This window comes from Dreissena polymorpha, chromosome 12 (genome assembly GCF_020536995.1).
Source record: "Dreissena polymorpha isolate Duluth1 chromosome 12, UMN_Dpol_1.0, whole genome shotgun sequence".
Taxonomy (NCBI): Eukaryota; Metazoa; Mollusca; class Bivalvia; order Myida; family Dreissenidae; genus Dreissena; species Dreissena polymorpha.
In genome coordinates this window covers 75,836,876-76,125,233 of record NC_068366.1, presented here as the reverse complement: position 1 = coordinate 76,125,233, position 288,358 = coordinate 75,836,876, and the positions used below count along the sequence as shown (strand labels likewise).

The following is a 288,358-nucleotide window of genomic DNA, read 5'->3' as shown; positions in this document are numbered from 1 at the left end:
TTCTACCATGCTGGGTGTTTTCAGGCGCGAACGACCACGTGCAAAACGTGCTCTTCTAATACATTGCTAGAACGTGCAAAGCATGTTCTTCTAATGTGTTACGAGATCGTGCAAAGCGTGTTCTTCTATTGACAGATTGTTTATCATTTGCCATTGTGTGCAATAATGATTTTAACGTTCCGTATGACAATCTAATTGATCGTCATTTTATTTTTCATCTGTTTTGAATTAAACTTTTGTTTAATTTATGATCTACGGCAGTATTATTATAATTTTCATTATGGTCAAATAATGATTTTATGTGCCGTATGATAATCTGGTCTGTGACCAGTTTATGGTTGAATATGCTTTGCTCTTGTTTTTCATATATTCGACTACATGATGGTCGCAGAAACAAGAGTGGATAAATACCCGGTGACTTCGCAGATCATGGATGATAGTTGCAGTATCAGTCACCGGGTATCGGGCACGATCGCGACCGTACTATGCTAAGTCTCTTAGACAGTCGGTCAACATCAGACCATATGGCGACACCCGTCAGCCGGTCTTTGCCCGATGGCATTGGTCAAGGACATCGACCAATGCCGGACCATTTGGCATCCGCCATACGGTCATTATCCGGTGACAACACTGGTCATGATATGACCGGTACGTCACCGGGGACGTTGATCACGGACCATTGATCGACGTCTGACCGGCCGGTCCGGTCACCGGTCATGTCACCGGTCCGGTCCGGTCATTGATCACCGGTCCGGTCACCGGTCCGGTCCGGTCACCGGTCCGGTCACCGGTCATGTCACCGGTCCGGTCCGGTCACCGGTCCAGTCCGGTCACCGGTCCGGTCCGGTCACCGGTCCGGTCATTGATCACCGGTCCGGTCCGGTCACCGGTCATGTCACCGGTCCGGTCACCGGTCATGTCACCGGTCCGGTCACCGGTCCGGTCCGGTCACCGGTCCGGTCATTGATCACCGGTCCGGTCACCGGTCCGGTCCGGTCACCGGTCATGTCACCGGTCATGTCACCGGTCCGGTCACCGGTCATGTCACCGGTCCGGTCCGGTCACCGGTCATGTCACCGGTCCGGTCATGTCAACGGTCCGGTCCGGTCACCGGTCCGGTCATTGATCACCGCTCCGGTCACCGGTCAACAGTCATCAGTTAGGCCTGCCACCGATAACACCAGTCACCGGTCAAGAAGAAGAACTCGGTCTTCTTCATTGAATTATTCTCCTATTCTTCGTTGAATACATCGTCTTCATCAAGGATTAGACATCGGACACGCTCTTCTTCGTCGAGCAGTTCTCATCGTCGCGGCTCTCGTAAGCGATCACGTCGTCACTCACGGAGACGTTATTCTAGAAGATCTCGGTCTCATCGCAGCCGATCCACATCTCGGCCGATCCAGATCTCGACATCGCAGGAAACGAGGACGTCGTCAACCTTCACGTAGACATCAGCGGACTGCATTGAGCACCACTGGATATTTATCGAACATACCTCTCCTTCATTGAGCAGTTCTCGGCGTTGATACGCTCGTAAGCGATCATGTCAATGCTCACGGAGACAATATTGTAGATGACAATATTTCCAGCGTAGCCGAACAATATTTCGGCATCGAAGTTATATGGATGTCGCCACTTCTCACGTAGGCGTTAATGAACCTACTGGTCATATCGACGTTCTCCATTTTATTCCTTTAGGAATATCATGTCTCCATTCCACGTGTGATGGTTCTTCTAATGGCATCCACACATGTTGCAGTCACCGAGCCGTAGTTGTATACGAACACTAGTTCGTTTAACATTCAGGCTTCGGGATAAGCTGTTCTTTTCTCCACTACGACTACAAGGACACTTATGCCTATTAATACTGATAATCTACCGTTGTTTTCCGGTTAACATTATCAGATGACTTCGTGGATGGTCATTCTTCTGCACCAGATATTTCCATTCTGACGCAGTTATATTATACCGGTCCCGATCACCGGACATCGGTCACCATTCATCGGTCATATCACCGATCACTGATCACCGGTCAGAATAAGTGATGTCTCATCGCCATCGGATTGGATTTTTTTTTTTTTTTTTTTTTTTTTTTTTTTGGCATGATCTTCTTTTCCGAGCAGTGCTTGACATTGATAACAGACCATATGGATTCCACCATTTTTCGGTCTTTAACTGGTAACGTCACCGGTCATATTATGACTGGTCCGTTCACCGGGCTACAGTTACCGGTCATTGACCGGTCCGGTTCGGTCACCACTTACCAATTACCGGTATTCCACTGTGTTTTCATCGGTCAATTTTTAGTATCACGGGTATCGTCTACATTACATAGTTGTATACCCCTGGCTATGATTGTATTGAATACTATATTTTATGGATTCAACAATCTACATGACTTTTTGTGTTTTTCAATACTGATTTTCTACTGGCGACGGTCACCAAATCATGCTATATCTGTTATTTGTACTTCTATCTCAACCGGCTACATGCAGACTACTGGTCTTGCAGATAGATCGGCTGAAGTGGGCTCGGAGATTAGCATTGAGGTCGAACATTACTATTTGACCTCTATTAATTTATGTTCGAGACCCGAAGGATGAATTGTTTTAACCGCCTTTACCTGTCGGCTACAGACTTTGCAGTCAGTGTCACGGAACAGTTGGGACACATTAATGACGCTAGCAGGATTAGCAAGACGACATTTGTATCGACTTCTGCTTTTCTATTGCTCCTACGGCAGTGCATATTTTCAAGCTACTGGAATCAACAAGAGTTCTGATACATAGGATTGCCTATCAGATTGACCGCATAGCGGCTACAGTCTTGTAGATGGCTTAGGACCTATTGAACTCAGATATTAGATCCTAGGATCTGGAGGGACCTCATCTTAAAGTTATTCTTCTATTACACTTCTGGCCATAACAGGCCGTCTTCCTATAACTGGTCGTATTCCTTTCGGAATTCGTCTAGGTTAGAAGTCTTGAAGTAAATGGATTAATCAAGTCAGAATTTAAGACTTCCATGCATTCTACCGGCAAGCGTGGACCCGCTTAAGGTTACCCCTAGGGTTTTCACCTTTTTTCTGCCATCACACCTCCGATTCCGGAGGTACCACTATCAATCATATTTCCGTACTTCGCAAATCGATGACTTCGCGACCTGTATTATCCAGGATTTTAAAGGCGCCTGTTATTGGTTCAAGAAGAGGCTATATTCTGTAGATAGGTCATTAACTTATAAGTGTTAAACACTGTCCTATTCTACCAATTTTCAAGTGTGTTTGGAGTGGGAAAGTTCGGCTTGCCGTGGTTTCTTTGCCCACCCATCCTTGACAAATGGTTCCGGTCACCGGTCGGTATTTACCGGTCCGGTCACCGGTCCTTCTGCTGAGACGTCTTTTCTTACGTCCGTTTCAGCTTTATTTTTAAGATAATTGTATTAATCTCGGGATTATTTAATGACACAGATTTCCATCTTTTTGTCATTATTTACCACTATTCAGTGGTGTCTACACTAGAAGATTATCTTGGCAAGAATATAGTTTATTCTACCACAACCTTCCTTACATCTTATACAGATGTGAGCAGATAAGGTTATGGACGATCACATAGAACAACATATCTTTATTTTCTCAATTATGTGGTATCCTAACGAATATCACCTGCACATCTACATCTTGAAAAGCGAAAATTCTTTTTAGCTGTTTTTCATTTACAACACATTTTCACGATTCCTTTGTGATGGTTTCAACTATCACACATCGGTCGTGGTTTACTTACAGACACGGAGGTGGTCATATTATCACTCCTTGTAACTGGAAATCAGGAACTTATTCGTTCTTTGCAAGAACAACAATTTTTCTCTATCGTCTTTCTCATACCAGTTCGTCTCAACGCCCTGTTGGACCTTTTGTCCTGCAGTTCTTTCTTTCGAATTATTTTTCCGTTGGGTTCAATAATGTAATCGCGCATGCGCGGCAGTGAAGTTGCAGACGAATTGCATGGTGTACATAGTATATCAAAGAATGTTGTTTATCATCAAACGCTAGTTATTAGCGTTATGCGATCGTATATCGCAGTGTATACCGGTATGCTGAACAACGTCAACAATGCAGTTCACAGAAATCGATCCAGCAGGGTGTGCGATTGTTATACATTCGTCCATTGACATAAACTGGAATATCTTGCCTTCTTGGTGAGTTTTTGCAATAACTGAGTTTTTGCCATAATTTCATGAAATATACGTAATGAACCATGGGATTATGGTTCTACGACCTTTTAAGTCTCCTGTACAATTATTTTCAGGAAACTTCTTCACAGGTCAAATATCATATCTCACTGAGACATATTTTTACTGATCCAAACATGTGCCACTTCATGTCTGGCCATTAATAACTTTTAGTTATCTCTACAGAAGAACGTTTTTCTGTTAGAGTTTCAATCCTTGTTACTTGTGCAAGGATAATTCCATCAGAACTGTATAAAGGTTCTATGGAAATTCATTTTTTACTGGGTAATTGAGAGCATAGTTATTACCTTAATCACTCTGCTAGATACATAGAGGTTTTTCTCATCTTTTTCTTGATGATAAGAAATTTGTTCTTTTCTTCATCAAAGGATAGAGATTATGCTTTCGTATACCTTGTTTTGTGTAAGTCATCGCAACTCTGTGCTGTCTTACCTATTTTGGAACTGATCCAAACTATGGAACGTCAACACTATGTTTTTCGTTCCTTTACCTTCTGAAGCGGTTTTGACTTGTGTAACATGTTGGGATGCTTAATGAGCTCCCTATGAACCTTTTTCATCAGGCTTATTAACAGTTCCAATATAATTTTAAGACGGTTTTCCTTCTTATTATGGCTTTTACCATACGGAGAAGTGAAATTCATGCTTTTTCTGTTGAATACGACCAATTCCAGTTGGATCTATTGTCGTTTTCACTTTGTTGTGTCAGCCAGGATTCCTTGCTTAATATCAAGTCCTCTATATGGCTTCTACCTTCAAGTTTCCAAGTTTTCTTAAACTGGTAGTCATGAAGATGAGGATAAACTTCTTTGGGCAATCAGGGCTTTGAAGTTCTATCTCAGCAGTGTTAGTCAGAAGTCCATTCGAGGTTCTCAAAGACACTCTTCATTTCCCCAAAAAAAGGGGGGGGGGAGATGTGTCTGCGGCTTCTATTTCTCGGGGTTAGACCTCGACTAAGGAAAGTTAATCTTATCCTATCTAAGGATTCATTCCTTTTTAGGATCTGACCGCATGAATTAAGAGCTCTGTCTGTTTTGTGGGCATATATTAATCACACCCCACTTTTTGACGTGCTCTAAGCTGTTTACTGGAGGAATCCGACCACCTTGTCATCTTTTTATCTTCGTTTTCTGAAGTGCCAACAATACAATTTGTATACGTTTGGGCTTGTTGTGGTTTCACTAACGGTAGTGTCTTCTTTACGACATAGACATATTACTCTGTCCGAGAAGTCATAATTAATACCGTTTTAACGAAGATTACTTGATATCATTAGCTGATAACCCTGTTTATGGGTTCTACTGTGTTGGGAAAATATATACGAACCTTCCCACCGCAGCTGCAAAATCAGCATACGATAACAGGTCAGTATTTATGACATTAAAACAAATTTTTAAAATAAAATTCATTTTAATTATTAAATACTTACCTGTTATCGGTAAGTCCCACCTCCCACCCCGCTATTCGATTAATATTTTTGTATATATATTGAAAGAATATTGAGGGTTGGTTACCGATTTTTGGCTAGGTTGCATTGCACTATGTTTAACCTGGCCTGTATTACGGTATTGAGGTGGCGGATTCCCAGTTAAAATTCCGGATGAGTTATTTCCCCTTGGAAAGTATAAGCATACGATAACAGGTAAGTATTTAATAATTAAAATGAATTTTATTTTAAAAATTTGTTTTAGCAGACAACAAATTTCCCAGCATGCAAAGGGTTAAGTGCAATCATTTTGTCATTTTCTCACTTTCGACTACTGCAAATGATCTGCCTTGTATCATTTTGATTCCAACAATATCAGTAACTTGACTCCAAAATATATTTTTTATGATACAAACTATTATCTCCTGTGAAAAGAGGTGCTGGGTTCTTCACTAAATGCAAATATTCTGTTTTCAGTTCATAAGATTTCCTGCGTATCCAGTGTCATGCCATATGACTTAATTTCTTAGCTCGCTCTTAGACTTGCAATTATAATGTTTTAACTGAGGAAAAAGAAATTCAAATAAACCCTGACTTCTCATTTCTTGATATTTTAGGTGAGTTAATTATTGAGGTCATCAAATGTTAACAAATGTCGTAGTTGTTTGTGATGCTCAAAATGGTTAGGGTGGATTTGCAAAAGCTGGGACCTGTACTTCCATTGAACAAAAATGGCTTGGTTGTGAATATGAAGCTTTTATAGAAGAGCTTTGATTGAAATGTATAAGTTTTTCATAAGTTTTACTGTCAAAATTATACTTTTGGTTTAAAATTACACTTAATATGACATTTAAGGCGCATTTGCCACTTACAGCAACAGCATTTGTTTACCCTTTACCCCTTATTAATGCAAGTTTTAAAGGCTTCATTTCCAACCCTTAGATACTGATGAGCAGCAAACAGCAAAAAATAACTGAAAAGACCGCGAGTTACTCATGGCTGTTCTGGTTTTATGCTTGTTGATAAAGCCATTTTCACTTTGCTTTTGATGGGGAAAGGGTAAATAATGCAAATATATATCTAAATATAGATTTTATATTTAATTTGTTATTGGCAAAATTCCAGGCTGTAGCCCAAAAGGATAAAATGCAGCATATAAATAAATAGCATATTGCCACCTTTAAATTGTGGGGTTTATCTCAAGTGTGATAATCTCAATTGTCATGAAGAAATATGTATAAATAGCATATTGCCACCTTTAAATTAAGGGGTTTATTTCAAGTGGGATAATCTCAATTGTCATGAAGAAATATGCCTGTTTTGTTATAATGTGGCGATAATGTACACATACTATACTGTTATTGTGAGTCTGAAATTAATAAATATTTATTAAATAAGACTTACAAGATAATCTGCATGTATTCAGACCAGTGAATCTGACGATAGCCACTCAGTGTTTGGTGGAAATGTTTCCCGGTCAGAGTCCTTCAACCAGAACCGCTTTTCTCGTGCTAATTCTGTGAACGACAGTGCAACATCTGAGGTTCGGCGTAACACCAGCGGCCTGGAATTCAGCTACAGACAAGAACTGGATGGTGAGTGTACAGTTTGCTAGGGTGGTTTTTTATATAAAATTGGGGCACATATTTGGCCCCATTCTCATTGTCAAAAAGTGTCTATTTTTCTTTAACCCTTTGCATGCTGGGAAATTTATTGTCTGCTAAAATGTCGTCTGCTGAATTTCTATAATAAGCATTTTCTTCGATTTTTTTCAAAGAATACTATCAGAATAGCAAACAGTTTGGATCCTGATGAGACGCCACATTCTGTGGCGTCTCATCTGGATCCTAACTGTTTGCAAAGGCCTTCAAAATTCGGTTCCCGCACTGAAAGGGTTAATGACAGCCAAGAATAAAAAAAAAATCTATGTACATAACATTTATTTATTCTCCTTATCCAGCTCTATAAGTTCAAACTTATTAAGCATAATATTGGAAAAAAATTGTATTGTCAATAATTAAGTATTTTTAAACTAAAAAAACCAACAACACCAATTTCTTTTTTTTTTGGTCAAAACATAACCAATTTTCACAATCCAAATGTCTCCGGCCCCATTCCCAAAATTTGATGAAAAGCAACACTGACCTTAAATCCACTTAGGCTTGAAGATTTCTTAACTTGCTCTGTCAGCATTAAATGTTATAAGTTTGTGAACGTCTTCCACCTTTCTGGAGCGATTGCATAGAAACTTGACATATGGCATCAGCATGAAGTTCAGATGTGGAAGACACTTTTTCATGCCCAATAATCCTTACAATTTTGAGTTATTTGCCCTCACAAAGCGGTGAGGATGTATTAGTCATGTATGGGACAAAGCTATAGTTATGATTGCAAATGTAATGAGCATCCTTATGAGCATGATTTTCAAATATAGGGTCTGCTACCAACTTGTAGAATGATATTTTCTTGCTGTTTTCTTAAAGATGTAGATTTTCTAAACATCATTTATTTCTCAACAGATAAGTTTGGTTCTCTATAACATGAAGCCTACTGGTCTTTAAAATGTGGAAAATGTTAATTTTAGTAAGCAGATAACTTAAACATTTTTATCATTTTCAGGACAGAACAGCACTTTGTTTTTTATTCAGTATATTTTTGTCCTTTAATTTAACATTTTCTTATTAAGCAACTGCTAACTTAGAAGTGTCCTTTTATATTTTCAGTGGAAGGTTCAAGGTCAAGGTCACATTCCACTATGGAGGTGAGTCCCCAGCCTCTGTCCAGTGAACACAATGTGGACGTATGCATACAGTGTCGGGGAATGCGGGAAGAAAAGCCAACAGAGACCATAGAAGGTAAATTGGGTTAAAAAAATAATGTGTAAAGTTACATGACGTTTAAAAAAAGATCGTGGTAAGTAGGATAGTAGTTAAAAATACTAATATTCATATAACAAAACCGCCGTGAATGGTCAAATGTGGGTTGTTTTGCTTTTGTATGTTATATATGAGTCGTGTTTTGAGAAAACTGGGCATAATGCATGTGCGTTAAGTGTCGTCCTAGATTACCCTGTGCAGTCTGCACAGGCTAATCAGGGATGACGCTGTCGGCTTTTATGGAATTTTTTGTACAAATAAAGTCTCCTCTTAGCAAAAATCCAATCTGGGTCGACACTTTAGGTCCACATCCACTTTTATGCCTGTTTGATGTAAAATGCTGTTGATTTAATTTGCTTAGTAGGTTGTGTGATTTTAAGTTGTGATGATATATTTATGTTATCATAGTTATGTTGTTGTTTTTTTCCTCACATGTTATTGTTTTGCTATAAGTGCTTACCTACAAAGTGTTTAGCTCTATCTATCCTTGAATATATCTGCCCTAGTGCTGCCAGAATCCAAACAAAATTTTATGTATGCATGTTAGTTGCTTTTTGCATTGTTTCAACCGTACACAAAAGAAATAGATTGTTATTATCATGTGTTGCTTTTTCAATGCTGCAGTTATGAAATTTTGATATACATATTATGCAAATATTCCCAATAAAATTAGTATAAATTAAAATTGATGTATGTATCAGCTACTTGAATAATAATACCCCCACAAACGAAGTTTGGGGGGGGGGGTATATAGGAGTGAACTTGTCTGTCTGTCGGTCGGTCTGTCTGGCGGTCTGTCTGTTGGTCCGTATTAAGTGTACGCTCTCTAATTCAAGTAGTTTTCATCCGATCTTCACCAAACTTGGTCAGAAATTGTACCTAGATGATCTTAAGGCCAAGTTCGAACATGGGCCTTGCCGGGTCAAAAACTAGGTCAGGGGGTCACTAAGTGGGTTTTTTAACATTCAGCATGGTGTCCTCTCTCTTATTTAAGTAGTTTTCATCCGATCTTCACCAAACTTGGTCAGAAGTTTTATCTAGATGATCTGAAGGCCAAGTTCGAACATGGGCCATGCCAGATCAAAATCAGGTCACAGGGTCACTTAGTACTTTTACACATTGAGCATGGTGTCCGCTCTCTATTTCAAGTAAATTAAATCCGATCTTCAACACACTTGGTCAGAAGTTGTAACTAGATGATGTGTAGGTCAAGTTCGAACATGGGCCATGGCGGGTCAAAATCTAGGTCACGGGGTCACTTAGTGCGTTTTAAACGTCACCATGTTGTCCGCTCTCTAATTCAAGTAGTTTTTATCCAATCTTCACCAAAATTGGTCAGAAGTTGTATCTTGATAATGTCTAGGGCAAGTTTGAATATGGGTCATGCCGGGTCAAAAACAAGGTCATGGGGTCACTTAGTGCGTATTAAACATCACAATGTTGTCCGCTCTCTAATTCAAGTAGTTTTCATCCAATCTTCACCAAACTTGGTCAGAAGTTGTATCTAGATGATGTCTAGGTCAAGGTTGAATATGGGTCATGCGGGGTCAAAAACTAGGTCACGGGGTATCTTAGTGCGTTTTAAACCTCACCATGTTGTCCGCTCTCTAATTCAAGTAGTTTTCATCCAATCCTCACCAAACTTGGTCACAAGTTTTATCTAAATGATCTCTAGGACAAGTTTGAACATAGGCCATTTCGTGCCTAAAACTAGGTCACGGGGTCACTTAGTGCATTTTTTAATATTCAGCATGGTGTCCGCTCTCTAATTCAAGTAGTTTACATCCGATCTTCACCAAACTTGGTCAGAAGTTTTATGGAGATGATCTTAAGACCAAGTTAGAACATGGGCCTTTCTGGGTCAAAAACTAGGGCAAGGGGTCACTTATTGTGTTTTAAAAATTGAGCATGGTGTCTGCTGTTTTTTGTGAAGACGACATGCAAATTATTATATGTCAATGCGGCATGTGGGGGTATTCGTCACGTCTGTGACAAAGCTCTAGTTCATTTTGTTAACCTCTTCTTCCTTTTTCTGTGCTTGAGGTTTCCTTAAAACGTTAATATAGCCCTAGTATAGGAACACCGGAGTGAGGGTGGGCATGTGATGAGCACCTTAGGGTTGAATTGAATATTTGTCCTCAGAACATTAATTTATTGCGCTCTGTTGGATTTACAAGTAACTTGGCAGAATGATCAGCATGGTAAGACAAGAATGTTGCTAATAAGAACTAGGTCAAAGGTCAATGTAACCATTCAAGGTCAAAGGTCAAATTAAGAAAATAGGTTGTTATGTGTTTTGTTCAAATCATTACTTTTTACAGAATGGATTGAATATCAAATAAATTTGTAGAATTAATCAACATGATGGACTGAAGTGATGCAAGCAAGAACTAGGTCAAAATTAAAATTCTAATGTCCAAGAAAAGAAATTCATCCTAAGTCCATCAGTAAGGAGCATAACTTTGTTGAGCTTGGATGGATTTTCGTATAACTAGGCAAATGTGGTAAGCATGATGTGATTGTGCATTGTGCGTAAGACCAAGGCCATGTCAAAGGTCAAGGTAACAATTGAAAATCAAACACCATATTTAAAAAAATCATCCTTGTTACTTTGTTGGGATTAATAATTTGTCCAGCACGGTTGGATTTTCAAGTAACTTATAGGCTGAGTTTAATAAAGCATGGTTAGTTGTAACATCTCGATCAAGAACTAGGGTGCTAGGTTCAAGGTCAATTTTTAAGGTCAAATTAAGGCATTTAACTCGGAAAACATTGTCTGCACTCTGCAGCATAACTTTTATAATCATAGACAGATTTTCAAATAACCTCACTGAAGTGGCAAAAAGTGTTTATTGGTATGTGACACACAGGATCCTGTTCCGTACATCCAAGTTTAAGGGTACAGTGCAAGGTGAATGGTCAATACTTTGTCTGGATCATACATTTGTTTCAGTATGGACCAATTTCAGATATTCCCAAATATAGTGAAGACAATCAATAACTTAAATTGCAAAAATGGCTTGCTGTTTCTCCAAGACGTTGCAGTTCATTAGGCATCAGAGAAAGTATCATAGAAATGGTAGAAAAAGAAGACCAATACAAATTTTGTCTGTAAATAAAGGCAACCTTTTCGCAATTTTAGTGAAGCCTATGCAAAAAAAAATATGTTGCTTAAATCTTAACAATGGCTTGCGTTTTTCTGAAGAGTGGACTGGTACAGGTATCATACAGCGCATGTACAGAAGTGGTCGGCGAGTGAGAATACTGCGAACCATCAGCTGTGTTGATGGTGACAGGAGCTCTAGCCACTCCTCTGACAATGACCACGCCCGTATGAAGCAAACATTCTGTCTCATATGTGGAGATAAAATAGCCTCCTGAACTTTCTGTCTTACATGTGGAGATGAAATAACCTCCTGAACTTTCTGTCTTACATGTGGAGATGAAATAACCTCCTGAACGTTCTGTCTCATATGCAGAGATGAAATAACCTCCTGTAATCAAAAGATTTCTGGCATGTATTTCTCAAATCATGCCTCAAATGTGGAGATAAAATAACCCCCTGAACTTTCGGTCTCATGTGCGGTGATCAAATAACCCTGTGTAACCAAAAGATTTCTTGCATGTATCTCTTTTATCATGACACTTTCTTGCACATGTATCTCCTGAAATCAAGGACTTTCCTGCATATATTTTGTATCTCATGACTTTTTCTTCTCTCTTACAAAGAATTCTTTTGAGCATATATCTCCTATTTCTCGATCCTATCTTGTGGGTACATGTATATCTGCATTTATGACCTCTGGGCTGCTATTTGTGTAGAAATCGTTTCCACAGTTAATGATAGATGAGCTTTGTTTATAGTTGTCAGGAAATCTGGTCTAACTATAGTGTTGGCTCCAGTTGAGTGTAAATACTTTCGAATACATATTAGCCTCGCTCTGGGAAAAGGGGTTTTAATGCATGTGCGTAAAGTGTCATCCCAGATTAGCCTTTGCAGTGTGCACAGGCTAATCAGAGACAACACTTTCTGCTTTTCTGGTATTTTTCGTTTGCAAACAGTCCCTTCTTAGCAAAAATCCAGTTGAGGCAGAAACAGCACAGGCTTATCTGGGGGGACACTTTACACACATGCAATAAACCCCCTTTTCACAGAGTGCGGCCCATAGTTTTCACTTTAAGATATATGCTTTTTGCTCATTCACACCTAATTGCAGATTATTCTGAAAGAAGTTTTTGAGGGCTATAGAAGCCCCATTTGTTACCCAATCCATTTGAAGATTGCTAACACTCTGGTGAAATTGAAATTTATGGAACTCTATTTTGAATTTCAACCCAAATGGTACAGCATCCCTGTGGAAATGTACATCATAATGTCACATTCAGGCTTGTATAAGATTTTGCGACACCTGTATTAATGTGTGCATTCTTGCACATGCTAAAACTTTTCTCTGAACTGCTCTAATTATTGATTATGTCATAAGGTCAGATTTGTATGCCCCCGGTAGGGTGGCATACAGAAGTTGAACTGTCCATCAGTATGTCAGTTTTTCCGTCGGAAAACTTTAATGGTCAAAACTTTTTCAATATTTAACATAGCAACTTGATATTTGGCATGCATGTGCATCTCATGGAGCTGCACATTTTGAGTGGTAAAAGGTGAAGATCAAGGTCATCCTTCAAGGTCAAATGTTTAATATAGGGCTTCTGTCATTCCGTCCAAAAACTTTAACATTGGTAATAACTTTTTCACTATTGAAAATAGCAACTTGATATTTGGTATGCATGTGTATCTCATGGAGCTTAACATTTTGAGTGGTGAAAGGTGAAGGTCAAGGTCATCCTTCAAGGTCAAATGTCAAATATTCCGTCCGTCTGATAACTGTAATATTGGCCATAACTTTTTAAATATAGAAGATGCAAACTTGATATTTGGCATGCATGTATATCTCCTGGAGCTGAACATTTTGAGTGGTGAAAGGTGAAGGTCAGGGTCATTCTTTAAGGTTAAATGTCAAATATTCCGTTCGTCCCAAAACTTTAACATTGGCCATAGCTTTTTATATTGAAGATTGCAACTTGATATTTGGCATGCATGTGTATTTCTGGAGCTTAACATTTGGAGTGGTGAAAGGTGAAGGTCAAGGTCATCTTTCAAGGTCAAATGTCAAATATACATGTATGGCGTCTGTCCATCCGTCCAAAAACTTTACCATTGGCCATAACTTTTTAAATATTGAAGATAGCATCTTGATATTTGGCATGCGTGTGTATCTTATGGAGCTGCACATTTGGAAAGGTTCAAGGTGAAGGTGAAGGTCATCCTTTAAGGTCAAATTACAAATATATGGCGTCTGTCCGTCCGTCCAAAAACTTTAACATAAGCCATCACTTTTTAAATATTGAAGATAGCAACTTGATATTTGGCATGTGTGTGTATCTCATGGAGCTGCACATTTTGAGTGGTGAAAGGTCAAGGTCAAGTTCATCCTTAAAGGTCAAAGGTCAAAGTTCGCAATATTGAAGATAGCAACTTGATATTTTACATGCATGTGTATCTCATGGAGCTGCACATTTTGAGTGGTGAAAGGTCAAGGTCAATTTCATCCTTCAAGGTCAAAGGTCAAGGTCAAATGTCAATTTTTGCAATATTGAAGATAGCAACTTAATATTTGGCATGCATGTGTATCTCATGGAGCTGCACATTAAGTGGTGAAACGTCAAGTTCAAGGTCATCCTTCAATGTCAAAGGTCAAAACACAAAATCCAAGGGAAGTAACAAGCTTTTAAGGGATATAATTTCTATATTATATCATTTGGCAGGTACAGATCATTTCACAAGGGAAGTAATACTTTTTAAAGGGACATAATCAACAACAAAAAAATTTCAAAGCGGCGCAGTAGGTGGCATTGTGTTCCAGACAAACACATCTCTTGTTTACACTTCAAAGTGCTTGAAAATGCTTTTTCTCATTAGCTCACCTGAGAACAACATTCTCATGGTGAACTATTGTGATTGCATTTGGTCCGTCATGGTTCATCAACATTTTTCTTGTTTAAACTATAGAGGCCACATTATTTTCCAAACTCCATGAAACTTGGTCAGAACATTGTCCCAATACTATCTTGACTCATATTTCTTGGCTGGGATCTAAACTGGGTCATGTGAGGTCAAAATGTAGGGTGCTGGACACATTTATTGGCCAATCTTCATAAATCTTGGTCACATTTAGTGGAATATTAATATGAATTCACTTGTGATCATAGAAACAAAATTCACTTGTGGCTGCACCACTCATGAAAGTATTATTTTCTATTATCCCTGGTGAATTAAAATCAATACTCCACCAATTCTAACAAATATCCTCTATATAATATTAGTTGCAAAGCTGCAGGGCATATTATAGGAATGGCCTTTGTCAGTCCTTCAGTTAGTTTTTCCTTTAGTCTGTTCTTAACACTTATGTGTTCACTCTATATCTTGTATACACTTTGACAGATTTTCATGAAATTTGCCTCAAATGTTGAGGTCATAGAAACAACATGCAGAAGACATGAGTAAGTCATGACAGCTCAAGGTCAAAGGTTTGAGTCTCCATATTGGTGGCCGCGACATATCTCTTATACCCTTCGAAGGAATTGCTAAAAAACTTGGCATAAATGGTAAGGTCATTGACACAGTTTGCTGAAGGCATAATTCATTCCTGGTGACTCAAGGTCAATGGTCAAATTTCGATGATTGGTTTTCCTGGAACTCTGTTCCTGTGTCAGGATCTTTAATAACAAAACATTTATTGAAGAACAGAACAGCTCAATACTGCTAATATGTATATGTATATACCTCTTAAGTTGCAGCGATAATTAAAATTTCCATTTAAGAAAAAAGAATTTAAACATATGCAAATATGAAATAGCTTGAAAAAACATAAAATTAGATCACAAAAATGTAGGAAAAGATGTCATTAATGATATGCTGCATTCTTTATGATTATTGCACTATACCATAATAAAGCAAAAATAATTTAATGAAGTTGTTTTCTATCTTTCATCTATTTATGCATGATGACAAGATAAAACATAATTTTAAACATTGAAACCTATAGTGTTATCCCGCTCAGAAACAAGGCAAAAATGGTTATATGCAACTAGCATTACACCAGAAAGCCTGCAAGTTTCTCTGTTCAGGTTTTATGCTGTTTGCTGCTAGTCAGTCAGTATCTTGGGGTTGGGGTTTGAAATGCAGGATTTAAAATTTGAATCTAGTAAGAAAGGTCTTTAATTTACTAAGGGACTAGAAACACGTCAAAATGTATATCTGAGTGGTATAGAGTTAATTATTTAAAACTGTGTTGCTTGTTTTGCAGCACCAGCAGGAGAGAAGATGACGTTTGACACAAATGTGGGTCGTACGTTGGTACGCAAGGAGCTCCTGCGGTTTGTGATCAACCTGAGCAGCTCCGTGGGGGTCAAGGGCGCGGAGCAGGGACTCCTCAGGTGAGACATCTGGGACCAGGGTCAGGGCGGGGGATATCAATTTAATGAATTTGCAGGTTTAGTTTTGAGTCTGATTTAACCCTCTTATAGCTGAGAGTTGAGATTGTCCCTTAACTGACTGAAATGCTCAATACTCAGCTGAGTGGAAACTCTAATCTCATCTTTTGACTTTGAGCTCCAAAGATGAGAATGCCCATGATGATGGGCTCCAGAAAATATTGAAATATACCTGGACTAACTAACTTTCTATGTTACAATTTTGAAATAGGGTGCTTATGATGATGAAAAACAGAAACATTCATGCTGTGTAGGAATGGAATAAATCATGATTTAAAGGCTTAGAGATAACTAACTGTGTTTAAGACTTTGTGTTTAAGACTTTGAACTTGTAAGCCATTTGATGCATATTTTTTATCAGAATTTTATTTGTTTGTCATTCAATTTCTAATGAATGTTACATTAATTTAGTTAAACATTGTTAAATCAAATTGATGATTGTAGAATAGAACATTTTGATGGCCCTTGTATAACAATGTGGTTACAACATACTGGTCTTAGAACTGATCAAAGGTGAAAATTATTTAACCTCAGGACTTTTGTTTATAAAGCCACAGCTGAAGCGCTAACTAAATTGATAGATGCTCTCATTTCTTCTTAGTTGAATGCACAAGGTCCCTGAACTAAAATGTACAAATCTTTTTTTTTTTACTTGAACTCAGTTGGTCGGTTTCTTTTGTTTGTTTTCTTCATCTGTTTTAAGCAGTAGATATATCAAAATATGTTTATTTACATGTATATATGATTTTTTTAACCTAACCTAGTTTAGTCCCTTAGACGCTTTTTTAACTTAACAGACTAATTCCTGTCTTATCCATCCATTTGAAGCAGACATTCTCTCTAACTAGCTGACTGATTCCCATTATTTTATATGTAGTTTTGAAACATAAAGTTAATAAGTTGACTGATTCCCCTGTTTTAAGCCTTAGTTTCAAGCAGACGTTCTAACTAAATAAGTTGACTGATTCATGTTTTATCCCAAAATAATAATAATGAAGCAGAAGTTCCCACTAACTAAGCAGAAGTATTCCCCTATTTTATGCCTCGGTTAGAAACAGAAGTTCCAACTTACTACAGTGACTGACTCCTCTTTTTAACGCAACAGTTTGAAGCAATCGTTCAACTTACTTAGCCAACAGGTACCCCTGTTATGTGCCTCAGTTTGAATCAAGTCAACTAGTTCCCCTTTCTAAAGCAAACTAACTGTTTTCCCATGTTTTATCCATCAGTTTGAAGCAAAAGTTCCCAAGGGCATTCCAAGACTTGTGTTTCTACTCGGATGTCAGCCATCTGCTGGCCACGTGCTTTTTCCGGCTTCCAGCGCGCAGATTTATACAAGAACTCTTTGAGGATCTTGATATCTCTAAGGTAAGTTTTGAATCAACAAATATACATTTATCTACTTAACTTTCCTCTGTTCTTGTTCACTTTGACATTTTTGCTAAATGTTGTTATTGACTTCGAAACTTATTTCAACAAACTATTTAAATGGGAATAGGTTTTGTCTAAATGAATAAGAAGGCATCTTGAAAAGTTTAAACTTGCAATTAAATGCTCATAATGATGGCAATGTTGTAGTGTACCTGATGTCTCCTATGTGACCAGGAGGACCCAGAATTGTTTTTCACTCAGGGGCCTGTGAAAAGGAGTTTAATGCATGTGCGTTAAGTGTCGTCCCAGATAAGCCTGTGCAATCTCCACAAGCTAATCAGGGATGACACTTTTTGCCTTAACTAAATTTTTGCTAAGAACATACTTTTATAAAACAAAAAAGTGGAAAGTGTTGTCCCCGATTAGCCTGATCGGAATGCACAGGCTAATACGGGACGACATTTTTAGCATGCACATTAAACACCATTTTTCCAGAGCAAGGCTCATTTTAAATTAAGCTTCTTTCAGCAATGCAGTCTTTTGTATGTGTTTTCAGCTGGTGTCCAACGCCTTCAACACACTGGGTATTGATGAGGCATCAGACAGGGTCTCCATTGATAAACCTCTACCAGAGCAGTATGATGGCTTCGAGGAGTTCTCCTGACACTGGCCAATACTTAGACACTCAACAATGAAGGACTCGTGTAGTTCAAGGGACATATTGGGCTACCATGGCTCTTTATTGATTAGACACCTAGAAAGTAAATGTCAATGGGCGTATGATCTTCTAGGGTTGTTATGGCTCCTTGTTTTCTTACCATAACTTGAACACAATACACTGGAAGGCATGTGTTCTAACACGGCTTTTTAAAAGAGTTACCGTGGCCCTTAAATTTTGTTGTTGATATTTAGACCACATAGGTTAATTTAGTATTCTATAGATTTATGGTGTTGATTTGATTCTTTGCTTTATAAAAACTATTAGACACTTGAAACTATATATTATTAGACACTTGACACTATAGGGATTATTAGACACTTGACACAATAGGGATTATTAGACACTTGAAACTATAGGGATTATTAGACACTTGAAACTATAGGGATTATTAGACACTTGAAACTATAGAGATTATTAGACACTTGAAACTATAGGGATTATTAGACACTTGAAACTATAGGGATTATAAGACTATTGAAACTATAGGGATTATTAGACACTTGACACTATAGGGATTATTAGACACTTGACACTATAGGGATTATTAAATACTTGACACTATAGGGATTATTAGACACTTGACACTAAAGGGATTATTAGACACTTGACACCGAAGGGATTATTTGACACTATAGTGATTATTGTACTTAGGGTGAAGGTTAATAACTGTGTGTTGATATGTGACGAAAACATTAAAAGGTAAAACGGGTGTTCTGATGCACATTTAGGGGTCTATGAACAATAACGTACATAGTTTTGTGGCTGTAACTTAGTAAGTTAACATGGCAGTTCAGACATACTGTTTGAGACATGTAGGAATTCTATTGCTCATAGTTATCCCCCGCCATAGGCGGAGGGATATTTTTTTGGCTTTGTCCGTCCGTCTGTCGGTCCTTTTGCTTTCCGCCTGTCCGGCACTTTTGTGTCCGGAGCCATATCTTGAAACGTGGTATGAGTATATATATGGATAAGAGGATGATGCATGCAAAATGAAATTGTACACCATCTGTTAATAATGGAGTTATGGCCCTTTGTATCTTAAAAATGTTTTTTTAGCTGAGTGTAAAATATAACACTTTTGTGTCAAGAAGAATATTGGCGGGGGATATCAATTCAACGAATTTGCTTGTTTGTCTTCAATTGCTGAGACAGGCATCTTTTGATAACCTAGATATGTCTAGCCATGCTAAAGTTATTAACCAGCAAGTAAATGATTAACCGATGATCTATGTGCATATGTTGTTGAATTTGTTTTTGTCATAAGTTCAAAGAAACCTGCATTGTTAAATGGTTTTATATACTTGGAGCTCAATTTTACAACTATTTGTCCATTTTATTGTTGTTTTATTATCTTACAGGTTAAAATGTTGCTATACCTGGATTTTAGATTTAGATTTTTGACAAAACAAAGTGTTACTTGTTTGAGTTTGAAGAAATAACCATTAATGGAAAAAAATACCTGAATGTAACTGGCATACTGGAAAATATATAACTTTCCCTGCCTATGTTATGATTGAGCTCAATGATGTTGTGTATTTAAACAGTTTTGCGTGAGAGGCAAATGTATTGATATCATTAAGTTATTATTATTTGTTTCAGCTTCGTAAATGCTTGATTCAATATGTCCCATTATGTTTGAATAGCTGGTCATGTTCGCAAAATTGAACGCTGTTTATCTTTAGTGTGCAGATTTGCATTTAAAAGTGATAAAACGCATACTGTTAAAGTCTTAAAAATGTCCCAAACAATTTTCAAAAACTTTTTTTCTTTTTTTTTATCAAATAATTTAAAATGCATTATCCCCCCCCCCCCCACTTACACACACACAAACACACACATTTAATTGAGAAAACACAGAACATAAAAAGCCAACCATGTCTAATGATTGGATGGTAATCATGTTTTTGAGTTGTGAAGGATATGTTGTGCAATGCTTTTTTGCTCATCATAACACAAAGTACTTGTATAAGTTATTGTGTTAAGTCACCATCTGGATATTCTGTTACTGTTGTTGATAAAAAACAATGGTAACATCATATAACTGAAGATGTATATTAAAATTAGTTTGTTAACTTTTTTTCTTTTTTTTCATACGCAGAATAACAGAGGACAGTGACCGTTCACATGCCAAGTTTAAAATGTTGGTTGAATTGTTTTTTTGTTGGATAAAGGCCAAAGTGTTGCAGTTGTTTTCACTCTTGCGGGAAGCATAAATGGGTTAAATGATAAGAAAAGAATCCTGGCAGTGCAAAATGTTTAATTCTTTACCCCTTAGATACGTATTTTGACACATTTGCAGTCATTAAGAAAGTTAAATTCAATTAAAGGCTAGATCTAAGTTTTAAAGGTCTCAGTTCCAACCCTTAGATACTGATGAGCAGCAAACAGTAGAAAACCTGAACAGACTGAGAGTCACTCGCAAGCTGTTCTGGTCTTATGTTGTTTGCACAAAGCCATTTTCACCTAGCTTGTTTCGGTAAGTGGGAAAGGGTTAAGCCGTAGGAATTCATGTCACTGTATTCATCTTAATGTATGCATATATTTAAATATGTGATATAATTCAATGTATGGATTTAACAAATGTCCATGAAAATTCAAAGTAACTAGGGGTGGAGGAGTTTGTTGAGGTCAGTATTATTATTTTTAAGTTATGTAGTAATCATGTACTTGTATATAAAGGAACTTGTTATTGCTTCATTCCTGTTAGAAATTCACCTCATCAATTAATTTTATTTACTGCATGATGTTCAGGTGTGTCTAGTTGAGTTTGCATGTGTGTTTTGATGTGCCTAGTTGAAGTTCTTGAATTATATGAATAATTATTACATTTACACATTAAAAACATGTCCTTTCCTAAATGTGTAAATGTATTTATACAGAAAGCAAATTCTAACAATTATTTATATTGAGTTGTTCATAATGTAAATAAAATCAATAGGACTGGGATGTCATTGGACGACTGCTAAATTGAAATATTTAACCAATATTTCAGGCATTTAAAATTGACCATCAAGACACATGTTTTTCAATGTATTTCAGATACTCATTTTTCAAGCATTTTTAGAGGTGTTGTATTTCAACATACTCTAGCCTCCTTTTCATTCATTAACTGGAATAGAGAATTGTAAATAGGATTTTACTTAATTTTAGTAGTCATGATTTTATACACAGAACAAAAAGAGCTTGTTGATTGTAAGCTATTGCATTCATTGAAATAGTAGTTTCTTGTGTTTTAACTTACTTTATTTAATTTTTTTTAATTGGTTTAAGAATATGTGCAAATTAATGCAAAGCAGAGTATCAATATCTTATATGAATAAAAGAAATACATACTTGAACAAGAACACTGTTCAGATATATAATGTTTTAATTATGTTTGCAAAATGTTCATCATTATTTATTCCCTCCATATCTTATTTAATACTTACTTTTTACTGGTAGATTTTTTTTCTTGCCTGAAGCACACACAATTGTCTGAAAATTCTTGTAGAAAACTTACTTATTTAAGGTACACAGGTCAGCTAGTACAACGCATAGCTGTGCACCAATAGTCACACCTATAAATGCACAAACTTTCAATATTATGACATTGTTTCAGGTTGTTGTTTTTTTCATTTTGTGGTGTGATATATAATTATGCACATACTCATGCAAGGATTTATTTCCAGTATTTCAAGTCTAATTATTATAGTATGGTAGTATGATTATTTTGAAAGATGTTAATATCGTAGTAGGTGTCTTCCCCTAACCCATTTATGCCTAGCATCTAGAAAAAAGGCCTTGACAAACAGCGTAGACCCAGATGAGACGCCACATGATGCGGAAATAAATTGATCCAATTTAGAAGGATGGTAGAGTTCACTAGGCATAAATGGGTTAAAAAAGGGAATCTTACTGGTGTATATTATAACAAATCAAGTTCATTTGCTGTGCAATAACTAGTTGTTTCATTTATCTATGTGCAGTTAAAACATGTATTCTGTACTCAGATTTCACTGGGCAAACACGCTGCTTTTTTAAGATAAGTTTATACATGTTCATGATTGGGCATCTAGAAATTAAATGTATGGAAAGACACTGAATCAAATTCCTGGAATTTTCCCACATAAATCATTTTGAAAACTACATGATTAAGTATATTTTGAGGGAAGTGTTATGTTCTCCACTTAAATGTCCTTCTGAAATGTTACCTTAGTGTTCAGTAAATGGATGTACTCAGCTCTCATTATGGCCTAAACTTTCAAAGTTAAAAAATCTCATGTGTTTGTTATCATGAAATGATTGCAACAAGTTTGGAAGAATTATGGCTCCTACTTTTATTTAAGTAAAGAATATGTATGAAAATAAGTCTGTGGTCATCAAAATTAACACATGTCTTTTGTTTTCAAACATGTGTCTTGTGGTTCATTCCAGTAAGTAAGAATCTAGTTTGGCTTATCAGTAGCATGCTGTTGAAAATTTGAGATTTGTATTGAAAATAATTTTGCAAGTTTATCCTTGTTGATTTGCGATTGGTGATTTTTCTGCAATATGGTTATAACAAAGCTGTTAACATTAACCCATTATTTATTGTGTATGTTAACCTCTTGTAAGCATTTTATTATACTTGTTTATGTTAAGGCTACTAAAATATATGCAAAGTTAAAATGAAAAAAGTTATAAACAATCACATTAGTTTTAAACAAAAATGTCACTGTTATTCTCCATATTATGCTCTTCCATTTTGTTAAAACCATACTATTTTGCTAAGGGCTTTAACAGCTTTATTGTTGACATGTATGTGTCTATAATATGAATAATTGCACATGTTCATACAAGATTATTTATGGAATCGATGTGTTATATGAATGTGTCAATTTTACGCAATAGTTTGAGTTGTTTCACAAATTATAATGAAAAGCTTCCAAGTGGGTTTTGAGTAATGTCCTTTTATTTGAATACATATATACTCAAGAATTTACTGTACTAGGCGTCAAATTTTAGTTTTAAATAATTATTAATTTAGTGTAAATAAACAGATTTGTATTTCTTTCAGAGAAAATATCAGTGAAATATAATAACCATTCTGGTATGTTTAGTTTCACATTTCTCCAACTTAAAAACAGTAAATAAAACGTGTTTTCTTTGCCACTTTTTAAAATACCGTTTTGTAAAAACACTTTAATCTTAACATGAACATAAAAAATATCATCCCTTCAAATGCTCCAATTACATTAATGTCATACAATCAGATGTCAATGTTTTCGTTAAAAAAATATTTTGATGATGACAATATTCAAAACAATTGTGGATTTGGAAGAATAGCTTAGTAATGTGTAATGAGATGTATAATTTGTTGTCTTACCTATGCTGTATGAACTATATGATATATCTTCCATGTATTGTTGTTGTTGGTGAAATTTTAAAAGAAATTTTTATAACCATTATGTTAACATTATATAGAATTATTGCTTTTAAAAAGAGCTCAGTTTAATATGACCTTAAACCGAATAATAAATGGTTAAACCTTGAACCAAGTTGAGTTTTGAATCTTAGAAGTACAGGATTTATGATTTCCAATCAAAGCTTATGTAAGCAAACAATCAAAGTTTATGTAAGCAACATTAATGAGGCCTGCAGAGCTGAAGTGTTGAAGAATTACACAGACTAAATGTCTTTGACAGGAATGCACGCAATACACGAGTCCTCTACCCATTTAAAACACAGATCAACACTAACAAAATCAATAAGTGAATAATTTCCATTTTTCCCTTTATCTGTACAGGTGTGATATTGCATAATCAAATTTAATGTGAATTTAGCACAGCCATATTAAGTTGGTTATGCCCCTGGTAGGGCGTATATAGAGAGTCGGACCGTCTGTCTGTCCGTCTTACCAGCATTCTGTTTCCAGAGTTTTTTTCCTAAACGCGTTAAGACGTTTACCTGATTTTTGGGGGTGTGAGTCTTCCTTGGACTTATATATTTTCCTCTAGAAAAACAGTTTTCCTGACTTATGAGTCTACTTACATGACTTGGAGATTAAGTTCGAGTTTCGTTCATCTACATTGATTTTTTCGAAGTTACGGGCATTGGACTTGACAATTTTCTACAAAATAAAACTTTTGCGGATTTTTTTTCCTAAACTCTTTCAGATACTGACCTTAATTTTAAATGTATTAGTCTACATAAATTACTTACAAATCAAGGCTAAGTTTCGTTACGGTCTGTTCATTTTTCACGAAGTTACGGGCTTCTTGTGGATCCGTTTTTCTGAAACTGTTTTAGAAACTGTTTTTTTTTTTGTGAGTGAGTCTACCTGCATAACTTTCGGATCAAGGATGAGTTTGTAACTTTGTCAAATATCAATCTACCATAACTTCTGCATAATGTTTTCATTGGGATATAGTTGTTGTGTGACCTCAAATTGCAGTAATAAGCAACCTTAAAAATAGCAGATTCCTTATCAGATCAACGGGAGAAAAACGGAAAAACCCAATGCCAATTTACTAAGTGATCAATAGAACAATTATTTCATTGTGAAAAGCAAACAAATAATTATTAAAAGAAAAATGTTTTTTTTTACTATGCATATAATTTCCATTTTAAGATTTTTTCATAATGATTTATATATATAAGTAATACGCTGTTTAGGGAGAAAAATCGTGACAATCGGAAATTATTTATCCATATTCACTTAAAATCAACAGATAACAACAAAAATGTTTGCTATTTTTGTGTTTTATATATGTTTAAATAATACTTATATTAATATTAAAACCAGCTGTTCGCATCGATGGCAAACTTCGTATTTTGACACGGTACTCGGTCGGTAAATCGTCAGGGGAAGACATAATAGACTTTCGATAAATGTAAGTAACACAGTATTCCTTTCTAGATAGTATAGTGTCATGATAATACGGAAATCATTTCATTATCTAACCACAAATGTGTGCCGTACTCGTACACTCGGTATGGGAATCGTTCTTGAAAGACTGAATAGGCTACCGAAACTTGCCAGTTTGCTATAAAAACACAGGCTGACTTCAATTTTCTATCCAAAAATATGGTGCTAAGATATTTCCGCGTCATGCCAAAATGGGTCATATGCCATATGCATCCAGCGTGGCTATAGCTCAGCCTTCGCAATTGCGCAGTCTGGTCGAGAGGTACCTTATGAGATCACGAAACCTTGCGTGATTTATAAAAGACATCGCAGCTCCTGACCAGACTGCGCAACTAGTAAGATAAGGCTGGAGCTACGCTAGCCGGAGAGCTCTAAGATCCATTTTCGCATGACGCGGCTCTAAAAGTGTGATTTGAATGTGTCGAAAGAAAACTGGGTGTTAATCAAATATTGAAACCACATATAATTTGATGGTGAAAAACATAAACTCATAATAAGCCACATATGGCACATATGATGGAATCTCCCGTAGTATACACGAATATTTACCTGTTGTTTGAGTATACCAGTGGGTTTTTTTCACCTATAGGGGAATGGTGGCGGGGCAAAAGTGGAAAAAACGCGTTGTTTTTTAGGAAAAGGGGAAAATAAAAAATTTACTCTTTTATATGTAATAATATTTATTATATGAATACAAATATATGTATGAATGTAATGTTCACAGCTGAATGTCTCTGTCGTTTTTCTTAGATATATATTGATGATTTTTTCAACATAAGTTTCAGACAGTTCAGCCTTCATGCACAGTCTCAGTTTTCCAAGTCATTTTGAGTCTATCATTTTTTTAACCAATAAAATGGCAAATTTGAGCATTTTGTTCAATAAAATGGACCAAATTGGAATATTTTTATCAACAAGTATTGATACAATAAAGATACATCAGGCCTTTTCCTGGCCATTTTGGGAAAAAATGCAATTCATGTGAAAAGTCAACTTATTTGGGAAAAACTGATTGGGGAAAAACTAATTTAATATTACTCTTTATAATAATTTAAAATCATATTAATCATAATTATATACTTTGTTAGTTATTTATAAAATAAATTTGAGATATATTTATCATTTGACAGTTCGTTCAAAAAAAATCATATATTTTTGAGGGTATTTATTTCTACAAAATTGAGAAAAAAACAAACTCTTTTTTGAGGGGAATTGGGCCGAATATCGGCCCCGAAATTGCCATAAAAAACACTGTATACGTGCACTTAATAACACACATTTCCTGCGGTGAATATGCGAAAAACAAGTGACAAAAACAACAAAAATTTAACCCATTTTTTTATTTAATTCTTTAAAAACGTATCAAACTTTATTTCAAAGTCGGGATATTAAATGATAGCGTTTCCGGACGCCGAAATCGCCAATGGCGATTGAAACAAAGGGCGATTTCGGAGACGTTCGTCGTCAACACCAGCAGCGTCTTCCGATGGTTGCCTACAACACGAGCGTAACGTGCAAAATGCATTTTTCCGCGGCCGGTGATAGAAACGGTTGAAACGGTCTCTGCTACATCTTCCAATTTACAACGTAATACATGATACGAGTGTTCAATTCAACATTGATGCGGCATCCAATTCCGAGATACTAGAGTCGTTAAACAGTTTTCTGTGAGCAAAGTATTGAACAAAGTCTGCACATTTTTTGAAATTGTTAAGTAGCATGATCCACGAGTATATATGTGTCGCGTTCTGAGAAAACCGGGCTTAATGCATGTGCGTAAAGTGTCGTACCAGATTAGCCTAAGCATTCCGCAAGGCTAATCAGGGACGACACTTTCCGCTTTTATGGTATTTTTCGTTTAAAGGAAGTCTCTTCTACACGAAAATCCAGTTTAAGCGAAAAGTGTCGTCCCTGATTAGCCTGTGCGGACTGCACAGGCTAATCTGTGACGACACTTTACGCACATGCATTATGCCCAGTTTTCTCAGAACAAGACACATATGATGATTATCCGTCTAGAGATGTTGTTGAAGGCAATCATAGTTTTTATAAGTCAAAATTCAGTGTCATTATACGATTTTAAAAAGTAATACAGTACTTGCACAATCTGATACTTAAAAATTAGGTTTTCTGTTTTCAACAACTGGGTTTAAAATAACATCAGTGTGACTATCTTTTTTCACGTTTAAAAATAAATCAGCTATTTCAAATAGGCTCTTAGGTACACATAGCGCCTGTTAAAGAAAACTACATTAACTTTTCTGAAATCGTGTATAGTGAACATTTATCATTGGCAGAGGTGTAGCGAGGGGGGCGGGGGGGGGGGGGGCACTTTGCCCTGGGCGCCAACATAAGGGGGGCGCCCGAAGAAGACTCATTGTATTCGTGTTGAGGATGCTGTATACTGCTTTTGTTGTTTGTTATTTAATTCTGCGACTTCCAATTCTCAATCTACCTTTGCATTGGCTGATCGATGGATTTAAAAAGTGGAAAAAAAACTGAAAAACTTGTGGCACATGAAGACAGCCCAAGTCACCTTCAGTCCTTTACTACTTGGAAAGAGGCAGAGCGAAGGCTGATGAATGGAAAAGGCATTGATGCAAAAATTGAAGATCAAATTCAAACAGAAAAACAACGGTGGCGCGATATTTTAAAAAGTGTGCTTATAAGCTAAGTTGTATTAAGTTTCTTGCCTCTCAAAATTTGGCATTACTTAGAGGATAATACACGGCTGAGCCGGGCCGGGCAGTGATGATCGGTCCGCAGGGAGCATAACGGCCCAAGGGCCGTTTGCGACCTGGGGCTGATTATCACTGCCCGGCCCGGCTCAGCCGTGTATTAACGTCTATAATTTATATCTTACATTTATACTAAATTATAGATTGACACAGGTTTTGAGTCATATAATCATACTATTTTGGTCCTTCACTAAAATGTATGAAGAACCAGCTTTCCGTACTTATATTTTTATTTAATTGATTACGCAATTTATGACGTATCTCATGTGACGTAATTTAAATGACGAAACTAGCTAGACGCTTTGGATTTACAACAGCAAATCGGACTTGGAGTGTTTTTATTATTAAATATTATTTAACAGTTAAATATTTGTTCAGCATCGAACGATTAGTGTGTGTGTTTACGATGGGTTATTATAATATTATGAATGTGAATAACAGTGTTTGGATATAAAACTGGAATAAAACTGGTGAGACTGCATTTTCGATTTCGTTTAAATGTCGAATGTACTCGAATAACGCGATGTTTTGTTGAACAATTGATGGATTCAATTTAAGAAAAGTGTCAGTGAATTGTTCAACTAACGCAACACCTTATAATCCTTTTTATCCTATATATTTCCTTAGTATCGGGGGCTACCGCCCCCAAACCCCCGCTTTGTCGATAGTGGTGAACAACTGCGTACCGGTAAAAATCAATCTAGCCTTTAACTGTTCGAAGGTAATCGATGTTGAATTAAAAGGGTAATTTCTTTGATGAATAAGTCGTTCCTTTGTCAGTCGATCAAAGAATGTCTATCCACAAAGAATTGCCTGCTTACATACAGTGCTTTTAAATGGAAAAGATGGATGGCTATGAAGAAATGTGTCCAGAATGTTAACTCGTCATGGAAGCAAATTAAATTTTACGAAAATAAACATGGTTATTGCACAACTTCGGTGAGCAGAACAATAACCAGTAGATGTTTTACTTCTTTATGGCTAAGACTGAATGTGGACGCCATATTTTTTCCAGTTGAACGTCACGCGCACACATTCTGAGGGCCGAATATAAATAATCGGCCCTAGGGCCGAATATTTATAATGACCCCGCAATGGTGATGATGGCATGAAAAACTGTACAAATTTGTTACTATATACATGTATAGTAAGGTATGTATTATTAGGCCATAATGAAAGTTTGACAGATAAAGTCAACAACAAGATTCATTGGCCTCAAAGACTTGAACTCAAAGTTTGGATTTTTACTGGATGTTCACAATCTTGTAAAAAGCGAGGATTCGAAAACTCTTCGCCAAAATTGCTTCGATTTAGCCAATTTTTATGACACTGATGTTGAATGCGAAGAACTGTTTAACGAGATTCAGGACTGTAAAAGGTTACTAACTACGAGAGGTGATTCCTTATCATCAACACCTTTGGAACTTATTTCTTTCATTGTGTCGTATGGTGATGATGTATTTCCCAATTTGCGTATTGCTCTGCAAATTCTTTTAACGATTGCGGTGTCAACAGCCAGTTGCGAGCGTTCCTTCAGCAAGCTGAAGCTCATTCTCTCATACCTAAGGGCATCAATGGGACAAGATTGTCTCTGTGATCTCGCACTTCTCAGTATAGAGAAGGAAACAGTTGAAAAAATAGACTTTGATGCTATCATTGACAAGTTTGCGGGCATGAAGGCTAGAACAATTAATTTAGTATGAAGAATTTTGGAATGGGGACATTGGGTGGCTGTTGATAAAGACTAACCGGCAATATCATTTTATTGTCGTTGTAGAAGTAAACATTATATTGTCTCCAATTGGTCTTCCTTGTCTGTCTTTTTAGCTCACCTGAGCACAACGTGCTCATGGTGAGCTTTTGTGATCGCCTTTTGTCCGTCGTGCTACGTTCGTCGTCATTATTTGTCTTGTTTGGTGATAGTGGTATTATGTCATGTTGCGTATCGACTTATGTGCTCTTATTTTTCAATGAGACCGAATACTGCACTCCAATGTTTCACAGGGAGAAGGGGTGCACAATTTATACATTGTCCCCGGGCGCCGAATAATGTCGCTACGCCTCTGATCATTGGGAGGCTCGGCGTGTAAAGACATGTTAAACTCGTTCGTTAATGAGGTGTTAAAGGTGTTTTATTAGTCTGCACTTCATGTTTTGTGTAGTAAATTTGAACAATAAACAATACAAAAGACATCAACTTAAAGATGTTCGTTACCGTAGGCTTGCCAGTATGAACGCACATACACTCATACAGCATGATTGTCACACTGACATCTACCTTGAGGTTACCACAAGCGGGCTCCACCACGCTTCTAGTAATAATATTGACGACGAATAACAATATACCTTACATGCCTTTATTTTCCCATACCTTCCCTGCACGATTTCCGAGATGTTCCGACGCAACATCGTTGAATATTTCGGTTACGCTGGCCCTCGGATTTTCATACGTATACTCTAACATTACACGACAGTTCAAGCAGGGAATCGACGTCTTTCACAAGTGCGATGGGCTGGGTACCTTAAAAAGTAAAAATTTCTGCCGCGACTTTTTCAGAGGGGGTAATCAACTGACAAAGAAGATGGCGACGTCCATGCAGAGGCAGGTATTTTTCGTCGTTTTATACCCTTTATTACTTGTATTATTATTGGTTATTCCGCCCACTTTCCAGCCATATTAGAAAGTAAGTTACTGACTTTTATTTCTGAGTAATATTCGCTCTATATCTCGACTTTACTCGGTGCAAATGTTTTTAGCGGGATGACCTAATAAGGGCTCCACTAAAAAAATGCACCGAGTAAAGTCGAGATATAAAGCAAATTTAAATACGAAATAACGCTTATCACCTTTTTAATGGTATGGCTGGAAAGTGAGCGTCATTAAAAAAATAAACAGAAGTAATAAAGAGTATAAAACTGCGAAAAATAACTGTCTCGGTATGGACGTCGCCATCTTGACTATCACGTGATTACCCCGTCTGTTTTTGATTGGAGCAGGTAATTTTGTGATTTTTGTCCGTCATTTTCAGTTGTCCTTGTGTCGAGTCTTTGGTAATGCCATTTTTATTGATACTGCTCATGCAAGTTATGCCGTTGATGGTGGTAGCGGTGATGGTTGTGGTGCTGCTGCTAATGATGCTGGTGCTGGTGGTGATAATTACGATTATTTTGTTGTTGTTGTTGTAGTCATCGCCAGTATCATCATCATGAGCATCATAATCATCATGCATAAACATGATAATGATGATAATGAGGCTAAATGTTTGCAGTTGTCCACGATTGTTTATGTCCTTTAGAAATGTTAAATGGTTCTCGATCACCTAATCAAATGCAATTCTAAAAATAAGCGGATGCTGAATCAATAAAATAATAATAATTGATCGATTTCCTTGTTAGAAACAGAGACATTATCGATGTTTCCCGTTATGAATTAAGCATCAAAAAGCTGTTACTAAAACAAAACAAAAAAAAAACGAACGCGGTGTCGTTACAATAAGCCTGAAGCTTTTGATTCAATCGAGCTTAAATATACAGGTTTAGCTTAACAAAAAAATCTTTGAAACGGCCTTTTGAGACGAACTCTATTGAGAAATTAGTGACGTTTTTTTTCCATGCACATTACTCATATGCCTACTGGATACAAAAAAAATTTCTGGTTCATGTCTTCCTTTTGGCGGAATATTATATAAAGTAATATCCGTAGTGATTAGGCCTAGTTCTTGGAAAACTGGGATTAATGCATGTGCGTTCAATGCCATCCCAGATTAGCCTGTGACGGAATTTTACGTTTAAAGGAGGTCTCTCCTAAATGAAAATGAATTGTAGGCGGAAAGTGTTGTCCCTGATTCGCTATGCAGCCTGCACAGGCTAATCTGGGAAGACACTGCAAATGCATTAACTAGGCTCAATTAAGATAGTTAACTGATTTTGTTTCACAGATCACATGATCACATGACTAAGGAGCAAGTTGATGCAGCCGAACGCGCTCCGTGCTCTATAGCTTCTATCCTTTTGAGGCATTTTCATAAAAATTTGCTTAAGCGTTAAGGTAATTTAGACGATAAGAAAAGTGCATGGATCAGTCACACCGGATCAAAGTTTGGCTCACACTTGAAGGTCAAATATAAGAGCCTCCATTTCGCGTCTGCTCTTTAGCTCATATGCCTTTTAAAGGATGTTTAAAAAATGTTGCTTAAACGTTTAGATCTTTTAGACAATAAGAAAAGTGCATGAATCAGTAACGACGGAGTCTTTAATCTCAACTCAGCAGATAAGATTTGAGTTTCCACTCAGCTTAGCACTGAGCACGTCGGTCATCTCACGAACACTCTCAAATCTCAGCTATTTTAACCCATTTATGCAAAGTGGACTCTCCCATCCTTCTAAATTGGATCAATTTATTTCCAAAATTAGGAATGTCTAGTATATTTATTTCTATATTTAGAATATTTCTTACAGAAATCCCTTTAAGCAAACAGCGCAGACCAAGATGTGACACCGCATCATACGGCGTCTCATCTGATTCTACGCTGTTTGCCAAGGCCTTTTTTCTAGACGCTAGGCGTATATGTGTTAATATTCACAAGGCTCACACAGTGTATCACCAAATGAGCTAGATCGTCAACCTCTTCTAAAATTAAAAACAAACTCTAACTTAAGTTAGAATATTAACTTACGTGTGCTCGTTATAAGTGTCCTTGTAAACGTTATAAAACTGGCAAAATTCGGAAGTTACATTGAAAATAATTCATTTGTAGTGTACATTATTAAATTGGCTTGTCTTGAGAAGTTAGCGCAAAAATAAAGATATACGCGAACAATAAATTTACAATTTATTTCTAATAACATCCAGACATAAATCAAGAATTAATATCGAATAATTTAAATGAGAAAATTCATGAGATAGCGATCGTGGAAAGTGTAGACTGGATACTTTTTCGGCGTAAGCTGCATTAAGCCAGCTTTTCACCCTGACTTGACCTTTGTAAGTGTCCAATAATATTCAAATGAAATTTCCCGCGGCTAGGTACGAATGAATACACTTCATTTATTCCATTGGCTGATTTGAGTATAACACCAGAACATTGGGAACATATCCGCGTCTTTAAAACACTGTTTTACTGCATGAAACAATTTTATCTCTAATGAAAAGGCTCAATAGATAGAACAGTTTTACAATCAATTTTCGACATAAATACAGTTTGTGCGTTCACCTTTTATTTTCAGAGAATTACCAGCGCAAAAGCGTTTATACTAAAGGCTATATTCTAATATTTAGTACTTACTTGCATTGCATTTCAACCCGCGAGGTTTCGGGTCAAATCGCGGCCAGTATGTGAAAGTCAGAGTTTATATACAGTTCATCACCGGAGTTCGCAGAAGGGGTTGCGATATTTTCATTGAAGGAAAAAATTGGAATCTATGTTATTTTTGTCTGATGGAGTAAATAGTTCGTTTAGTCGCTTTGTCGATATATCAATATTTTAGGCACAGCTGTTGCCTTGTTCGTGTACAGTTGGCGTAAACAAGCCGTCGTTTCAGCAGCAGAATTGTTACCTAACTTTAATGCATTGCATTCCAATCCGCAAGGTATCAAGGTCAGTTTGCGGTCAGTTGCAGAAATCTTTATATAAACGCCGTCTCGTAAACTTTGTGCACTTGAAGTCTGTTTTGATCAGAAGATACTAAATAAAGATACTAGTATTCGGCGATATTATTGTGGTATGTCAATCATCGACTTTTAATATGTTTTCAACATTTGCATGATAAGGACCAATTTTGATAAAATTAATTAGAAATATTTATCCATTTAGACCAGTTTATTAAGCATGAGCACAATAATTCACTATACTATAACAGGATTCGCACAGGGCTTGAAAAGTGCTTGAAAACGAGTCCAAGGCTTGAAAAGCCCTTGAACAAAGGTTGGCCTTGAAAAAGTGCTTGAAAAGTGCTTATTTCATGTAAAAAAGCCTTGAAAATGTTTATTTATGCTCAAATTACTTTTATCATGGCTTTAATTATTTTACTTAAATCGTTCTTAAGGGAAATATTATGAAAATTTATCATAAATTCCTTTGCGCAAAAAAAGTTGAATACGAAATATAAGTTTCGTACACTATTTAGTACGAAACGTTGTGTACATGTCACAGATTATGTGTACTACGTCAGAGATTCTCCATTGTGATCAATTTTTGCTAGTGAAAACGCAGGGATGGGGAAGTGTCGTTTCAAACCAGGGTGGTTAACTGAATAAGAGGAGAGAGCTGGAAGAACTGGAAAAGGAAATCAATTCTGTTAAATACAAAATGTTATAGTAACTGACTGCTGTTCAAATGTAATGAACTAGTCTGTTTGATGTGAGCATAGAAAGAGACAATGTGTTTGTTTGTAATAACTTTTAAAAGTAAATACAGTACAGCCAATGCGGAACAAACGTATTTCGCGATCCGCGGCGGCAAGGGAAACAAGTGGATGCCGCGTCAGTAGGCGGCGGCAAGTCGCATTTCGCCGCGAAACTTTGCATCTGTCCGCCGAGGCATGCCGCGATCCGCGACATGATGCCGAGTCGATGCGCATCATGAAATAAAAAATCTTTTTAAATTTTTTAGTTACATGTAGTTAACAAATTTTGAAAGAACAATTAGAATAATAATTAAAATTATAATAAATGTATTGTGCGCGGATTGTATTAGCATATACATGTAAACATAGTTAATGTGTCTGGCCAATTAAGTTTGTTTCCCGCCCGTAGTGTATGTATTTCACACATAAACAATGTCACATAATTATGTTTTTGCACATACAAGTGGTCAAGGCTCCAGCATATGGTGGATTTATAAATTAATTGCATGTTGATTTTGCTATTATATTTAAGCTGAGAAAATTAGCAGTTTGAAGCCACATCAATAATCAAGACGGTGACGACGTATTTGTTGTTTTGTTAATTATCAGCTTATTATAACTATTGTTTGAATATGTGTATGTAAACACGTTTGATTTTGTTCATATTATACAGTTAATATCGCTACTAATTACCCGATAATTCTGTATATTCCAGTTTAAAAGCAAATGCTGGTAAATATTTACGATACACAAACATTCTCGATATTTCCTTAAGTATCAAATACATTTTGGCATGTGTTACTATTCATAGAGATGATGAAATAACGTCTAATCGGGGCTTTTTTTTCAACTGAACACGCGATTTACGCTTGACGTGATGTTCATGTATTTATACAACACAAAATACACCCAAACTTTCCAAACAACGTTCTACATGTCTGCATAATTTTCGCGCGCTTTTTATGAAACAAAGGATATTTTAGCACTGTTTATTTGACGCTAGAATTTGCCAAAGGTCGCGTTAGCATTAAAATTCTGAAGTGTGTTTCGGATTACAAATTTAATAATGATAATCGAACGAAACATTAACAGTTGCGCGTAATTAATTCTACGATTCACATACATGTATGTACATGTAGGTGGATATCTTTTCACTCGCTCTGACGCGTACGTATGCGGCGGATTTACTCCGCTAAATTACGCGAGGTTAATACAGACTCTGCGTCGTTGCGCGGATCGATGCTGATTGCCACGGCGATACGCCGCGTGAACACACGATTCGGCGGCCGCATACTAATAATCTGGCCGTGGCGTAGCCGCGGATTATGTTTGTGCCGCGTTGGCTGTACTGTACATATGTGAGACTCATTGAGTTAAGGATGGATAACATGTATGAGTTATTGTGGAATAAGTGTAATGTGTTTGAGCAAATAAAAAACGATATTTACTATGTTAATCTGGTTTGAAAATGCAGTTTTTAAAGGAAACTAACGTACAGTTCTCGGCCTTGAAAATGAAAATTTGGCCTTGAAAAGTCCTTGAAAAGTGCTTGAATTTAGGTTTGAGATTTCTGTTTGAACCATGTATAATTATGCAATTAAATAAGATTCGAGTATTGCCGGCTGACCTATATGCACTCGTTTATTTTCGTGTTTCTTGTGTTTTTCTATTCTGTAAATATAGATATCTGAGTAATAATATCACATAAAGCAAAATAAGCCACGAAATCTGGCGCAACACCCCGTAATTGATTTGCTTGTGATGTAGCTAAGAACTGCGCAGAAAAAAGGCATCCGCTACTTTTTATCTCATAGAGATAACTTTTGATCGTTCATAAACATCGACCACAATCAACGCCGTATATCTTTTTTAAAGATATTTCTTTTTTGAGTTACATTAAGAATTGTCCTCATAATTTTTACGAAATGAAAGTCGTATATTCTTATTTTCGCGCTACAATCTGTAATTATTACATAATGGGTATAAAATATCGCTTATAAGATCCTTGAAATAAGTAAATGTTCAGATGTAGAACAAACTAAAATACCGGTAATTTTAATGTTTAAATCTTTGATGATTTGCATGCAGACAAATAAATCTTTAATGCGAACAAAAACTTGTGTGAACTATTGCATGTTGTTTTTGCTCACAATAATTCAGTGGTGCTTATACGAATGATCACATGCAGTTCGAATCTGATTTAAGTTCTGATTTTCGATTACTACCACTTCCGGTCTCATCCACTTCTGGTGGTAACTACTTCCGCTCCTTCACAACAAGTGTGTAGCGTTCTGAACCTGAAACATATAAGCCGAATATGTTCGTGGATGTTAATTAGACTATGTTTTTAAAAAGGAATCATATTATAATTATGACTGAATGAGAACCCAAGTAATGTGTACCGAAGGCTTGCACAATGGCCTGTGTAAAACCGTTTATCACATAATTTACCTTGTTCCCTTGTTATATTATCCTTACGATTATTCTCATCTTAAACCTCAACATGCATTTTTTCATATACCAATTTGCATGATATTATTGTAACGAAATAACGTCAACCGACATCACGGCAGTAAATAATTAATTTTAATATTTATGAGCAATTGAGCATGTTTACATAAATTATTAAATTTTGTTGTGCTGACGTAACGTAAGCGGATGCGTTTATGTTTTTCCAGAAAAAAGGGCCGCGCACGTATTAAAATAATTATACAATACGCACTTGCGGTGCAGAATGGAAATAGTTAACAGCTTAGCGTATATGATTGAGGCAAGATCCAGCGGTTTGCGGTCCATATGCTTGTTATCAAACCACTCAGGCTAATGTATTCGAAACTCCAAACTGTTGCTTATTACCGCTTTGGCCAAAACTTATCCGCAAAATACTTCTAAACTGTACCACCTACCATCCAATCGTATGGGCGTGTCGGTGTGGAACCACATGACCTTAACATACGGGCTCTTCACGACTGCCATCTGAAGCTTCAAAGATTCTCCAGCCTCGGGTAAAAAGAACGGAATGCTGTCATGACACGATCGATGATAGTGAATGAATCAGAATACACGTTACTTTGTCGTAACCACTATTCATGTTTGTTTAGCTGCAGGCAAATGCATGAAATCATTTGTGCTTTAAAATACAGTGTTTTTTATTAACGATATTTCACTTGATTTGAAGAAGAAAATATTAAGAAATATAATAAGATTATTTTATTATATGAACAACACAATATACAAGTACATTAAGTTTTAAAGTTTATTTAACACCTTCAACCACTGTGTGAAGGGTTGTTTGCAGATTTTCGGTAATCCCTTGTAGTCGAACACCATTCAAGTGGAGACGGATTTCGGATCGGAAGTGGTACTCTAACGTACTTCAGTGGCCCCCGTAGCCTCAACGGCGAGAGCGCTCACTTTGTTTGATGCCTCCGAAGTCAAAAGTACGTTCGTCGCAGCCTCCTTTTGAGGGCACGGTGCCGGAATGGCAGACTTGCTTTTATGACGAACTGTTTCCATCTACGCTTCCGGTACTTCACACGACGAGAAATTATTGACCCGTGGAAACTATAAAAAAAACACGTAAATGTATGACTAAAACATTGCACTTTATCGCAGTAGATGATACGTTCGTAAAAAATATTGGTGACGGGGAGGGGGGGGGGGGGGGGGGGGGGGGTAGTAAAGGAGTTACACGTTACTGTCAATACATAAAAATGTATAAAATGAAATGGCATTAAATTAAATGCAGCATTTAATTTCAGGCGAAAAACACAACTAAATGTGGTTTGCTTGAAAATTTAATACAATGATCGTTGATATCAATACATTTATTCTTATAATTATGTTATGGTACATTCTTTGGTAGACTCACACAAAGTGGAGTTTGAGTGAATCCTGTATCAAATTATGAGAAATTGTAAATCTTTTTTTTCCTCCTTGATGTTTTTCAAAATCTCACCACTGTGGACAATTTAAAGTTAATTACATTGGTGTTTGCATTTTTCGGCCATTTTTCGTGCCCGTTTGATCTGTCTACGTTCAAAAGGGGAACTTAGGTCTTGTTACTGAAATATTAAATGCATTAAAATAGCGAACAAATGCGGTGCCTTCAGCGCTTTGATTAATTGTTTTACCTCTGAATTGATATTGTACATGTAAACCTTTATTCTGAAATAAAATTTGAGTTTGGGTCTTTTTTAAATAAAAGGGCATCGAGGATATGTCAACTCAGGAGACATGTGCCATAGCTACATAAATACCGATCACATTTTCTTCAACCCTTACTTCATTTTCGTTATAAAACATTTAAGAAAATACCAAATTTACGTTAAACGTGCATTTTATAACATGTTAATGTCATATTCAGACGTCACTTTTAGATAGAATATTAGATTTATTGAATTATTGTCAACACGATTTTATAAAATACTGCCAATCTTTTTTCCAACCTGTGGGCGGAGTCTGAGCTGCGCGCGACGTAATCCTTCAAGTCTTCTATTTAAGACGGAGATTTATGTCGCGACATACAGATTGTGCATTGCTGTACGAAAGCTGTAAACATAATGGCTCTCGTGAATATTATTGTTAGCATGCCATTGCTCGCCTACGTGTCATCGATGTTCATTGAACAAAAAGTGGAAACTCTGACTCTTGAGATGAAACGTCTTCAGAATGAAATAACTGAGCTGAGAACATCATTCAATGATAATCAAGAAAAACTGAAAATGCTCACAACTGCTTTGATGGCGACTAAATGCACACCAACACTAGCTGGGTTTAATGAAAGTGCAAACAACTGCAGGATTGCATTTCATGCACGTCTAACCAAGAGTATAGAAAATTTGAATCCCTGGCAGACGATTGTCTTTGGCCAAGTTCAGACCAACCATGGAAATGCCTATGCAAGCACAACAGGAATATTTACTGCGAAAACGCCGGGAGTGTATGTTTTTTATGTACATATTCTTGGTTCAACACGTAACATGGAAATCTGTCTGAAGAAAAATGAGGACTGCATACTTTACTTGTACTCCCAGGGTACCAGCTCATATGGCTCTGATGATAACATGGTTGTTGTGGACCTAGCTGTGGGTGACCGGGTGTACGTAGTGAAACATGGAGCATTTGGCACAGCCCCATTCTATGTTCACCACGCATGGACCAACTTTGCAGGCTACATGTTATACCCGTTGTAGACATTGTTACTTAACTAACAATACAATCAGAGAGACAACAACTATCAAGGAATTGATACTTAACTAACAATACAATCAGAGTGAGAAAATTATCAAGGAAAATCCTACTTGCCAAGAGTGTACACATAATTGTTGTAAAGGAGTAAGTAAATGATACACAATTGTGTACCTTTCTAAAGAAATAGTTTTAACGTTAAACAACAATAGTTTGCATTCATGTTTAAATTTAAATAATAAGTAAGGAGATTGTTGTTAGTCTGCATGTTAAATCAAACTAAGTCCTAACAGTGTGTCTCACTCTGTATTTTTTAAGGCTTAATATACACCAGAGATGTAGATAAACATACTAGTATGTTTTACAGCTTGCTTCTATTATAGCTCATTCATGAACTTGTATTATAACAGTGTATTGTGTGAATTTTGAATAAGACATCGGACTTGGAATGGACTTCATATTACGTGATTTTACTGAACAAAACTGTTCAGATCATGTTCTGAATGTATTTTTGAAATGTTATGTCCATACGATTAGTATATATAGTTCTTTTCCAATACTTTTTCATTATCAATATATCAGTTAGATAATGTTTTTATAATTTTGACTATATTTTATTCGTTTTTATGCATGCATAGACACAGCTTGATTGTTTGGGGATTTACAAATCAATCAATTAAAGTTTCAGTTTTGAAGTTGAAGCAAAATCAATTAATATGACGCAGTAATACATACAAGTGTCTATTTTTTCTTACTTATTTTTCTTATACTATGTCAACATTAATAAATACAACGAGTAAAACTGAATAGAATACATCGTTGAAAAACACACTATATTCAAAGATTATGTCTTATTTCAACTTCACTACTTGTGTGATATCACAATGATCTGAACATTGAACTATATGATGCTAAGTCTCCAAATCTTGATAATACAAGACAAGACGTAGTTGATTCTTGTTTGTGTTTTATATCATTGATGAAATTTTCAATTCTCGTACTGTGCTTTTCATCAACCATTGAGTAATGTTAAAGAGAATATTAAATAGATTTTCATATTTTTCAAAAGTGTTATTTAATGAGTCGCCTAAAAAACAGTATTATTTCGAATCTAAAATTGTTATGACATAAACAATCTATTTAATAATCGGATTCAAATATAATGCGCTACCACTGGGCCATTAAGATTTATGAACTGTGACTTTGAATTGTAAATTAATATTTTATTAAATATAGTTCTTATCAAATTATCGGTTAAAAGCGAAACAAACGATAATTTACTTGATGAATTGTGATTAGTGATTTTTTGCCACTCGATGAGCAAGTCAATACAATGATATTGAAAAGTATTCTCCTTATTGTTGTTTTGTTTAGACTTTTTTGCTTATTGCTTTTTGTTAAGCATTACTAAACAAAATTTAAACATGTGTTAAATTATCCTTCATTTGTGTAGTTCAGTTCAATTGTCTTTAACTTTCCAACGGAAACAGCTTCAAATAAGAAAACGTCCGTCTGTCGGGTTGCGAAAGCTGTCGGTGTTTCGAGACCGCGCCGGCTATTTCATGCAGCTTAATGTCGGCGTCCAATACTGTCAGGTTTAACTTGACCACAGCCCATCTATCTCAGGATCCTTGCAACTGCCTGTAGTCACTGGTATCCCATACCGCAGCATTACAATAAGGCGGACAAACCAAATACGAATGACAGTCAAAGATAAAAAAATGTTACGAAAAAACACCCAAAAACTTTTAAATGCAATATTTGTTACAGATCATCAATTCAAAAAATACATTATGACCGCTAAGCCTCTCAACCATAAGTCAGTCGCCATATATAGAAAAAAAACTATTACCAAGTTGTATCAAACATATACAGACATAAAGTAGCTTACACTATGTAAGGGTAGAAAGGGGAATTCTGATAGTAAGGATTGGGGAATCATGTCAGGAAGGAAGGGGGTCCATGCGATACCACGGGCAGCTCTCGGCAGATGGAGCCATCATCCCTGTCGAGGGCGAGCCAGCAATCCTCATAGAACTCGAGATACTCGCCCGTTAAACCAGCACACATCATAATCCGCGAGGAATGAGAATATTTCACATTGAGTGTGGAACTGATATAGTTGGTTACATTATTTAAAAACGATACACTTGTTTTGTGATTAATAGCCTATTGCGGTCTCATGTTTACGACAATTCTATATCTTAAACACAGTCTCAACATTACGGACCTATAAAAATACAGTTGAGATTGGAGACTGTATATATTATTATTATTCTTGATTTAACCCGATTAATCTAAACAATTGTGAAAATTTACATAATAAAATATGCATCAGTTATTGGTCTATGTTGTACAATTGCTGTATGTTTTTATTAATATTTAAAAGTGGCCTAAACGGCATTTAAAAAACATTAACAACAACAATAACACTAGGTATAAACCAGTCGAACGTTCTAACGTATAATGCTTGTAACATCCCATTTATTAATGTAAGCATTGGGAGTATGAAGAACATGACTTTCTCGGATAGGCGTGGTTAATCATTTTCGCACATATCACAAGATTAAAGTGAAACATGAGCTTTGTTCGAGAAATATACATGTAATCATGTTTTAATCGATAAAACAGAGTTCTTTGATAAATGAATCTTTGATTATTCTATTAGAAGAATCCATGGTTATATTTCAATATTATAATTTCAAATTATCCTCGGTCTGACGCTTCTATAACATCCGGCTAACAGCGACAAATCTTTGAGTGGATGTTAGGATTTTAATGAGCTTGATACTTTGCGTGCCTGGTACCGGAAAATTGAGTTTATTGAGAGTATACGAATTAATGTATGCTTCAATAAACTAGGATGTAAAATATTTAATTTGTTTTTAATGATAATCATCACATTAAATTGTCATGCTTTTGATGATTAGCAATGACGCTTTTACATCAGTATGTGCTTAATAGTTGTTTTCGTGTTAACGACTCATCTGAAACGTATGGGGAATGTGCGCATTAAACGTTTTAGTCTGGTGAATTTATTTTTATTAATGGTTAAAACCCTTCAAGCATTTAAAAGAGCAGAGAATAAGTTCATGATATTTCATACAATACGCAATGAACAGTAAGAGCTTGGGCAAGCCATTTGTGTCACCTTTAATGTAATGTCTTAACATTGACAGACTCTATCGGGTAGTTTGAGCAACACTGTAGCGCCGTTAAATGTCGCATTGCCGTTATTTAACATGTCGCAGGCTGCGAGATTTGTCGCAACGTTGTTGAGAAATGTCGAAAGGAACGATAAATGTCGCAAATCCTACAGACGACATATGTCGCACCTTTAACGATATATGTCGCGAAAATTTCAACTGCCGATAGATGTCGCAACATTAACGATAAATGTCGCACATCTTTGTAAGTCATGTTAAAAATGAAGAGTTGAAGAAAAAATTGACCTGAACCTTTAGGTTTGATCTAGTTTACCCGACGAGGTTCTTTGGCCGACTTCCATCACAATGGTCAGTTTTTTGTGAGTATTTTAATAAATTTCCATTAAGTCTAATGCCCTTGCTTGCGAGAGAATTTACATATTTTACTTGCATACACAAAGTTAACCCTTAAATTGTATGTAATGTCATTTTAATATTCAGGGTTGCTCATGCATGGAAGTTTAGTTATTTAACCACGATTTAAAGTGGTTTTGGAAAATTATCTTTATATCTCGAGGATATATAGATTTTTTATGAGTTTTCACAAAATTCAATCTTTACAGCAAGTCGCAATATTTAGCTTACCGGATCAGATTTTTGTAAATTTTATACAAAATTGTATACAATATATTTTGCTAGATAAAAGAAAGAAAATTACTCCCAATCTTGTGCTATTTATATAGATAATTATTAAGTCTATGATTTTTTTCGATTATTTGTACGTGAAAAAAAAACGCATGGGTATAATACACGTATTATAAAATCGTTACCATGCGCTATTTATAGAAATATTAACTACTTTATTTACAAAATCTAAGTTTTTTAGAACGTACAATACTAGTTTTACAACGAAATTTAATAGATAAACGTAAGCCTATGTAGTTATATGCATCTCGTGTCGCGTCAGGTATTCCGAATCGCAATAATGGTAGTATTTTGTCTCATTAACCTTGTAATTGAATTAAACAGGCTTTACCATTTTTGTTTGCTCATTCCACTTTTATTGCACGTCAATTTGATTGTATTGTGTTTTAACTGCGTGGCACTTAGGCGTTGTCTTATATTATGTTTGATAGGTGGATTTTCATGTACCATTCGCTTTCTAGAGCGACACACACACATAGTAACCGCAAATTAGCTTGGTATGGAAGCATTACGCTTGTATGTAAGTGAAGTTACCAATGTATCCGATTGAAGTAATATACTGTTATTGAAGCATGTCTCTTTAAATTGGAAAAAATGTTCAACTGATTTGGCCGAGTCACCATATTTGGCTGAAATATCACTTTTAAATATTTAGATATAGGTCACACATCCAATTCATGTCGTCAAACATTCACGTTGTCGCTTTTATTATTATGTTCAATATCCTGTGCCCATAGTTGAGTAGCCAAAAGTCCAAATCACGACTTTTCTCGAACATTGACTTTCAGGTTCTTGTAGTGAACACAAACAACTACCACGCTGATAGTGACGTGTCGCCTGAATTCGTCACATGCACGTGACCATTAATGCACGTTAGACTTTTTTTGAAATTTTAAAGTTTAGTGCCAATGTTTCAGTTGCCAACAGTTTTATACAAGAGTTTTCCAACCATCAACTTATACGTGCTAGTAGAACACATGACAGCCACGTGACTTTATCACCATGAAAGCTGTTTGTCTCATCTACACGCACTTTTGTTACTGTCGTTTGTTAATTGAAACAAAGTCACTGTACTTGAAAAGGCATCCGGCTACAATTTTTAGCTAGTGTTTAATGTTCATATTGCCAATGTGTCTGAGAGATCCTAGACTAAAGACTTACACAAGTCCCTGCAAAATTGGTGTACGTGACAGACCATTAAGCCAATTTGCTTACAGCGCAATTATATATATGGTTACGTACAGCGACCAAATTGTAGAATCCTAAGTCCCAATTATGTACATATTCTTGGTGCAAACCGTGTCATGGAAATCTGAAGAAAAATGAGGACTGCATACTTTACTTGTACTCCCAGCGTCCCGGCTATCTTGGCTCTGACGATAACATGGCTGTTGTGGACCTAGCTGTGGGTGACCGTGTGTACGTAGTGAAACATGGAGCATTTGGCACAGCCCCATTCTATGTTCACCACGCATGGACCAACTTTGCAGGCTACATGTTATACCCGTTGTAGACATTGATACTTAACTAACAATACAATCAGAGTGAGAAAATTATCAAGGAAAATCCTACTTGCCAAGAGTGTACACATAATTATTGTAAAGGAGTAAGTAAATGATACACAATTGTGTACCTTTCTAAAGAAATAGTTTTAACGTTAAACAACAATAGTTTGCATTCATGTTTAAATTTAAATAATAAGTAAGGAGATTGTTGTTAGTCTGCATGTTAAATCAAACTAAGTCCTAACAGTGTGTCTCACTCTGTATTTTTTAAGGCTTAATATACACCAGAGATGTAGATAAACATACTAGTATGTTTTACAGCTTGCTTCTATTATACCTCATTCATGAACTTGTATTATAACAGTGTATTGTGTGAATTTTGAATAAGACATCGGACTTGGAATGGACTTCATATTATGTGATTTTACTGAACAAAACTGTTAAGATCATGTTCTGAATGTATTTTCAAAATATAATGTCAATACGTTTAGTATATTTAGTTCTTTTCTAATACTTTTTCATTATTAATATATCACTTAGGTTAGGTTTTTATCATAGTGACTGTATTTTAAATCGTGTTTATGCATGCATAGACACAGCTTGATTGTTTGAGGATTTACAAAAAATCAATTAAAGTTTCAGTTTTAAAGTTGAAGCAAAATCAATTGATATGACGCAGTTATACATGCAAGTGTCTATTTTTCTTACTTATACTATGTCAATTTTAATAAATACAACGGATAAAACTGAATAGAATGCATCGTTGAAAAACACACTATATTCAAAGATTAATGTCTCAATCCAACTTCACTACTTGTGTGATATCACAAAGAAAATTGAACTATATGAGGCTAAGTCTCTAAATCTTGATAATACAAGACGAGACGTAGTTGATTCTTGTTTGTGTTTTATATCATTGATGAAAGTTTCAATTCTCGTACTCTGCTTTGCAACAACCACTGAGTAATGTTGAAGTGAATATTTAATAGATTTTCATATTGTTAAAAAGTGTTTTTAATGAATCTACTAACAAAACAGTATTATTTCGAATCTAAAATTGTTATGACATAAACAATCTATTTAATAATCGCATTCGAATACAATGCGCAACCATTTGGGCATTAAGATTAATGAAATGTGACTGTGAATTTAACATTGATTTATTGCATATAATTCAATATAATTATAATTTTTGGACACCTTAATTTTTGTCTCTACATTTTCAGACACCTGTCATTTTATGACCAATTAACCAACAATGACTGGTACACAAAGCTGCAATTTTCACATAGCAGATTCATATATTCACTATACCGGAATTTACTAAAAACAGAATTGTAATCCTCCATAAGGAACAGAGATTATTTCAAAGGACAGCAGTTCTCAGGTAGTTAACAAAGCAGAGTGTCTGGTTCATAGAGTCCTGTATATGTGACCAGCTGGCAGACTGGTCAGCTGCCAGGCTTTCAAGGTCAGAGGTCAACAAAGCGCTGCTGGACAATACATCCCCATGGACCTGAAATAAAGTCACATATATTTAGCACGAACTGGGTCAATATCCAAAGTCAACACATCTCCCAAGTATAAAACAATAGTAAAATTTCCTCAAGTCATAAAATTCCTTTAGCTTGATGCAAGTTTGTAAAACAAATTTTTAAAATAAAATTCATTTTAATTATTAAATACTTACCTGTTATCGTATGCTTATACTTTCCAAGGGGAAATAACTCATCCGGAATTTTAACTGGGAATCCGCCACCTCAATACCGTAATACAGGCCAGGTTAAACATAGTGCAAAGCAACTTAGCCAAAAATCGGTAACCAACCTTCAATATTCTTTCAAAATATATACAAAAATATTAATCGAATAGCGGGGTGGGAGGTGGGACTTACCGATAACAGGTAAGTATTTAATAATTAAAATGAATTTTATTTTAAAAATTGTTTTAATGTCATAAATACTGACCTGTTATCGTATGCTGATTTTGCAGCTGCGGTGGGAAGGTTCGTATATATTTTCCCCAACACAGTAGAACCCATAAACAGGGTTATCAGCTAATGATAGCAAAACCCTCAACAAGGGTTATCAAGTAATCTTCGTTAAAACGGTATTAATTATGACTCCTCGGACAGAGTAATATGTCTAAGTCGTATAGAAGACACTACCGTTAGTGAAACCACAACAAGCCCAAACATATACAAATTGTATTGTCGGCACTTCAGAAAACGAAGATAAAAAGATGAAAAAGGTGGTCGGATTCCTCCAGAAAACAGCTTAGAGCACGTCAAAAAGTGGGGTGTGATTAATATATGCCCACAAAACAGACAGAGCTCTTAATTCATGCGGTGAGATCCTAAAAAGGAATGAATCCTTAGATAGGATAAGAGTAACTTTCCTTAGTCGAGGTCTAACCCCGAGAAAAAGAAGCCGCAGACACATCTCCCCCCCCCTTTTTTTGGGAAATGAAGAGTGTCTTTTGAGAACCTCGAATGGACTTACGACTAACACTGCTGAGAAAGAACTTCAAAGCCCTGATTGCCCATAGAAGTTTATCCTCATCTTCATGACTACCAGTTTAAGAAAAACTTGGAAACTTGAAGGTAGAAGCCATATAGAGGACTTGATATTAAGCAAGGAATCCTGGCTGACACAACAAAGTGAAAACGACAGTAGATCCTACTGGAATTGGTCGTATTCAACAGAAAAAGCATGAATTTCACTTCTCCGTATGGTAAAAGCCATAATAAGAAGGAAAACCGTCTTAAAATTATATTGGAACTGTTAATAAGCCTGATAAAAAAGGTTCATAGGAAGCTCATTAAGCATCCCAACATGTAACACAAGTCAAAACCGCTTAAGAAGGTAAAGGAACGAAAAACATAGTGTTGCCGTTCCATAGTTTGGATCAGTTCCAAAAAATATGTAAGACAGCACAGAGTTGCGATGACTTACACAAAACAAGGTATACGAAAGCATAATCTCTATCCTTTGATGAAGAAAAGAACAAATTTCTTATCATCAAGAAAAATATGAGAAAAACCTCTATGTATCTAGCAGAGTGATTAAGGTAATAACTATGCTCTGGAATACCCAGTCAAAAATGAATTTCCATAGAACCTTTATACAGTTCTGATGGAATTATCCTTGCACAAGTAACAAGGATTGAAACTCTAACAGAAAAACATTCTTCTGTAGAGATAACTAAAAGTAAATAATGGCCAGACATGTAGTGGCACATGTTTGGATCAGTAAAAATATGTCTCTCTGAGATATGATATTTGACCTGTGAAGAAGTTTCCTGAAAATAAGTGTACGGGAGACTTAAAAAGGTCGTAGAACCATAATCCCATGGTTCATTAAGTATATTGCATGAACTTATGGCAAAAAACTCAGTTATTGCAAAAACTCACCAAGAAGGCAAGATATTCCAGTTTATGTCAATGGACGAACGTATAACAATCGCACACCCTGCTGGATCGATCACTGTGAACTGCATTATTGACGTTGTTCAGCATACCGGTATATACTGCGATCTAAGATCGCATAACGCTAATAACTAGCGTTTGATAATAAACAACATTCTTCGATATACTATGCAAACTCACTACCGCGCATGCGCAATTACATTATTTGAACCCAACGGAAAAATAATTCGAAAGAAAGAACTACAGGACAAAACGTCCAACAGGGCGTTGAGACGACCTGGTATGAGTAAGACGATAGAGAAAATTTGTAGTTCTTGCAAAGAACGAATAAGTTCCTGATTTCCAGTTACAAGGAGTGATAATATGATCACCTCCGTGTCTGTAAGTAAACCACGACCGATGTGTGATAGTTGAAACCATCACAAAGGAATCGTGAAAATGTGTTGTAAATGAAAAACAGCTAAAAAGAATTTTCGCTTTTCAAGATGTAGATGTGCAGGTGATATTCATTAGGATACCACATAATTGAGAAAATCAAGATACGTTGTTCTATGTGATCGTCCATAACCTTCTCTGCTCACATATATAAACTATATTCTTGCCAAGTCTAGACACCACTGAATAGTGGTAAATAATGACAAAAAGATGGAAATCTGTGTCATTGAATAATCCCGAGATTAATACAATTAACTTAAAAATAAAGCTGAAACGGACGTAAGAAAAAAACGTCTCAGCAGAAAGACCGGTGACCGGACCGGTAAATACCGACCGGTGACCGGAACCATTTGTCAAGGATGGGTGGGCAAAAAAACAACGGCAAGCCGAACTTTCCCACTCCAAACACACTTGAAAATTGGTAGAATAGGACAGTGTTTAACACTTATAAGTTTATGACCTATCTACAGAATATAGCCTCTTCTTGAACCAATAACAGGCGCCTTTAAAATCCTGGATAATACAGGTCGTTGAGTCATCGATTTGCGAAGTACGGAAATATGATTGACAGTGGTACCTCCGGAATCGGAGGTGTGATGGCAGAAAAAGGTGAAAACCCTAGGAGTAACCTTAAGGGGGTCCACGCTTGCCGGTAGAATGCATGGAAGTCTTAAATTCTGACTTGATTAATCCATTTACTTCAAGACTCCTAACCGGGACGAATTCCGAATGGAATACGACCAGTTATAGGAAGACGGCCTGTTATGGCCAGAAGTGTAACAGAAGAATAACTTTAAGATGAGGTCCCTCCAGATCCTAGGATCTAAGATCTGAGTTCAATAGCTCCCAAGCCATCTACAAGACTGTAGCCGCTATGCGGTCAATCTGATAGGCAATCCTATGTATCAGAACTCTTGTTGATTCCAGTAGCTTGAAAATATGCACTGTCGTAGGAGCAATAGAAAAGCAGAAGTCGATACAAAATGTCGTCTTGCTAATCCTGCTAGCGTCATTAATGTGTCCCAACTGTTCCGTGACACTGACTGCAAAGTCTGTAGCCGACAGGTAAAGGCGGTTAAAACAATTCATCCTTCGGGTCTCGAACATAAATTAATATAGGTCAAATAGTAATGTTCGACCTCAATGCTAGTCTCCGAGCCCACTTCAGCCGATCTATCTGCAAGACCAGTAGTCTGCATGTAGCCGGTTGAGATAGAAGTACAAATAACAGATATAGCATGATTTGGTAACCGTCGCCAGTAGAACATCAGTATTGAAAAACACAAAAAGTCATGTAGATTGTTGAATCCATAAAATATAGTATTCAATACAATCATAGCCAGGGGTATACAACTAGGTAATGTAGACGATACCCGTGATACTAAAAATTGACTGATGAAAACACAGTGGAATACCGGTAATTGGTAACTAGTGACCGAACCGGACCGGTCAATGACCGGTAACTGTAGCCAGGTGAACGGACCAGTCATAATATGACCGGTGACGTAACCAGTTAAAGACCGAAAAATGGTGGAATTCATATGGTCTGATATCAATGTCAAGCACTGCTCGGAAAAGAAGATCGTGCCAAAACTCCAATCCGATGGCGATGAGACATCACTTATTTTGACCGGTGATCAGTGATCGGTGACATGACCGATGAATGGTGACCGATGTCCGGTGATCGGGACCGGTATAATATAACTGCGTCAGAATGGAAATATCTGGTGCAGAAGAATGACCATCCACGAAGTCATCTGATAATGTTTACCGGAAAACAACGGTAGATTATCAGTATTAATAGGCCTAAGTGTCCTTGTAGCCGTAGTGGAGAAAAGAACAGCTTATCCCGAAGCCTGAAAGTTAAACGAACTAGTGTTCGTATACAACTACGGCTCGGTGACTGCAACATGTGTGGATGCCATAAGAAAAACCATCACACGTGGAATGGAGACATGATATTCCTAAAGGAATACAATGGAGAACGTCGATATGACCAGTAGGTTCATTAACGCCTACGTGAGAAGTGGCGACATCCATATTACTGCGATGCCGAAATATTGTTCGGCTACGCTGGAAATATTGACTTCTACAATATTGTCTCCGTGAGCATTGAAGTGATCGCTTACGGGCGTATCAACGCCGAGAACTGCTCAATGAAGGAGAGGTATGTTCGATAACTATCCTTGGTAAGAAGTGAATGAAGTCCGCTGATGTCTACGTGAAGGTTGACGACGTCCTCGTTTCCTGCGATGTCGAGATCTGGATCGGCCGAGATGTGGATCGGCTGCGATGAGATCGAGATCTTTTAGAATAACGTCTCCGTGAGTGACGACGTGATCGCTTACGAGAGCCGCGACGATGAGAACTGCTCGACGAAGAAGAGCGTGTCCGATGTCTAATCCTTGATGAAGACGATGTATTCGACGACGAATAGGAGAATAATTCAATGAAGAAGACTTCTTCTTGACCGGTGACTGGTGTTATCGGTGGCAGGCCTAACTGATGACTGTTGACCGGTGACCGGACCGGTGATCAATGACCGGACCGGTGACCGGACCGGACCGGTGACATGACCGGACCGGTGACATGACCGGTGATCAATGACCGGCCGGTCAGACGTCGATCAATGGTCCGTGATCAACGTCCCCGGTGACGTACCGGTCATATCATGACCAGTGTTGTCACCGGATAATGACCGTATGGCGGATGCCAAATGTTCCGGCATTGGTCGATGTCCTTGACCAATGCCATCGGGCAAAGACCGGCTGACGGGTGTCGCCATATGGTCTGATGTTGACCGACTGTCTAATAGACTTAGCATAGTACGGTCGCGATCGTGCCCGATACCCGGTGACTGATACTGCAACTATCATCAATGATCTGCGAAGTCACCGGGTATTTATCCACTCTTGTTTCTGCGACCATCATGTAGTCGAATATATGAAAAACAAGAGCAAAACATATTCAACCATAAACTGGTCACAGACCAGATTATCATACGGCACATAAAATCATTATTTGACCATAATGAAAATTATAATAATACTGCCGTAGATCATAAATTAAACAAAAGTTTAATTCAAAACAGATGAAAAATAAAATAACGATCAATTAGATTGTCATACGGAACGTTAAAATCATTATTGCACACAATGGCAAATGATAAACAATCTGCCTAAAGAAGAACACGCTTTGCACGATCTCGTAACACATTAGAAGAACATGCTTTGCACGTTCTAGCAATGTATTAGAAGAGCACGTTTTGCACGTGGTCGTTCGCACCTGAAAACACCCAGCATGGTAGAAATAAACCATTGTTCGATAAAAACAAGCATGGCTTACCTTTTACAAATGAAACAAAATCCATTAAATCCACACAAATTAATCAGATGAGAAATAAAAAGATAAATAACACAATTTATTTATTCAAAACCCCAATCAACCAAGTGAAAAACAATATTTTAATTCAGAGCCGTAAAAGACACCTATACACCTGGTTGATCCGGAAAGAATATTAAAGGTTGGTTACCGATTTTTGGCTAGGTTGCATTGCACTTTGTTTAACCTGGCCTGTATTACGGTATTGAGGTGGCGGATTCCCAGTTAAAATTCCGGATGAGTTATTTCCCCTTAGAAAGTATAAGCATACGATAACAGGTCAGTATTTATGACATTAAAATGTATTTATTTGAAGGCAGTTTAAATTTGGACATGCAAGAACAGACGCTTTCACACATTCAAAATATATGAATGATTGTTTCAGATTTTTGTGACAGCAGTAGATCCTATCACCGTTAATAGACATGGCCCCACTTGTGGTCTCAATACAGATATTCTGCACCCTTTCTGGCCTGATTCTCATATCTTCTCTTAACCCTTTCCCACTCAGAGTCAACGTGAAAATGGCTATCTCTTATCCCTTTCCCACTCAGAAGCAAAGTGAAAATGGCAAACAGCATAAAACCAGAACAGCCTGCGAGTAATGTGCAGTCTGTTCAGGTTTTATGCGGTTTTATGCTCATCAGGGTTGGAAATGAAGCCTTTAAAACTTGAATCTAGTAACAAAGGTCTCTTATTAAATTTAACTTTCTAAGGGACTACCAACACGTCAAAATACGTATCTTAGTGGTAAATACTGGTTAAACACTCAAGGAAACGGTCAAGAGATTCTCAATATACCTTTCTGAGCTAAAAAAAGGTGTAAGCGAAATCTTTGGTTCCTGCAGACACATTTGTTGCGCCTTGCAGCAAGCCACATTTGGAGACCTAGATCATAGTGAGCAATTTCTCCTATGATTACTAGATTTTTAAGGGCCTATGATGTACATAACATCAGATCTTTACTGCAATTTAATAAATCTGATTTAAAGGTGTCTGCTGCAAATTGCAGCAGGAACGAATTAATTTAAGAACCACAAAACAATGTTTGCGTCTCTAACCTTTAAGAACAGTGCCAAGTAGGCCTGTATGATCTCAAAGTTCTTGTTAGTCTTCAGCGTGTCACGTACGAACCCAAGGAATGCGCCAAGCACCTCCAGGGAACCGCCTAGATCCGGTTCCAGTGAGCGGATCTCCACATCTACAGCTGACGGACCCAGAGACTTCACGTAGTCAAGCACCTTTGTATCTGCAGGTATAAGATCTGTTTATCAAATTGTTTTTTTAAGTACATTATTCTGTGTTATTAGCCTTCTTTTCTGGAAACACCTTCAGTGCAATGCAGTCTACATTGTGCATAGTTTTTTTTTTAAGTATTCCATATTGAGCATTATAAGTACAATTTAAAAACAAGATGTGTTTGTGAAACACAATGTCCCCCTATATGACATTTGACCTTGAAGGATGACCTTGACCTTGACCCTTCATCACTCAAAATGTGCAGCTCCTTGAGATACACACGCATTTCAAATATAAAATTGCTAGCTTCAATATTGCAGAAGTGACATTACATGAGCAATTTTGACCCATATATTTGACCTTGAAGGATGACCTTGACCTTGACCTTTCACCACTCAAAATGTGCAGTTCCATGAGATACACATGCATGCCAAATATCAAGTTGCTATCTTCAATATTGCAAAAGTATTCATAAAATAAGCGATTTGGGCCACATATATTTGACCTCTGAGCTTGAAGGATAACCTTGACCTTGACCTTTCACCACTCAAAATGTGCGGCTCCATGAGATACACATGCATGCCAAATATCAAGTTGCTATCTTCAATATTGCAAAAGTATTCATAAAATAAGCGATTTGGGCCACATATATTTGACCTCTGACCTTGAAGGATGACCTCGACCTTGACCTTCCACCACTCAAAATGTGCAGCTCCATGAGATACACATGCATGCCAAAAATCAAGTTGCTATCTTCAATATTGCAAAAGTATTCATAAAATGAGCGATTTTGGCCACATATATTTGACCTCTGACATTGAAGGATGACCTTGACCTTTCACCACTCAAAATATGCAGCTTCATGAGATACACATGCATGCCAAATATGAAATTGCTATCTTCAATATAGCAAAAGTTATTGCAAAATGTTAAAGTTGGCGCAAACCAACCAACATACCAACAGATAGGGCAAAAACAATATGTCCCCCACTACTATAGTGGGGGACATAATAAACAAGATAAATTTCCAAAATAATTGGACCAATTTGTTTAAAACTGTAAATATTGGTTAAATTAGTCATGGCTGTTACGTTAACAGTTTGGAGACAAAATTCTATTTTTTGTTTAGTAAAATTGCAGAAAGCTAAAATCTTAAACTATAATGTTTTGTGATTTTGGATAAATTTTCAAGGTATTTATAACATTATGCATATAGAAAACTTCATCTTTACTATTTTTTATTTTGAACAACTGGGCCCATTCTGTGCAATAGTTCTTTTCTTATTAACCCAGTTATACCTTCTAAATTGGATCAATTCATTTCCAAAATTAGGGATTTCTAGTACACTTATTTCTATATTTAGAATATTTCTTACAGAAATTTCTTTAAGCAAACGGCGCAGACCCTGATGAGACGCCGCATCTCATCTGGGTCTACTCTGTTTGCCAAGGCCTTTTTTCTAGACGCTAGGCATAAATGGGTTAAGATTGTTTATTTCCGCTTTTGCTTGATAGAAGTATTTCTATCAATTATATCTGGGCAAAACACATAATATGATAAATCAACAATATAATAAAAATAATAAACTTAAGAATTTATTTTTTCCATGTCTGTGATCCTAGCATTATATTGTGTTATAAATAGGCATCTCATCCTGTTCACCCCCCACAAAAACCAACAAGACGCTATGTTTGCTCCCTGTCCATGGGTTCACCTTAGTGCTGGTCAGCCCAAGTTAATGCATTAAAAGTCCTTCATAGGCCAAGGTCAAATAGGTAAGGTAGCTCTGGTTGGATTAGGACTGATTATGAGTGTCAATGCAATAGTTTTAGTAAGAGGTGTTGCTGCTAGACAAAGAAGTAACATCAAGTTAACAAAAATAGACCGTTATTACTTATTAGTAATTCTAAGCCCATAGTATATCAAGGTCAAGGTGTTGTTTGATAATATGGGTGGATAGGGGATAGGAGACCATAACCAACGAATGTGAAAGTACCCATTCATAATAGCAGGTTGTCGGTACTTGACAAAATGGTAAATTCTAGTTCACAAAGAAATAGCCCATTTGATGTTTTCAAGGTTAAATCAAGGTCATGGTCAATGTTCAGTTTGAAGATAAGGTTGCTTTAGGGCATGGTCTCAATCAACACCAGTATAAGCATACAAAAGTTGTAGCATATAGTGTTTGTGCTAAAAAGAATGTTTAATCTTAACCTGTCAAGGGCAGGTGCTTTGAATAACTTTAAGTCCGAATTAGGTGAAGGTCATTGCAGTCTACTGATTTGGGTGGATTAGGGAGTGTCATAAATCAATTATTTAAATATCTATGTGATGAAGATGTGGGTGCTTGACAAAGTATTACAACAGCCATGTTAACATGGCCATTCCTGCCGAAATGTGTTTGCTTGTATGAGAACATTTTTTATAGAGAGTAGAATAATATTTGTAAAACATGGCACCTGTGTCATCTATTTATATTTCAAGGATCAATTAGTTATATAGTGTTGGAGTTATGCTGTAGAGAATAAAATATAAATTAAATAAAGGGAGATAATTAAAAAACTACGGCCGATAGAGTTATGGTTCATGTTCACTGCACTTATCCTAGTTGCCATCTGTTTATATTTCTAGCTTCAAGTAAATCCCTTCAGTAGATTTAGAGTTTATGCTCCCGACAAAAATTTACTTTGAAATTAAATAAAGGAAGATAATTCAACAAGAGCTGTCAGAGGACAGCGCGCTCGACTTTTCGAGTGCTTGAAAGTATAACGTAAGCCATCATGGGAAAATTTTTCATATTAAATAATTTACTAGACGATCTTTCAAAAATAAAAAAGGGAAAAAAAAAATTGTGGGGGGGGGTGAGAGGGGGTATAATGTGGGGTGTGGTCATTTATAAGACGATCTTTCAAAAATAAAAAAAAGGATAAAATAAAAAATAATTGGGAGGGGGGGGGGGGGGGGTAGGGGGGAGGTAGAGGGGGGGGGGGGGGGTTGAGAGGGGGGTATAATGTGTGGTGTGGTAATTTATTAGATAATGTTTAAAAAAAATTGGGGGGGGTGAGAGTGGGTATAATGTGGGGTGGAGTAATTTATTAAATGGTGTTTAAAAAAAAAAAAAAAAAATGGGGGGGGGGAGGTTGGGGGGGAGGGATTCTGGGTAGGGGCGTGGTGGGGTATTGTTTGGGTGGAATCCATTGTGGTATTCAGGTAAGTGTTGTTTTGTCAAAGTAATAATAAAATGTGATCATAAATAAAGAAGTTGTGGCAGTTTAAGCAAAATGTTCAATTATCTAAGTATAAAAGGGGCCATAATTATGTCAAAATGCTTGATACAGTAGTCTGCTCTTGTTAATAGGTTAGGGTCATGTTGGTAAACAAGTTTGCAACATATAAAAGCAATATGTCAAAGGATATAGGAAATATTTGGGGTAGTACGCAAACTTTAACATAGATTTATCAATAATATGCATATTCTAAGTATTAAAGGGGCAATAATTATGACAAAATGCTTGATGGAGTTGTCTGCTCTTCTTTATAGGTTGGGGTGATGTTGGTAAACAAGTATGCAAAATATAAAAGCAATATGTCAAGGGACAATGAAAACAAATGGGGAAAAACGAAAACTTTAACATTTGCTGCATATTCTAAGTGAAAAAGGGCCCATAATTATGACAAAATGCTTGATAGAGTTGTCTGCTCTTGTTTATAGGTTGGGGTCATGTTGGTATACAAGTATGCAAAATATGAAAGCAATATGTCAAGGGACAATGAAAATAATTGGGGCAGTACGAAAACTTTAACATTTGCACGCTAACGCTAACGCAGACTGTCACGCCGACGCCGGGGTGAGTAGGATAGCTCCACTATATATATTTCATATATAATAGTCGAGCTAAAAACTAAGGTAGATAAAGATTTGGTTTTTAGTCACTGCACTTCTCTTACTTGCCATCTGCTTATATTTCAAGTTTCAAGTAAATCCCTTCAGTAGATTTCGAGTTATGCTCCAAATAAAAATTTACATTGAAATTATATAAAGGGAGATAATTAAAAAACTAAGGTAGATAGAGTTATGGTTTTTGGTCACTGCACTTCTCCTAGTTACAATCTGATTATATTCTAAGTTTAAAGTAAATCCATTGAATAGATTTGGAGTTATGCTGTGGACAAAGTTTCGGATGCAAGGACGGACAGAGGGAGACTATTAGTATATCCTCTTCTATAACTTCCGCGGGGATAAAAATGGTAGGATCTTATTATTAACCCAAAATTTTCTGAATTAGTCCAAAGAAGATAAAAGTCAAATTGTGGTAAGGTGGAAAGAGAATGTTCCTAAGCAACAACAGCACAAGTATCAAAGAATTATACCAATCAGAAGTTAAATCTACCTAAACTGTCACTGACAAACAGCTTGTGGCACAGAGAAATCTCCATATGCCTCAGTTGCCAGGATCACAAAAATCAACGAATGTGAATAACAAAGAAGCAACTTTGATGTGAATTTAAGAATTGAATAACAACAAATTAAGTACACACATGACTGTGTAGCAGCACCCTCCAATAGAAGTTTTCCAAGTGTGCACAGAGGCATCAGACTTCCAACAGATACTTGCTTGGACTGAAAGTAAAAGCACTGGAGCCGTATCCACCAATAATAAACTCAAACTTAAACTCAAACTCAGACTTTGACTCAGACTTAGACTTACAAAAGACAGACTCAGGATTCATATTCACAAACGCGTTTGGAAATAGACTTCAATAAGATAGGTTTTTTTTTTTTTCATGACGTCACGACTAAGCGCTGGTTCGGGACCACTTGAGCCCTTTATTCGGCGAATGTAAGGAAATCGGAGCCGAACAAATTTCCGTTGTTCAAAGAATAAAATGGGACGAGGTGGCGAGCAGAATATCATTGTACGTTATATGTTATTTTAGTATCTGCCTTATATTTTTAATATTTGATTTAATAGCATAAGATTGGATTTGGTACCGTTTTGTTAGCCTGAGTTTGAGTCTGAGTCAGAAACTTGAGCTGAGTCTAAGATTTGAGACTTACGTACATTGGTGAATACGGCTCCTGGACATATACATTTGAGCCTGAGAAAACCGGGCTTAATGCATGTGCCTTAAGTGTCTTCCCAGATTAGTCAGTGCAGTCCACACAAGCCAATAAGGGATGACTTTTCTCTTTAACTGGATTTTGGCTAAGACCTTCTCGGAACAAAAATATCAATAAAAGCGTAAACTGTAGACCCTGATTAGACTGTGCAGATTGAAAAGGCTTATCTGAGTTTTACTTTACACACATGTATTAAGCCTAATTTTCTTATAACAAGGTTCATCTTATCTGATCATTTAGCCTATGGAGAGGAAAACAATGTTTTAACACAATTTTGTCATTATATAAATCGTTCAAATTAATAAATTAAGTTTTCCCCACTTGCTGTTTGACTTGTTCCAGATTTGAGATTTAAGTGTATGTTAATTAAAACTGTTAATGAAGTAATGGGAAATTTATATAGCCAATAAGCAAATAACCAATAGTTTGATATTAAATGACTTTAAAATGGATTTATAATTTGATATGCCTTGAAGTTTTACAATTTATTATGTTGAAATAGCTAATAAACAGCAAGTTTTGTAAAACAAGAGGGCCTAAAAGGCCCAAAGTCGCTCACCTGAGATAACAAGATATTATTGGGACAAATCTTCTGACCAAGTTTCATGAAGATCGAAAAATAAATGTGGCCTCTAGAGTGTTAACAAGGTTTTACTATAGCCATATAAGGAAAAATGCCCCGCCCCCTGGCAGCCATGTTTTTCAACTTACTGACATCATTTTTGAACTCGTCCAAGATATTATCGGGATGAATCTTCTGACCAAGTTTCATGAAGATCGGAAAATAACTGTGGCCTCGAGAGTGTTAACAAGGTTTTACTATAGCCATATAAGGAAAAATGCCCCGACCCCTGGCAGCCATCTTTTTCAACCAACTGGCATCATTTCGAACTTGTCCAAGATATTATTGGGATGAATCTTCTGACCAAGTTTCATGAAGATCAGACAATAAATGTGGTCTCTTGAGTGTTAACAAGATTTTACTATAGCCATATAAGGAAAAATGCCCCGCCCCTGGTGGCCATGTTTTTACAGCAACCAAAACTATTTTCGAACTAATTCAAGATATCATTGGGAAAAATCTTCTGACCAAGTTTCATGACGATCAGAAAAAAAATGTGACCTCTAGAGTGTTAACAAGGTTTTACTATAGCCATATAAGAAAAATAGCCCCGCCCCCGTGGTGGCCATGTTATTCAACCAACCGGCATCATTTTTGAACTTGTCCAAGATATTATTGGGATGAATCTTCTGACCAAGTTTTATGAAGATCGGACTATAAATGTGGCCTCTATAGTGTTAACAATATTTTACTATAGCCTTATATAGCCGTATAAGGAAAAATGCCCCGCCCCTTGGGGGCCATGTTTTTCAAGCAAACGTAACCATTTTCGTACTCATCCAAGATATCAGTAAGACAAATCTTCTGACCATATTTCATCAAGATTGGACAATAAATGTGGCGTCTAAAGTGTTAACAAGATTTTACTATAGCCATATAAGGAAAAATGCCCCGCCCCCTGGCGGCCATGGTTTTCATCCAACCGGCATCATTTTCGAACTCATCCAAGATATTATTGGGATGAATCTTCTGACCAAGTTTCATGAAGATTGGACAATAAATGTGGCCTCTAGAGTGTTAACAAGATTTTACTATAGCCATATAAAGCCATATAAGGAAAAATGCCCCGCCCCTTGGCAGCCATGTTTTTCAAGCAAAGATTACCATTTTTGAACTCATCCAAGATATCATTGTGACAAATCTTCTGACCAAGTTTCATGAAGATCGGAAAATAACTGTGGCCTTGAGAGTGTTAACAAGGTTTTACTATAGCCATATAAGGAAAAATGCCCCGACCCCTGGCAGCCATCTTTTTCAACCAAATGGCATCATTTCGAACTTGTCCAATATATTATTGGGATGAATCTTCTGACCAAGTTTCATGAAGATCAGACAATAAATGTGGTCTCTTGAGTGTTAACAAGATTTTACTATAGCCATATATAGCCATATAAGGAAAAATGCCCCGCCCCTTGGCAGCCATGTTTTTCAAGCAAACGTAACTATTTTCGAACTCATCCAAGATATCATTGAGATCAATCTTCTGACCAAATTTCATGAAGATTGGACAATAAATGTGGCCTCTAGAGTGTTAACAAGGCAAATGTTGACGCCGCACAACGGACGACGGACAAAAGGCGATCACAAAAGCTCACCATGAGCACGTTGTGCTCAGGTGAGCTAAAAATTAACAAGCTTTGAACAATGTTTGTATTTAAGGATAGTTGAACAATCAGAAAATGCTTTGTCTTACATATGGAATGTTTATAAACAAATAAACAATTTATATGAAAGTCAGACATCTTCATTTGTCGTGTAAAGCAAACAGTTTTACAGTGGACTGGTTGGTTCCAACAAAGATCTATAAATAAAAATTATTATTTATCATAATAGATCTTTGGTATACAGTACCTTCTCAGCCTCCATGTCTTTCTCAGGCAGGGCAAACTTGGGCTGGAGACCGGCAACAGTAGGCAAAAAGAATGGAGCAGCCTTGGGGGCCTTAGGGGGCTGCTTTGGCTTGTTCCGTAACTGAAAAAACATTTTACAATTTTCTTAAATGGCAGTCTGGTAGGAATGATATTGAACACATTTCAAAGGACGCAGTTTTAAAGCTAAATTAGATGATATTCAAACATAATCTGAATGCTAATTTTTTCTGATAATGCTTACATTGTAAGTAGTAAAGCTAGCATAATGAATATGTTACACAGAAAAAAAAAATGCAAACATTCCAGTAAAGAAGTTCCAAATCATCTTCCGCATATAAGATTTGCAACACAAATCACTAAATAAAGGTCATCTCTTTTGCTTTCAAACATTTTGACAAGCATGAATTCGAATTACTTCCACAGTAGTATCATGTGCTGAACTTATCACAAAGTCCATCTTAATGCAAGTTTGTCACATAGACCTCATCATCAGCGTTATATTGGAGTTACAGTTGCCACAAACCTTGACAATATCCAGGTTAAGGATGTTCTGCCAGCGTGAGTTTGGCAGCAGTGAAAGTGTGACCAGCTCGCTGCTGATCTGATCAGCAGACTTGAACTCTGCACGCACAAACTCCTCCTCATCTGCAACCTCCTCTTTGTCCGCATCTGCATGCAAAACAGTGGACAGTCAGCGTAAAAGATTGAAGTTTAAGCTGACTTCTGTGAGAACTGAGTTTATGGTGCTTCCATGAAGGGTAGTTTCAGATTAGCATGTGCAGTTCACACAGGATAATCAGGAACAATACTTTCCGATTTTATGATTTTTTGATTGTAAATGAAGTAGCTTCTAAACAAAAATTCTGTATTGGCAAAAAGGTTTGTCACTGATATGCCTGTAGCGGACTGCACAGGCTAATCTGGTTGCCAATGGTAACATATTCTTGGTCTTTCAGTCCTTATTATACAAACAAGAGTGCCATTGTCACAAAGATATGCCCATTAGTAAAAAACGAAAGTCTCTGGCAGGGCAACATATAAGGATCGTTTTATAGTTTTAACAATTTTTATTTGACAGAAAACAAAATGAAATAAAAGTTCAACCATACAGAAAACGATTACAACAAGAGCTGTCAGAGGACAGCGCCATCGACTATTAGAGTGCTTGACAGTATAACGTAAGCCATCATGGGGAAACGATCTTTCAAAAATAAAAAAAGGGAAAAAAAAATAAATTTTTTTTAGGGGGGGGGGGGGTTGAGAGGGGGTATAATGTGGGGTGTGGTCATTTATTAGACGATCTTTAAAAAAAAAAAAAAGGAAAACAAAAATTTTTTTTGAGAGGGGGGGGAGGTAGGGGGGGGGGTGAGAGGGGGGGGTATAATGTGGGGTGTGGTAATTTGTTAGATGATGCTTAAAAAAAAAAATTGGGGGGGGTGAGAGGGGGGTATAATGTGGGGTGGAGTAATTTATTAGATGATGTTTAAAAAAAAAAATTGCGGGGGGGGAGGTTGGGGGAGGGGAAGTGATTCTGGGTAGGGGCGTGGTGGGGTATTGTTTGGGTGGAATGCATTGGTATTCAGTTAAGTGTTGTTTTGTCAAAGTAATAATAAAATGTGATCATAAATAAAGAAGTTATGGCAATTTAAGCAAAATGTTCAATTATCTAAGTGTAAAAGGGGCCATAATTATGTAAAAATGCTTGAAACAGTGGTCTGCTCTTGTTTATAGGTTGGGGTCATGTTGGTAAACAAGTATGCAACATATAAAAGCATTATGTCAAAGGATTTAGGAAATATTTGGGGTAGTATGCAAACTTTAACATAGATTTATCAATAATATGCATATTCTAAGTATAAAAGGGGCAATAATTTTGACAAAATGCTTGATAGAGTTGTCTGCTCTTGTTTATAGGTTGGGGTGATGTTGGTAAACAAGTATGCAAAATATGAAAGCAATATGTCAAGGGACAATGAAAATAAATGGGGTAGTTCGAAAACTTTAACATTTGCTGCATATTCTAAGTGGAACAAGGGACAAAATTGTCACAAAACCAGGTTTTCATTGTGAAAAAAAAATCTGATAAAGGGAGAAAACTCAAACTGAACTTTTGAAATGACCAAAAAAAATTAACCCCCTTTGTAAGTTTTTTTTTTTTTTTTAAATCTATTTTTAGTCGTGGCGACCTTGACATTGGAGATATTGACGTGATTCTTTCGTGGGACACACCGTACCATGATGGTGAACAAATGTGCCAAATGATTTTAAAATCTCACAATGAATGACATAGTTATGGCCAGGACAAGCTCATTTATGGCCATTTTTGACCTTTGAACTCAAAGTGTGACCTTGACCTTGGAGATATCGACGTAATTATTTCGCGCGACACACCGTCCAATGATGGTGAACAAATGTGCCAAATGATTTTAAAATCTGACGATGAACGACATAGTTATGGCTCGGACAAGCTCATTTATGGCAATTTTTGACCTTTGAACTCGAAGTGTGACCTTGACCTTGGAGATATCGACGTAATTATTTCGCGCGACACACCGTCCAATGATGGTGAACAAATGTGCCAAATGATTTTAAAATCTGACAATGAACGACATAGTTATGGCCCGGACAAGCTTATTCCGCCAGCCCGCCAGCCAGCCAGCCCGCCAGCCAGCCAGCCTGCCCGCATTCGCCAATCTAATAACCAGTTTTTTCCTTCGGAAAACCTGGTTAAAAAGGGCCATAATTATGACAAAATGCTTGATAGAGTTGTCTGCTCTTGTTTATAGGTCGGGGTCATGTTGGTAAACAAATATGCAAAATATGAAAGTAATAGGTCAAGGGACAAAGAAAATATTTCGGGTAGTACGAAAACTTTAACATTTGCACGCTAACGCAGACGCAGACGCTAACGCCGATGCCGGGGTGAGTAGGATAGCTCCACTATATATATTTCATATATAATTGTCGAGCTAAAAATAGTTGGGGTAGTACGCAAACTTTAACATTTGCTGCATATTCTAAGTGGAAAAGGGGCCATAATTATGACAAAATGCTTGATAGAGTTTTCTGCTCTTGTTTATAGGTTGGGGTCATGTTGGTAAACAAGTATGCAAAATATGAAAGCAATATGTCAAGGGAGAAAGAAAATATTTGGGGTAGTACGAAAACTTTAACATTTGCACGCTAACGCAGACGCTAATGCCAACGCCGGGGTGAGTAGGATAGCTCCACTATATATATTTCATATATAATAGTCGAGCTAAAAATGGAAAAAACGAATTGCAATTGATTCTTGGTCACTTTAGTTGTACCATTTCCCTCCATACTGTGTTTGATTTAATTTTGTGACCTTTAATTCGGCTGTAATATTTGTGATACGATTATATAAACACTTGTTGGGTACAGAGTCTTTATAAAAACTTACTTCTGTCATGTTCTGGAAAATATTGGCAGCTAAACACAGCTTGGTAACATTTATTAACAGTGTACGCGCGAAATATTTTAAAATTTGTTAAGCATCCTGAACCGTCAGGAAAAGACGTTGTTAAGAAAGTTTTCTTAGATTTAATATCACAGGTTGCGACAGAATCTGAAAAAGTTGGAGCTAAACACAGCGGCGATTCAATGTCTAAATAACAATTTAAGTCGTGGAAAAAGGACTTCCCTTGCTTGTCGTTGACAGAGAAGTCTTAGAAATGCGTCTTAAGAGCAACATATGTATGAGAGGTAATGTTACAACAAAATGGGCTAGGGCTGGATCATGTAATATTCAAAAGGTCACGATAGTCAAGCACACTTATAGTACCGAACACAAGGATGCAAGGAAAAAAAAGTTAACTTCCAAAGCAGAAGCCTGGACCTCCAGTTTTGGTGAAGGGCATGTATACACCAGCAAAAACAAGAGGGCCATGATGGCCCTGAATCTCTCACCTGACTCATTAAGATCAAATGAAAACTATGACCTCTATTGTCTACACAATGTTTTTCTATGATTTGACCTAGTGACCTAGTTCCTGACTCTAGATGACCCAAATACAATCCCAATCCAGATTTCATCAAGATAAACATTCTGACCACAGTTCATAAATATTGGATGAAAACTGTGACCTCTATTGTCAACACAAGGTTTTTCTATTTATTTGACCTAGATTTTTACCCCAGATGACCCAAATACAATCCCACCCAGATTTCATCAAGAATTCTGACCGAATTTCATAAAGGTTGGATGAAAACTGTGATCTCTAATGTCTACACAAGGTTTTTCTATTATTTCACCTAGTGACCTAGTTTTTGACCCCAGATGACCCAAATAAAATCCCAACCCAGATTTCATCAAGATAAACATTCTGACCAAATTTCATCAAGATTGGATGCAAACTGTGACCTCTACTGTCTACACAAACAAATTGTTGACGGACGGACGCACGGACACACGCAGGCACGCACAACGGACACCGGACATCACACGATCACATAAGCTCACCGTGTCACTTCATGACAGGTGACCTAAAAATATGTGTCAGAGATAAACATGAACAGTTGTGGTTAAAATCCCATAGAAACAAGGGCTGTTTGTAAAACATGCATGCCCCCCTATATGGGCTATAAGTTGTAGTAGCAGCCATTGTGTGAATACGTTTTTTGTCACTGTGAATGGTGGTGGTGGGTGGTGGTGGTGGTGGTGGTGGTGGTGGTGGTGGTGTAGTAGTAATAGTAGTAGTAGTAATAGTAGTTGAAGTAGTAGTAGTAGTAGTAGTAGTAGTAGAAGTAGTAGTAGTAGTAGTAGTAGAAGTAGAAGTTAGTAGTAGTAGTAGTAGTAGTAGAAGTAGTAGTAGTAGTAGTAGTAGTAGTAGTGGTAGTAGTAGTAGTAGTAGTAGTAGTAGTAGTAGTGGTTAAAAGTAGTAGTAGTAGTGGCAGTAGTAGTAGAAGTGGTAGTGGTGGTGGTGGTGGTGGTGGTGGTGTGGTGGTAGTAGTAGTAGTACTAGTAGTAGTAGTACTAGTAGTAGTAGTAGAAGTAGTAGTAGTAGTAGTTGTAGTAGTAGTAGTAGTAGTAGTAGTAGGAGTAGTAGTAGTAGTAGTAGCAGTAGTAGTAGTAGTAGTGGTGGAAGTAGTAGTAGAAGTAGTAGTAGTAGTAGTAGTAGTAGTAGAAGTAGTAGTAGTAGTAGTAGTAGTAGTAGTAGTAGTAGTAGTAGTAGTAGTAGTAGTAGTAGTAGTAGTAGCAGTAGCAGTAGCAGAAGCAGTAGCAGCATTACAAGACCAATACTTAAGAATGATCAAATGGGAAAAGGTAACCTAGCACTGGCAGTAAATATGGGGCTCATTTACAGGTCAGATTTGGAATCTCTGCTGTAAAATGAGATTTTGAATGAATTAAAGGGAGGCAAATCTGTAATAAAAAGAACATGCATTTTTGAAAGTTTTCACAAAATAGGCAAAAACGAATAAACATGCAAAGTTCAACAAGCTCCTGCGGCCATGTTTTTTGACGAATCCAATTTCTTTGAACAACTTTTTCAGGGGAGCCTTCAAAGGTCATCCCTGTGAAATTTTTTGAAAATCTGATAAGCGGTTTCTGACAAGAAGATTTTTTAAGGTTTTTACCATATATGGTCATGGCGGCCATCTTGGTTATGTGATCAAATTTTTTTTAACAATTCTTTTGTCCCATGACCTAGGGATGCTCCACATGAAATTTAGTTGAAATTGGCTCAATGGTTTAGTAGAAGAAGATGTTTACAAATTGTTTACAGACAGACAGACGGACGGGCGCCGGACGGTGAGTGATCACAATAGCTCACCCCGAGCTATCGCTCAGGTGAGCTAAAAATGGGAGATGATGATATCATATTGTTTCGCACTGTTCATTATGATGCATGTGAGGGACTGCCCTCAAGTAAAGTCAATGGTCTACTTGAGCTTCAGAGATTGAATGGAACTGACCTTTAATCTACAAATCTAAGCTGGGATACAGTGTTAATCTAAGCTGGGATACAGTGTTAATCTAAGCTGGGATACAGTGTCAATCTAAGCTGGGATACAGTGTCAATCTTAGCTGGGATACAGTGCAAGAAATTCAAGGATCCATCAAAACTGTATTTTAAAGAGATCTAGTAGCTATTCTTATAGCCTCAGATGTGTACTCCATTATGCTCAATTAGAGTACCGACCTTACAGTACAGAAACACTGATTAATATGTGTCAGATTTGTCAAGAATGTCGGGACTCTGTGACGAAATTTTGAGGAAACATACAGATTAAAGATGATAGGGCCTACACAATAATTCAAGAAGTAATAAGTTTTCTTGAGGGATTCGGTCTTGACCCTGGTGAGATTTTCTAAGAGTCTCTAGCTACAGGTGGTGCCTCTGTAATGACAGGCAGAAAGGCAGGTGTTGGTGTGCAGCTAAGGTACAAATTTACACCATTTATGTTAAAAACTCATTGTCTTGCACACCGATTAACTGTAACTTGCTGTAACTGACTCTTTGAAGACAGATACAATTCTTGACAAGTTTAAAGAGAAATTTGGTGAATTGTACTTCTTTATGAGCAACTCTAGTATCCCAATAGAACCCCTCAAAGAACTGCAAGCAGTGTTAAGGGAAAAGACATAAACCATTAAATAATCTTATAATATAAGATGGTTAGGTTTAAGAAATGCAGTTACGGCAGTATATGAATCATACAGCTCCCTCTTAGCTACCCCCACAAACTTTGCAAATGAATCTCCAACAGCAAAACATCTATTCAAGTACTTTTCAATACTATACAGCCGCGTTGCTTGTTGCTCTGATGCTAGATGTGTACCAGTGTGTGGCAATTAACTAACAATTTTTTTTTTAAGATTCTGACAGGACATGTAAGCAAAATCAATCCAGTGAGAACCTGTCATATCTGCCAACTATTCTGCATCAAACACAAAAGTTTCATTCAAAACCCTGGGAAAACGCGCCTCACTCTGGGAAAACCGGCATCATGCAAGTGGGTAAAAAGAGGACACTTTCCGGTTTAATAGTATAATAGAAACTCCCTTCTTAGCAAAAATTCAGTTTAGGTGGTAAAAGTCGTTACTGATAAGCATGTACAGACTGAATCTAGTAATAAAGGTCTTAAAATTAGTTTTTATTTTTAAAGGGGTTACAAACACATGTTCTGACCTGTGTCTGGTCTCCTGGTGGTGGGCAGGTTGACAAGGCGGGGCTCGTAGTTATCAGGCAGAGCAGTCAACCCTACATGGGAGAACAGCGTCTTGTTGGACCAGAGGTAGACCCCGAGATCGTCCAGATGTGACGTGACGAGGAAGTCTGACGTGGGGGACATTGTCAGTGACGTGATGGCGCTGTCCACCAGGAAACAGTCTATTAGTCTGAAATTAGCAAAAACAAGCGATGTGTTTGTGAAACACTATGTCCCTATATATCTGAGCTCTGACCTTAAAGGATGACCTTGACCTTTCACCGCTCAAAATGTGCAGCTCCATGAGATACACATGCATGCCAAATATCAAGTTGCTATCTTCAATACTGCAAAAGTGTACATTAAATGAGCGATTTTGGCCCATATATTTGACCTTGAAGGATGACCTTGACCTTTTACCACTCAATATGTGCAGCTTCATGAGATACACATGCATGCCAAATATGAAGTTGCTATCTTCAATATTGAAAAAGTTATGGCAAATGTTAAAGTTTGACCAAACCAACAGACAGACAGACAGACAGACAGGGCAAAAACAATATGTCCCCCACTATAGTGGTGGGGGACATAAAAAAGCGCAGTCAATCAGTCATCAACAAAAAAGCATGAAACAGTCGATCAGTCTGCAATCAGCATTCCAAATAGCATGAAACAGTCAGTCTATCAGTCTGCAATATCAGCATTCCAAATAGCATGAAACAGTCAGTCTATCAGTCTGCAATCAGCATTCCAAATAGCGTGAAACAGTCAGTCTATCAGTCTTCAATATCAGCATTCCAAATAGCATGAAACAGTCGATCAGTCTGCAATATCAGCATTCCAAATAGCATGAAACAGTCAGTCTATCAGTCTGCAATATCAGCATTCCAAATAGCATGAAACAGTCAGTCTATCAGTCTGCAATCAGCATTCCAAATTGCATGAAACAGTCAGTCTATCAGTCTGCAATATCAGCATTCCAAATAGCGTGAAACAGTCAGTCTATCAGTCTGCAATATCAGCATTCCAAATAGCATGAAACAGTCGATCAGTCTGCAATATCAGCATTCCAAATAGCATGAAACAGTCGATCAGTCTGCAATATCAGCATTCCAAATAGCATGAAACAGTCGATCAGTCTGCAATATCAGCATTCCAAATAGCATGAAACAGTCAGTCTATCAGTCTGCAATATCAGCATTCCAAATAGCGTGAAACAGTCAGTCTATCAGTCTGCAATATCAGCATTCCAAATAGCATGAAACAGTCAGTCTATCAGTCTGCAATATCAGCATTCCAAATAGCGTGAAACAGTCAGCCTATCAGTCTGCAATATCAGCATTCCAAATAGCGTGAAACAGTCAGTCTATCAGTCTGCAATATCAGCATTCCAAATAGCGTGAAACAGTCAGTCTATCAGTCTTCAATATCAGCATTCAAATAGCATGAAACAGTCGATCAGTCTGCAATATCAGCATTCCAAATAGCATGAAACAGTCAGTCTATCAGCCTGCAATATCAGCATTCCAAATAGCGTGAAACAGTCAGTCTATCAGTCTGCAATATCAGCATTCCAAATAGCATGAAACAGTCAGTCTATCAGTCTGCAATATCAGCATTCCAAATAGCGTGAAACAGTCAGTCTATCAGTCTGCAATATCAGCATTCCAAATAGCGTGAAACAGTCAGTCTATCAGTCTGCAATATCAGCATTCCAAATAGCGTGAAACAGTCAGTCTATCAGTCTGCAATATCAGCATTCCAAATAGCGTGAAACAGTCAGTCTATCAGTCTGCAATATCAGCATTCCAAATAGCGTGAAACAGTCAGTCTATCAGTCTGCAATATCAGCATTCCAAATAGCATGAAACAGTCGATCAGTCTGCAATATCAGCATTCCAAATAGCATGAAACAGTCAGTCTATCAGTCTGCAATATCAGCATTCCAAATAGCGTGAAACAGTCAGTCTATCAGTCTGCAATATCAGCATTCCAAATAGCATGAAACAGTCAGTCTATCAGTCTGCAATATCAGCATTCCAAATAGCGTGAAACAGTCAGTCTATCAGTCTGCAATATCAGCATTCCAAATAGCGTGAAACAGTCAGTCTATCAGTCTGCAATATCAGCATTCCAAATAGCGTGAAACAGTCAGTCTATCAGTCTGCAATATCAGCAACAAAAATGTGTCAAACAGTCAATAAGTCAGCAATTAGCTGCAAAATAGCTTGAAACAAAGTGTGCACATCAATGGCACAACCAGTATTTGGCACTGTTCAGTGTTCATTATCTAGTAGTTGGGAAACAGTGCAAGAAGTTTTATCTGGCATGCCATAAAATTGACCATGAAGTAATAGTTAGTATGTTTTTTGTGCAAATTCTTAGAAAGCTTTTTTTTAAATACTGCGTGCCGTTTATATTGATTTCAAAAGTCTTTCCTTTCAATTTCTAACATTGAAATGATTAAACTTTCTTTAATGCCATGAAACTGTTGAACAGACTTTCTTGTCAGGTGCTTCATTCCAAAAGAATTTGGGACACACCCCTATATTAAGAAGGAAAAGAAAGGTGAGTTCACAGGCCTTGAAGAATTTTTCCAGAGCCACTCGCCCTGCTGGGCGAGTAGGTCTGACAATCCACTTGCCCTTCACCTTAATCTACTCGTTCTGCATTTAAAAAAAAATATATCTATATTTATAGTTATGATCAACCAGAACCTTTTAACCTACAGTAACATAGTGACACTAAACTGCAAACAAATTAACAACACTATCTGATGGATTTTATTTGCTTTTCTGCACCTGTTTCCTTTTCTCAATACTTTCCGCTTCTCGTTTTGATGACCTTTCTTTCTGTTCCCTGTCTTCACCACCTTGCAGATATTTTAAAATAGAACCCTTTACCATGCTGAGTTTTAATATTTAAGACGAACTGTTAATGAAAGACACGCTTGATTGACAAATGATTACAATATGGTAAATTTTGGCTAAGGCTTCTGATCACGAATTATTCTGTTTATTAATAATTATTTTTCTGTTTATTTTTAATTAAATATAAGAAGTTTTATAATTAACCAGTTATGTATTTTTTTTATTATTGATATTTACATTTAAATGAAATTTTATTCTTCACGGAATGACCAATATTTTTAACTGTTTTGTCACTTTTAATTGATTAGCTTAGAGCACTGGCACCTACAAAAAGAGCGCAGCTGATTACAAGAATTATTTTTACTGTGCCCGTGACGTCATTTTTCATTGTCAAAACGAAAGTGCAGTTTCTTTGTGTACTAAATCTATTTTTTGTTCGTTCAAAAAAAATGTTCGCAATTTGTATCGATGTGGCAGGAGTTCTGGAACTGAATTTATATTTCTCAACTTGAAAAAAAGCACTCGCCCGATCGGTTGAGTATTTAACAAACTTTACTCGCCCGACCGTCAACTTCACTCGCATATGCGAGCGGTCGAGTGGATTCTTCAAGGCCTGGTTCACTTATCTTATTTGTTAATACCCCCAACACTTGTCAGTAACACAGATCTACGAGCTGGGTTATCTCAAAACAATTAATTGTGATTGCGAAACCAAATACACATCTGTGGGGCTGACCAATCTGCTGTTAGGTAGATTCAAAACCCTTAAGGAACAGTCCATTGTGATTGTGATAAATTACCAAGCACTATTCTTGGATGCTGACTTACCTGTCAGTTGGAAGGTCCCAAACCCTAAAGGAACAGTCCATTGTGATTGTGATAAATTTCTAAACACTAATAAGGGATGCTGACTTACCTGCCAGTTGGAAGGTCCCAAACCCGCAAGGAACAATCCATTGCCGCTGTTACAAGCCATCGAGCATCACTGCTAAACGTCTGCTCATAGAAACAATTGTAACAAGGCTATTGTCAAGCAATATGGTCCCCTATCGGCTCCACCATTGTCAGAAATTCCATTATTTTCATTATTTTTTGTTTATTTTTTTTTGGTTGCCATAGCAACCACAATTTTTGACGTAGGAACAAAATGACATGACGTGCATAATGTCCATATTGCCATGTATCCATGTTGCAAGTTTCATGAAAAAATATTAAAAACTTAAAGTTATTGCAGGATCCAGAAAACCACCATTTTCAGCAGTATTTCTAGTCTATTTGTTGCCATAGCAACCAGAATTTTTGACGTAGGAACAAAATGAAATGACATGCATAATATCTGTATTGCCATCTATCTATGTTTCAAGTTTCATGAAAAAATATTAAGAACTTTTAAAGTTTTCGCAGGATCCAGAAAAGTGTGACAGACTAACAGACAGACTCACGGACACACAGAGCGCAAACCATAATTTCCCTCCGGTGACACCGGTAGGGGACAAAAACATTTAATTACTGGACAAACCATAGCCAGTGTTAAATCAACTTCAATATTTAGTTCAACCAACATTTTGTATGTTCTATACAATAATTTGTTACTTCACAAAAGAGTTAGACCTCTTCCTAAAACAGTCACACACTGAAATGAATGTTTATGGCTTAAACAGGCTGAGACTAATGGAATGCTCATGGATTGAAGAAATTAACCCTTTGCATGCTGGGAAATTTGTCGTCTGCTAAAATGTCGTCTGCAGAATTTCTAAAATTAGCATTTTCTTCGATTTTTTTCAAAGAATACTATCAGAACAGCAAACAGTTAGGATCCTGATGAGACGCCACGTTCTGTGGCGTCTCATCTGGATCCAAACTGTTTGCAAAGGCCTTTAAAATCCGGTTCCCGCACTGAAAGGGTTAAAGAAATTGGAACACATACCATATCTGTAATTCTGTTTTCATGTCCGGTGAATTTTCGCACAACTTTTCGTGTTTCAAGGTCGATGATGTTCACAAAGAAATCATCTCTGGCAACAGCTAGCATGGAACTAAAATATCATATGCAAGTGGGTCTCTATCTCTGGGAAAACGGGGCTTAATGCATGTGTGTAAAGTGTTTCCCAGATAAGCCTGTGCATAAGCTAATCAGGGACAACACTTTCCCTTTTAATTCCATTTTATTGTATTTTTCTTTCAAAGAAAATCCCTAATAAGCATAAATCCAGTCTAGGCGGAAAATGTCTTCTGTGATAAGCATGAGCACACTGCATAGGCTTTTCTTGAACAGTACTTAATGTACATTCATTAAGCCCTATTTTTGCCAGAGCATGTCTTAAGCATTTAATTGCAATATATATATATATATACGATAAATATTGTTTCAACTGCTATCTATAAGTTCCTCATATTGTATGCTACACATGTTACATCATTATGTTAAAGTATTTCAATTGTGAAACTTTCAAGCAAAAATGAAATTTACAAACAAGAGCTTTGTCACAAATGAGACAATTATCCCTGCAGCAATTTGTCAGGTAAGGCCACAGCAATGTACTCAGGAATATTTTAATCACTAAAGATGAAAGTGTGGTAATGAAAAAGGATCGACAGAGTGAATCCATTATTACCCTCCAATATGCGAGAATAATTATAAGTATGCAAAGAAAATGTTCTAGTGCAACAGAAAATTATAATAAAGGGCGTTTAATGCATGTGCATAAAGTTTTGTCCCAGATTAGCCTGTGCAGCATACACAGGCTTATCAAGAAAAACAAATTCCACCAACACTTGATTTTTGTTAAGAAGAAACCCTCTTTTCAATGCAAAATATCATACAAGTGGAAAGTGTCATCCTTGATTAGCCTGTGTAGACTTCACAGGCTAATCTTGAAAGACACGTTACACACATGTATTCAAACCTGTTTTGCCAGGACGCTAAATTTTTCTGCAACAGAATATTATTAACCATTTCTTTGAAGGAAAAAGGACACAAACTGTGCCTCACCTTTCCCTGTGCAAGAGCACACTAGAAACAGCTGCATCCAGTCTCACTGCGATTAGAAGCGTCTTCTGTTTGAATCTCCAGAACTTCAGCTCCCCGTCCTGGCCCGCTGTCACAGTGACCTGGTTGAGACCGTCCACCACCACGCCCTGCACGCAGCACTCGTGTGCTGGGGATGGGACAACAGAATGGATGGTAAAAGCAGTTGCTATGACAGTAAGTTAACATATAATTATCTTAGCCTGATTGTGTCGAAAGTCATAGGCTTATGAAACAGGCTTGAGTCAATTTCCAGGGTTAAACAAGTACTTGGTGACTTTGAGCAAGATTTACAAAATGCTTCCACAGTAGGGATTGAGCCCGTTGTCCACTACACCTAAGCAGTTTTAAGATATTTTATGGAAACATTATAGTTATTGGAATTGCTGTGACTTCATAACAGTTGTTAAAGTTGCTATGACAACATAACAGTTGTTGGTGTTAAAATGACAAAATAACAGTTGTTACAGTTGCTATGACAACATTACAGTTGTTGGAGTTGCTATGACTTCTTAACAGTTGTTAAGTTGCTATGACAACATAACAGTTGTTGTTGTTTAAATGACATCATAACAGTTGTTAGAGCTGTTATGACAACATAAAGTTGTTGGAGTTGCTAAGACTTCACAACTGTTGTTGGAGTTTTTATGACAAAATAACAGCTGTTGGAGTAGCGATGAAAACAGTATTTCTGAATCCTACCCTTGTCCTTCCCATAGCAGCCTCTGTGGATGCCTGACTGCATATTGTACACGTCCACGTGGCCAGAGCTGTACCCGATGAGACCGAAGTTGCCACACGAGGTGATCTCAACACACTGCATATGGACATCACCGGAAAAAAATCATATTGAGACATTAAACACTATGAAACAAAACATGTATACATAGGGCGACAGATGCCTCCACTTTTGTCTCAAAACTCTGCATATGTCCCAAACAAGCTGTTTATGGCCAAATTTGGTTTTCCACCACAAAGTTGAATCTTGATCTTTTAGGTAAAGATATGGCTGAAACATATGAAATGTAGTCTCCTTATGTTGTTATTAGTGATAGTTATTTTTATTGCATGATGAATGACACAGTTACAGACACAAACTGTTTTTTTATGACAATAGTTGACCTTTGACCTCTAAGTATGACTTTAATCTCTGAGGTAGATTCAAGTCTTTTTTGCACACAACACAGCGTCTCAAGATGGATTGCATTTAAGCAAATATGTTTTAAAATCCATTAATATATGGCAAAGTAATGGCTGAGACAGGAATTTTCTAGCCGTTTTAAGGTTAATGTTGACCTTTGACCCCTAAGGGTGCCCATGACCTTTGAAATAGGAAGAAGGGTATAAAGTGAAACATGTTTTCTTGATGGCAAGCATTTGGACTATGAAATATATATGCCATATATATATATGGAGGCATACAAATTATTGCAACAGTATGTATAATAAGATTACGCCATAATAAGATGCAGGTAACAATCATAAGAAAAATGGTATCTGTCAATATGCAGTTTAATTTATGTTGTGTAAATGGATTTAATGCAGAAGAACTGGCAAAATGCAATTATGTTCTATTGCTAGTATATCATAACATGCAAGTAATGTACATGCTTGTATATGAATACATGTTACTGTTTTTGTTTATATAAATATATCAGATGACATATGATACCAGATGACAAATTGTAACACAAATTGCACCCGAAAAAAACCTTAAATATTCAGAGTATTAAACCACAGTACAGACCCGTCTATGAACTTAAACAATGCTACCAACCTGTGCAACAGTATGTCTATGTTGCTCAGCATACTTGATAAAGCGTTCATGCTGAAACTTGTGTTCGTCCATCGTGGAGCGCTGGAAGCTCCATGTGGTAACCAATAGCAACCCCCGGTGACACGCCAGAATGTTGGCCCAGTCACTCTGTCTGGTTGGTTCTGGCAACAAGAAGAGAAAATGCTGCATTCAAAAATTTGCACCAAACAAACTGAAAAATATTTTGTTAAGTTAAAATTGGCAAGTAAATTTGGTGTAAATTTAAAATCTTATTCTGAACGTTCCATTTTTTCATCAAAATTGTTCTTTGAATCTCTACAAAACATCAGGCTTTTACAAAAATGTCAAATGCAATTAAAATATATTTAATACTCTTGCCCTCGGATATTAAACATAAAGTGCCTTATTGGAAATAATATTAATAATTTCATAAAAAAGGATATGTGAAATTGTATTTATTTTTACATTTCATTACCATTTAGTACTTAAAAATTAATATAAACACTAGAACCTTCATAAGCAAGTCAGACAGATCCTAGTAAGACTATGGTACGTTTACAGCAGTGTGTAATGGTATTCTCCTTTAAGGCCATCCCCATCCAAAGACAAAGGTAGCAGGAGATAGCGAGAAATACAGATCATAACCACGCAAAGTCCTGTTTTTGTTATTTTTAATCTGGTGGGAAGCTAATAGCACATTGCACCTCAATTAACCCTTTCCTACTTAGAAGCAAAATGAAAATGGCCATGTGCAAACAGCATAAAATCAGAGTAATTCGCAGTCTGTTCAGGTTTTAAGCTGTTTGCTGCTGATCAGTATCTGAGGTTTGGAAATGAAGCCCTAAAACTTGAAACTAGTAAGGTCTTAAATTAAATGTAGCTTTCCAAGGGACTACAGATGTGTGAAAATATGTATCTAAGTGTTTAAAGGTTGAATGAAACATGCAAAAGACTCGTGAGTAGGTTCAGATTGAACCTTTGAACCCTAATTTCTTGTGCCACTTTGTTCCCACTAAAGCATGATTTTGTACATGTATTCACCAACCCATTCTTAGACTTTAAAATTAAATGGACTTAAAACAAAGAAAAAGATGTCAAGCGTTTAAATGTTTACAGGCTTCCACTGGTGATGATGCACTTAACAGAATGTTGTAGATAAAAATTGATGTAGACAAAGGCTGCTAATGCCATGTTTGACTCAATTGTTAAGCTATTCTTGAATATTCCAATTTAAAGATTATACTTCATTGTTAAGTCTAAGAATTGTTTAGTAAAAACGGGCCCTGGTAACAATCCTATAGTATACTACTATTCTTTGTTATACATACCTGAGGCAAAGTTCACAATGTAGGACATCACATACCTGAGGCAAAGTTCACAATGTAGGACATCACATACCTGAGGCAAAGTTCACAATGTAGGACATCACATACCTGAGGCAAAGTTCACAATGTAGGACATCACATACCTGAGGCAAAGTTCACAATGTAGGGCATTCTGTGCTGGTCGTATTTTAATGTCTTCTTCTTTGTTTGTTTTTTGTCAAACGAGCCTCTACCCAAACTCTTGTTGTGTCGTTCATGTATTGTTGAAAAAGACCGCAAAGTACTGTCCTGACCTACACAAATTATTACCAAGATGAGTTAAGGATTGGGAAAAACTTCCTTTATTGGGGACAAGTAAAAGTCAAATAGTAAAAGTCAAATCTGCAAGTTAACTTCTATATAGCAAACACCTTTGGTCAAAAACAACTTTGTTTGGGGTACAAATATCTTAAATGATTTTTTAAAGATCAAGCAAAACATGAGATGTGTTTATCAGAAACACAATGCCCCCTATTGCGCCGCTTTGAATTTATTTTTTGACCTTTGACATTGAAGGATGACCTTGACCTTTCACCACTTAAAATGTGCAGCTCCATGAGATACACATGCATGCCAAATATAGAGTTGCTATGTTCAATATTTCAAAAGTTATCGCAAAACTTATACCAAGGTTAAAGTTTTGGGACAGAATGACAGACAGGCCAAAAACAAATTACCCCCGATCATTCGATCCGGGGGCATAAAAAAGAACATTTGGCCATACAAATTTGATTTTGTTTTGCAGGAAGATATCTGATCACTATGAGTTGATTTTAGGCAGAACCAAAACTACAGACATATGAGTTGTATTGATTTAAATGTATTTGATGCACAGCATTATGACTCTTCTAATGACTTCTATAAATTAAATACCTGGGTACAGAATAATAACTCTTCACTTTAATTACTACAAAGTACTCAATTATGACTGAAAGATTACTCTTTTATCAACTTTACTGAGTAAAATTGAGCCACATCTGGGGAAATCCTGAGCTTAATAAAAGTCTAAACAGGCTAATCCATGAAGACAATCTTCACTTTATTGAATAAGGAAGACTTTTCAAAACAAAAATCAAGTTTAGGTGAAAAGTATTGTTCCTGATTAGCCTGTGTAGACTGCACATTTTAATTTGGAATTTACTTTATGCATATGCAGTAAGCCAAGTTTTCCCAAAAGGAGGCTAAATTTTGACAAAATAAAGAAAAGTATGTCCTCCCTTACCAGATGACAGTATGTTTTTCCCGTCTGTTCCATAGTGACGCAGACGACTGATGGGAGCACAGTGACCGGACCTCTCTCGCAGCAGACGACCTCCGCCGTCAGCAAGATCAAAGATCCACATCTGTAACGTTTTGTGGGTTATGAATCTTTTAAATTCAAATGTAAAAGCTTTATTGTGACAGAAAGATGGTTAAAATGGATATGGTGTCTGCCTAGCCACCGGGACGTCACGGGTTCAATCCCCACTGTGGAAGCGTTCTTTAGATCTCCCCCAAAGAAACCAAGTACTGGTTCTAGAAAACGGACTCGAAAGTGTCTCAAATAAGCTTGAGACTTTCGATGCAATCAAGCTAAATTAAATAGGTTTAAACTTAAGTAAAATAGATTTAAGATTGAATTATCAATCTGCTTCACGAAAAAATTGTATTCTTGTATTATATTTGGAACAAAAGCTTTGTCATGGTAAATACAGCAGCCCTCTCTCTATCAGGTTAATGTTGTTGAAGAAAGATCAAATCTCCATTTGTTTCATCAGCCTAGCTTAAGTACTTTTAATTAAAGACAAGATCCTGATTTAAGTTTTCAATTATTTCTGAAACCTTAGCAAGCACAGTTTTGGTCTGAAAAAAAAAGAAATAATTAGCATATTCCCTATACAGCCCTCTATACACAGTTCCATCAACCCAGCTTAAGTACTTTCAGAATTGTATCAAAATCCTGATTGCAGTTTATGTACAATGTACATTTTTCCCATATGGGCCTTTATCCACATTTCAAGTTGTATATACCTACCTAAAGCACTTTTTGGGTCACTGCATAATTCATATTCTGATCAACAGACAAACAAATGATAGATTACAGACCTACAGACGGATAAACCTACAGACCACTCCACTAAAACTGGTAACAGATTATAATCTTGATCCAGTAGTTACATTTCAGTTGCCGTTATATGACTGAAAAAACGTCAAAACACCCTTCATCAAACAAACAACAAACAAACAATGCCTACCTTCAAAGAATTATCTGCGGATGAAGTCACCATTAAGGGCTCGGACGGCAGACATTGCATGCCGCTAACTGCTGTACCGTGGGCATCACGCATCTGACTGCGTAGCTTCTTCTCCTCCAAGTCCCATAATGCAATGTGCCCGCAGGAACTTCCTGTCGCCATGATTGGATGACCATCTGCAATAGTGAACATCAATGAAGAGGCTAAGATAAAATTATTTCTTAAACTTCCTTGGTCCCATGACACCTCAACAGACAAACCCATCAGTAATAGAAACTATATTATGTCAGTTTTTAACTAAAAAAAACTTGGTAGCCTGGCAAAATAGTAAGATGACCAACTCAAGTACATGTCGCAATTATTTCATAGTTTTTTTACAAAACAAAATCAGACACTTTCATAAAATTGATGTCATTACTCCATGCAGTTAGGCCTTTTTTATGAACCTGAATCTTTATCCTTTTTTTACAAAAAAAGAGAAGATTTACTGTGAGAAAACTGAGAAAAAGTTTTTTTTAGCAAGTTCACAGGACAGACTACGAACTAAGACCTTAATCTACGGGCAACCACTCATTTTTATCCCTGGCAATTATAAGCCTATACAGATGTGCTACTATACAAACCTGTTCTGAAGGTAATGGCTGTCACAGGTCCCCAGTCCTGAGTAAACTTGGTAATGGTCTCATCAAATTTCAAGTTGTGAAGAATGATGGTTCCATTCTCCAATCCAATGGCTGCTACATCGATTGCTGGTGCCTGCATGGAATATTTTACACTGCACGCGAGTGTATCTGTGTTGATATGTGAACAGCAAAAGCCCCTTGCTTTAAAGCTGGGCTTAAAATGCACACTTGGACCAGTGTTCACCAACCCATTCTAAGACTTGGGAATAAAGGATACATTAGACACAAGACATCTAACTTCAGAGATTGAATAGATGCAAGCCATCCTTGGTGCTGAGGTCATAAGCACAATGTTCTGTATGGACCATGCTCTGTGAAAAAGGGGTTTAATGCTTAATGCATGTGCTTAAAGTCTGCACAGGCTAATCTGGGAGGACACTTTCAGCCTAAAATAGATTTTTGCTAAGAAGAGACTTTCTTTAAACGAAAAATACCATAAGAGTGGAAAGTGTCGTTCCTGATAAGTCTGTGTGGACTGCACAGGCTAATCTGGGATGGCACTTTACACACAAGCATTAAACACCCTTTTCACAGAGCAGGGCCCATATAAAGAAAGAACAAGAGCTGTCACCATAGGATGACTTATGCTTGATAAGTTATGAGCTTTTTTCGAAACCTAAACGCAGATTTCGAAACCTAAACGTGGACCCTGAGTTCAAGGTCAAGGTCACAGGGGTAAATATTTGTGTGCCTATGGAAAGGCCTTGTCCATATACACATGCATACCAAATATGAAGGTTATATCTCAAGGGACATAGAAGTTATGAGCATTTTTCAAAACCTTAACACAGATTTCGAAACCTAAACGCCGACCCTAACTTAAAGGTCAAGGTCACAGGGGTAAATTTTTTTGTGCGTATGGAAAGGCCTTGTCTATATACACATGCATACCAAGTATGAAGGTTATATCTCAAGGGACATAGAAGTTATGAGCATTTTTGAAACCTACATGCAGATTTCGAAACCTAAACGCGGACCCTAAGTTCAAGGTCAAGGTCACAGGGGTAAAATATTTTGTGCGTATGGAAAGGCCTTGTCCATATACACATGCATACCAAATATGAAGGTTATTTCTCAAGGGACATAGAAGTTATGAGCATTTTTCGAAACCTAAACGCAGATTTCGAAACCTAAACGCGGACCCTAAGTTCAAGGTCAAGGTCACTGGGGTAAAATTTTTGTATGCGTATGGAAAGGCCTTGTCAATATACACATGCATACCAAATATGAAGGTTATATCTCAAGGGACATAAAAGTTATGAGCATTTTTCGAAACCTAAACGCAAAGCGTGACGGAAAGACTGACAGACAGACAGACGGACGGACAGACCGATCACTATATGCCCCCTTTTCTTTGAAAGGGGGCATAAAAATCATTTTTTCAATTACAGTCAAAGGAATATTCTCTATTCTTAGTCTTAGGATTAAGAATTGGTAGGTGAATCTGGGCCATAATAGATTTAACAGGTTTGATAACTGCATTATAACTAACTAACAACAAGACCTGCGTTTGTGAAACACAATGCCTCCTACTGCACTTTGAAGTCACACAGCAGCTATATCCCAATTGAAAATATTATGACAAAGTTACGGTCCATTGATCTTTGACAAAGTTGTGGGCCTTGGACAGTATCTGATAGCGTTTAAAAAAAAACACTCCGAAAAACAGTTACATGTATTGAAGAGAAAATTTCTTAGTCCAAGACGCATAACTTCGCCAAAAATCAATGAACCAGAACAAAATTCATCTGTAAGTAATACAGGTAAACTTACATACCAAAAATCAGCTAAATATTTGAAAGTGTTTCCCAAAAAAATGATTATTGTAGAGAAAGTTCCAAGTCCAAGGCCAATGACTTCTCCAAAAATCAATGGACAAGAACTACACTCACACTACTGTAAGTCATGTAGGTAGACTCACACACCATCGTGTAAATATCTGAAAGCATTCAGGAGAAAAGTCCATATAATGGAACTAGGTTTTTCTTGCACTTTACCTTCACTAAAGTAAGTATTTGTGAATTCTTGCTGAATTTTCAGTTTTGGTCATACCATTTTTCCAGAAGCTGAGTTGCGTAATATCTGTCCAGAAACAGGACCTCATACCGGTCAGCAAAATTATAAGTTCGACCATGCAAGCCCCTTCTTGAAAAAAGAATATGCTATGAGTTAACTCATATGAAACTGAGACCACTAAAAATTTCACTGACTGTCAGGCTAAATCTGAAGATCTGCAAAGAATAGTCCTTGGTGACATAAATTTGTCACAAAGCTTCTTCCTGACCCAGCATGATGTGCTACAGGGTTGTGAATTATTACTGCTGTGACCCTGAGTCATTTGAGCCTCGGTCTGGGAAATCTTGGCTTAATGCATTTGCGTAAGGTGTCGTCCAAGTTAAGCCTGTGCAATGCAAGGGCTAATCAGGAACACTTTCAGACTGAATTTTCATTTTGAAGAAACTTTATTTACATACAAATTCCATAAAAGCAGAAAAAAGCAGAAATATAACATGACACTTTATGCATGTGCATTATAACAAATTGTCCAACAACACGGCTCATTTCATAAGGGATCAGCAAGAAGCTTCAAGTCAACTTTCCCCTAAACGAGGCTCATTTGCAGGTATTTTGTTGGTATAGACCTTTATTTTAGCTGAATTGCACTCTCAATTTGATTTCCTGGGTAGAACCAGTACTTAGGTGTCTAATGAGAAGGTCCTGAGAATGAGCCCCGAGTGGGGATCAAAGCCAGGACCTCCTCAGTGCAAGGCACACACGATAGCTATGGTTTAGGGAAAAGTTGACTTAATGCATGTGTGTTAACCCTTGTCCCAGATAACATTGTGCAGTCCACAAAGTCTTATCAGGGACGGCACTTTACGCACATGCACCAAGCCCCATTTTCCACGAACGAGGCTCAAATCATGATATCCAAGGGTGACCCAGCTAGTGGACCTCCTACCTGTTGGAGCACAGTGACAGGCTGACCCCAGCCATCAAATGTGTAGACCATCTTGTTCTGTTTCACGTTCCACAGCTGTAGAGAGCCCTGCTTGCTTGCAAACACCACCTTGTTCAGGTACGTGTTTGGATGCATGAGGGCTGATACCTGGAAAGTCTCATTGCTAAACTGTATATCCGAGTATTGACCTGTCAAGAATAAAAGTATGTTTTAATAAAGGTTAGGAGCAGTCAGTTTTACTTATTAAACACCTTTACTGATAAACATCTTTACTCGTAAGTCGGTGTTTTTTTCCCCCACCATTTCTGGAATGGGCCCGGGTCCCTTTGGATTGGGAAAATTTGTGGCATTTTGACTACAATTGGGATATCAGTATTGTTGTTGTTGTTTTGCTAAACAATGCTCCAAAATTGAGAACAAACGTGTTTTCAGTAGTATATTTTCTAAGGTTTAACTTATATAGCTGGGTGGGAGATGTCAGATTGAGATCTACAATGTATTTTTATTTGATAAACTTTCAATTGGGAATTTTTAGTCCCATTTGGGTAAAAAATATGTTGTTCAGCCAGGCAGGCGAAATACCTACCCATACAATCACATCTGACCATGTAAAAAACTGTAATCATACGATTTTCTTCCTTTCATTTGAATTATTATAACAAGTTATATTAAATTATTTTCTCAAATCAGTGGACTTTTCGCGCAAAAAAAATCCCAATAACCAAAATTGCATTTTCTTTAAAAATGGCCAAGAAAAGGTCTGGATTTTAATATCTGTTAAAAATAAAATCAGCCAGACAACATTATTGTAATATTCCAATTACTTACTGATACCATATTTATCCTTGGCTTCTATGTTACCTTCAGACAGGATATCCCAGATGATGTTGTTATCTATAGCTAGGTTACCTTCAGACTGGATACCCCAGATGATGTTGTTATCTATAGCTAGGTAACCTTCAGACTGGATATCCCAGATGATGTTGTTATCTATAGCTAAGTAACCTTCAGACTGGATATCCCAGATGATGTTGTTATCTATAGCTAGGTAACCTTCAGACTGGATATCCCTGATGCTGTTGTTATCTATAACTAGGTTACCTTCAGACTGGATATCCCAGATGATGTTGTTATCTATAGCTAGGTTACCTTCAGACTGGATATCCCAGATGATGATGTTATCTATAGCTAGGTTACCTTCAGACTGAATATCCAAGATGATGTTGTTATCTATAGGTAGGTTACCTTCTGACTGGATATCCCTGATGCTGTTGTTATCTATAGCTAGGTTTCCTTGAGACTGGATATCCCAGATGATGTTGTTATCTATAACTAGGTTACCTTCAGACTGGATATCCCTAATGCTGTTTTATCTATAGCTAGGTTACCTTCAGACTGGATATCCCAAATGATGTTGTTATCTATAGCTAGGTTACCTTCAGACTGGATATCCCAGATGATGTTATTATCTATAGCTAGGTTACCTTCAGACTGGATATCCCTGATGATGTTGTTATCTATTATAGCTAGGTTACCTAAAGACTGGATATCTAAGATGCTGTTGTTATCTATAGCTAGGTTACATTCAGACTGGATATCCCAGATGATGTTGTTATCTATAGCTAGGCTACCTTCAGACTGGATATCCCAGATGATGACAGTGCTGCCTGTGTCCACAGAAATCAGGTGCTGACCAAATGGCAGGAGAATATGCACATCCTCTTTGTGACCATTATAAGTGTGTACAACCTGCAATTAACCCTTAACCACTTATATACGTATTTTCACGCATGTGTAGTCCCTGAGAAAGTTATATTTAATTTAAAACCTTTCTAACTAGATTCAAGTTTTTAAGGCTTCATTTCCAAACCTTAGATACTGAGGAGCATCAAACAGCAAAAAACCTGACCAGACTGCGTGACTCGCAGGCTGTTCTGATTTCATGCTGTTTGCACATAGCCATTTTCACTTTGCTTCTAAGTGTACAATCTGCAATAAAAGGATGATGATCAGCATCAAATAGTCTCAGGAAATACATTTGAGATGCCTTTGAATTACTACAAGGAACGAATATGCGTTTACCATGAATGATTAAAATTTGATAAATAAAATGTACTTCACCACATATTACACAAATGTATTGGAAATGAACTGCACTTTAATTGCACTTATATTGGCAAAAGCATATTAGCAAAAAATTAGAAGGAGGGAACTACATGTAATTGTGTAATTTCATTAGATATTGATCTGTTGGTTACTAAACTCAGACGTCTCAGTTCAATAGTACAAGTTTGTAAAACAACGGCAGTTATCTTTTCACAGCAACACCAGTCTTTTTGGTAGGCAAAATTGAATGTGCAAGTTGCATCAGGGGTATGCGTACTGTTTTATATTGCATAATCAAACACCAAACATCAAATTGTTTGACTGCAATAAAGCAATTCCTTTCAGTTAAACAATTGAACTAAAGCAATTTAGATCTGATCACCCTACACAATGTGACAAATACAGTGTCCCATCTTTCCATGTAATAAAAGTATTTGTCATGCCAATAAACAAGCTGTCATCTCTGATATGAATTTAGGAAAAACTTTCTTATCTCCAACAAACCTGCTTGCCCCTGGTAAAGGCTTGCACAACATTTCTGCAAGCTGTAAATGTCAGATTGCGATCAACGGCAATAACGCTGATATCCTCTGGATGACTGTCACCTGTTCGAATAGAAGCAAACTGTCAGTACTTGTAAATCATATTTGTCTTCAATTATCAATTTGTATATATTATAGGTGTAGAATGTTATATTTAATATAATACAGGGCTCGAAATTAACGTTTTTTTCTACTTGCAAAACATTGCGAGCTGCTTTAATACCAACTCGCAAAATCAAAAACAGTCTCGCAAATTTTGCAGGAAACATACAAAAGTTTGGACATTAATTATGTACTATTAAAACAAAATAAAAAGTACTTAACATACACATTTTATTTCTGCAATCATACAAATATATCAGTTCCTTGGACCATAAGGGTATTGTTTTCAAATATAAGTGTGTCGTGTTCACTCAGAAAACAAAATTGAGTGTCACTCAGTTCGGGATATTTGTAATGGGTTTTCAAATATTGAAAAAAATCAGCTATGATATCGTGTGTTGAGTGCGACGTCACCAAAATACAAATCAACGGTTAACTTTACTTTATCTTTCGTATTTTTATTTCCGTCTGCAGGCAAATAGAAACTAGTTATGTTTGGCTTCGATGCCATGTCTGTTCAAGTTCAATGAACAAATGTGAATAGTCAACTGTTTCACGTTCTTTGTTCCAATACTATCCGCGTATCTGTACTATAAGTATACCAGTCTACATACAAGGTGCGCGCTTCCGCATACAGGTATTCAGACGTTCTATAAATTGACCTACGGTTTAGTGTTCATGACGTCGAGTGCATTTATATAACTAGTTTTTTTCCCACTATTTCATTACTCGCAAAAAAATACTAGTGGCTTAAAACTTAACTCGCAATCAGTATTTTTCACTCGCATTTTGCGAGTGTGCGAGTGTTAATTTCGAGCCCTGTAATACACCATATATATCATATTAAATAGTCAATATGTGGATTTTTCATTTTAAATATACTTACTGACACTAACAATCCCAAACTTGGAACACTAAAAAAGAAAAAGAAAACATTATTATGTAGTAAAAAAATTCAAGCGTGGGATCAAATGTGCATTCTTAATAAAGCAAACCTAACCACATTTCATACAAATGTCTAAAAGTATATCTAATTAAAGTTTAAACTTCAAATTTAATACCACCAAAGTTTACGGACACAGAATTATTATCAAGGGCATACAAATTAAAAATAATTTCTCCATTTCTGAAAATGTTTTGCTTTACTTGACAATTAATGAATTATGTCCCCAGATGCAGGACGTATTATATTTATTAACATTATTCATTATGCCATCACATCACAGCACCACACATAAATGGCAATATCTTTTTAGTCAGGTTTGTGTATCAAATGTTAAAATAAGAAGTGTTTTGTTAGATACTTTTGTTTTGCTTTTTCACATACATACATACATACATACATACATACATACATACATACATACATACATACTGGTATATACATGCATACAAATGAACACATGTTATTTACAGTGAGATTGACACAATTAAAGAAGCTGTTGAGTTTGGGGGAAAAAAACAAAGGGTTGGATCACAAGCTTTTACATTAATTTAGCTGACCACCCATACCATATGTGTTGGACTGTTTTTTAGGTATCAAACAATTGTGCAGAGTTTTGTAATACGTTTTCAGGTCCAAATTGGGCCAATCCGTAAAAACTGTCATGACATTTGACCAAAAAGTGGGTTTGTCTCACCGGGACACCTTAAACATTCAATCATTCCACCTTTATTTTAGTCAGTAGTCAGTATATTACTTACCAAAAACTTAAGGTAGCGCACCTCTAATGGGCACATATCCAAATATAATCTAATTAATTATTTTCTTAATCAGCATCATTTCACGGAATTACATGCAAATTTGTAGGTAGGCTTTCCATGCTTTTTAAAAAAATATACCGATTTTTTCAAAATCACCCCCACGCTCGGCTTTTGTCCAGTTTATTTTCACCCCTGGGGTATATAAAAGTTCCATAATTCATTCAAATTTCCAAATATGGACATGCAGTTGGTATGTTCAGATGCTGTAAAGGTGTTTAAAGTTTAAACAAGATGAAATAAGTATTCTTTTACAGACATTTATTTTTTACAAATTTTTATCTATGGAAGAGCGCCATGAAATGTAAGTGATTTCAGCCAAGTAAAAATTGGGTCGGTTAAAAACAAAGTGTCATAAAATTCAAAATAGTATCATTTAAGTCATATTTTAAACTTAGTTTTTATAGAAACACTATATACAGCAAAAATACCAAGAAATAGACAGATTTACCGTTTACTTTTTGAAATAAAAATAAAAATGCAACATGCATGGTTCGTATTTTCAACAGTAAATCACCCAATTTCGCCATAACGTTGTTTTAATTTTAATAATTGAAGAATGTGCATAAAAATTGCAACATAGTTAACAATAAATATAGCTTATATGCCATATTAAATCAAAGTACGTTAGAAAATAAATAAAACGCGTCGCAAAAAAGTATACGTCGTCGGCAGGATTCGAACCTGCGCGGGAATATCCCAAAAGATTTCTAGTCTATCGCCTTAACCACTAGGCTACGGCACCTAATAGTAGGCTCTTCAACCTTCGAAGAAATCGCGGGAAATCATTAGAGGTGCGCTACCTTAATATTGCTGGCCAATATCTATGATAAATGTGTTTAAGAATTTCATGAACAAACATGCATACTATGCCCATGCATGTCACTCCTTAAAGTGAATTGCAAATGAATATGTATAAACGTGATGTGCGCGCATCAAGCACTGTTTATTTGACCAATCGTCAACTTACTCTAAATTGAGAGTGATGCAATAAGTACAAACTATTTTCTGAAAATCAGTTAAAAATTTAAATAAATTTATGTGAAACACCAATGTGAATCGATCAACATTCAAATTGTTTGATATGAAAAATTGGTGTGTGCTTTTTTAACCTCAGGTGGAATAATACACAAAATCTGTGGACTTGATTGAGCTGCAGTTGGCTTTTCTTTCAGTACCACACATATGATCTATTGATAGCAATTAGTGACTCCTATCATAAAACACCAGTGTGAATGCCTGATCAAATTAATAATTTGCATATAAATCGCTGATAATGTGTCAAAAACAATGCAGAACTTGAATAGTGATTTTTATTGATATCTTAGAACATACATCATTTTTATTGAATGTCAGGAAAAATTATCTCATATCCACATGCCATGACAAACACGCCAAAAACGGACAAACCCCAAAAACATTGTGTTTTATTTTATATAAAAATAATTAGTTACCAATGTGTATATTTAAACAAATTCACCTTTTGCGTTTTTTAAGAAAACAAGGGACAAAATTGTCACAAAACCAGGTTTTCATTGTGAAAAAAAAAATCTGATAAAGGGAGAAAACTCAAACTAAACTTTTGAAATGAACAAACAAAATTAACCCCCTTTGTAAGTTGGTTTTAAAAAAAAATCTATTTTTAGTCGTGGCGACCTTGACATTGGAGATATTGACGTGATTCTTTCGTGATATTGACGTGATTCTTTCGTGCGACACACCGTCCCATGATGGTGAACAAATGTGCCAAATGATTTCAAAAACTCACAATGAATGACATAGTTATGGCCAGGACAAGCTCATTTATAGCCATTTTTGACCTTTGAACTCAAAGTGTGACCTTGACCTTGGAGATATCGACGTAATTATTTCGTGCGACACACCGTCCAATGATGGTGAACAAATGTGCCAAATGATTTTAAAATCTGACAATGAACGACATAGTTATGGCCCGGACAAGCTTGTTCCGCCAGCCCGCCCGCATTCGCCATTCTAATAACCAGTTTTTTCCTTTGGAAAACCTGGTTAAAAATCAAGCTGGTTTTGTGTTTATTGCAAGACAAAAGCTACCCTACGCTAAATTATTTTTCCCAAACATCATTTTATCATTTTGGATAACTTTACATTGTAAGTGTGGAATGACTTCCCAACACAGGTTACAACATAATTTTCTTTATGCTTCTGATGATATCTGACAGCCAGCGGGACACCGTTGCTGACAAATCCCAGAGCTCTGTAGCCCGAGAATATTTTACTTCCAGACGACATTCTTATATGTTAGAATAACCGTTCACAGCCATGTGTATTATATACGACTAAATAATGATCACGAAAACACGTGTTGCCATCATTCCGGAAGTGCGTTTTGTTTGACACTGACTAAAAAAGTAAAGCGTCTACTGATACGATAATTGTTGCAATCATTTATGAAATTTAACATAGTTTAAGTCACCAATCGCAATCATCTGTCCGCTAAATATGTGGTCTCAAACTTAGCCAGTGGTTTTATTGGAATAGTTAGTTATATTTATAATGCGATGACGAACGCGTTATATGCCAACATTAAAAAGAAAAACAATATTCCGGGTATGATCAAATTCGGATGAAAAACAAATTCATTCCTCAGTGAAATATATCCAGAAAATCGAGATGGAAGCTCTTAAAACTTCTTTAAAATGTTGCCTTAAAGACTGCAGCGACTCCAGTGCTCTTGACCAACATGTGGCTGTAAAAACAGTGTTGAGTATTGAAAATGGCAAGTCGTCATTAAAGTCTAAATTTATGGTCAGATGGAAGACAAATGGAGAAGCTGAATTTCATAAAGCTTGCTGGGATCAGATATATTTACTGGCAAGGTATGACTGTATTAAGTAACTCCTTGTCTCTGAAAAAAATAGTAAAAAGTATTAAAAAAAACTGTAAAACTGTAAAACGAAACTGACATTTTCTGAGTATTGTTAATATAAAAATTTGTTTTAATATAACATATTTGTGTAGAATTCACATTTGTTAAGAATTGTTTATATTGTTTAACATACCATAACTGTATTCTGCGCTTATTTTTCTGCTGCTTTTATTCCAACTCATTATCCCCACGCTTGGAATTGAAGCCAGGGGATTATGTGGTTATCTCCGCCATCTGTCCGTCCGTCCTGGCCACTATCTCCTCTTACACTATTAGCACTAGAACCTTGAAAGTTAAACACATTGTAGCTATGAGCATATGTGCGATAGTGCACTATTTGGTATTTTGATCTGACCCCTGGGTCAAAAGCTGCTAATGCACAGTTTGCGCACATTATTTTTTTCAAAATTGGGTATAATTTTAAGTGAATTTTTGTATTCTTAGTGTATATAATATATTCTGCTCCTATCAATTATTGCACGCTTTCATACAAATATTTTTATTATTTGTTTAGTATTCTTTTAATCATTTTTTCCCTAGAGCACGTACAAAGCAGGGAATAATTAGTTTGACCAAGGAAGAGAAGGCTATGATTAAAATTGCAGCAGAGTCTGCAGAAATGTTCGACAGCTTCCAACATATAAAACATGCCGCAGGCACAGCTGCTAGTTGGATCCGTGATTCAAATCAACTAGTGGTTTTCACAGGTTTTATTGATTATTATTTTAAATCCATTTAAACAGTCTCTTAATTTTATATTGATGCATTCTTTCACAAATTTTCTTAATAATTTTAACAACCCATTAGATTGACTCTAACTTACCTCTTTGTATGCCCCGGGATCGATAGATGGGGGGTATACTGTTTTTGTCCTGTCTGTCTGTCTTTCCTTCTGTCCCAAAACTTTAACCGTAGTTAAAGTTAGATAACTTTTGCAATATTGAACATAGCTACTTGATATTTCCATGCATGTGAATCTCATGGAGCTGCGCATTTTGAGTAATGAAAAGTGAAGGTCAAGGTCATCCTTCAAGGTCAAAGGTCAAATATCATTGTATTTTTCTTTCCTAAAACTTTAACCTTTGTTAAAGTTTTATCATAACTTTTTTAATATTGAACACAGCAACTTCATATCTGGCATGCATGTGTATCTCGTGGAGCTGCACATTTTGAGTGGTGAAAGGTCAAGGTCATCCTTCAAGGTCAAAGGTCAAAAATTAAAAAAAAATAAATCATTTCTCCATTCAATCTCTAACTTACTTCTCGTGTATCTGCACATTTTGAGTGGTGAAAGGTCAAGGTCATCCTGCAAAGTCAAAAGTAAAAAAAATACAATCCAAGGGAAGTAATAAGCTTTAAAAGGGAGATAATTTCTAAACCTGCCAAATGATATATTGAAATTTTATTTCAAAGCGGCGCAATAGGGGGCATTGTGTTTCTGACAAACACATCTCTTGTTCTTGAATTGTTTTGGTTGTTCCTAGTTGGTTTTCATCTCTAGCAAAATGTTTGATATTTCTTAATCTGTTTATATATCCATTAAGTTGTTAAGCAATGATGTCAGTTTATTTAGTTTGATAACAATTATTATATTCCATACTAATGATGGATTGAAATTTGGTTATACAGGTATTTGAGAAATTGAGGATTTACATTAATACAACAAACATATTTAAATACAGATATTTTATAGGTCAATAATTGCAATAAACTGCTTATAACCTTATTAGGTGCAGGAATTTCAACGTCAGCTGGTATAGGGGATTATCGAGGCAAGGCAGGTAAATGGACAGAGGAAGATCAGATACATGCTATGGCAGCTGAATCTAAAGAGCCAGTTTCTAAGAAAGCAAAACTTGATGCTGATGCTGAAAATGATTCCACTTGTGATCTGGAAGGTATTTTCCTTCATATTGACTTCGTAAATCAAGAAGATTTTTGCAAAGATACTTTTTGTAATTCAACGTACATTTGTGTAAAAGTTTAGCATGTTAACACTGATAACACTCCTAGCATGTTAACACTGATAACACTCCTAGCATGTTAACACTTATAACACTCCTAGCATGTTAACACTCCTAGCATGTTAACACTGATAACACTCCTAGCATGTTAACACTGATAACACTCCTAGCATGTTAACACTGATAACACTCCTAGCATGTTAACACTGGTAACACTCCTAGCATGTTAACACTGATAACACTCCTCAGGCAACGTGATGATACATGGTCAGAATGTTTATTTTAACAATATCTAGGCCAAGTTATAATCTGGATCACATGTGTGCAAAAACAGGTCACCAGGATCAAATCTAAGAAAAACATGTTATCACACTAAAGGCAACACTAAAGACTCAACCTTTATGAAACATGTTCAGAATGTTTATCTTGACAATATCAAGGCCATGTTTGTGTCTCGTGGGGTAGAAAACTGGGCCACTTGGGTGAATATTTTACAATTGGTGTACCTTGAACCCATCATGGCACTTTTGTTTATGAAATTAATTGGTACTAATAAAGAAATATGAAATTAATTTAATAGTGATGTGTAAATTACTTGAACATGACTTTCGATAAGTGAAGTTTTTGCTTGAGCAAACATGTGAATCATGTTTCTTTTTGATATTCACAAAATTTGTTCACGATATACCTTGTAAGTAAATACAGAATGTAATTTCAGAAGGTGTTCCATATGAGAAGCTGCGTCCAACGTACACTCACGAGGCATTGAAGAAACTTCACAAAGATGGATATTTGAAGTATGTGATCAGTCAGAATGGAGATGGTTTGCATCGGCTGTCTGGGATCTCTGCAAAAGACATTTCAGAGCTGCATGGCAATGTCTTCATTGAAACTTGCGAGAAGTGTAAGAAGATATTTGAGAGACCGTATTACGTCCTAGACGATGAATCCAGCCAGTACTATGAAGAGATCGAAGACTTTGGCAAATCCCATGTTAAGAAAAAGAAGTATGCTAAAAAATGTACACTGTGTGGTCTTAGTCACAGGACTGGCCGAAGATGTGATGATAAGGTGAGTGTATCTTAAAACATTAGGCTTCAAATGCAATCAAGCTTAAAGGTTAATACAAAGTTTAAGTACCAATAACCATTTGCTTATTTTGTTCTATCGATTTGATTGTTTATTTGTTGTGCATTTTCAGCCTATATACATTTACAAGATGCATGATAAAAAGCATAACATTTCCCAAAAAGTCAGATATTGATTTGATTTGAAACTCCTTTCATAATCTCATTGAACAATGTTTATCGTCAAGCTAAGATCAATTCTTTTATTGCTTTGTTCAAAATGCATAACAGTACACAAAAAGTATGATTATTTTAAAAATGCCTTTCATAATGTCTTTGAAAAAACTTTTCTTAATTCAAGTGCTGCTTTGTTTTTTTAGAAATGTGATGGATATTTGCAAGACACCATAATCAACTTTAGGGACCACTTGGATGAGTCTACGCTTGTGAAGGCCGAGGAAATGTGTAGGCAGTGTGATGTGATGCTCTGTCTGGGAACCACGTTACAAGTGACACCAGCCTGTGATCTTGTGAAAAACTTGACGTCACGAGATCGGCTTATCATCTGTAACAGGTATAGTTTAAAACTGGCCTTTTTCTAGCCATTTTTGGAAAATGCAATCCACTGTTTTGGGAAAAAGTAATATATTATAACTCTTATTCTAACACGGCACGTGCCAAATTTCATATAAACAAAGGAGAAAATTGTCTATGGGTTATTCTGCAATAATACATGGGAGGAGCTTAATGTTTCGAAATTAGTTCCGAATAAATAAAGAAAATATTGCAGTTAAATGCACGTGCTAAAACCCGCTCTAAAAGAAATGTAATAAATGTACTAAGTAGCATGTATATATATATGTAATGAAACAACAAATTGTATATCGGGTGATAAGTGGCATATAAAGAATGTTATTTGTTAGGAAACGAAATTAAGAAAACATTAATAGCATGTCAGCTTTTCAGTAGCATCAATAAACGTGATGTCATTTAGTTTCTAAGATTTTTGTTCACAATGAAAGTGACGTCATTTGCAAAATATTTATCAATGAAAAGACGTCATATTTTTGTACAATTCAATGACTTCACTAAATAGTGAACTTTGTACTAAGAAGGGTGGAGTATTAAAAAATATAGTTAACGTCCAAAAGCTTGAACCAAATCAATCAGAATTGTGTTAGAATCGAAATAATATGTTTCTATGATGGTTTGTTGTCAAATAACCCACAGTAAGGAGTATAGATGCGTGTTATAAAATCACTCGTGCTTCGCACTCGTGATTTAATTCCTACGCATCTATATACTCCTTAATGTGGGTTATTCAACAACAAACCATGATAGAAAAATATTATTTCTTAAATAATCATTCAAATTAGAAGAAAAAAATAAATAAAGTATAGTTATGTACTATGGTAAATGTAATTGAAATAAGATTGAGATATGCTATTCAATAAACACTTGCTCAAAAAGAACAAATGTAATGCCATTTTTTTCACATTGGGAATTTTTTAACCATTTTGCTTTGGGAATAGGTTCTTTTTTACGGACTAGAAGATACAGCCAAAAAAGGCCTGTAAAGCGGTTGTGAAGTTATAAACTGAATATCATTCACATATGATTAAAATTATAGACAATTTTTAAGCAAGTCAGAAAGTCCAAAATTCTACAATTATTTGTATCAAACAACACTGTATGATTAAGTAGAGTTTGTAGGATATCTCTTTTTTCTGCAACTTTCAATTTCTGTTTAAAGGTGCATTACAAAGGATTACAATTAGGGTATTAATTATGGTAGCAGACCCCATTGCTACATTCTCACCTTCTATAATATCTTCCTCTTAAGTATGCTCGTCACCATGGCAGAGGCTTATCGTCAGTGGGTCATTCTGTCACTCTGGTGTTCTGTCACTGGACAAAATCTAGTAGCATATCACATCATAATGGGCTGGAAGTTTCAAATATGAATACAAATTGTTCAAATATGTCTCATTGCATAAAATCTATAGGGGACAAAACCAAGAAGTTGTAGTGCAAATGTCAATGAGGTGTTATAATTGCACAGACCTTGCAGCTCATTCTTCCAGTTGGTTAAAAAATCTTATGTTAACAGGGTGAAACTCTGGCTGCATCTTGGTCATTGTCGGCTCAGGTAATGCTTAAAAGTACCCCGGGTACTTTCAAGTATACTACAATGTACCCTGGGTACAGAAAATATACTTTGAAAAGTATAAGTACCCTGGAGTATTGATGGGTGCCTGTTTAATTGTAGTATATGAAAGTGTACCCGAGGTTGTTTTAAGTTGTACTTGAGCCAACAACGAAAAATAAAGTCTGAATAACATATCTTTATCCAACTAAAATCTGTGCTTTAGACAGGAGACACCCCTGGATAGGCAGTTTCAAGGTCCCAGGGCCAATGGATGCAGGGTGTTTGGCAACTGTGATGTCTTCATTAGGGAGATGATGGGAAACCTCTACCAGGCAGCAGACTTGGCCCAATGGGAGTCCGAGAGGGAAACAAGACTAGCCGAATACGACATAAGTAGAGCATAGAAAAATCTATCAAGCAGTTCAAGAATGAATACTGAAACAGCCCTCTATTAAAATTGCATGTGGGGTATTTTAGACAATAACATTTCCAGTCTTAACTGACCTATATAGGCATTATTTAGCGAATTTTTTTATTGGTATTTTATCATGTTTTTAATATTTTATTTATTGGAAATATATCTGTGATATAATACATATCAAACATGTATTGTTATTGGTTTTTTTGTTGTTGTTTTTTTCTGTGTAGTTTTGCCATCATGTTATATCTGTTTTGTTTGAAACAAGGTGTTAGATTCTGGTATTTGTTTTATTACAATTATGCATTTTTTTATTCACCTTTGTTATAATGTTTAAAGCATTATATTTTGAAAAATGCACATTTTTATTATGCTGTTATTGTATGTTTTGCTTAAGAACATGTATGTCTAAACTGAAATCCCAGTTTGAAAGTGACGTAAATGTTTAAAGATTTACGGGTTAATGTGCTCATTTACATTAGGAAATGTATTTATTGTATTGTCCTGTTAAATAATGGCTTCAATTCAAAATATATCTGATATTCAATGGCCTTTGTTTTTTCCTATTTTTAATTTGTTTAAAATACTGAATATGGTGCATGTTTCCAGATGTTACAAATATTTTGTCTGACACATATGATGGGAATGCATTTCATGTCGTTACTTTCTACATATCATTTATATGTTTGATTTAAACATCAGATAATATTTAATGGCCTTCTTTTGAAAGTGACTGTGTATGCTAAAATCTTTTTATAATGATCTCAAAGGGGAATCACCATGGATGTCAGTCAGACAGTCAGTCAGTCCATTTGTCCATCCATCCGTCTGTCTGGGCACATGCTATGTTTATCATCTAATTAAACAATTACAAAAGTTATGCCCTGTTTTCAACATACATGTACTTGTTTTAGATACATGTGCATTCTAAAACATCATGCCCTTTGTTTATTTTTTTATTGAAATTTTGTCTGGAGTATGTCTGATAAACTATATGAGGTGTCAACTTGAAGCCTTAAGAGTAGTTGGTATATTTCATTGGGGGTAAGTTTAGTGGGCAAGAACTAAAATCTCTTGCTTCGATGTTTTAAGAATTATTCCCTTTGTTAATTGTTCTATTGCAATTTTGTACGAAGCATGAAGGCTTTAAGAGTTATCAACTTAAAACTTTCAATATTTTTAGAGATTTTGCCCTTTATTAGTTTTTATATTTCAATTTATTCCGCCGAATTTCTTTTGTCTTATCTTTACTTTAGCATAACAATATGAAACTATATTGGGTGAATGCTCACATTTTGGGGAAACCAGTTCTTAAAAGTAAACTGTAACTCCTTCGATAAAAGAGGCATGTGGGATATAGACAATGACAATTTTAGTTTATAACGACAAATGTTTGAACTATGTTATCAATTGCAAATACATCTGTGATAGAATACTTATCAAGTATGTTTTGTAGTTGTTTCTTTTTTGTTTGGCTATTCTTTTCTGTACAGTTTTTTTTCAGCTTGTTATATTTTCTTTGTTTGAAAACAGATGATTTGGTATTTTGTGTACTAATATCAAGAATTTGTTATTTACTTTTTTTTTAATGATATTGTATGTATACTATTTTGTATTATGCAGCAAAACATTCAACATGTGCAACAAATAAATTTACTAAACCTTGGATTTCTGTTTTTGTTTTATAAAACTATGATAGCAGCTGTTTACCTGTTCAGTTGCAGAGCTTATACACTAAAAGACATACACAGAGGTAATTAATTTGGACGGACTGGCCCTATGTGGGCTAAATTCCTAATTAAACTTGTAACTGAAATTATACTTCAATGAACATTATTTTCATTAACAAAGAGGTAATAAATTATTAACATTTAATTATATTGACCTGATCAACATTATTTAGAGGTAAAACAACCTGTTCAAGGCTAAACAGCTAGAAACTCATTTTTATTTACTCAATAAATGTACAAACTAGGATTCTGTTAGCAGTTTTATGAATTTAGCCACAACCAGTTATACGTACTAGGATTTATTAAACACAAGTATTTTCCACTGAAATAGTTATATTAAAATAAGTATCTGATAATTGAACACTGGTGTGTGGATCAAACTCCTTATCACATTGGATACAATATTAATTTCACCATTTGCAACCTTGATTTAGACAGTCATCAAATCATTTTGGAATGAAAATAAGATTTCTGTCAAAACACTTATATGTTCAGAATTAACAGATTAGCTTTCTTTTGCTCAGTTAGGATGCTAGCTCGATATGTTACAGTGTTTGAGCATCTGTAACAATTTATGTGTCTTGAATGGCAGTCACTGAAGTTAATTCGCTTTTGAAAGTTTTGAAAAAAATATATTCTTACTGTCATAAGTCTAGCTTACAAATTAATCTAAATGCTATCATAGTCTTGCTATGAATGTAATCCTCCTGGAAAGAATCAGTAACGCTTTTCATTATAATAGAAGTTGGGAGCTAAAACTATCAACTTATATCGGATTTTCTTGCTTAAAATTAATAAAGAAAGCAATAATCTCGCTTGAATTAAGATTTCAAGATATTCTTCAAAAGTGTGTTTGAAACTGCGTCTGTGATTCAACTGTAGTGATATTTAACCATTAATCTTTCTGTTATTTCTTTGTATTACGTTTTCTATCTTTGTGTTAAATTCTCAACTGAGAAGAATAATTTTGACCAATCAAACAATTTTTCTCAAACACTAGATGTTGTGTAGCCAATTGAAATCGTGCTATCAAATAACAACTTCCACCATTTATTCGCGCCATCCTTGAGTAAACGTCAATAAACTTTCTTCAGCAACTGTATAATAATGGCAAAAGTCAATATCGTTAATGTTGTTGTGTTAGACAATCCGTCCCCTTTCCTCAACCCATTCCAGTTCGAAATAACGTTTGAAGCATTGGACAACCTCAGCGAAGGTAATGTTTTTAGGGGTCCGTGGATGATATTGAGATCATAGAAAATGACTGTCCGTACTGTTTGTTTGGTAACGCATGCTTAATATGTGTGCTAGATTGAACTTTACCGGTACGCAGTTGTTTACCACTATCGACAAACCGGGGCTTTGGGAGCGGTAGGATAAAAAGGATTATAAGGTGTTGCGTTAGGGGTTAAGGGTTAGGGTACGCTGTTTGATGTTAAGTGTTGCGTACCGGTAAAGTTCAATCGTCCCGCAGGTCACTTGAGGGTACTAGATCTAATGTATTTTCATTATAAATCAACATCAATAAATTAACCTGTCAATAATACCCGAAAGGGGAGTTAGACAGTATACAGTACAGCCAACACGGAACAAGAAAACTCGTTGATTAACGACAAACAAAACGTCGTCATCTAACTTATACTTACCAATTAATATAAACACAGTTTGCAACATTGTTTTTATTTTCATAATTTAATCCTAAGTTTTCATGTTAGCAGGTGATTTTCTATACTGAACATATTAGTCAATATAAATTGCCGCCTTAGAGTCTTTTGATGATTTTTGCTTTGGCAGACTCTTGGCATCAATAGTCCACTCTATCTTTTTAATAGCGAGAGTTCCGACACGAATTTCGGTCGCATCACTCCTGAATTTAAATAAACACATATTTGTGACTATTATGAAAGAACGTTACCTAAATAGTATTTATTGAGCAAAATATATCGAAATTTACCTGTTAATAAACTACATTTCGAGTTTGTTTTATCCAATATAAATCCTTGTATATCATGTTATCTCCCTTGAACTGGAGGTTGAATTCAACTATGTTTGTAACTGAGTTTGAACACAAAAATTAAATGTGCAATATGCGCAAAACAGTAAGAAATGAAATTGGAAATAGTAAGAAGATGAAGCAAAAAAAGAATTATAACTATTATAACTCAAAATATTAGAATCGACAGTAACAAAAGACCCCAAAAGTAAAAGGTACGAAATAGCTTTGGTACGAAATAACAACAACAACAACAATGCCAAAATGGCTGCCTTTGAGAAAATGATCGCTCAATGTCTATGATTTAAATGTAATACAGGTAATTTTTGTGATCTAAGTTCATATTTGTCAAACAACAGGTAGATTTCAGATATATACACTTGTAAATACTGTAATTCCCATAATAATATTGTATTAATTTTTCGTTATGGTTTTTACAGACCGGCGTTTCAGCGTTCAGATTTATTCTGAACGCGAATTATTTCAGCTACTGAACATATAAACAAATGACCCTATTAAAAGTTGCGATCCATTAAAAGTCTCGCAAATCTGTGTGAATTTACAGTTTGACGTTATCAAAGGAAAGCCGCTTTCTGTCTGACGGCATAACTTACTCAAGTAAATACATTCAACGAATGCATAATGAATGGTTTTAATTTTCTGAACAAAGTCAATTCTCTGCTTACTAATGCATTTATTTTCTCTTTTTAGGTAGGTTATTCCATTGATTGCTAAAAGAAGGTGGTAATTATTGAGTTGATAGTTGCATTAAATATTCACAGCTGTATTCTTATTGCGTCGACATTCAAAACAATGTTTACCAGCAGGTTTTTTTTTGGGTTGTGGGGGAAGGGGCCTTTAGCCTTTATGTGGGGAAAATTTTATGCGGGATTTTCCACTTGGGGAAAAATTGTGCGCGTGGGAATTTTCGCGGCGTTTCCCTTTTTGGGGGATTTGTTTACTTACTCTCTCATTATTACAATACATTTGTACATTTTTGCACTATATTTATTGTTTTTTCATAATTTATTTCGTTTGGCAAGATTAAATTGAAATAGAATTGAGATATTATAATCATGAGACACATCTTTCTATTAAATAAATAAAAAAAAAAATATATGTTTTTGTTTTTAAGGGGGGGAATTTTTGGTTCTGAAAGGGGAAAAACCAGCCTAGTTTTGTGGGGGAAGACGCCGATATTCGGCGTCTGTTATATAAGGTAAAAAAACCCTGACCAGTAATTATGGACCAAATCGGCAGAGTGACATTCACACATGTTAATCCCTTTTGTCAAAACACCGCAGACAGCAGTCTATACAATAGGTCAGTAGACAAGCTTTGCGTGTTTTCATAACGTCAAACACTTAATCCAGTTCCGCCCAGATGACTTCTTTAATCAGTTTACAGTACAATTACTGTTAACATAATTACTCTACTAAAATACCGTAACGATAAAGATTCCAGATGTTCGATTTGAAATTATTTTGGAGGAAATATCAACTTATTCGCTATATTATTTTGTTAAAAAATACCTAAGAAACTTTTAACCTAAATCAACAGAATTAAGTGTTCTCTGCGCTACAAAGTTTGTATAAAAAAAATCAATTCACACTTTGCAGGAGTATACCTTGACTTTGTACATTGCAGCATAAATTTCGTGCGCTTTTGTCGGGAAATATACATGATGACTGTATATTGGAGGCATTTGTAAACGTCGTGTTAACATTGAAAATTGTAGTGTGTTTCGGATTACTAATTATTATCCTCATTTGGAAAGTTTACGGAACATTTATCCTTGTGTTATATCTGTTATTATTTAAATATTAATTTGTCAAAACGCTTGACATGTTGTATATTCATTCATATTGTAGACATACCTGTGAATTAAAAAACAGAATTTTTATACGTTTTAATTTTCTATACAATTATCTTTATTTTTATACAGTGTTTAAGCAATTTTTAATCACAATGTTTGTATTTTTTGGCATGCCCAGTAGCACACTGCTAACGCGGCGTTGCGCGGCGGTCACTGATAAGAACGGATATTGTCTGCATTTACCGACTAGGCTAAAGTAATACACGCCGCGGGAATTAGCAAACGCGGCTTAATGCCGAGTGTTTTGTCGAGTTCACCTCGCTCTCCAACGCCGCGTGAACACTCACTAGCAGAAAAAACCGCGGAGGGAGCGCGTTTTTTGGGGAAAACGCGTGGAGTGTACTGTAATTGCATGTTGATTTTGCTATTATATTTAATCTGAGAAAATTAGCAGTTTGAAGCCACATAAATAATCAAGACAGTGAAGACGTATTTGTTGTTTTGTTAATTATCAGCTTATTATAACTATTGTTTGAATATGCGTATATAAACATGTTTTATTTTGTTCATACTATACAGTTAATATTGCTACTAATTACCCGATAATCCGGTATATTCCAGTTTAAAAGCAAATGCTGGTAAATATTTACAATACATAAACATTCTCCATATTTCCTTAAGTATCAAAAACATTTTGGCATTTGTTACTATTTAAAGAGATGATGAAATAACGTCTAATCGGGGCGCGTTTTTTTCCACTGAACACACGATTTACGCCTGACGTGATGTTCATGTATTTTTACAACACAAAATACACCCACACTTTCCAAATGACGTTCTACATGTCTGCATAATTTTCACGCGCTTTTTATGAAACAAAGGATATTTTAGCACTGTTTATTTGACGCTAGAATTTGCCAAAGGTCACGTTAGCATTAAAATTCGGAAGTGCGTTTCGGATTACAAATTTAATAATGATAATTTGATGATTGAACGAAACATTAACAGTTGCGCGTAATTAATTCAACAATAATTTGTTAAAGCGCATTATGTGCCATTTCGCTTATTAAAACGTGAAAATAATAATTATGAAACCAGCGTAAATCTTGGTTTCTATGCTACACATACATGTATGTACATGTAGAGCGATATCTTTTCACTTGATCCGCCGCATACGTATGGGGCGGATTTACTCCGCGAAAGTACGCGAGGTTAATACAAACTCGGCATCGTTGCGTGGATCGATGCCGAGTGCCACAGCGATACGCCGTGTGAACTCACGATTCGGCCTTCGCGTACTTATAATCAGCGTTGGCTGTACTGTAGATAGATAGATAGAAGTGTTGTGCAATAACTTATTGACTGCTTGCCTATGTTCACTAAAGCCAACTTGTTGGGCAACAGGATTAAAGTGTAAAATCAAACTGAAAAATGTGTTTTGCCATGTGACAGTTTGTTTCTCTAATTGGGGGTTGGCCAAGAGCTAAGTTTGCACCACAGGTACTTGAGAAAAAAAATTGTGGTCCTTGTATATATAATAAGAGTAAAGGTATCCAACGATGATTTCACAGGTGTATTGAATAACACAATGCAACAGCATGAAAGATCAAACTTTGCACACATATGTCATCGTGGTTGCCAACAGGAATCGTCCATCCAGGGATCAAGCAACTTGGCGATTTGGGCGATTATATCGCTGTGGCTTCCTTTTATCGCCCGGATCAAAAGCACCGGCGATATCACTTCGCCCTAAAATCTGGCAATTATCATATCCGCAGCGATATCTAAGTGGCTTCTGTTTATTACCAAATACACGCAAAAGTCAATCAACTGACCGAATGGCGAAACTCCGCCCCATGGCGTAGTAAATTACCTATTGAAAATTGATAAGCAACCATTCACAGCGCTCGTCATTCGGGTATTTGTCAGGAATCTCTTGACCAAGCAGAGTGAAATCACTGAAGCGTGTAAGTGTTGCAAACGGTGTTTTTACTGCTGTTGTCAAGTTTTATGGGGGTTATTATCGGATGAACGGCGCCTTTATGATAGTGAGCAATAAATAAAGTAAACTGTGACAAACTCTCACCACGATAAAAATTATAACGATTATTAGGGCCGCTATTTCTTTACCATTTAATCAATAGTGACTGTCAATACCACGGGCCTGGCAAAAGCATTTAAGAAAACAATTTTTCCACAAAAACACATGAAATCTTGTTTCAACAGGAATTTGTGAGCATTTCTGTTTAATAGTTATATTATTATAATATTTTGGGAAAGGTAAAGTTTGATTAAGAAACCAACAATTTCGGAAATAAAAAGTATACCATTCACTCGTACTATATTTCGGATATGTTAATAATTCGGACATTTTAAGATAGGGACATTTATGTGTTGGTTTGTTGTTGATAGTTTTTAAAACTATGTTTTATGATATTTCAGGCAACTAGAATGGATGGTGGCAATTATCTTGGCCTTTCTGTCAAGAAATATGCGTGAAAATCATTCATTTATTTGAGCCTAGAAATCATCCACCACTTACAGAAAACGTTTTAACAACAGAAGCTGTCAAAGCTGATGTATATTATGTCCAAATGACCAAATATAACTATTTAACAATATGAAGTGAGATGCTTTATTTTCTGATGTTTTCTTGTTCCCTTTCAAATGATGTAAATTGGTGTGATTCTATGTTTAAAATTAAATAGTTAATTTTGAAACATTTATGCAGCATACTGTTACATTGATGTTAACATTATAATATTATTTTGGTTATCTTTGTTGTTTATCAAGATGAAAAAAAGTTATTTTAATACAAATAAAGCTTATTAAGACTTATGAAGGTATGACTTATGAAGGTACTTATAGTTTTTTATGTATTACCATACTTTTTCAAGTAATATGCAGTCAATGACATTAATGTAATGTAGTAAGGTTTCATTTACAGTACACTCCACGCGTTTTCCCCAAAAAACGCGCTCCCTCCGCGGGTTTTTTCTGCTAGCGAGTGTTCACGCGGCGTTGGAAGAGCGAGGTGAACTCGATAAAACGCTCGGCGTTACGCCGCGTTCGCTAATTCCCGCGGCGTGTATTACTTTAGGCTAGTCGGTAAATGCAGACACCTTCCGTTCTTATCAGTGATCGCCGCGCAACGCCGCGTTAGCAGTGTGCTACTGGGCATGCCAAAGAATAAAACATTGTTATAATATTAAATTGTTTAAATACTGTAGTACATGTATAAAAAGATAATTGTATAGAAAATTAATACGTATAAAAATTATGTTTTTTAATTCACAGGTACGTCTACAATATGAATTAGTCTAATATAATACATTTGACAAATTAATATTTAAATCAAAACACATACGACACAAGAATAAATGTTCCGTAAAATTTCCAAATGAGAATAATAATTAGTAAGCCGAAACACTATACGATTTTTAATTGTTAACACGACGTTTACAAATGCTTCCAATATACAGTCATGTATATTTCCCGACAAAAGCGCGCGAAAATTATGCTGCAATGTACAAGGTCAAGGTACAATGTATACTCCTGCAAAGCGTGCGTGTATTGATTTTTTTGATACAAACTTTGTAGCGCAGAGAACATTGTTGATTTCGGTTAAAAGTTTCTTTGGTATTTATTAACGAAATTATATCGCGAATAAGTTGATATTTCCTCTAAAATAATTTCAAATCGAACACGCCGAATCTTTATCGTTACGGTATTTTAGTAGAGTAATTATTTTAACACTAATTGTACTGTAAACTGATTACAGAAGACATCTGGGCGGAACTGGATTTTAAGTGTTTGACGTTATGAAAACACGCAAAGCTTGTCTACTGACCTATTGTGTAGACTGCTGTATTCGGTGTTTTGACAAAAGGGATTAACATGTGTGAATGTCACTCTGCCGATTTGGTCCATAATTACTGGTAAACATTGTTTAGAATGTCGACGCAACAAGAATACAACTGTGAATATTAAATGCAATTATCAACTCAATAGTTACCACCTTTTAGCAATCAATGGAATAACCAACAAACAAAGAGAAAATCAATGCATTAGCGAGCAGAGAATAGACTTTGTTCCGACAATTAAAACCATTCCTTATGCATTCGTTGAACGTGTTTACTTGAGTAAGTTATGCCTTTAGACAGGAAGCGGCTTTTCTTTGATTACGTCAAACTGTCAATTCACACAGATTTGCGAGTTTTTTAGGGTCCTTGGTCATTTGTATACATGTTCATTATAGAAAATCACCTGCTAACATGAAAACTTTGGATTAAATTATCAAAATAAAAACAATGTTGCAAACTGCGTTTATATTAATTGGTAAGTATTAGTTAAAAGACGACGTTTTGTGTGTCGTAAATCAACGAGTTTTCTATACAACCACAACTACTTCTACAACCACGTCGGGATCGATCTATCTTGGTTGTTTTTTATAATTGTAAATATTATACTACATGTACATGTATGTACTTGTAATAAATGTAATTTTATTTGAAAATCAGGAAGTCAAACAAAATTAAATTGATCGTTATCTCGTAAAACGCGGCGTTTCCCCCGCGTTGCCAACGCCGAGGGCCGCCGCGTCGGTTTATCAGTTTTGCCGATCGTTAACCGCCGCGTCCAAAATCATGCAAACGTCGCGTATAGCGGGATTTTCTTAATCTCCCTCCAGGTCGAAACCCGCGGAGTATGGAGGGAAATTGGGGAAAACGCGTGGAGTGTACTGTAATAATTGTCCTAAATGATTGTTCATATTAATAAGGTTGGAATAACAGACAGTTTTCACACTGCGAAAAAGTGGCAACAACTTTTTTTGGGCCAGTGAAACCCCTGGGTCATGGTTCACAATGGTCCATTGGTGATCGCAAAAGATCCACTTCTCCCTATAACTGCCTCACTTCTCCCTCTCCAAAGCTGAGGGAGAAGTGACTTCTCCCAAAAATTGGAGTTTAGCTTGATCCCTGCCATCTATGATAAAACACCTTTTATTTGATAAAAATCCACCAAGTATGTCCAAAACAGCTAAAATTTTCACAAAAATGACCCCAAAATCGAAGTGTGTAATTCTGTACGTCCAGATGTAAGTAATCAAGGAAGGCGATTTTCGGTCGATTTTTCACAATAAAACAAGAACTTTGCTATAAACTCCATGTACGTTTTGCATGTACTAAGTTTGCCTTCCAACTATGCCGTTCTTTAGTCCCAGTTGAACGGTACAAAGTCGGAAATTCAGAAGTAACAACACATTTAGCATACTTTCACTTTCACGACCAACATTTTGAGGCAGAAATCCGTGTTACGGAAAGAAGACGTTTCCATTGGTTGAAAATAAAATTGGTAAACTTGTTCTATAATTTACGACTCATTCAACCAATCGACAACAAGATGAAATTTAGCGCGTTTCAACAATTACATGTATACTGTTTGAACTTGTATTTTCTTCTTTTTCTGTGAATTTTTGTTCTGCCGTTACTAAAGAACGAATGCAAACTTAGTACATGAAAAACGTACGTGCGGTTGCATTGTGTTATTCAATACACCTGTGAAATCATTGTTGGATACCTTTACTCTTAGGGGCATTTTTCCGTATATGGCTATAGTGTAATCTTGTTAACACTCTATAGAGGCCACATTTATTGTCCAATCTTCATAAAACTTGGTAAGAAGATTCATTCAAATAATATCTTGGACAAGTTAAAAAATGATGCCTGTTGGTTGAAAAATATGGCCACCTGCGGGAATTTTTCCTTATATGGCTATAGTAAATCCTTGTTAACACTAGAGGCCACATTTATTTTCCTATCTTCATGAAACTTGGTCAGAAGATTTGTCCCAATGATATTTTGGATGAGTTTGAAAATGGTTTCGGTTGCTTTAATAACATGGCCACTAGGAGGCTGGGCATTGATCTTAATACGGCTATAAAGTATATATTGCTTTAGTAAAACCTTATCAGGACCAAAACACCAGCTTTGGGGAAAGGGCCACAGCCTTTTTTCAGGAAAAAAAAGACAAAATTCTCTGGCTTTGGGGAAGAAAAAATACTTAGGTAGATTGGAAATTTAGAGAAAAATGCATTATTTAAAAAAAAATTCTTTTGGGGAAAGGGCCTTTTAGGTTAAGGGAAAGAAAAAGAGGCCCCTTGCGAAGAAGTTTTTTTTGGCCCTGCTTATTAACACTCTAGAGGCCACATTTATTGTCTGATCATCATGAAACTTGGTCACAAAATTTGCAGCAATGATATCTTGGATGAGCTCGAAAATGGTTCCGGTTGGTGGAAAAACATGGCCGCCAAGGGGGCTTGGCATTTTTCCTTATATAGCTATAGTAAAACCTTGTAAACACCTTAGAAGCCAAATTTTATTGTCCAATCATCATGTAAATTTGTCAGAAGATTTGTCCCAATGATATCTTGGACAAGTTCAAAAATGGTTCCAATAGCTTGAAAAACATGGTCACCAGGGGGCGGGGCCTTTTTTCCTTATATGGCTTCATGAATTTTCATGAAACTTTGTCAGAATATTTGTTTAAATGATATCTTGGATGTGTATGAAAAAGGTTATGGTCTGTTAAAAAACATGGCTGCCAGGATGTTCACTTGTCATGAAAGTTGGTAAGAACATTTTGATCTAATGACATCTTGGGCTACACAGAACAGGTCAGTTCGTTTGAATCTCAGGTGAGCGACTTTGTGCCTTTGAGGCCCTCTTGTTTTAATTAATGTTGCTTTCCTGGGGGAAACACTCACCTAGAATGATGAAATTAAAAATATATTTTAATTATAAATAGCGATGTTCTACACTTGACTTGACGTATTTTCTAACACATTTGTAAAACTTAAATATCTTAGTTTTGTGTAAATATTTTGATTTAAAAGTGTACATTACATTGTGATCATAAGACAACATTGTGTGCAAGCATACGATAAAATCATTCATCTGTGATAATTTTATGCTTTAGCAAGTAGGGAAGGTAGCCTGTAACATGAGGATTGCGTGGTTGCACTCCTGAATGTTTACACGAGACATTTTGATTTTTAGCTCGGCTTTTTCGGACAAAACTCTGAGGTATTGTCATAGCCAGCTCGTCGTGTCGTCCGCCGTCCGCGTGGTGCTAAAACCTTCACATTGGCTCTAAAATCAAAGTGCTTCCACCTACAACTTGAAACTTCACAGGCTTTTTCCGCCCTATGCCACGGGTCTGAAATTCGGCCCCATTCCCAAGCAAATCTGGTCGTTTTTTTCCCAATTGAAAAAAAAAATTCCCAATTCCAAAAAAAAAAATTTTTTTTTTTTTTTACATTAAAATATATAAGTTAACCTGATCCGGTGAAGAAAATAGAAAGTGTTGCATAATTAAATTATCTGTTGCCTTGAATTTGTTTTAAAAACTGTAAAATATGTTAATGATTATATAAGACTTTCCTTATTTTCCTCAAAATCCGGCGCTTCGCACGATTTTTTTCACCTCAAAAAAGGCCAGGCCTTTTCCCCAAATTCAGATTAAAAAACCTGCACTTATCTCACATGTTAATAATACTTTGTAAAATTTTAATAATAAGTTATCAAAATAGTCGTTATTTACCAGTCAATGGCTTCTTTGAAATATAAGAAACACTATTTACATGCGATAATTTTTCCCAATTGAGCATATTTTGCGAATAATTTTTTTCCCAAAATGGGGGTTTTCATGACGCCAAATTCACAAAATTCCAGTGTGGCGTATTCCCAAAATGGAGCGGAAAAAGCCTGCTTCATATGTAGATGCACCTTGATGAGTTCTACATGCCACACCCATTTTGGGGTCACTAGGTCAAAAGTCAAGGTCACTGTTTCATTTAAAACTGCAACGGTAGCCGAGCGTGGCACCCGTTATGCGGTGCTCTTGATAATTTTATGTTATGCTTTCCTGGTGTATCAACTCACATTAAATGAAAAAATTTAAATAAAATTTTAATCATATCTCGTTAAACCATTTCCATTTGCAAAAAGATGAAACCACACCTACCCAACGTGTTTAATTGCCCGATTGCCTAGGATGAATATTTTTGTCATGATCTCGCACAGAATATAGTCAAATGATTACATGTGCAATTTTAAATCAAAATCTTAACTCATTACTGAGATATTCAAGTTTGAAAAGTTTTGCGTGAGAAAAGTCTCAAGGTGTTCACGTAAGGTGACAAAATCTAGCCACAAATAAACACTCCTCATGTATTTCCTGAAAATTATTTGTACTGATTAAAAGCATGCAAAAAATAGACCTGAGTACCATATCACAGTATTCTTCCTTGTGGTAAGCATTGGATTTAAAGTTACAATTCTGAATAAATACTGTTTACAGCCAGGGAGAGATCTTCAATTTTGGATAAAAAATTGGTAGTGAAAAAAAATGTGCAAACTTTTCCTCTAAAAAAAAATAGAGCTAAAGATAACAAGCGTATTTGCGTTATTACGCAAGAAATAACCAAAAACGTTATTTAATTCAAAATAAAGTGTACAAATACAAATTTAATAACGTAATAACGTCGTAATTCCCGTAACAAATACTTGGGTCATGATATGCAATTCTTATGAACACTGGGCGTATATTTAGCTCATCTGAGCACATTATAATGTGCTCATGGTGAGCTTTTGTGATCGCCTTTTGTCCGTCGTGCGGCGTCAACATTTGCCTTGTTAACACTCTAGAGGCCACATTTATTGTCAAATCTTCATCAAATTTGGTCAGAAGATTGGTCTCAATGATATCTTGGATGAGTTCGAAAATGGTTACGTTTGCTTGAAAAACATTGCTGCCAAGAGGCTGGGCATTTTTCCTTATATGGTTATATATGGCTATAGTAAAATCTTGTCAACACTCTAGAGGCCACATTATTTTATTGTCTGATCTTCATGAAACTTGCTCAGAAGATTCATCCCAATAATATCTTGGACGAGTTCATAATGATGCAGGTTGATTGAAAAACATGGCCGCCAGGAGGCGGGGCATTTTTCCTTATATAGCTGTAGTAAAACTTTAACACTCTAGAGGCCACATTTATTTTCCAATCTTCATGAAACTTGCTCAGAAGATTTGTCACAATAATATCTTGTTATCTCAGGTGAGCGACTTTTGGCCTTTCAGGCCCTCTTGTTTTTTAATGCACCAATTAAAAAAGATAAATTGCCCAGCCAGTGCAAAAATGTATAATGTGATATTGAATGTCAATGTCACCGTGTAACTTTTTGCACCAACAGGGTGGAATCATCTGTTGGGGTAAATTTTGTATAAGGCCCATATGTATCGATGTCAAAACAGGTTACTTTAGGACACTGACGGTTTGAAGTCTGCAGTAAAATTTTATATATCTTACAGTGACAATATGTTACAATACTTCTATTTCAATATTATTGCCAACAATTCTACAGCATTTGCTAACTCTTTTTCTTTACAATAGAGGCTAGCAGAGAAGTAAGGATGATACAAAACAATCAGAAGTGCATGTTTAATGAAGAAAAAATAGTATTGCCCACTTTCAGAGTATTGCCCGGGGCGGGAAAAAACGGGTTTTCCCGGGGGCGGGTTTTTCGTGCCAACCGTGCACTGACTGACCTGAGCACAATTTGTCTGGTGTTAGTTTGTTTCCTGTGAAAATGCCTTCCTATGAGGCTTTAACTCCAGTCACAGCAATGTTATTGCAAAGTACATGTTTAATTGAGAATTCTATCTTTTGGTGGGGTAGATTTTTTTTATGCCTCCGGTAGGGTGGCATATAGCAGTTGAACTGTCAGTCTGTGCGTCCGTCCGAAAACTTTAACATTGGCCATAACTTTTGCAATATTGAAGATAGCAACTTGATATTTGGCATACATGTGTATCTCATGAAGCTGCACATTTTGAGTGGTGAAAGGTCAAGGTCATCCTTCAAGGTCAAAAGTAAAAAAATACAATCCAAGGAAAGTAATAAGCTTTTAAAGGGAAACCTGCCAAATGATATATTGAAATTTTATTTCAAAGCGGTGCAATAGGGGGCATTGTGTTTCTGACAAACACATCTCTTGTTAGTTTAAGTAATCAAAAAAATGTTTAAAAAAGCCCCAGATATGTTTGTTCTTTTACAACCCAGATCAGTGAGGTTTAAATATGCTAAACACATTGCTTTTATAGCATCCAATAAGTATTTTATCTAATGTATATCTTATACACCGACATTTTCTGGACTCTGCACATACATTAAAAAAAATGATATTGCCTGTTGGGACAAGCCACCCATAACTGTTATCCAGCACTGACAGCTAAATCATTGAGATTTTATGCAAGTTAGATAACGGTACTTTATAACACATGATTGTTCTTGCAGATTTAGAATGGAAGATTATCTATGTTGGGGCTGCTGAGAGCGAAGAGTATGACCAGACACTGGAAACTATCCTAGTAGGGCCTGTGCCCAGTGGCAGACACAAGTTTGTATTTCAGGTAATGTATTTCACTACTTTTTTTAGCGTCAGTCAATGTAGAGCAAAATTTTGCCCCATTTGTGCAAAAAGGTACAATGTGCCTTCTAATTTCAGGGTCTCATGGTATTTTTTGCACCAAGGGGGCGAACATTTTGTAGGATTGGAACTTGAATCTAAGTGCGGCTTAAAAGGGACAAAATCATACATGGATAAAGATAGTTTGCTAACAGTGCCCCAGATAATTATTTGGGAAACAGAGGTTTTACCCATTTATTTGGAAAAATAGGGTGATTTCATTCTTGAAATAGGGTGAAATTAGTTATAAAAATGCAAACCTTAAAATCGTTGTGGCTTTACTTCTGTTGAAGATGCACTCTTGTATTCAGGGATCATATTTTTTTCGGTTTTGTCGGTCCTAGACCGATTGGGGTCATGAAAGACTGATTGAAAATCCCAAAGAGTCGGTCCGATTCTGTTTGCTAAAATTCCCATGTCATGAAATCGATTACGCAGTGAACAGGCTAGCATACCCTAATTACATTCTTATCTCGATTAGGTGTGATAAACCATTCACTGCAGTGTCTAAACCGGTCAGGACCAGTCTATTGCACGTCAGCCGACTAGTATCAGTGTATGACCTAAAACAACGAAGGTTCGCGCGGTTGTGTATTAGTCAAGAGTGAATAACCCAGTGCCATTATCAATCAATAATTTCACTGGCTTATACCTAGCACACTAATCGGTCCGTAATGTGTGCTTGTCCACCGATAAAATCGTTGACAGTTACTTCGGAGATTAAAACCTCGATGTTATCCTCGTGGAAATTGTGCATTTCATGCATGATACAGTCAGTAAACTTTCATATAAACAAAGAAGAAAATCGGATATTGTGCAATAATTGTGGGCGGACCTTATACACTGAAAGCACGCGCTGTAACTAAAAATACATGCCGATACATTTTCCACCAGCGTAATAATCCGGCAATAAATGAATGAAAGTTGCGGTTTTGATTGACAGAACAGCCGAAAGTTATTTTTATGGGCGGAACTTCACATAAAATAGTACACAAGAAAAATAATATACATTGTATAAATCTTTAGTAAAAATTGTGTTAGAATCGAAATAATTCGTGTACTTTATTGTTTGTTGTTAAATAACCCACGACCGGAAGTTAAGATGCGTGGTTTTTAATCACTCGTGCTTTGCACTCGTGATTTAATCCCTACGCATCTTAACTATCGGCCGTGGTTTATTCGACAACAAACTACAACGTACACGAATTGTTTTTCAACAATTTGGTTTTATTATTGCCAGTAGCCAACCTACGCACAGACATTTGTTAGATTCAATGCATTTGTGTAAGCTATTATCGAGTCGACAATGATTTAAAACATCGGTATAGACTTACACAGATTAATAATATTGACAACGATGAAAAGTCAGATAAAACAGTTACCGAAACAACAATGAAATAGCTAATGCAGGGCTTTCCTTAGACCTCCAATCTCAAGAGTCAATGACTCTTGGGACCAAATTTTCAAGAGTCAAAATCAAATTTGTATGAGTCATAATAATAACGCAGGAAAGTCAATGATCTTTTGTACTTAAAGCGAATTACTGAGATATATATATATATATATATATATATATATAAAGCAACAAATTTACAAATATCTAAACATTTATTTCTTAATATATTCCAGTCAATGAAAGAGATAATGCAAACATACATTGTGACCAAAATTGTGAAAAATACACTCGCACTTGTAGTGACATACATGTAATATATATCAGGGGTGTCAATTGTCCCAAATTCGAAATACGGAAAATTAAGCAGAGATTCAGAGACCGTAGGATAAAGGGAATAGAGGGCAAAGCCCCATCCAGCCCTTGCTTATTGTTATTCTTTATTTTCTTTCTATGTGCAATTTCTTGCGAGTACAATGCAAAATTTTATCAATCAGACCATCCGTAACACCGCATGTGTATTTGTCATTCTATAAAAAATGTTATAAAGACCGTTGGAAATAAATTAAAATCGACGAACCATACCGTATCCGAAATCGGGTAGAGATACGTCGTTTGCGAATGAAATAAAATATGTGTTTTGTTTGTCTGCAGAAAATGAAAGCCAGTAATAAGTAACCTAGCAAATACGCAATTAATATATAATTCGGTTGACATATTGTTTTAAGTATGATATTGCAGTGCTTTACTTTGCTAATAGATAATTTATAGTTGGCGGACAACTATAGCAATGTTCGTAGAATGGTACGGTTTTGGGAAAGTAGCGAAGATGTTTTAAAACAAAACAAAAAGATGTTTCGTCAGTTACTTCTCATGTCAGTGCCAGCCGTTTACCATCAAAATACCTCCTTAAACTAACTAATTGGATTTCCTATCATCTCAAAATCGACCCTGGACGGCTCAAATCCGGATTTAATTATTTCATGTGCCATCTTTACTGAGGACGTGCGACAAACACGCCGATTTTCTATGCCGTCTCAAATGGTCAACTATTACACCTATGTTGTAATCAATTAGCAGATGCAGCATCCAAATTTGTCACTTTGCCACACGGTCAGTTATACCAGTTCTATGGTTATTATTAGCAACTCTGATGCACAGCGTGTAAATTTAGTTTGTAGACAGTACATATGCCAGCATAACTTTCGCGCGTCTTTGAACAGAGCAAACATGGAATAAAACAGGGTTGGGTACACTGTATTCAGCATTGGAAATACATTCTGACATATTGTGGAAGTATTTCTCAAAATATTGTGGATAGGGATGTTATAATTATATATTGGATATTATTAAAACTGACGCGGGTGAGTCCATTCTGTTTTGGTGGGTTGAATACATGTCGTTTCTGCAAACAGCTGATAACAAACGCTCAGATAAATAATGGAACGTTGATACACGCGTCATCGAACCAGCAGTGTTTTAATTGGTCATTATTAGATTTCTCAATGGGCAAAATTCCGCCTACTGGGCGGACTTGTGCTTCAAACGGGCGATATAGGTTAGCGTCTACCAAAAGATACTCCGCCCCAAGCCAATTATCGATTACTCTTAATAACTTTTGATCTCTTTGACGCAAGTCGGTACATTCCCCTGGGTCAAATGTGACGCATGACGTAATTTTCTCAAGAGTCAAACTAGGGTATTCTGTAATTTTCAAGCGTCAAAACCCGGGAGCTCGGGTCAAAGGAAAGCCCTGTAATGATAAAACCAATTGAGAAAACTCGTATGTTCCGTTTAAAAAAATGCTTAATTTAACTTGTACATTATTATTCCCTCTTCATGAATGGCAAAATCAATGGTATATATTTTAACGTAATTTGTCATAATTTCGGATAAAAATTTTCTGACACTTTTTCCCCATTTAAATCCAGACCGATTGATGTTGCTGGAAAATATGATCCCTGCTTGTATTGATATAAAATAACTGTCGACTTAGTGTTATAATTAACTTTAATAAACTGATGTTTCATTACATCTTTAATTCTTGAAACTGTCCATAATATAAACTTTAAAAAAAGATGTTAACTGACATCTTTGTAACTGTCAAATATATAAACATGTTCTAGAACTGCAGAGGATAATCTGTGATGACACACTGATGGCAATCCATGTTGATTTCAGGCCGGCCCACCAGAGACTACCAAGATCCCAGTGCAAGATGCAGTGGGAGTCACAGTGGTGTTGCTCACATGTTCATACCGAGCTAAAGAGTTCATACGTGTCGGTTACTACGTGAACAATGAGTACGACGATCCAGAAATGAAGGAGAACCCACCTTCTTCGCCACATTATGACAAGGTATTACCAGTGCCTGTACTTTGACTTGGTTTATCACTTCACTGCTCAGGTATGCACTTTCTTGCTTTTGTAGTCTCTTAACAAATCAAATTAAACTAAAGACCTTTCTCACAAGATTAAAAGGCTTTATTTCCAACCTTAAGATACTAATGAGCAGCAAGCAGCATAAAACCTGAACACCCTGTGAGTTACTAGCTGTTCCAGTTTAAAGCTGGTTGCATATAGCAATTGCATAAAGCCATTTTCACTTTGCTTCCGAGCAGGAAAGAGTCAACCTAAGGTGTTAAGTATCAGAGAGGACTGTATTGTATTTCTTTTAACCTTGCAGTCAAGGTTAACCCATGAATGTGCAAGCACTTATTTTCAATGGGGATCTTTGGTTTTTGCTGAAGAGACAGCAAGCAGAAGAGACAGTATTGGGATACAAGGAATCAGGGTGCGATACCCTAGCTCTTTGCGAATACACTGCAACTCCAATATATCGCGGTATAAGGGGTCCAAAGTTGGCGACCGTGATATATCTGGCACGCGATATAAATTGTAAGGTTATGTATGCATGTATATGTATGCATTAGCATCGTTATGCAATCTCAAAACACACTAGTTACCTACCTTATTCAATTGTGTGTTATATCCATATGTTATTCATTGGTATAACACAAAACATTATTCCTTGTGAGTATTTTCAAATACATATAATTAAATTTGTAATCCGAAAAACATTGCCGAATTGTATTGTTTAAGAAAGCATGCACAAATAAGACCCATGTACAAAATGACGTCATGCACTCTCATGAAAAGCATGGAAAGCATGGGTTTTAATAGTAGTGCATTTTGACAAACTGAGGGATCTTTACCTCTAAATTAAAAGCAAGTAGTTTACACTTTATCTAACACAAATTGTTGAGATGGGAGGCGGAAAACTACAACGGGCGAGGCATGGTCAGGGGTGATAACCGCAAAAAAGGGTTAGGGTTAGGGGTCGGGTTAGGATTAGGGTTGGGTTTAGGCTAACCCAAACCCTAACCCGACCCCTAACACTAACCCAAACCCTAACCCTCTAACCCCACCTTGCGTAATACCATACCATGCCTCGCCCGTTGTAGTTTTCCGCCTCCCATCACAAGAGATAGGTCAGTATTGACTTTTGACTTTTACAATTATAATTGTGTACACCTTCATGTGTGCACTGGTGCGTTTCAGCTTTTCAAAGCAAATTCAATACAGAATGGTAACACCCAAAATGACCTGTGATGTTTGACAAGAGGGGCTATTATTTATCGCAGTACACAGGTGTTAAAGTGATGTACAATGTAAGCAAACAATCTGGTCAAAACTGGATTATGAATGTTGGATTAAAGTTGGTGAAAAAAGGGAAAAATACTAGCTGGAAAAGGATTTTAATTCATCAAAGTCTCAGATTAAAACATTTTATTTGGGGATTATGCTCGTCAGATTTTTGGGAGCCATAGCCGATTCGCGAAATATAGGATAACGCGATATAACGGACCGTGATATATTGGAGTTGCAGTGTAGATCCCTTGGTTCTTTTATGTGCTCAGTGTATAGCACCGATACATGCAAGAATAACCTGGATTTCATGTCAGTACATCTCTAGTTGGGTGGGAAACACTTGAAGCATTTCTTAAATTTCCAATGCCCTGGCCGGGAATAGAACCGGGGACCTCTGGAATGGTAGACCAGAGTGTTGCCACTTGATCACCGCACCACCCATGAATAATTTTTATGTCCCCCACCCACTATAGTGGGGGACATATTGTTTTTGCCCTGTCTGTTGGTCTGTATGCTCCAACTTTAACATTGGCCATAACTTTTTCAATATTCAAGATAGCAACTTGATATTTGGCATGCATGTGTATCTCATGGAGCTGCACATATTGATTGGTGAAAGGTCAAGGTCATCCTTCAAGGTCAGAGGTCAAATATATGTGGCCAAAATCGCTCATGTTATGAATACTTTTGCAATACTGAAGATAGCAACTCGATATTTGGCATGCATGTGTATCTCATGGAGCCGCACATTTTGAGTGGTGAAAGGTCAAGGTCATCCTTCAAGGTCAAAGGTCAAATATAGGGGGACATAGTGTTCACAAACACATTGCTAGTTGGTAATTAAAATTGTACTGTAGCGTTTTTGAAGTTACTGGGAAAGTTGTAAGGCCTTGCGAGTTTTTTAAATTTTACAACTTGTAATAGCAGAGGTTTTCCCTTGCTGTATTAGCACCCTCCATGCAAACTGTCCTCCTCAGTATACATATTACATTTTTTGTTGGATAACACTATTAGAATCTAATAGAATCTGTAGACAGTAATGATGTCTTTGGAAGAGATCTTTACAAACACTACAAAAATAAGCATTGAAAAATAGGACCTTCTGATCTCTTAGGTGACACAATATCCACCATGCCATGGCAACCTTAATATTTATAAAAACAATTGTTTTTCACTTCCCTTAAAAAACACACCAAAACCAAAAGTGGCTTTTATCATAACCATTGGTATTAATACGACATATAATTTGTTTTGTAAATTAATTTTAGACCCTGAATCTAGAATTACTTTAGGCTAATCATTGTTTGTATTGTTTTTCAGTTGATGAGAAATATTCTTGCTACCAACCCACGTGTAACCCGCTTTAAAATAGACTGGGATGACACAGTAAGTGAAATACCAGCAGAAAATGGAGAAAACGTACCGCCGGCAACCAATCTTGAGTCAGAATCAAACCAGATGAATATGCTGGGCTCAAGGTGTCTGGAAGAGACAAAACTTGCACACAATGTCAACTCACATGGCATGGATATAGATGAAACGAGCATTAGCATGTCCTGAATCACTGTGGGGTGTAACCTGCTCAGTGGGGGGGACTTCCAAGCAAACTGTCGTTGGACTAAACTGTTTGATATGAGCTAGAGAGAGGTGTTATGGTGGGAAGGGAACCTCTGAATATATTTGTTCAGGATAAATGCAGTATTTTGATGTGATGGAGTCATATAGTTAAAATTAGATTTCTTTTATCAATGGTGGGCTGGCATTTATTCGTTGTTGTTTTTTCACAGTAGGTGTTAATTTGTTGCTCTGCAAACATATTTCACTGTTAAGGTGAACATGATTGAGGTAAAATGCTCCTCTAGCTGGAAGGGTTGGTCATGCATTGATCAGTAGCTTGGTTGGAAGTATGTTAATATCAAGTTGTACAAATGGGCCGTGCTCTGTGAAAAGGGGTTTAATGCATGTGCGTAAAGTGTTGTCCAAGATAAGCCTGTGCAGTCTGCACAGGCCAATTAGGGACAACACTTTCCACTTGTATGATATTTTTTGTCTTCTTAGCAAAAAACCAGTTATGGCAAAAAGTGCACGACTCTTTATTCACATCCATTAGACCCCCTTTTCACAGAGCATGGCAAATTCAAATAAATTTCGTGATACCAGTGATGTTGGGCAAATTATACTGCAATGTCAATTAATTAACTAAAGGGGTATCACATTCAATAATGCTTTTGTTAATTCTCTGTTCTTTAATTACTTTTTTCCAGTTAAGAGAAGTAGTTGTACAAAAATGTGAAGTCTTGTAAAGATATTCAAGATTAGGCTTGCTAGCCTTGTATTTGATTGATTATTGTTTTCATTACTTTTTAACTTTGCAATGTCTCATGTTCTTTTCAAGTATACCAAATTGTGTTAGATTGCATTTAAAATCAGCATATGTGATATTAAATTGATCAAATGATGGTTTTAGATTGGTAAGCCAGTACAGATTCTCATCAGTCACCTTCATAATTGATGTTCGTAAGAAAAAATAATTTACTTGATGAAGTGCGTTTGCAAGTAAATTGTTATTTGGTAATTGTAAATTGTAATTTTGATTGTGAGTATCTAGGGGTTCGTAAGTGTATGATACATTGAAATTTTCTACTTTTTTGCAAGGATCAAATAAATTAAGTGGAGTTTAAATTCTTGGTTATTTTTGTTAAATTTTTATTAAATGTTAGTCAGATGTGTCAATTTAGACAGGGATGGCGATTTAGATATAATTACATGCTTCTTTACTCTTGAAACTGTACTCGATATTTATTACCTAATAAGTTTATAAATCAGCAGTTTGTTATGTTTCTGTCAAATGTTGTGCATATGAACCTTTCATGGCAGAGGCCTTTCAATTGATGGAGAAACTTGCTATATTTCTATTATTTATTTGTCAGAATACAGATTACAGATATTTTTCCTTTGAAAATGTTAAATGAGGTTTCTTTAAACAGTGTGTGCTTGTCTATTATTGCGCTCAAAATCAGGGAGCAATTTATAATAATGGATGTGCTATGTTTTATTTAAAACCTTATGTGTTTGCAAATGTTGTGTTTTTGCAAGAATATAAATATGAATTTAATGTTTCGTTGCTATATTTATGTACTCCAAAATAATTCTATCACTTAAATTCACATTTGTGTACATTCAAACTGCGAGTGATTGTTATGACTACAAATTCGGAGACACTTGTCCGTTCTTGCCTCCTAACCTTTCCCGAGTCTTAATTTAAGCATTCACTATTATTAAGCAACTTCTAATTACTCGCCACATTCACTTTGAAATAATGAACACACAAAAATCATGCCACCATCTCAAAGGTCAAGGTCACACTTGGCGGTAAGTTATGGTAATACAACTGCTTATTCAGACATTGCATTCAGCATAAGTTAGGGAAATTTTACATTATTAAACCCCCAAAAACGAAGTTTAGGGGGGTATATAGGAGTGAGCATGTCTGTCGGTCTGTCTGTCGTATTAAGTGTCCGCTCTCTAATTAAGTTGTTTTCATCCGATGTTCACCAAACTTTGTCAGATGTTGTTTCTACATGATGTCTAGGTCAAGTTCGAATATGGGTCATGTCGGGTCAAAAACTAGGTCACGAGGTCACTTAGTGCGTTTTAAACATTGAGCATGATGTCCGCTGTTTTTTGTGAAAACAACATGCCAAATATTCTATGCCCATGCGGCATGTGAGGGTATTCGTCACGTCTGTGACAAAGCTCTAGTTACATGCAACAAATGACCTCTGTCTATAACGCATAGGTCAAGGTCATAACACGTCGGTCATCGAATTGGAGCATAAGACAATGTGTTATTTATACTGTTTATGTCGTTCAAATCTTTGACTTTCAAAATAGCGCTGTTACATTCTTGACATTTGGTATAGTGTGATCTGTGTGCATGATCAACGGGGTTTACACACGGGCTGGACAGAATGTAAACACAAGGATTAAAAATTTATTTTTGCAAATATCTCAAGTCATTAGAATATATTTGCAAAAATCGTTTGTGCATACAATAAGTTTTTCTTCAGTTTGTGTCGATATCTTTTTAGAATTAATCCTTGAATACGTCTGAAATCGGTGCCAAAAGTTCACGAGTGCAGCTTAACCATGTACATGAATGTTGTACACATCGACTTTTCGGCCAAAAAATAAAGAAATTTTGATGTACATGTACTTCACATTGCCATAAGCAGCATACACAACTGTCTTTCATGTAGTTGAAATTCTAAAGAAAAATCGTTTTTAACAGTTATTTGAAACAAAGCACCACTTACCGGTGAGTTTACATCCATTTACGTTTAATTGTGGACCCCACAAAGTCGCGTGATCTTGCACCCCTTGTGGTGCATTCATTATTGCTGTATTAAAGCAGAGGGATTTGCCTCTTTTGCTGCTGAGTGGTATATGACATAGATCGTACTTGGACACTAAATGGACATTTTCTGCAGTTTCAATGTTCTGTCAAGGCCATTACATCGCGTATGCTATTTATTGCTTTCAGTATTTCGGACTATGAAATTTGTTTTAACCCATTTATGCCTCGCGTCTAAAACACGGCATTGACAAACAGCGTAGCCCCAGATGAGACGCCGCATGATGCGGCGTCTCATCTGGATCTGCTCTGGTTGCTTAAAGGAATTTCTGTAAGAAATAATCTAAATATAGAAATAAATATACTGGACATCTCTAATTATGGAAATAAATTGATCCAATTTAGAAGGATGGGATAGTCCACTAAGCATAAATGGGTTAAGAAAAAACAACGTGCAGTTACCGATACACCGTTGGCCTGGCTGTGCACGTCCGACGAAAACACGCGTTTTGGTCATGCATGCGATTATTACATCTAGTGACCCTCAACTTTGGCACATGATCAGGGGCCGTGGGGGCCTTGGCCTCAATACTAGCCAGTCATACGCTGAACTGCTGCGCTATGCATACGTACCGGGTGCCATTATGTCTGACAGAGATGATAAAATAAAGCAATTAACACGTTACCATAATTTACAGCTGATATTATGATGCATATTAGAGATGCCATGTAAAGTCATCCTTCGTTTGAACGCACAGGCACTCGGCATTAGCTTCAACCCTCCCCCAGCTGCTACACCCCCCCACCCCCGAAATAAAAAGTCATCAAAATCGCCTATTTGTGATTCACAATAACAAATCAAAACAAGACTATTGCCAAGCAATATATGTCCCCAACCGGCTCCACCATTGTCAGAAAGTCCACCATTGTCAGATTTTGTTGTTGTTTTTTTTTTTTTTTTTTTTAAATATTTGTTGCAATAACAATCAGAATGTTTGACGTATGAACAAAATAAAATGACGTGCATATTGTCCATATTGCCATCTATCCATGTTTCAAGTTTCATAAAAAAAATATGAAGAACTTTTAAAGTTATCGCAGGATCCAGAAAAAACACCTTTTTCAGCAGTATTTCTAGTCTATTTGTTGCCATAGCAACCAGAATGTTTGACGTAGGAACAAAATGAAATGACATGCATAATTTCCATGTTGCCATCTATCCATGTTTCAAGTTTCATGAAAAAATATGAATAACTTTTAAAGTTATCGCAGAATTCAGAAAAAAACACACCATTTTCAGCAGTATTTCTAGTCTATTTGTTGCCATAGCAACCAGAATGTTTGACGTAGGAACAAAATGAAATGACATGCATAATTTCCATATTGCCATCTATCCATGTTTCAAGTTTCATGAAAAAATATGAAGAACTTTTAAAGTTATAGCAGTATCCAGAAAAAAACACCATTTTCAGCAGTATTTCTAGTCTATTTGTTGCCATAGCAAGCCGAATTTTTGACGTAGGAACAAAATGAAATGACGTGCATAATGTCCATATTGCCATCTATCCATGTTTCAAGTTTCATGAAAAAATATGAAGAACTTTTAAAGTTATAGCAGGATCCAGAAAAAAACATTTTCAGCAGTATTTCTAGTCTATGAGTTGCCATAGCAAGCCGAATTTTTGACGTAGGAACAAAATAAAATGACGTGCATAATGTCCATATTGCCATCTATCCATGTTTCAAGTTTCATGAAAAAATATGAAGAACTTTTAAAATTATCGCAGGATCCAGAAAAAAACACCATTTTCAGCAGTATTTCTACTCTATTTGTTGCCATAGCAAGCCGAATTTTTGAGGTAGGAACAACATGAAATGACGTGCATAATGTCCATATTGCCATCTATCCATGTTTCAAGTTTGATGAAAAAATGTGAAGAACTTTTTTAGTTATCGCAGGATTCAGAAAAAACACCATTTTCAGCAGTATTTCTAGTCTATTTGTTGCCATAGCAACCATAATTTTTAACGTAGGAAAACAATGAAATGACGTTCATAATTTCCATATTGCCATCTATCCATGTTTCTAGTTTCATGAAAAAAATATGAAGAACTTTTAAAGTTATCGCAGGATCCAGAAAAAAATACCATTTTCAGCAGTATTTCTAGTCTATTTGTTACCATAGCAAGCAGAATTTTTGACGTAGGAACAAAATGAAATGACGTGCATAATATCCATATTGCCATCTATCCATATTTTAAGTTTCATGAAATAATATGAAGAACTTTTCAAGTTATCGCAGGATTCAGAAAAACACCATTTTCAGCAGTATTTCTAGTCTATTTGTTGCCATAGCAAGCAGAATTTTTGACGTAGGAACAAAATGAAATGACGTGCATAATGTCCATATTGCCATCTATCCATGTTTCAAGTTTCATGAAAAAATATGAAGAACTTTTAAAGTTATCGCAGGATTCAGAAAAACACACCATTTTCAGCAGTATTTCTAGTCTATTTGTTGCCATAGCAACCATAATTTTTGACGTAGGAACAACATGAAATGACGTGCATAATGTCCATATTGCCATCTATCCATGTTTCAAGTTTCATGAAAAAATATGAAGAACTTTTAAAGTTATCGCAGGATCCAGAAAAAACACCATTTTCAGCAGTATTTCTAGTCTATTTGTTCCTATAGCAACCAGAATGTTTGACGTAGGAACAAAATGAAATGACGTGCATAATATCCATATTGCCATCTATCCATGTTTCAAGTTTTATGAAAAAATATGGAGAATTTTTTAAGTTAACGCAGGATCCAGAAAAAAAACACCATTTTTAGCAGTATTTCTACTCTATTTGTTGCCATAGCAAGCAGAATTTTTGAGGTAGGAACAAAATGAAATGACGTGCATAATGTCCATATTGCCATCTATCCATGTTTCAAGTTTGATGAAAAAATGTGAAGAACTTTTTAAGTTATCGCAGAATTCAGAAAAAACACCATTTTCAGCAGTATTTCTAGTCTATTTGTTGCCATAGCAACCAGAATTTTTAACGTAGGAAAACAATGAAATGACGTTCATAATTTCCATATTGCCATCTATCCATGTTTCTAGTTTCATGAAAAAAATATGAAGAACTTTTAAAGTTATCGCAGGATCCAGAAAAAAATACCATTTTCAGCAGTATTTCTAGTCTATTTGTTGCCATAGCAAGCAGAATTTTTGACGTAGGAACAAAATGAAATGACGTGCATAATATCCATATTGCCATCTATCCATATTTCAAGTTTCATGAAAAAATATGAAGAACTTTTAAAGTTATCGCAGGATTCAGAAAAACACACCATTTTCAGCAGTATTTCTAGTCTATTTGTTGCCATAGCAAGCAGAATTTTTGAGGTAGGAACAAAATGAAATGACGTGCATAATGTCCATATTGCCATCTATCCATGTTTCAAGTTTGATGAAAAAATTTGAAGAACTTTTTAAGTTATCGCAGGATTCAGAAAAAACACCATTTTCAGCAGTATTTCTAGTCTATTTGTTGCCATAGCAACAATAATTTTTTACGTAGGAAAACAATGAAATGACGTTCATAATTTCCATATTGCCATCTATCCATGTTTCTAGTTTCATGAAAAAAATATGAAGAACTTTTAAAGTTATCGCAGGATCCAGAAAAAAATACCATTTTCAGCAGTATTTCTAGTCTATTTGTTGCCATAGCAAGCAGAATTTTTGACGCAGGAACAAAATGAAATGACGTGCATAATATCCATATTGCCATCTATCCATATTTCAAGTTTCATGAAAAAATATGAAGAACTTTTAAAGTTATCGCAGGATTCAGAAAAACACACCATTTTCAGCAGTATTTCTAGTCTATTTGTTGCCATAGCAAGCAGAATTTTTGACGTAGGAACAAAATGAAATGACGTGCATAATATCCATATTGCCATCTATCCATGTTTCAAGTTTCATGAAAAAATATGAAGAACTTTTAAAGTTATCGCAGGATTCAGAAAAACACACCATTTTCAGCAGTATTTCTAGTCTATTTGTTGCCATAGCAACCATAATTTTTGACGTAGGAACAACATGAAATGACGTGCATAATGTCCATATTGCCATCTATCCATTTTTCAAGTTTCATGAAAAAATATGAAGAACTTTTAAAGTTATCGCAGGATCCAGAAAAAACACCATTTTCAGCAGTATTTCTAGTCTATTTGTTCCTATAGCAACCAGAATGTTTGACGTAGGAACAAAATGAAATGACGTGCATAATATCCATATTGCCATCTATCCATGTTTCAAGTTTTATGAAAAAATATGGAGAATTTTATAAGTTATCGCAGGATCCAGACAAAACACCACTTTCAGCAGTATTTCTAGTCTTTTTGTTGCCATAGCAACCAGAATTTTTGACGTAGGAACAAAATGAAATGACGTACATAATTTCCATATTGCCATCTATCCATGTTTCAAGTTTCATGAAAAAATATGAAGAACTTTTAAAGTGATCGCAGGATCCAGAAAAACAACATTTTCAGCAGTATTTCTAGTCTATTTGTTGCCATAGCAAGCAGAATTTTTGACGTAGGAACAAAATGAAATGGCGTGCATAATGTCCATATTGCCATCTATTTATGTTTTAATTTTCATGAAAAATTATGAAGAACTTTTTAAGTTATCGCATGATCCAGAAAAAACACCATTTTCAGCAGTATTTCTAGTCTATTTGTTGCCATAGCAAGCAGAATTTTTGACGTAGGAACAAAATGAAATGACGTGCATAATGTCCATATTGCCATCTATCCATGTTTCAAGTTTCATGAAAAAATATTAAGAACATTACAAGTTATCGCAGTATCTAGAAAAGTGTGACAGACTGACGGACTCACAGAGCGCAAACCATAAGTCCCCTCCGGTGAAACCGGTAGGGGACTTATAAAGCGAGTACATACATAATATTAGCAAAAAAAAATATAATCGACTTACTTTTGTGGTGTTATTGTGTATAGCAAATGATGGCGAATTTTGAGGGTTTTGGGAGGGGGAAAGCATCTAAGATGGGGGGGGGGGGGGTGTTAGCAGCTAATGCCGAGTGCTTGTGTTTCAACCAAGGGCGTTTTTAAACCTCTTTGGAGTATACGCCTAGACGCTGTGGGGGTCCGGGGCATGTTTCCCCGAAAAATCATTTCCCCTTGGATGTCGGAGTGTAATTAAAACCTATATCTACCGGATTTTCCGACTTTCTGAAACACCAATCACGTATTGTCTTAGTTATGCCTTCAGATGTTATACCACAGTCAGAAATAGAGACCGATCAGCGGACGACGTCTTTCCGCTAATCGGACTGGCGCCCGGTCGATGGTCGCACGGACACCGGATCATTTTGTACCATCGGGCGGCGTCCGGATTAATTTTAATTCTTACTTTAAATTTACCCGACGTCGGGCCCGGGAAGGAATCGATTTGAGATCGAAAGAAGATCGGACGATCAACGCACGGTTATCGCCCGGCGATCGCCCGACATCGGATTAATTGTACGGGTATCGGAAAAAATCAAATTTTATCCCATCATCAGACGTGCATTGTCGAAATAAACCACTGTGGAATAAATTTTCCTCTATTTCAGCAGTGCTGAAATATAGCTGTCACGCGCGGCGAAGAATGTTCATTTTACTCGGAATCAACTATAAAGTTATCATTTTTAGTAAAATCGAATCAGATTCAACAAAACAAACAATTTGATACCAAGATATAATATATTTTTAACACATAATGCAACTCAAAAAGCAAATAAACATTATTTACAAATATTAAGTGCGCGTACTCGTGACGTCATTATTAACACGTCATACGACACAAAGCATGTTGTTTCACGCTAAAAATGCAGTTGTTTAGTGTCTTTTTTTTCCATTATTTCTTAAAAATCTGGGACGTAGAGCTATGATAAACAGAAAAACAGGTTTGTTATTGATCTTTTTGTAATGTATTAGGCTCGACACGATTAAAATAATGAAACAATGTTTGCTTAAAATATCTTTGGGATTTTCCGTCTTGTTCGATTTTCCTATTCTATTTTTAAAGAAATATTTTACGACTAAGAAAATTGATGGGATAAATCGAATACTAGGTCGGTGCCAAATAAAGCAAAGTTTATCTTGCTCGGCACGAAAATCTGAACCACTCGCCAAGGCTCGTGGTTCAGATTTTCTAAGCCTTGCAAAATAAACTTTGCTTTATTCAGCACCGACCTAGTATTCTCTATATATCACAGGGGCACGCTGACTGACGGAGCTCGTCATGATACACGTTCAACGATATTTATTGGAGTTGCCCTGGAGGGTGGCGACTAGTATGTAATGCATTTTTTTCGCTTATGGGAGGAGAAGTTATTTTACGGATCAATGATATATTTTGTCTTAAGAATATCTTGCATAGTGGTTATTTTTTGTGTAAATTAGTGTAAATAAGTACTGCATTTGTGCCTTTTACATTTATTACAACATTTATTGCCAATAATGCAAAGCTAACTGTTTTAATTAATAACTGATCCACAACTGATCACAGGGGAAAGATCACAGGGACTGGGCAAATGCGCGAAACTTTCTGGTTTTGTATAAAAACAAATGATGTTTTGTATAAAAACAAAACATAATCAATATATATTTATTTTGTGGTTTTTCTAATTTGCTTATTTAGTGGAGAATCAATGTAGTACGATAGTTGACGACCTATCGCGCAAGCAAGTTTATTTGAAGGCGTAGTGGTATGAAAACGTACAATGTATTAACTTCACCAAATAGCAGTACATAAGTGAATAGCTCAGTTGGGAGAGCGTTAGACTGAAGTTGTTTCCTCAACAGTCATCTAAGGGCCCGGTTCAATTCCGGGTTCCGGCACGAACGGAACAGTTCGGCGGCTGACATTTGTTTTCAGTCAGGTTAATAAATATAATAAAGCTTTATTTTATGTAGACATTTTAAAATTCATTTTACTACAATTGGACATTTTTATTAAAATTATTGGATGCAACGTGGTGACAGCGTTAACTAACATTTCTTACATCACTTAAATATCTTATAAAAATTACACGTGTTTTTATAATTACAAATAAATGCAAACAACACATCTATTATCCATGTATTTTTATGGTTGTCTATCATAGGCCTATCCCTACCACATATAGAGCGCGAAGCGCTACACGTATTATTGATTGTAACAATGAGTTGCGATAAAGGAAGCAGCCGCTTATCAAGGAGGAGCTGTGTCCCAGCAACCCGTTTCCCTAGAGTCAAGCACTCATCGGAGTTTTTTTAAGAACCACATATAGAGCGCGAAGCGCAATACGTATTATTATCCAGGTGGTATGGGCCCTTTAGCATTATCCGATCATTATGTCCATAGTTATCTTCCTTAGGATTTGAGAAATTTTGAAATCATTGTTCGAAGTCCAAAATTTTCAACCGATTGTTCCCAAACTTTCACAGGTTTTTTTATCAATGAGGACCCAACCCAAACTCTATATGAGCAATATCGGACCATAAGTCCAAAATTATGTCTCTTTGAATTTAAAAATAAAAGTGAAAAACTGCTTGGTTAGGTGATTATGTCAACATTTTTCATCAGATTCTTTCCAAACTTACAGTGTCTTCATATCAATGAGCATTTTTACCTCATTTAAAATGAGAAACATCGGGACAATAAGTCCAGAATTTTTTCTTTTTAATTTGACAACATAAACAATTTCCACTTGTTTAAAAGATTTCACAACTTTCGTCTGAATCTTTCCAAACTTGTTAAGTGTTATATCAGTATTACTCGAACCCTATTGAAAATGATGAATATCGGAGCAATAAATCTATTATGATCTTTTACTGATTTTCAAAGTATTGTGAAATGCAGCTTCTTTATACAATTTACAGTTTTCATTCTTTTTTTTCAAACTTTTACAGTGTATTCATATTAATGAGTACTCAACCCCTATCGTAAATGAGCAACGTAAGAATAAGTTCAGAATCATCTCCCCTTGAAGTTGAGAAAAATATGAAATTACGCTTGCAAGATGAAGCAGATTGTTTAAAACCTACACAGTTCTGTTCCATTAATGAAAACTGCACACGGATACCAGTAAAAAAGGAAACCAATGTAAATAAAATGAACTATGAAATATTTGGGGGTTACAACACAAAATCATAGATAATGGTTATTTGGGGGTTATAACACATCATAAATAATGGTTATTTGGCGGTTATAACACAAAATCATAGATAATGGTTATACCAGTATCTTTTTCTATTTTGTTTTAAATAATCGGTCAATATATTAATATTTACAGTAGAAAAAAAATCGTCCCATGTAACTTCATTGATTGCCTTTTACACTGAAATTCCCGACGCCCTTTGATGCTTTGCATCAATACTTATCTTGTTACTTGAGTTGAATACCTAAAATATATGAACTAAATACACCAATGTGTTACTTTAACGTTTTTATGATGTAGTGTCAATATAACTACCTTCTGTATTAGTAGGTCGCCCAGTTCCCTGAATCTTTGTTTCACTAGAATGCTATACACAGCAGAGATCGCAAGAAAAAGTTCGGTAAATTAAAAACGTCATCAATAATTGAGCAAGCGAGACAACTGACACCAGACTGCCAGTTAGCAGTGTACGTTCAAACAAAACTTGTTACACTGTTGCCCCTATTGAATTCAGTAAGGTATGCACATTATTTTTGGACAAGTTCACTGGCTTTTGTGCAATTTTCTTTGGCAGCCTGTTCAGTTTTTGTATAGGTCCAAAGACAAATATCTCAGTTTTTGTATAGGTCCAAAGACAAATATCTCCATGTAATGACAAGGGCAGATTTTTTTTAGAGAACTGACAAGCAGTGTAGTACATGTATCTCTTAAGATATTGTGTAAATTGTTTAAAATATAATAACAGTGTACTGACACTATAAATATCAAGATAAGCAAGAAACGATACAAATAATGAAGTTTGCTTCGTATGTTCTTAAGTGAAATTCACAGAAGCAGTACTTGATATTCTTAACACTTTTGAAATCTGCACATTATGGGCCAGTCCTGCATCCATGTGGGTAACACGGGTATTGGTAGTTTATCAGATGTACCATGTATTACCATGGTCATTCTACATTATAGGAAAAATGTTGATGTTGTTTTAGCATTTATGTGACAAACTTTGTTTCAAAATAAATTACATTTAAAGACCGTATGATTACTGTTAATTCATCTTTCAAATGTGACTGTATTCACACGCGAAGCAATACAAAGCCGTTGAGGATTTCGTAGCTGTAGATCATAAGAGAAATAATTGTTTGTTAAAGTGAGAAAAGAATGAGAATGTAAACATATACATTCCGCATAGTCCATACAATTCTTACGTAAATAAAAAGGAAATAACTAAATTACATTCACATGTGCTTTATGGTGGTGTACTTTGGGGGGTCGCCACCATTACACCATTGGCCTTCACGAAAGAGAACACGCGTATTTGGACTTATAAAAGCCATGAAGAAAAAACGATACGTGAGCGCGTTTGAACACCGATTTCATAATGTATTTTTTGCTTTGATTAAAAAATAGCATTAATTCGATTAAAATTTCCAGTCTACAAAAGGCAACTTGGCAGCTGCTTTCGCAATGTTCTCGCCTTAATGATGTCGTCAGTGACGTCGCACTGACAACGCTGTCAGAAATATTGCCATCTGGTAAGAAAACAGTATACACTTATTTTATTGATGCGCGGTGAACAGTCAAAACTATTTCCCAATTATCAGGGATGACTTTGGTACTAAATGTCAGCCCTGATACCGAGGGAAAACAGTTTTGACTGTTCACCAAGCATCCATGAAATAAGTGTTTTATTACCTGATCAAATTTCCAACATAGAAATAACAGCAAACTAAATTTTTATTTACACACAACAGTAATCGATGAAATAAATAATTTTGACTGTTTAATTGTAAAATGACGTCATTTTTTCGACGAAATGACGTCATTATTCCAGCGGGCAACAGTTCAAACTGTTGACCGGTCAACAGTTCGATATTCACCGGTAACAGTTTAAAACATTGCAAATTTCTTTTTCTACGAGGAAATAGCAAAAAATAATTAATTATCATTTATATAAGACATCAGGTAATAAAGAAAACTGTTACGCTAAGATCGGCGTAGGACTGTTCACCATTGATGCCATCGCTGTGTTGTAGATCCCAACGGTGCCTAATCGTATGCCGGGGATTAAGGTCACCGGACGTACCTTTAGCAAGCAAAAATGAGAAAACGAGCATGCACTTACCCATAATTTATGAAGAAATTCTATTACAGCAAGTACGAAATTTCCGGTGAACAAGTGGCACATGGACCGCTGCTTCCGGTGTAGTATTGCCGGTATGGTGACATGTTGAAATCACTTTGCATGTTACCGTCGTGCAAGAGATTGAGAAATGGTTAGGCCTCTCTTTTCGGATGATAATTTTCGGATATTTTAGATATTGCATATGTTATTACAGCTATATTATGGTATACGGGTGTGTTCGGTCACACTTCTACTGTATATTCAATTTGAAAAATAAACGACGAAAACAAGAAGTATGAAGAAGAAAATAATGACTGACATTTCCTCTGAAAATAATGTAAATCGTGGTATATGTGGTTGGAAAAAAAATGCATTGCAATACGTTCAGTTTTTAATGGTAAACCATTGCCTTATAGCTGGTTTAATAAGAAATAAAAATACGGTTCAAGCCGAATATGTACGTTCAATATTAGAAATATTAATAGCAATGCATTTCGGCTTTTCTACTTAGTTTAACTTAATGATAACATAGTTCCTTATTTGGTTTGAGTATTGAATACGGAAATGGTTCATTATTCTTTATTCATTCCCTTACCAAACAAATCAATTAAATAAGCCAAAAGAGACTAATAAATGAATGAAAATGTTTGCAAACTATTGCCAATGTAGGTTCATTATAAAACATATTAATTTCAGTACATTTCTACTTTGTGTTACTTTTATGTAATGAGAAAGCAGTTCGTTGTCGGTGTAAATAAGGAAAAATAAATTATGTTCGTATTCCTTATTTTAATACAAGAGCACCGCATAACGGGTGCCACGCTTGGCTGCGAAAGCTTGTCAGATTTTTTTTAGAGTTCACAGTGACCTTGACCTTTGACCTAGTGACCCAACAAGAGATGTGTTTGTCAGAAACACAATACCCCCTACTGCGCCGCATTGAAATAAAATTTCTATTTATCATTTGGCAGGTATAGAAATCATCTCCCTTTAAATGTTATTACTTACTTGAATTTTGTCCAATCCAAGGGGGTGGGGGGGGTCTCAGAGTCAATTATGACCATGTCAGGCATCACTGACAACCAAGGCCTGTGGTTTAAAAGGGATCATAACCAGAGTTGATCATGTATCTATGGACATAAGTCCACAGGTATGTAATGGACATCAAAGAAATTATAATTATATCATTTAAATAAAATCAATCATTTTGGTTATAAATAATCAAAATAATAAATCTGTACAGTAACTGTGAAAAGAACTTCAATTCTTGGTAAGGAAATATATAATATGAGATTTACAATTATATAAATTACTTCCCTTGAAAAAAATTGCCTGTAACAAATCTCTATTTTTAGTAGCAAATAATTAAAAGCCACTATACTGTGACTGTAGATTCACCACTCAAAATGTGCAGCTCCATGAGATACACATGCATGCCAAATATATAAAGTGACTTTGTTCAATATTGAATAATTTTCTCCCTTTTTAAAGCTTATTACTTCCCTTAAATCTGTATTTGTTACCATAGACCGTAAAGGATGACCTTGACCTTTTATTCCCTTAAATCTGTATTTGTTACCATAGACCGTAAAGGATGACCTTGACCTTTTACCACAATGTGTTTGTCAGAAACACAATGCCGCCTACTGCGCCGCTTTGATTTATTTAACAAAAATATATACCTGGACAGGTCAGATAACTATGTCCATTTAAAGCTTATTACTTCCCTTGACTTTGTTTTTTCGACCCAAGACCTTGAAGGATGATGTTCACCTTAAAATTTTACCACTCAAAATGTGCAACTCCATGAGATACACATGCATGCCAAATATCAAGGAGCTATCTTAAATATTAAAAAAGTTATGGCCAATGTTACGGTTTTAGCACGACGCCTACGGCGGACTTCGGACGGCGGACGACGGGCTGGCCATGACAATAGCTAGGGTTTTCTCCGAAAACAGCCTCGCTAATAATAAGGACCTGCCATATAAATGTACCATATATAAATGAACATTATTGTACATATATGTTTGATATTAAAAATATTTATTGCGATACCGATCCACTTTGTTTTATTTAATGATAGCCGAGTTTATAATTCAGTTTGAATAAAGTATACGAAAATTGCTTCCTATTCCTTATTGAAATCTAATAAGAAACTTGCATGTTATTACTAAAAAATATAATTAAAGATAAACAAAGCGACCACTAAAACAATGAAAATCATTGTAAATGTAGGCTTGTTATCATAAATAAGCATTGCAGTACATTCCTGTTTTTTTGTATATTTAGTGATAACCTTATAATAACCTGATAATCTAACTTAAAAAGTAAATTGAAATGAACCGAAGAATGTTACATATCAATGAAAATCATTGATTGTTTTGGTGTTTTTGTGTGTTATGGTGGGTACGGGTCCGTTTTACTACGGTCGAATACGGAAAGATGTCGAAGGAACAGATCATATCATTTAAGATCAAAACACTGTATATAGGCACAAGCAGCTGGTCAAATTTCAGTGTATATAATTATAAAAAAAATACAAGTTCTATGTATAAGATTACAAAACAAACATAATGTATAAACATGTATAACAGTATATACTGTACAAGTATGCACAAAAAGCATACAAATATATTAAATATCAATGTAAAACGGTGAGAAAAAAAACGTATAAATATGTACACGTGTATATCAGTAAATCTGTACAAAAAATATGCACAAAAAATGTGCAAAATGTATAAGTTAATTGCAAAAGTAATCAATGTACAACATGAACAGCTTTGTAAATAGATTGTAAATCAAAATGATATGTATATAAATAGTTTGCACGCGTATATATACAAATGAAAGACTCAGGGGCGCGTGAGGAACAAATTGTAACATTCGTTAAAAAAAATCGCAAAATTCGTTATTTTTTTCTATATTTACAGGCGCAATTAATACATTATTCATTATATATGAAAATCAGATCAACAAGTATTAACACATACAAAATATCACAAATATACCTTTTTAAAGCGATTGTTCTCTAAATTATCTCTTTTGTTTTACATGATACGAAGTTCAAGTACGAGTGTATTTTCTTTCCGTCTTGTCGCTAGTTATATTTAAGTTTATCCCCAAACACTTGACAATCATTTTTTAATAATACCACTTCAAGTTATTTAAAATATACTAAAATAATTCATTGTAAACAAAACACCAGATCAGTCATGCAAAGGTGTCATAACGCCGCTATATGACGTCACAAATGCAGTTTCCAGATATTCAGGACATCGACGACCTCACTGGCAGACGGCCGGTCGAGAGGGTTCGCGGTCCAGCACTGAGCATAAAGGTCCTTGTAGCTGAGCTCGAACGGATCCGTCTCCGCGGGGCTCATATCCGGTGGACGCATACCGTTTGCGACGACGGCGAAAATGACGACATGCTGGTTCTGGTTGCAGAATGGCGTCTCGCGGCTCTTCAGTTGCCACAGGGTTATTCCAAAAGAGTACACGTCTGCTTTGAACGTCGGCGGCTCGCCGCGTAGCAGTTCCGGTGCACGATATGCGAAGGTTCCCGTAAGGATCGACCGGTTTGTTGGACTCACAACACCAGTGTCAATTTCCACTTTTTGCGAGCAGCCGAAGTCGCCCACTTTGCAGTTGTCGTCGTCCGTTATAAGAATGTTCGCGGGCTTAAGGTCCAAATGCGCCACCTTGTGTTTGTGGGCGTACGCGAGAGCGCTGGCGATCTGGATCGCGAACTTCAAGCGCCTCTCATTCGCAATGACTTCCTCTGAGTCACTGAGAAGCTTGTACAGGTTCGAGAAACCGACGTACTCCATGATAATCCAGGCGCCCTCATCGAACTTGTCGATGTGCGTGGCGGCCAGTGTCCTCACGATGTTCGGGTGATTGAACCTCATCACATGCAGCTCCGCCTTGAAGCTTTCGATCTGAGCGGCGGGGTTCTTCGTGTACTTGTGCATCACCTGAACATCATATAACCCGCGTTATTAGTATTTTATCATAAGGCAAATATATATAAAAAAAAACATGGCTTCAGGTATTTTTTTTTAATATTCTTAAAAATAGTCGAAACAGTCGATGCCTTCAATTTCGGTATCGTTTTTTATTATCTGATACACAACGAACAGTCAAACAAGTTTTCTTTATTTAGTAGAGTTTTGATGAAATGTAAACTAGAATTGCGTGAGTTATTTATGGCTAACATACCGGTAGTATCGCATTTTACGCTCGAAAAATCTTTAACATGTTTTCTAAGGACACTGGCTTAAGTCGATAAATGACTAATGTTCGATCGGTCAATTGTGTTCATCTTGACATCTTACCATAATATGCCTTACGAGTTACCAGTATCGCCAGCGTTTTTATTATAAATTCTTAAGTTAGAAGTGAAAACAAGGAAAACAAATCGGGTGGATGTGTACTTACTTTAATTGCGACCTTCTGCTTCTGGAAAATGCCCAGATAGACGGAGCCAAACCCACCAGCGCCCAAAACACGTCCCAGTTCAAAGTCGTCTTTGTTGATCGTCTTAGATGCTGTAAAGTCGTCGCGAAATAGCGACTCTGGCATTTGACAGTCACGAATAAGTGTGTCACTTTCAGTTAATATGCTTGGCAGACTTTCAGTCGATTTTATATCGGCACTACTTCCGGCAAGACTTAGGTTTTGGAATCTGTCAATAAATCCAAACTTTGTGTGCTTCAGCAGCAGATGGCGCACTCTTGGACTGACGTGCGTAACACTGAGAACGGAATTGACGTTGATGTTGTTGTTAACGTCGGAGATTTTTGCCTGCAGGACAACGTTTGAGTGTTGCCGCTGTAGAGTATGGCGAGATTTTTGTCTCTGTAAGCAACTATGTTTGTTAATATTCCGTAATGTAGATTGTCTATGCAAATTTCCTCGGGAACTTTGCCTCTCCAACATTTTGCACAGTTCGTTTGATATGTTCGATTTACTTTTGACGTGTCCAGTTTAACATTCACCAAACTAAAACAACACACAATAACAGAATGATAATTATCCTAAAACCTTTGTACCATTGCATTTGCAGTCAGTTTTTTGAGTGAGCGAACTCAGCCATATTTTATTCGCGCATTTTTTAGACTGGTCGATAGGCAAAAATAGGTTTTCGATTTCGTTACATAATTGAACTCAATTTACTGTTATATTCAGCCACACACAAAGAAGTCAATAAAATGTGTTATTTGCATATACACAATTTATAAATATCGATTGGTGACGCTTTTAATCGAGTGTTTTTGTTTTGTTTTGTATTACCTATCATAGGTCAATAAGATTAGATCTGGAACCAGTCTACGGTTACCGTAACATGCGTGGTCGCGAAGTGTTGCCCATCATCCTACTTATCAGACCAGAAATTCACACTGCACGGAGACAAAACTTAATTTAGCCCTATTTATTATCTATACGCATTGTTAAAGATTTTTCTGGACATTTATATAAAAAAAAAAAACCACCAACGTATTAAAAGCTTTCAGTAGTAACTAAGACTTACAGTTGACCGTCACATGTTTTGCCCAGGTTTCACTCGCAGGTGATGATCTTTCTAATACCCAAAGGTATTAATCGCATGAATGCATTTCATAAAGCGGGAATATTATTTCCACCGCAATGCTGACCGTGTTATTAACAAATAGATGACCACAATACGCTTGAATATGTTATATAGGATTGCCTAGAGTTGCTTCCCCCTTACAGTACGTTATTTGCGTGTAGTAAGACAGAAACAAGACACAATGTAGGACGACACCTTAAACCTTTTCAGTTTGTCAGATTGTGATTGTTGTTGTCACTGGATTGAACGCTGCTTCTTCATTTCCTTTTGTCGAATATTAACTGAAAATGATCTGACCAGAAATGGAAGAGAATGCTAAGTCGAAATGCAGGGTACAAGAATCACATCTGAGTCTTCGATAGTATATGATTTCGATACGTAGTTATTCCTCATTGTTTGACTATTTAGACAGCAGCGGCAACTATTGTATTCCAACTCGTAATTAATTGATGGAGGACGCAACGATATGTATCATAGTACAAGTACGATAACTCTTTTAGGGTATTTCTGTAGATATTGCTTTTCGAGCAAAGCGGGTTTTGGCTACCGAGTAAAAGAAATTTGTTTGTGCGCACTATTGTCTGGCGAATAAAACTAAATATATGGAAGGAATACAATTAATACTTTAATATATGGGCCGAGCTCCGTGAAAAGGGGGTTTAATGCATGTGCGTAAAGTATCGTCTCATATAAGCATGTGCAGTCCGCACAGGCTAATCAGGGACGGCACTTTCCGCTTTTATGATTTGTATCGTTTCAAGAAAGCCGTTTCTTAGCAAAAATCAAGTTTAGGCGGAAATTGTCGTCCCTGATTAGCCTGTGCGGACTGCACTTGCTAATCTGGGACGACATTTTACGCACATGCATTAAACCCCCTTTTCACAGAGCGCGGCTCATATTAATTCATGTAATCATGATCGCATGTTGCAAGGCACCCAATGTTACCTTTACAATTTACGGGTTGTTGACCTGCAGTTTAATTTTATGGAGCGAATTATACCTCTATAAGAATTGTAGGGTTTAATGTGCATGCCCCAAGGAGTAGGAAGCATCAAGTGTTCCACGTGTCCGTTCGTACGTACCAATGCTTTTTTTAAACTCCTTCAATAACTTGAAGAAAAGGGTGTATGGCTCTCAAACTTTCACAATCGAATGACTATAAGGGGTAGCTTATCAAACATTTTTTTGCAGCGATCGTTTTTTGTGTGTGCAGAATTATGGCCCTTTGTATGTTTGGTTTCACAATAGAATATATAGTCCCATCTTTTAAAACGGCTCTTTAACTACTTGGTTTATCTCGCAAAACCATTAATTACTTAATAATCTTAAGGCGGTGTCGATCGGATTTTTGGCTGCCTCAAAATTTGGCAGAATTATGACCATAAGTCTGTTTTTCCACTATATATGTATAGCCACACATGTTTTCAACTCCTCCTCTTAAACTTCTGGACAGATCTTGCTTATACTAGTTGAAAGGAAATATGACTGAGACGAGTTTTGGCAGAATTATGGCACTCTGTCTGATTTTTAACCATGACATATTAAAGTCTCAAAATGTTGCCTTTTGAGTTGCTTGGCGAATTATCCTGAAACTTTCAGTGCTGAATTGATTTAATTTCTAGATAACCATAACGAAATGAATTTGAATGTGACAAGTATTTTGCTTAATTATGTCCCGCTTAATTATGTCCCTTCGTCTTTTTGTTTACGTTATACTACTATATAGGGGCTTTGTCTGTGTCTAAACAAGTTACGGAGTAGTACTATCTCTGAAACATTTTTTACCTGACCTTTAATTATCATTGAGGGCAATTTGAGTATTTTGTTTGTAATATATGACTCGTAAATCATCGTTCCATTAATGAATGATTTACCTTTGATTTACTTTCTTAAGCGGAGCAATCTTTGCTACGTAAGGCATCTTATTTGCCAAGCATACTCTATGCTTCGCATTCAACACTCGAAGATCAGTATAAGTACGTATCTTAACAAAACAGTGAACTCAAACAGTATGCATAATTTACATGATTTATAAGTTGTTCAACTTGGCACAGTTTAACCCATTCATGCCTAGCGTCCTGAAAAAAGGACATTGCAAACAGCGTAGACCCAGATGAGACGCCGCATGATGCGGCGTCTCATCTGGGTCTACGCTGTTTGCTTAAAGGAATTGTAGTAAGTAATATTCTAAACATAGAAATAAATATACTAGACATCCCTAATTTTGGAAATAAATTGATCCAATTTACAAGGATGGGAGAGTCCACTGGGCATAAATGGGTTAAAAAAACAAACTATCAAACAATCGTCATAATCTGGTATTCCATCGCATCTTTTGTTTTAAGTAAGCGACACAAAACATTTAGATGGATACCAGATTACGCAGAAAAATATTCAGTGTTTATTGTGGTTTATAGAATTAAACCGCACATGATACACGTACAAATGTGGCGGAAACATATTCCTCTTTTTGCGGAAAGCGAAACTTTGTTCAGATATGTGGCATACGTGATTTTAGTGTGTGTATCCATACAGTGCGTCTACTCGACCAATCACACTCTAAATTTCAACTACAGGTTGTTATTTGAGAACTATGTCGTCTCGAAAATGGAGTTTCCTGCTAGTGAGTTTAAATTAAGTGGACTACCAAGTTTTTAAAGTATGAAAATACAAGTGTAATGAGTCGAAATGTGATGTTACTATTACGTTCCTTTATGAAAATGCGGATTGTTTGTTTCTGCACCAGTGATTTATTCGTTTCAAATTTAATTTTTCCACCATTTTCATGATGAATGCGTTTCTTTTGTTAATACTCACAGTGACATTCTTTTACTCTTAAAGAGGCCTTTTCACGTTTTGGTAAATTGACAAAATTAAAAAAGTAATTTCAGATTCGCAAATTTTCGTTTAAGTTATGATATTTGTGAGAAAATAGTAATACTGAACATTTACCATGCTCTAAAATATCCATTACATGCATATTTTGACGATTTTAAAACCTGAAAATTATAAGCGTTGCAACGCGAAACGATTGAATAATTTGGAAAGCTCTGTTGTTATATTTGTTTAACTACGAGGATTGCTTATATAAAGTAAAAAAATTACATCCCCTCACAGAATGAGCACGAATGGCCGAGTGGTCAAAGCGGAAGATTTTTTACTCCAGGACTTTAGGGGTCAGTGGTACGAGCCCAGTTGAGGGTTACTTTTTTTTTAAATTGCATTCTTGTTTTTTTTACTGGAGATTTTTAGGTCCAATGTTTACATTTGTCAATATAAAGCATTTAATGATCAACTTCAATATATACCAAAATCTGTGAAAAGGCCCCTATAAAAGTCAAACCTTTCAACTTCCCTTACCTTATTAATATAATTTATTGTTTTATGTTATTCAATGTTGATTTGTAGTTTGTGGATATCTACGTTTTTTAATGATTTCTTAACTTTTAAATGCTCCAGTGAATTCGAAAAAAAATCACACAAACATTAGAGTTCGCATTAAAATGTTCAACTTATGTGTTAACTCCGGATCTACGTGAATCAATGTAATTGTCCATTTAGTAAGCTTAAGTTTTACATAAACGTATCAAACTCAGCTTTTAACCCATTTATGCCTAGCGTCTAGAAAAAAGGCCATGGAAAACAGCGGAGACCCAGATGAGACGCCGCATGAGGCAGCGTCTCATCTGGGTCTGCGCTGTTTGCTTAAAATATTTTCTGTAAGAAATATTCTAAATATAGAAATAAATATACTAGACATCCCTAAGTTTGGAAATAAATTGATCCAATTTAGAAGAATGGGATAGTCTACTAGGCATAAATGGGTTAAGGAACATAACCAATACGTCTTAACTCATACGACGTCAATACACCGTCGTTCCAGACTGCACGGATGGTAATAACGTGATGCGCGCGCATGGTGACGTCTGGACGACAACGGCAGGGTCGTGTGACCGCAGAATCTGCTACGAAAATAAGCGGTCGAACAGGAGATGGCAAATAAATCAAGAGTGTGTTCTTTATTTTTATTAATATTTTATTATTGTTTTATTAATATTGACATAATTATACGAGCCGCGGCTACATTTATGTGATATTTAAAAGAACTTGCGACTCTGTTCTTGTTCAAAATGTATGTATGGCCAGTTTTGTCAGTTGCGGATGTCGGAATATTTCAATTTTGAAATATTATGCAATTTCTAAATCCGCTGTTAACACTCCACAACAGTGAATATTTTTTTTTAATTTGATACATGTTCAATATTGATACACACTTCGTGTATTACATTTCACGCGAGTGATTTAAAGCTTTGATATGAAACATCGTATATATGGCCGCGAAAAAAAATTGCTTTAGGTTGAATATATTTAAAGGTACATGACAGGGCGACGCTTCAGACATAAACAATCCATAAGAAATCATAAATAATGTACGTCGTTTGCAGCTGCCCTCCGCACATAGATTACTTGGACAGGATCAACTGTGCGTACAGGAGCGACTCCACGCAGACCTTTCCTAAGTGTTGTCCGTACCTGTACTGTCAAAACCGGGAGCCAGAAAACACCACGGTGCCGGGTAAGGTCATTCATATTCATAATTGGACCCGCGTTAAGGAAAAACTGGGCAAGATGCATGTGCGTAAATTGCCTTCCCAAATTAACCTGTGAAGTCCGCACAGTCTAGTCAGGGACGACAATTTTCGCCCAGACTTGGTTTTGTTCAGAAGAAATTCCTATCAAAGAAAAATTTTATTCTGAGGAAAGTTCTTTCCGTGTTTAACCTGTTCTGACTGCACATGCCTATCCGTTCCGACACACAGCGAGGCTCTTTTGTTGTATGTCTTACTTAACTGTTCCAATTAGGCCCAATACGTTGCCCATCACTCTGCTGTGAATACCGGGCGACAAAAGACATAAGAGTGCCGAGTAAGTTCAGACTCATCCTTAATGTTAATATCGCCCCACTGGTGCGAAAAAATGTACCATTTGCCACAGGTGGAAGTAACGTACCCAGGATAGTATTTTTTTATTTGTTTTTTAGGAGCCCAATATATTCAAATAAATATATAAAATCATGTTTAATGAGAAAAAAATTGACAAAGAGCAATGAAAAACAATTCCCCACCCTCTGATATTGGAATCTTAACAAGGTCATTAACTAGAATTTATAATAGACATGTCTTCGCGGGCCGCAAAAATGTCAAAAACAGCTTTAATCCAAAGCATCCCTTGATCCTCCTGTGGGCAATTGGACAACCTTTCAAAAAAAGTTAACTTAAAAAAAATCTGTCCAGCCGTAAACTCACAGTCGGTCGACAATCAAGCAATATTTCCAGTCCATTTGTCAACCCGAATAAATGTTCGACAGATTTTAAAACAATATTTTTTAGTTTTTGCCCCTTAATCGATAGCTCGCGTCCTATTCCTTAAAAACAACGAGGCGTGATAAATAATACATGCATATGCAACCACTTAGCCCTAAAAACTTATTCCAATACAATCAGTATGATAAGTATTTTTCATTTATTTACATTTATTAAAACGTCGTTGTTGTTGTTGATTGGATATTGCTGTGCCTGGCTCGGTCAGTGTAATTCACTGGTAAGCTGGGTTCAAGAGCGATGGCTACTTTCGTTTTCAAGTAAATCACATTTAGATTTAAAACAGTTGTTGCAAAGAAAATATAAACTTTTGGAATTAGTTTTAAAGGGTAAAGAACCTACCACGGTATATGGTAAGTTGGGACATAGCATAGTTTGATAATATTCTCAGAGGAGCTAATTACGTGACAAACAAAATGACTACGTCCATGTGAGCGGCATTTAAACAATAAATAACAGTAATAAATGGTATATAACGAAGAAAAATACCCGTCTCGGCATGGACGTCGCCATCTTGTTTGTCACGTGATTACCCCTTATTATTCACTGATTTAATACTTTTTCGCGTCTCAGGGCTTTGCCAGTACCCGTCATGTCGGTAGCAGGACAATGAAAGCGGCACAGTCACTCGTCAATTAGCCGATGCATACCTATTTTGCATGTTCGTAAAACTATACACAGGTTTCCGAAGAGTTGTTCGTACTTTCAATAAATGGAAGGGTAAAACGCCACTTTACCTCATAGGTTTCCGGAACTATTATCAGTACCTCCGTTTTAACTTTGCCCTGTTTAACTTTATAATGCATTTGTGTGTAGAAAACTACCAGAGTGTGTATACCAGGTAGCTTTTTTGTTTGTAAATCATAAAGAACAATTAGTTATAGATACGCTTACAAAGTTTGCTTGTGCAAAACCATTGTCCCGTAACTAACAAAACGTTTCATAAAACAACATTAAGTTAGTTTTACACAGTTTGTGAAATCGAACCCTTTACTTGGACGCCAACAATATCTGCCAATGCAGCTCCGTTTGTCGTTGTCGGCTCAATTATTACTTACAGGTACATCGGGTACTCTAAAGTATACAAAAATGTACCCCGGGTCGCGGAATATTCGCATAAAGGCAGCCGGTCATATTGAGGAGTACTTTTTAGTATATTTTCCGCGACCCGGGTGCTATTTAGTATAATTACGAGTACCCGGGGTACTTTGAAGTAGTACCTGAGCCGACAACGCCCAACTGAGCATCCGCGCACAATATCGTTCCCTCCAGATCCGTCTCCCGACGACTGCGTTGATCGATCGCCGACGACAGCCTGCATGTACTGGAAACTCAAGTCCAACTGCACTTACAGCGCCGACGATCTCGTCCAGAGACTCTACAACTTCACCGTTGGCTACTGCAAGTTCACATGCGGGTAACATTTGTTATTTTCATATAGATATATTAAAGCTTAAGCTACATTTTTAAAGAAAAATTGTCATGTGTTTGTAGAAGCCTAGCCTGCTGAGCTCGAATGAGCCTTGTTCTGGGAAAATTGGGCTTAATGCATGTGCGTATAGTTACATCCCTGATGAGCCTGTGCAGTCCGACACGGTATGTTCGTTTAGAAGTAACCTCCTTTAAACGAAACAATCCATTAAAAATCGGAAGTGTCGTCCAAGATTAGCCTGTGCGGACATCGGGACTTGACAATTAACGCACATGCATTAAGTCCAGTTTTCCCATAACGCGGCCCAAATGTTGAGTAGTTTGCAATATAAAATTTAATTGTAGCTATATTACTTTATCATGATCAATTACTAATTGAGCTCAAATGTTAACCAATGAATTTATGACGCGTACATCATTTCGCTATATTGTGCCCAAATGAAGACTTATTTGCAGAATTGCTATTAAATTTAATAGTGAGTGTGTGTGTGTGCGCGGATATTGTAAATGAACATTCCGAACATTCAATAAATTTGAGCGCCATATTTTTCAGGTTCTGTTAGAGAAGCGGCTAGGGCGTATATACATTCAGAACAGCATTGGATAATTCGGCATTGCCATATAAACTTATAGATTCTACTGGCAGAAAATACGAGTCCAGCAAAAATTCTTCCACAGAAGTGCCTGTTGTGGAATTGCATTACTTATTAATTACTATTCTGAACTTCTATGTTTTACTTTTGACATGAGGATTTTTATGTAAAAACTTCTGGAAATATTGACGTCTAAGAAGTATTTTTTATGTTTGTATGCTGTCTATGCTGTGTTGTCAAGATTGTTTTATTATTACGACATTTTAGCTGTGTATAACCTGTGTATAAACTTTAAATATGTATACACTTTTTACTGGTCTCACTCACAAAAGAGAAGAAAATAGAATTAATTGAGTAGTGCTCTGTGAAAAAGGGGTTAAATGCACGTGCGTAAAGTGTGATCCCAGATTAGCCTGTGCAGTCCGCACAGACTTATCAGGTACGACAGTTTCCGCCTTTATGATATTTTCTGTTTAACGAAAGTTTCTTCTTATCAAAAATCAAGTTTAGGCGGAAAGTGTCGTCCCTGATTAGCCTGTGCGTACTGAACAGGCTAATCTAGGACGACACTTTACGCACAAGCATTAAACCCCATTTTCACAGAGCACGGCTCAATCATGTACACAACACGTTCAAACTGGAACTTGTGACGTCAATCGTTTACATGCACATGCGAGAGATGTTTTAAAGGGGCCTTTTCACAGATTTTGGCATTTTTTTAACTTATTCATTAAATGCTTTATATTGATAAATGTAAACATTGGATCATAAAAGCTCCAGTAAAAAATCAAGAAAAAAAAAGAAAAAAAGAAAAAAGAACATTGTCAGGAGCAGGTTTCGAACCAGTGACCCCTGGAGTCCTGCCAGAGTCGTGAAGTAAAAACGCTTTAGCCTACTGAGCTATTCCGCCGAGTACACATACTTGACGTATTTTATACCTTATATAAGCAATCTTCGTAGTTTCACAAAATTTAACGACAAAAACAGAACTCTCCAAATTATTCAATCGTTTCGCGTTGCAACGCTTTATAATTTTTAGGTTTTAAAATCGTCAAAAGATGCATATAATGGCTATATTAGAGCATGGTTAATGTTCAGTATTACTGTTTCCTCACAAATATCATAACTAAAACGAAAACTTACGAATCTGAAACAACTTTTTTCAATTTTGTCAATTTACCAAAGCGTGAAAAGATCCCTTTAAGGTATTCAATCAAGGCGGATTACTGAACAGTTGTTCTAGATAGGTCATAACGTCGGTTAGTTCCCTTGCTGCTGGACGGACACTACGCGTCAATAATGATATTTTTATGTCCCTCAGTATATACTGAGGAACATATTGTTTTTGCCCTGTCTGTTGGTTTGTTGGTTTGTTTGCGTCAAACTTTAACATTGCCATAACTTTTGCAATATTGAAGATAGCAACTTAATATTTGGCATGCATTTGTATCTCATGGAGCTGCACATTTTGAGTGGTGAAAGGTCAAGGTCAAGGTCATCCTTCAAGGTCAAAGGTCAAATATTAGCGGGACATAGTGTTTCACGAACACATCTTGTTTGAAATAATAAATCTTCTGCAGAACGGAAATAAAAATAAGGAATTTAAGTCGCAAATCATAATGATATGATAGCAGCAATTATATACGCGTTTTAGCTCAGAACAAGTATGTATATCTGCGCAGGTGTTTATAAGATTTTTAATTCAAATTAAAAGACAGTTAGGGCGCATATGTAAAGCATGACATTAATTTTAATATAATCCTCTTTTCCATAGAAAAGGTACGTCTTCGTGTTCGTGTTGGTTACATCTAAATAATCAGTCTGCTTGGTATTCAACGTGTTTGTAGGCATTTGCCCCATGGCTATATGACATTTTGCGGAAATAGGAAAACTGTATGAAACCCCAACAACCATATGACGGGATTCACCCGAACCTGAACGCACCTTAAAGGCACCTTTTCACGTTTTGGTAAATTGACAAAATAAAAAAAAAGTTTCTTATTCGCTTATTTTCGTTTTAGTTATAATATTTATGAGGAAACAGTTATACTAAACATTTACCATGTTCTAAAATATCCATTATATGCATCTTTTGACGATTGAAAACATGAAAATAATAAAGCGTTGCAGCGCGAAACGATTGAATAATTTGACAGTTCTGTTGTTGTCTTTATATTTTGTCACACAACGAAGACTCCTTATATAAAGTATAAAATACGTAATTCTTTGTATGAGCCAAGATGGCCGAGTGGTCTAAGAAAAAGACTTACTCCAGGTGTCAGTGGTTCGAGCCCAGTTGAGGGTTACTTTTTTTCTTTTTTTAATCTTATTCTTGTTTTCTACTGGAGCTTTTTAGATCAAATGTTTACATTATCAATATAAAGCATTTAATGATAAACTTCATTACATGCCAACATTTGTGAAAAGGTCCCTTTAATAACCTCTTGATCTCATTAAATTTGCAAAATTTACAGAAAATCATGGGAATATCAAGTACATTTTTTGTATATTTAATATTAATGATATTGGCTGCCGCGAATATTATAAAAGTAAGTTTAAAATTGTGTTATAAGTACGTATGTGTATCTATAATATATTCTTACTGTTAATGCATTAAAAAGTCCATACTTTTTTCCATTTTGTTTTAGTAACGATAAATATGTTAAACTAATTCTCTATTAGTAATTATAACACGAAGTATCGCGTATCGCATCACATTTAAAGGCCATGTAACGATTGTATTTGCAACTTGTTTAATTTGTCCGTCCGTTTGTCTGTCATTGGATATAGAATCGAAATCATAGTCGCATTATAGTTGTTTTTCGGCAAATACATAGTATTTTTCCGCATGGCTAAATAATCCCGCATCAGTATAACACATAGATGTTTGTGGCGAAAGAAAAAAAAATACATTAATTTTTTTTATTTCTTATTTTTATTTGTTTAATTTGAAACGTGTGTATTTATATTTTTATTTATCAGTTTAACTCATGTATACATTCTTTGATTCTGTAATATACTAGATGAATAAACTTTTTATGTTTATACACTTTTGTTCTTAGCATAATTATAACATAACAACGATGTCTTTAAGAAACTATTAGCATTAAAAAAAACAATTAATAATCACAACAACAACTCATATAAATCTATTAAAAGAACACTATTATACTATAGACTCCTGAACATTGTCTACAGGCAAAGGCACGGAAGTTGACTTATTGTCGAACGATTTTCCTTCAAAACCACCGTTGTCATGGAAGCGCTTAGAGCTTTCACCCAAGTTGTCATGACTACCATCTCCGCTTTTTGGGTCACGAACTGTCTTCAAAGGATAAGGTCTTTCGTGAAATTTCTTTTCTTTCCCTTTGTAATTAAGACTAGAGAATTTAAGCAGGAGTCCCTTTGGCTTCGACATAAGCTTCCGGAATTTCTTCTTCTCCTTTTTCACTTCAAACGTCTGCATTGCACTTAAACTCACGTCGGTGTCGCTGGGCACCGACGGATCGTTGAGCGTGGAAAACGAAACGTCATTGGCGGAGAATTCTTGCTCCATCGCTTCCAGCCAGTGCATTATGTTTTCCGTTGACGATTTCTTGTCCGGAATGTTGAAGGATTTCAGAAGATTTGCCGATTGCGACGGAGGCCACGTCGCCGCACCGTCTGATGACGTAGAATCTGACGACTCCGACGTCCATGAACCAGAATCTCCCATCGAATAATCGTTACAACTGAGGTAATCAGAACTTGACACATCCGTCGCGTAGCCGTCTCGAGGGTTCAAATGTTTTGGCCTTCGGTTTGCTCTCTGCGCACGTGCTCTGTCCTTACGCCATCGTCGCTCACGGCGTTCATTGTACGTCGAGACGCTGGACGTATCTGATGTCACAGAAGGGTAAAGTTCCGAGGAGTCCAGCGAGTAGTCCATGTTTCGATGATGTCCGTGACGCGCATGATCTTGGTGGCGATTTTGATAATGGCGATGGTGCGAAGCGTAATTACGTGGATGGTAATGATCTGGGTGACCTTGATGACGATGGTCATGAGCGTAATTGCTGCGAGGATTTTTATTAAGCTGCCTTTGTTCCCTGTATGGATCCTCAAACCCGTTATACCCATAGTACTTCCCGCTTCCGGTCAACGTGTGGGTGTTTCTGCTGTATTTACTTTGCGACGACGCCAGGGTTAGATTGCTGGCTTTCTCAAGCGTGGACGCTTGCGTTTTATTGTTCTTTTTGGGTAACGTGTCGTGTTTGCTTGTGTCAGATATAATAATTGTTGGTTTAACAGTAGCTATACGATTATGCTTAAAGTCAGGCAGGTGTTCTTTGGAATTTTTCATATTTACTGGAGATACCGATTTAGCTCTGTTCAAAATAGGGTCCATATTTGTATTTTCTCTTTTCCCGCCTAAACTGCCACTCTTATTACTGCTATCAAAAGAAACTTCCTGACTTTCCCCTGAGTTTTTGTGACTCCGTCGCCTTGACGAGAGTGTATGGCTGCTGGGAGTGTGCTGGGAACTCACCGACAGATTCCCCTGCGATCGTAGGAAGCCTTGATTGACGTATTCCTGTGCGGAACCGGTCAATGCAGACGACGACGTTGAACTACTAAGCGTCGTCGGTCGGGAGCGGCGACCGACCTCCACTGGGTGAAGAGCGGAGTCTACCGTCAATGTGACCGTGTTGACATGTGCAATCGCATCGTCCGGAAGTTCGCGCTCGAAAAGCACGTGGTCGCAGGCATCAGCGTTATGTCCTTCGTTTAGATTGTCTTGTTCGTTCTTTTGAAACAACTTTTCTTCTTTTAATTCCGGATTATTAAATGCGTCACTAAGGATATCGGATTCAATATTAAATATGCATCCGCAACTGGCGAATTTAAGTATTAATCCGATGACGAAACACAATATCACTATTAGCACAACAAGAAGTTTGTTCTGATCACCGTTTCCGTTGTCCGCGGTTAACATCCAATAAAAACTCAGAGCGAGATTTTCGATCAACATCACAGAATAATATAGCACGTATGAGCATTTCACACCGGTATACCCTTGACCTATCATGTCGAATATATTCACGAATGAGATGAAAATTGCATTAATTAATTTACCCAATAGTGCCTCCGAGGAGCACGAAAAGTTGCACACTTCTATAAAAAGATGGACGATGAAATGTAATGCCAACGGAAGCACAATCCAATATGCTTTTGCCACAATAAACAGCACTATGGCTTCACCTCGAGCTACCAACACTAGTAACGTGCTAAGAGTTAACATAAAAGTGCCAACTCGAAAACGGTTTATTGTGGCTCGAGTGTCCGATTCAGATGACTCGTAAACTTTACTTCCGGTTCTAAATGTTACCATGGCAACGGAGGCTGAGATCATTGAAAACAAAACTGTGACAACATTCAGAGCGCTTTTTGATTCGTTTACAAACATACTGTACACTAACGTAACGCTAAACGGAAGACTCTGAAATCCTGAGTGAAACAAGCGCATGCGCAGAAAATCCAACCAATCATTTTCGTCGTACAATATCCACAGTTTAAACGAACGCCACAGCAGTCCGATTTGGACGGAATGGAACCCAATACAGACAGCTTTGCCACATCCTTTTCCCGTGAAATCCTTAGTTCGAGTGACCTGAATGGCCGAAACGAAATTAATAAAAATTAGCGGAGCCATTACAAAGGCTAGTAACACGGCGAACAGTGCGTCCGATTCTCCACTGTGGGTACCGACGACACAAAGTTGCAAAATGGTCTCCAACAGGAAACTTCCGCCGCTCGCGATAAGGTATACCGTTCCCATAACACACACTGGTGGCTTTCGCCTGCATTAAATGGTGTGAAGTTGTAGCCGCTTCCGCTTCCGGTCACGTGAAATATCGAACGCGTCATCGAAACGACAGACACGAAGCCCCGAAGACCGGCATTTTTGTCGACTGCCAAGTGGCTTGGTGACGGTGGATGACAATACCAAAGGCAGATCTGCAAACAGAAGGAACACAGGGTTATAAATTAATTAATATCAATTTCGTTCGACAACGCCATACGTTTAAGAACAGTAGTATTACCTAAGAACTATAAAATAATTTCAGAAATGTTGATATTTCAATAGGTTTCATAAGGAACTAATGATGAAAACAACGTGAACACAATACACCTGAACCTTAAAGGGACCTTTTCACGTTTTGGTAAATTGACAAAATTAAAAAATGTTTCAGATTCGCCAATTTTCGTTGTAGTTATGATATTTGTGAGGAAACAGTAATACTGAACATTTACCATTCTTTAAAATATCCATTATATGCAACTTTTGGCGATTTAAAATCCTGAAAATTATAAAGCCATATATCCAATTTATCTGTGAGACTCAAATTATGTTTCAATGACTTACCCGCTCACACTAATTGATTGTACTAAAATTTCATATCAATGTTTTTAAGTTTTAAACATATGCATTTATAATTGAAAATTACACTTCAACATATATCTCATACACAATATTGACGGAATATTTCGAGTCACAACATTTCAGTTCACATCGCCATTTCATTATTCATATTCTCACATGTTTTGAGGCTTATCTTTATCTAAAACATGCATAACGGGACGAAATGCACAAAGGGCGAATATGGTAAGAGAGATAAAATTCTGACATATCGATCGTAAAGCACTCGCGAGTAAATCATGTAGAAAATTCGGAAATTCACATAAAAGGCTCACAAACATGCTATCGAGTTATGGAAGGTAATTATGGGCAGAAAGGCCGCCATGTTTAAGCGATATACTGACTTTAAAATTAGAAGCGCCTGATAACCAAACAAGAATACCCCAAACAGTAAATCTGCTCGCTTTAAAAAAGGGAAAATGAGCCAGGTCAAAGAATGTATTAATACGTGATACAGTTTTGATTGTGCAATAGATATGCAAAGATATGCAATAGATATGAATGTTTAATACCAATCTCTGAATTTGTTTTAAGGCAATTAAAGTGAGAAACAGCTTATGGTGTTTTTTTAATGCCAATCATGCATTATAAGATTAATATGCACTTTTTTTGTTTTCGATGCCCTGCAAAACACGAAATACTAGGATTGCCATTTATGCCACCTTAAGGCACCTTTGCCGACCGTTTATTAACTCAAACACACAGTCAGTTGTTTCGACAGGCGGAAACCGAACGTAAGCTAAATTCGCATGAAATTCAGACTTTACAAACATCAATAGTTCAATACTATTATTAATACTATAATGCTACTATTATTATAATTACTATACCGATACTATATATCAGATCAACATTCGATCAAATACAATTTACCAAAGTACGTACTGTTTTGTCACGCCGATATACACACTAAAATACTTAACCATACAGTATATACATATATATATAAGCGTCATACCACTTCGAAAATTTAAAATGATCGACACTGTTGGTGCCAATAGGAGACAAATGACATACAGACTAAAAGACTTCTTGACAAGCGATGCGCCTTTAACGAATTCGCTCCTAAACAAACAATGATAATTTTTATCAGCAAAAGCCACTCATATCGACTTCAACACATTTAAACGTAAGTAGATAAATGCTTCAATTTTGGCAATTGCTAATTAGGACATAACACTCAATCTGAGGCCTCGGTCATCAAATGCAGTCAAGATTTATGGTTTACGTCACAATTGAAAAACTGTCATTGTACAAATTAAAGAAGCGATTATCTTGTCCGTTTAAAAGAAGAGTACTTGTCATTTTATAATTGGATTGCAAGAAATGTTGTGTACTGTCAATATTATATGCGTTTTTGTTGTTCAGGACCGATTACCTGTTAGATGTCTTAGAGTTAAGCTCCTCTTGTTAGTTGAAGAAGAATTTTAAACCAAGGCATTTGCTCTCCTTTATTTAAAATCAGTATCCATAACTTGCAATGATGATGATGATGATGTTGTTGATGATGATGATGATGATGATGACGACGACGACGACGACGACGATGATGATGATGATGATGATGATGATGATGATGATGATGATGATGATGATGATGATGATGATGATGATGATGATGATGGTGGTGATGATGGTAATGGTGATGAGGATGATGATAATGATGATGATGATCATCATCCTCATCATAAAAAGATGCTGAAACAAGAAATGTGTTTGTCAGAAACACTATGTCCCCTTCTGCGCCGCTTTCACATAGTTTTTTTACCTTTGACCTTGAAGGATGACCTTGACCTTGACCTTTCACCACTCAAAATGTGCAGCTCCATGAGATACAAATGCATGCCAAATATTTAATTGCTATCTTCAATATAGCAAAATTTATTGCAAATGTTAAAGTTGGCGCACAAAACAATATGTCCCCCACTATAGTGGTGGGGGACATAAAAAATACTGACATTTCCAAGAGCAATACTTGCAATGCTTAAAGTACTTAAGCTTTGAAAAAGTGTAATAATAACAGCAAGGCTTATCATATAACATTTGAACTTCGCAAAGACTGATTTTTTTTGTATTTGTTACACAATTTGTTACACAATTATGATATAATCTTGCACTTACATTACATCCAAATAATAAACATCTCAGATTGATGCTTACCGATATACACCGGTACATTCACGTTACATCAAATATCCAGCCTTGTAATTATTTACCATGTATGTCGCCAACAGGTTTTCAACATATTTCTTAGCAAGGAAACACTTCAGTTAAACGTAAGTCCAATGTTTCGAATCAATTCAGTTTGATTTTTTCTGACACTGTTTAGTTTTTTGTTTATTCATCAGACACCCCAGATTACGCGAGTAGGGAGCTAAATGTAACTGCTTTACTCACGTGGGATATTGCTGTGCTCACTGTTTTCAACTCTTTACCTGGTATCGATCTCATGTCAGGTAAACACACTGTCTGCACAAGACGACATGCGTGAAAAGATCAATGGAAAAATGCGTGCCTTATATTGCTTTTCCGGACGTAGTGTATTTAATTATTTTTTTATATATAAAGTGAAAGGTTTCTTATAATGCGTATGTAATTATTAATAGTAAAGATACATTGCTAATTGGTAGTTGCGGTTGTATTATTCAAAGTCATGGTAACGGTGGTGATGATCATAGGTATGGTGGTGGTAGCAGAAGAAGTACTAGTAGTAGGATTTAATGGAAGTAGCAATGTCGACAGTTTCTATAGGAGTAAACAATGCTCTTTATAAATAGAAAAGTAAGTAGAGGTAGAAAGATCGACAGTAGTTTAAGGAGTAAAACAACATTCTAGATTAAATGAATAATTAATGGAAAAATCAATGTCGGCAGTTGTTTTAAGAGTAAAACAATGTACTAGATGAATAGAAGTTCAAACTTACTTCATTTAAAGGACGCCCATCGATTTGTTCGCCTCCATATCCACAATACGATAAATAATTGAACACCACTTACAACAAGTGTCACAACATCAAGTCATAGATCCATAACTAAATTAAAGCCCGCTAACATGAACTATTTAACTCTCCGACTGTTTTAAAAATTCTATTCACAACACGCCCTAAAATAACCTCGGCCATTATTTCGTTATGACTATACAACTTCCACCGACTCCAATAAAGGCCCGTTACGCCTCCGCTCTCTCTGGCCGTATCAGATCTCTCACATGTTGGTTATCAGACTTTCCAATCTGTCCACTTCAATAAGAGATTACGTGGGGACCTAATAAGCTATTAGACGTCGCATTACTTACTCGTGTCTTTTCAATTTGCCATACAAATGTTATTACTAAACCCGTCAGTGTTATCATCTTGACACGGTTTTTGGTTTAAAGTTTTTGAGGCCAAACAAATTTAATTAAAGTAGTTTTATTTTTTGGTAGCAAAATCACAGTTGCCAATTGTATGCAAAAGGTAATTAAAGTGTGCCAATAATTTCCAGTAGCAAAACCTTTACTTAAAAGGTCACTCACGTTCTTAATTATCTGTAATGATTGGGGATTAATATTATCCTGTAGATTTATTATTTATTATAGTCTCATCCAATATTTGCATTTATCACAGATTTGCAAATAAAAAACAATAAGATATAACATTGGCCACTCATAGAATGAGTTATAAGAGACTTATAAGACTTATACATGACAATTAATATGCATGTTAAAATGTACGCAGATGACGCCTTTGCTTAAAGCCACAAACCTTGACGGTCAATCAAATCGGCTCGTGAGAATCTTAATAAACTTTGTTCCCAACATAGTAAACGTTTAAACCAGGGGTTCCTTCGAGACTCGGTATCTTGAACCTCAATGAAAGTAACATTCCAACATATGTCTTGATACATAATTAACAGTCTCAATCGTCAGTAAGCACGTACTAATCCTACACACGAAATAATCTATTGAAGACGAAATTCACGCCTTACAATCGATAATCGATATCGCTGATTTTAGTTCAGCGGGCACGAACAGTGGTAATTATGTCACCTCATTGTTTTTCAATCCAATCCTATTATTCCGTTTCAATTGATCCCATCGGATCGGTCAAGTTGAGTGATTACCCAAAAACATAAAAGAATCTTGCTCTGAGAAAACGTGGCTTAATGCATGTGCGGAAAGTGTCGTCCCAGATTAGCCTTACAATCCGCATAGGCTTATCATGGACGACGCTTCCCGTGGATTTTCGTTAAGAAAATACTTTTTTAAATGAGTACTTCCATAAAAGCGGAAAGTTTCGTCCCTTATTATCCTGTGCGGATTGCTGCGGCTATTCTGGGTCGACACCTTACACGCATGTTATTATTATTATTATTATTATTTTAGTCTTTGACATAAAATGAAGAAGCATGCAATAAGACCCGTTTTCCCAGATCGAAGGGCAAATATTGCCAAGGTGAAGAGTGAACATTTGGGTCGCGCCTTGATTCCTTGGCTTCAGCGTCCTTTCTTAGCATAAAACTGAATTCCTATTTTCAGATAAACACATTTTAAAAAGCATAATAAATAAATTGCACCTTGCTTGATCGTCTGTTTTGTTCATAAAATACTCAAATTCTATTTGCAGTTGAATTTTGTTGTTGTGTTTGTTACAATTTATGATTTCGAACGTGAAACGCAGCGAATTTTAACCCATTTATGCCTAGTGGACTCTCCCATCCTTCTAAATGGGAGCAATTTATTTCCAAAATTAGGGATTTTTAGTATATTTATTTCTATATTTAGAATATTTCTAACATAAATTCCTTTAAGCAAACAGCGCAGACCCTGATGAGACGCAGCATCATGCGTCGTCTCATATGGGTCTACACTGTTTGCCAAGGTCTTTTTTCTAGACGCTAGGCATAAATGGGTTTATTTCTCTTAAGATTCGCTACTTTAAAGACTTTCAAACTTCAGTAAATCATTTACACGAGGCACTTACTATTTCTTTACTTCGGTAAAATATGCTGAACCTCAAAGAAACCTCGAACATTTATCATTATGTATGCATAAGTTATATTCTTAAGTTGTTTAAAAAATCAAGAACAAGCATGCATTTGTTACAGAACAATGTATGTCATACGAGCATCTATATATATACTTCACACACAAACATATATCCAATTCTAAAGTACGCTGAATAAACCCTGTAAGTCATGCACGAATAATAAGGCTTTTCAAATACAACTCGGTGCGGTAGTAATTTGATAACGGGTTTGAATACAAGAGTCGGGTTTCTAGCGCCTTGTAAATATCACTTAATGCGACTACATGCGTCTGTATCGCCCATTAAAGCTATTAAAGCTATATTAATATCACTCGCTAGATGAGGTGCGTCTTCAAATGACGACTCGGGTCCATTTTAAGTCCGAACAATGGTCCATAAACTTAAGAACGTCAATTAAATGTATACTGTTTAGTAATGCAATGCTATATAATGCTACAATTATATTAGTAAGTCGACTCATCTTTCTAGACAAGTCAACTATTTACAAGGGTTATTTAACATAAGCCTTATTTGGTTAACAGAAGTATTACTTGAATAGCACATACCACTACTACTACTACTACTACTACTACTACTACTACTACTACTACTACTACTACTACTACTACTACTTCTACTACTACTACTACTACTACTACTACTACTACTACTACTACTACTACTACTACTACTACTACTACTACTACTACTACTACTACTACTACTACTACTACTACTACTACTACCACTACTACCACTACTACTACTACTACTACTACTACCATCTACTACCACTACCACTACCACTACTACTTCTACTACTACTACTACTACTACTACTACTACTATACTTCTACTACCACTACTACTACTACCACTACTACTACTGCTACTACTACTACTACTACTACTACTACTACTACTACTACTACTACTACTACTACTACTACTACTACTACTACTACTACTACTACTACTACTACTACTAATTCTACTTCTACTACTACTACTACTTCTACTACTACTACTACTACTACTACTACTACTACTACTACTACCACTACTACCACTACTACCACTACCACTACTACCACTACCACTACCACTACTACCACTACCACTACTACTACTACTACTACTACTACTACTACTACTACTACTACTACTACTACTACTACTACTACTACTACTACTACTACACTACTACTACCACCACTACTACCACCACTACTACCACCACTACTACTACTACTACTACTTCTACTACTACTACTACTACTACTACTACTACTACTACTACTACTAATGTAAACAAACAGTATGTACCTGTTATAGCGAAATCCACGTACAGTAAATCAATTCCGATTATTGTGTGTACATCCAGCTCTCGAAACACGGCTTAAAATTAATTTCCTGATTGAACAAAAGTGTGCAAATACATAAACCATCCTCGTCTTTCACTCAGTGTGACACATCCCCTCTTGTAAACCGCACTACCGGGCTCGTGCACAAAGAGTCGCGAAATTGCTGGCCTTTTATCGTGTTTCTTTTCTCTATCGCGCATCCATTGATTGCATCAAGGAGTTAAATTGTGAAATTCTACTTAAATCGTTAAAACTTGAAATGCTACTCCTCAATTACCCTATATATTCCATTGTTTTTCCCACAATGTTGTTTATCTCCGATAGCTTCACTGATCGCTTCTTCGTTATCAGCTAGTCCTGTCTTATCTTTATGTGAATCTTTCATGCAAGCGACGTCGCGCTTAGTTGCACCCAGTTTTCATTGAGATTCGCAGAGGCGTCTTTTGTTTTGGGCCACAGCGCCCGATTGAATGAAGCAAGTCGTATCTACAGACAATGTTGATTTTAAAGATAATAAATAACGACTCCGTTTTGGACTGGGTTTATCTGATACGTTTGAGAATGCTTTTGTTGTAAAGTAACTTTATTATTCCCCGGACGTGATGTCGCCTGCCCAAGGGGCTGTTGTCGATGAATTTAATCTAGTGGGTTCCGGTCAAAGATGACCAATGCGGTAGCCTGTTGACCACTGTTGATCTTGAAAATATATAAAAACATGTCGTATAAACAATTAAATAAACACAGACCTGTATTGTTATCTGTTAAATAAATAGTTAATAGATATGAATCGATTGATCCTTATCGCCTTAACAAACGAAGCCGGGGATGTTTGATAGTGGTATTATTACTGTGATTTGTACGTATATATATGGGCCGTGCTCTGTGAAAATGGCGTCTAATACATGTGCGTAAAGTGTCGTCCCAAATAAGCCTGTGAAGTTCATACAGGCTAATGAGGGACGATACTTTCCGGCCAAACTGGATATTTGCAAAGAAGAGACTTTCTTTAAAATGAAAGTGTTTTAAAAGCGGAAAGTGTCGTCCCTGATTAGCCTTTGCGGACTGCACAGGCTAATCACGGACGACATTTTACGCACATGCACCGAATCCCCTTTTCACAAACATAATAATTATATTTGATGGTTTAAGATAATAAATAAAGTTAATCAAATCAAACAAGAAGAAATCGATGGTTAAATAAAAAGTAGAAGCAGTAGTGGTAAGGTAGAAATAGCAGCAGTAGTAATAATATCAGGAGTCACTAATAAATTATCCACTCACAAACTTGCGAAGTTTTATTCACTTTGCCAGTAAACGTACCCACAAATTCAATGCTATATATCTCTTTATAATCCCACGATATATCTGTGATTAGGGCTGCAATGCAATCGTTTTACCTAACCTTTCTAATTTCAGCTTTACAACTCTCGCAGCTTTTACCTATCACATGCTCTGACACTGATTCGGTGTGAATAAATGTTAAATACCGTTCTGGATTACCCCGGCTTTAATAGCAATACAAGTGTCTGATCTGAACTTGTAATGTATGTTACAATTCGTATAATCCAGTATTTATAACACATAAAACGTCGCTCATTTCTATGCGTATAATGATTAATGTCAGTCTGATTGGAAAATGTGCAATAAACTGACAGATAAGATCCTAAATTTTGCGACACCAATCAATATTTGATAGTCTACAACGTGTCATGTAAACATAGTCATAAACGGTATTCTGCCTGTTATAAGATATGGACTATTATCTTATCAAATTGTTAAATTTAATGTTCATGTTCTCAACTTAAACGGTATAAGATAAACAATACCATTTGTGTTACTTTAACATAAGTATATGTATATAACTTATAAAAAAAATGTATTTTGATGAAAATTTAACACAAATTATAATAGTAACAACAGAACGTGGACTTTGTTCTTCTGTACAATACAATGCTTCGGTATTTTAAAAATTTAAATCGAACAATTGAAAACGCACTCATTTATTTGAAAAAAAAAAACACGAAGGAAATGCACATCTAAAACAGAATAACAGTTTGTTTGATTGCACTGTAAGGTTATGCTACCACCGTCAAATATTGAACATACATATTTTCTCAACACATTAATTACATTGTTGTTGTTGTTGTTGTTTATTTATACGGCTCTTGCTACCTATCAAATGAGACTTGCTTATTTGTATTGCATATTTATGTTATTTGAACTATATACTTTGTACAAGTCTATGACAAAAGTTATGTTCTTTATCGCTATTCAAAACAAGATTAAGATCAACGAAATTACAAAACGATTGCGCACTTAATTTACATCTGATATCACTATCCGTTACAAATTACGCATCGTACAATTTATTTATCACGACTTGTAACGAACGCATTTCAGTGGTGTCAGATGTAGACCTGTGCATCATTGATTGATTATGATAATCTAAGCATATAAAAGTGTGAACATTACCGCCGATAAAGTAAAAGGTGACAACCACACGCGGAGATTGCTAATTAATATGAATAAATGAACCTCATTATGGAAAAAAGGGGGTAAAATACATCATCGCAAAATGTCGTCCCAATATAACCTGTACAGTCAGCACAGGCAATTCAACGGCGACACTTTACGCCTACGTTTTCGCCAAGAAGACTCCACCGGCTCATATGGGACGACACTTTGCGAACACGCATTAAACCCCGTTTTCCGAGAGCGAGGCTATATTTATGATTACTTAATACTGCAGATGAAAAAGATATGAGCCGCGTTCTGAGAAAACCGGGCTTAATGCATATGCGTAAAGTGTCGTCCCAGATTAGCCTGTGCAGTACTTTTAGTTTCAATGATGTCCCTCCTTACCGAAAATTAAGTTTAGGCGGAAAGTTTACGCACATGCATTAAGCCCAGTTTTCTCAGAACAAGGCTCATATAAGAATACATGGAAGAGCATGTCAATTGATCAGAGAACATCGATAATGAGAGGATCATCAAACTTGTAGATAAAGCTTTCCACTGGGTATTTTCTTGCTTTACTGTTATCTGCATAAGAAAACCCTAACCGTAAAATAATAATTTAGTAAAAACAATACTGACACAAACTATCTGTGGAAGCGCAGGATTGTTGAATTTAAAATTGCAACACTGTAGATGATTGCCCTCATACAAAACATTGTTTATTGCATCTCTAAGAAGGTGAGAATTGCAGTTATTTATAAAATATTATTGCGACTTTTGCAACGATGATGGGACCAGTACCTGGTCCTCGCATTTGAGCATAAAACATGTGTGAAACGAACGTCGAGATACGTACGAACGCGTCGCGTCGTAAACGGCGCACAGCTGAGTAAAAAGGTTTGCCTTTTCATTATGCTGGCTTCGATGTCGTTTTATTTTGGATAGGCAGGCGGGAGGGTGAGGGTGCGAATTTAAAACAAAGCTGTTGCTCTATAAAATCAAAATGGCGCGTTAATGCGTGGAATTCCCTCATCCTCGTGTCCACAACAGATTGCGTTCCAGATTGATAATCAACTGAGACAGCGAGCTGATGCGTGCTACAGTATGCAGATCAGGGTAATCTGATAGGCCCAATGTTTATGTCATACCGTTAAGATCTTCAGCACGAATGATGTTTCACATAGAATATGTACACTTGAATATGAGCCTCGCTCTGTGAAAACGGGGCTAAATGCATGAGCGTCAAGTGTAGTCTCAGATTAGCCGATGTAGTCCGCACAGGCTAATTATGGACGATATTTTCCGCCTTTTTTGGGATGAAACTTTAAATAAGTCGTTCCAAACGAAAATCCACTCAATACAGAACGTGTCGTCCCTGCACTGTACGCACATGCATTAAGCCCCGTTTTCCCAGAACGCGGCTCAATATAAAGAAAATACATGCAATTTGCCTCGGGACAACCAGGAGTGCACTACGTTGTGAAATAACTGAATTTGATAGGGTATTCTTTTGTCAACAACTATGCACCAGAAAACTCCTGACCGGGATTTTATACTGACATTGTGTCTTTTTACTTTCATGCCCTGGATTTATTTATCGTGTTTTTAAAGTTGATCATATTTTGCCAACTGAAACACATAATGGTTAAGATTTTTCAATACAAACCCAAAACGTCAAATCAAAAATATTATTTAGTCTGTATACAGAAGCAACATTTGTATAGTTTCCATGTAGCTATTTCGAGAGAATAGATCGTGTGACCTACGTTTTTCCATTTCAGGTTACGGTACACTAATATTCACAGTCGACGCACTCGTTACCCAGATTCAAATGCGCCTTTTTTAAAATTGTGATCAGTGCAGGATAAAAGGTAAAATTGAGTGCCACGCACACATACAAGTTATGTTTTTATCCACAAATACAATCATGTTCATCTTCCACAATCCTTTTTTTAAGTTTGAGGGGGGGGGGGGGGGGATTGTAAAGTAGTGTCGTGTTTTTTTTTCAATCTCAATTTTCGTTTAAAATGCTGCTGTCTTGTGAACGTCTACCCACATTTTACGCATTCATTATAAAGAAGCATTTTCGTTTCATCTTATCCTGTATGAAGCCCTCCGTTAAAATGGATAATACATGGGTAATACAACCATCAATACCTTTGCGCAATAAAACCGTTGTACATTTGAATACTTCGCATTTGTGCACGCAATAAATCCCGGATAACAATAGCCCAGTGTATCGTAAAATTAGCATTTCATCTAAAATCACATCGCAATAGACGCAACCTGCTCAGGTGTCTGAATATGTATAGGACAATTCAACTCGAACAACATATTCCCATTAATGCATTGATAAAGCCGTAACCATTTGAGTTCCTTTTGTTAAATGATCCTCGAAGCACAAAATGGAGACAACAAGAGCTATGTTATTGAACATGTTTTTATATAAATATTTAAACACGATTTGTTGTTATCTATTTAATAAAGTTTTTCGATCGAACTATAAAGCGGAAAAACAATACGGACTCTCATCTCAATGCGGAGACTTAGAGGGGCATTATCTGACCTGTTTGAGACCGGAGTGCCTTGTTGAGAGGAACAGACGCTGACTTGGACGTGACGTGACTTGGAACTTACAAGGCTCTTACCCGTTACCAAGACTTTCAGCGTTTGTTTGAGCTTTTTTAGTATCAGAATGGAATATTGTCACAGATACCAAGATGTAAAATTAATGCGTAGCTTTTTTTATAACAAATCGTTCGCATGTCATTAATTGCACATGTCTATGCATTCCCGGAAACCCAACTAGATTTACCAAATAAAGAGTGTGATGACATATTACAACCCTAATGTCTATCACTTTCGTAATATTTGGTGCAAACTGATAACTTCTTTCATCTGCCTACGTTTTGTGTACCATAGTTTACATTATCAGTTGCCTTATGAATAGTTCATTATAAGCGTACAATTCATTATACGCATGCTATTTATTGTAAGCATACAATATGACAGCCGTTTTCTCAACATTAAATCAAATGCTTAACACATTTATGCCTAGTGGACTCTCCCATCCGTCTAAATTGGACCAATTTATTTCCAAAATTAGGGATGTCTAGTATATTTATTTCTATATTTAGAATATTTCTTACAGAAATTCCTCTAAGCAAACAGCGCAGACCCAGATGAGACGCCGCATCATGCGGCGTCTCATTTGGGTTAACGCTGTTTGCCAAGACCTTTTTTGGACGCTAGGCATAAATGGGTGTAATATGTAATTGTCATTATAATTAGACATATAAGAGGCATTATCGCATTCATAATCAGCCGTACGAATATCGTCATTACCTGCCATCCATTTACTATATTTGAATTTCAAGGTGCTCGTGTTTCACTCTCGTCCTTTGATCGTTTCTTCGTTTGCTTCAATGATCATTTGTAAGATACTAATATCCGGTATCCTTATTTTCCATCATTAGTGGGTGGACTAAATTGCAATATCAGTCACGAACGATTCGTTCTAAATCAAAACTAGATCAAATATCATTTTTCCGCTTTTTATTTTGACGCCCTCAATGCAATCTTAGATTGATGAGAGAAATTAATGGTGCAGGATACAAGATCCTTATAACATAATGCTTTTACCAATTGTAAAATTGATTGTCTCACACTATATACTGATTAATGTAATTAGTCCAACAATGAATTTCAGTAACGGTCTGAATAATAGAGATTCGCGCATATACGATATTTTAATGTTAAACACGTTACGTATTTAAGATAAAGGTTGAAATAAATCGTGAGAGATTTTTAAGTCGGGTATTTGGAAGATATAATTTAAAACACGTTTACAGTTTTTATTACATAGTCAACTTGCACTAACCAAATATGTCATGGTCTGGTAAATATGTAAGCAGGTAGTGAGTTTGATGTAAAAAACTAGCATTGTAATACTGTTAAGAAATCTATTGGAAACAGTTAGTGCTCAAACATGGTATAATGCATCATAAATACATGTAATGAAAGTGTTAACCTTCGTTAAAGGGACATGTTGAATAGTTTTTTTTCGTATTTTCGAACAGAACTATACTATTTTGAAGTATATCAATACTAGTGGTATCATAAGAAAAAGTTTAGCAAACCAAATTAAGCATCACCTGGACCTTTTGGGAGCAAAATATATCGCGCTTACATTAGAACATACCCGATTTAAAACTTATAAGCGAATTTCGTACGCCGTGTTAGTAATATGTTTTTTCCCCGAGTTTACCGACGAAAAGTGGTTCAAACCCTTTATTATTCGAGCCGCGTTTTTTTAAATTTGGGCTTAATGCATGTGCGTAAAATGTCGTACAAGATTAGCGTGTGCATTCTGCAAATACAAATTTACGGACAAAACTTTCCGCTTTGAACGAAATTTTTGATTTGAAAGTAAGTATCATCTAACCGAAAATCTTAAAGATTGATCAAGATGTATCGTATATAAGCGACGTTTTGACAATTATTCCATACTGGATCAGTTCAAACCTTAGCAGACTTTGCGAGAATGTATTAATCACATTTAGATCTATCTTGATCATGTCGCCTTTGTTTTAACTCTAATGCATTTGTCAAAGTGAAACGTGCCTAATCTTTGCATAGTAACTGAGTATGTGCGTTGCTGCAAAATTAATTGAAATGTTTCCTAGATGTATTGGCATTTCTTAAATTAAATATACCACCGACCGGAGTCGACTGAAATGGTACCAAGAATGCCCATCTGGGTTGCTAAGTTGTTTCTGTGAATAATTGTTGAATAATTGTTGAATATATGTGCATAATCATAGTAAAATTTACCATATGTACTTTGTTTCCATTTTGCTTAACGAGCTAAATGATTGGCATAATGATTTTACTCTAAACAGAAATCTGGAAACCCTCCCAAGGAAACAGGAATGGTAACTTGCTTACATGAATCATAGAAAATGATCTATCTACCTTTACAGTTTTGATACAGTTTAACAAGTTTTTCAAGGGACTAAACGTAATCTTCTTTAAACCTACAAGGCGCGATACCTGCTATCTATAAATATTGTTTATCGTTTTATTTATGTAACCACATTCATTTGAATAATTTGAATATATGAGCCACGTTCTGAGAAAACTGGGCCTAATGCATGTGCGCAAAGTGTCGTCCCGACACTTTTCGCTTTTATGGTATTTTTAGTTTCAAGGAAATCCATCCTTACCGAAAATCAAGTTTAGGCGGAAAGTGCAGTCCGCACAAGCTAATCTGGCACTTTACTCACATGCATTAAGCCCAGTTTTCTCAGAACACGACTCATATTTCAACTTATGACCAAAGACAAGATCATTCGCAAATATGCGTTGTTCTTAATGAACATTATTTTTATTCAATTTCAAAGTAAATATTATAAATACAAGAAGATAACGATAAGCCATGAGCAAGCTGTTACGATATCCTCATACATCATGATTTTCAAACAGAAAACGTACTCTTAAACATAATGTAAGTATGTTTGATACAACAGAACAAAGGCCACAACCCGTCAAGAGGATTTTATACAATGCATTTACTAAGTAACGTGTCTACAATTAAACAAAAGATTAAACGGTTACAATAAGCATCAACAGACAATACATCTTTCATCTCTGAATCACAGAATCCACATTCATCCGTATTACTATCTACCAAACCTGTTCAGATACAAACCACAAGGCTTCAAAGTGACCTATTGTCAGCCACATCAAATGTGTATAAATCCTTCGAACGATGGTCCACCTTTTGTCTTCACCCCGCGTTCCCCTCAAATTTAAGCCCCTTTAATCCCAGGTAAGTCCCTAATTGATGACCTATCATAGCACAAAGCCTCCTCAAAGCCCCTTTCACAGTTGAAAGGTCAAGCGACGATTTGGACTCCATGGCAAAGATTTTGCCGTTCGGATATTTGAAGAATTGCTGTCATGTATCCGAATGTGAAAGTAGTTAAAAACTTTGTGAACGTGTCAACCGCATTCCAGACTAAGCACGAATGATAACCGAATATTGTTTCAAATTCCATACTTTGACGTGGATGCATACATTATTTAAAAATGAAACGCATGTCATCATTCCGCGTTTAAATAAGTATTACGGTAATGATACGGTGCGTTTGTAGTATGAGCTATTTAGACCATACCACATGGGTACAATAAAGTATGTATTACAGCAAATATAGATATCATTAAAATATTGTAGAATACTTTCAGGGTTCCAACTATGTCATTGATAAAGCTGGTTTCTGGTGACTATTTCCCGACTAGTTTGTGAATGTGCTTTGGAGGAGGCCACGAGGCTAAATTGAGTCTTACATCCTGTTTTCTTTGATAATGTAACATTCGCTGCATTCTTTTTTACCAAGGTTAGATATGCTATCAGAACACAATTACTATTTACTCGTGTGTTTTGTACCTCCACAAATAAAACGTATTAAATACAATATATTTTAAGAAAACCATTTTTCAGGATTTTAAATTATTAGAAACACGTTTTTACTTAGGCACACCAAGCTCATTGTTATAAACGTAAGCATACACTTTCAATATGCGTTTGAAGGAAATACAAATCATAATTTACGAAAAAACAAACACATAATAAACATTGTCACACTTAGTATAAAACGTTTCATCAAGTGAGAGATTTTGGACCTTGTGATTCCTTTTAAGTTTAAGAAGAAGACAAGTCGATGATGATCTACAAAGATGATTTGTTTGCTAAATGCGTTTTAATTGTCGCGCGTTTTTATATGATTTTGTGGCGAAGTAACGTGAAATTCACATAGAAAATCCTATAAACAAACAGGACTTTTCGAGAAAAAGTGGAAAGGCTAATCTATGACATAATCAATGTATTAAATCTTTTAAGTACTTACATAAATCATATGGCAAATTAATTCTCACACTTCTCCAGCTGCTACCGCATATTTCACTAATGACTCCTTTTACAACCAACTGAATTCAGTCCATGAAATGAAATTTTCACAGACGTGCGATCTCATAAATTCCCACTTTATCACAAAAGCGTAACATTTCTTTATAGTTCAGAACAAATACCTTAACGCCGCGAGATCGCAAAGCAAATGGAAGAATTGTCAATTTTACGAAAATCAATTGAAGCGCCGAAAAATAAACACAAATTTTCGGGGTCAATATCGCATAAACCCACAGCCAACTCGCCGTATTTGAAACGCGGTTAAGCACACTCCTTAGAGGCCATTATGGCCCAGTGTAAATATGCACTTCTGTGGTCGCATATGCAATAAAGCTGAACATACAACACTAAAAGGTTCGGTTTAGAATTGAATCTTCAACAATTATTCAGTGAAATAAATATGATCAATATTGATCCTAGTACTTGTTCATTGACGCTGTGTTTGAAATTGTCACAGGGTTCTATAAAATTGTAACATAAGCCTGACGAATAAAAACATTTATAATTTGTGGGCAAAGGTACTTTGAAGTAACGGATAGCTCATTGTGACTTGATTGACGTCATCAGAGACCGTATTTGCACAGTCGTTTCTAAATTGTTTAATTTTGTTATACAGTTTTCTGAGGCCAATAACAACTCGAGTTCTATAAAATATTTAAAACTTTGCCTAATGCTCTAAACGTTCCATGACTGTTAATAAAGTTCCCGTTTAACTTGTGTATGATATAAAGGGCCCGGAAAATCATGTGATATTCAAATGGACTACGCATCCTGATCATAACTCGATAACGAAATATGTAATTTCCACTCTTTCCTGTTTATATGTTTTTTTTTTAAATGTTGTTCTTGATCAGTTGCTCAAATGGAGACGAATTCTGTTATATAATCTAGCTGCGCCTATATTTAAATATCGCCATAAATTAGTGTCACCGTTTGAACACTTCCAACTGATGTCAAAACTAGTAGAATTTCTAGAATCCATTATTAATACAATGCATGCCAAATAATTGTAGCATTCTTTAAAATAGCAATAAGATCAATAAACGTTTTATTATGCTGATGCTCCTGATCCCGTTGTAGATGGGAGTTTCTATTTAAATAATACGTGTATGTGTAGTACAAATGCGTAACAGGACCCATATTCGACAAGTGCACCTTTAATTATTTACCCAAAATAGGGCTTAGCCTGTCCAAACATGGCGACCTTTCATTCAAAATGCAAAACAATTATCGCGAAGTATCAGCGAAATGCTACGCGTTCGATAAAGCATGACATTGTGAAATTCAAAATTCAGTTATTTGAATTCCTTTGAAGTTTTCTATGAGCTTCTAATAAAATTGAAATTTAAAAATCAAAGGGAAAATCTCTCGTCAGACGATATAATGTAAATATTTTATTTCAATTATCTACAATAACGCAGATCTTTACAGAGATATCAGAATTGATTTTAAGAATTAAAATATAGGACGACGTAAAATGTAACGACTAATTTAAATTGGGTGCAATAATTGTCAACCTTGAACAGTCATCGTACCGGTATTCATTAATGTATGAAACATTGCATCATACATCATGCAGGTAATCATACATAAGAATGCAGAAGCGTAAACTGTTTGTCTGTCATCATTTCAAAAACGTGATTTTACAAGACCAGTCTACATCTCAGCTCACTCAAAGGCCAACACTAAACCATACCGCCGAACTATGAAAAACACCAGTCTGTAGTAAAACGACGCCTTACTGACCTTTTTGCGTGAGTGAAATTGATTTGCCCTAAGAGCGCAAACATGCTCGTAATCTTTTTTTATAAACATTTTATTGACAAAGTTTGTAGTGATTCCATTTAGGTTTTTCTCAATTCAGATAGTACACTAGGGGTTAGTATGGTTTATTAACCCTTTTATGCCTAGCGTCTAGAAAAAAAGGCCTTTGCAAACAGCGTAGACCCTGATGAGACGCCGCATGATGCGGCGTCTCATCAGGGTCTTCGCTGTTTGCTTCAATAAATTTCTGTAAGACATATTAGAAATAAATATACTAGACATCCCTAATTTGGGAAATACATTGATCCAACTTAGAAGGATGGGAGAGTCCACTAGGCTTAAATGGGTTAATGTTGTGGATCTTGAGCAGCCAGGTATCGTAAGAAATCTTATAAATATTGGCAACTTGATTAGGCTAGATTGGGACCGTTGGTGCATAATATGTTCGCATATCTACCTAATAATACCTATAATATTCTTAATGAATCAGCTGGTGTCATCCAACTATTTACAAAATGTCGTGTAAAATAAGAGTTTGTCAGTATAAAGGTAAGGAAGCGTAGCTGAAGTAAATACGTAACCACCTGCTGGACTGCAATTTTGTTTACACGAGCCGTGCTCTGTGAAAAGGGGGTTTAATGCAAGTGCGTAAAGTTTCGTCCCAGATTAGCCTGTGAAGTCCTCACAGACTTATCACGGACGACACTTTCCGCCTTAACTGGATTTTGCAAAGAAGAGACTATATTTAAACTAACTAGAGGACCATTGGCCCTAAGGCGCTCACCTGAGACCCGAAGGAACTAAACTATTCTGGGAAGGTGGAGTTCAAAATAATAAAAGTACTTCATGAAGCATAAATGCTAACATAAGGTTCACAAGAAGAAAGTTGATCGCCCCTGGATACCATGCTATTCAGAGCACCGGAACCATTTTCAAACTAAATCAAGATATTATAGGAAAATATGTTCTCAGCATGTTTCGTTACAATTGAATAACTAAAATGGGACTTATAGAGAGTTCACAATATTTCACTATATCAATAAAAAGAAATCTGTCACCCACCTCAGGGCCTTGCTTTTAAACAAACAGGAACTATTTACAGACTCACATTGAAATGATACTCAAATTAAAACAACAATCAAACCTATATAAAAAAATCTTTGATAATCACACCAAAACAACCGACCTCATCGATAAACTGTGTGCCATAACAATTTGTATTTCACTATTATCAGTCTGAAGGTCTTTGATGTGAGTTCCCAGAGGGGGCCTATTTCTAGGGACGAAGGGCACTTAAGCTGCAAGCCTGTTACACAATCACCACATTACCATTTCAAAAGGCATCAATGAATAATACTGTACCAGAACAGTTCAGGCACAGTCAATAGAGAATTAATTAGTTGCTGAATGGGTTCAATTTGGGGGATAAGAGTTCATTCCTGACAAGCAATGCATTCATGAATGGAGGTCAAACACTATTCAAGTTATATATACAGTTGTTTCTCCCGTAAGTAATTTTCTGTGAAATCAATATTACTACTTGAACGTTTGAGAATATTTAATAAAGGGTTTTCAGATGGCATAAATATGTTTTTGCACTTCATCCCCAACCAATCATCATCATAATAATCCTCTTAAGAAAGGAAAAAAAATAAATAAAAATTTGGCAATTTAACTGTGTATCATATCGGCAGAATTAATATTCAGATGACTGCATGTAGATCATGAATATCATAATATGTATACATTTCGTTCACAGTGTACATTGGTAATTTCTAAGTAGAGTGTAAACAAGGTTACACTATAAAGCCATTTAAGGAAAACTATCCCATCCCGTGTCAGCCATGTTTTTCAACAGACCGTAACCATAAAGATTATCGGCCGAGATATCATAAAAACAAATGCTGTGGCTAAGTTTCATGAAGATTTGACTACAAATATGACTTATAGAGGGTTAACAAGGTTTTCCTAAAGCCATATAAGGAAAACGGCCGCGCCCCCTGGTGGTCATGTTTTGGAACTCAGCTGAGATATTATTGGGACAAATAATCTCACCCCGTTTCATGAAGATTGGACTTTAAATGTGACTTCTAGTGTGTTAAGTTGTTTACATGGATTCACTATAGCCATATAATGAAAACTGCCCCGCCCCCTGGCAGACATGTTTTTCAACGGACCGGAACCATTTTCGAACTCAGCTGAAATACCATTGGGACAAATATTCTGACTAAGTTTCATGAAGATAGACTATAAATGTTACTTATAGAGTGTTAATAAAGTCTCACTATAGCCATATAAGGAAAACTGCCCCGCCGCGCGGCAGTCATGTTTTTCAACGGACCGGAACCATTTTCGAACTCAGCTGAAATACCATTGGGACAAATATTCTGACCAAGTTTCATGAAGATAGACTATAAATGTTACTTATAGAGTGTTAATAAAGTCTCACTATAGCCATATAAGGAAAACTGCCCCGCCGCGCGGCAGTCATGTTTTTCAACGGACCAGAACCATTTTCTAACTTATCTGAGATATAATTAGGACGAATATTCTGACCAAGTTTCATGAACATTGGACTATAAATGTGGGCTCTAGAGTGTTAACAAGGTTTTACAATTGCCAAATAAGGAAAACAACCACGCCCCCTGGCGGCCATGTTTTTTTAAAGGACCGGAACCATTTTCGAACTTAACCGAGCTATCATAAAAACAAATGTTCTGACCAATTTAAATGAAGATTGGACCTTAATTGTGACTTCTAGAGTGTTAAAAAGGTTTTACTATAGTCATATAAGGAAATCAGCCCCGCACCCTGGCGGCCATGTTTTTCAACCAAGCGAAACCATTTTCGAACTCGGCTGAGGAAACATTAAGACAAATTGTATGACCAAGTTTCATGAAGAATGGGCAATACATTTGATATGGTGAGTAAACAAGCGTTTTCTTTAATTTTACCTAGTGACCTAGTTTTTGACCTCACATGATCCAGTTTCGAACTCGATTATGATATCATTGGGACAAATCTTAGGACCAAGTTTCATGAAGATCAGACAAAATAGTGGCCTCTAGAGTGTTAAGAAGGCAAAATCTTGACGACGCATGACAGACAAAAGGTGATCCCAAAAGCTCACCATAAGCACGTTGTGCTCAGGTGAGCTCAAAATACAATAAAAGCGGAAAATGTCGTCCCTTTTAAGCGGACGACACAGGCTAATCTGGAATGAAACTTAACGCACATGCATTTTACCCCCTTTTCACAGAGCGAGGCTCAAATGTATGAATTTGAACTTAAGTAGTTGATCGACGAGCTGCAAAGGGTTATCTGTTGTAGAACAAACATGCTTTGTACATTCAACTTTGCATATCATTGACAGTTAAATCACAATTTCAAACATTCAGCGGACAAACTATTCGGGTTATTGTGCACGTTATTTCTAATACGCTACATGCAAGCAGTCGAACATACGTAATTTAACGCGTGTAACAACAATCGGTCCCGATAAGCGTTGAATATCTTCCTCATAACTATTTCGCACCAGACAGTGCATCGAGATAGGTTTGTTTGATTATTAAAAAAAACAACAATGAAATACTAGGGCATGCTGCGTAATTAGAATTTACAATCTGTATTTCCTTAATGTATCATATAATATTTATAATTTTTCCATGAGTATATATTTGTTATCAAAACAGAGAAGTAACATGTGCTTGTATCAAGTACTGTGAAAAGACAAAAAACTAATAAAGCCATATCGCATCATTGATACAACTCTGTGGTTAAGTAAAAAAAACGTGGACACATATTGGACCGGTCTTGTTCTACAAACTATATAACTATATGACTCGTCCTTAACGAGTCTCCTTTTTATTGACAGACGAACAAATTGAAACTTATGGTGTCAAAGTGGCATGCCGTCTAATAGTTCTTCTTTTTTGTTTGCGGACCTTCTCGAATTTTAATGAAATACATCGTCAGATTTATTTGCACATATGTTGATGCATTAAAGCCGTGGAAAAATTTCAATTTAAATTTTGACACATCTTTAATACTGTAACGCGATATATTCTTATTAAGGGATTGTATAATTCTATTGCTCTGCCTACAAAGTCTAAACTTAATAAACAGACATTCCTTTTAGGGTGTTTATCGGAAAATGCTTACAGTGCTTCTATTATAACATGAACATTACACATAGAATATAACATATGCAATCACCTTTCTATCAATTGCTAGCTACACAGGCACGTTATTTACTTTAAACAATTTATTCCCCATTTTATACAACTTTGCACAATCGCCCTCCTCTTTTACATATTTTTTTCTGTTTAAGTTTGGAACTTTATTGCCTTTCATTATTTTGAAAAGGTTTTAACATTTACATATCATTTAAGACAATGAGCACTAAACAGCTGTTTCATATGAAGACATGAAAGTGAGCGGAAAGTGAAAGACATACAACAAAATCCGTGTACGAGAATTTGTATTGAATTAAGGTGTGATCAAATCGGTTTTAAATTGGACAGTGTGCATGATTAGAATCGTGCATATTTCAATGATATTTATAGGACAACTACATGACATATCTATCAGCCTGTAATAAAAACTCTTATCGAGGTTTTCTCTAAATTTAATGACAAATTTTTATCGCTTTATGACCATAATTGACTTATTAAGTGGGGACCAAATCATTAATAGATAAATAGATCCCACTATTCTTAGAATAATTTAGTTTAAACACATGATCTCTGCTTAAAAAAAAAGTCGTTTGATATACAGCGTTAAATTTTAATGTTCCGGATGACACTATAATAAGCGAATCGGGTATTAAGATCTATTATTGCAGGTGATTAATACATACCCCATTGCCAAAACGTTACAAATAGTTTGACATACTAATTGCTTTATTTGGATCTTCGATTTCAAAGTATGATCTTGAAGCTGCATTCGGATCATATCAAGTAAAAAACTGATTTTCATTATATCCAGCTAGTAAATCAAGAGTAAAGGAAATTGTAAATTTCAAAAACTCGAACCATTCTAAGCTGTCTATAAGTTTACCGTCTTAAATACAATACCTTTTTTGCACCGATGTGTGAAAGCTCCTTTTTGACGAGCGCCTCTCCAATGGCTTCGTACATTTGTATTTACAAACATGATGTTCTTAAATTACTTACCATCATGGGTAATTATCAGAATGATTTTATCAAAGAATGGAATTCATGGATTCAAAAAATAAATTCATTCAGTTTTCGAATAGGAATTTCGACCAATATAATTTTGAAAACTCAAAGGAAGTATTATTTCTCAGATGATATAAGTCAAACATTATTTCAAACATAAACACTAGTTAACGAGATTTATCAGATTCAATTTCTACATTAGAAATATAGAAAGACATGCCAACTTTATTTAATTCATTTGGAATAACATTAAACTGAAAAAAGTCCTTTATTAAGTTTCATGGCTTTTTTCGTGATTGGGGAAAAGCACTGCCGTCATTTTAGGTGAATTATAGATCGGCAAAACTAAGAAACGGTTTTAAATTGTTCTATGTAAACTTGACATTTTGGAAATTGGCATGATCTAAAATACATCCTCTTGATAAGCAGGGCTTAAAGTACGGGAGAAGGGTAGAAAGAAGTAGAGGCATCATTTGAAAGGTGGTTGACAGACACGACTCTGACAACAGGACTTAGAGCCCTTCTGTCACCGACTTATCACTTAAGACATCAAACAACGTTTGCATTTGTTTGAAAGGCTATACGATCAATACAAGTTTTTTATGTTGATGTTACTGATACCGGGTGTAGCTGAAAGTTTCTTTTTAGCACATGTATGCCTAGTGAACTCACCCATTCTTCTAAATTGGATCAATTTATTTTCAAAATTAGGGATATCTAGTATATTTATTTCTATATTTAGAATATTTTCAACAGAAATCCCTTAAAGCAAACAGTGCAGACCGGATGTGACGCCGCATTATGCGGCGCCTCATCTGGGTCTACACTGTTTGCCAAGGCCTTTTTCTAGACGCTAGGCATAAATGTGTTAATGTTTCACTTTTTAAATAGTACGTGCCTATGTAGCACAAATGACGCGACCAATTGGAATAGTGCTCCTTTAATTGTTTACCCATAGTAAGGCTATGTCTGCTCAAATACTGCGCCCTTTAATTCGCAATTCCAAACAATAATTTAGTATCAGTCATATGTTATGCTTTTGATAAAACATGACCTTGTGGAATTTAAAATAAATCGAATTCCTTTGATGTTCTATATAAACATTTAATACTGTTAAATTCAGAAATCTAAGACAAAATAACTCGTTAGACGATATAATGTAAATACATGTATTGTATTTCAATATCAACAATGACACATATCTTTTATTGATATTGATTTTTACAATACAAATGTTGGATGACACAAGTTATAAAGACTATTTCAATAATTTGAAAACCTGAAAAGTGGAAAGCGTCGCAACGCGAAACGATTGAATAATTTGAAAAGTTCTGTTGTTGTCGTTATATTTTGGGAAACTACGAGAATTGCTTTTATAAGTAAAATATACATCCGGTGATAGCATGCGCACGGATGGTCGAGTGGTCAAAGACATTTTACTTCAGGACTCCAGGGGTCAGTGGTTTGAGCCCAGGTGAGGGTTACTTTTTTTTTCTTTTTTTATTGTATCATTGTTTTTTTGGTGGAGATTTTTAGGTCCAATGTTTAACTCTATCAATAAAAAGTATTTAATGACAAGCTTCAATACATGCCAAAATCTGTGAAAAGGCCCCTTTAAATGTTTGATATGCAATCATTTAAAACACGTGATTTAACAAAACGATGTCACATCCAAGCTCACTTAAACGCTTGCGATACATTATACCATCAATTTATAAACAACACTAGTTTGAAGTAAAACGACACACATTTCATTGAAATGCCTTACTGACCGTTTTGTCCGGAGTCTAATCAATGTTTCCCAAAAACATAAACATGCTCGTAACCTTTCTTATATTGTATTGACATTTCTTTATTGATTGTATTTAGTTTTTTTCTCAATGCATACGATATTACGGAAGTTTTCATGGTAATGTTGCGGATTTTGGGCAGCCATATACCGTCAGAAATCTTGTAACCACCGGCCACTTGATCGGGCTAGATTTGGACCGTCGGTACAGATGTTCGAATATCTCGCTAATTGTACCTTTAACCGCGCTAATGAATTGGCTGTTGTCTTCCAAATATTGACAAATGTCGTGGAAAAGACAGTTTTTCAGTATTAAGGTGTGGTATGGCAGCCTACTTGCAGTAAATAGGTCACCACGTGCTGAACTGATATTTTGTTCAAATGTATATACATGAACTCGAGTGTGCCATCCTTAATCGCAAATCTGCAAAGCTTTATCTATGGTAGAACATCATGCTATGTGAACACACCTTTGCACGTCCTAGACACTAATGATTGAATTCGATCACATTATCAAATACCTGGCGGACAAACTATTTGGCTGTGAATCATATAGAACCTGAATGCTTGTTGTTGCATTGTGCATGTAATATCCAGTATGCTTCATAGTAGCAGTCGTACCCTCGTAATTTAATGCGTAAAAAATTGTGCGCGAGTACCCTTTGAATTTTCACCTCATAACTATTTCGCATCAATTCATACGTAAATGGAGTGTTTGTTAACTATAAGTCATCATCTTAATCTAAAAAATGCATTGTCTGCCATGTATGGAACAAGTCGCGTTAACATGTACAAAGTCACGACATGAATAAATATGGTATTACCCTAATGTAATTTCAACACGATTATGTATTATTTAGAACACATTTATATTTAATTATAAAAAACAAAGAAGTTACATGAATTTGAATTAAAAAAATACCATTTCTTTATTATATTGATTGTGTTACTTATGAACAGATATTAAACCATTATAAGTGCCACATCGCACTATTGATACATTACTGTCGTTGTTTAAAAGAACTAAATATATTGGACCTGTCTTGTTCTACAAAGTACATAACTATATGACTCGTCCGCATCCTAAACGCGTTTACCTTTTTATACACAAACGAAGAAATTGAAACTTACGGTGTCAAAGCGGTATGCCGTCTTAAAGTTCATCGTTTCTGTGTGTGGACAGAAATTTTAATTCAATACAAAGTAAAATTTATTTGTACATACATTGATGCATTAAAGCAATGGTAAATTTTCAATTTAAATTCTGACACATAATTTATACTGAAACGCGATATATTCTCACAAAGGGATTGTTTACTTCTTTTTACCTTACTACAGCATTCTAACCTTAATAAATAGACAAACATTATGTGGGGTCAGCGGTGAATGCTTATGTTTGCTTGTGTTACAACATAGGCATTAAACGTGTTATATTACAGCAATAATACACACAAATCTATTTAATGCTTACACCATCTTGATATTTACTTTTAGTTACGTACAGCTATGTATTTACCATTTTATACAATTTACGCAATCAGCCTTCTTTTAAACATCATTTGCTGTTTAAGTTTTGGAACGTCCTTGCCTTACAATATTTTTAAAAGGTTTTAACATTTACACATCATGTCGGACAATAAGCTCTAAACAGCTGTATCCTATGATGAAAGGAAAGTGAACGCAAAGTGATTGGCGTACAGCAAAATCCTTGTCTGATAATTCATATTAAATTAAGAAGTGTTACACTCCGTTTGAAATATTACCGTCTGCATGATTACAATCGTGTCGATTTCAATGATGTTAATGTTTACTAATGAAAACTGCATGGCTTATATGTTAGTCTGTGGATAAAAACTCTTATCAAGGATATATCTGAATTTGATTACAAAATGTATAGTCAAATTACCATATTTGACTTTCGTGAGTAATCGAAATTAATTTATGTAGAACTATAGATAGTGAGGCATGGTAAAGTTAAGGCTTTATCAGAAATTCCCCGAGACGATGTTCTGCTTATGATGATATGCGTTATATTTTGCGACTGTTTATTGATTTAAAGAAGTAGTCGGATGTTCTATATAACTCTGTGAAATGCTTACTAACGCTCATATATATGTAACGCATATACATACACATCGTCGGACACCCTCGGTCTATTCATTACGTTACTCTCCATTCCTATATGATGTATGAGCGGAGCGTAATCAGCAGCCGTGGGTTTCCGACGATGATACATACAAGGGTTATTTGTATATTTGACCCATAATTAAATAATGTTATTTCATTCTTGTTACGTACACACACAAAACATATAGCATTCCAGACAAGTCAAGTCTGTATTTCAAGTATTAAAAAAAGACACAGAAAGACGTTATGCAATAACTGAGCCGTAATATCTGATATATATGCCACGAACTATTGCAAATGAGTAATTTTTTGTTGACATTCAGACACGAGGTGTATTTGTCCAATTATCATGAGAATTTGTGCATTCGTAAGAAAGGTTTAAATGGTATTTGGAAGGTCCTTCGCATTTTAACCACTCTTGTCGCTTTTTTGTAATTTGGTAGGCTGATTCAATTCTGTAGTAAAAGTATTTGTACATAATTGGTCTTGCGAAAGTAGGCATTTTTTAAAGTAAAATTGATGAAAATTACTATATAGCGTACATTGAATATAAGGATTTGATCATAAAGATGATATCAATGACACTAGATATTTTACATATCGAGGAAAAGCTATGTTAAAAAGTCATCAAAATGGCATGTATGTACGATTGTTCCACCACCCTCGTCATCATTCCATCTTCGATAGAGTTTGTGATAAGTGTTTGGACCTGCGGAATACTATGAACTGGATATATGCTTCAACTCATGGACCAGCTCTTTTATGCACAAATGTGTTAACGGGTTTTAATTTTAGATTTTCGTACATGTTTTGTGAATGTCGATCATCCATTTTCTTGTTTATGACAGAGAGGTAGCCAAAAATGAACAGAGAGGCAGCATTTTGACAGAAAGGCCACAGACATGCATCTTAACCGTGTTTCAGTTCTTGAATTTTACATTTTCTTAAAAAGTTGCCAAAATCAAATGTATTAGTGTTTTATGTCACAAGTCCCAAATGAGATGAACTTTTCAGTGTCAGAATGCTGATAAGTCCTATGCAGCCTCTTTTAGCTCAGGCTACATGGATATAGGAATATGGTAAATCTGATAATATTCTTTGATCTTCATTTTTAAAGATTTTGCACCACTCCAGAGGAGGCTTAATTTTAATGGACAGAACAGACTCTGTGACCATGTATTATAGCACTTTTCTTAGCGACACATCAGTTAAGACAAATGAAATAGGTGACTACACTTTTTTACGTTTTGCATAATAATAATGTTGTCAATACCTATTGCAGATTTGAAGTCCTGTTTAACGCTGTGTCCTCTTTTCAAACAAACAATTTAACGAATGGTGCGTTTCGTTCTCATGTAAGTTCAAGGTTAAATGATATATGCTATCGAATATTGGAATTTTAAGCTTGTACTTGTCGTCAGAAATCTTATTAATAATGGCCACTTGATTGAACCGTAAGTCGATCAAAAGTTTTAAACAAAGGTGATACTACGTACTCTTTTTTTCCGTATCTTGCGAAGTATACCTTGTTATTGCGATCAAGTGTCATTTTGTGTGTTTGGGTTTAAGACAAATGCTATGGAAAAGACAGTTAATCAATTTTACATGTTGATGTGTGACAGCCTTGTGAAGATAATAAGTATCATGCTTGATTCAAACTTTTATTGTTATCTTGATTGTGCCCTGAGATTGGGAATAACGGCCTGTTTGCAAGAGTGTATCTTAGCTAAAGCATCATATTTTACCAATGCAAAAATAACCTTCATTAGCATTATCACGAGATAAATTATTACAGCTATCAACTTGTAGTTGATTTGAAGCAAGTAAATGCAAGTGAATTCGACCTTCATATATTTCACAAAAAGTTCTTGCTTATTATTAATAATTTAATGCTTTACTATATAGTTTTCTATTTTGTTTCTTCTCCTTGTTTGGTTTCATGTGAATGCTTATCAGAGTTTGTGTTACACCGTCGTCGCCATTGATACTGAAATAAGGATTGCAAAAATCCAACATCTATTTGTATAATATATAAATATATATAATGTTCAACAGTTGACAACATTTTTGTCCTCCAAGCTATGATACAAAAATATCTATCGAAAAAGAAAGGAAGATTCTTTTGTTTATATGTTGATTAAAAAAAAGCGTTTGATTGAATAAACCATTTAAATTGTTTAAATGTCTTGAAAGGAAAGGCTTACATGGTAAATTGTTGAATGTTCTAAAAGCTATGTATACGAACTTAAAATTCTGCGTAAAAGTGCAAAAGAAATATACATGCTCAGATGATTATAAGACACAATCAGTTGAGCACGCTGTTAATCTTTTACAAATGCCGCAAATCGTTATCCGAGAAATTGCTATTTACTGTTGAAATCACTTGATGACGCTGGGCGAATCTGCTGGGCATCGAAAATAAGAAATTTGTTGTTCACATACGGATTTGGTTATACTTGGATAAGCCAAGATGTTGATGATAAAAAAATGTTTATATCATCTTTCAAGCAACGCGTTATTGATTGTTGCACGCAAAAATGGCACGGCGACGTTTCAAACTCGAGTCGATGACGTCATTATAAACATTATAAAAGCCTTCTTATCACAGAAAAGAACTTATCAATTGATTTAACACAAAAATATAAGATTGCACTTCTACAATTCCTAGCCTCAAACCACAAATTACAAATCGAACTAGGTAGACACAATAATGTACAAAAAGAGAACAGAATATGTAATAATTGTTCTACAAACGAAGCGATATCTGGATTGCAAATACCATGCTTTCTTCAAGTGTACCAAATACAACGAAATACGATTAAATTATTTTTATAGCTGGTATTCATCAGGAGATTCACCGCTAAATTTGTATAACTTAATGAGCTCTAATGATGAAACTATTTTTAAAAAGTTAAGTATATATGTGTATCATTAATTGAAAATTATCAATAACTAAAACAATACTTTGGATATATTAATACAGCTGTTTTGCCTGTGTTTTTGTTGTTTGTGTATGTGTTTTCGTAAGTATAGACATGTTCTTACCGCAACTATTTTAATATCTAAAATATGAATAACTTTATAATGTATATTGCTATATTAACACAACCCGTATGTATTTTTATAAATATGTACTAGACACAACTCTGATATGATCTTATATTTAGTAACAATGTATTACTATGTATTTTGGGCCGGGGGCCTTTGTTTACAAAATAAAATTGACTTGACTTGACATATATCCACAAATTGACGAATTGATATATACTGTCTTATATTACCCAAGATTGTTAAGCGTCGCACTGTATTTTATTTACTCTAAATAAGTGTTATGTTACATTTGTGTCTATATTCTATTAACTATTTTTCTTAAGTTACTCTTTATAAACCGCTTATTATTTGGTTGTTTGCATCGTGAAGAATATTTGACGAAAGGCGCTTTTTGCTGATATCTTCTTTCACTTCGTTCTAACAACTAAGCAAATGTCCCAGATCTAACACCTGGATGAAGTGTTTAAGGATCACTGTCGCCTTTGTCAACATAATTCTTTGCTTACTCAATGAAAACCAGGATGTCAAGGTACGGAGTACAGCTGTTATTAAAGATTTCATTTTCAAACAACCGCTTAAGTTTATTTTGTACTGTGTGACACCTACCTTGTCACGTATGTCAGATACAACGTAAACGTATCAAACCCGTATATTTGATAGATGAGCGCTTTTGAACATTATTAGGTTATCGTTAAAGTAACAAACGGACCACATCTGTGTCGAGACATTTGTTTTAAAGTTAGCCTTATTTGTGCCACGTGAATTGTCTAATAAAGTAGAGCTGTGATCAAGACAAATTTTTTCGAGTCTCATGATGCGTTAGAAATACATTTTTTGTTACACTTAGTAAATGGTTGTATATACACGTATTAACAGAAAACACTAAGGTGTACAATTAACATATTCCGATTTTGTTTTTCAAGAAAATACATGTTGTAATGTCAATAAATCAAAATGTTTAAATCGCTGATTAACACGGTTGATATTCAATTTACTTTTTTTGGTTTTATCTTCTAGAATGATCACTATTTACTTTCAATCGAATGATACAGCATGCAAAATTACCCAGGCCCTGTTGCTGAGATACAGCAAGACACCAATACAGTTGAGTGCAATGAGTGTACATTTAATAATTGAAATAACTATTATTATTGACAATACCGGTAGGTAGCATTTATTTCGTGCGGCAAGTTTCAACCAGCAAAACAAATTGCATGAGCACCAGCAGGACAGAAACATTTCCCCATGCGGTCTTTTATTAACCCATTAATGCCTTGTTTACTCTCCCATCCTTCTAAATTGGATCAATTTATTTCCAAAATTAGGGGTGTCTAGTATATTAATTTCTATATTTTGAATATTTCTTACAGAAATTCCTTTAAGCAAACAGCGCAGACCCTGATGAGACGCCCGTCTCATCTGGGTCTACGCTGTGTGCCGTTCCTTTTTTTTTCTAGAGTTATGAGTTGAAGATCGCATATTAATTATGGGCCACTATTTTGGTTTATGCTCTCGGCTTTGCTTAAGCCTTTTTATGTTTAAAGTATTCAACATCGCTTGGCATTCTGGAATCCTCAAACAACCGTTATAATGTTAATTTCAAAAGACAATTACACGCAGAATATTTGTTGGATTTGGTGGAATATTGATTTTTATTCACCGGTGATCATAAAAAAAACCATTAATCACGAGTGAATTAAAATCGATATTCCACCGATTCCAACACAGTGTCTTTTTATTTCATGCTTACTAATGATTATTTTTTTAATTATGCTAAAATAACGACGTCATAAAGTCATGAACATGACGCCATTTTACAGTATTATAGTGAAAAATATCGATACTTTTCACTGTTAATCTGCCCTGTTTGAAACAGTGAATAATACGTGTATTTCTCTAAAACTCACAGTAAAGCACACACCAATCATTCTACATCATATGAATACCCTTCACTTTTCTATCAAGAGCTGCAAGTTAATAATTGAAACCTCAATGACGCGTGTAAATATTCAATACCGTCACGTATCTGGTGCTTGTCGACAATTGCAAAGAGTTCCTTACTGTAGGTCTCCAACATGACACTCTGAAATTGGATTTCATAAACAATCATGTTCAAGAATCAGCTTCGAATGTCACCCTTTTGATAAAGCAATGCAGTCTGCAATTAATTTTACGGTAATTGTACATTTGAATTTTTTTCCATGAACGTAACCGAAAATCAGACGCATGATAACTCTTCATATGTTGAAGTGTAAATACCATACTTTTCACATCAACAATGACGAAGTTCATCATCGAAATGTTTTTTATTCGAAAGATTTTGTATCTGCACAGTTTTGTTGTTATCGATCGAATCTTTATCATGTTGCTTAGTTATTGCTGAAATATTTTAAAGACTGAAAAAAATGGAACATACTTGAGGTTTCAAACATTCAAAGTATAGTTTCACGTATCCTCCGAGTACCATGCATTTCAGTTATGTGCCGTATTATTTAGACTCGTGTTGGTTAAACACATAAAGGGATACATGTTCTTTAATAAATGGGTCACATCCCGCATAGAAATTGTCTTCTTTATTTCTTAAATAATTAACATTTTGACATGAACTAAAGTATCTTGCATGTCGTCTAATATTTCTCCATTGCTTTGCAAAGACATCTAGAATGAAATACCTGAGCATATCCATCTTTAAGTCGTGAGCATATCCATCTTTAAGTCCGCATAGGATGTTTGTAAAGCCTGAGTCAATTTTCAATATAAATTCTGACACTTTGTTAATGCAGTAATGCGATATGTTCTTTTGAAATGACAGTGTATTTGTTCTCCGTAAGCATTTGGGTTTATCATTTTGTAGTTCACACGTAAATTCTTATAAGAGCTTGTGTAGCAACATCACTAGTAAAACAGTACGTAAATAAAATCAAAGCGCTGAAGGCACTGAAGTTGTTCGCCATTGCATAATCTCAGACGCAACTAAGTTTTCAAAATTTTGTTATAGCTTTTTATATCGCAAGTTTGAAATGAACCCAATCCATTCAAATTTATAAAGAGTGTGTCTTAAAGCACAGGTCGTGATGTGTGTGCACTGTTTATCCTCATATTTATGTTATAGAGATAACTAAGCCAAAATAACAACAATATGTCTATTTTTTCACAATTGGTTGCTTCACTGGCAACCATGTTAAGAATTTTGGTTGCCTTGCTAAAGAATAACAAGCCTTTAATCATGTTCATGTTGTGTTATGTGTTTCTAATACTTTATCTATTATCTTTAAATTATTGAGCAACAATTTTGCCCTCATGACAGACTTTTAATGCAGCATTTAAGCCCATTTTCCCTGAAAACAACCAATGTGTACAGATTGTAATGATTAACTGGCCAATGTCGTAGCACAAGCTGTTATAAACATTAGACTGGCCAATATCGTCGCCAAAGCTCTTAAACCTATTGTTTACATACTGGCTGTCTGCTGCAGTATATCCAATTAATAATGGAGACATGTTATATATGAAAAATTCTGCATATTTAAAAGTTATTATAGCGACCCCAAATAATGGGAGCATGTTGTTTGACCCTTGTTCGAGATGGGGGCATGTTTAAAACCTTTGTTCGAGATGGGAGCATATGGTATAACCATTTCTCGAGATAGGGACATGTGGTATTACCCTTGTTCGAGTTAAAAGCATGTGGTATAACCCTTGTTCAAGATGGGGGCATGTAGTATGACCCTTGTTCGAGATTGGAGCATGTGGTATTTCCCTTGTTCGAGATGGGATCATCTGGTATGACCGTTGTTCGAGATGGGAGCATATGGTTTTACCCTTGTTCGAGATGGGAGCATGTGGTATAACCCTTGCTAAAGATGGGAGCATGTGATAAAACTATGTCGAGATGGAAGCATGTTGTATGACCCTTGTTCGAGATCGGAGCATGTGATGTTACCCTTGTTCGAGATGGGAGCATGTGGTATAACCCATGTTCGAGATGGAAGCGTGTGGTAAACCCTTGTTTGAGATGGAAACATGTGGTATTACCATTGTTCGAGATGGGAACATGCGGTATGACCCTTGGTTTATATGAGAGCATGTGGTATGACTCTTGTTCGAGATCGGAACATGTGGTGTAACCCTTGTTCGAGATGGGAGCATGTGGTATAACCTTTGCTAAAGATGGGCGCATGTGATATATCCCTTGTTCGGGATGGAAGCATGTGGTATAACCCTTTTTCGAGATGGGAGAATGTGATATAACCCATGTTCGAGATGGAAGCATGTGGTATTACCCTTGTTCGAGATGGGAACATGCGGTATGACCCTTGGTTTATATGAGAGCATGTGGTATGACCTTGTTCGAGATAGAAGCATGTGGTATAACCCTTGTTCGAGATGGGAGCATGTGGTTTAACCCTTGTTTGAGATGGAAGCATGTTGTATGACCTTGTTTGAGATGAGAGCATGTTGTATGACCTTGTCCGAGATGGGGGCAGGTGGTATAACCCTTGTTCGAGTTTGTGTCATTTCGTGCCACAAACTGTCATCACATCAAGAGAACGTGTCGCATGCAGCGATGTCAGTCGCTTAGATGTCAGGGTCACAGTTGACTTTTGACGTTTTAATATATTTTGAATCGTGCCGAAACCATGACTTTATCATATGCACGTGATACGATTTCGAACGAAATTGGCAAAAATGATCATCAAATCAAGACGACGCGTTGCGTTCACCAACTGTTGCTGACGCTTGCTTAAAAGTTAATGTCACTTTGGAAATACGCATGATGTGTAAAAACCGTTTCAAAAATACACTACTATGTATTTACATTCGTCAACATGTTCACTGTTTTTATTGTCTGTTACTCAAAACTCAGTCTTGTGTCAAATTACATTAATCATGGAAATCTGAGTTATATGAAAACATTTCTAGATTTTATATGACAAATATGAGCATATGCATTGTGAAATTCTAAATTATTATTTATTTTATTTATTTTTTATAAATGATATATTGTGTTGTATTGTATATTGTGTTATGTATGTGCATTTTGAGATGTCCATATTCAAGTTCCAAATTGAGACTGATTTGTACGATTATTAATTAGTTTCAAAGATTCAAATAGTGTATGGTTTATTTTTTGTAGAAAGAATCTTGTTTAGCGTAAATATGCCTTTTTAAATATTGCGTATTTCATTGAATTACAAACACATTTAATGTATGTTTTGAAGGATTCTTTATACGAATGAAGATATACATAAATGCGTAAACGTTTAGCAAATTACTAGGCAGTTATGCCTAAGGGTTTGTTGTTAGTAACTGATTAAAGAAAAAAACAATAAAGCACCGGAAACACCATCCCCACAAGAGTCGATCAGTAAATTTGCTTCACGTGTCTAAATTATTAAAATAAAACATCGTGCGATCGGAAGTTGTGGCAAATATTCTCAATCTAACAACATTCGCTCAGCCAATCATGGATGACGAATGTATGTAGGAATAGGAAGGTGTTTATTTCTATCCAATACGCCATATTAGGCACACGAGGACAACATAAATTCACAATAAAATTAACAGAAACGAAGGCAATACAAAATGAAAACGAACAACAACAAACAATACACACGCACGTCCACACGCATACAATCACACCTTCACACGCGCGCACGAATACACCCACTCTCATGCCCACACTCATAAATAAACTAAATATACATAAAACGTGCATGGACAACACAATAATCATGAAAACAGGCGGAGAAGCCCATTATGAGAGGAAAAAATTATAATTGAAAAATGCATTACAAAATAATAATAATACAATAATTTCTTAAATGAGCTTTAACAGAGGCGATCAAGATATAATTGCCGATCACAAGTAAACAAAACAAAGATAAAACGTACATTAACAACACAATAATCATCAAAACCCGCGGTGAAGCCTTTAATAGAGGCGCTCAAGATATAGTTACCGAACACTCAGTAAGAGCATATAACGGATCATAATTTTATGTGTACGTTGTATACATAGAAACGTAAGAAAGAACATTATTATTGACACCAGCAGTACATAGATAAGTAATTTTTTTCATATGAATTTCTTAATTATACTGGGTAAGCAACTAAAGTTAAGTTAAGTCAAACAATTAATATGTATTAATGAGGAAATCTCTTTGCGAAAAACATATTTTTCGTTCAGGTGTTTTGCTAAAGGCAATGTATGTTGTTTTCGTGTATCGTGATTTAAAATCAGATAATTAATTTTGCAATTTGTAAGATACGAAATTAAGACTGAGTGTTATCCACAATATCAATTGTATCTGATTCTTTGTTTTCTATCTCATATAAGAGAAATTATAAATAAAAATTGGAGTCCTAACTTGTTTTGTCTAAATTACATATGATTAAGGGTTACATGCTGCTTGGCCGTTTCTATAATAAATATATCGACTGTTGAATATTCACAGTTCACTTTTGTTATAATTTCTTATTGCTTGGATTTTCACCAGCATCTACATCAAAAGTACATGTAATTAAAACAAGTCAAAGCACTTTATGACATAATACTTGACGCTTCAACAACTGGCGCTATCATGAATATTCGGGCACACAATTGCAGCTTGAAATCACTTAAAACGGTCTTAACGGTTTAACCTTCAAAATAACACTTGATCAATGAGGTTTAATTTATTTTAATCGGTCTTTATCTACATCTGTTTGTTATTCGTTGTTGTTTTTTTCGGTGAGACTACAGTGGGGCAATGTACATTATAGTATGCGGCACCAACACAAGCCTGAATGAAGCCGAGTGTTTATATTTGAAAAAATACGCACGGGAAAATAACCTGTTGCCATTTTGTGTCATAAACTCCCAAATAAACAACATTATTATAAAAGACCTATCGCGTCTATTAAAAGAAAATAATATATTATATTGATTTTAATGACGCTGACGTGTTCGGACAATGTTAATTTAACGATGTTAAAACTACAGTTTCAATATAAAGCAATACAAGGGCTACAAGGCCATTAAGTGAACGTGAACAAATGAGAATGAACTGTCAAACCAAGTAGACAAACATTTAACTCAATATAGATATACAATATTTTATTACAATAGTTTTTCCCTTATTATGACATAACATTTACAAACAGTTTTAATCTACCTTATTCATGTTATAAAGACTTTTTAATGCCAATTTTCGTGAACATTCTGAAGCAAATTTCTGATTAGAGAGTGCTTAAACAGCCAACAGCGGAAACAAAGTTTGCTTCATTTTTTATCATCAAACGTATCAACACTTAAGTAAACCCAATACGTTTAATCCAAAGACTTTCTAATTTTACATGGTCAAGGACGGCGGAGATCACGACATGTACATAAAGACCTCGATGCTAATGAGAAATTGTATGGTCATTATTAAAGCATTTATGTATTAATATCGGAGCGGTTTTCAGTGAAATAATATCAAACCTTGAACGCATAATTCATTTCGTCTACGTTTCATTTCAGTAACTAAAGATTATTTTATTGAAAAAAAATGTTTCAAATATTTATATTTCCATTCATGGCTTTCAGTAATTCATAGAAGGTGTTTTGTTATCAAATATGTTTTTGTTTTTAATGAAAAGTTAACCAAAGCCGATAATTTAACCAATCCTACACATGTCAACTTATTTTTCAAATAATTTTATTTGCCACACAATATTTATTGACATGATCAATGGATTGGCTTTTCTCAATCCGATAAACAGTGCCCGGGACGCCGGAAACATACATGACGGTTATAATTTATCCAAAAAGGAGAGGCTTCCGATTTGAGTATTTTAAGAACCAGTTATACCAAGTCTTTCTTTTGAACATAAGACTTGGAAAGTGAGTATTCATCGTGTTTTTACGATGCTCACTATTTGAAAGGATACATTATATTTGATTGGAAAAATAGTTTTAATTTAGTATATATTCATTTACAACTCACTTAAAGGAAGCGATTTCAAATTTTGCTAATTTATGTTGGTAATTTATAACAACTTAACTTATAGTTATATCCTTTTCAATATATATAATACACTTGATCCTAAACGTATGGTGTATCTACGAGGAATTACAATTGTGATATCAACTCGCTTTTGTATATACGTGTATAATTATAATATACAATATTAAGTTTCTTCCATAGCAACCGATAAAATAATAACATGAAAATATTCGTGCTGTGAGCGCTGTTCGTGTTGAGCGTGATTGCCATGGTATCCTCCACGGTACTGTACGGGGGATATCCGGCCTATGGTGGTGCTGTTGGATACGGTAACTGTGGATACGGAGGTAAAGGAGGCGGCATTGGAGGCGGCGGCGATGGCGGATTCGGGGGCATCTTCGGCATCCTTATTTTTTGTAAGTGCTTGGTTTATTTTCTTTATTTTGAAATGTTGTATAGACTTGTTGTTTGTTGCTGCGTCTCTACAAATATTTAACGTCTCTCTAGTTTCGTTTTTTAAGATCTCACATTAGGTGGGTTTAACAAAGTTGGAGTTACAAAGTGTGTCTCATATTCATGAACGTTTATTCTAGTTGTGCATTATATAAACATTTTAACAATTCCAAAGTGCCATTTAAATAAGATTTATACTTTGCAAATTTCATTTATGAAAAACGGCTAGTTTTTCATCATGTATTCTCAAAATAATACCTTCGTTTTTACCAAGTTTACGAGTTTTATTTTGTCTTGCAGTGTTTGTATTTATCATCATAATCAACGTTTTGTTCGGTAGCGCTGGTATCGGAGGTGGCATTGGAAACAATAACAACAACAACAACAATTACTAGACACTGGTTACTGTTTATAGAACGCAATTTACACACTATGTCATTAATAGTTAATATTTAAAGGCACATTGTTAAATCTCCATCATTGCAAAAGAACATATTATTGATGATGCGAATAAAGCTTGTTTGTTGTTCGTAGTTACTAGTAACTACATATCTATAATTGTCATAAATATGCAACCATGGCTTGAACCATGACAAAAATGTGTGCATTTGATGGTTACACATATGGCATCTATCCGCTGTACTCTATATTGATCTTATTTTGTTGTTGAATTTGTGTTGTTGTTCTTTCTGTTGTTTTCTGCTTTGTAAAAATAGCATAATTTTATATTGCAGATTTACTAGCATCGTGTAAACCGAGCGACATGATTTGAAGAAGACAGAATAAACTACTGCACCATGTAATACTTTGTATAATAACAATTAATAGCATGTCACAGTATGTTTCGCGTTGTTTATTGGTTTCATTTTCAACCAGAGAACATGCAGATTAACAAAATAATTACATTTACGTAAACGAATAAAGCAACATGACCTTTTAGAACGGGAAACGCAATGAACTGTATGTCTACATACATATTGAATGATGACAACAACACATTCAGTTGGTCGAAAGTCTAATGGTGACAATGATACTTTCATTCAGATGGTCGAGCTGTTCATGTGCACATCTAACGCCATCAACAATTCTCTCAATTCGATCAACGATATACAAAGTTAAAGTTAAATATGACACTCAAAGAAGGAATATTGGAACAGGTCTAACAATCTAGATTGTATAAGAAGCCTAAGGCTGGTTGAGAGACTCTCAAGACCGTTTCCGAGATAGCACTAAGACATGTCTTTGGTATAGATGTAAAGAATGCCCGCCTATTCAGTGCGCCATTGTGTACACACCGATCTTACTGACCTGTTTATTAACGCGAAAGGAATTGTGGGTAGCACTTCTTTTACGAGTTAAAAGTGAAAGCGAAAGTAGGTCAGGTTATCGTGCTTCTGAAAATCGCTATCATTCTTATAGAGATTCAAAATCACATTTAAACATATTTAAATAATATTTCTTTAAACAAAGTTCCGTTTTAAACACACAATAAAAAACGATTTTTCTGTTATTATTAACATTTTTATTCCTACGCAGAATTACTTGGCGGAAGCATAATTCCCAAACCAGGGGAATGTGATGCGTCTTAATATAGAGGTGACAATAACGTAGTGACGTCACCATCTATAGCATGTTCAGTACGCCATTTTAGAAAGCGGACACTGTATTCAGTACGCCCCTTCAACATAGAATCGGGTTGTATTCGCTTTTAAATCTAATGTTCAATTTACTTTTCTTTAAAAACACTATGCATATTGTACAACTGTGTTGAATACTGCTTTCATTAGCATCTAAAACATTGTCAACGGGTGAAACCTATTATTAGACGTCATTTTATAACCATCATTTTTTTTTTCACAATGGCGACCTATGTAAAAGACCGAGCCAGTCCGATTGAGATAACTCGATTTTTCAGTTACTTCCATTTTGTATTCGCCACTGCGTAGGAGATTGCTCGTCATTGATAACATTCTCCTAGCAGAGTTTTCGTTCGTGTTTCAACATACAACAATGGCCGCCACCATGAGAGTCTCGATTCAAAACTTTCTTACTGCATAAATTGGTTTGTTTCGCTATTTAGAAGCTGTCATTTAGGATATATGAATTATGTATTCACTAAATCTCCGCTTATGACAACAATAGTAGGAATTCGAAGGATATATACTCGATGTGAATGAAGGACTTTCTGGATCGTAACAGCTTGACACGGCAAAACTGGCATACTGGTATTTTTAGTTATCAATGTAAGTCACATTGTGCTTTATAAATTGTATTCGAGCATTTTGCGACTTATTGAATGACTATGATACCCGATATCAACATTTCATCGGGGATTTGCAGATCACCAAGCTGTCCTGAAATTCAACATTGATTTTAAACTCTTTACTGGTTTGTATACTCTTTCTTAGTGTTAGTACTTTTTATCATTTTAAAGTTAAATGAACTGTGTCACAGTAAAAGAGACATTAAGGCGATTGTGGCCAGTTTGGATCTAGATCAGACTGCAGTCGCTTGAAAGCTGTTTGCTTAAAAGCGTTTTTCTGACGATAACAAATAATTTAATTGGATACTGATTTGACTGCGCTTTTCCTCTGACCTGGCTCAAATAATAGAATTGTCATTAATCAAATTATTTATTTCGAACATTAATCAATTGTTTTTCTTGTCCCTCGGGATCAATGACTCCAGCACTTTCCTGTTGAGAATTGAATACTGCTAAAGGCGATGCTAGGGGGCGTGAGAGATGTTGCACCTTCCAGTATCGCTCGATTGTTCATTGTCGGCTCGGGTACTACGTACATGTACCCCGAGTACTCTTAAGTATACTTACATGTATCCCGGGTACGGTAAATATACTAAAATGTACCCGGGAAATTTAACCCTAAATCAGTCGTTGTCGACTATTTTTTGTAATAATTATATATACACATCAGAGCTTAACACTAACTTTTTTTCAACTAGCCCGTTCGGGCTAGTAAATGCAGAACCTACTAGCTCTGACCAATCTTTTATGTGCCCTGACCCAAGTATTATAAAAACCTTTAAGTTTATCATTCAACTTGTATTTTCTTGTGCTTAGAGATGCGCAATTATGATTAAATCATCCTTATTAGCTTGCCTTACTAATTCTATTGAATTCAATATTCATCTATTTAAGACATCTATTTGTAATGTTCACGCCATTTCTGGAGAATTTTTTTTATTTTTTTATTTTCTCATACTTTCTCTTACTTTCCTCCTTCCCTTTTCTTTTCGTATCCGAGGAACCCCCATCACCACCCGTAAAGCCAAACTTAAACAACGACATGAACGTTAAAACCTTTTTTACATAGATTGCCGGGTTACCGTCTTACAAGAAATGGTAAGTGAATCTTAGCAAAATAACGTGTTACGGTAGTTGTAACAATTGTACAGGGTTAACTCTCTATTAAAAGCCGGAATCGACCATAAATATTAGTTTTGCTAATTGAATTGCGTAAAAAATACTGTCAAAACACTTCTAATCTAAATAAAGTCTCTATCTTCCTCTAAATGGATTTATTAATCGTCTAAAGGATGGAATAAATTTTCCATAATGACAACAAATTAAAATTATTTAAAATTGATAAATAACTATTAATTTTATAGTTACTTTGTGTTAATGTCGAGTTTTATACCTTCATTATTCCGGACGATCCTGGGCGATCCCGGCTTTTAGTTTCAAACGTATTTTCATTGAGAAAACACGTCACTTCGAGGAAACCAATCAAAAACCGTGTCTAGCGGCATTCCGTTTAAAAATAGGTACTGACGTGTTTTACCAGGAAAACCGGCGGGGATTTTCTGAATTGTCGGCCTCTTTTTTATTGCAATCAGGGGGTTCCGAATCTATTTCGAGATACGATCCGTTTGTTGTCTCCGAACTCACTCTGGGATTTAATTGTCATCTGATCGTACTGTATTAAGATTTTTGCATCTTTGAAAAGCTTATTCAAAACGCAGTTTATTGATATAGAACATATAATCCCGCCCAAAATACACACGACCGGTCGGGCACGTTCCTGGGACATTGGCTAGCCCGGACCAAGGTACGGGCAGTGAATGTCGTTCGGACGTGCCTTAGTGTTAAGCCCTGCACATTTATGTAAATTTTCTGTAGAATGGCCTCTATATTATCGGAACACATACTCAAAAAGCATGTTGATGCAGTGTTTTTTGAAGAGAAGTGTGTTTAAGATAATCGGTTGCGCGTTTTACGACATCGGATTTTGGGCGCGAATACAACTCGGGTACAGTGTAATATGGACCGAGTACAATTACGTTTATTTACCGTACCTGGGGTACATGTAAGTATACTTAGAGTACCCAGGGTACATGTAAGTATATTTAAGAGTACCCGGGGTACATGTAAGTAGTACCAGAGCCGACAATGTCCAATCGAGCTCCATTATCCCTCATGAACCGACTCAAAAAACCGAGTCGGCAATATTTGACTTAATTTTTGGTTTGGTTGCTCTCGAGGGATCGAAAATTTCAGAATCTTCCTAAAAGTCCTACGGGGTTGATCCCCAGAAGGGACATTGAAAACTAGCATACTTTGTTATCTAAAAGGCTGCTAAACCTGATATACAATGATAATGTGAATTTTCTCTCACATGATGTTCATCAGTCATATTATATAAAAACTTACAGCAGTAGTAAACAACTGGACAATAATTAATGAACGCATCTTTCATTTGTCTTTGACACTTTGATTTTGACATGGCCTGGATTTAAATATGTGACTGGACTTTACCAGCACTCTTGTAACAGAGCTAAAGTTTAAATGTACCATTGAAGATCACCTAAATCCAGATTTGCTATTATAGACGTGTGGAAAGTTTTAAGGGTGTGACAAGTAAGCAAAAATTGGTCATTACCCAGAGGCCACAACTGATCTATGACTGTATTGAAACAAGAAAAATCAGTGCCTGATTTAGATTTCCTTAGATAGTTCAATAAAAACTAATTTCATAATCCTGGTAACAGTTTAACGGTAATGCTACCAATGTGTCACACCAGGGCATTGAATTTGAAATCTAGGACATGCATGGTCATTTCTTCATGAAATCAGGACACAAAATTGTATTTTAAGTCCTTAATAGACTGATCCCGGAAAAGCTCGAGTTTAGAAAAACCCACTAATCATCCCGGTACAAACAACGCTGATCAGTTATATCAACCAATGATAGCTTAGTTAAAATCATAACGGTTGATACAGTGTGTGATTTTGAAAGGATTATAAATGGGTCAGCTTTATTTGTACCAGCAGATTAGTGGGTTTTTCCAAAAATCTGTTATAGTTCTCAGATTATTATAAGCTCAATCAGTATATTTATATCATTTATGCGTTGAGTATTGTAAACATATACACAATCATGCAGTTACATGATAGCAATAAATAATATCAAAGCTACCTATACTATAAAGGTCATTGACAAAGCCTATGGTCAAAATGTGAACATATTGAGTTAAATCGCCCTCTCGTGCCAGCAAAAACAACACGTTGACAGGTTGTCAAGTTTGACAGTTCTACTTTCACTTTCATTTTGTGATATCAAACTATTAACAATTATGTGGCTGAGAAAAATATCGCCATTGCTTTTCATGCCCTCGGTAGGGTGGCCTATATCAGTTGAACTGTCAGTCAGTGAGTCAGTGTGTCAGTCTGTCCGTCCGTCCGAAAACTTTCATGGCCATAACTTTTTTAATATTGAACATAGCAACTTGATATTTGGCATACATGTGCATATCATGGAGCTGCACATTTTCAGTTGTGAAAGGTGAAGGTGAAGGTCATCCTTCAAGGTCAAATGTCAAATATAAAGCGTCTGTCTGTCCAAAAACTTTAACATTGGCCATAACTTTTTCAATATTGGCGTGCATGCGTATCTCATAGAGCTGCACATATTGATTGGTGAAAGGTCAAGGTCATCCTTCAAGGTCAAGGTCAAAGGTCAAATTTTGCAATATTGAAGATAGCAACTCCATATTCGGCATGCATGTGTATTTCATGGAGCTGCACATTTTGCGTGGTGAAAGGTCAAGGTCATCCTTCAAGGTCAAAGGTAAAATATATGGCTTCAAAGCTGCGCAGCAGGGGGCATTGTGTTTCACAAACACAGCTCTTGTTTAATATATTTTCTGCATGTTTCTTCAAAAAACTTCAATACACGATTTTGTTCGTTAATTCAATCATTCCTGACAGACTTGTGTACATATTTCGCTTACATTGTGACGCGCGTAGGTAGGACCGCATTACCGCTTCCGAAATGTGTATTCATACTATTGCCTTCGAGGAACTTATCTGATGTTTGACGGAAAGGGCCGAAAATGTGCGAGTGTGGGTCAAGTTCCCCACAGGAACTACTTTCCCGTTCCCCCATTTTTTTTTCCGTACCTAAAATTTTTCGTATTCAATTTTTTTTTCGTACCCAATTTTTTTTCATCCCCAATTTTTTGTTTGTACCCAAATTTTTTCGGTCCCAATTTTTTTGTTCCCAAATATTTTTTCGTACCCAAATTTGTTTTCATACCCAAATTTTTTTCGCAAAATTTTTGTACCAATTTTTTTTTTCGTACCAACATTCACAATTGTGGTGATTGTGGTGATGTAGATAAACTTAATTTGATGCTTTTATATCCATCGTCTCAAAAGCATCGTCACACCAGCACTGTCAGTACTTTGATTGTAATTTAAGCAGTTGTAATACGTGAGCAGGGGAGACAACAACGTCGGACATGTTTACGTATACATTGGATGGCCGTTTGTAGAAATTATCGAAACTTTATGAATTCGAAAAAAAAAATCATATATACACAAATAATAAAATATAAATTTTGTATATTATGAAATGCCGTTTCGTTAGTGAGCAAACATTTTATGTTTAAAAAAAAATCATTGAATGAAACGTCCAAAAACGCACACACTACTCGAGTACGCGAGAAAAGATAATACACTATTATTCTATGTACTTATTAGTATAAAAATTGTTGACATCATAAACATGTTACTTTTGCCGAATTTGATGACAATTAACAATGGTGGGTGCAATATGAAACAGTTTTGATAACAATATGGACCATGCTCTGTGAAAAGGGGGTTTAATGCATGTTCGTAAAGTGTCGTCCCAGGTTAGCAGGTGCAGTCCGCACAGGCTAATCAGGGGCGACACTTTCCGTCTAAACTGGATTTTTGCAAAGAAGAGATTTTCTGTAAATGAAAAATATCATACAAGCGGAACGAGTCGTCCCTGATTAGCCTTTGTGGCACAGGCTAATCTGGGACGACAGTTTACGCACATTCATTAATACCCCTTTTCACAGAGTACGGTCCATACACAATTTTAATATATTCTTTCCAAACACATGTGGTCCTTAAAAGGACAATGGTCTTAACGTTTCTTTTCGAAGTCGTCTGATGGATCACTTCCGGTCCCGAAACGTTACCAGATAAGGAGCGTCTCAGATGTTCTAATTCCGCTGCCGTCTGCTCCCTCGTACTACACTTTCGGGATGCCTTCGATGAATGTCATGCGGATGGGCAGTGGAAATGACATGTTCTTCCTCATTGCCTGCGTGTGGCATGCTGGGCTGGTACTCAGTATGTCGATGAACAGGGCCATCTGGTAACATGGAAAGTGCCCGTCCTTTCTCTCGAAGTCATGCAAAGTCGTCTCGAGAAACAAGTGCATGCGTGGTTCAATGCGTACATGAACGGCTGTCAGTTATGGTCAAATCTTTATCCTTATATAAACTCGCAATCAATTATGTCGTGACGATCCGGATGATTAATTGGTTATGACTAGAACAACGATTTAGTCTTAAAAGAACATTACAGAACCGAATATAAATAGTAAAAATGAAACAAAAGGAACAACACAAACATATAAAATGTAAACACAAAATTGAACTTGACTTGACTATTTTGTTTAGTTTTTGTAAGTTGGGTTCCAACAGCATCTCGCATTAGGGACACAACTAACTATAGAAAAGAATAACGTGCTTATTTATAAACGTTCCATTCCTCGGGTCAGCTAGTTCAACCATGAGAGACAACACATTGACCAACCTGACTCTCAATTCTTATCCTATATACCAGGAGATTAGAAGGAATGCAATCGGTTCTTTTTAATAAAACTGACTCCTTGGTGGCCAATCTGACAAATCATAGTTATAATAAGCCGTATGGGAGACTCGAACCTTTTCCGATCGGTAGGCGAACAAAAAAACCATCCGGTCATTAGACGAGACTGAACGATGTGAGCGAGCCAAACATTTCACCATCGGGCGGTGTAAAACGACACCTTTGAATTAAAATATAAATCCTGACAGAGGAAACCACGCAGGTGGAGACGTTGGGCAAGAAAATACACGGTTGTGCACCGGCAGAAAATATGCAACATATTTAGGAAATCTTCCTCTCTCTGGGAAAACTGAGCCTTATGCATGTGCGCAAAAGTGTCGTCCCAGATAAGCATGGACAATCCGCACCGTATAAAAAGGGACGACTCTTTACGCTTTCATGGTATTTTTCGTTCAAATGATGTCTTTTCTTAACAAAAAATCAGTTCAAGTGGAAAATGCCGTCTGCTTTGAAGTGTATCGCCCCTCAGGCGGTGAGAAGTATATATGTATGCTACTGATACATGTACATATACCATGTACATATTTTCTGACTGAGCAATGGATGAAATAGCCTTACATTCCCTTTCCATTTACTTTGAGGATTAGATATCAATTGGAGTTCATACAATTTATTTGTTTTTATATGAAAAAATGTAGATATACTGTACTTATATTTGCTGCACATAAAACATGTACATTTTTTTTTAGGTTTTGCGATAGACTAAGCTGGTTCTCTATAGTGTGTAATGCCAAAACACATGACACAATTTTTTTCATGTGTAACTGGTCTTTTTTGTTTATACTCATATGTAAGATAGTAATAATACCATCATTAGAAAATGTCTACATGCTGCAGGCCAAGTTCTTTGTTTATGAGGAAGTGCACATTGTAAAATATAATATAATATAATATAATAAAATAAGTGAATATCTTATTTAATTTTGGCCGTGCTCTGTAAAGGAATTTAATGAATGCGCGTTAAGTGCCGTCCCGGACAAAACTTTCTTCTTTTATAATATTTTTCGTTTCAAGAAAGTTTCTTCTTAGAACAAGAGGGCCGAGATGGCCCTAGTTCGCTCACATGGAGGAGTCGGTGCATTCAATCTTTACCAAACGTCAAACTGGACCTAGATATTGTCCAGACAAACATCCTGGTCAAGTTTCATCATTATTGAACCAAAACTCTGGCTTATAGAGTGTTTTTGTTTTTGTAAGATTTGACCTGGTGACCTATATTTTGAGTTGAACCCCCCTTACCAAACATCTAACTTTGCTTACAAAAATAAATATGATGACCAACATTAATAAACTCTGAAATAAAATTGTGACCTCAAAAGTGTTTACAAGGATTTTGTATAATATAATGAAAATTTGGACAATCTAAGGGCAATAATTATGGTATTAATTATGTGATTTTTTTCATTATAAAACTTGACTGAGATCTTTCAGCAACTTTGATAAAGAATGCTTGAGAAATGTGAATGCTTGAGTGTTTACAAACCAAATGTGAACAGGCGGACGGCGGACAAAGACCAATCCTAAAACCTCACCTGAGCAATCAGGTGTGCTAAAAAGTGTGTTTCACCGATCTGAGCGATTTTTCAACTTGTCCGATAAATCAATAAAACCAATGTATTGACTAATTTTTACGATGATTAGGCAAAAAATGTGACTTCTATAGTGTTCGATTAAAAGGTTTCTCTTTAGTCACATAAGGAAAACTGCCCCATCCCCCCTAAATAAAATAAAACTAATCTTTTCCTAGTTTCATGATGATTGGGCAAAAAATGTGACTTCTAGAGTGTTTACAAGCTTTTTTTACAATATAAATATATGAAAACTGCCCCCACCCCGGCAGCCATGTTATTCAACTGACCGCAACCATTTTCGAACTTAACTCTCATATCAAGGAAGAAAATGTTCTGTCCAAATGTCATAAAAATTGGGCCAAAAATGTGACTTCTAGAGTGTTCACATGTTTTCACTATATACATATAGAGAAAAATGCCCCGCCCACTGGCGGCAATGTTTATCACCGATCTGGATCATTTTCGAACTTGTCCGAGATATCAATAAAACCAATGTTTTGACCAACTTTCATGATGATTGGGCAAACATTTTTAGTTCTAGAGTGTTTACAAGGTATCTCTATGGCCAAATAAGGAAAACTGCCCCGCCCACTGGCGGCCATGTTTTTCAACGGACCGGAACCACTTTAGAACTCAACCAACATATCATTAAGACAAACATTTTGACAAAGTTACATGAAGATTGGGCATATAATGTGACTTCTACAGTGTTTCCAAGATTTTTTTGACCTAGTAACCTAGTTTTAACCCCGGCACGACCTAGTTTCGAACTCGACCGAGATTTAATTGTGACAAAGCTTCTGACCAAGTTTCATGCAGATCGGACAATAAATGTGGCCTCTAGAGTGTTTACGAACAAATGTGGTTGGACGGACGGACGACGGACAAAGACCGGTCACAAAAGATCACCTGAGCAATCAGGTGAGCTAAAAACTCTAGTTTAGGCGGAAAGTGTCGTCCCAGATTAGCCTTTGCGGACTGCTTATGCTGATTTTGTATCTTCTGGTGGTGATTTGTTGTTTAGGATTCAGATGCGTTTAGGTATTAAGGTATAGGCTAAATCAAATTGTCGGCATGCAGTTGTTCAGTGTTTGGTACCTTTTTGCTGTATTTTCCCTCCGCATTTCAATGCATAATGTTCAACGGTCTGGGGTCTCTTGTGTGGATAGTGTTCTTACTTAGCCAGTTGCATTTACTACCCGCCTTCGTGGCCTGGCTTCTCGCAGGGGGACGGGCTGGCCTTAGGAAGAATGGGTAGGACCTCTTCGAGACACTCTACCAGTCCTGGGTGACTCCACAGTCAGAGCACCATCACGCAAAGATACAGCGTTTCCCATTATGATAGTGGAAAGTGTTGAATCGTCATTATGCTCTCTTTGACCCAGTGCATACGTCTAAAGCAGTGAATTATTTTCCGAGTTTCCTTGTCGTAGAAGACTTGCCTGTCAAAGCTTTAGAGCGTCGTCCACATCTCAGGGCGTAGTCCACTCTTAAGCGCGTCCACACGTTAGAGCGTCGCCCAAACTTTATTGCGTTGTCCACTCTTAAGAACTTCGTCCAGACATAATAATGTCGTTCACACTTAAATGCTTCGTCCACTCGTTAGAGCGTCGTCCATAATTTATAGTGTCGTCCCTTCTTGAGAGCGTCGTCCACACTTTAGAGCGTTGTCCACTCTTAAGAGTGTCGTCCACAATTAAGAGCTTCGTCCAATCATAAGACGTCGTCCACACTTTAGAGCGTCACCCACACTATAGAGCTTCGTCCACACGTTAGAGCGTCGTCCACACTTTGAAGCTTCGTCAACAATTAAGAGAGTCGTCCACACTTAAGAGCGTCGTCCACTCTTTAGAGCGTCGCCGACACTATAGAGCGTCGTCCACACTTTAGAGCGTCGTCCACACTTAGAAGCTTCGTCCACACTTAATAGCGTCGTCCACTCTTAAAATCGTCGTCCACACTTTAGAGCGTCGCCCACATTTTAGAGCATCGTCCACACTTTAGAGCGTCGTCCACACTTTGAAGCTTCGTCCACACGTAAGAGCGTCGTCCACACTTAAGAGAATCGTACACACTAGAAGGTCGTCCACACTTTCGAGCGTCATCCACACTGTAGAGCGTCGTCCACACTTTACAGTGTCTTCCACACTAGATTTTTCTGTATAAGTAACCAATTTAATACAATTAAGCCTTGAGGGGAGGCGGCCACCATGTATATAAAATTGAGCGTAAATGGTGAGGAGGAAATAACGCTTATAATTGGTATATTTTGTTTGGCTATATCCTTATAATCAATCAAGTATCAATACCAATAGCAACGTATATTTTACTTCACATTTCCATCAGAGCTTGATGTGTGATAATAGTTAATTGACAAAAGAAAGCAGACGAACAACAACGAGAAGATGAAGATTTTCTCTTTAATCCTAGTCATATGGCTAGTGGGCTTCACAAAAACTGCTAGCGCGCAGTCAGATAAGGATATGTGCATTTGCTTGAAACCATTTCCCAGTAAAATTCAACATTTCAGCAGAACCGTTCACATGGCCTCAGCTACTGACGATTCAAAGAGAATCTTTCTTGTGAATTTGCAGGGTTTTGTTTGGATCGTACACAATGGAAAATTATTGAGCAAGCCATTTGCAAAGAATAATGGAAAAATCTACATGTTCTACACAGCCAAAAACACCAGAAGTTACTGCGACTCGTTTAGTCGTGGAAGAGTTCAAAGTAAAAACAGGGTATAACAACACCATAGACACTACAGCATTTAGGAGGCCACTTCTGCAGAATGACGCTGAAGAAGTGTTCCATTTTGGTGGAAAGGTATGTGTATAATCAACATTAAAGGGGCCTTTTCACAGATTTTGGCATTTTTTAACTTATTCATTAAATGCTTTATATTGATAAATGTAAACATTGGATCGTAAAAGCTCCAGTAAAAAATCAAGAATAAAATTAAAAAAAGGAAAAGAACATTGCCCGGAGCAGGTTTTGAACCAGTGACCCCTGGAGTCCTGCCAGAGTCCTGAAGTAAAAACGCTTTTGCCTACTGAGCTATTCCGCCGAGTACACGTTTTTAACGTATTTTATACCTTATATAAGCAATCTTCGTAGTTTCACAAATTTTACCGACAAAAACAGAACTCTCCAAATTATTCAATCGTTTCGCGTTGCAACGCTTTATAATTTTTAGGTTTTAAAAATCGTCAAAAGATGCATATAATGGCTATATTAGACCATGGTAAATGTTCAGTATTACTGTTTCCTCACAAATATCATAACTAAAACGAAAATTTGCGAATCTGAAACAACTTTTTTCAATTTTGTCAATTTACCAAAGCGTGAAAAGATCCCTTTAAAAGCTCAATTTTAAACCTATTTACTTAAGCTCGATTGCTTTTTAAAACTTAGTCTGATTGAGTCGATCTTGAGTCCATTTTCTATGTAGAACCAGTACTTGAAGTCTTATTAGATCTTAAAGGGGCATTTTCACGTTTGAGTAAAATGACAAAATTGAAAAAAGTTGTTTCATATTCGATTTTTTTTTTGTTTAAGTTATGATATTTGTGAGGAAACATTTACCATGCTCTAAAATACTCAGTATATGCATCTTTTGACGATTTAAAAATCCGAAAATTATAAAGCGTTGCGACGCGAAACGAATTAATAATTTGGAGAGATCTGTTGTTTTTGTTATATTTTGTGAAACTACAAGGATTGCTTACATACAGTATAAAATACATCTGGCATTATATTCGGAAGAATAGCCGAGTGGTTTAAGTGGCAGACTTTTTACTCCAGGACTCCAGGGGTCAGTGGTTCGAGCCTTGCTGAGGGTTACTTTTTTACTTTTTTCAATTTTATACTTGATTTTTTTACTGGAGCTTTTTGTATCCAATGTTTACATTTATCAATATAAAGCATTTAATGACAAACTTAAAAAACATGCCAAAATCTGTTCAAAGGCTCCTTTAAGTTATTCTTCACGCGACCTCGCATCACTAAGCGAACACAATTTTCACTCTTCCACTACGACATTTAATCGATCCAAATTATTATTAGTATTATTGAAACAAACTGACGGTTTACGCGATGGAATCAGTTTACAACGTACGTTAACAAAATGAACAAAAAAAAAACGAGAGCTTATAAAATATTATATAATATTATAAGTATTTTATTACAACCAAAGATTTTCAAACTACTTAAGCAGCTACAAAGATGAATGAAAAAGAGTCGGTATTCAAAAGTTTGGGTTATGAAATCGACGAGAAAGAAATTATTTTAAGGTTATTGTTCAACAAACAACAGCGCCCAACGTTTTGCAAATAGTTCAACGAAATTATTTATCTCATAAAATTCACATGTTTTAATGTGTTGCCTGTAATCCTGCTAAATCGAACAACATAAAATGCATTAAAGGTTTCATTCCATAGCATTTGAATAAAAAACTTTTTGCTATGATTGCAATAGGAATTATGTAGCCGACAATTATTTATTTGATTTATATTTACCAAGGTCAAGCATGATCGGAAAAATCCTGCGTATAGATGTTGATCGCAATGACACCGTACGCGGAAAGCCGTACAGCATTCCCGAAGACAACCCATTTGTCAATGACTCTAGAGTGATCCCCGAGGTGTATGCATGGGACATGCGTAATCCATGGCAATGCACGGTTGATAAGGGCGACCCCGAAACTAGTGAGTTGCTTTTGTTGCTTCGCATTTTGTTTATTTATTGTTTTATTTAGTTTGAGGGAAACGACTGGCTTATACCTGATATGCTGTGTACACATAACAAACATCTTAATGATATGTTGTTTGAGTTCAAAAGTGGTTCCCGTCCGTTGAAAAACATGGCCGCCAGTGGGTGGGGCAGTTTTCCTTATTTGGCAATAGAGAAACCTTGTAAACACTCTAGAGGCCACATTTCTGTTCCGATCTTCATGAAACTTGGACAGAAGATTTGTCCAAATGATACCTTGATCGAGTTTGAAACTGGTTTATGCTGGGTGAAAACTAGGTCACGAGGTCAAAAAAGAAAAACCTTGTAAACACTCTATAAGTCACATTTCATGCCCAATCTAAATGCAACTTTGTCAAAATGTTTGACTTAAGGATATGTTGGTTGAGTTCAAAAGTGGTTCCGGTCCGTTGATAAACATGGCCGCCAGTGGGCGGGGCAGTTTTCCATATTTGGCTATAGAGAAACCTTGTAAACACTCTAGAGGTCACATTTATAGGTCCAAATCTTACAAAAACCTTGCAAACACATGTAGAATTAGCATTACTTGCAAATGTTTGCAGTGCAAAAAACCCATGCAAATGGACAGTACATAATCAGAATTAATCATATGCTTACACTGCGAAAGTAAACAGAAGAGGACCAATCTAATATGCTCTAGAGTACTGAATTTTCAACTACCGGTAAGCAATGAACAAGGCCTTGTAAAAAAGGTGAGCGAACTAGGGCCATCTTGGTGTCTTTTTTTTTTAATTTTGTCAATTTACCAAAATGTGAAAAGGCCCCTTTAACATCAATAAATTAATTGATCAGTACCCTATAACAACTTATAGTTTTAATTACTTACCTATCGTTAATATAAATCCTGCACAGTTTGACCTAAATAATTCCTTTTTCTGACGTAAACAAAAACAGTGTCGTATTATCTTGAAGTGATCATGAAATACGAGTAACTTTAAACAGGTTGCTAGCTTTTACAATTTGCAAAAACTTGTTGGTTTTGCAGAATCGCAATCTCCAAACATAAATGTTTGCTTTTACCATAAATTTATTTTTTCAGAGTAAGAGGTATACACCTGTAACTTTACATTTGTGAGCATCACTTTGTCATTTTTTGGTACCTTATTCAAACAAATAATACAATAAAATAACACACAAGTCATCTGCTGACACCTATATACTGTAGTTCAACGTTCGTGAAAAGGTAATAGCAATCGATCAACCATCACTATATTACATTTGTATGTTCAATGATGTTGCTATTTTGCATATATTGACCTGGCTATAGTTCTCAGATTATTATAAGCTCAATCAGTATATTTATATCATTTATGCGTTGAGTATTGTAAACATATACACAATCATGCAGTTACATGATAGCAATAAATAATATCAAAGCTACCCATACTATAAAGGTCATTGACAAAGCCTATGGTCAAAATGTGAACATATTGAGTAAAATCGCCCTCTCGTGCCAGCAAAAAAAAACACGTTGACAGGTTGTCAAGTTTGACAGTTCTACTTTCACTTTCATTTTGTGATATCAAACTATTAACAATTATGTGGCTGAGAAAAATATCGCCATTGCTTTTCATGCCCTCGGTAGGGTGGCCTATATCAGTTGAACTGTCAGTCAGTCAGTCAGTGTGTCAGTCTGTCCGTCCGTCCGAAAACTTTAATGGCCATAACTTTTTTAATATTGAACATAGCAACTTGATATTTGGCATACATGTGCATATCATGGAGCTGCACATTTTCAGTTGTGAAAGGTGAAGGTGAAGGTCATCCTTCAAGGTCAAATGTCAAATATAAAGCGTCTGTCTGTCCAAAAACTTTAACATTGGCCATAACTTTTTCAATATTGGCGTGCATGCGTATCTCATAGAGCTGCACATATTGATTGGTGAAAGGTCAAGGTCATCCTTCAAGGTCAAGGTCAAAGGTCAAATTTTGCAATATTGAAGATAGCAACTCCATATTCGGCATGCATGTGTATTTCATGGAGCTGCACATTTTGCGTGGTGAAAGGTCAAGGTCATCCTTCAAGGTCAAAGGTAAAATATATGGCTTCAAAGCTGCGCAGCAGGGGGCATTGTGTTTCACAAACACAGCTCTTGTTTAATATATTTTCTGCATGTTTCTTAAAAAAACTTCAATACACGATTTTGTTCGTTAATTCAATCATTCCTGACAGACTTGTGTACATATTTCGCTTACATTGTGACGCGCGTAGGTAGGACCGCATTACCGCTTCCGAAATGTGTATTCATACTATTGCCTTCGAGGAACTTATCTGATGTTTGACGGAAAGGGCCGAAAATGTGCGAGTGTGGGTCAAGTTCCCCACAGGAACTACTTTCCCGTTCCCCCATTTTTTTCCGTACCTAAAATTTTTCGTATTCAATTTTTTTTTCGTACCCAATTTTTTTTCCTCCCCAATTTTTGGTTTGTACCCAAATTTTTTCGGTCCCAATGTTTTTGTTCCCAAATATTTTTTCGTACCCAAATTTGTTTTCATACCCAAATTTTTTTCGCAAAATTTTTGTACCAATTTTTTTTTTTTTCGTACCAACATACACAATTGTGGTGATTGTGGTGATGTAGATAAACTTAATTTGATGCTTTTATATCCATCGTCTCAAAAGCATCGTCACACCAGCACTGTCAGTACTTTGATTGTAATTTAAGCAGTTGTAATACGTGAGCAGGGGAGACAACAACGTCGGACATGTTTACGTATACATTGGATGGCCGTTTGTAGAAATTATCGAAACTTTATGAATTCGAAAAAAAAATCATATATACACAAATAATAAAATATAAATTTTGTATATTATGAAATGCCGTTTCGTTAGTGAGCAAACATTTTATGTTTAAAAAAAAATCATTGAATGAAACGTCCAAAAACGCACACACTACTCGAGTACGCGAGAAAAGATAATACACTATTATTCTATGTACTTATTAGTATAAAAATTGTTGACATCATAAACATGTTACTTTTGCCGAATTTGATGACAATTAACAATGGTGGGTGCAATATGAAACAGTTTTGATAACAATATGGACCATGCTCTGTGAAAAGGGGGTTTAATGCATGTTCGTAAAGTGTCGTCCCAGGTTAGCAGGTGCAGTCCGCACAGGCTAATCAGGGGCGACACTTTCCGTCTAAACTGGATTTTTGCAAACAAGAGATTTTCTGTAAATGAAAAATATCATACAAGCGGAACGAGTCGTCCCTGATTAGCCTTTGTGGCACAGGCTAATCTGGGACGACAGTTTACGCACATTCATTAATACCCCTTTTCACAGAGTACGGTCCATACACAATTTTAATATATTCTTTCCAAACACATGTGGTCCTTAAAAGGACAATGGTCTTAACGTTTCTTTTCGAAGTCGTCTGATGGATCACTTCCGGTCCCGAAACGTTACCAGATAAGGAGCGTCTCAGATGTTCTAATTCCGCTGCCGTCTGCGCCCTCGTACTACACTTTCGGGATGCCTTCGATGAATGTCATGCGGATGGGCAGTGGAAATGACATGTTCTTCCTCATTGCCTGCGTGTGGCATGCTGGGCTGGTACTCAGTATGTCGATGAACAGGGCCATCTGGTAACATGGAAAGTGCCCGTCCTTTCTCTCGAAGTCATGCAAAGTCGTCTCGAGAAACAAGTGCATGCGTGGTTCAATGCGTACATGAACGGCTGTCAGTTATGGTCTAGATCTATATCCTTATATAAACTCGCAATCAATTATGTCGTGACGATCCGGATGATTAATTGGTTATGACTAGAACAACGATTTAGTCTTAAAAGAACATTACAGAACCGAATATAAATAGTAAAAATGAAACAAAAGGAACAACACAAACATATAAAATGTAAACACAAAATTGAACTTGACTTGACTATTTTGTTTAGTTTTTGTAAGTTGGGTTCCAACAGCATCTCGCATTAGGGACACAACTAACTATAGAAAAGAATAACGTGCTTATTTATAAACGTTCCATTCCTCGGGTCAGCTAGTTCAACCATGAGAGACAACACATTGACCAACCTAACTCTCAATTCTTATCCTATATACCAGGAGATTAGAAGGAATGCAATCGGTTCTTTTTAATAAAACTGACTCCTTGGTGGCCAATCTGACAAATCATAGTTATAATAAGCCGTATGGGAGACTCGAACCTTTTCCGATCGGTAGGCGAACAAAAAAACCATCCGGTCATTAGACGAGACTGAACGATGTGAGCGAGCCAAACATTTCACCATCGGGCGGTGTAAAACGACACCTTTGAATTAAAATATAAATCCTGACAGAGGAAACCACGCAGGTGGAGACGTTGGGCAAGAAAATACACGGTTGTGCACCGGCAGAAAATATGCAACATATTTAGGAAATCTTCCTCTCTCTGGGAAAACTGAGCCTTATGCATGTGCGCAAAAGTGTCGTCCCAGATAAGCATGGGCAATCCGCACCGTATAAAAAGGGACGACTCTTTACGCTTTCATGGTTTTTTTCGTTCAAATGATGTCTTTTCTTAACAAAAAATCAGTTCAAGTGGAAAATGCCGTCTGCTTTGAAGTGTATCGCCCCTCAGGCGGTGAGAAGTATATATGTATGCTACTGATACATGTACATATACCATGTACATATTTTCTGACTGAGCAATGGATGAAATAGCCTTACATTCCCTTTCCATTTACTTTGAGGATTAGATATCAATTGGAGTTCATACAATTTATTTGTTTTTATATGAAAAAATGTAGATATACTGTACTTTTATTTGCTGCACATAAAACATGTACATTTTTTTTTAGGTTTTGCGATAAACTAAGCTGGTTCTCTATAGTGTGTAATGCCAAAATACATGACACAATTTTTTTTTTGTGTAACTGGTCTTTTTTGTTTATACTCATATGTAAGATAGTAATAATACCATCATTAGAAAATGTCTACATGCTGCAGGCCAAGTTCTTTGTTTATGAGGAAGTGCACATTGTAAAATATAATATAATATAATATAATAAAATAAGTGAATATCTTATTTAATTTTGGCCGTGCTCTGTAAAGGAATTTAATGAATGCGCGTTAAGTGCCGTCCCGGACAAAACTTTCTTCTTTTATAATATTTTTCGTTTCAAGAAAGTTTCTTCTTAGAACAAGAGGGCCGAGATGGCCCTAGTTCGCTCACATGGAGGAGTCGGTTCATTCAATCTTTACCAAACGTCAAACTTGACCTAGATATTGTCCAGACAAACATCCTGGTCAAGTTTCATCATTATTGAACCAAAACTCTGGCTTATAGAGTGTTTTTGTTTTTGTAAGATTTGACCTGGTGACCTATATTTTGAGTTGAACCCCCCTTACCAAACATCTAACTTTGCTTACAAAAATAAATATGATGACCAACATTAATAAACTCTGAAATAAAATTGTGACCTCAAAAGTGTTTACAAGGATTTTGTATAATATAATGAAAATTTGGACAATCTAAGGGCAATAATTATGGTATTAATTATGTGATTTTTTTCATTATAAAACTTGACTGAGATCTTTCAGCAACTTTGATAAAGAATGCTTGAGAAATGTGAATGCTTGAGTGTTTACAAACCAAATGTGGACAGGCGGACGGCGGACAAAGACCAATCCTAAAACCTCACCTGAGCAATCAGGTGTGCTAAAAAGTGTGTTTCACCGATCTGAGCGATTTTTCAACTTGTCCGATAAATCAATAAAACCAATGTATTGACTAATTTTTACGATGATTAGGCAAAAAATGTGACTTCTATAGTGTTCGATCGAAAGGTTTCTCTTTAGTCACATAAGGAAAACTGCCCCATCCCCCCTAAATAAAATAAAACCAATCTTTTCCTAGTTTCATGATGATTGGGCAAAAAATGTGACTTCTAGAGTGTTTACAAGCTTTTTTTACAATATAAATATATGAAAACTGCCCCCACCCCGGCAGCCATGTTATTCAACTGACCGCAACCATTTTCGAACTTAACTCTCATATCAAGGAAGAAAATGTTCTGTCCAAATGTCATAAAAATTGGGCCAAAAATGTGACTTCTAGAGTGTTCACATGTTTTCACTATATACATATAGGGAAAAATGCCCCGCCCACTGGCGGCAATGTTTATCACCGATCTGGATCATTTTCGAACTTGTCCGAGATATCAATAAAACCAATGTATTGACCAACTTTCATGATGATTGGGCAAACATTTTTAGTTCTAGAGTGTTTACAAGGTATCTCTATGGCCAAATAAGGAAAACTGCCCCGCCCACTGGCGGCCATGTTTTTCAACGGACCGGAACCACTTTAGAACTCAACCAACATATCATTAAGACAAACATTTTGACAAAGTTACATGAAGATTGGGCATATAATGTGACTTCTACAGTGTTTCCAAGATTTTTTTGACCTAGTAACCTAGTTTTAACCCCGGCACGACCTAGTTTCGAACTCGACCGAGATTTAATTGTGACAAAGCTTCTGACCAAGTTTCATGCAGATCGGACAATAAATGTGGCCTCTAGAGTGTTTACGAACAAATGTGGTTGGACGGACGGACGACGGACAAAGACCGGTCACAAAAGATCACCTGAGCAATCAGGTGAGCTAAAAACTCTAGTTTAGGCGGAAAGTGTCGTCCCAGATTAGCCTTTGCGGACTGCTTATGCTGATTTTGTATCTTCTGGTGGTGATTTGTTGTTTAGGATTCAGATACGTTTAGGTATTAAGGTATAGGCTAAATCAAATTGTCGGCATGCAGTTGTTCAGTGTTTGGTACCTTTTTGCTGTATTTTCCCTCCGCATTTCAATGCATAATGTTCAACGGTCTGGGGTCTCTTGTGTGGATAGTGTTCTTACTTAGCCAGTTGCATTTACTACCCGCCTTCGTGGCCTGGCTTCTCGCAGGGGGACGGGCTGGCCTCTGGAAGAATGGGTAGGACCTCTTCGAGACACTCTACCAGTCCTGGGTGACTCCACAGTCAGAGCACCATCACGCAAAGATACAGCGTTTCCCATTATGATAGTGGAAAGTGTTGAATCGTCATTATGCTCTCTTTGACCCAGTGCATACGTCTAAAGCAGTGAATTATTTTCCGAGTTTCCTTGTCGTAGAAGACTTGCCTGTCAAAGCTTTAGAGCGTCGTCCACATCTCAGGGCGTAGTCCACTCTTAAGCGCGTCCACACGTTAGAGCGTCGCCCAAACTTTAGAGCGTTGTCCACTCTTAAGAACTTCGTCCAGACATAATAATGTCGTTCACACTTAAATGCTTCGTCCACTCGTTAGAGCGTCGTCCATAATTTATAGTGTCGTCCCTTCTTGAGAGCGTCGTCCACACTTAAGAGCGTTGTCCACTCTTAAGAGTGTCGTCCACAATTAAGAGCTTCGTCCAATCATAAGACGTCGTCCACACTTTAGAGCGTCACCCACACTATAGAGCTTCGTCCACACGTTAGAGCGTCGTCCACACTTTGAAGCTTCGTCAACAATTAAGAGAGTCGTCCACACTTAAGAGCGTCGTCCACTCTTTAGAGCGTCGCCGACACTATAGAGCGTCGTCCACACTTTAGAGCGTCGTCCACACTTAGAAGCTTCGTCCACACTTAATAGCGTCGTCCACTCTTAAAATCGTCGTCCACACTTTAGAGCGTCGCCCACATTTTAGAGCTTCGTCCACACGTAAGGGCGTCGTCCACACTTAAGAGAATCGTACACACTAGAGGGTCGTCCACACTTTCGAGCGTCATCCACACTGTAGAGCGTCGTCCACACTTTACAGTGTCTTCCACACTAGATTTTTCTGTATAAGTAACCAATTTAATACAATTAAGCCTTGAGGGGAGGCGGCCACCATGTATATAAAATTGAGCGTAAATGGTGAGGAGGAAATAACGCTTATAATTGGTATATTTTGTTTGGCTATATCCTTATAATCAATCAAGTATCAATACCAATAGCAACGTATATTTTACTTCACATTTCCATCAGAGCTTGATGTGTGATAATAGTTAATTGACAAAAGAAAGCAGACGAACAACAACGAGAAGATGAAGATTTTCTCTTTATTCCTAGTCATATGGCTAGTGGGCTTCACAAAAACTGCTAGCGCGCAGTCAGATAAGGATATGTGCATTTGCTTGGAACCATTTCCCAGTAAAATTCAACATTTCAGCAGAACCGTTCACATGGCCTCAGCTACTGACGATTCAAAGAGAATCTTTCTTGTGAATTTGCAGGGTTTTGTTTGGATCGTACACAATGGAAAATTATTGAGCAAGCCATTTGCAAACATTTCGTCTGATGTCCATGACAGAAAGACAGATACGGGCCTACAAACAATAGCTTTCCATCCTGGCTTCAAGAATAATGGAAAAATCTACATGTTCTACACAGCCAAAAACACCAGAAGTTACTGCGACTCGTTTAGTCGTGGAAGAGTTCAAAGTAAAAACAGGGTATAACAACACCATAGACACTACAGCATTTAGGAGGCCACTTCTGCGGATTGGCGCTGAAGAAGTGTTCCATTTTGGTGGAAAGGTATGTGTATAATCAACATTAAAAGCTCAATTTTAAACCTATTTACTTAAGCTCGATTGCTTTTTAAAACTTAGTCTGATTGAGTCGATCTTGAGTCCATTTTCTATGTAGAACCAGTACTTGAAGTCTTATTAGATTTTAAAGGGGCATTTTCACGTTTGAGTAAAATGACAAAATTGAAAAAAGTTGTTTCAGATTCGAATTTTTTTGTTTTAGTTATGATATTTGTGAGGAAACATTTACCATGCTCTAAAATAATCAGTATATGCATCTTTTGGCGATTTAAAAATCCGAAAATTATAAAGCGTTGCGACGCGAAACGAATTAATAATTTGGAGAGATCTGTTGTTTTTGTTATATTTTGTGAAACTACAAGGATTGCTTACATACAGTATAAAATACATCTGGCATTATATTCGGAAGAATAGCCGAGTGGTCTAAGTGGCATACTTTTTACTCCAGGACTCCAGGGGTCAGTGGTTCGAGCCATGCTGAGGGTTACTTTTGTGCTTTTTTCAATTTTATACTTGATTTTTTTACTGGAGCTTTTTGTATCCAATGTTTACATTTATCAATATAAAGCATTTAATGACAAACTTAAAAACATGCCAAAATCTGTTCAAAGGCTCCTTTAAGTTAGTCTTCGCGCGACCTCGCATCACTAAGCGAACACAATTTTCACTCTTCCAATACGACATTTAATCGATCCAAATTATTATTAGTATTATTGAAACAAACTGACGGTTTACGCGATGGAATCAGTTTACAATGTACGTAAACAAAATGAACAAAAAAAAACGAGAGCTTATATAATATTATATAATATATTTAGTATTTTATTACAACCAAAGATTTTCAAACTACTTAGGCAGCTACAAAGATGAATGAAAAAGAGTCGGTATTCAAAAGTTAGGGTTATGAAATCGACGAGAAAGAAATTATTTTAAGGCTATTGTTCAACAAACAACAGCGCCCAACGTTTTGCAAATAGTTCAAGGAAATTATTTATCTTATAAAATTCACATGTTTTAATGTGTTTCCTCGAACAACATAAATGCATTAAAGGTTTCATTCCATAGCATTTGAATTAAAAACTTTTAGCTATGATTGCAATAGGAATTATGTAGCCGACAATTATTTATTTGATTTATATTTACCAAGGTCAAGCATGATCGGAAAAATCCTGCGTATAGATGTTGTACGCGGAAAGCCGTACAGCATTCCCGAAGACACCCCATTTGTCAATGACTCTAGAGTGATCCCCGAGGTGTATGCATGGGACATGCGTAATCCATGGCAATGCACGGTTGATAAGGGCGACCCCGAAACTAGTGAGTTGCTTTTGTTGCTTCGCATTTGGTTTATTTATTGTTTTATTTAGTTTGAGGGAAACGACTGGCTTATACCTGATATGCTGTGTCCACATAACAAACATCTTAATGATATGTTGTTTGAGTTCAAAAGTGGTTCCCGTCCGTTGAAAAACATGGCCGCCAGTGGGTGGGGCAGTTTTCCTTATTTGGCAATAGAGAAACCTTGCAAACACTCTAGAGGCCACATATCTGTTCCGATCTTCATGAAACTTGGACAGAAGATTTGTCCAAATGATACCTTGATCGAGTTTGAAACTGGGTTATGCTGGGTGAAAACTAGGTCACTAGGTCAAAAAAGAAAAACCTTGTAAACACTATAAGTCACATTTCATGCCCAATATAAATGTAACTTTGTCAAAATGTTTGACTTAATGATATGTTGGTTGAGTTTAAAAGTGGTTCCGGTCCGTTGATAAACATGGCCGCCAGTGGGCGGGGCAGTTTTCCATATTTGGCTATAGAGAAACCTTGTAAACACTCTAGAGGTCACATTTATAGGTCCAAATCTTACAAAAACCTTGCAAACACATGTAGAATTAGCATAACTTGCAAATGTTTGCAGTGCAAAAAACCCATGCAAATGGACAGTACATAATCAGAATTAATCATATGCTCACACTGCAAAAGTAAACAGAAGAGAACCAATCTAATATGCTCTAGAGTACTGAATTTTCAACTACCGGTAAGCAATGAACAAGGCCTTGTAAAAAAGGTGAGCGAACTAGGGCCATCTCGGTGTCTTTTTTTTTAACTTCGTCAATTTACCACTTTACCAAAATGTGAAAAGACCCCTTTAACATCAATAAATTAATTGATCAGTACCCTATAACAACTTATAGTTTTAATTACTTACCTATCGTTAATATAAATCCTGCACAGTTTGACCGAAATAATTCCTTTTTCTGACGTAAACAAAAACAGTGTCGTATTATCTTGTAGTGATCATGAAATACGAGTAACTTTAAACAGGTTGCTAGCTTTTACAATTTTCAAAAACTTGTTGATTTTGCAGAATCGCAATCTCCAAACATAAATGTTTACTTTTACCATAAATTTATTTTTTCAGAGTAAGAGGTATACACATGTAACTTTACATTTGTGAGCATCACTTTGTCATTTTTTGGTACCTTATTCAAACAAATAATACAATAAAATAACACACAAGTCATCTGCTGACACCTATATACTGTAGTTCAACGTCCGTGAAAAGGTAAGAGCAATCAATCAACCATCACTTTATTACATTTGTATGTTCAATGAAGTTGCTATTTTGCACGAGAACTAAATCGAAAACGACAAACAATTTCCAGCACAAAAGCATGTTCCATCTGCGTAATTGTTTTAAGTCCGAAGTCGGTGTTTTCAAACTGTTTACCAGATACCTCGTACTGCGCTAGACTTTGGAAAAACTCATTAATTGCACGGTCAAATCAGCACTGTGTTTTATCAATAGTAGTTTTCATTAAATAAAGGTGTTCGACGTTTGCCATGGATTATCTAAGATCCTTCAACATTAACCATGATCAAGCGGTCTACATGGAAATCTTGAATTATTAATGTTTAAGAATTGACTTAAGCAAGGTAATCTAAAGACAATTCCTAAACTATGAATAATGCATAGAACTGCTACGCAACGGTTATATTAACAAACTCAACTACTTAGACATTAAAATCAAAGCGCTGAAGGCACTGAAGGTGTTTGCTATTGCATAAACTTAGACCAGTTCAGTTTTCAAAATTATTTTATAGCTTTTTATATCGCAAGTTTGAAATGAACACAACCCATTCAAATTTTTTAACAGTGTGTCTGAAAGCACAGGTCGAGATTTGTGTGCACTGTTTATCCTCATATTTATTTTATAGAGATAACTTAGACAAAATAACAACAATATGTCTCTTTTTTCAGAATTAATTGTTGCACTGGCAACCATCTTTAGAATTTTGTTTCCTTGCTAAAAAAAGCCTATAATCATGTACATGTTGTGTTATTTATATCTAATACTGTATCTATTTTCTTTAAATTATTGAGCAACAATTTTGCCAACATGACAGACTTTTAATGCAGCATTAAGCCCCGTTTTCCCTGAAAGCAGCCAATATGTACAGATTTCAATGATAAACTGGAAAATATCTTCGCGCAAGCTGTATCGTTGAGCAAGCTGAGCTCTTAAACCTTATAAATGCTGTCTGCAACAGTGTACCAGTGGTAAAGTATAAACAGGCAGTGATTATCCTTACTAGCTGCAGCTGTCTCTAGCGTAGTAAAAGCATACTGATTTCAAAACTGCCTCTCTACTTTAGCGTGAGCTAATGCTCACACTAAAACATTTTTAATTTATAACGTGTTACTTATTAGCCCATTGTACTAAACTATTTCTTAAAGAACTGAGTTGCAGAATAAATATGCTAAAAAAATGTCAAAACTCAATAAAAACACCGTTATCAAGCGATTGTTTATAAATGCATTACACTAATGTGAACGAGCTCAAAAACAGATATTTTTGCGTCAGACGGAAGACTGTACAATCTACATCACAAAAACGGCCACATTATATGTATTCTTACCCCCGAGAAAGACCATTAAGACACATCCAATGGAATTAATAATAATAACTATGATTTGTATACAACACTTCTATTCTTATATTCTTGATTGGTGTTTTCAAGGCCAGGGTTAAAACCAGAGATAAAAATTCATCAGAAGCCCAATGTAAAAAAGCTCTGGAAAACTGTACCCGAAAACAACCAATCTTAACATGTCACTGTGGACATTGTGTAACAAAAATATAACGTGTCAATTTAGCCAACTTTTCAATGCGGTTCGAATTTAAAAAAATGTAAAAGTTTACTGATCGAAGTCTAGCGTAGAACTGACCAAACTATGAACACCACGTGCACATTCCCGCCTATGTCCGCCTGAGTGACCATCACTCACGTGACAACCACACGCATGAACAAACCGCACATATACCTGTTTTGTGCGGTGCGTTATGTTTAGACATACGTTCTGTGCTATACTCCGTAACGCACAGAACTAAAAATTGAACACAGTCGTGTTGATCCACATGATCCGTTGTATTTTCAATTCTCTTAATCTCAATTTATCACTCCATTGGTTATATTTTACATGATTGATTCGTACTTCAAAATGGTTGGCAAGAATAGCCATAATATACATAAATGCATTTCAGGTTGAAGATTAAACTCGGTTTTCAGAGTTCCCAATTTGTTGAAAGTCTCTGTTATCCGAAGTGCCCTATATCGGGAATCAAAGTATCCGCAGCTTCATGAATACCACCTATTAAAACATGCTCTATCTTCGTTTATATTTCATTGAATACTATCAATATTTCAGTATTTGAAGCACAGTGATTAATCTACATGCTGGAATATCAAACAATTGATTGCAATAGTTCTAAGAAGTTTTATTTTGTTGAAATGTTTTCTGTTCATCCTGTTTATGCTGTTTTCCGACCGAATTTTCTATTTTTTGGGGGGGAAATGTACAATTCTTCCGTGATGATTTTCTTTGCAATAGAAAAGGATACACCATTTATAAACTCGACCATGCGCCTTGTCTAAAAACTAATCTTTATGATATAACTTTAAAAAACTAATGAACTTACCTCTCGCGCGTGGCTTTTGTTGTTATCTGGTATCGAAGTGCCATCTGTTATCAAAGTATCCGCGTACCCAGCGTGGAACTACAGGGCTTTAAACAGGGAGATTCTTGGAATATTATTCCAAGTTTAGCACATCTTGAATGAAGCGAAAGGAATAATATTATATACAAACTCCTGTAACAAATACTTTCATTAGTGATAAGAAATACCTTTTCGAATTCAAGCATGTCAATAATCTACGATTTAAATCAGATTATTGCTTTGAAATGTTATCATACATGTCGTTATATTGCTTGGAGCAATATTTATATTGCTATATATATATCAGTAGGATACGGATGCACCGAAAAGTCGTTTTTATTTGACAACTCGATATATGCCGGAAAACAACAACAACAACAACAACAACAACAACAACAACAACTTAACTACGAGATCATTCTAAAGTTAACACGCTGGTTGTTATGTTTGAACTATGTTAGCCCGGCCCCACCCCCGTAGCAGCATACTCGAGTTAAAAAATAAATATTTTGAGCGAAAAGGGGTCACAACTGCGGTTATTACGAAAACAAATGATGAAAATTGTTATCTGACTGTTATTATACGAGGAAAATATAACGATTATTGCGATGTCGGGTGTTGTTATGATTGTGGTGATGATGGTGGTGGTAGTTAGATATGAAAATACTGCAGCATGGTAAGAATCTACAAATGAACAAAGATTCCCAATATTTATAAAAATATAATAAATTAATATGCACAATAAACGTTGTTTTATTATCTTTTTTATTTTTAAATCTCTTGTAATGCCATGATGAACACATATACCATTTGATTAATTAAAACGATGATTACTACCTTTGAGTTTCCTGACCTGGATATTGACCAAAGGGTGTATAAACACATATAACGTATAGCTATTGAGCATTTATGCTTGCAATTTTGCAGTTGGACTTACAGTACTTTCGTTGTGGTCATTTAACCGTTGTAATGTATGTAACCATCCACAGTTTAATCCATATAGCATTAATGTTAATTTAAAATTGTTAAAGATGTTAATAACGTTAGCTGATGGTTCTAATAATATGATTGGCATCTGTATTTTTTATGTTGTAATAAACCTATAGATGACATACGTTATTTTAATCTACCGTAACGGCATGTACATACAATATTACTTCATGCAATAAAATCCACGTTGCTTCTGTTTTTACGTGATTTATTGTTCACGAGTAAGTCAAAGTTATGTTTGTAACTATATTAATATTAAGCAACTAGGCACAATATATTAGTGTTTATTCTATTTTAACATAAGACATGGCATTTTATAATTACATACGAGTGGATGTTTGCTATCTGTAAGTCATGTTCTGAAAGAAGAAGCAATTATGTATTCGTGAATGATCTAATCTTGAAAGGCTATATATATCTAACGGCACTAGTTTGAAATTAATTTTATAGTATGACAAAACTTTATTTATACTAATTGCTTTGAAATAGACTTACATAATTACTGAATACATTAAGCTCATATAGCTACATGCAGCATAATTAAAATAATCAATCTGATATAGAAATACGGGTATGGATATAGTTTATCATATGGCGATTCCTAGAACCTGTTTAAGATTAATATTGATAAAGGTACGACATTTTATTTCGGGTTATATTAATAAGGTTTTACCTATTTGAATAAGCAATTACCTGTTTTTCGGTTTGGTGATATATCAAATGTAAAATAAATCCCAGTATATATGTCGAAATCATTGGTTTCAACATTGGCAAAGAGCTACCATCTCTTGCCCATTTGCAAGTCCTTCCCCAAACTCTGGCATGTGATTACACTTGGTTATACCCCAGACGATATAGTTGTCAGATGTGTCGACATATGCTTTACTACCAATTGACCACACTCTTATTTCAGTCGTTCATTTTCATGTAAATGTGAATGCACCATTTGCTTTTTTCACAATTATTTACACCTGATGAAGTGAATTTTGTATGACCCTTATGTCTCTGTTGATCAATGCCTCATGTTAAATACATATGAGCCGTGCTCTGTGAAAAGGGGGTTAAATGCATGTGCATGAAGGTTCGTCCAACATTAGCCTGTGCAGTCCGCACAGGCCAATCTGCGACGACACTTTACGCACATGCATTAAACCCCCTTTTCACAGAGCACGGTCTATATGTAAAAAAATAACAGTCATTATATATTTCCACGTTTGCTTTAGATACTAGTTATTATATCTAATACCAATTATTAGGCTGTTTTAGATTCGTCCATATATGTATCCGCGTGTCCACCTTCAAAGTCAAATGTTCAAGGTCAAAACATTTTTTGTAAACATCCGTGTTATCCGCTATGTAATTTGACCATGGATTCCAGGATTTTTAGAATAACGTGGTATAATTTTCACCTTACATGATTGCGCACAATAACCGTATAGCCCCCGTAAGGACAGGGTCAGACTTTCAGTTTAAGTGTCGCAATACTTATTTTCAGAATATACTACGTACTTGACTAATTTTACTGCACTTACAAGGTTTCCGATATAGAATGAACCCAGTATTAATTTAACGAAACGGTTTCGTTGGCGTATGAAACACATCGTTATATTGACGGCCATACATATATACAAATAAATGCAATATTACAATAGTACAAGGCTGTGTGGTTTCGGTGTTTATATGTTGCATACGTTGGTTGTGTGAAGCCGCGTTTCTCTCCCGCGGGCTTGTGGAATACACCGTAATTTAATCAACTCATGCGATACAACACACATAAACAGCAACGAAACGTTTGAATAATTTGGTGAGTTCTGTTTTTGTCGTTACATTTTGTGATACTACGAGGATTTTTTTATATAAAGTATTACATCACTCATTGTATGAGCGTGGATGGCCAAGTAGTCTAATCGATAGACTTTTACTTCAGAGGTCAGTGGTTCGAGCCCAGTTGATGACTCCTTTTTTTCTTTCTTTAATTTTATGTTTGCTTTTTTACTGGAGCTATTTAGATCCAATGTTTACATTTACCAATGTAATTTTTTAGCATTTAATGACAGGCCCCTTTAAATGGCATTGATAGACAGGATTAAATCAGCAACACATATATAATCAGCCTAGCGCTGAAGTAAGACGCATTGAAGCTATAAACAAATCGTTTAATGAAAGTTTTTCCCTGCGTTTAATGATGCAATCTGACGTCTTATGGGACTCGTTCACAGTTTATAACAACGGGGATTTACGAAAATGCGCAAGATTGTATGCACTATAGATAAACAAGCAAATGAACACTGATACAAATTAAGTCTTTGTAGCGTTTTCCATTGATACTTTAGCTAAAATGTGTTTTTATTGGAAAGCGTTTAAATTACAATTCAGATTCGAAAACATACTGGTCTATTGTTAGAACGGTAGCTTTGCTTGCAGTTATACCGGGTTCCAGGCATATTTGTATAAGGTATTTTATGTTTTCATTATAAATGTGTAAAACTATTCCAAATATTTTATAAATAAATATAGATAACATAGTTTTTTAGTAAACTAAATTTTATGTCAAGTATTCAGAAATACGAAAGCCTGTAAACAAACTCCTTTAACACATCCTGCCCCAATGATCAAACACTCAGCCTCAATCCGCAATTTTAAAACAAATCCTTTTATTATTTGCTGAAATAAATACCGTACGATGTACCACATGATTTATAAGCTGAGCTATGCTGTTTATTTGTAAAGATTGACACCCCGAATATTAAATCTATAACCTATATTAAATATTTCTTTAATGGTAAACATAGTTCCCTTTACAACTACGCTCCCGATAGGAAAAAAACAACAACATATTTTTTGGTAAGTCATTGGTATGACCGACTGACAGATACCGTGTATTACTATTTCATAGTCATCAAACATACATAAAAACATGAATACACACAAAAGCTTTGTTACAACATACAACATAGTCTACAACAACGCCAGGCATACTGTATGCTGGCACGAGTCCCTTCTCGTAGGCAACTTATAAGGCAGCCACGCTTATCAACAGATTACTACGACACCAGGCATACTGTATGCCTACACGAGTCCTTCCTCGTAAGCACCTATAAAGGCAGCAACGCCTATCGTCTCTTCCGAATCAGTGGGAAAAATAATAATTATTATGATACTGGTATACATGTATAAATTGAATACATTAAATGCGTACGCAATGTGGATAAACGCATGACCTGTTGTAAAAAACACAATCCTTAATTCCAAAAAATAGCTCGTACCAGGGTAAAAAGCATGTAGATTACACATTTAAACAATAACGTTTGTAATGTTACTCTTACTGTTATTCAAAACAAATGAAAAAATTAACACATGTATCGATCAGTCAATCCCAGCGCTGAATGTCTGAACAGAGTTACTCGGCCACGAGTAAAACGCTCTCTTACAGAGCCACCTATCGGAAACTTCATTGACAAGGGAAAGTAGTTTTCGTCTAATTCGCACGTGCTCAAACGACGAAAACAATATTAACTGTTTTCATCTGTTTATACAATCTCTATTTTATGGCGATATTCAATTCGTAGGAAACGTCTTGTATTAAACAAAAAAAGTCCCTTTAAATATATTATTGTAAACATTAATAAATATACCACGATAATTTATATTGATTGTAGACAAAATATTTTACTAAAATAGTATAAATAAATTTTTAGTCAGAAATCATTTCATCAAACAATATACATACATTTAAATCTCCATTAGGGCTACACATTTTAATAGTATATGACAAATTAATAATTTAAATATAAATGTCGAAATAAAACTATCCCGAAGCCAGAGGGCCTCCATATTTTCACATCAAACGAACCAGTAAGATAAGGTTGGAGGCAGTATATAGTAATGTAGCCAGTCAGTCTGGAAATACAAAATCATCAATCAGAAATAGTGTTTGTAAAATCGACGTTGCCCTAAGCATTTTGAACGAGGTGTACCTAGGAAACATTTGACTCAAATGAATCATTTATATCTGAAAACATATTTAAAGCTTAAGCCGAAATTGTATAGTCTACTGTAACCATGTGTTTTCCGTTTGCGAACAACTAAACGCGCACCACTAAGAATGTACTGTATACAGAAATTGTTGTAAATACTCGTGCATAAACTGGATGTTAATTTATTGAGAGACGGTACGGTTAATCATGGAGGTTTCTATGAGGTGATTTGTTGTTTTCACAAACAGTTGCAAACTCCTTATTTCAACCCAATTTATTCGCACTATGGGTTGTTAAGAACGTCTTGACGTCACTTTATGTATACAATGCAATTGCTCATCCGCTTATTCAGTTATAGCGTTAAAAAAAAAGTTGGTCAATCATATAATGACATTTTACACAAGATCCGTGCCATCTTTTGCCATGAGGAAAATTGTGGTCGATCGTGTCTTGTCGCAGTTAGTAAGTCATTTTACTTTGAATTTGATTTATAAATATAGAATTCGAAATATAACTATGTTCACTAGTATACTGTGTATTAAGCAACATACATTCAAGGCAGTTTGTGTACTTTTGTTATATTAAATATTGATTTCAAGCATAAATCGAATAATGGCTTAAAAAAAAATTGATTGTTTTAGTTAGATTTCCGGGTCTAACTTACTTTGTAAACATTTTATGTCTTCATAGTGAATACATCAAATGTAAATAAAAGGTTCAAGCTCACAATTCTACGTATTCATTAAGGGGATCAAATGTCCCAAAATTATGCACACGTCTTAAAAAAGGACACTGGAAATCATATTTGTTCGAGGGATAAAGCAGCCAGTGCAAGTTTCCTTCAATATAGCACACAAACAAGGTTGATAATAATCTGTGAACATATGGAATATTAATAGCTTAAATATATTACTGGATCAGAAAGTATACCATTTATACAAGTCTTTTGATGCCCAAATAGTACAAATATTTTTTTTTTCAAATGTGACACAATAATCAGTACATTAACTCACGTTATGGGATATACATGGCATGGGATTTAAACAATATAATCATGTGTGTCATTTTATTGAAAATAAGACGTATATTTTGGGCTTTAGTTATGTTCAACATACACATATGTACTAATAGTAATAAAAAGTCAAAAGATAAATATGGTGAATAAACGTCTGTAGGTATTCGTCACTTATTTCATTATTTAAGACAATTATGGTTAACCTTAAATACTAGAATAAACAATTTAAATAAATACATGTTTAATTATTGAACTCGTCATCGAAGCTACATTGCACATGCATATTGTTGCTTATTCGTTGTTATTTTAACTAAATAATATACTTTCATTTAATGCGATAAGGATTATAGAACAGTTCGGGCTGTGAACATGTATTTGTTTTTTCAAATTTATTGTTTGACAACTACTGGATTTATATAAGACACGCACTTGTATTACTTTATAATATGAAAGGTGATGATATAAGAATTATATCTGTTCTGTAATTTCAAACGCTGAGATGGGTGTTAATTTTTATTATTATATATATACTATACAGCTCTGCGTTTCATTTTCCGTGTTTTCAACTGTTACATTTAGCGTTCTTAATTTTTAAACACATTGTAAGCAGTGTACATGTTATGACTCTTAAATAATTTAAGTCATATTGTACAACATTTACTATTACATATTCGTCTTACATTATACTTATTTTACGAAAAATATCTGTTTTAAATCACTATTAAATTATATAATAGTACCAAATAACACTGGATACGCGCGTTAAAGATAGTGAAAAACATTTACATTTGTAATATTAGTGTCATCATTTATAGTATAATTATGGAGTTCCATAATTTTGTATTAACTCTAATTTCTATAATAATAATAATAATAATAATAATAATAATAATGATAATTACCCTCCAATAACCTTGAGTCGAGCGGTTAAGGAAACAACTGAAATAATTTCTGTATAAATTCAAACAATGCCGCAAAATTAATTAAAATGGTCGCTGTGATGTAATGGATATGGTGTCCGCCTAGCGACCGAGAGGTCATGGGTTCGATCCCCATAGTGGGAGCGTTCTTTAGATCTCTCCCAAAGACACCAAGTACTGGTTCTAGGTCCAGGAAACGGACTCGAGAGCGTTTATATAAGCCTCAGGCTTTCGATGCAATCGAGCTAAAATAAATAGGTTTAAACTAAACAATGCCGCAATAAACGATGTACCTAAAAAGATCTATTTCATTCCCGTTAAATCCATGTCGAAATTGTTTATTTACCGCGTATTTAACCACGCAAAGCTGATAGTTCCATACACACCCGCAAATGGAATACACTACGCGCGTTGTTTACCTTGAGTCGAGAGGTCACATCCGAAAAGCGAGAGTACTCGATTGCAATAGGCATGAGGTCAACAAAACTTCGAAATTTCAATTCACTGAACAAATTTAGAGCAACTGAGAGATTTTTTTGTAAAACTTCTATTTACCATTTAACAAGTTTCTGTTTTATCGGTAGATCTTCTTTTAGCAACATTGACACGAAACAGTGGACAAAAAAAAGGAAATAAAAACAACGTTCGCAATTAAAAAAAATAAAATTTCAATATATATGTTACTTGTAAAAGAATTGATATAATTATCATCCAATCGGGACAGGGTATACCCACTGAACATGTGGATATCGGCATATCACTTATTTTCGCGATGTGCGCGCACATATTGTTCCATGCAACATTTTCTGGGAATCTTGAATCAAAGTACTGAAAGTACTGGTTTGACGATGCTTTTGAAGAGGATGGATGTATAAAGGATATTTGTTGGATTCGGTGGAATATCGATTTTCCCAGAAAAACAGCGAAAAATATCGATATTTTCACTGTTATTTTTCACTGTTTAAAACAGTGAAATACCAGTTTATTTCACTGATATTTCTGTATAAATCACCGGAAAGCATAAAATAAATAAGCATCCATTTAAGTTAATCTACATCACCGCAATTGTGTAATTTTTATTGCTTGTCATTTATCCGCAGGTCAATAGTTAATGGTTGTGGTGCAATCGTTTTCGTTCTTGGACACTGCACTCCCTTCAATGAGATTTATTTACCTAAATATCTCATATTTGAACTTACAATTCTTTTGGGAGTAATGGTCCAGACAACTGGATAAAACAGCAACAATATGCTAACCCATTATTTTTCGAGGAACATAATTGAGAATTCCTGTGCTAGCCCCCAATCACAGTATGTTGGGGTATAATAATAGTCAAATTTTGTTTTTCTTCTCAAAAGATTGTCGTAGATTATAAGTTGAGGAATATATCACCCAAGACTACAACTTTTAGAAAGCCATTTTTTTCATTTATTTTTATTGATTTACAAGGTTTTGTAACAATCTATACTATACATAGATAGCTTTAACAGCAAAATGTGGCTCACCTGAAACTGATTGTTTCCTAGAGGTGTTAACTAATTTTTCATGAAGATCTAGAAAAAAGGCATTGTGAGTATGAACAAACTATTTTCGTCTATCCGATCTAGTTGAGCCTTGTTACCGAGATCCTACTTTTATTTACTTGAACATTCTGATCATCTGCCATGAAGATCAGGTAAAAAATGTAAGTGTTAACATAGATTTTAATGATTTTAGTAATTGATCAAATGCTTGGAAGCACACCACCCACTTTAGAACGTGACCTGTTAATCACTGAGACTAGACCTTGTGACCTAAATGTTGAATATGCTCCTTTCAAGCTTGACTTTGAAATCATTAAAAATAATGTTTTAACCAATTTACAAGTGGATCAAAGAGAGAATGTGACCACTAAAGTATTAACAGACCTTTTCTTATATTTGACCTAGTGCCCTAATTTTTGATAGAATATGAAACCCAAAATGACATAGAAGTGACTAGTTTCATAAGAATCTGGCAAAGAGGTGACATCCAAATTTAACCATTGTAAAATGATATCTTAAGTGTTCACAATAAACTTTGGATAAAATACAACAGACAAAGAGTGCCAACAAAAGCTCACCTTGTCACATCATAACAAGTGAGCAAAATAACCAAGACAATGACATCATATAATTGCTCAGTTACTTCCAATAACAATAAAAGGTTACTTTTGAAACAAATATAATACCTTCCCTTTCTTACTACAGGCTGTTTTAAAACAAGATAACCCTGTATCGCTCACCCAAAACTCCTTCTTTAGTGTCAAAAACTTGTGTATGATTTGACTAAGTTGTAACCTAGCTTTAGCCTGCACACGACCAACTTGCAAATTCAGCTTTTGATTTGATTAAGATGGACATTGTAAGCAATTTTCATGAAAATCAGGAAGATAATGTGACCTGTAGAAAGGTAAAGGAAGTTTTCTATATTTTGACCTAATGACCTAATTTTTGACAAACTACCAACTTTCAAACTGAAACTTTATTTCATCAAGATAACAGTCTGTCAAATTTTCATGAAGATCTGGAAGAAAATGTGAACTCTGGAGTGTTCACTAACCTTTTCTGTAATTTGGTTTGTTGACCTAGTTTGGACCACATATGACCTACTTTCAAACTTAACCTAGAATTGACCGAGATGAACATTTACCAACATAAGACAAACAAGGGCTGTTTGTAAAACATGCATGCCCCACATATGGGCTGTCAGTTGTAGTGGTAGCCATTGTGTGAATACATTTTTTGTCACTGTGAACTTGTCCTTTGACCTAGTGACCTGAAAACCAATAGGGATCATCTGCCAGTCATGATCAATTTACCTATGAAGTTTCATAATCCTAGGCCTTACTATTCTTGAGTTGTCATTTGAAAACCTTTTTACTGTTATGAGTCACTGTGACCTTGACCTTTGACCAAGTGACCTGAAAATCAATAAGGGTTATATACCAGTCATGATCAATGTACCTATGAAGTTTAATGGTCCCAGGCATAAGCATTTTTGAGTTATCATCCGGATACTATTTTACTGTTTTGAGTCACTTTGACCTTGACCTTTGACCTAGTGACCTAAACATCAATAGGGCTAATCTGCAAGTCATGATCAATGTACCTATGAAGTTTCATGATCCTAGACGTAAGCATTCTTGAGTTATCATCCGGAAATCATTAAACTGTTTTGACTCACTGTGACCTTGACCTTTGACCTAATGACCTGAACATCAATAGGGGTCATATGCCAGTCATGATCAATGTACCTATGTAGTTTCAAGATCCTAGGCATAAGCATTCTAGTCACTGTGACCTTACCCTTTTATCTAGTGACCTAAAAATCAATAGGGTTAATCTGCTAGTCATTATCAATGTACCTATGAAGTTTCATGATCCTAGGCCTAAGCGTTCTTGAGTTATTATCCGGAAATCATCTGATGGACGGACCGACTGACGGACTGACCGACATGTGCTAAACAATATACCCCGAACAAGCCACATAAAATTGCAGCATAACACATTCTAAAAGTAAAAGACATCTGTGCAATGATATCTTTTCTTCAAATGGTAAGATGAACAAACAAGAGGGCCTGAAAGGCCCAAAGTCGTTCACCTGAGATAACAAGATGTTATTGGGACAAATATTGTGACCAAAATTCATGAAGATCGGAAAATAAATGTGACCTCTCGAGTGTTAACAATGTTTTACTATAGCAATATAAGGAAAAATGCCCCACCCCCTGGCAGCCATGTTTTTCAACCAATTGTAACCATTTTCGAACTGATCCAAGATATCATTGAGACTTATATTCTTGCCAAATTTTATGAAGATTGGAATATAAACGTGGCATCCACAGAGTTAACAAGGCAAATGTTGACGGCGCACGACAGCCATAAAGCGATCACAAAAGCTCACCATGAGCACGTTGTGTGATTACACTCAATGCGTTCAAATTTTTCTCACTGACCTTTATAGTATGGATGGCTTTGTTATTATTTATTGTTATCATGTACCTGCAATATTGTGTGTATGTTTACAATACACAAAGCATATGACATAATTGAGCTTATAATACTCTGATTACTATAGCCAGGTCAATTAAAGCGGGTATATACGATCTTGTAAAATATTTATTAATTAATATAAAATGTGTAAAAAAACTGATTATACATATATTTCAATATAAACTAAAATAAAAGTTAAGAAGAACATGTGTCGGAAAGTGTTAAATAAGCCAGATATTTAATTCTGAAATCGAAAAAGGCTGTACAGCCGAATTCGCTAGCATGTATATCATGCATGTTCGATGTGAATCTAAATTTAGTCTAACGGTTTATTTGAAATTCCTGCAGCAATTGATTCATACGACACACGAACACTTACTTAAAAGACGAATGCATCGGTTATTGTAGGAAAATATGTACGAATTATCTTCGTCACAATCTGCTCGGGGCGCTAATTTGTATTTGCTGCATTTTATGAAATTCGTCTTAAATGTATCATTTTTCTTGCATATTGTGTGTTATTATAACATATTTGTATCAATATATTACAATTCAACACATATAAAACTCGTATAATCTCGCTTTAAGGACTTAAAAAAAACTTTTTTGTTGTCCTGATTTCATGAAGACTTGAGATATTTATGCACATAAGAGTTTCAAGATATGGGATTATCCACAAATAAAAAGTATTTTTGATCTGTGTTGTGCAGGCTCTTTTTCCATGACTGTCAAAGTGAAATTTCCATGTGAAAAGGATGTCAATTTTTTCATTCAACCATTGTGTATAAAGAACGGTTCTGCATATAATTTGCCATTTTGATAAGAGATGACCAGGGTTACAGAGAAAAGGGATATGCATTTGAGATCTGGTCAGGACTCCATATAAAAGTGGTTATATTTAAAAATGTTTAATTACCACATGACCACGGACTCTAGATCTCCGTGACATGACTAAGGTTCTAAATTAATCTAGTATGAACATTTGAAATATATCTTTTAAAACAATTAAAAAATAATATTTGATGTACACATTTAATCTACCAATGTGTACATATACTACTTAACATATATTTGACTGTATTGAATGTAGGAACTAGTTAAAATTTCCATTAGAAAAAGAGTTCAGGATATGAAATATTCATTGCCTGAAGCAAAGACCCTGGAGCTATGTTTATATATCTTTAAACACACTGATTAAAGAAGTAAAACAATACATTGATACAACAGAGGTAAAATCATCCCCTCTGAACAACATGATGATAAATAATTATGTATCATATCTTTTTATCTGGAATTGGATATGTACACAGCAGGGTGTTTAAGTGTGCGCGCTGCGGGAGAGATATAGGAGTTACTTATATTTTGGATTTAATTTAATCACTGAAATTCATCACTGAAGTTACAGTATGATCTCATATGATATAGATCTACATGATTGTATCAAGCAAAAGATATTAAATAATTATCAGTATTAATTCACTGTCATTATTTCAGTATCATTAAAACGATTTCAGTAAAGTCTATCATTCATATGCATCAATTTTGTAAATATCAATATAAGTATACTACATGAAAACATTTTTGAAACAAGGGCTGTTTGTAAAACATGCATGCCCCCCATATGGGCTGTCAGTTGTAGTGGCAGCCATTGTGTGAATACGTTTTTTGGCACTTAGACCTTGACCTTTGACCTAGTGACCTGAAAATCAATATGGGTCATCTGCGTGTCATGATCAATGTACCTATGAAGTTTCATGATCCTAGGCGTAAGCTTTCTTGTGTTATCATCCTGAAACCATTTTAATGTGTCAAGTCACCGTGACCTTGACCTTTGACCTAGTGACCTGAAAGTCAATCGGGGTCATCTGCGAGTCCGGATCAATGTACCTAAGAAGTTTCATGATCATAGGCGTAAGCATTCTTGAGTTATCATCCGGAAACCATTTTTCAATGTTGAGTCACTGTGACCTTGACCTTTGACCTAGTGAATTGAAAATCATTAGGGGTCATCTGCGAGTCATGATCAATGTACCTATGAAGTTTCATGATCCTAGGCATAAACGATGTTGAGTTATCATCCGGAAACTATTTTACTATTTCGGGTCACCGTGACCTTAACCTTTGACCTAGTGACCTGAAATTCAATAAGGATCATCTGCGAGTCATGATCAATGTATCTATGAAGTTTCATGATTCTAGGCATAATCGTTTTTGAGTTATCATCCGGAAACCATTTAACTATTTCGGGTCACCGTGACCTTGACCTTTGACCTAGTGACCTCAAAAGGGGTCATCTGTGAGTCATGATCAATGTATCTATGAAGTTTCATGATCCTAGGCATAAGCGTTCTTTAGTTATCATCCGGAAATCATTTTACTATTTCGGGTCACCATGACCTTGACCTCTGACCTTGTGACCTGAAAATCAATAGGGTTCATCTGCGAGTCATGATCAATGAACCTATGAAGTTTCATGATCCTAGGCATTAGCGTTCTTGAGTTTTATCATCCGGGAACCGTTTTACTATTTCGGGTCACCATGACCTTGACCTTTGTCCTAGTGACCTCAAAATCAATAGTGGTCATCTGCGAGTCATGATCAATGTACACATGAAGTTTCATGATCCTAGGCATAAGCGTTCTTGAGTTATCATCAGGAAACCATCTGGTGGACGGACATACGGACCGACATGTGCAAAACAATATACCCTCTCTTCTTCGAAGGGGGCATAATTATACAGTAGCATGAACCAACAAGGGAGGCAACTTGTTATGTCACAATTTGGCAGTGTATAAAAAGTGGTACTTAATTATCTCGCTAAACATGGGTCTAAATTACGTTTTAAAGCTATTTTCTGATTGGATGAAACAGTCCGAAATCATCCAATGAATAAAGTCGAGATATTTATCTTGCGGAACATGCAATGCCATGCCGCATGCAAGCTATTTATAAAGTAAATATCGTAAATCAAAAAGTTTGTTATGTTTTTTTTTCGCGGTCATAGACAGTGTTCCTGGCTGAAAACGATGCAATATTACTTTTAAATCATTCATGCATTAGTTTTTAGCAAGAAAGAGGTAGAATATTAGTGTAAAACATATTTTTTTTATTTTAACTTGTGTCTGCTACAATTTAACGAGTGGTTACGGAAATTACCGATTGTACAGATGTATCGACAGACATATGCAAAACGAAAGAATAGCTTGCATATTTCAAGTTTATCAGCCTTGAAATTACCTATTAATCAAATGAGAATCGAAATTATTAAAATAAAAGCTAGTAATGTTCATTAACACCAAAATCTGTGTGCACAACCATCATATTTTTGGAAACCGTGATGTATTGTTTCTCGGAAACCGACGATCGGTAATTTCCATAACCATTTGGAAAATTTCATCACTGACAAGTTTCGTTTCTAATGTTTTTCTCAAATATTCTACCACAAAATTATTGTATACCATAGCACAAATGAATAACAAGTAATAATTCCTTGATTTTGGGGAGGGACACTGTCTATAAATGCTTATAAAAACGCATTAAGGCTAAACTTAAGTGCATAAAATATTGAAAAATAAATCATAATTTAAGTGTTGACAAGTGTTCGTTTTATCCGATATATTCATTCATCCACATTGCTCAGACACTCAATTATATTGGAAATTATTACGAATATCTGATAAAACTTGCATTATTTATTTTTATCTTTAAACTTCCATTTCATAAATGTTTTTTTTTTTGATAAACGTCGTCAATTATTAATTGTATATAGATTTCTCTATAGTTTGAAAAACATTTAGGCAAATATTTCTTATGTAAGATAAAATGCAATTAATTAATAAAATATTTCCTTTTAATCAGTTTGTTGGTTTATCGGTCAATAACAATATCACTTTGAACATTGAATTATTTAAAAGTTATAACAAACATTGGATGTTCTTCGAACAAATGATTCATAACACATATAACAGATTGATAGGAAGATATGAACAAATCAAGGTTTTTAGGTTGCCCGCCTAGAATGGTCCTGTTAGTATGGAAGTACTTGATATATAAATTTATTAGCCAGTCGGTGTTGTAAAGACATAAAATATTTTATGAATGTCTCAAAGCGTAGAATTATTTTGCATTTAGTAAAAGAAAGGCAACATATAACCCTTAAGTGGCTGACAAGAACTTGTGGCTGAATACAACTAAAAAGAGGCATTATGCTTCTTGAAAATAAAAGTATACATCATTATATATGAATTTTCTGATCAAAAGTGTTATTTGTAGTGAATAGGGGAAATACATTTTCAAGAATAAACACTATAATTATAAATGTTTTGGCGAAGTGCATCATAGTATTATCATAGTACCAGTTTTGGTCTAAAAATCCAGTAACCAATTTTTAAATTTCATAACCCCTTGTTGCAAAAAAAAAAATCATGAAAAATATAATTTTCAGAGTAACTTATTAAAATAAAAAAAGGCTTAATTAGACCCTAGATATTATTTTTGCAATAATTTGCATCAATTACAAATGTTTAAAAAAATTATTGTTTCATGCTACTCATGGTACCAGTTTTTTTGTCAGAAAATTAATTACATTTTTTAAAAATGCGTTACCCCTTGTTGCAAAAAAATTCATAAAACATATAATTTTCAAAGATATCCTTTAAAACAAAAAGAACATGCCTTCTTAAACCTTAAATATTATTCCTTCAAGCAATTTACATCAATTATTTATGTTTGAAAAAAATCATTAGTTCATGCTAAATACTGTTTGATATACTGTAAATAATGTAACAAAACATCCAAGTAGTGAGTCCATCAAACTATTGCAACCGAAACACCTGGTGTGCCAAGGCAGCAGCCGAAGACAAATGCCGTCTGACTTAGTGCATTTTACTATTTATATTTTTATGCATTTGTATGTGTTTGAAAAAATGTATAATCTTAAATGACATCTTCTGATCATGCATGTCCTAGATTTCAAAATCCAGGCCCTGGTCTGACACATTGGTAACATTAAGGTCGAAGTGGTGTAGTGGATGAGGTGTCCGCCTAGCGATCGGGAGTTCGTGGGTTCGCTCCCTACTCGGGGAGCAATCTCATTATCTCCTCCACAGACACCAAGTACTGGTTCTTCCCAGAAAACGGACTCGACAATGTCCACATCTGCCTATAATAGGCCTTCCTGTAATAGTCAGCAATTGACCGTAGGAAGTACCAAGTAGAAGTTAACGTTAAACTGTTACCAGGCTTCTGAATTTAATTAGCCAGGTCACAGGAAAAGGGAAGTCCAATCAGTATCCAATTAAACTATTTGTCATTGTCAGAAAACCGCTCTTAAGCAAACAGCTTTAAAGCAACTGCAGGCTGAACTGGATCTAAACTGGCCACCATCGCCTTAATGTCTCTTTTACTGGGATAGAGTTCATTTAAAGTGATATTATGGGCATCTAACAGTTTAAAGGTGTCTATCGCAACCGTTGTTTCTTTTTGGTGTTTGCACTTCATATTCACTTATATGTTAATGCAGCATCAACATACAAAAACAATATCCCGGAAAGAGAGAAATAATGCATTTGAATATCGACCGTACTTTCATTTGCCAACTGATCATGTATGTACGTTTTGAACCTAAATTTAGTTTTAGTGCAGATTCGTTCATCGACACAAAGACACAATTTTGTTTTACGGATCATTTCGGCTTACAGGACTGGGAGGGTCACGTAAGAATATCGAATATAAAATATATTTTTATAAACAACTGGTAGCAAGATGAGTTGCAGAAAATTGATCAGTAACCACAATTTAACTAACTCTTTTGATCTGTTAATTCTTTTCAGCTCAATTCAACAGTGCAAAATGCCCATTCTATCACTTTAACTATAAAGGGATCTTTTCACGTTTTGGTAAATTGACAAAAATTGAAAAAAGTTGTATCGGATTCGCAAATTTTCGTTTTAGTTATGTTTATTTTAGGAAACAGTATTACTGAACATTTACTATGGTCTAATATAGCCATTATATGCATCTTTTAACGATTTAAAAATTATAAAGCGTTGCAACGCGAAACGATTGAATAATTTGGAGAGTTATGTTGTTGTTGTTTAATTGTGTGAAACTACGAAGATTGCTTATATTAGGTATAAAATACGTCAACCATTTATACTTGGCAGAAAAGTTGAGCAGGCTAATGCGTTTTTACTACAGGACTAAGGGGTCACTGGTTCTAGCCCTGCTGCGGACTACTTTTTTAAAGAATTTTATTCTGGATTTTTAACTGGAGCTTTTAAGATCCAATGTTTACATTTATCAATATAACGCATTTAATGACTAACTTCAAAACATCAAAATCTGTGAAAAGGCCCCTTTAACATAATTAATATCTACTCCTATAAATATGAGGTCGATATACATGGACTAAACGGTAAATTACGTCTAATTATTTGGACTATAATGATAACAACAGCATTAAATAGAAAGAAGAAAGAATTCATACAAACCAGTAATTTGAGTAAAGAGTTTGTAATCAATGTTGTATTTCAGGACAGCTTGGTGATATGCAAATCCCATACGACATGTTGATTTCGGGTATCATAGCCATTCAATAAGTCGCAAAATGCTCGAACAAAATTTATAAAGCAAAATGTGACTTAAATTGATAACTAAAATTACCAGTATCATCAGTATGCCAGTTTTGCCTTGTCAAGCAGCTGTCGAGATCCAGAAAGTGCTTCATTCACATTGAATATATCCTTCGAATTTCATTTATTGTTGCATTACTAAATAGCGAAAGAAGCCGATTTAAGCTGTAAGAAAGTTTTGACACGAGTGTTATAAAGTCTCTCATGGGCGAAGCCATTGTTGTAGAAAGTGATCCATTCACATCGAATATATCCTTCGAACTCCATCCATTGTTGTCATTAGCGGAGATTTAGTGAATAAATAATTCATATATCATAAATGACAGCTTCTAAATAGCGAAACAAGCCAATTTATGTCGTAAGAAAGTTTTTAATCGAGACTCTCATGGGGGCGGCCATTGTTGAATGTTGAAACACGAACGACAACTCTGCTAGGAGAATCGAATGCCCAAGGGAAGTAACTGAAAAATCGAGTTATCTCAATCGGACTGGCTCGGTCTTTGACATAGGTCGCCATTGTGAAGATTTTTTTTATGGTTATCATACCATATCGTTCCAGCATCGTCAAAAACTAAAATAATTTTCTTTAAAATAAATCAAATACATGATATTATGTGTTTACACCAGCGCAGTGGTCTGCAATTTATGTGCAAGTTTAATGAAGAGTACCGACAAAAAGGCACGGAATATGCATAAATTTGAATGATTTCAGTTGAAGTAAGATTTTTAAATACAATTAAACTGTTTTTCGGCGTTACTTTTAACGTCACTTTTGACCTTAGATGACCTTCATTCATGATAGGTCCAAAATGAATAAATCCGAAAAGCGCATTAGCTAATAATACAAAAATCACCGTAAACATTGGATACATATCATTTGAACTGAAATATGAATATATTGTAAATTACATGTAAATTGCAATGCATTAAAAACTGTCATGATACAAAACATCCTCTATACATTACATTGAAACGTTTATCCTTAGTTTACGAAGCAGTATAGCATTACTCCCATGTCTCTACAATTAAAAGAAGCTATTGTTTACACGCCGTAGCGGTCACACTAAACACTACAAAAACAGGCTAGATTGCACTTTACCGGTAAGCAGTTGTTAACCACTAACGACAAAGCGGGGGTTTGAGGGCGGTAGCCCCCGATACTAAGGAAATATATAGGTGTTGGAAATATATCTGTCTTTGATTTATTATAATCCATATTTGCGTTTATTAGTCTAAATATGTTTCTTTGTACTTTGTTGTGTTCCTTTTTTATATAAAGTTCTGTCTTTTATGCTTACATTCTACTAACATCTTGACATATTAGAACACATTATATTTTATTTCATTCCAACATAATGTTCATAGTATCTCAGTGGAGAATATGTTTTCTTTTCCTGTTGAAACTTATGTATTACTGTATTACTCGTTGAATTATGAAAACCTAGTTATTACAATACTTATTCACAATAAAACATATAATTTCACCATTTCTTGTTCTTCATTTCTTATTTGTTAATATAGTAAAATATATTATCTTATTATCACTCACTACCTTCATTAAAATACATGGTCGCTTCATTCCGTCTCCTTTCATTGGTCGCAAACATTACAACATCAACGCCGTATTTCTTTTTAAAGATATTTCTTGTTTTCCTTATTTTAGTCGTGTCTGTAATTATTTTTAAGCGTAGTAGAGAACTGGTTTGGTCCAGGGCCGTCTTACTATATTTAGAATATTCTATGGTCCGTTATGGTCACGTGACGGCTTCAAATACTTCAAATACTCTCTTTTATAGAAGGAAAGAAAGTAATAAAGTTACGTCCCTGTACGGTTGTTTAAAGAGTTTGATAATTCTGGAAATTTGAAGGGTATTGCTTACACAGCAGCTACTTGTTCACAGTACGTGTGATATAGTTCAAAGTTTTTCATTTGAGCGTCATAAAATTTAATTTTTAGTTGCATTAGTGTTGCGAGCAATTTTCACTGTAAATTGTGACTAAGGCGTTACATGACCTTCATTTTCGCGACCGTCGTCTTGAGCTTCAGAATTTAACTGAATGTCCAGTTATAAAGTGTTGTTTATGTCAATAAGTGGTTAAAAAACAGTTCGCGGAAAAGATCGTTTTTTTTGGCATATAAATCGTATAGCGAGAAATAAACTTTACATACATTAATTTAAATATATTTTTTATCGATGTTGACATCGAAAACCTGGTCAAAATCGGCTTTAAAAGGATAAAACAATATAAATTATCATAAATACATGCAAAAGGCGAAAATCATTGCAGCGTCGCGAGTTATGCAAACTATATCTATATAAAGCTTTCGCTAAACATTATTAACATATGGAAGATAAATACCTAGATTTAGCAAAAACGTAGCGTTGCGACTTAGTTTCGTTCTGTAACAGATGTTTTTTGCATTTGTTCTTGCCTTCTCTCCGCTAAATTCGCCCGTATATGCATTTGTTTGTTAAGGTTTGAACAGGATGACACGGATAAGAAACGGGACAGTACGGCAATTATCTATTCCAAACTGAGTCACATGACGGTAACTATCAATCTTTTATAATAAGCTTCATCGAAGCGCAGAGGTTATACATTTTGATGTACCCACTCTCGTCTTTTTTTTTTAATATTATACCTTCATTTGTCGGCCGATTTTGACAAATTATACATGATAAGAAAGCATAAGTTACATCGTTTTCACAGAAAGGGTGGTAATTTTATGATAAGACAGCGTATATAGCGGACCGTCTTGATATTTTTCGGCGGCTTTGCATACTTAAAATAAAATGGGTGTAAAAACATTTATCGTTTGTTGTTTATTTTTGAAGAGGCAATTATGTATAATTATATAAAAGGTTATTTACCTTAAATTCTCAATTACTTAAAAATATTTAAAGATTCTTGAAAATCACGGCCAAAACAATTAAGAGGGTCCGCTAAATAGGCTGTCTAATTTCCTTTTTTTAAGTCAGGATAAGTGGGCACAATTTACCATTAGCATGGAATTTGTGTCAGGGAGCGTCTTTCTTCTGTACTTGTAGATTTGGAACCAAAGATGGATACGCCAATGTTGATAGCAGGTGATTTTAATGTGCACCGACAGAAGTGTATCGTACCTAAGAATCGCACGCCTTTTATGTTTCTGCCTGTGCCAGGTAAGAAAACACACAGATGTAACATTAAGTTTGCCATGCACATCATTTCATTTGTGTTTTTATGCCCCCAAAGGTGGGCATATAGTGATATGTCTGTCTGTCTGTCCGTCACACTTTGCGTTTAGGCTTCAAACAATGCTCATAACTTCTATGTCGCTTCAGATGTAACCTTCATATATTGTATACATGTGTATATGGACAAGGCCTTTCCATACGCACACACATTTTGACCCCTTTGACCTTGACCTTGAACTTAAGATCCGCGTTTATGTTTGGAAATTTGCGTATTATACATTATATTATATTATTCATTTTACATTACAAACAATTCCATTATGGAAAACTTAATTGGTTGTATATTTGTGCATGATATTTAACTTAAAAATTGAACATGCTCGACAGCTGACTTAATGTATAAAAAAGACGCATGTTTATTTTTATAAAAATAAACACGCAAGATTGTTCCAATAGTTAAACTTGACATAATGTATGAATGTTATTTACTTTTAGCTTACCTGAGTACAAAGTGCTCATGAGCTTAAAGTGCTCAGAGTGAGCTAGTGTGACCGGTCTTTGTCCGCCGTCATCCGTTGTGCGTCGTATGTCAACATTTTTTCTTAAACAACATTTCTTCTTAAACCACTGAGCCAATGTTGATGAAACTTAGCAGGAACACGATGATAGGGCGATTACCACAACTATTCCGCTCACCGTCAAAATGTTATACTTCTGACAAGAGCACCGTATCCTTCTGACGAAAAGAAACATGGCGAACGAAGCAATATCAGGTAAGTGGATGACAAAGTGTTTTATTATGAGACACTGCAAAATGATTGCCACTTGCACTTGCGAAGAACTCCATCGAATTTCTGAACCAATATGTCGTCTATTCAATAGTTTAACAGTCGTGAAATATTTAGCATGACTTCGAAATAGTGTTTACAAAAAGTCGTGTCGCGCTCAACACCATTCGTACTAGTGAGAAAAGTGTAATAATCAGATGATTGTCGATGTGTCAGACCTGATGTGACAGACTTAAATCGTTGTATATATAAAAAGAACATGCCATACAAACCCGTTTGTTTAAATATCTGTTAAAGGCCTAATTTTTTGGTGAAAACATAATCACTTTCATATATATCGATGCACCGCGCAACACTGATTATAAACACCGTATATATATTCCGTGTCACTGAAATTCGTGGCACCGCTAACTTCTGCACATGGTTTTAAATCATAAGCTAGAACGAGCCATCGTGAGCTGAATTTATTTACGATAATCTTCCATTTATAAAAGTTACATGTCCCAGAATTGATCTTGAAAATGATAACATGCTTGCAACAAAAAAGGTTCACCGGGATCGATTGTCTTGCTTTCCAGTACGCGGAGGGCACATGTTTAAGTCTCATGTTTCAATTTATCTATATTGTTGTGGTAAAATACAATCATTATTGATAAATATTTTTTATGATTGCAGATTCATAACCAGTAAAAAAGATGTCCGGCTACGATTATGGATGGTATAAGCAAATGTTGGAGTAAAACTAACCGAAGAAAGTAATAAATTTAGTTATGTATTGAGTGTACAAAGTGATGTTGCATTGGTTAAATTTACTAAAATATGAATTTGATATTTGTGGCCAAAACCAAAGATATATACGAAAGATGCTCTCGACTACGTATATCAGAAACAAAGGGGTTACAATTATAAAAAACAACTTTTTTGAGACTGTCTATAGAAGCTTGTGAGTGCATATCTACATAGACAAGACATTACAGCGCGGTCCGTTTTAACGAGATGCAAAGCGTTCGAATCATATATAGTTATTTCCGTCAAGTATTAAAACAACAATAGAAAACCAAATATTTTCAAAGTACATTGTCATAATCGGCACCCGGAGGAAACAGTCTCCTTTTCTTGTGTTTTGGTTTGTTCAAACATAAATTTGAACGTCTCTTCCTTCTGAAAGAAAAAAATCAGAATAAAGCGGTGCCGAATAATCATAAAGATGCGGTGCTTTTACGGACAATGTTGAGCGGTGTTCATATTTCTATAATGTCAGTGTTGAGCGGTGCATACTTGCTAACACGTGTTAATGTGATCATCACAGTTATATTCAATAAAGCATGTCATAATGTGTTGTTTATTGATTCTTCTACCATAAAATACCGTTTAACAAAAAATCTTTCATTTAAAATGTTATAAATCTGCAAAAAATACGATGTTTCGCGTCATGAAAGTCACTTCTTTAACGACATGCTCAAGTTGTTTTCACTATTTTGAAGTTAATAGCGACTCAATTTTGATGCGGTAAACGGCAATTAGATGAAAAGTATATACTTCGTTCGATGGGATATCTTTTTATTACCAACTTACCTTCTTTTCTCGTTATTTCCTTTCATTTCTGGACTCGCTAAAAAGTTTGCGGCCATTTTTTAGACAGAAGGATACGGTGCTCTTGTCAGAAGTATAAAATTTCGACGGTGAGCGGAAAAGTTGTGGTATTCGCACTATCACCGTGAGGAATGTTCCTTGCGTGGAGCTCTTTGATAGTTGTTCAAAGAATTGCATTCCACGCATAACAGGTTGCCATAGCAACTGAAAGTTTTCCTTTCCTATATTATGTATATAGTGAAAACTTATTAAAAAAATATTATCTGAAACCGCAGGGCCTAGAGCTCAGATATCTGCATGAAACATCGTCTGGTAGAACTTTTACAAGATTGTTCAAATTTTGTGCATGCCATAATTTTTAAATAATGCCCATGGAGTCAAAATTAGCCCCACCCTGAGGACAAATGCTTTTTTCTTATATGTATATAGCGAAAACATTTTCTTCTCTGAAACCACTAGACCTAGAGCATAGATATTTGGCATGAAACATCATCTAGTGAACTTCTAACAAGATTGTTTAAATTATATCCCTGGTGTCAAAATTTGGCCCACTCCCATGAGTAAATTTGTCCTTAATGTTTATAGTGAAAACTTTTAAAATCTCTAAAACGGTAAGGAATAGAAAAAAAACATAAGTCAGGTATAGGGTCATAATGGTCCTCTTGTTTAAATGGGATTATATTTGAATTAAGTGTAATCTGGTCTAAAATGATGGAGACTTAGCACAAAAAGAAAGTAGAAAATATCAATCAGAAAAAAATGCTTAATAATTTATTGATTTTCAATTCATTTATCTAACAAAAAATGGCAGCAAAAATTGGCATTACTGGTTTATAGCAAAAAAGCAGTATTCATGTCATTCATGCAAAGCTAGTTTTACTGGTAATATTGTTCACATTGTATTTTCAATGTTTGACTTTCAAACAGGAGCCAGATTTGTAAAGGATAGACGGGAATTCATCAGGTGTTTGTCAGGTGCCATGGAGAAAACGAATCTATTTGCATATGGACTGTAACGATGCTCTGGTTGACCAGTCTCTGTTTTACAGGTAGTATTACCATTAAGTTAGCCTCTCAACAATACTGTAGTTGTTTGTTTGTAATTTGTAAAAAAGTAATGTTTAATGAATACATTAAATTTATATTACTTTGTTCATATTTAGGACATTTTATGTCAACTGGTCCAGAAGTCTTGGTGAGCTGTTGGTGTAGGAGACCTCTTCCTCAAACATCACATATTATAAATGTTTTGTACTTTTATTGTCAGAATTGGTATACAGATCATGCAGTTTTCTTTGGAAATTTTTATATTTCTGCATACCCTTTTTTGAACAAATTCCCCTTCAAATACCAAAATCAGTGCTATGTTTTCCATCCCTCTCATTTTTTTATAAGTAAAATGTGCATGTCTAAATCTCTTTTGTAGACATGTTGTTCAAACCTGTGGCTTCAAACAGGAGGTCAGCTTAGACACAGAGATTGTAATCTGCTCTGTGTTACCTCGTGATGTCGACAGAAGAAAGGACCGGTCTACACCACAGGGGAAAATAACCGCTTTTCAACGCTGGATACATCAGGCCAACCAGTTGTTAAAAGATTTTGCTAAGTGTACAGCCTTCATCTGGTTTATAGAGTATAGGAAGGTACCTTATAGACATGACTCATACACATTTTTCACAATATAATAGATATGTTAGGGTTTTGTATCATTCAAATTGTCATACATGTAGACAAAATATTTTGTGTTTTTTGGAATAATTCATGATAACTTTATTATTCTTAGTTTATTACAATACTGCACATATATTTCTAAATCAGAGGCTTATTGGAGAGCTGTTTTTTTTTTACATACAGTAGCAACACATTCGTAATATAAGCCAACTGCAATTTCCAGTTAAACAGCAATACCAGTTAAACAGCAATATGTGCACATACTGAAATTTGCAACTATTATCAGGCCTAGCTTAAACGAAAGTAGGCTAAGAACTGCATTATGAAGGCTTTCATGATCAATCCCTACAAAAGCGTACGATTGATGAAACCACCAGCTCCCAAAATCTTTTGTTAAGCGCATTTATTAACCGGATCTGTCCTGACCAGCCTGACGTTATGCATTTATAAAGCATTATTGAAAGAAGTTCACTAAATAAAGATTTAAAGTCCTGTAATGCTATTCCTCTTTATATTTTCATTATATCAAAACAATATTTTGTGTTTGAAATAAATTTGTAAGGTCATTTTTTCACACACACAGAATTGAAACATGTTTGGTACACTTAAAACATAAATATACTCTTTTAGTTGTTTTTTCTTGCCTTAAAATTTCAGTTAATCGAGAACACTGCAGAAAAGATGTCACTAGCGATATGAAAAGAAAACTATGTATTATACTAGGACATTATTTCATGACGAGGAGATGAAATAATATAAAAACTAAATATGTTATATTTCATTAAATGTATTTAATGCGTAGTGAAATGAACCTGTAGGTGGCCAATCTGCTGACGGCTGATGGTCTGCACTTGAGCCCAGCAGGTGCCAAGAACTGTCTCAAGTACATTGTCCAAGATGTGCTTCATCATGCAGAGATCAAGGAGTCTGCTAGCCTTGAGGCTGACCCTCTGTCTGGTCCCTGGCCTTCTCTTGGCACTTCCAACACTGATGATGCCTCATTAACGAAGACTTTTGCAGCTGTAGTACATGAGGTACCTTAATTATTTAGTGAATATTTTAAATGTTAATATTTTCGCAGGCATTTGTGTAATTTTCCTCCCTTAAAAGAATGGGCATATAACTTTGCACATGTCACTCATTCCATCTGTCAGTCTGTATCTGTAGACGAAACCTTTTCTGGGTGATAACTTAATATTTCTTTGACACCAAATTCTCAAATTTTGTATATATTGTTTTTTTCCACTAGAGGAAGACCCCATTTCTGGTATTGATACCTCAAATGTCAAGGGCGCATATAAATATATTTATTTTATATGAAAATTTTGTGTCAGTAATATGTTAAGTACAGCATTTTAGGGAGGCATACATGTCTCACAAGCATTTCTTGTTCAAAATTAATTATTTCTCCCCGGTATAGGGGATATATTGTTTTTGTGCTGTCCAGAGAAATGTCTGGATGGATAATGTTCCTGGAATCTTGTCGGCACTTCTTCAAATAAACGACTGAAGTTATTGGTAGGAGTGATCAGTACCAAGCCTAGTTGTGCATATTGTTAGGAATTTTTATTTGAGTAAAGGTCACTAGGTCAAAATATATAATTGAATAGATTCTTTAATTATCATCAACCAATAAAGGGATGTCAATGTTACTTGATCAGATTGATAAGCTCCTAGCCTAGTTGTGCATATTGTCAGAAAGTTTCATTTGGATCAAGGTCACAATGTCGAAAAAAGGATTTCCTGAGAAATTTCTTGTCAGCATTTCTTCTCATAAAACAATGAAGGGATTTCAATGTAACTTGGTCAGATTGATTAGTACTTAGCCTCGTTGTGCTTATTGTCAGGAATATTTATTTGGGTTTTCTTGAGGATTTGTTGACAAACTTCTTGTCAGCACTTTTCAGAAACCTATGAAGGGATTTCAATGTAACTTGCCAAAACTGAACAGTACCTAGCCAAATTTCAGGAATTTATGTTTAGTCAAGGTAAAAACATAGAATTCCCTTGTCACTGCTTCCTCTTATATTGCACCAAAAAGATATCCCTGAAACTTTCATAGAGTGCACATGCATAAAGTGATCAGTACCAAGCCTATGTGTGCATATTGTCAGGAGTTTCTATTTTGGTCAAGGTCATAAAATTAAAAAAAAATCCGTGTAAATGTTTCTTCTCATAAACCACCGAAGGGATATCGCTAAAACTTGCTTAATGTGATCAGTACTAAGCCTAGTTGTGTATATTGTCATGTTGTTTCATTAAGGTCAAGGTCAGGGTCACAAGGTCTAAAATGAATTCGTCCATTTTCCCTACTCGTCCCAAAAATTGCTTCAAAAACTGGGAAGACGTTTGTTTTTTTTCCCAGTAAAAACAAGCTCTAGTGTTTTTGTAATAATATATAATGTTTATTCTAAACCTGTTGTTTAAGGATTACAGTGTAATAATATATAATTTTTATTCTAAACCTGTTGTTTAAGGATTACAGTTACCTCAGTTTTGTATTTAATCATGCACGCACTTCAGCTCGCTGCTAAGAACTTAATTGAGAAGAAGAAACACGTAAAACTCAAAGAAGGTCCTCTAAATAAAAAGGTTCCTTATTATACCCCCACAAACAAAGTTTAGGGGGTATATAGGAGGAGCTTGTCTGTCTGTCTGTTTGTACGATTTTTTTATTCAATAGAAGACATACAATGTATACATGTATATGATCATAAAACAAAGTGGAACTATGTAGCAACACTAATGTTCAGACATGTTATACAATATATGCTAATATATATTTTGTTGACCTTGTGGTTTTCTTAAGCAAACAAAAAGGTTAATATGTATTTTTGTTGTTGTTTTTTTTTATGCTATCAGTAGTTGATTTATATGGCATGACAAATATTTGTTTCCAAATTCATGTCTTTTTTTTTCCAAGAAGGTTTTGCCATTTAGTTTGAGCTTTAGAGATTTCGACAGAGGTTTAAATTTGAAGTGTGTAAAATATTGTGTTCGTTTTATTTTGTTTTGCAATTATGTTTTCTACGAATGTTTTTTGAGTACATGGTGTGTTATTTGTATTGGTAGCAGCTTTGATATGTATATGTATACTTTTGATCAATGTGTAGTACATTAGGAAATTACTAGTAGGTATTCAGAATATATAGCAAAGGATATCAAAAAAATAGAAGTCGTTTATTCTGTAGTCGTACAATTGATCTACATATTTTATGTTTCGTTTGAACCAATCCTTATAGAAAAACGTTTTATTGTTAGTAGTTATGTCTTTATTGTTCAATAGAATGATTTTGCTGTCTATTTTGGTTTCTAAATTATAAGTAACTCTACACCATGACGATAGAAATATGTTTTGGGTTGAAATTTCATCCAGGATATTATTGTCGATATAATATTCAAAAAGTAAGGAGTCCCCATATGTTTTAAGAATTTTCTGGTAAAATAATTTCCATTTACTCGTATTAATATTATCAAAATATCTTTTAACCCAACTGCATTTGATTGCATTCAGGATTGAGTCAATATCAGTTAATCTTATACCTTCATAGTCTACTGATTGAATTAATTGAGTTCGTTTAATTTTATCAGGTTTACCGTCCCATTTGAAATTAAATATTTCTGATTTTATATCTTCAATAATATTATTTGGTGGGTTTGGGAGAACTGTTAGTGTATACATTAACTTAGAAAGTGCAAACGTTTTCAACACGGTGTTTTTTCCGATTAGTGTAAGTTTACGATGCTGCCATAATTTTAAACAATTTTTAAATTGTTGTAATTTAGGCAATATGTTTTTAGAATAGTTTCATTTTCATTGTTTGTAAAGGTTATTCCTAACGTTGTTGCTTCATCTTATGTCCAGTTGAATTTCATTTCATTTTTAAGATGGATATTACTTTGTTTGAATTTACCAACTCGTAGCACAGTGTATTGTGTTTTGTTTAGTTTAAGACCCGATGCCATCCCAAAAAGGATGAGCGATTCTATAAGATTATTGAATGAATCACTACTGTCATTTAAGAAATAAGTTGCGTCGTCAGCAAATATGGACTGTTTAATTTTTCGTCAGGTTCAAGCGATATTCCCTTTATATGTTAATTTGATTGTATATAGTATGATAGATACTCGATACATATAATAAATAGCGAGGATGAAAGTGGACATTCTTGTCTTACCCCTCGTTCGATGTTAAAACTGTTTGAGAAAAAGCCATTGTTAATAATTGTACTGTTAATATCGGTATAAAATAGTTTGACCCATTTAATTAGACTTTCACCGAAAGTCATATGTTCTAAGTAAGAGAATATAAACGAGTGGTCTAGTGAATCGAAAGACTTTTCGAAATCTGCAAATAAAATGAGGCCAGAATTGTTTAGTTGGTTGAAATAATTTATGCATTCTTGTATCAGACGTACGTTTTCACCAATGTAACGTCCTTTTATGAAACCAGATTGAGATCTTTCTATGATTGATGGTAATATTTTTTTAAATTCTGTTTGATAAACTTTTAGTTGCAATTTTATAATCATTGTTTAGTAAACTAATCGGGCGCCAGTTTGAGAAGGATTCTAAGTTTTTCCAGGTTTTGGAATGAGTGATAGTATACCTTGTGTTTGTAGCGTAGTTAAGTTTTCGTTGTTCAATGAATAGTTAATGAATTAATTAAATGTGTTTTAATATCATTTCAGAATATAAAATTCGATTGTGATGCCATCAGGTCCTGGACTTTTGTTATTTTGCATCTCTTGTAGTGCTAATCCACATTCATATTCATTAAGTAATCCGTCGTACAGCAGTTTTTCCTCTTGATTTAAAGCATGATGTGTATATATTTTTAAATATGGTGTTATTTTCAACATGTTTTCGTTTATAGAGTGTTTCGAAAAATAAACGTTGTTCTTCTAGTATTTGAGTTCGGTTTGTTATATCTCGCCATTGACTACTATTTGTGTACAGTTTTTTGTTCACTTCTACGTTTTTCGATGTTTGCGTGTTTCTTTTTGTTTAAATGATGTGTATCTAATTGTTATGTTACGTATATTTTCTTTAATAAGTGCCCAAACGGTGTTTGGGTTCGCATCTTTATTATTTTGAACTGTATTTAATATTTCTTGTTTTATTTGCGTTTGATATTATGTATCTAATAAAATGCTGTTATTAATTTTGAAGTATCCTGGGCCTCTTTCATGTTGTATTTTGTGTAGTTTTAGTTCAACTACAAAGTGGTCAGTCATAATGTTGCAAAGTTGGTTTTGTGTTTGAGTGCCAGGTGAATTTGCTTTCGTTTGGATATACTGTACGCCAGATGTCAATCATATTGTAGTTTTCAATTATGTTATTTAAAATGTTTCTATCTTAAGATGAGTATAAAGGTATCCCTTCTATTTATCTAATAATGGGTTAAGAACAGTATTGAAATCACCACCGACTATGATGTTTTTATCTTGGGTATTAATTATAAAGAATTGTAATGTTTCGTAAAAAGTGGAATCATCTGTGTTAGGGCCGTAAACGTTTATTAATGTTAATTGTGTTTCTTGTATTTTGATATCTATACTTGCTAGACTGCCAATTATTATTTCGTTAAAGCTATCGACTGTGATTCCTATATTATTTGTTATCAGAAAGGCAATGCCTTGTTTATAAGTATGTTGTCCACTGAGATAGATGTCTCCGTCCAATTCATATTTTAAGGTTTGTGCAAAAGTATGTGTCAAGTGACTTTCTTGTAATAAGCATATACTTTTTTTTCGTCTTACCATTTGATGATTTTTATGGGTTTGTCTATATTGTTTAGCCCTTTTACATTCAATGTACAAAATTTAATCATTTAAAGTGGTGGAGGGTGATGTAAATTATAGTTTGTGTGTGCTTGTCAAATTTAAAAACATCACCAGTTAGTTTATATTGTAAGATAAAATATGTCTCTACATACAAACAAAAATGAGCATAAAAAGTCATGTTTACACTCCAAAAAGCAACAGGTACACATGATAAAAAGACTGTTTACAATGACAAAAAGGAAGAAAGGGTTCCGCCTAAAAAATTGTGTAACAAACACTTGCATTAAACAAATGAAAAAATACTTAAAAAAAGAAAACAACACACAAAAAACGCAAACACAAAATCACTGGCACGCAAAAAACAACGTTATCTCAAGTAATAAATAAAAATGTTTAGTTTGTACGACTGATCGTTGATAAAATGTGATTGTTAATAAGTATTTACGCATTTTCGTGCATGTGTGTGTGTGTACGTTAATGCGCGCGCGCACGCGTGTGTGTGTTTGCGCGCGCGCGTGTGTGTGCATTGGTGTGTTTTACTGTGTGTGTAAAAGTGATTCATTTTACACCAAAAAGTAAAATGCATTACAACAACAAAACAGCAATATGCAAGAAGGCAAATCCAAGCGTGACATATGGTTTTGAATGATATAAAACACATTTTTATACGCCAGTTTAAAAAAAAAACGGGACGTATTATAGGTTCACCTTGGCGGCGTGCGGGCGGGCGGGCTGTAGGGCGGCGTCCACAGCAGTGGCCGCTCTCTAATTCAAATAGTTTTCATCCGATCTTCACCAAACTTGGTCAGAAGATTTATCTATACAATATCTAGGTCAAGTTCGAATATGGATCATGCCGGGTCAAAAATTAGGTCACAGGGTTACTTAGTGCATTTCAAGCATTTAGCATGGTGGTTGCTCTCTAATTGAAGTAGTTTGTTTTCATCCGATCTTCGCCAAACTTGGTCAGAAGTTGTATCTAGACCATATCTTGGTCATGTTCGAATATGGGTCATGCCGGGTCGAAAACTAGGTCACTGGGTCACTTAGTGCATTTCAAGCATTTAGCTAGCTGTCCGCTCTCTAGTAAAAGTAGTTTTCATCCGATAATCACCAAACTTGGTCAGAAGTTGTATCAAGACAATATCTAGGTCAAGTTCGATTATGGGTCATGCTGGGTCAAAAACTTGGTCACGGGGTTATTTAGTGCATTTCAAGCATTTACTTTTGTGTCCGCTCTCTAATTGAAGTAGTTTTCATCCGATCTTCACCAAATTTGGTAGAAGTTGTGTCTAGACAATATCTAGTTCAAGATCAAATATGGGTCATGCCGGGTCAAAAACTAGGTCATGAGGACACTTAGTGCATTTCAAGCATTAAGCATGGTGTCCGCTCTCTAATTGAAGTAGTTTTCATCTGATCTTCACCAAATTTGGTCAGAAGTTGTGTCTAGATGATATGTAGGTCAGGTTCAAATATGGGTCATGGTAAACTTATCAAGTTGTCCAAAACCTTCAAACGGGCGTATCTTGTGACAGTTTGGCACTCTTGTTTTAAGAATAAGTTTTTCCGATTAAGTGGAAATTTCAAATTTTAGTGAAATGAACGTGTTAAGTTCGTTGTTGGCACTTTCACAATTGTAACACAGAATAAGTTTGAACAATAAATAAGTAAAAGAACCATTTGGCTTCACTATCAACTATCACTAATTGTTGGACAAAAGTTATTTTATCTACCAGCCATAGACGCATTAATAACGCAAATCATTTTAGAGGGTAATACAATCAAACAACTTATATCAACTTTTCAAAAAGAGTTCATTCGTCTGTCTTTTGTGTGTGTACGTGCGTAATGCATCCACCACTATACTACTGATTAACAATGTAAAAACAGAAGAAGCCTCTACCAGCTATAGTAAGATTAATCAAGAAACACAAACACGGTACATGCGTGCATTAGAAACGTACAATACGTTTTTGTTGTTTTAACATAAAAAATATAACTAATTTACAACCAAAAAATATTGATTCTATTTATGAAAAAATAGATTCATGTATTGGTCTTGTATATGTTATAGATATCGTGGGGACTTTTATTATATAAGAAGAACTTTGTAAGAAAATCTATTTTATAGTGTATCGTTTTATTTAATTTTGTTTACAGTATGTTGGGTTCAAAAACAATACCGCTTAGACTCTATTGTGTATGCTGTCTTTCAGATTTAATTGTTATAGTAGATAATTAACGGGGAGTTAAGTTACAATATGCAGAAAAGAATGGTGTGTAAAAAGCTACTAAAAATACAATCAATAACAGCGATTGTTTCGAATGAAAAACCCAAAAGTAAGTGCGGTTATAAAAACATCGTTAAAGTTCGTTTACGTTTTGCGGTTTTCACGCCCATATATATTACATTGTGTTGGTACGATTTAAGTGTCCGCTCTCTCATTCAAGTTGTTTTAATCCCATCTTCACCAAACTTGGTCAGATGTTTTATCAAGATGATGTGTAGGTCAATTTCGAATATGGGTCATGCCGGGTCAAAAACTAGGTCACGGGGTGACTTAGTGCAATTTAAACATTCAGCATGGTTTCCGCTCTCTAATTCAAGTTATTTTCATCCGAGCTTCACCACACTTGGTCAGAAGTTGTATCAAGATGATGTGTAGGTAAAGTTCGAACATGAACCATGCCGGGTCAAAAACTAGGTCACGGTGTCACGGTGAAGACAACATGCACAATATTCTGTGTCAATGCGGCATGTGGGGTTATTCGTCACGTCTGTGACAAAGCCTACTCATACCATCCGCATCAGAATTCTGCAAACCTGGTCTGTAGGTTATGTCAAATGAGTACTGTCCTAATGCAGCTACCCATCTTTGTCCGGTGGCATCCAGTTTAACATTTGTCAATATCTGTGTAAGGGGGCTGTGGTCTATTGAGAATTTTTCTGTAACAGCCCACTTCAAGGCAAGAATCTCTAGCTTAAATGCACTATAGTTGTGCTCAGCCTTATTAAGTGCACGACTAGCATACGCTATAACACGCTTTTCATTCCCCTGTTTCTGATACAAAACAGCACCTAACGCCTTAATCGAAACGTCTGTGTTGAGTTCAAATGGACTTTCAAAGTCTGCATAAGCTAGTATAGGTGGAGAACAGAGAATATTTTTTCAATTTATCAAATGTGTTTTGTTCTATTTCTGTCAATTTCCATTCATTTAAATTTTTTGATTTTTTCTTGTTGACTATTGGAGGCAAAAGTTCATTAAAAGGTCTTGTTATACGACTGAAATCTTTTACAACACGTCTATAATAACCTGCGAATGCCAAAAATGATCGAAATTCATAAGATTCTGAGGTACTGGCCAATTTTTCACTTTTTCTATCTTAGCTGGATCTGTTTCAATGCCTTCACTACTGACTACATGTCCTAACAAAGAAACTTTGGGTTGAAAGAAGAAACATATCTCAGGAGCTAGTTTTAAAGTGCAGGATTTCAATCTTTCAAAGACAATGTTCAATCTTTCTAAATGTTGTTCAAACGTTTCACTGAATATGATAAGATCAACCAGAAAAGACAAAACATATACGCACGTTCAGACCTTGAAGGCACTCTTCCATGAGTTGTTGTTATGTCGCGGGGGCATTTGTGAGTCCGACCGACATTTTGTTAAACTCGAACAATCCTATTGACCCTACTGTGAATCCAGTCCTTTCTTTATGTTGCTCCTCTTCTTCTACTTGATGGTACCCTGACTTTAAATCAATTGTAGAAAAGTATTTAGACCTATTTAAACAATCAAAAATTCCTTCTGTTCTTGGCAATGCATAAGAGTCCTTCACAGTCTTCTGATTCAACATCCTGTAATCTATACATAATCTCAGTTTTCCATTTTTCTTCTTCACAAGTACCACATTACTGGTCCATGGTGATTTTGAAGGTCTTATCACACCGCTGGCTAGGAGTTGTTCAATATGTTGCCTCACCTCCTCCATCATACCAGGTGGTATTCTACGATGTCTCTGTTTAAAGGGTGTCTCATCAAGAAAATCTATTCTATGTTTTATTGTATTGCATAATCCAATGTCAGTTTCAGATGATGAAAATGTGTCTTTGTGTGTCCTTTATAAATTCTTAAGTTGGTCTTTCTGTTCTTTTGATAATATCCCATGTTAATCAATATGTAATGTGTTTATAATAGAATCCTTTTGATCTGTGTCATTCAAAATATGTTCATCTGCTGTAATAGTTACAGGCTGCATTTCACATAAAAAGGATCTAGGTGAAATGACAACAGTGTTTGTTGTCAGATTAGACACTGTGACTTTAACATGTTTTTGATCTCTTTTGACATTAACAACTGCTGGTGTTTCATCTACATATGTAGGCAAGTAACTATGCTCAGACTCCTGTAGCATTGCAGTTGTATCAGGGTAGTTAACAGTTCTATCAATGTACCCATTTAATCCTAAACTATCATTGGGTTTTAATAAAACTTTATAAGGAACTGTACATCTTATCAATGCAATTTTATCATTATGTTTATAAGTACTTTTTCCCGGATTGCCGGATAGTTTTCAAACTCAGGTACCAAGGAGTGAACAAATTGTTTTTTTGTAAAAATGTTTCACCAAAGTTCGATTTACATTCAGTTAAACATTCATTTAAAACATTGGTGCCTATTATCACTGGCACTCTTGTCGAATAGTTTGTGTCAGGTGAAACTAGAAAAAGACAATCTTTCATATTAGACTGTGGAAGTCCTTCATTTATGCGTAAATCAATTTCAACACATCCAATGTAAGGCAATTCTTTTCCATCAGTGCATTCAATTTTAAGAATATTGTTTAAAGGTAGGATTTCAATGCTTTTAAGTTCCTTTTTTACACATGACTCCTAAATTACACTGACACAACTACCAGTGCCCAATATGGCTGTTGTTTGGATGTCATTTACTAAAATGTGAGCTTCATTTGTTTCACAAACAAGTCTAGGGTCAATGTTGTAAGTGCCCGTATTTTACCATGTAACGGAGGCACTTAAACATGAGCATAGAAACTGTGTGTGCCCTTTTTCGCCACACTTAAAACAAACTATTTCTTTGTCCCTGGGACAATCTTTGATTACATGTCCCTTTGATGGCAACCATAGCATTCCATATCAAGATTAAATGTGGTACCTTGAGGTCTGAAATTACCTCTTGGTGTACTTGCACCTCGATAATTCCCTCTATTAAATGAAATGCCACGGCTAACACCCACATAACCTCTTCTTGATGCATTCATTCTTCCACTGCCGCTATACAAATTTTGCCCTGTATAATACTGAGCGGATTCTTGCTTTATTTCAAGCTGATCGATTCTGCTATTTAATTGATTCATTTATTCTTTCATTGCAGTCAGGTGAGATTGGTCCTTTTTTCTGCATGTACTGCGGGCTTGCACGGCTTTGAGTCTGTGACCGACTCTTTTATTTCGGCCTTAATCTTTCTCAGTTTCCGTTTGAACTCATCATAGTCCCCTATCTTATCACACTGGTAACACTGGACCGATGTTTTAATTCTTTTCTTAGGCCGGCATGCATGACTGTCTTTAAAATATCCATATCTGATCTCTTTAATGCTTTCATATGTATGTATGTCCAGTCGTAAACAATGTACTGATTTTCTGGTATACAATCATCATTGGAAAATGTCACTTGTGGTGTGCCCCAAGGCTCAATACTTGGGCCTCTGCTATTTTAAATATATGTGAATGACATGGCAGTAGTTGTAAACAATAAGCTTTTATTATATGCCGATTATTCTGCTATACTGGTGTCTGGCAAGTCCAAACTTTATTGAATGTTTATTAGCACAGGATCTGGAAAGAGTAAGTTACTGGTTAGTTGACAATAAATTGTCTTTACACCTGGGTAAAACAGAATCAATTTTATTTGGCTCGAAACCTAAGTTAAAGAAGGAGCCTAACCTTAATATTGCATGCAATGGTACAGTCTTACAGCACACCGACTCAGTCAAATATTTGGCTGCTACTTTAGATCAATGTTTATGTTTTGAAAGTATTGGTACATCAGTCAATAAGAAGGCAAATGCCAGACTTAAGTTCCTATACAGAAAGCAAAAGTTGTTATAATTAGATACTAAAAAATGTTAATTATGTCATTGATTCAATGTCTTTTTGATTATATCTGTTCTATGTGGTATTATGGCATTTCTCAGAATCTGAAGAACAGACTCCAGGTCACACAGAACAAGAGCATTAGGTTTATTTTCAGACTAGATCAAAGAAGTCACATCAATAAAGAATACTTTCTTCAGTTGGGCTGATTAACTGTTGAAAAAAAAGAGTAGAACAGATTATTCTTAACCATGTTTTTAAAATACACTCAGGTTCTGCCCCCAGGTTCTTACAAAATCACACACAATGAGAAATTTACCAGCTGTTTCAGTTATATATCCACCCCCTTTTGTTTTAAACTATATTAAAACAATATGATTATTATTGAAACACACATGTCAAAATTAAAACTGTAACAACTGTTAAAATCCTTTAAAAATATTTACTTACATCTCAGATGTACTGTTGCCACTTGAACTATACTTCAGTCACTATAACTTTTCAAATATTTACACTGATAAAACAGTTCACTGTTAAAATCATTGATATGTCCGAATCAGAAAAGAACTGTTAAATAAGTCTGAAATTCTGGTGTAATACATGTATGTAGTCTAGAAGTCTGTCTTCTGTTGTGACGTTGCTCCCGATCCGTACTGAGTCGAGAGAATACGGGATGTAGAACGAGACCAGTGGTAGCGGGATTTAGTGTGTACCGGTGTTGACGTCAGATGATACGGGTTTAACTATTGCTTTAGAAGGACCGAGACGAAGCCGAAAACACCGTTTAATATTTTCTTGTAAATAATGTGTTTGTTTTTTTTAAGAAGATTGTCTTAGTAAGGTTATATGTGGAAAAACACATTACTTCTCTTTGTTTTGTTTTTTCACCAAACACATAGGACTATCTAGTAGAATCTAGAATCACGTTGGGCGCCATTTGTAACCTACTGCTTTTACAGTGATAATGTTTTGGGATCTTGTGTCTAGATATACTACCAAAGTTCACGGTTTAGTTTACCAAATTTATGATGTGGTATCTGACAGTTAAATAAGATGTATGTAGAATCAAATCTGAAATAGAAAATAACACTTATTAAGTAATAGGTAGATCTACATGTAACATGTAATTAATGAAATGAATTATTAATTATATAATAATTCATAAAACATAATAACAATTCATATGGCATAATAAATAAACAGATACATTCTAGTGACCATTTATCCTACAAAGAACAAAGTAAACTTCATAAGATATAAAAAACATGCAACAACATACAGAGCATTACAACATGAAATATTATAACACAAAGCACAAACACATATGTAGATTGGACATACAACTGTACATACAACACAATGAATCCTTACCAATTGTTTGAATTGTTTTCAACTCCTCTGGCAAACACTCTCAACTGTCTCTCTTGGTTGCTGTAAGTGAAAACGTGCAAACATTTATTATTGTGTAAAATATATGAATCATATTAGTAAAGACTAAAAGTGAACTGTCCAAGTTTTTTTGCTGCCATTGCGGATACTTCGCGGAATAATATGATGAAGTATTTTATGTACTATAATTATTAAACCAAATACGTAATTAAATAGGAAAACACGCATTGCAACCGTTTGCTATAGTTAATCAACAACAGAGACAATACAAAACCGCTTAAAAACTTAATAATATTACTGAAATACCTTTTAAACTAAAACTGTGTCTTTTCCCTCCTAAAGATAGGTCAGGTGTGACACACCGAAAAATAAGATTCTTAAAATAATAGCAAAGGTTACACAACACCATTAAATATGAAGATAATTGACTTGGTCACATTTGTTCAATCCAATAAAGCTACAGTTTTATTTAACTCTGTGTTTTAAAAAGCAAAACATTAATTTTGATAAATGATATGTGTTCAATGGCGGTCGCGTTGTTTAATTTCTAAAAAAGGCACCTAACCGACCATATTTGTCCTACTGGTGTATATGTAAGACACAAATGACCTCAGTGTAAATGCCGAGACATTATTTTTTTCTTTAAATTTAACTTACCTCCGAATAGGAATAATACACGAACAAGTCCACATATAGTACAATTCATTTTCAAAAGGAAATGTGTTTTATATGTATTGCAGTTTTCTATAATTATTATACTCAGATTTAGTTTAAAACATACGTCGTATAGCAAGGTGGATTATCAAGTTATTAAATTAAATATCACAAACATAAAAATAAATACTAGTTAAATAGTGCATTATATATAACTAGATTAAATACTATAAATATCGAAAACATAAACAATAAGAAACTCAGTTGGCAATTTCTCTCTATAGCCAATATCGAACATACAAAGATAAAATATGGCATGTGGTGCATGGAAGTATATTCGATCGTGAGACAATACACCAATGACGGGTTATTGTTTAGATTGGCATTCAGATATGAAGGCCATGATGGAACTGCACGATAAAACCCGTCGCGAGTTGTAGTCGTACGTAACATACGGACGAATATAGCTTGGGAGCGGTGTCTGCATACTGAAAATCATAAGTCAACACGAAAGGCCTAAAGATCAGATAGGTAGGGCAGTGTACCTTATAATTATACCCAATTAATTAATCAAAGGATACATGTTTCCGTATGATGCCAGATGTCGAGTACATGCATCTCGGCCTATATAATGCTTACCCCAAGACATGATAGGGCATTAGTGTTAGGAGGTAGGAAAGGTTTTTGTTTGTTATTTTATAAGTCTTTTGAAATTATTGATTATTATAACTTGAGATTGTAAATTAATAGAACTTTATATTAAATAAACTTAGCATTGTGATCTGATTTAGTTGTGTTTTATAATACATATAAAGTTTAAGTATAGAACTACGTTACACATCTAAAAAACTACAAAGCAAAACAACAAGACAATGTCAAGGCAACAGAAGCTAAAAAAAAGTCTGCGAACACTTGGTACCACGTAACGGATGCATTTTCTGTAGGAACTTAGATAGAATGAATTATTACTTTATTGGATTGTTTCCAATCTCCGTGAGCGTATTTTTTGGTGCACTGATCAAACACAGACACGTGTGTGTCGGCAAGGATGAAATTACGATACTTGACATAACTTTCCGCGCAGAGATATGACTGGTTTCGAACAATGCTCTTGCAAGTGCATGTCACAATCACGTGATGATGGCCATTTATTTATTTTGTATGGATCGCCTCAATGTGATCACATCTGGTTGCTAATACAGAATGAATCAATGACACTAATGCAATGTTTACTGTCAATCTTTTGTAATTTTCGTCTTCCTTAAATAAGTTGCCAAAGTATTTTAACTTGGTAAGATTAACATATAGAACCAGTGTTGCCTTCCTCTAAATTTCATGTTAAGTTTAAGCGTGTTGCTTGAAGAAACTTAATTAGTATATGATATATTACCCAGATTGTTTCATTTTCAGAGCGTTTAGTGTCAAGTTCAAAAGTGATCTAACAATACAATAACGGTTTTTTCAGATTGTGTGCATTTTTAAGCATGAAGACGATTTACGTTTGTATCAGTCTTAATAAAGTGTATGGGCCTTCCAGCCTGACTTGCCTGCCTACCTGTCTGTCTTTCTGCCTGCCCGCCTGCGTGCCTGTCTGTCTGTATTTCTGCCTGCCAGCCTGTCATTTTGGGACTGCCTTCATGGGCATGCCTGCCTGCGTACCTGTATGTATGCCTGCCTGAGGAATATGAATATCTGTATAGCTGGGATATAATTTCCCTTACGGACACCACACATGATAAATTGAAAACTACAATATGATAGACATCTGGCGTACAGTAAATCCAAACGAAAGCAAATTCACCTGGCATTCCAACAAAACCAACAATATTTTGTAGATTAGACTATTATTTAATATCTGAGACACTTTGCAACATTATTGACACATGTAGCATTAAACTAAGATTTATCACATACCACTCTCGGTGCACAAAACACAACCAGAAAGACAGTATACTTTAAAATTAATGACAGCATCTTATTAGACACAAATTAACAAACACAAATTAAACAGGAAATATTAAACACAGTTCAAAATAATAAGGATGCAAACCCAAACTCCTTATGGGAAGTAATTTAAGGAAATATACGCAAAACAACAATTAGATACACATCATTTAAACAAAAAGAAACACACAAACTAGAAATTGAAACCATCAAAACCATTGAAACACTTGAAAAACAATTACTTAGTACTTGAAACAAACACAAATGATACCACCGCCATTAAAAATGAAATTACAACAAACAAACAAGTATAGAAGGAATCTATCATACACAAGTCAATGGAATAATACTACGAGCACGTACACAGCATGTTGAACACAATGAAAAAATACAGAATACTTCGCAAACATTGAAAAACGTAGAAGTGAACAAAAAATTGTACACAAATAAGAAGTCAATGGCGAAGATATAACAGAACTCAAATACTAGTAGAACAACGTTTATTTTCCCAAACCCTCTATGAACGAAAACATGTTGAAAATAACAACCTTTTTAAAAATACACATCATGCTTTAAGTCAAGAGGAAAAATTATTGTGTGACGGATTACTTATGAATATGAATGTTGATTAGCACTAAAAGAAATGCAAAATAACAAAAGTCATGGATCTGATGGCATCACAATCGAATTTTATAAAATATTCTGGAATGATATTAAAACACATGTAATTAATTCACTTAACTATTCATTTAATAAAAAAAACTTTACTACGCTACAAAAACAAGGTATAATATCACTCATTCCAAAACCGGGAATCCTTATTAAACTGGCGCTCGATTATTTACTGAACAATGATTATAAAATTGCAACTAAAAGTATATCAAACAGAATTAAAAAAATATTACCATCAATTATGTCAAGATCTCAATCTGGCTTCATTAAAAGACGTTACATTTGTGAAAATGTACGTCTGATACAAGAATGCATAAATTATTCCAAACAATTCTGGCCTCATTTTCTTGCAGATTTCGTAAAGGCTTTCGATTCACAAGACCATTCGTTTATGTTCTCCTGCTTAGAAAATATGTACTTCGGTGAAAGTCTAATGAAATGGGTTAAACTATTTTATACCGATATAAACAGCATAATTATTAACAAAGGCTTCTTCTCAAACAGTTTTAACATCGAACGAGGGGTTAGACAAGGATGTCGCTTTCATCCTCGCTATTTATTATATGCATCGAGTCCTATCACACTATATCCAATCAAATAAACATATAAAGGGAATATCGCTAGAACCTGACGACGAAATTAAACAGTCTCTATTTGCTGACGATGCAACGTATTTTTTAAATGACAGTAGAGACTTATTCAATAATCTTATAGAATCGCTAATGGCATCGGGTCTTAAAATAAACAAAAGTAAATGCACTGTACTACGTGTAGGTAACTTTAAACAAAGTAATATTTATCTTAAAAAAGAAATGAAATTCAACTGGACATCAGATGAAGCAACAACGTTAGGAATAACCTTTACAAACAATGAAAATGAAACAATTCTAAAAAACATATTGCCTAAATTACAAAAGTTTAAAAAAATTTTAATATCATGGCAGCATCGTAAACTTACACTTATCGGAAAAACACCGTGTTGAAAACGTTTGCGCTCCCTAAATTAATGTACACACTAACAGTTCTCCCAAACCCACCAAATGATATTATTGAAGATATAAAATCAGAAATATTTAATTTCATTTGGGACGGTAAACCTGATCAAATTAAGCGAACTCAATTAATTCAACATGTAGAGCATGGAGGTATCAGACTAACGGACATAGATTAATTCCTGAATGCAATCAAATGCAGTTGGGTTAAAAGATATTTAGATAATACCAATACGAATAAATGGAAATTATTCTACCAGAAAATTCTAAAAACATATGGTGACTCCTTACATTTTGAATGTAATATCGACAATAACATCTTAAATGAAATTTCAACCAAAAACATATTTCTATCGAATGTTCTTTCGGCATGTTGTAAAGTTACTCAAAATTTAGAAACCAAAATAAACAGTAAAATCATTTTATGGAACAATAAAGAAATAACTACTAACAATAAAACGTTGTTCTATAAACATTGGTTTGAACAAAGCAAAACATATGTAGATCAATTGTACGACTACAGAATAAACGACTTCTATTCTTTTGAAAACTTATTCTACATATACGGTATACATACAAATAATTTTCTGAATACCTACTAGTAATTTCCTAATGTACTACACATTGATCAAAAGTATACACATACATAGTAAAGCTGCTACCAATGCAAATAACACAACATGCACTCAAAAAACATTCGTAGAAAACATAACTGCAAAACAAAACAAAACGAACAAAATATTTTACATACTTCAAATATAAAAAAACCTGCCGAAATCTCCAAAGCTCAAATTAAATGCCAAAACCTTTTTGGAGAAAAATAATTAAATTGGAAACAAATATTTGTCATGTCATATAAATCAACTACTGATAGCGCACTGAGAAATTTTCAATAAACGCTCTTATTCGACTCGCCCGACGGTCCCGCTGATTGAGCTGGTGTCATCTTGGACTTTGCCCGTCCCGTTAGGGTTATTTACCCTAATTAGGGTTATTTTCCCTAACCTGACCTACTTTACCCTGACCCCGGGCCGTCCTGGGGGTCGAGGAGCGCCGACGACGGGTCCAGTCGATAGACGAGACCAAGGCCCGAGTCGGCGGCCTGGTTTCGGCGGAGCATCTCCCTACGGGGGGAGGCAATCGCGGTTTTTGTGTTTATGAGAGTCGATGGTACTGCTAAGGACGAAAACATTCCTTTATATAAGGGGGAAATATTTCATTAAATGGACTTAGAGCATTTCGAATGGAAATGGACTTAGAGCATTTTCAACGCATATTTCGGCTCGGAAGCTTTCGCGAGACGTAGGGTCTCGGAGAGCGGTCTTGGAGCGCCTGTTTTTCGGCCGACTGACGCTTCTAAGGCCTGAAACGACGTACCATCGACGGCCTAGCTGGGAGGCCGCCGAGACTATTCCGAGACTAGCGGGACTAGCGGGACCCCGTGTCCCTGGCCTTGCGGACCATCTCTCGCGGCCGGGGTCTCGGCTAGTAGTGGGACCTTGCGGACTAGCGGGACTAGCGGGACCCCGTGTCCCTGGCCTTGCGGACCATCTCTCGCGGCCGGGGTCTCGGCTAGTAGTGGGACCTTGCGGACTAGCGGGACTAGCGGGACCCCGTGTCCCTGGCCTTGCGGACCATCTCTCGCGGCCGGGGTCTCGGCTAGTAGTGGGACCTTGCGGACTAGCGGGACAAACGGGACCCCGTGTCCCTGGCCTTGCGGACCATCTCTCGCGGCCGGGGTCTCGGCTAGTAGTGGGACCTTGCGGACTAGCGGGACTAGCGGGACCCCGTGTCCCTGGCCTTGCGGACCATCTCTCGCGGCCGGGGTCTCGGCTAGTAGTGGGACCTTGCGGACTAGCGGGACTAGCGGGACCCCGTGTCCCTGGCCTTGTGGACCATCTCTCGCGGCCGGGGTCTCGGAAGGTGGTCTGGGCTAGCGGGACCTTGCGGACTAGCGGAGCCCCGTGTCCCTGGCCTTGCGGACCATCTCTCGCGGCCGGGGTCTCGGAAGGCGGTCTTGGCTAGCGGGAGTAGCGGGACCCCGTGTCCATGTCCTTGCGGATACGTACTATAGAAGTAATGCGAGAGGTTATCCACATTGATTCAAAATAAACTAGAGTAGATAATCCTCTACTATATACTTCGAAGTCCTTTGATGTTGCCGCCACGAGTCTTGGCCAATACATACTTCCGGTCCACGCCACCACTTCTCAAGGTCACGGTAAACGTTCGATGCACGTGACGTATCGTGCAGCATCGCGCAGATGCGGCACCGAAAGAACGTGTTTATGAAATTTCCGGTTCCTTTCCAACGGAAATACTTGTTGTAGAGATCATCTTTTTCGTCGAGCATGCGCAGATACTTCGCCAGCTCTTCCGGTGACTGGAAATCGTCAACGTGGAAAAATGAATGAGGCGGTGATGCGCGCGCATAACAATATAAATACATCCAGAGAATCATAGCTACAAATAAATATCTTTTTAAGGGCAACCTATCCAACACAAATCTATGTGATATGTGTAGTGAACATATTGAAACAATAGAACACTTTTTCTGGGAGTGCAAACATATTCAATCTCTATGGAATCAATTAACAACCTTTCTAGAGAAACAACAATTAAATGTTAAACTATCTCTCTTAGACATCAGCTTAGGGGTAAATACCTTCAAAATACAAGAGGTTAATAACGCTGTTAATTACATATGTTAATGAAAATTTTTATATTCAGCATGAAATACAGAAAACAAAAACCTACAATGAACTGTTAATCAATTACTTAAAACTGAAAATTCAAATTGAAAAAGAAATAGCCCTAAACAATGATACACTTCATATTTTTTATCTAAAATGAAAAAACATTAAACGTTCATAAACAAGTCCAGTGTGCTTTTTACTTACTTAATGCAACTCATCCTTATTCATAATTATTCTGTTGTTTTTTTTTCTTAAAAATCACAAAAGACCAAACTAACCTTTTTTAATCAAAAGGAAACCACAAGGTCAAAAAAGTATATATTAGCATATATTGTATAACTTGTTTGATCATTATTGCTGCGACATGGTATCACTTTGTTTTATGATCATATACATGTCTACATTGTATGTCTTATATTGAATAATAATTTTAAAATAAAAAAAAATGTATGCCTGCCTGCCTGTCTGCCTGGGCCTGCCTGTCTCGGCCAGGCTGCCTGGGCCTTTCTACCTGTTCCGGCCTGGGTATGTCTGCCTGCCTACGTATATGTCTACCTGCCTGACTGTCTGCCTAGGCCTTCCTGTCTCGGCCTGCCTGTCTGTGCCTGCCTGCTTGGGGTATGCCTGTCTACCTGGGGTATTCCTGCCTACCTGCCTTCCTGCCTGCCTGTCTGACAGTCTGGCCTGTCTGCCTGACGGGGCCTGCTTGCATGCCTGTCTGTCTGTCATCGTTAGTCTGCCTTCCCTGGCATGCCTGCCTGCCTGCCGGTCTGTATGCCAGCCTGCCTGCCTGGACCTGCCTGCCTTTAGGTCTTCCTGGGCCATGCCTGTTTGAGCCTGCTTTCCTGGGGACTCCCTAACTTTGATCTGCCTGTCTGTCTGTATGTATGTCTGTCTGTCTTGGCCTGTCTGCCTGTGTCTGCCTGCCTGGGCATTCCTGCCTGTCCGTCTTCCTGAGCCATGCCTGTCTATGCATGCTGTCTGTCTTTCTGTCCGTCCGTCTGTCCGTCTAACCGTCCGTCCGTCCGAAAACTTTAATATTGGCCATAACTTTTTCAATATTGAAGAAAGCAACTTGATATTTAGCATGCATGTGTTTCTCATTAAGTTGCACATTTTGAGTGGTGAAAGGTCAAGGTCATCCTTCAAGGTCAAAGGTCAAACAATAAATCCAAGGGAAGTTATAAGCGTTAATTTAAGAGAGATCATTTCTATTTTATATCATTTTGCAGGTACAGATCATTTTTACAAGGGAAGTAATATTTTTTAAAGGGATATAATCAAAAGCAAAAATAAATAAATCAAAACGGCGCAGTAGGGACAACGTGTTTCTGACACACACATCTCTTGTTATAAGATAAGATGATAAAAGGTGCTACCTTTTTACGGGCAAACGCTTATTTGATAGCCAGGCACGGTAGTAAAACAACATGGCATGACATTATTGTTCACAAAATCATGTTAATGCTTGTAAAAAAAATTACTTATTTCAGCAGGTTAATTTAATGTATTACGTTTCTTAGTAAAACATAATGTTTTTTTCACATCTTCCACGCTGTTCTATAATATAAATGTGTTGCGTGTGTGGTATTTTACTATAGCAGTAGGAATATACGCTGGCTATATCTTTTGATAAGATTATAAACAGATTTAACAAAAACATAAGGATATAATGTGTCAAATCAATTTTCATGACAAAGATTATCCACGTTTAATTACACAATTTACTTGTTTTCAATCGACCTATTTCACAAATGAAAGTATATCGCTAGGTATAAATTCTGTCCGCGATTAAATATACTGACTTCACTTAAAAAATCGACTTTGTAGCCATTCTTGAATAAAAGTAAGTATTTTACCCGGTCATTTTTCCGAAACGATGCGCCACGCCGCCGTTTTAAAGGGACACACTGCTTTTTCTTTAATTGTATCGAGATTAAGGGAATGCATTTTATATGAGTTATCTGGTGAACAGAAATAGGAAGCATAATAAAATGGTAACAAAAGACGTATGTTCAGGGAGAAAAACATAATGCAAAATTTTGAATACACTGTGACACAAACTAATGACGTCCTGTGTATTTTTTCTCTTGAGGAATGTTTAAACAGTTGGTATAGCATTTATTGAAGCGTAAATGTAGCTTCAAATTTAAATACATATCATCACGAAAAAAGAAGTCGCGTGACAAAAAATTTCGAGTGATAAAGGTAGGTCTTTAAATGGGTACAAACCTGATGTTTAAGCGGTGTATGCCCGCATATGCGCGTACAAATACAATGCGACAGATCTAAGCATCGCACATCGATAATATGGAATACCAGTTTGAATGGAAACTAATTCACTCATACACATAGGTTTGTTCGAGTAGTTTCCTTTAGGAATTCATTTGCCAATATATTAATTTAGTTTGTGTCGGTGTGTATAGTATGGTCACACAATACTAACTCAATTTTTTTATAATCGTATGAAATACCGTAAACTATTGTTACAATTAAGTCTTTATTTCGCACATTAACAACGAGATTAAGTTCTTAAACCGGATAAGTGATTGTACACAATTTTTATTTGTTAAGACACATTTTTCTTCCACTATTTAGGTGTCATGCCAAATGTCAATTGTTCCGCCGAATTCCTCGCGCTTGGCTCGTTCAATTTATAGCATGTTAGTTTCAACGTTGAATATATGTTAAAAATCACATCCACATCAACACATAGTTTTTAATTTGCGCACACAAATAGATTTAAGTCGTTACCGGTATAATGGTATGTTGTCACTCACCAATTGGAATTTTTAACCGAGAAAATGTCCACCGGTACCATTAATATTTCTTACCTGTGTATAATATGCACCAAGTTACGTTTTTCTAATAACGAACAGACCCGCAGTAAGACGTTACGTTAGAATGTATAGACATGTATGCACGCTAAAACATCTGTACACGTTGCTAGAAGTTGCAAACACGGGGGAAGAGATTTTCATCTCGTACCTAAAATTTATAGCAATTAGATGCACTTGTTTTATTTAAATTGGATTGTTTGTCCTAAATTAAGAATTAAAAGATTGATTGTTATCTTTTTGTCAATCAGCGATTTATTCATTTTGTTACTTTTTGATACTACAAATTGATTTTTTATGCCCTCGGTAGGGTGGGATATAGCAGTTGAACAGTCCGTCAGTCCATCCGTCCGTCCGTCCGAAAAATTTAATATCGGCCATAATTTTTGCAATATCGAAGATAGCAACTTGATATTTGGCATGCATGTGTTTCTCATTGAGTTGCACATTTTGAGTGGTGAAAGGTCAAGGTCAAGATCATCCTTCAAGATCAAAGGTCAAAAAAATAAATCCAAGGGAAGTTATAAGCTTTAAAGAAAGATAATTTCTATTTTATATCATTTGGCAGGTACAGATCATTTTTACAAGGGAAGTAATATTTTTTTAAAGAGATATAATCAAAAGCAAAAATAAATAAATCAAAGCGGCGCAGTAGGGGCATTGTGTTTCTGACACACACATCTCTTGTTATAAGATAAGATGATAAAAGGTGCTACCTTTTTACGGGCAAACGCTAATTTGATAGCCATGCACGGTAATAAAACAACACATGTCATGACATTATTGTTCACAAAATCATGTTAATGCGTGTCAAAAAAAAACAACTTATTTCAGCAGGTTAATTTAATGTTTTACGTTTGTTAGTAAAACACAATGTTTTTTCACATCTTCCACGCTGTTCTATAATATAAATATGTTGCGTGTGTGGTATTTTACTATAGCAGAAGGAATATACGCTGGCTATATCTTTTGATAATATTATAAACAGATTTAACACAAACATAAGGATATAATGTGTCAAATCAATTTTCATGACAAAGATTATCCACGTTTAATTACACAATTCGCTTTTTTCAATCGAACTATTTCATAAATAAAGGTATATCGCTAGGTATAAATTCTGTCCGCGATTAAATATACTGACCTCACTTAAGAAATGATCGAATTTGTAGCCATTCTTGAATAAAAGTAAGTATTTTACCCGGTCATTTCTCCGAAACGATGTGCCACGCCGCCGTTTAAAAGCGACACACTGCTTTTTCTTTAATTGCATCGAGATTTAGGGAATGCATTTTATATGAGTTATCTGGTGAACAGAAATAGGAAGCATAATAAAATGGTTACAAAAGACGTATGTTCAGAGAGAAAAACATAATGCGAAATTTTGAATACACTTTGACACAAAATAATGACGTCCTGTGTATATTTTCTCTTGAGGAATGTTAAAACATGTTGTATAGCATTATTGAAGCGTAAATGTAGCTTTAAATTTAAATACATATTATCACAAAAAAGAAGAAGCGTGGCAAACAATTTCGAGTGATAAAGGTAGGGCTTTAAATGGGTACAAACCTGATGTTTAAGCGGTGTATGCCCGCATATGCGCGTACAAATACAATGCGACAGATCTAAGCATCGCACATCGATACTATGGAATAACAGTTTGAATGGAAACTAATACACTCATACGCATAGGTTTGTTCGAGTAGTTTCCTTTCGGAATTCATTTGCCAATACATTAATTTAGTTTGTGTCGGTGTGTATAGTATGGTCACACAATACTAACTTAAATTTTTATAATCGTATGAAATACCGTAAACTGTTGTTACAATTAAGTCTATATTTCGCACATCAACAACGAGATTAAGTTCTTAAACCGGGTAAGTGATTGTACATAATTTTTATTTTTTAAGACACATTTTTTCTTCCACTATTTAGGTGTCATGCTAAATGTCAATTGTTCCGCCGGATTCCTCGCGCTTGGTTCGTTCAAATTATAGCATGTTAGTTTCAACGTTGAATATATGTTAAAAATCACATCCACATCAACACATATTTTTTAATTTTTTGCACACAAAGAGATTTAGGTCGTTACCGGTATAATGGTATGTTGTCACTCACCAATTGGAATTTTTAACCGAGAAAATGTCCACCGGTACCATTAATATTTATTACCTGTGTATAATATGCACCAAGTTACGTTTTTCTAATAACGAACAGACCCGCAGTTGGACGTTACGTTATAATGTATAGACATGTATGCACGCTAAATCATCTGTACACGTTGCTAGAAATTGCAAACACGGAGTGAGAGATTTTCATCTCGTACCTAAAGTTTATAGCAATTAGATGCACTTGTTTTATTCAACTTGGATTGTTTGTCCTAAATTATGTTATTTAGTCCCGTTGTCAAATTAGTCATTAACAACAAATGTAAAAACACATGCATTGAAGCATTTTTCTTTACTTCCATTAAATTGTGTCCGCATAACACATTATAAAACTGTATTCACGAAAATAACATTCTATCGTGCCATATCTTCATGTCGTATTCAACTTCTTTTAAAGTTATGCAGTAGATACATACTATTACAAAGTAGTTTACTAAGCTATGTGTTTGTTCTAATCTGTAATGGCACGAAACGAATCAATTCTGTTCTACTGTTATTTTTGTTCGTGTCTGTCCAAAACGAGTCTCGTACCGCACAGAAGAAGTTGAACTGATTAAACAAAATACACTTAAATGCGGCCATCGTTTATGAACAAGTTTAAATTAAGCGTGCCACGAGGATAGTAATGACGTGCGTCATTCTATGTTTTAACACTGCATTATCAAATACACCAGGAAAACACTTACTAGACCTATTGTACATATCATTAAAATATATAATGAGATTCATTATAGTGGTGGTAGCAATACATTACATTGCATCATTATAAAAAAAAAAAAACACAGCCTATCCAAATGTAGTCTTGTATTTTTGGCAACCAAATCATAACATGAGTAAAAAAGTATATATTATGAATAACATTTTAAACTGAAAATACATAAGCAAAAGTTTGGAATTTATGAATGTTATGTTTATGATGTATCATTATGAGCATGAGCACAAATGATTACGATACTGTAGTGTTTTAAAAAGCTTATTGAAGTTTGCGCTTTGTGTATGCACATGAATGCATGAGTTCTAATACGACTGGAACTGTGTAGCAATTTGTAAAATGATTTTTCATTTCGCTTTTCAATGATTGTTAGATATTCATTGGTTTTCAAAACTGGGAATATGCAATGTTTTGATAAGTATCTAAATTTCAGGTAAAGACCGACTTCATGCTAACACGAGATCAGTTTGGTTAACTTTTATATCGTCATTGAACATATTTGCCACAATGCCAACTCATGCGTCTCGTAAATGTTTATGGCTGTATATTAGTGTAATGTTGTAAAATTAAGTGCGGTTTTAAATGCCTATATACGGTGTATTTTACCTAGCCTTTCATATGAAATGACGCACTCAATGTTTGCGCTCTGCACAAGACCAACCCAGAAGGCAAAAACATTAAGCAATCGACCCTGTTCTTGCTCTACATTTTGAATGCATAATTTTACGTTAACCAAATAAACAAATAAAAAAAATTGAGATGGCAAGATCATTTGATTATCGGCACTCAAGTGCCATCTATATATTGTGTGATTGATATACGTCTTAAACAGTGCTATCGATTCAGAGATGGGCGATAAGAATAGTATAGCTTTCCATTATGGTATGGTTGCTTTGCAGCTAAATGAAACGCATGCTTTGTGTTATTGTTTAATTACACAAATCTCTATCAGGACAATTTAACGATTCATACAATTAACAAAAGGTACAGTTTCTGTCTCCGTGGTTTAAATTTCGCTTTTGCACGTATGTAATCACAAAAGGTCAGTCAGTAAATAGCTAGTAAATTGAAAATTCATATTAAAACGATGGACATGGATTTGTATTAGATGCTGTTTAACTATAAATAAATACCATAATATTGAGTGTAAGAAAAACAAATTTCACATTTCTTCAAATCCTTTGCTATGATCGCACTATGTTATTTGATTTGGGACCAGATTGCATTTATGCGTCTTGATATGGTATGTACATCATATTATTTAATATTTATACAATCTTTTTAGCCGAGTGCTCAGGTGAGCTTTTGTGATCGGTCTTTGTCCGTCGTCTGTCCGTCCGTCCGTTTGTCCATATTTATCGCGTAAACACTCTAGAGGCCACATTTCTTGTCTTAATGATATGTTGTTTGAGTTCAAAAGTGGTTCCGGCCTGTTGAAAAACATGGCCGCCAGTGGGCGGGTCAGTTTTCCTTATTGGGTTATAGAGAAGCTTTGTAAACACTCTAGAGGCCACATTTCTTGTCTGATCTTCATGAAACTTGGTCAGAAGATTTGTGACAATGATACCTCGATCGAGTTCGAAACTGGGTCATGCTGGGTCAAAAACTAGGTCAAAAAAAGAAAAACCTTGTAAAAACTGTAGAAGTCACATGTCATGCCCAATATTCATGTAACATTGTCAAAATGGTTGTCTTAATGATATGTTGATTGAGTTCAAAAGTGGTTCCGGTCCGTTGAAAAACCGCCATTGGGCTGGGAAATTAATTTTCTTTATTTGCTATAGAGAAACCTTGAAAACTCTATAAAGGGGAAATTTCTTGTCCGATCTACATGGAACTTTGTCAGATGGTTTGTCCCAATGAAAGCTTGATCGAGTTTGAAACTGGGTCATGCTTGGTCAAAAACTAGGTCACTAGGTAAAAAAACACAGAAAAACCTTGTTAACACTGTTGAAGTCACATTTCATGTCCAATCTTTTTGTTACTTTGTCAAAATGTTTGTCTTAATGATATGTTGGTTTAGTTCAAAAGTGGTTCCGGTTGGTTGAAAAACATGGCCGCCAGTGGGCGGGGCAGTTTTCGTTATTTGGTTATAGAGAAACCTTGTGAACACTCTAGAAGTCACCATGAAATTTTGTCAGAACATTTGTTTTCTAGATACGAGAGTTGAGTTCGAAAATGGTTCCGGTTCTTTGAAATCATGGCTGCCAGGGGGTGGCGCATTTTCCTTATATGTATATAGTTAAAGGCTTTTGAACACTCTATAAGTCACATTGTTTGCCAAATCATCATGAAACTTGGTGAAAACATTTGTTTTATTCATATCTCAGATGAGTTCGAAAATGGTCCCGGTCGGTCTTAAACATGGCCGCCATGGGGGTATGGGGCAGTTTTTCTTATATGACTAAAGAGAAACCTTGTGAACACTCTATAAGTCACATTGTTTGCCTAATCATCGTGAAACGGTGAAAAAACACACCTTTTAGCTCACCTGATTACTCAGGTGAGGTTTAAGGATCTGTTTTTGTGATAAGGATTTGATTGACAAGCGGCGTCATGTCAATTGATAGAGGCCCTCGATAGTCTGTATAAGATAATGATTTTGTCTACTAAATTTTGTTCGAGTTGAGATATGCAAACAAATAAATTATTGATTATTGATTTCGCGTTCTATATTCAGGTAAATATTTTTGTATTTTAAGGAAAGTTAAACCTTTTTATCGTATTGTGCCAGTTACCAGTAAGTTATTTGCACTATTATATACAATGGTTTTGTTGGTCTTCATTGAGAATTATTTTCAAAATTGCTTGTAAACATCCTGTGGTGTGAAACATATTGTAACATGTAGCACTACTAAGAGCATTATACCAGCACTTATGATGCTGGGTGAGAAGTTCCTTTTTTAAATTACATTCTCACCCCATGTACAACACATCTATATACGTTTTTTGGCCTATACGAAATTGCACGTGTCAGTGCATTAGTTATTCATTTTAAAAATCTCAGCAATACGTGTCCATTTTTCTTCAGGGAGAAATTTAAAGTTCTTGAAAGACAGGTTGCGGATCTACTTGAAGTCGTTCAAAAACCACCAGATTCTGACAGTACTCTACAATAGGAAGTATAACATTTTGTTACAAAGTAACAATTTCGTTATTTAAAGAAATGAAATCTATACAAGTGAATAGTTATCATTCAACTATTTGTCTATGAATAATTTCAATATGCTTTCTCTTAAATTTGAAATGATCGAATTATATCTATATTTAAAGTGTAATAGTGAATGTAAATATTGATTTTATAACAGGGATTTCATTTATTTCTATTGTCTTGAATTTTATCAATTAATTTGAATTTCGAAAATATCATGGTTGCAGTGCTCAGTTTGTGGATAATTACCCATTAAACTAGATAGTAAATATATGTCATATCAATCTCAACTAGCGATGTTGTTGAAATCAATCATTTACGTTCCATGATGATTGCGATATTCAGAGTATATGTTGTTTTGACTGTATTATCTAAATGAATTCAGCGATGTACTTTTGTTGTCATCATTTGTATTGATAACAAGTCAGATATAATGTTTTAATACACTTTTCAAAGTAAATCAAACTCATTTACATTTCTTTGTATTGCATCGAAAACCTTTTATATTTGACCGTATTTATTTAATGATTGTCTTCACTCTAACTTTCATTAAGAATAATTTCAACATTGTGCTAACCTTATACCTTTTTGTCATATGAAAGGACATTTATTATTTATAAAATAATAAGCGAATATAAACAATTTTTGTCAAAATTATTTGTTTTATAAAAAATGAATCAACGCATGAATATAAATATGGAATGTTGCTGTAAATATATTTATATACATTGTAATGGAACCATACATAGTATAATGATTATTTTAATTAAATTCTAAACGACGCTTTTAAAGTAAACGCAGACGTTTACTCGTGTTTGTTGTAGAACATGAATTGTGTCTATATGCCGTATGAACAAATATGTAGAGATTAGTTGGGCTTTCCCTTTCTGTTTATGAACAAATGTAAAACGATCGAATATACTTACTTTAAACATGTTTTTTTTTATATATTCAGTAAATGTAACCATGCATCTGGAATTAAGTACAATATAACATGTCACTTGTGTATAGTTTAAAAAAACCTGTTCTCTTCAAGGTTGCGGCTGTTATATTTCCTATCAACTTATATTGTATTTAAACAATTGCTCACATATTTTGCATATATTTGAACGACTGCTAGCATACGTATGAGTTTGATTTAATTAAGCATATAAACTAAACACCAATTTGTTTCCGGAATAAACTACGTATCTGCCGGCAAATCTCCTCGTTTAACTAGTTGGTATATACTAAAGTGAAAGTATGTTAAATTTAATTATTATTATGTGTTTTAAATTAGCGATGTTAAGTGATGTGCTTGTTCTAGATTTTATTGAGTTTTTTTTATTATTATTGTTTACTTTTCTGATAAGCAATTCCTATATTTTCTAAAGAACTTACCAATGTCATTCTATGCATCGATATAAATTGTGCACTTGTGTATAGACTTAATTTTGTTACTGTCAAAATGCCACACCATATATATAATAATGTTCTTGTGTAATGACGTATGTGAGTTCTGGGTAGGAACACTTTTGAAAATATTAGTCATTTTACGTATGAAATTGATAGATGTTTATATTATGTTTAAATACGTGGGAAGATGGCATACGTTTTATATACTCTCAGGCTGTACAGCAAGAAGTGTGGTGTGAATTATATCATTATCGCATTTCAAATTATCGTCATCATTCAAATTCAAACATCTATACTTTTTCTAAGTACCTGTTTCAGTCTTAAAGATATGAAGAAGTCCTTACTAGATTGATTTGCAAAATACTTTTAGAACTACTTCAACTCACATGCCTAACACAATGCACTTATTGAAATTAATTTATAAGAATACTACTAGTTCCTGAGCAATGCAAAGGCTACACATATGAAATGTTTAGACATTCACTAACACTGGCTAAAATACATTGCATTTATTATTACATCTATTCTACTTTATAATTGCGAACTTTAAGACGCTTACAAATATCGACACATGAAAATTAATGATGATACGCATTTAACTCAAACACAATTACTATTCGATTATGGTTTTGCAACCACATTTCTTATTCATAACTTAAACACGCTAGTTCAATAACTACAAATACAGAGTTCTTAGAGAGTTCTAAGATGTTCAATGTATATTAACACAATCAGATCTGACAGTGAATTGATTGTAAGCATATACATGCTTTAATGTCGGAAAAGCATTATAAAGCGACAAGATCCTTTGTATATAGTTTTTCACCTTAAGGTCTTCTAGGTTTACCTTTGATGTTACCTCAGCAATAAAGTGATATATTTAAAAATTATTATGGCTGAAGTTTAAACCATGATAAGACGACGTGCCCCTTTTAATCCCGTTTCCTTCCTCAAAGGTCATGGTCATATGGAGTTTGCATTCAAATATAGCCATTTAACAGCTTACATTCCTTCCTCTTATATCATGTTGCAAAATGTTTTAATCGATTTTAAAATAACTTTAACCATAATAAGACATCGCAACGCGTGTAACAACCATCTCCCAACCTTTAAGATCAAGGTCATATTTAGAGGTCAAACTCGTTTATGACCATAACGCTGCTAATTTTAATGTCTCAGCAATCCCTTTTCCATATATTGATGTATTCAAAAAAGACTGCACAGATATTAACTATCATTAGAAAACCCTTAAATATTATAGTTAAACATCAATATATTATTTTCCATAAATTGCTTATCCGAAAGTAATATTCAGCATGCAATTGTACCATAACATAACACACATGACCGAAATACGGACACGGCGTGTTGCATGTATCACTCGTCATTTAACCTCAATGGTCGAGGTCTCACTTGGAGGTCAAAAGTCGAGTTCGTCATACAACAGCTTGTTTGTTACATTTGCAGATAGGGGAGTGATAGGGCATCGTATGGAAACATGTTTTGTTTAAGGTTGTAGTTTAATACAACAACAAAGGCTCGCTAAAATGCAAAGAAAATGTTGAACTTCTGGAAATTTTCTAAAAATACATTTATTTTTCGAACCATGATCAACTGAAAATGTTCCAATGAATGAAAGCATTCACTGTAAAATCGGATCTGTGTGCACTCGTGAATATTTTATAGCTTATGATTGTATGCGTGAACATTAAAATACTATAGCTTTGTTAACAAATTACCAACGTTATGTTTTTTGGAAATATCTTTATTCTTCGCGTTTAAGTCAGGTCATGGCAGATATATTTTTCGTGTTTTCGTGTATGAATGATTGTGGGAGTTAATAAAAGAACCGATTGTTTGCGTCTGTGCTTTCAGTTTATGTTCGATCTAAACGAGCCGATATTTTTACGACGTCAAACTGATACTATCATGATCTTACGGTTGTTTTCTGCCTTAACATATAAACAATCGTATGCGTAAATTGTATGTTGTTGTATTTAACATGTACTATATACAATAGGAATTTATATTATCTGACAATATATTAAAATGACAAGATTATACATCCATTACTATGAAACAACCACACTCCTTTCAGAAAATGTCAAACACAATATCGACTCGTTTATTAAAATTCAACGATTTAAATCAGTTAATTAAAAAAGCTTCTGTAACACTGTCATCAATTATTTAGAAAATATGTGTTTACTAATTAACCATTTAAAAAATGCGGCGAAGTCGTAGCGCGTTTCATTTGATTGTATTTAACGGGTTCGAATCTCGTTTCAGTCAATAATTTGTCTATGCTGTATTCTTATTTTAATACCTATTTATAAATATTTCAAATATATAATATATACCGGTCATAAATCCTGCTAACAAAGCCAGACACTTTGTGTCAAAATTATGATAGGTGCAAAGCGCGTCGGCAATCAAAACACCGACCTGCACTTGATCCAATGACTCGAATTACATTTAAAATTATCAAAGATTAAATGAGTAAAGGAAAAGCTAACTTTGTGTAAAAACAAATAAGACCGTATGGCAATTAAAACACCGACCCGTATTGATCTAATAACTCGAATCTCGTTTCAGTCAATAATTTGTCTATGCTGTATTCTTATTTTAATACCTATTTATAAATATTTCAAATATATAATATATATATATATATATATATATATATATATATATATATATATATATATATATATATATTAGAGATGTCAACGAATATCCGAATATTCGGTCCTGGACCGAATATTCGGATACTGTTTTCCGAATCGAATATTCGGAAGAAAAAAAAAGTTATTTCAAAGACTTTGTATTCGTAAAATTTGCTTCAAACATTGTCAAAAAAGTTGTTCCTCGTGTCATAATGTTTATTCCGGTAGGCGCGTTAATGCGTCGCTATGGTGATGACAGTATACCGGTCATAAATCCTGCTAACAAAGCCAGACACTTTGTGTCAAAATTATGATAGGTGCAAAGCGCGTCGGCAATCAAAACACCGACCTGCACTTGATCCAATGACTCGAATTACATTTAAAATTATCAAAGATTAAATGAGTAAAGGAAAAGCTAACTTTGTGTAAAAACAAATAAGACCGTATGGCAATTAAAACACCGACCCGTATTGATCTAATAACTCGAATTACATTTAAATTGATCAAAGATTAAATGAGAAAAGAAAGAGCCGACTTGGTGTGAAAAACAAAACAGATCGTATGGTTATAATCACGTTGTCCAATCAAAAAAGCTTTTAAAAAATAATTTACTCAACCTCAAATGAGTATTTGCGTATCGAATGGTCCAAACATTAATTAATTACTCAATATTGTCACGACTCTGACTTTTGTGAAAGTAAATATCTTCGGAAGCGGTAGCGAATCGTGTCAAGATAAATTCCTTTTAGTTAAGAAGTGAAAAATAAACACTTTTTATAAATTTTGTCAAACGTATCATTTATTATTTTCATCATATCACACATTTATGAACATAATACATTTATGTCAATGATAACATTACATGAGAAAAGTAAGAGTTATAAGTTAATAATTGTGTTAAAATTCTGCAAGTTTTCTGTTAAAATTCTGTGAGTTTTCTGTTATAATTCCGCAAGTTTTCTGTTATATTTGTATGTTTATATTTCTTTTTCTTATGAGGTTGTCAATTACAAACCATCAACTTTCAAAGCCTTTGTCTTTCTTTTATTCTCATATTCTTGCGTTATCACCTACCGACCCAACCGTTCTGGTTAGAGTGATTCAAACTCAGAACTCACGGCCTTTTATACTCTCAGAAATTATGTTACCGCAGAATTCTGCTAAGTATTAGAATGTCATAACGTGAACAGCAGAAGACTGACAGAATCACCAATAACTTTGGATTGTTCAATGAAAAATATAACATTTCAATATGTATTAACAATATAATATATACTACTACATAAATTACCTGCATATTTGCTATTTTAAATGTAAATAGTATTTTAAAACAATAAAAATTGATGCAGTATAAAAACAGTTTACAGCAGATTGTTTACGTAATAGTGACGTCATTCTCAGCTACAACGCCACCTAGGGTTAAATAACACTAAGTGAACATGTGTACAATAAATTTACAAGAATCTGGATTTAAACTCCAACAATCGCGTAGCTGGTAATCCAGGTAAATTTCAAGTCTGTTATCATTAGAGTCTCATACAATACTATAACTTAACTGCAGACAGCATTCGAAACATAGGTTAAATATCAAATAGTAAATAAATATTACCCCACCCACTAAGGTTTACATGTGTTACATTACCCCCCTCTTAAGATTGTTTGTGTCCTCACAAAACTATTAAGTTCATAGAATCATTTAAACAATCATAATAAATAAATAACTCCTTTTCAATAAATAAAATTTATTAATTTAATGTCTAACTATCGACATTGAACAATTAATACAATACAAATTAACAAATGGATAATATATTCAGCATATATAACATTCCGATAATAACAATACTTATCACCTAGTGCTGTAAAACACAAGTGACAAGTTATGAGCAAGGGTTTTAAACAAATATATTAAACATTGTGATGCTCATGACATTTTACTTATAACAACAAATTAAGTACATATATAAAAATTGAGCATGGATAAGACTAGAATGTTTCCTCCTCTATCACAAGCATCTCAAACAACAGAGCATGTCAAAAGTGATTAAAACATTTGGAGGAAATTCCGATCTTTTTAAAGATCAATTTTACAACAATGCAAAGAGCCAATGCTCTTTAAATTTACCTTTGAACATCAACATAAACTACAACAACAGTAACAACACATCAAATGTTAAATAAACTCTTTGACTATCATTAATCTTGTTATAATGCAGCAATTTTTTAATAAATAAAATGACTATGTTTACTTCACATTTCATAGTATCAATTATTGGTTGCCAAAAACAAAAATGACAATTAAGGTTGTAACCGTCGGAATTGTTTAGTGCATTACGACCTTTGCTGATCCGAGTTTTACACAGTTTGCATGGTTTAAAGAGTTACTTCCCTTTACCAGCCATGCCGTTAGAATTTCCATTCAAATTTCGATTCGTTTTTTCTAGATTATTTACATGTAATGGAAGGAGAGATACCAAAACTCGGTATGTTAACAATTCATTAGTATTTAATGTTAAAGTGCATTAATTGTTTCTATGGCAAGATTCTAGTTATTTCTTGAATCTGTTTCTAAATGTAGCCAACCACTAAGTTAGTAATTTTGGATGCATTTGCATATTCGGATTTAAGACATTATTTCCATATGCATGTTACAATGAAAATTAGTATAAATTTATGATTTTTTTTAAATGACAAAGAAGTTACTTATGGTTAGCTTATTATGTTTTTCAGGAAACCAGTGCAAAATAATTGCTGTGCAAAACACGTTGTATCAAAATCTTATGTGGGTATTCACTGGCTTTGGCGGGAACAGTGGTGGCCTCCGCATTTGTTGCCGGTAAGGATGATACCCTCGACCACGTGAACTCGCAGGAGATGGCTGGTAATGACACCTTTCAGTGATTGTTGGCCTTCGAACAATGACTGGTTCATTCTCCTTTCTATTTTGAATGGGAGGAACAACAAAAGCTGGAACAACAGCCCTTTTCTCCGCTTTGAACTCACGGAGTTCATCAACTAATTGGCCCAGCGCTAAGCCCATCGTATTAACCGCTGATTTCAGTTCAAGAATCTCAAATTTGAGATCATTTATGCAAGTGTCACAAGTTGACGTCGACGATGAAGAAGACAAAGACTTGGAAGATACACTCCATGGAGATTTTGTAGGACACAAAATTCTTTTATTGGAAGAATGTAATGGTGACTCTGGAAAGTCAAAAGGTGACAAATCGTGTTCACCTAACTCTGACTTTTGTGAAAGTAAATATCTTCGGAAGCGGTAGCGAATCGTGTCAAGATAAATTCCTTTTAGTTAAGAAGTGAAAAATAAACACTTTTTATAAATTTTGTCAAACGTATCATTTATTATTTTCATCATATCACACATTTATGAACATAATACATTTATGTCAATGATAACATTACATGAGAAAAGTAAGAGTTATAAGTTAATAATTGTGTTAAAATTCTGCAAGTTTTCTGTTAAAATTCTGTGAGTTTTCTGTTATAATTCCGCAAGTTTTCTGTTATATTTGTATGTTTATATTTCTTTTTCTTATGAGGTTGTCAATTACAAACCATCAACTTTCAAAGCCTTTGTCTTTCTTTTATTCTCATATTCTTGCGTTATCACCTACCGACCCAACCGTTCTGGTTAGAGTGATTCAAACTCAGAACTCACGGCCTTTTATACTCTCAGAAATTATGTTACCGCAGAATTCTGCTAAGTATTAGAATGTCATAACGTGAACAGCAGAAGACTGACAGAATCACCAATAACTTTGGATTGTTCAATGGAAAATATAACATTTCAATATGTATTAACAATATAATATATACTACTACATAAATTACCTGCATATTTGCTATTTTAAATGTAAATAGTATTTTAAAACAATAAAAATTGATGCAGTATAAAAACAGTTTACAGCAGATTGTTTACGTAATAGTGACGTCATTCTCAGCTACAACGCCACCTAGGGTTAAATAACACTAAGTGAACATGTGTACAATAAATTTACAAGAATCTGGATTTAAACTCCAACAATCGCGTAGCTGGTAATCCAGGTAAATTTCAAGTCTGTTATCATTAGAGTCTCATACAATACTATAACTTAACTGCAGACAGCATTCGAAACATAGGTTAAATATCAAATAGTAAATAAATATTACCCCACCCACTAAGGTTTACATGTGTTACATTACCCCCCTCTTAAGATTGTTTGTGTCCTCACAAAACTATTAAGTTCATAGAATCATTTAAACAATCATAATAAATAAATAACTCCTTTTCAATAAATAAAATTTATTAATTTAATGTCTAACTATCGACATTGAACAATTAATACAATACAAATTAACAAATGGATAATATATTCAGCATATATAACATTCCGATAATAACAATACTTATCACCTAGTGCTGTAAAACACAAGTGACAAGTTATGAGCAAGGGTTTTAAACAAATATATTAAACATTGTGATGCTCATGACATTTTACTTATAACAACAAATTAAGTACATATATAAAAATTGAGCATGGATAAGACTAGAATGTTTCCTGCTCTATCACAAGCATCTCAAACAACAGAGCATGTCAAAAGTGATTAAAACATTTGGAGGAAATTCCGATCTTTTTAAAGATCAATTTTACAACAATGCAAAGAGCCAATGCTCTTTAAATTTACCTTTGAACATCAACATAAACTACAACAACAGTAACAACACATCAAATGTTAAATAAACTCTTTGACTATCATTAATCTTGTTATAATGCAGCAATTTTTTAATAAATAAAATGACTATGTTTACTTCACATTTCATAGTATCAATTATTGGTTGCCAAAAACAAAAATGACAATTAAGGTTGTAACCGTCGGAATTGTTTAGTGCATTACGACCTTTGCTGATCCGAGTTTTACACAGTTTGCATGGTTTAAAGAGTTACTTCCCTTTACCAGCCATGCCGTTAGAATTTCCATTCAAATTTCGATTCGTTTTTTCTAGATTATTTACATGTAATGGAAGGAGAGATACCAAAACTCGGTATGTTAACAATTCATTAGTATTTAATGTTAAAGTGCATTAATTGTTTCTATGGCAAGATTCTAGTTATTTCTTGAATCTGTTTCTAAATGTAGCCAACCACTAAGTTAGTAATTTTGGATGCATTTGCATATTCGGATTTAAGACATTATTTCCATATGCATGTTACAATGAAAATTAGTATAAATTTATGATTTTTTTTAAATGACAAAGAAGTTACTTATGGTTAGCTTATTATGTTTTTCAGGAAACCAGTGCAAAATAATTGCTGTGCAAAACACGTTGTATCAAAATCTTATGTGGGTATTCACTGGCTTTGGCGGGAACAGTGGTGGCCTCCGCATTTGTTGCCGGTAAGGATGATACCCTCGACCACGTGAACTCGCAGGAGATGGCTGGTAATGACACCTTTCAGTGATTGTTGGCCTTCGAACAATGACTGGTTCATTCTCCTTTCTATTTTGAATGGGAGGAACAACAAAAGCTGGAACAACAGCCCTTTTCTCCGCTTTGAACTCACGGAGTTCATCAACTAATTGGCCCAGCGCTAAGCCCATCGTATTAACCGCTGATTTCAGTTCAAGAATCTCAAATTTGAGATCATTTATGCAAGTGTCACAAGTTGACGTCGACGATGAAGAAGACAAAGACTTGGAAGATACACTCCATGGAGATTTTGTAGGACACAAAATTCTTTTATTGGAAGAATGTAATGGTGACTCTGGAAAGTCAAAAGGTGACAAATCGTGTTCACCTAACTCTGACTTTTGTGAAAGTAAATATCTTCGGAAGCGGTAGCGAATCGTGTCAAGATAAATTCCTTTTAGTTAAGAAGTGAAAAATAAACACTTTTTATAAATTTTGTCAAACGTATCATTTATTATTTTCATCATATCACACATTTATGAACATAATACATTTATGTCAATGATAACATTACATGAGAAAAGTAAGAGTTATAAGTTAATAATTGTGTTAAAATTCTGCAAGTTTTCTGTTAAAATTCTGTGAGTTTTCTGTTATAATTCCGCAAGTTTTCTGTTATATTTGTATGTTTATATTTCTTTTTCTTATGAGGTTGTCAATTACAAACCATCAACTTTCAAAGCCTTTGTCTTTCTTTTATTCTCATATTCTTGCGTTATCACCTACCGACCCAACCGTTCTGGTTAGAGTGATTCAAACTCAGAACTCACGGCCTTTTATACTCTCAGAAATTATGTTACCGCAGAATTCTGCTAAGTATTAGAATGTCATAACGTGAACAGCAGAAGACTGACAGAATCACCAATAACTTTGGATTGTTCAATGAAAAATATAACATTTCAATATGTATTAACAATATAATATATACTACTACATAAATTACCTGCATATTTGCTATTTTAAATGTAAATAGTATTTTAAAACAATAAAAATTGATGCAGTATAAAAACAGTTTACAGCAGATTGTTTACGTAATAGTGACGTCATTCTCAGCTACAACGCCACCTAGGGTTAAATAACACTAAGTGAACATGTGTACAATAAATTTACAAGAATCTGGATTTAAACTCCAACAATCGCGTAGCTGGTAATCCAGGTAAATTTCAAGTCTGTTATCATTAGAGTCTCATACAATACTATAACTTAACTGCAGACAGCATTCGAAACATAGGTTAAATATCAAATAGTAAATAAATATTACCCCACCCACTAAGGTTTACATGTGTTACAATATTCAATCAGGTATTATACTTAAAGAAATGTTTTTGGTATTTCACCCTCATTTAATTGAAAATATTATAATTGCTACACGCATAAAGTAAATATCTGTCCAAGCAAAATGCCACCTACGCCTTCCGCTGCTTAGAAGTATTTCACGACATCATCCGATAAGAAGTCGCCGATCCAAGTGTCTTTTAAACGTGGCAACTTTAAAAGACTGACTGTTTAGTCTGTTAAACAGGTTCAAAGTGTGTTGTGGCTATGTACATACTAAGTAATTCGTTTAAGTTCAGCTTTAATTATATGTAGATCTAACTGTTTTGTCATGTAATTATTTTGTCGTCATGTAATATTATGTTTCTCGTTCTATTGTTGATGTACGATATAATAGTTTAAAAACAGTTTTTGTCATTCAATTTTAACAATAAAAAGTAATCAACAACATCAGCTTCGAATTTACGACGGCAACGCTGTGTCAATATTTAAACACTTCCGGTGAACTTCCGGTAAAAACGAAAGTAGAATTCATGGAGTAATAGTACGGTAAACAAAGTTGACTTTTTTCCAACAGATGTTGACCGAATATCCGAATATTCGTTCGGAAGGGTGACCGAATATTCGAATACCGAAATCGGTATTCGTTGCCATCCCTAATTATATATATATATATATATATATATATATATATATATATATATATATATATATATATATATATATATATATATATATATATATATATATATATATATATATATATTTGTTGACTAAACTATATCGTGTCTAAAAATACAAAAGAAAATCCGTGAAGATGAGCGACTATAATATTGCAATTTTCAAAGTAAATCGAGAGAAAAAACGTAGAACCGAATGTCAGTTTCAGTAACTAAAGGATTATTGTATTTTGCAATTTCACAATCTCATTTTCCCTATCTCCAAAACATGGGTTCACGAATTCTAATTTTTAACAGATGTATTATCTTTTACTTATTATGCCGGAACTTAATAACAAGTGTTAATGTGCGAAATCGGCATACATGCATTCCACTAAAGTTTGTTACCATTGGAAGAAAAACGTTTGCATGGCTTCCGACCGCCTTTCATCAGCAATAATCAAAGGATAAATTGGTGGTATAGCGATTGCATAACGTTTTAACGAGTGTAGTATGTCTACCCTTTTTAATTATCCAAATGTTTCTGTACAAGTTCAGAATGTTTCTGTACAAGTTCAGAATAAATATATGTTATTCCTCATCTAAATATCCATGTCTGCATAACAAAACTAAAATTCAACATTTGGATACTTTTGTGGTCAAAAAATTAATACTAAAATAATTCAAAATCAACGCATGCACAAATTTAACTGATCAGTGATATAGTTTTTCTACTATAAACTGATTAATGTCTCTTTAATGTCTCTTTATTAATTTTCTTTTTAATATCAACTCGTCATATATAACTTTCTAACAACTATACTATGTTTATGTTTTTCATCTTCATTTTTTTTTCTGTAAATGTTAATAATTTAATTCATTATATGCATCTAATGCTTGATCTATGTAAATCCTCTAATTATCGTGTTGTCAATGGCAGAATAGGTAATACGAGTCAGTCTACATACTTTTCTCATAACGGTCTATCTACAATTGATTATTTGGTTTGCCATGAACGAAATTTCGCACTTATTAAAGAATTTGTAGTACACTTTTTTTAATGAATTCAGTGACCACACACCGTTATCGTTTACATTGTATTGTAACAATAAAACGGTTGAACAATTGTCATACACTGAAACGAAGTTTAAATGGAACGATTCATTGCGTAACCAATTTAGATCGGGTATTATTAGCAACTTACCTATGTTTAACACAATTGTAGAGGATTTAGATTGTACAAGCTGTGACTCTATAAATAGTGCGTTAAATAAATTCACTGATGTTATACGTAATGTTGCTGATCCTTTATTTTGTAAAGATTATGTAATAACCAATACATCAAAATTTGAACAGTGTAGCGCTGTAAGGCATGCTGATTGGTTCGATGTGGAATGTAAAATTGCACACGGTCACTATGTTTCCCTGTTAAAACAATTTAACTGTAATAAGTCGGAAGACAATAGACTTCAATTGTTGCAAAGTAAAAAGGAGTACAAACAAATTATCAATAGAAAGAAAAAATGCTATTTGAGAAATAAGTCCAATGAGATTGAACGCTTAAAAAATCGTAGACCAAAAGAATTTTGGAAATACTTTAAATCAAATAATCAAACTAAAAATCACAATATCCCTTTGGAAGACTTTCAACATTTTTTCTCTGATATTAGTCATGGTTTGTTTGATTGTGTTAATGATGAGGCTGAACATTTTTGTAGTACTCATAATTTCAATTTGCCGAATTCACGTTTCCCCGAACTAGATCAGCCATTTACCGTTGATGAAATTTAATTGTCTGTAAAACGATTGAAACGCAACACAGCATATGGAAGTGACTATATTTTAAACGAATATTTGATTGAATGTATTGATATTTTAGCGTTGCATATATGTGATTTGTTTAATGCTGTGTTGAACTCTGGTCATTTCCCCGAGAAATGAATGGAAGGTATTATAATCCCTTTACATAAGAAAGCTGATAAATCTGATGTGAACAATTATAGAGGGATTGCTCTTCTAAGTTGTTTATCTAAGCTATTTACCTCAGTTGTTAACAATAGATTAGAAACTTTTTGTAGTAACTTTAATATAATTTCGGACGCCCAATTCGGATTCAGAAAAGGGCGCTCAACAATTGACGCTATATACATTCTCATGTCCCTGGTTCAAAAATATATAACTGAAAATAAAAGACTTTATGTAATATACGTTGACATGATGAAATGTTTTGATTCTGTTTACCGTAATGCATTATGGCTGAAAATATACAAGGCCGGCATAGAAGGTAAATTGCTTAGAATAATAAAAAGTATGTATGAAAATGTTAAATCATGTGTTAAGCATTGTTCATCATACTCAGACTATTTTAACTACGCTGTAGGATTACGGCAAGGTGAAATTATGTCCCCTTTGTTGTTTTCCTTATTTGTAGAAGACTTGGAATTGTTTTTACAGAATGACGTCTCTTCCGGCCTAAATATTGATGACATTGTATTGATTTTGTTACTTTTCGCAGATGATATGGCTATAATTGGTAAATCGCCCGCGGAAGTGCAGAAACACTTGGATCTTGTTTCAAATTATTGTAAATGCTGGGGATTAAAGGTTAATACCGATAAAACTAAAATAATGGTGTTTCGCAAACGGGGTAGATTATTGCCATCTGAAACATGGACATTTGAAGGTCAGCAAATAGAAGTAGTAAATGATTTTAATTATTCGGGAACTGTTTTTAATTACACTGGAAATTTTAATTTAAATCAAGAATATTTATGTAGAAAAGCACTTAAAGCTATGAATATTTTATTTAACAAATGTAAAGAGTTTGACTTAAAACCAAAAACACAATTCCAGCTATTCGATGCCTTTGTTGGATCCATACTGAATTACGCATGTGAGATATGGGGTAAAGCAAAATCCATGGAATTGGAAAGGATACACTTAAAGTTTTGTAAAATATTGTTAAACGTTAAGCAAACTGTATGTAATGCTGTAGTGTACGGCGAGTTAGGAAGATACCCACTATTTATCCATAGATATGTTTAAATGGTTAAATATTGGTTTAAACTTATTGAAACTGATAACATAATTTTAAAATCGATTTATATACAAGCATTAAATGATTGTCAAAATGGTCGTTCTAATTGGGTATCTAATGTTAAACTATTGTTAGACACTTACGGTTTTTCATACGTGTTTAATAATCCAAGCTCCGTCGATGTTAAAATAGTTATACCACAGTTTAAAACTGTTGTAATTGATACTTATAAACAAGAGTGGTTTGGATCCATTGAAAATAGCTCTTTTTTAGATATGTACCGTGTGTTTAAGTCAACATTTGTATACGAAAATTATTTAGATTTATTACCTAAATCACTAAGACACTATGTCGCAAAGCTTTGATCTTCCAGCCTACCACTGAGAATTCAAACTGGAAGATATGCTGGTCAAAATAATCCACGAAATGAACGTTTTTGCCTTTGTTGTAACGAATTAGATATTGAAGATGAGTACCATTTTGTCTGTAAATGTCCATTATACGTTGATATAGAAAAAAACTATTTAAAGAAATGTTATTACAATACCTTCTGTTTACAAATTCCACCAGTTGCTGAATACAACGAATAAATTTGAACTTATTAAATTAGCCAAATTTGTAAAAGAAGCTCTGATTTTAAGAAATAATATTACTAATGTTGTTAATTAATTTATATAGCAATCCTTCATATATTACCTTGCCTTTTCGTTACCGTATCGATGCTGATTATGTTATTGTTACTACTATGTTTATCTCTGTTACTTTTCTTAAACGTATACGATGCTCCTTATGTTTATAATATTACTATGTTTATCTCTGTGACATAATTGTATGTGAAATATCTAGTGTTTAGACGATGTACACTGTGCAAGTCTGAATAAATATTTGTCTTGTCTTGTCTTGTCTATATCTTGCAAGCTTAAATATTATAGTTGCATATTTAGCAATTTAAAAAAAATATATAATCTTGGTAAATACAAAATTGAAATGTTTAATTGAATAAGGGAGGATACTTATCTCTGGATTTGGTAATTATAGTTTACAGGAAGTCTTTTCTCAGCGAAAATCTAGTTTAAGCGGAAAGTGTCGTCCATGATAAGTATGTGCGGACTGCACGATCTAATATTGGACGAAACTTTCGCACATGCAAAAAGCCCCGTTATCTAGAGCGCAACTCGTATGCTTAAACAATAAACCCTACAGACATATTTCTGCTCATTTAATTGTATAGAAAGCAAAACACAGCATGTACTGATTTATGTTTTAATTCCGTTGCTACATAGAATGAATTGTATACAGTATGATGCCACTTATCGGTATATAGTGTTATGATGTATCAAAATACCACTCCCGAAACCCCGGAAAAGTTTCATTAGTTCTGTAAAACTTACATTCGTTGGATGTCATTTATACTGATCGAAGATATTTCGCAATTTTATACTGACAGCATGGAGTATAATCGTTTTTCGTAGTATTCGTGTATATTGCGTATTGACTATGCTTTTAACCATTTAAATATGGGAGCATTATAACTTAATAAATTTTTCATCGATTTAAACAGAATATTCCCAAAAGATATCTTAGCTCATTCTTTAATATTATTGGGTCCAATCGTATACACAAGGGAAAATATCGTTGGAAAATGTACAACTGGAAGAAACGTTTTTGTCGGCCTTTATATCCGTTATATATAACTAAGGCGGCAGAACTTTACTTAAAAGTGTATGTCTCTGTTTTTTTATGATTTGTTTTTAATGGTTTTTATCACTGCGGTCGAGATTGCTTATTCGTACTATTCCGGGGCATTCGTACTCTTGAACACGGCCAAAATGAGCGCTGGTATTGATATTGTCACAGCGACTAGTCCGGCCACGACGCAGATCTTTATCTGGTAAAGTTGAATTAGCATCAAAGGTTTTTGCATATTTTGAACTATCGGTCAAAGGCAGCTGCACATAGATGATGGCAGAACCGTAAACAACTGTTTCAGTGTATCTAAATATCTTACATATCGCACCGCTGTAAAACGTTAACGAATATCTCAGATCGTATAATTCGGTTGGCAAACCTAATACACACGCTAAGAGGTCAAATATCGCCATAGCAACGATGAAATAGTTAGACGAAGTCTTTCTAAACATCTTGCAGTAAACGAACAGGACAAGGCTGTTTCCATTGGTTCCTATGAACAAGATGATAATGAGGAATACGAACACGGGAAGGTACCGGATGGCCTGTTCCTGGTTGTATTGGTCGAGAAGGGCCGCCCTCTTTGAATGTGGTAGCGTGCTTGTTTCGGGGGGGGGGGTTGGATGGCGTGTCTTCGGTGTAGTTCCAATCAAATGTATCCATTTTGAAATAGTTCGTCTGAAATTAGCAATATATCAAATATATCAACTATTCATTTCTTAATCGAGATATGTGTTTCAATTCAAATCTGAAATATTGTTAACAATGTATGTATAAGCCAAGGAAATATTATTATGCCATGATTAAGCAATATTTTAATTCAAATATGAAACGCCGTGCAAACATTTTAAATTTAACATATGTATGTCAATACGTTTTAT

At 35.5% G+C, this 288,358-nt stretch overlaps 9 protein-coding genes and 1 long non-coding RNA gene across 23 annotated transcripts in view; 5 read left to right on the top strand and 5 right to left on the bottom strand.

Moving 5' to 3' along the window:
• The window catches only part of LOC127853726 (rapamycin-insensitive companion of mTOR-like), a 78,029-nt gene extending 59,558 nt beyond the window's left edge, over nucleotides 1–18,471 (top strand). The window contains exons 29-33 of the mRNA XM_052388469.1: nucleotides 7,106–7,274; nucleotides 8,403–8,534; nucleotides 15,920–16,049; nucleotides 17,336–17,474; nucleotides 18,034–18,471. Coding sequence (XP_052244429.1) covers nucleotides 7,106–7,274; nucleotides 8,403–8,534; nucleotides 15,920–16,049; nucleotides 17,336–17,474; nucleotides 18,034–18,141 — 678 coding nt within the window. The 3' untranslated portion in view covers nucleotides 18,142–18,471. The remainder of the gene's footprint in view (nucleotides 1–7,105; nucleotides 7,275–8,402; nucleotides 8,535–15,919; nucleotides 16,050–17,335; nucleotides 17,475–18,033) is intronic.
• A 20,258-nt stretch (nucleotides 18,472–38,729) lies between these two features.
• On the top strand, nucleotides 38,730–39,362 carry LOC127852729 (heavy metal-binding protein HIP-like). The gene has a single exon (XM_052386680.1). The coding sequence runs from the start codon at nucleotides 38,730–38,732 to the stop codon at nucleotides 39,360–39,362; it is 633 nt and encodes a 210-aa protein (XP_052242640.1).
• Nucleotides 39,363–45,855: 6,493 nt separating this feature from the next.
• On the bottom strand, nucleotides 45,856–89,796 carry LOC127853130 (WD repeat-containing protein 36-like). Its single transcript, XM_052387355.1, has 20 exons — nucleotides 89,541–89,796; nucleotides 86,542–86,569; nucleotides 85,516–85,616; nucleotides 84,537–84,654; nucleotides 82,906–83,093; nucleotides 79,884–80,016; nucleotides 79,261–79,436; nucleotides 78,249–78,369; nucleotides 77,131–77,280; nucleotides 75,663–75,823; nucleotides 74,588–74,702; nucleotides 73,850–74,015; nucleotides 72,785–72,893; nucleotides 71,774–71,853; nucleotides 67,969–68,177; nucleotides 61,335–61,480; nucleotides 60,792–60,911; nucleotides 57,736–57,817; nucleotides 53,018–53,205; nucleotides 45,856–46,229 (listed from the first exon to the last, which is right to left on the bottom strand). Exons 1-20 carry the CDS (start codon nucleotides 89,682–89,684, stop codon nucleotides 46,080–46,082), a joined length of 2,685 nt encoding a protein of 894 aa, XP_052243315.1. The 5' UTR covers nucleotides 89,685–89,796; the 3' UTR covers nucleotides 45,856–46,079.
• Nucleotides 62,421–63,551, bottom strand: LOC127853132 (uncharacterized). The gene is made up of 2 exons (XR_008036476.1): nucleotides 63,302–63,551; nucleotides 62,421–63,139 (listed from the first exon to the last, which is right to left on the bottom strand). It is a non-coding gene; the product is annotated as an uncharacterized LOC127853132 (long non-coding RNA).
• On the top strand, nucleotides 89,785–97,585 carry LOC127853131 (uncharacterized). Of its 5 annotated transcripts, none has more exons than XM_052387357.1 (6): nucleotides 89,786–90,271; nucleotides 90,862–91,028; nucleotides 92,052–92,219; nucleotides 93,007–93,356; nucleotides 93,733–93,926; nucleotides 95,725–97,585. In XM_052387357.1, the coding sequence occupies exons 1-6, from the start codon at nucleotides 90,066–90,068 to the stop codon at nucleotides 95,903–95,905; spliced, it is 1,266 nt and encodes a 421-aa protein (XP_052243317.1). In that variant the 5' UTR covers nucleotides 89,786–90,065; the 3' UTR covers nucleotides 95,906–97,585. The 5 variants fall into 5 exon arrangements, with proteins under 5 accessions (XP_052243320.1, XP_052243317.1, XP_052243316.1 ...); XM_052387356.1 differs by having other exon boundaries at nucleotides 93,004–93,356; XM_052387360.1 differs by lacking the exon at nucleotides 95,725–97,585 and having other exon boundaries at nucleotides 89,785–90,271; nucleotides 93,004–93,356; nucleotides 93,774–93,905.
• A 1,063-nt stretch (nucleotides 97,586–98,648) lies between these two features.
• On the top strand, nucleotides 98,649–120,149 carry LOC127853602 (histone chaperone asf1b-B-like). The gene is made up of 4 exons (XM_052388271.1): nucleotides 98,649–98,865; nucleotides 111,819–111,934; nucleotides 115,565–115,741; nucleotides 118,355–120,149. The coding sequence occupies exons 1-4, from the start codon at nucleotides 98,757–98,759 to the stop codon at nucleotides 118,592–118,594; spliced, it is 642 nt and encodes a 213-aa protein (XP_052244231.1). The 5' UTR covers nucleotides 98,649–98,756; the 3' UTR covers nucleotides 118,595–120,149.
• Nucleotides 120,150–134,342: 14,193 nt separating this feature from the next.
• Nucleotides 134,343–136,761, bottom strand: LOC127853621 (serine/threonine-protein kinase mos-like). The gene is made up of 2 exons (XM_052388291.1): nucleotides 136,171–136,761; nucleotides 134,343–135,707 (listed from the first exon to the last, which is right to left on the bottom strand). The coding sequence occupies exons 1-2, from the start codon at nucleotides 136,669–136,671 to the stop codon at nucleotides 134,976–134,978; spliced, it is 1,233 nt and encodes a 410-aa protein (XP_052244251.1). The 5' UTR covers nucleotides 136,672–136,761; the 3' UTR covers nucleotides 134,343–134,975.
• Nucleotides 136,762–137,625: 864 nt separating this feature from the next.
• Nucleotides 137,626–145,052, top strand: LOC127852728 (uncharacterized). Its single transcript, XM_052386679.1, has 6 exons — nucleotides 137,626–137,655; nucleotides 139,859–139,946; nucleotides 141,207–141,333; nucleotides 141,769–141,899; nucleotides 143,977–144,121; nucleotides 144,689–145,052. The coding sequence occupies exons 1-6, from the start codon at nucleotides 137,626–137,628 to the stop codon at nucleotides 144,696–144,698; spliced, it is 531 nt and encodes a 176-aa protein (XP_052242639.1). The 3' UTR covers nucleotides 144,699–145,052.
• Nucleotides 145,053–147,758: 2,706 nt separating this feature from the next.
• LOC127853402 (uncharacterized) lies at nucleotides 147,759–167,098 on the bottom strand. 10 transcript variants are annotated; one of them, XM_052387922.1, is made up of 3 exons: nucleotides 166,923–167,098; nucleotides 157,520–158,253; nucleotides 147,759–150,725 (listed from the first exon to the last, which is right to left on the bottom strand). In XM_052387922.1, exon 3 carries the CDS (start codon nucleotides 150,544–150,546, stop codon nucleotides 147,895–147,897), a length of 2,652 nt encoding a protein of 883 aa, XP_052243882.1. In that variant the 5' UTR covers nucleotides 150,547–150,725; nucleotides 157,520–158,253; nucleotides 166,923–167,098; the 3' UTR covers nucleotides 147,759–147,894. The 10 variants fall into 10 exon arrangements, with proteins under 10 accessions (XP_052243882.1, XP_052243877.1, XP_052243878.1 ...); XM_052387917.1 differs by lacking the exon at nucleotides 166,923–167,098 and adding an exon at nucleotides 158,839–159,280; XM_052387918.1 differs by lacking the exon at nucleotides 166,923–167,098 and adding an exon at nucleotides 158,878–159,280.
• Nucleotides 167,099–287,037: 119,939 nt separating this feature from the next.
• Nucleotides 287,038–288,358, bottom strand: part of LOC127854075 (neuromedin-U receptor 1-like) — a 2,865-nt gene continuing 1,544 nt past the window's right edge. The window contains exon 2 of the mRNA XM_052389013.1: nucleotides 287,038–288,155. Coding sequence (XP_052244973.1) covers nucleotides 287,540–288,155 — 616 coding nt within the window. The 3' untranslated portion in view covers nucleotides 287,038–287,539. The remainder of the gene's footprint in view (nucleotides 288,156–288,358) is intronic.

Coding starts and splice junctions, on each gene's coding strand:
- LOC127852729 (XM_052386680.1), top strand. CDS start 38,730: ATGGCTCTCGTGAATATTATTGTTAGCATGCCATTGCTCGCCTACGTG.
- LOC127853130 (XM_052387355.1), bottom strand. CDS start 89,684: ATGTCGTCTGGAAGTAAAATATTCTCGGGCTACAGAGCTCTGGGATTT. Junction 74,016..74,587: donor CTGCTATGGGAAGGACAAGG/GTAGGATTCAGA, acceptor TCCCATCCCCAG/CACACGAGTGCTGCGTGCAG. Junction 61,481..67,968: donor CACCAGGAGACCAGACACAG/GTCAGAACATGT, acceptor TTTTGCATGCAG/ATGCGGACAAAGAGGAGGTT.
- LOC127853131 (XM_052387356.1), top strand. CDS start 90,066: ATGGAAGCTCTTAAAACTTCTTTAAAATGTTGCCTTAAAGACTGCAGC. Junction 90,272..90,861: donor CAGATATATTTACTGGCAAG/GTATGACTGTAT, acceptor TTTTTTCCCTAG/AGCACGTACAAAGCAGGGAA. Junction 91,029..92,051: donor TCAACTAGTGGTTTTCACAG/GTTTTATTGATT, acceptor TAACCTTATTAG/GTGCAGGAATTTCAACGTCA.
- LOC127853602 (XM_052388271.1), top strand. CDS start 98,757: ATGGCAAAAGTCAATATCGTTAATGTTGTTGTGTTAGACAATCCGTCC. Junction 111,935..115,564: donor GACACAAGTTTGTATTTCAG/GTAATGTATTTC, acceptor TGTTGATTTCAG/GCCGGCCCACCAGAGACTAC. Junction 115,742..118,354: donor CTTCGCCACATTATGACAAG/GTATTACCAGTG, acceptor ATTGTTTTTCAG/TTGATGAGAAATATTCTTGC.
- LOC127853621 (XM_052388291.1), bottom strand. CDS start 136,671: ATGTTGGAGAGGCAAAGTTCCCGAGGAAATTTGCATAGACAATCTACA. Junction 135,708..136,170: donor AGCAGAAGGTCGCAATTAAA/GTAAGTACACAT, acceptor TATGATGTTCAG/GTGATGCACAAGTACACGAA.
- LOC127852728 (XM_052386679.1), top strand. CDS start 137,626: ATGGAAGAGAATGCTAAGTCGAAATGCAGG. Junction 137,656..139,858: donor ATGCTAAGTCGAAATGCAGG/GTACAAGAATCA, acceptor GTATCCATACAG/TGCGTCTACTCGACCAATCA. Junction 141,900..143,976: donor AGAAAACACCACGGTGCCGG/GTAAGGTCATTC, acceptor CGTTCCCTCCAG/ATCCGTCTCCCGACGACTGC.
- LOC127853402 (XM_052387922.1), bottom strand. CDS start 150,546: ATGGGAACGGTATACCTTATCGCGAGCGGCGGAAGTTTCCTGTTGGAG.